The sequence below is a fragment of the Ascaphus truei genome, chromosome 21 (assembly GCF_040206685.1).
Source record: "Ascaphus truei isolate aAscTru1 chromosome 21, aAscTru1.hap1, whole genome shotgun sequence".
NCBI classification, from domain to species: domain Eukaryota; kingdom Metazoa; phylum Chordata; class Amphibia; order Anura; family Ascaphidae; genus Ascaphus; species Ascaphus truei.
Genome location: NC_134503.1, coordinates 8,362,970 through 8,645,560, shown reverse-complemented (window position 1 = coordinate 8,645,560; position 282,591 = coordinate 8,362,970). Strand labels below are relative to the sequence as shown.

The following is a 282,591-nucleotide window of genomic DNA, read 5'->3' as shown; positions in this document are numbered from 1 at the left end:
ACATAACACAAAACTTCTCTTGAGATGACTATGAACACCTGATCACACAACTCTCTGTCAGCCAAGGGTTTGAACTCTTTGGGAAAACTGCTGTGAGCCACAGAACTACTATTTCCTCCAGAAAACAGTTATCTGCAAACAAAAAGTATCCACCTCTTTTAACAGGAAGTGTACAGAGCATCATCAACTTCCAGCAACTGTTGAACTTCTTGTTCCTCTGGTCTAGCGTGTGTGTTTAAAGGTGTAGGGCCAAAAGTTTACTAGTACCAGGCGTTGAATGTTTTATTGTCTTTGGATTCTTTTACAACGATGACCTTGAATGAGGGACGGGAAGAGAGTTTTTTCTCTTGTTTGCTCCACAGCAATGAGGTTTGTCAGTATCCCCTCCCTGTTAGAAAACCAACATGGTAGTAAAACAGAATAAGGTAGAGAGGGCAGCAAAGACCCACCCTAAACTTAAGCATCCAAACATGTTGAATGGCCACGATACTAGCGCCTATATATTTTTGCACCCCCCAAAGTACCACATTTTATTTTCATACAGTTCTACCGTACTTCCTTTTAAAATAAATATAACATTATATATATATATTTTTTTTAATGAACTATTCCCCTTTCTAAGGGCACATATTGTATAACTCTTTTGTAAATGAGAGCTATGCCCCAAAATGTTGGCCAGGTTTAGGATTCCTTGACGTTAGACACAGTATTTCTTTTTAATTCACCTCGATCATTGGTTACACAGTGTGTTTACAAACCCTGGCAGGATTAACGTACAAAGATGTTTTTGAAACAATTTATTCTTGTCTGATTTTTCTTTTTGAATAGGCATTCATTTCCAACTCTTCTATCTCTCCTTACATCCCAGCTTTCAGCTCTCACAATAACCCATGTTCATCTCCTGCATTCATGACTGTGTCCTTTTCACCCCTTTCACCTCTACTGCTCTCTCGCCTAAAACAGTTGTCCCTCACTGCCCCCTACATCATGTACTTTTTTTTTTTTTATGTGATGCTCTGTTGAGGAGATATAAGCGTTTAAAATATTACGTTTCTGGAAGTGTAAAATGGAGCTCTCCTGAGAGCCCAGTTCAGTCTACAGGTTACCATACTCTTGGAGAAAGCACCCGAGCGGTGTGAAACGCGCGGGAGGATCATTTGTTTTTTTTAACCATGCGTTTGTCTAAATAAAGCCTTTATATTTTTATCATCTCGGGTTCCTGAGTTTCAGTTCAGTTGCTCCGTCCTTTTTCCTATTTTTCTCTACAGGTTACCATAGCCTCAGAAGCTACAGATGAAGAGAATCATAATATGCTCAGGGGGACAAGCTATGCAACGTTGTATAGGAGTTAAAGGTATCTAGACTTCTGGGGGGATTGCTGCATTAACCTATTAATTAATAAAAATAATTGTCTTCATTTCAGTTTGGTCTAAAGCGGGACTGCACCATTAACATTTTTTTTTAAACGCCGTATCTTACCTAAATGGCTGACATTCTGCAATTAAAGATGTGTTCACAATGTACGTGAAGGTCAGACGGTTGGTCGCTCGGTGATTATTTGAAACCTGTCACACTTGATATTTACCACAAAAAAAAAAAAATGAATCCGGTTCTTCAGAGATTTTAAATGAACTGTTAGCAGCAAAAAAAAAATGACAAAAAAAAAAGCCCCCACGTGCTACCTTTCTTAAGAAAAAGTTTATGGAAACTTTTTTTTTTTTTTCTGAAATAAGGCAGGACAAACGTGACACAACTTTAGTTTTTTTTGCAGAAGTCAAAATGACTTTTTTTGCTGGAGACTGGCGCTTTATACAGAGACCAGGAAATTCCAATCGCAGCAAAACCCCAGCTCGCTAACCCCGTCGTTAGATTTAGCACCATGAAAAAAAAACACTTATTTTTTTTTTTTAACTGGAATACCTTCAGCTAGGCAGGGCTATTTCTGTTTTATAGAAAGGGGCGGTGGGGGGTTATTTTCTTCGCTGGGGACCCTTTTTTGGCTTGTATAAAACTCGTAGGCCTAGATTCACTAAACAGTGCTAAGATTTAGCACACATAACTCCTATTTATTTGATTGGGACTTGCCACCCTTTAGTAAATATCGACTAGAGTTTTGTTTTTTTGTTTTCCTCCCCACCAGGTGGATGTGTAGAAGAATCTATAAAAATTGTTACAAGCTTCTATTTAGGCCCCTTACAAATAGTTGTTAAACCAATAATGCTCCAAAATAAAACAAAGGAAATACAGTATGATTTCACAATAAAGCTGGAAATCAGGGTGATGCGCCGAGTTCTGCGCTGCGTTCGCTAACCTGTGAATTGAGGAGAGTCAGTAGGAGGGAGTGCAATGTGTGTCGATTTTTGTGGAGCGTTAAGCTGCATCCATGCTTCCAAAGACCGCGCGGAGGCGTGCACGCGGGTGACATCATCAGGAGCCTTTTCTGGCCAGGCTGGACGCGATGGGTGTGTCTAGGGGTAGGTCTGAGGTGTGGCCGTGATGTCACGGAGCTGGTTCGTCCTCATTGGGCGAGCCACTGACATCACCTGGCCGTCGCGCCGTGGAATCAAATTTAACTGATTCCTTGCGCACTGCGCCACCTCTTGCTGTCACACGCACGGTCCATGGCTGCAATCATTGCCTTAAGGCATTGTGATTGCGCAGCGCACGCCTCCGCACAGTCTTCGGGAGCATGGACGCAGCCTTATGGACATCTGTCAAATAAAGCACCCTTTTATTGTATAGCAGTTGATGGCGCCCATCTTTTTCCTATCTGTTTATTCACACCCAGCGTGCACTTACCCACAGGAGCAGATTTCCCATTTGGCCTAGGGCTGCAAAATTTTGGGCCGGCAAAAATGTCCGCCCCCATATACTTTTGCCGCGCTCTCAGGCCTATGGGACCTAATGGGAAGTCCCTTTTATCTGTTGTGGCTGCCTCCTTACCTGCCGCTCTCCTCCTCCTCCTGAACCGCAGCATCAAATGACGCAATGATGTCACGTTACCATGGCAACGTCACACCGTGTGACGTCACATTGGTGACATAAGTGGTTTCCGAAGGAGGAGGAGGGCGGCGGCAGGTAAGGAGGGCGGCCGACACAGCTGTGCATAGGGGCGACAGCACTGCCAATGTGTATACTTAATCTGACGTGACGCCCTTTGGAGCCAGGTAAGGAGGGTTACACTTCTTAGGCTACGTCCATGCTGCCGCTGCGCGTGCTCATGCTTGGCGCGTTCACTTTAATGTAATCTAATGAGCATGCCCACGCTGACGCTTCGTGCGCGCACACTTACGCGCGGGGAGACATGGAAAATTGATTTCCAAGCGCTCAGAAGGGTCCAGCCAACTACACGCCCCCTCCCTTAAACACCTGCCCCCCACGCTCACAAATTGCAGGAGGACAGCCAAGCGCTCATGCTTGGAGAGTTGGTGACATCACCGCTCTCAAGCATGAGCGCGCTCAGCGGCAGCGTAGCCGCAGCCTTAGTAGCGTGCCCTCGCATGTCGGGACAGCACGAAGAAATCTTGGGGGCGGGCATGATGGGGGCGGCGGAAGACTTTAGCCAACACCCCTTGTAATGACATCAGCAGAGGAGAAGCAGGTTGGAGCAACCGTGACTCAACCCAGTTGCCCAAGCAATACCTAAAGCTTCATATATAATCAGCAGCACATTGCGTAGGAGTTAAGCCTGCCCTGCAGCTTTGCAGTATTGCTGCTAATATAGGAAGTGTACTTCAACCATAAGGGATGACCCTGTGTCCTTTGTACTGCCCTTGGGATGAATGCTGAAAATACTGCTGAGGAACCTTAACAGCTAGACCAATCAATACAGTGGTGCACAGAATACATAATTAAGCTATTTGATAGCCTACTAACCAACAGAGCCAAGGAATAATTGCCCAGGCAAAGAGTCGCTACTGAATATCAAGTGCCAAATATCTCAGTAGAGGTGCAGATGTAAAAGAACAGACTCAGTGACATGTAATAATATATTTAATCCCTCAATTTCGCTAACGCTGTGTGTGGGGGGCTCATCCCACGGAGTCTGTTCTATTGAACTATTATGGTGATATATACTCCATATTCAACCCCTATTTCGGAGGTTTGATTTATCTATCAGTGCTTTGTGGCTGATACCTACCTTGATGTGAGCTAGCCACATCATTGATGCCTTGAGATTACAGTGCCACTCCTTCTGCTAATCAAAAGTGGCTATTACTGGGGTACATGTTAGCACTATCTATTAGCTACATGTCCTCTATTCCATCGATTCATCATTATTAGTATATTATATATTTGTAGCCACGTCTACCCTCATTGATGGCATTAGTTTACATATATTCCTAATATTATTATTAATATCATACCATATACTTGTAGCGGTCATGTAAAATGGCTACAGTCATCTCTCCTGCTGACAGTAAGGCCTGGTAAGTTGTGGGCATGCCAGCAGTAATTATGGAGGTTTGCCCTCACACCCTGGTGGGGTGCCCTGTGTATGGATGGGAGTGGTCACATGCTCTGACTCCATGGTTAGTGATGTCAGAGGTGTGTCAGCTTCCAGAGTGTACATAAGGCACAGCACTGTGTCAAAAAGTAGTTCTAGTACAAGTTCAGCTAAGAAGAGGAGGAGTTCAAGTTCTAGTCCTAGCCTGAGTTACTGAGAGTTCTGGTTATGTTATAGTAACTGAAAAGGAGACTGTGTCCAGGGACCTGGCACAGGGCAGAGATCCCTGTGGGGATAGGGAATCCCTATCTAAGGAGAAATACACCTTTTAAAGGGAGGCACTGACTGGACATGAGTGGCTAGATATCTACTGCGAGGGGCAGCTAGCCCACTCAGGCAATAAAGATGTTCTCAATCACAAACCCTCTCGTGTACATGTGTGGAGTGAATGTACAGAGAGGAGCACCACGGAGGAGTTCCTCAACAGGACCATCCCCATGCGGACGCAGGGACCCTGATGAGGTGGAGGCGCTGCACTGGAACTAGGTGAGACTCAGCACACTACCTCAGCTGCCTGTCTGGACGGGTCCTCCCCACACACCATCATGCGGGAGACTCAGGAGTCCTGTTGTCAACAGGTGCACCACCAGACACTACCACACTGTAATGGGGACTGGTTAGACCACAGGGGCCAATGTGAGATTGGGTGGGTCAGGCCGGTTCAGAAATACCGTTACATACTTATGCCATCATATACCCCTATTCTTTGAGTTGAGTACTCCTATTGAGGTTCTATTTGTACCGGAGTCACTCCTCATTGGATTTGTTTTGGACAACACCGTCCCACCCTATACACTTTTTTTAATTGCTGTTTAGACATACATTGTAGTGGCACATGGTTTAAGAATCATAATAAAGGTTACATTTTATTTAAGTGGTGTGCAACCAAGTGAATTCTTTGAGAGCGCACATCTTGTGCCCTCTATTTTTGTTTTCAGAAATAAGTACAGCTGATTTTTTAATTTGGCACAGGACCCCCCCAAAAAAAACCCCAGATGCTGTACCTGCTAAATAGATAGGAGGGTACGGGAGATACATATTCAAAATGTGTCTCTTATGGTCAACTTAAAAGCCAATCGGGCTTGATATACACCCATCATAGCACTTTCATTTATCAAAGAAAGAAAATAAATGTATAATTGTTTACTGGAATTTTGCACCTAGTGGTGTGTTTAAAAAGAATAAAAATAATAATGTATGTATTTACTTAATTTGATGCTTTTTTATTTTACCTCACCCAACTCAAATTATCTAAGTTCGCACCTGGGTCCTCCCCATTGCGCCCCAAACAATGTGGAGGAACAGCTGACCTGTTATTTATGCTGTGGTCCTGCCCGCTGATATCCCAAATCTGGGAAAAAATCAGAAATTGGATCCAGAGGATTTTTGACCTCTCTATTCCCCCAGACCCTTGGCTGTTTCTTTTGAACAGACCTTTAAAGGGTCTATCAAAGTCACATAACAAATTAATTGCACATTTCGCAATAGCAACACGGTGTGAGATCGCAGCATTATGGAAACGCCCCGATATTCCAATTATCCCAAAGATTCGGAATCGTATTTGGTTTATTTGCCAGATGGAAAAGTTAACAAGTTTAGTTAATGACACTGGCGACATTTTCCTAAAAGTCTGGACCCCTTTGGCTGGCACAGACAGATATCCCCGGGGTAGAGCGTGACACAATTTGGCTATGATAGTAAGAGATGCGTTCTCCTCCAGAAAGATAAAGCAATTAACCCCACATATACGCTGAGATCAGCTACTTAAAGTGTAATAGAGTTTCAGAGATAGCACTACAATCCTTAGCTCTTTGCTGCAACCTCAGGAAAAGTCAGCTCCGGCATATCCCCCCCTACCTATTACCCATACCTCCTTCCCTCTTCCCTCTACCCCCCCCCCCCCCTCCCTTTTTTTTTTTCTTTTGTTTTTTGTATTATTATTATTTGCTCCCCTCCACTCACACGGGCGAGTAGGGCTCAAAAAGCCGTGCAAACCCAGTATGCGTGAATCAAGGATCACAATACATATGTTAGTTTGTATTTTGTATACATATATTGTCTACTCTGTATACTATGTATTTGTTCACCAATAAAATCGAAGTTATAAAAAAAAAAAAAAAAATTAAACCAATGGTATTTATTAATTCCATTCAGGCCAAATTGTAAAAAAAAAAAGATGCAGCACTAGGGTTCCCAGGTGTCCAGTATTGTGCCGGACTGTCCTGTATTTGGACACTGTGCAATAAAAAGTTAGAGGTAATACTGGACATGTATGTGTCCAGTATTACCTCTCTGGACATGTGTGTGACCTGACCGGCTTGGGGGGACTGCGAGATTGCCCCTGAGAAGGGAGAGAGCAGGGCTGTTGTTAGGGGGCTGGTCAGCTTCCTCCTTCCTGATTGGCTGCTGATGGGTAATGCAGCCAATCAGGAGGAGGTGTCAGGAACATGGGTGTGGGGCCAAGGAGAGGAGGAGACAGCATGGAGCCGAGAGATGTGTGGTGTGTCTCGAGTGCGTCGCACCTTTCACCATTGTGTACAGTATTTTTGGAGAAGCCACCTGGCAACCCTATGCAGCACCCTAATTAAAATAATAAAAAACAATAAGTCTTCTGCATCATGAAATAAGTGTGTGTGGCTCATATAATGCCTGGGTGTGTAACAATGATTTCATAATGTGATTGAGGTGTGTCTATTCCCTGGTTACAGCAATAGCATTCTGCTGGCGAGACGAGACGGCTTCCTTTAACCTCTTTGCAGCCGGAGAGGCAAGTAACACATTGCAGGGCAGTGTCACAATGTTATTCAGTGCTAGATTCCAAGTAGGTGGTGACCTGCATTAACCTGTAAGGCTTGTCCGTAGGGTTCCCAGTTGTGCGGTATTGGACCGGACTGGGGAGGGGGGCACAGGATTTCCCTGAGCAGGGAATTTTCTAGGGGGCTGGGCAGCTTCCTCCATCCTGATTGGCTGCATTACCCAGATGCAGCCAATCAGGAGGTGGTGTCAGGAGCATGGGTGTGGGGCCAAGGAGAGGAGGAAACAGCATGGAGCGGATAGAGGTGAGTTTGCGTATATCTTGAGCGTGTCACACCTTTCACTATGCTGAAGCTGAGACTGATTAAGCCACCTGTGCTGAAGCAGGGATATCCTGGAAACCTGACCTGGTGGTGGCCCTTGAGGACTGAAGTTGGCCACCCCCTGATCTACTCTGCGGGAAAATATAAAAGGTGGATTCAGGACTCACACAGAGGTAATACAGCAGCATGCCAAGTGTAGGACGTCCTGCACTGGTGCGGATTGCCTTAGATTGTAAGCTCTTCGGGGCAGAGACTTTTTATGCCAGGAGCGCTTATTCCCATTATGTGTCATGTTATTATGCCCCTTGTATTACTGCTGCAAAGTGCAACGCACCTGGAGGACGCTATATAAATGACGAAATATATACATGTACATGATATACGCTGGAACACACCACCTAGTCCAGAATGCTAACATCAGCAGAAGACACGTTCCAATGTTTTCTGCGTCTTCTAAAGATTGTATTTATTATGTACAGGGCGCCCCGTCACCCAAACAGATCCCGCGATTATAACCTCTCCACAATGAACCCTCTGGCTGCCGGGGCCGGGGGGGCAGGGGGGGGGGGGGCAGGTTTCTTGTCAAAGTAGCCTTTTATTTCACTTCCATGAATTGAATGTGATTGAATGTATGTACATACCCTGCTTGGCAGAAAGAGGCGTGGAGGACGGATTCTTAGAGGAGCAATCCGTGTCGTATAAAAAAAAAAATGGATTTTGTTTTTTAAATACAGGATTGACGCAGGGGGTCTCCGGACTGAACCCCGTTAATTTCAGCTCGGGGGAACCCCTGCTTCCAGAGATACCTCCAAAGAGTGGGTCAACAGCATGATGTCACGTCTTCCTATTGGCCCACAGGACCCAGGAGTTTTGGAAATCCGCCATAATGTGAACCCCGGAGCGCCTACCGGCCTCCAGGGACTCTCCGGAAATCAGTGGGTCCCTGGAGCTGAAATTAGTGGGGTTCAGCTCCAGAGACCCCCTGCAACCGAAAGGCAGGACTAAAGTTCCAGCCACCACGATTTTGACCAGTTGAACATCACTTGTATGAGTTCACTTAGGTCCTAAAATATGAATCGTTACTCTTCAATAAAAAAAAAAAGGTACCACCTAATACTAAAGTACTCAAAGAAAATAAACTACAGAAATGTGGGTTAGTACTTTCACAGTATTGCAACTCCGGACGGCACCTGTATGTACGTAAAAGTGCACCTTTAGGCTGCGCTTATAGTGCCGGCGAAATGTATTGTCATCTCAATGTGATTTTTCCAGCGACCGTAGCCTGACGCAGCATCGCCGGCACTATAAGCGCAGCCTTGTAGTCACGTGGCACTTGTCAGCAGAACGCATGAGCTGTAATGAAGAATTTGTACTATGGAATTGCTCACCGGCTCTGTTTTTGCATACAAGGAAGTGATTTACATAGGGCTGGCTCTGCCCACTCGTTCTTCAATCTGTGCCGAGCCCCGGTCTGCTGTATGCCCGCTCTATAAATCACTGGGACGGGACAGGAGGAGACGCGTTGGTGAATCCCCGAAGACAAAGCTGGTACACAACAGGTAAAAGGCTGTGTATCTGCATAGGGGGGACCCTCTACAACATGAGAGACTGGGATGGAGACCTGTTTATATCTGTTACTGACGTGTCTTCCAGAAAGAAGGGGAACAATGTTTTTAGAGAGGTAATCCAAAAAAATTAACATAGGATTAAATCAGAGGGCATCCAGTGCTGAATTGATTCATCCCTGGGTAACACCTGTTTCCGGAGATCCAGACTCCCGTAGGGGGGTGCAGGTTGGCGCTTGGCCAGCAGGGTTCACGTAAGGGCGGATTTTCAAAGCTCTCGCGTCTTGCGGGCCACTAGGAAACCGACATCATCGTGTTCATCGTCCTATTGCAGCGCGTGACGCAGGAGGTTTACATTTTGCCGAGATACCAGCACCCCCTTTGGTGGTCCGCATCTTCGAAAGCAGGGGTTCCCCGGAGCTGAACCCCATTCATTTCACCTCCGGGGACCCCCTGCTTTCCGAGGTACAGATCTCCAAAGGGGGTGCCCCCTGCTTCAAACCTATGTTAAAAAATAATAAATAAATAAAAAATAGCACGTGAATTGCTCCTTTAAGATAATTTTATTATAAATTGCATTTCAGCGCAGTGCCGTGCTCATCGCATAAGGCAGCGGTGCGCAAACTGGGGGGCGCGACCCCCAGAGGGGGCACGAGACTGCCGACGGGGGGCGTTGGGTTTACAGAGGCCCCGCGCGCTTCCTGAAGGCATTTAAATTAAGTGCCGGGGAGCTACAGGGCCTCTGTAAACCTTACTCACCTTGGCTCCGGCAGCTTCCTTCCTGCGTCGCCATGGCAACGCGGCATCAAAATGACGCCGCGAGGTCATGTGACATCACGTTGCTATGGCAACGTGACGTCCTGCCGCCGGAATGGGGGCCAGAGGGGGGCGCGGGAGTGAGGGGACCGCCGACAGGGGGGCGCAGGGAAAAAAATTGCGCCCCCCTGGCGTAAGTTACAGCCAATATGGGGTTGACCGTTATTAACCCTTTTGTTTCCAGTGTGGCTAGCAGTACATGGCAGAACTATGCATTTCTGAAGCTTACACATCAGCAACGTTGAAGCTCATTGTGTTGGTTCTGTGTGAAAAAGCTTCATAAATACTGTATGAGCTGCAGCCGGGACATGTATATGTATGTATACCTTTATTTTTATATATTGCCTCCCAATGTACTTGGCGCTTTACAAGAGAAACAGTACAGAACAGAGAACAATAATACAATAAGTGCAACAAACAAAATCAAACAGTAGGAGAGGAAATCCCTGCCCCGCAGAGCTTACAATCTAAGTGGTATGTCGGGAGACTTGCAGAGACTGCAGGTGAGGGAATAAGTGCAGTAGATGGTAGAGCTTGGCCAATGGTTTGTCGGAGTGACTGGGTGTGGGACAGTAGAATCCATAGAGAGTATGAAACTTCCACAGCTAATAACTAATATAACTCTACAGACACTTCACATGTGGCACTTAAGCTGTAGCACATACATATCTCTCCATCATTGGCCCCTCTCGAAGGAAGTTAAAAAGATGAACATGTTTATGTACTGGTGGTAAATAAAATACCCCCTGGTACCATTACATTTGCGTCCCTGTTAATTTGCTCTGTATACTGTACTCCTGCCAAGGGGCTCTCACTCTTAACATACGGCGCCTAAAAATAGGCATTTTGTTATATAACTTTTGCTTTCTATTTATTTGCATATACATTTATCTGAGGTACTTTTTGTTTTACACCTAGTAAGTATAGTAGACAGCAGGTCATCCTTTGCCAGCTGCTCTAATTAGCTGTAGGTAGCAATCGGTGCAGTAGAGAGGTAATGGAGCAGACCAGCCCATTAGGTATACAACCCAAAGTAAATGTACTGTACCTGCTTAACCAGTGCAGTACAAAGGTATGGGTCTTGTTACAACTAACTGGCCTCCCAGCAGCACCATCTGAGCAATCATATATATGTGTGTTATCCTACAGGTTGTATCTAAGCAGCTAGATACAGTTTTTTATCTTGCATCTGCTCATGTTCAGCTGTGAGCAACACCTTCATCCCATAACATTGTAACCTTTAAAGGTTAAAGTCCTCCGAATTATGAGCCATCAAAATACACATCTTACTGTTTATGGTTTGTGTTGCATCAAGAGTTCATACGTTTATTTGTCAGAGTAGAGTAGGTTATTTTTTTTAAAAGTTTTTATAAACTCTATATACATACTGTATTTACATTGTCATATTTAGTTAAATATTTATAACCGTTTGCTATTGCCATATCGTTTATCAATATCAATATCATTTATTCATACATATACAATGATCAACGTGATCCCCCAACAGGTCTTAAGGATATCCCTGCTTCAGCACGTGTGGTACAGTCTTCGACTGAGCCACTGATTGAGCCATCTATGCTGAAGCAGGGGTATCCTGAAAGCCTGACCATTATGGTGGGGGGGGGGGGGGTCTTGAGGACTGGAGTTGAGCCCCTGTGATGTGAGGCATTAACCCTTTAGTTGCCACCGCAGGTCAGCAACGCATTGCTCTGGCAACCAAGGGGTTATCTCTAAAAAGAAATGCCCCCACCTCGCCGATTCCTAAGGAGACTAGCGCAGCGGGGTCAATTCAGTGTGATAGCCACGATCAACCGTTAGCAGCCATTCACTTAACCCCTTCAATGCCCAAAGACGTAGATACTATGTCATTTTTACTAAGAGGCGATTGAAATCTTTCTAAGAAAGCGGATTATTTATTTTTTTGGTTCTACGCTAAGTGGAACTGCCCCTTTAAATAACTAGTGACAGTCAATAGTTCCTATCACACCTTAATGTATAGCGAGGCAAGTCCTTACCAGTTATAGGAATATTTTCCCTGGTATGTGAGTAACATAATAAGTACTCAGATGTTGAAGGGAGGGTCCGTGAGTGCTTAGTCTATTTATTTTAAGTGTAACGTAGTTTTGGTGCCTGAGGCACAAGGAGATAAAGTGACTTGCCCAAGGTCGCAAGGAGATAAAGTGACTTGCCCAAGGTCACAAGGAGATTAAGTGACTTGCCCAAGGTCACAAGGAGATTAAGTGACTTGCCCAAGGTCACAAGGAGATTAAGTGACTTGCCCAAGGTCACAAGGAGATAAAGTGACTTGCCCAAGGTCACAAGGAGATTAAGTGACTTGCCCAAGGTCACAAGGAGATTAAGTGACTTGCCCAAGGTCACAAGGAGATTAAGTGACTTGCCCAAGGTCACAAGGAGATAAAGTGACTTGCCCAAGGTCACAAGGAGATAAAGTGACTTGCCCAAGGTCACAAGGAGATTAAGTGACTTGCCCAAGGTCACAAGGAGATTAAGTGACTTGCCCAAGGTCACAAGGAGATTAAGTGACTTGCCCAAGGTCACAAGGAGATAAAGTGACTTGCCCAAGGTCACAAGGAGATAAAGTGACTTGCCCAAGGTCACAAGGAGATAAAGTGACTTGCCCAAGGTCACAAGGAGATTAAGTGACTTGCCCAAGGTCACAAGGAGATTAAGTGACTTGCCCAAGGTCACAAGGAGATTAAGTGACTTGCCCAAGGTCACAAGGAGATAAAGTGACTTGCCCAAGGTCACAAGGAGATAAAGTGACTTGCCCAAGGTCACAAGGAGATAAAGTGACTTGCCCAAGGTCACAAGGAGGTTAAGTGACTTGCCCAAGGTCACCAGGAGTTGACACCGAGATTTGAACCAGGTTCCCCTGCTTCAAAGTCAATGCCGTGTTCAGAGTCAGTGTCTTTACTCACTGAGCCACTATTTCAGCCCACGACGTGGCCTTGTTACCTCTGGGTTTGTAGGTACGGTTTGGGCAGCATTTCTGCAGCCTAAAAAGGCAAAGAAGGAAGAGCTGCCCATTGGGTGATTCAGCTCCCTGCACCTTGGCATCAAGACTGCCAAATTGCAGAAGTGGTAAAAAAAAAAAAAACAGTTTCACTCCGACTGTTACTTTCAATACACTTTTATGAACCACGTTACTCTGCATTGTGAAATCCCCGGGCAGCGGAAGCTGCGACGTACGGCCGCTTGTGGACATCGACCCCTTCAGTGCTGAAGGAGCCAGCAACGCACAGCCTTCTTCAGGACTGACGAGGGGCGAGGAAGCGTGCGGCTAATTGTGGCTTTAGAGTTCATTGCCTTGTGTGTGGAAAATATATCATGGGCCATCGCCTACATACACCTGCTGACAGTCAGTGTCAAGTATATACAACTGCACTAAGTAACAACATTCCCTCTGCAGTGAAACATCTCGAACAATAGCTCTGAAGTGGGGAAATGCAACTGGAGACTTTCTGTCAGCTCGGTGTGACCATCGGCAAATAATTTTGGGCACGGTGCTGTTGAGTAAGTATTGCCCCTTACAGCAGGGGTTCTCGAGCCCCCACAATAGGTCAGGTTTTAAGGATATCCCTGCTTCAGCACAGGTGGCTCAAGCAGCAGCTCAGTCGAAGGCTGAGCCACTGATTGAGCCACCTGTGCTGAAGCAGGGACTGATTAAGCCACCTGTGCTGCAGCTGGGGTATCCTTAAAACCTGACCTGTTGGGGGGGGGGGGGCCTTGAGATTTGGAGTTGAGCACCCCTGCCTTACAGACCAATATATTAGATTGTCAGCTGTTTGGGGAGTGATTAATTTTTATATACGGTCCTACAGTATATGCTCTGTCAGCGCTGAATTAAAAAAAAGACGTAATTACAATGCAATCTTTGTTTTCGGATAACAGGATTGCGCAGGGATTTTTTTTTTTTAAATCATGTCGGAGGAGAATGACGAGGAGTGCTGGAACAAACTGGAGCTTTATCGGGTCAAACTCACCTCCGTGATAGATCCGAACAGGATCACTCCGTACCTCCGGCAATGTCGGGTCTTGAACAGCGATGACGAGGAGCAAGTCTTTAACGACCCGAACCTCGTGATCCGCAAAAGGAAAGTAGGTGAGTTCTGCAGAATGATCCATTTGCCTGTGGTATTAATGTACCTTTCTTGTGTGCTGCATTCAGCATCACTAATGTTTAAATAAGGGTAAAGTATTCTTATCGATGTCCATTGCTGAGCATCAGGTAAGTTGGGTGTGACACACTGTTATTATTAATTATTAACTTCTGTGGCAGCTGAGAATCTTCTTTACCGCATAACAATGACACTGGGTTTGAAGCAGGGGGACAGGCTCTACTCCCAGTGTCAGCGCTTTGTAACTCTGGGCAAGTCTCCCTAGGGGACTTCTATTCCATCCAGTCATGGCAGACGATGGTGCATGTCTCTCTCCTTCCAGACCGACCCTTTATTCCTTCATTACAGGGGTGCTCTTAGACATTCTGCAGAGGACGGGCTGTAAAGGTTATGTTGCATTCCTTGAAAGTCTGGAGCTTTATTACCCGCATCTGTACAAGAAAATCACAGGGAAGGATCCCACAAGAGTATTTTCCATGATAATAGGTAATATATATATAATTTTATATCTCCTCCTCACTTTCTATCCATCTATCCATATATCTATCATCCATCCATCTAGCCATCCCTTTGTTGAGTAAATATGTCTAAAAAAATGTGCATTTGTGCGTGTGTGTGTGTGTGTATATATATATATATATATAGTCAGATAAGGCAGTTGGCACTCCAATAGGTGCTGGTAAGCCACAGGTGCACGTCCCATATAGAGAATGTAGTTATACGTTACCGTTCCAAGGATTGGTAAACAAGAGACAGCACTCAAAGTTGAAAATCAAAGTGTATTAGTGAAAGCAAAAATACATCCAGAAACCCAACGTTTCGGTCCTACAGAATGGGACCTTCCTCAGGGGGATACAAAGGGAGAATGACACAGTTCACCACATATTTATGTATAACTGTGTCATTCTCCCTTTGTATCCCCCTGAGGAAGGTCCCATTCTGTAGGACCGAAACGTTTATATATATATCACAAACAAAGAGTAGCGCTAAAGTGTGACATTAAACCAGGTGTTGATAGAAATATGTGCATATATAGTTAATAGATGAATATTGAATTAGTCAAGATAAATCGTGCAACACCAATATATATATATATATATATTAAAATATAATAAGTGTAATAAAAACAAACACGTAAAGTTCGTAGATGAAAAGTCCAGATCAGGAACCAGTCTGTATTGGGGGGGCAAAGCTTCTTGACATGATCTCGCCAGATCACAGATATCTACAAAACACAAAGTAAACGTCGATCCCACCCAAATAAATGTACTTTATCGCTTTTCATCAAGACGAGTATGCTGGACTTTTGTTCACACTATATCCCCTACACGTTTTGGGGCATCTCACTATGACGATGCTCTGGAGTGCTGGCACTGTTTTTTCCCCTGTATGTGTATATATATATATTTGAGATGTTGACCAAGATCACAATGAATACAAAAATAGAGGGAAGAGAGAAAACTCTGTATTTCTAACCAACACACATGGACAAAAAAGTAGTAGTAAAACAGAATTTCTCAATAGGAGATACAAAGTGGAGCTCTACTCACAAAGCTCGTAATACTCTTAATGCATTTATTGAAGGAGCAGTGGAGAGTGCACTCTGTTTTACTAATGCTTTTTGGACCAAGATCACAAGACGTTGGAATTATTCAGTGCATTTGCAGCTAGGCTACACCTCCTCCCACTAAATCAGATCTCACTGTCACTTTGCGAGTGAGTTGGGCACAGGATGGGTGTTGAGATGGATGGGTGTTGAGATGGATGGGTGTTGAGATGGATGGGTGTTGAGATGGATGGGTGTTGAGATGGATGGGTGTTGAGATGGATGGGCGTTGAGATGGATGGGCGTTGAGATGGATGGGCGTTGAGATGGATGGGCGTTGAGATGGATGGGCGTTGAGATGGATGGGCGTTGAGATGGATGGGCGTTGAGATGGATGGGTGTTGAGATGGATGGGTGTTGAGATGGATGGGCGTTGAGATGGATGGGCGTTGAGATGGATGGTTGTTGAGATGGATGGGTGTTGAGATGGATGGGCGTTGAGATGGATGGGCGTTGAGATGGATGGGTGTTGAGATGGATGGGTGTTGAGATGGATGGGTGTTGAGATGGATGGGTGTTGAGATGGATGGGTGTTGAGATGGATGGGCGTTGAGATGGATGGGCGTTGAGATGGATGGGCGTTGAGATGGATGGGCGTTGAGATGGATGGGTGTTGAGATGGATCGTTGTTGAGATGGATGGTTGTTGAGATGGATGGTTGTTGAGATGGATGGTTGTTGAGATGGATGGGTGTTGAGATGGACAGGTGTTGAGATGGACATGTTTCCTATGCAGATACCGCAGGGGAGTCCAGCCTGACGCAGCTTCTCATGAATGAGATGCTGAAGCTCCAGCAGGTCATCCAGGAAGAGAGGCGGAATTACAGGGAGCTGAACTCGGTACTCTGCGAGAAGGAGGACAGCCTCAGGCAGATGCATGTGAAGGACAGCGAGCTGAGGAAGCACCAGGAGAGGGTCCTGAAGATGAAGGAGGAGAGGGACAAGTTCAACAAAGAGCTGAAAACGTTCAAGGATGAAAACTACGATTTAGCTATGAGATACGCCAGGCAGAGCGAGGAGAAGAACTCGGCGTTAATGAAGAACAGAGACTTACAGCTAGAGGTAACTGTCTTTACAGTGAGTATCTGAAGGCTTCATCCCACATCATATAGGCCAGTGGTGGCCAACTCCAGTCTTCAAGGGCCACCAACAAATCGGGTTTTCAGGATATCCCTGCTTTGGCACAGGTGGCTCAATCAGTGGCTCAGTCATTATGACCGAGCCACTGATTGAGCCACCTGTGCTGAAGCAGGGATATCCTGAAAAGCTGACCTGTTGGTGGCCCTTGAGGACTGGAGTTGGCCACCGCTGATTTAGGCTATCACACTCCAGCCTTTTATATTTCTTTAACAGCAACGGTTCACTGAAAAATAATGTATTCTTTATGTAAAGTTTTCAGGAGATCCAGATCTGTACAGAGTAGAACTTACAGCCAAGCACGGCAAGTTTCTGTAAGGGCTATCAATTCAATATTTTTAATTGTGGTGACACAGAGATAAATGCCCACATTACTAAGCAGTGCTAAGCCATACGATACCTTACATCCCGTTTAAATGAATAAGAGGGCCTTATGGCTTATCATTGCTTAAATATGGTCCATCATGGCTTGGATATGGCAGGGGTGTGCAAACTTTTCAGTTCGCATCCCCCTTGACTGCGCTACCAATTGCCTGCGCCCCCTCCCCCCTCCTTACCTGCTCTCGGGCTCCATGCGTCATATGACGTCACAACGTCATGTGACGCATTGCCATTTGACCCACGCGGCGTCATTTGATGCTGCGCTGTCATGGCGACACATCACTGAAGAGCCGGCTGAGAGCAGGTAAAGGAAGTTGCAGAGGCCTCACGCCTCTCCCAGTATTTAATTTACATGCCTGGGGCAAGAGCGTGGGGGCTCTGCAACTATAGCGCCTGCCCCCACCCTAGAAAATCCCACGCCCCCCAGTCTGCGCACCCCGGGGATATGGCACTGGGCATCAACCTTCAGAAGTCAGTGCCTTAACCACCCTGCTACAGTGGCTCCCACTAATCCAATCTAGTTAATCTGAGTCTCTGCAAATGTGTTTTTTGTAGACGCTTTGGAATTTATTACATTGATTTGGGGATCAAACCCTGTCTCCTGTCCCCCCTCTTGTTTTGCCAGTAAGACTTGGTATCAACACTGACTCCACGAAAACTGAATAAAATCAATTACAGCTAAAGCACAGAAAAAGAGATGATATGTTGCATTTTTAGTGCAAATGAAGATAACAAACTGAAAACAAACTTTTTGCACAGATAGAGCGATTGAAACATAAGCTGATGAAAGCGGAGGATGATTGTAAAGTGGAGAGGAAGCAAACGATGAAGCTGAAGAACGCGATGGAGAAAAGGCCAAGTCAAGATGTCATCTACGAAATGCAGCGAGAGAACGAGCTTCTGAAAGCCAAGATCCTGGAGCTGGATAATCCCCTGCAGGTAAGAGATCTCCAGCTGTGACTCTGCATATAATAATAATAATAAATTTATTTATATATAGAGCTTCTCCCAATGGGACTCAAAGAGCTACCCAGATACAAAAAGGAAAAAAGAAAAAAAACATTTAAGGTTATAAAGGAGACCAAACACAAGGACAGATACAATACAGGATGGGACGGTGCTGCAGTTATTACATGCCAGACAGGTTGTGGTCCATTAATTAAATGCCAAGTAAACAGATCGGTCTTGAGCCTGCTTGTATAGATTCCCAGAGAGGGGGCCTCTCGGGCTGTACAAGACTGTTACAAAGAGTGGGAGCAGCGCGGCTAAAAGCTCGGGCACCAAAGGAAGTCAAGTAGATTCTGCGACCTGTTAGAATGTCCTTCATCTGCAGATGGAAGTGAGCGATTGGGAGTGTAGTGTACTAGAAGATCTTTCAGATATCTGAGACCCTTGTCATGTAGAGCTTTGAATGCCAGCAAGCCAAACATGAAATAAATTCTCCATTTTACAGGTGGCCATATGGAATGCATGTCCTTGAAGTAAGTACAGTAGAAAAGAACAGGCACATTTGTATATTGCTTAAACATTTCAAGTCAAGGCATGACCAACAGATGCTTTAAACAAAGTCTATAGTGCCTGTCAGCTCTTCTACTCTACATCTTTTTGGACATCAGGGGTTCGTTTTATTGTGAGCTCTGGCATTCACACATATAAGGACTCCGTACTATGGAGTTCTTTCATCCCGTCCATTCTTCCCTAAAGACATACATTACATATAAAGAGGGGTATACTGACGCATGGTGGCTCGCACCTTGTGATGTCCTCATCAAAGACAATCGTTGATATTGTGCAGTTAGCGCTATTGTGATATAAGGAATCTTTTGCCAATGATCACTGACACATTCTGCAGACATGAGCTGTTTCGTATCGCGACATGCCATGACTTCCCATATTGTGCGGGTTATTTGCCATTATTCTCTTGTTCATAGGGTTCGTGAAATATGTCATATGAAAGTGCTAAGTTGTCATGTTTTTCAAGGGTTCCTCAGAGCTTTGTTCTGTTCTCTTTGCTTATGCTTTAATAGCTGAAGGGTTAGAGTCAAGCTCCTCGTTGGTCAAAAGATAGATAAGAGTCAGAAGACCATCTGCACAGAATGAAGATATTTACATATGATATTTATGGAACTGTTGTAGTGGGTATAGTGCATGGCCTTGAGTGATATCTCATTAGGCTATATCTAATCACCCATCTCTTGCGTTGGAATATGCAATTATCTGTTATCTTAGACTCCCAGGGTTTACGTGTCTCTGATGCCCCAAGGAGACTATATTTGTGAAGGTTTGCATTTATTTATTATTTCTGTGTTAGAATGTGACCGGGGAAGGGACAACAGGGAAGAACAGGATGTATATCGAGATCCTGGAAGGTGATCGCAGACAGGCCCTGGAGCAGCACCAGGACCTGGTGAACATGGTCTACAACCAGAAGATGAGTCTCCGGCAGGCTGAAGACCTCAGAGACAGAGTAACTGGACATTTATTTCCTGCTCACCTATTTAACAAAACCTAGGATACGAAAATAATTCTCCAACTATATAACTAAGCTCTTTCTCTTCATTAAGACATTAGCATGTCCCTATTGGTGTGGGTTTATGCTATCTGTCAGTAATGCTTAAGATAGGAAACATTTTAATGTTTTAATCTGCCATTGAAAAAACCCACCCAAAAAAACACTGGCTGATGTCATTTTAAGAAAGCAACTCTAACTAATGGTGCAATCTGGTTATAAAGGGAATAAGCTCAATTGGAATTCTTACAGTCAGTAATAACTGCTGAGCAATCTAAAGTTCACACCCAATAACACCAACACAGCAGTATGGAACCCCGGAAAAGTCTCAGAACAGCTGCTTTTCTCTTGGCTGCTAGAATCCTTTGGCAGAATAATTGTTGTCAATCGTTCTATATTTTACACCATCTAAATATCAGGTCTCTGGGCTGACCTATTCCAGACCGAATTGTAGCTCAACTCGTTTTACTGCTCGCAGCTGTGCAGACATCTGTATTCTTCTGGGGATGGGACCTGTTGATGATGATGAATTACTGTTCTCCCCCTCCTAGTACATGGAGGAAAAGGAAGTTTTGGAGCTGCAGTGTACCACTCTCAAGAAAGACTCGCAGATGTATAAGGAACGCATCGCGGCTATTTTACAGCAGATGGAAGAAGTTTGTATAGAAAGAGACCAGGTGAGACTTGGCAGGGGTCTCCTAATACAGCAAACAAAAAATTATTATGGCTGACGATCTATACTTAATTTGCACTCAACCCATTGACCAGCCTTTACAGAAACCAATGTTTTCATTGTTGATTTAGCATAATGTTTTCATTTTATAATTCTCATTAATTCTCATTAAAGTTGCAGGCTAAGTCTCTCATCGTCCCTATTATTTCCGATCAGAGGAATGCCACAGAGCACGGCTCTTGTTCTGCCTCTTTAAATGTAGCACATCTCCCGTTATCACTTGTTGGAGGTTCACACTATATATACTGAATAGTGTTTGATTTAGTTTTCCGTTGAAGCTGCTCACTGCTGAACACATGAAGAAATGTAGCAATATTATTAGTCCCGTGGATTTCAGCCACGCAGAAGTAAAACCTGAGGACTGTCGTCAGGGCTTGTGTGCTCATCGTTCTGCTGTCTGTTTCACGCTTGTTTGATTACATACAACACTGAACTTTATTCTTTATTTTATCTCCTATTAAATCTGTGAGTTCTACTAGGATTTCGTTTGTTTAAACAAACACCCACATCCTGTGCAATAGGAATCTATGTAGATCATTGGTTTCCAATCTTTTTTTGGTAAAGGAACCCTATAATTATATTGTGAAATTCTGCGGAACACCCAACCCTCTCTAATAGCGCGTCTGAGATCAGATACATTGTAAGGAACCCCAACCCTCTCTAATAGCACATCTGAGATCAGATGCATTGTAAGGATCCCCAACCCTCTGTAATAGCGCATCTGAGATGAGATGCATTGTAAGGATCCCCAACCCTCTCTAATAGCGCGTCTGAGATCAGATGCATTGTAAGGAACCCCAACCCTCTCTAATAGCGGGTCTGAAATCAGATGCATTGTAAGGAACCCCAACCCTCTCTAATAGCGCGTCTGAGATCAGATGCATTGTAAGGAACCCCGACCCTCTCTAATAACGCGTCTGAGACCAGATGCATTGTAAGGAACCCCAACCCTCTCTAATAGCGTGTCGGAGATCAGATGCATTGTAAGGATCCCCAACCCTCTCTAATAGCGCGTCTGAGATCAGATGCATTGTAAGGAACCCCAACCCTCTCTAACAGCATGTCTGAGATCAGATGCATTGTAAGGAACCCCAACCCTCTCTAATAGCGCGTCTGAGATCAGATGCATTGTAAGGAACCCCAACCCTCTCTAATAGCGCATCTGAGATCAGATGCATTGTACATTCTTCTATATTTGGTACAATTTGCAAATTACCTGAAAATTGCAGGGAACCCTTTAAGGTCGCCCACAGAATCTGTTGATGTAGATAAAATCCCATATATACTAAGAAGTGGTATTCTGGAGCTAGAAGGCACCCTACCACCCATTTGCTTTAATGGACCATATGGTATCTTAGCACCATTGACTAATTATGGCCCATAGTGTGCTGTGTTGGATTACTTTGGTCTCTCTGTTTCAGGCCATGGCTACAAGGGAACAGTTTCATGCGCAGTATTCAAAGAGTCTGATGGATAAGGATTTGTACCGCAAGCAGCTGCGAGAGTTGGGGGAGAAGTGCGATGACCTGCAGATCCAGCTTTATAGGAGGGAGGGACAATTATTAGCCTTGGAGACCAAACTGAAAAGGCTGGAGGCGCCTACACTGGTAACTAGCGCATAATATGTTGGTGATAATCCGTTTGCTAATGGACCCTTCACTGTCAGAAGTCCTGCCACACAAAGGGATTCATTACAGTCTAAGGCACGGGCGGCCAACTCCAGTCCTCAAGGGCCACCAACAGGTCAGGTTTCCAGGATATCCCTGCTTCAACGACTGAGCCACTGATTGGTAGCCCTTGAGGTCTGAAGTTGGCCACCCCTGGTCTAGGGGATCTATGTGCTGAGGCAATTTTGGTGCAAAACTGGGGTATTTTGCTCCAATTTGCGACGTAGGACCTAATTTGCACCATGGGGGGGAGGGTAGGGGGGGGGAGGGGGAGAGGGTAATGTCAGTAGGAGGAGTTTGGGGGAGTTACATGGAGCACAGATTATAATGAGATGTATCACATTCTGCGTCTCTGTCCCAGCTTGCTCCTTGGGGAGAGTCAGTAGGAGGAGTTGGGGGAGTTACATGGTGCACAGATTATAATGAGATGTATCATATTCTGCGTCTCTGCGCCAGCATGCTCCTTGGGGAGAGTCAGTAGGAGGAGTTGGGGGAGTTACATGGAGCACAGATTATAATGAGATGTATCACATTCTGCGTCTCTGCCCCAGCTTGCACCTTTGGGAGAGTCAGTAGGAGGAGTTAGGGGAGGAGTTACATGGTACACAGATTATAATGAGATGTATCACATTCTGCGTCTCTGCCCCAGCTTGCACCTTGGGGAGACTCAATAGGAGGAGTTGGGGGAGTTACATGGTGCACAGATTATAATGAGATGTATCACATTCTGCGTCTCTGCCCCAGCATGCACCTTGGGGAGAGTCAGTAGGAGGAGTTGGGGGAGGAGTTACATGGTACACAGATTATAATGAGATGTATCACATTCTGCGTCTCTGCCCCAGCTTGCACCTTGGGGAGACTCAATAGGAGGAGTTGGGGGAGTTACATGGTGCACAGATTATAATGAGATGTATCACATTCTGCGTCTCTGCCCCAGCATGCACCTTGGGGAGAGTCAGTAGGAGGAGTTGGGGGAGGAGTTACATGGTACACAGATTATAATGAGATGTATCACATTCTGCGTCTCTGCCCCAGCATGCACCTTGGGGAGACTCAATAGGAGGAGTTGGGGGAGTTACATGGTGCACAGATTATAATGAGATGTATCACATTCTGCGTCTCTGCCCCAGCATGCACCTTGGGGAGAGTCAGTAGGAGGAGTTGGGGGAGGAGTTACATGGTGCACAGATTATAATTAACTATATCACATTCTGCGTCTCTGTGCTCCATTCTTTTTGCCTTTTAAGTGTAAAAAACGATCTTCCATATCTGAAGTGACGTAAGTCTAACATTCTGCATCAGATGTAAGAAACGTACATATATTCCGCAGCGCTGCACCAAAAAACAGAGCAACGCATCAAAGCAAAGCTTTCCCTCTGCTGATAAATAGACCTCTATAGATCTATCTTAAATTACGAACCAAATGTTTAAAACGGAGCAGTGCGTCTAAACACACTTTTCTCTACGTTGGTACAGAGGACCATTGGCAAAACGTCTTTGTAAAGTGCCAAGTAAAACTAGCAGCGCTATACAAGAACAAACAATTATTATTATTATTTGCTTTGATTCCAGTTTAATATCGCAGCGCACCATCTTATAATAAAGTAACTACCGTCTTTATGTCTTTCTTTAGTCCTCTGATTTGGATGACGTTTCTTCACGGAGTTCCCAAGAAGTAAGTATAATGCAGGCGCATATCCTTCACCCGTCTGATCTCCAGTGTCACACAGCTGTGACACTGCAGGAGCAGTTCAGGAGTTACCCAGAATACTAATGCAACGTGCAGTATAAAGAGAGGCTGGCAGGTCTGCGCACTATATAGAGAGAGGCTGGCAGATCTGCGCACTATATAGAGAGGCTGGCATATCTGCGCACTATATAGAGAGAGGCTGGTAGATCTGCGCACTATATAGAAAGAGGCTGGCATATCTGCGCACTATATAGAGAGAGAGGCTGGCAGATCTGCGCACCGTTCGACGCTCTCTGAGAGTATTGTGTCCTCATTGGATAATAATGATCACACAACTCCTTTAGTGCTCTACCTAAATGATGTTAAGAGGTCAAGTTATTAAATATGGCTGAACTTGCCTTTCTGTTCTTTTTCACCCAAAGATCACCGTTCATATTTGTCCAGATGAAAACCAACAGCAACAGCCCGATGTTAGTAGTAAGTGGTACTTTTAAATAAGACCCTTTGTTACCATGAATGTGACCATACAGTTATTACAACTCAGAGATGGATGTGTGTTGTGCCCATGTGAAGTGTTATCTTGCAAAGCACGGCACGGACTGTGAACATGATATTGCAGGACATTCATAATGTGAAAAAAACTAATGTGTTGCACGCTAAATAAATAAAGAGAAATAGCAGGTAATAGAAAAACAATTACAAATACGAGTGCGTAAAGCACTTTATACAGCAGCGCAGGTGCCAAATTAATACTCAAAAATTGAGCAGCAAGTGATAAAAGTGTTGAAAACGAAAAACAAAATCTTTCTTTGTGAATTAAGAGTCTGCTCCTGTTCAAAAGGATGGCCCAGCATCACAAATCTAGACTGGATGAAAAAGAAGAAACAAGCAATAAAACCTCTCATAGTGTAATATTTAAAAGACTTTTAGTGGTATAGAAAAATGGTAATACATACACGTACAAAAAATGTATTAAAATTAGAACTGGTGATATAAAAAAAAAAAACAAACAAAAAAAAATGTTAAAAAAAACTTCAGGCATAAAAGTGACACTTTGGAAAAGGAGTCCCTGCTCCGAAGAGCTTACAATCTAATTACATACAGTATAGGGGCCCTGGCAAGGTCGTAACTGTGCTGTACGAGGATCTGGGAATTCACTGATCTTCTGCAGCAGCAGGAAACGTGTTTAAAAGGGTAATCCCCCCAGGACCAAAGTAAACTAATTCCAGTGACATGTTTAAAGGGTTTTATCTGAGTAAATGATATTTTTTTTTTTAGCCCAAATCTGACACCTTCAGTAGACATAAAAGTAACATTTAGGAAAAGGAGTCCCTGCTCCAAAGAGCTTACAATCTAATTGATTGGTAGGAAGAACGTACAGAGACAGTAGGATGGCGTTCTGGTAAGTGCATCTGCAGGGGGACAAGGTTTATGTATGAGGTGTTAATTATCAGCCACGGTGCTACTCATATGCTTTGATAAGTAAGTGTGTTTTAAGGTGGGTCTTAAAGGTGGATAGAGAGGGTGCTAGTCGGGTACTGAGGGGAAGGGCATTCCAGAGGTGTGGGGCAGTCAGTGAGAAAGGGTTAAGGCGGGAGAGGGCTTTAGATACAAAGGGGGTAGAGAGAAGACATCCTTGAGCGGAACGCAAGAGTCGGGATGGTGCATAACGAGAAATGTATATATAAGTTGGGGTTCCTCAGAGCTTAACTGCATGTATTTCTGCTACCGGGGACCCCCCGGGTTCACAAGCTACTTACCAGAGAAGATGGAGGTATAAAACCTCTGCATCATGAGGGACAATAGGCAGCTGCGACACAACTGACATCACAGCTTCCTATTGGCCTGAGTGACGCGGGAAATTTAAACCTCCATTTTGTTTCGTCAAACACAAAGAAACACTGTATGGAGCAAAGACACTGTACATACAGATAAGGCCCTAAAAGATGCACTCCAAGTCTGAGGGAGAGAGAGCGCCCTACTAAATTTGCAGTACACAGGAGGGAGTCTGGACCAAGTAGTAAGGTGAATTGTGTTTATTAAAATACTTTATTAAAGAAATACTATTAAAATAAGATGGTGACAGTTAATGTAGTGAGTAAAGGAAACTGAAAGTATTATGGTGCTGATGCCCCCGTAGGGGGTCTCTGTTTGGCAGAGTGCCAAATGTAGTCCAAGTGAGACTAAAACATCAGCACAGTGAGAAACCAGAAGCACAGATTCCCAATGCCTAATATAACGTGGCTAATTGGGCTGCTTCTGGTAAATGACGTCACTGGATCGCCTACAGATCATAGCACTCACAATAAGCACTAGTGTGTCATTAATTGTGTGGCACCTAACATGTAAAGCCTCTCATCAGCGTATAGTCTACTGTAAAAGTGATAACGAATGAGGGCAACAATGTGGTGTGGTGAACAACAGTGTAAGGTGATTATAAGCCCATACACTGACGAAATAACACACAGGTGCATGCTTGCAGTGTTTGCCCCTCAGGTAAGTGGACAAACACTTCAATGTGTAGCTAAATAAGCCGAATGGGTGAACCCCGCATAAACTGACCCTGAGCGTCAGTAACTACACACAGGGACAGGAGATGAAAAAAGGGGAGATCCCTACACACCAATATATACTGACCCTGCGGGGGGATATCAGTGCCGCAGGATCGTGTACTCCCCCAATCTGGCCCTCAATAACATACCCCCACTGCAAACGGGGGGGAGAGGGGTGGGGTGGGGACAGAAAAGAGGGAGAGAAGACCCTCAAACAACGTAGTTGAGCTTGCCCTGAGGGGACACGATCCTGGTATGGCAGGCGTGGTGAGTGCGCAGCTTGAGGCGGCTCCGTCGGTGTTCCGATCAGGTCTGCTGAGAGCTGCTGGCATCCGTGGTGAAAGTCGCAGTACGTGACGTCATGACGCCCTCTGACGTACGTTTCGCGTTAGCTTCATCCAGAGAGTGTATGGGCTTATAATCACCTTACACTGTTGTTCACCACACCACATTGTTGCCCTCATTCGTTATCACTTTTACAGTAGACTATACACTGATGAGAGGCTTTACATGTTAGGTGCCACACAATCAATGACACACTAGTGCTTATTGTGAGTGCTATGATCTGTAGGCGATCCAGTGACGTCATTTACCAGAAGCAGCCCAATTAGCCACGTTATATTAGGCATTGGGAATCTGTGCTTCTGGTTTCTCACTGTGCTGATGTTTTAGTCTCACTTGGACTACATTTGGCACTCTGCCAAACAGAGACCCCCTACGGGGGCATCAGCACCATAATACTTTCTGTTTCCTTTACTCACTACATTAACTGTCACCATCTTATTTTAATAGTATTTCTTTAATAAAGTATTTTAATAAACACAATTTACCTTACTACTTGGTCCAGACTCCCTCCTGTGTACTGCAAATTTAGTAGGGCGCTCTCTCTCCCTCAGACCTTGAGTGCATCATTTAGGGCCTTATCTGTATGTACAGTGTCTTTGCTCCATACAGTGTTTCTTTGTGTTTGACAATTATCTCCTTGCCCTATTGCACCGGCCTATTTTTCTGACCGCCTTGGTCATATTAGGTTGAGCGGGTGCATTTTCTTTTGTCTCCATTTTGTTTCCCCTGGAGGAAACTGTACAGGTGGCACCTAACCAGGTAAGTATCTTAGGAAATCCTGAAATGAACATGGGGGGGCTCCTGAGACCCCCTACTTTCTATGTAAAAAAAGAAAAAACAGACTAGGCATAACAGCTCCTTTAAAGAATTAAAAATGACTATATTATAACATGTTGTAAGCATGCCCTGGCGTAAGTTGTAATCACTTTAAAAAGTAACATACTTCATTATCCCCTGGGATTCTAACTCTGTTGCTTTGTTTTCTAGCAGAGCAGGTAAAACAGGAGGAGTTTACGGAAAACCTCGAAAACGAGTCACTGCCATCGCAAGATGTAAGCCGCTATTGCTTTCTACAGAAGATGAATGTTTCAGGGCTGAAATACAAAGTGTAGTGATATCGTTTCTACGTGTGTAGCCTGAGCGAGCTGCTCATGTTGGTCGTTCTCTGTAGTGTAAAAAAAAAAAAAAAATGTTTTAAAGGCGAAACGCGTCAGCACCCGGTTCATGCTTTGACTTTATTCTGTCTATAGCAGCACAGTCCAATGAATGGAGAAGCAATAGATAAAGGAAGGAGGCGGATTAAAAAGAGTTTCGAAGACAATCGAAGGTACGGTATAAATTTGGCTAGTTGCACAACTATCTTTATAGCTTTTAATCTGGTCCCTGCCATAGAAACATTGCAGGTGTATATTTTTTTCTTTCCATTAGACCGCTCTAAGGGGGTTATTCATTAAGCTGCGATGGTGACTTACGGGAAATGGCGATCGCACATGCGTGGTTGGCGAGTGCTCTTCGCGCATGCGCAGTCGGCGCTGCCTGAGATTTGTCCCGGTTTTTGCCGGGACAATTCTGGTAAACTTAATCCAAGTGACCTTTTGGGCTGTCTACTAAAAATCCATGTAGACTTCAATTGGATTTTCGACCGAAAATGACTTGCTTGGCTGTCTTGGTGAATATAGAACATGGCCCTACGTCACTAGAACTCAATTTTTGAGACAATGTTTATTTTTTATAAGAATAAGAAAATTAAAATGATTGCTTACAGCAGGGGTGCGCAAACGGGGGTGGGGGGGCGGCGCAGCGGTTGCAGAGGCTCCCGCGCTCTTCCCCGAGGCATTTAAATTATATGCCAGGGGGGACCGCGCGAGGCCTCTGCAAACCTCAATTTACTTGGAATCACCCGGCTTCCAGTCACGTTGTCATGACAACGCGGCGTCACATGACGCCGTGTTGTCATGGTAACGTGCTTCAAATGATGCTGCGGGCTCACGTGACTCTTGGCATCATTTATCGCCGGGTCACTGGAGAGGGGGGGGGGGGGGGCGAGCGATGTGGCCGGCACTCGGGGGTGTGGGGGGCAGAAAAAAAACTTTGCACACCCCTGGCTTACAGAGTAGTTTGCGCTGAGCAAACTTAATTTACACTTAATTTATTCTTATGTCAATTTTTCTCTTGGATCTCAAAGATCAGCTCTATAACAGCTGAGATCATCTAGTATAAGGGTGGTCTCCAGTCCTCAACGGCCACCAACAGGTCAGGTTTTAAGGGTATCCCTGCTTCAGCACAGGAGGCTTAATCAGTGCCACCTGTGCTGAAGTAGGCTCTCCTGAAACCCTGACCTGCTGGGGGGGGGGGGGGGGGGGTTATCAGGACTGCAGTTGAGCACCCCTGGGTTAAGACATACTAAAAGCAGACTATTTCAAGAATAGTGTACCCCTAATATATGGGGTTTTCCCATTGTTCACTTCTACATCAACGTCCCTGAAAATGTAAGTGACCAAGGAAGATTGTAGCACACGAAAGAGAAGGTTTGGCCACCCCCCTGTGACCGTCTTATTCCACCGCGATGTCATTTAGATAATTGTGTAGGAAATGTGCACAAATAGCACTTTCTTTTCATTCCATTTTCAGGAAGAGAGCACTGAAGATTAAAAACAAGTCGCCGTCGGAAGTGCAATGGTACACAACGGGAAGTGACACCGATGGCACGTCGTAAGAGAGAGGATTGGAGGTTGCCCATCCCGGTCAAGAGCCAGGTCATGGACTTCAAAGGAAACAGGAGACCACAGGGCGATGGATATTATACAAACGTCGACCCACTCGGAATCCCAGCCAGCTACATTGTGACTGTTATCTGGTATTCGATTCCAGAGGCATCTCTGTGGTGGGAGCACATTGGCCTTGGTTGGCTGATGGATGGAAAGTAACGTTGATAAGATGCCTGCCCAGTTACTTCAGTCTGCGCCAACACTAGTAACAGTTTTTACTCGGTTGAAGACAAGTTGAACTTGGGGGGTGATTTTGACGCACTTAATTGATTTTGATGTAATTTTGGGCTGCACAGAAATACCGTATTTGCCCGATGAGAGGGCGACCCTGAACATAAAGCGACCCCCTGGATTCCAGCCTCGGCTAACTGTAACTAGGTAATGCCGGCTGCTGTGTTGTGGCCTTAGGTCCGGTGTAAGCTATTATACACAGTAGCCGTCTCCACATGCGCTCACGCTCGCTCATGCAACCCTGCTGTGTTTATCGCTTAGGCTTCTAATAAAGTATGCGCTGGTATGCGTGCGTACGCGTGCACGGCGTTGAGCGTGCACGTGGCGTAAGCGTTTAGTTTCTATAGGGCAAGCGGTGACGCGCGTGGCTATGGGGCGTGGCTCTGACATCAAAGCGCTAGGCCGCACTGTGATTGGCTCATGGCGTCACGTGGCGTGACAACAGCGCGAAAAAACTAATTTCTTGTATTTCCTCTGATCTGCTGCGCAACCGCTCACGGACGTGCGCGCGCACGTCTCAACTGTAGCAACGTCAGCCTCACACATAGGCCACAGGGAGTATTAGTGGTCAGGTTTGGAATAAACCCACAAGATTCTGTATTGTAGGTCGACACTTCAACGACTTTCCTGCTCTTAAATTATATAGTATTGATATTTGTATAACTCTTATTTTTATATTGAAAGGAAATATGTATGACGTCTATTAAATGAAATCCAGTTACTGATGTAGTAGTGTTTGTATATTGTAGGGTGCTCAAAATCACGTGAACTCTCAAAACATTGTGTAAATAAATCCTTAAGGTCCAGGTAACTGTAGTGAATGTCCACAATATTGCAGTGTATGTATAAATGTACCAGTGAGACAATAAGTTGCCTAATGGTGTTCACATAACAACCACAATACACAGCACACAGTTAGAATCTGTATCAGGTAGAATGTATACGTATAGAGCCAGGTAATATGAAGGGGCTACTTGCCTGTCAGCTCACCCAGTACAGTCCAGCATCCACCTTGATAAAGTGCGTTCTGCACGAAGCGCGTAGGTGCGTTTTTGTCTGCCTAGTTTTGTGAGCTACACAATAAATTAACTATATGTGGAGTTGCCCTGGATTTGGATCTTTATTTCTCTTTTGTTTGTCGGCTGTGCTCCGTTTCTTCTTTGCATTTCTGTAGCCGTGTTTGTGCCTCTTTATTTAAAGACAAAATAGGGAAAACGTATACACCTAGTTCTGTTTGGGCATGTTTTTTTTGTTGTTGTTGTTAACCTCAGTGGCCTAATAGACTCCAGAACACTGAAATGTCGGTGGTTTGGCTTGCTGATGGCTCTGGGCACTTGTGGTAGTTTGTTCTATAATGGTAAACTGTCCATAATCAGATATCCTTGTATCTATCTTATCCTAAAAAACAAACAAACAAAAAAAGCACTAGTGCTGACTTGTACGAGTGTGACTTCATTGAAGTCTGAGACACTTAACTAAACTTGAGCGAGACTGACGCCAAATCAGTGCGAGTCGACCTTATGGTATGGACCACTTCTGCCTATTTATTGGGGAAGAGTCCATGAGTTTTAGCAGAATATTGTATCATTTTTGTGGAGCCTGAAAATAATTCCTCACATCCAAATGCAAGTCAGTGGGTCTCGTGTCACCGCTGAGCCCATTCTGAGAGCAGATCTCCTTGGTGGAAGCTTTAAACAGTTGTCCCACATTGAGTTGACAATTGTCTTGCTTGTTGACTTTCATTCTCTGCACTTACATAGAACAAGCCACCTTCCAACATCTTGGAACATGAAAATAGTTGCACTTTATTTACTAAGTCAGCAAAGTAGAGAGGGATTCCCAAGCAAGTAAGGACGTCCTAAAGATGCACTGCAAACAATTTTCAAATAACTATATGTAAAGAACACACACCCCACTTTATCATTAGGAGATGCCATTAATCTCCCAGCTGCTTTAATTAGCTGAAGGTTACGACCTTCAACCACCTCCAGAAATAGGCACAGCTGGTATTAATAATAGGTGCAGTACAGTGGCTGCTAAATGGGTTCAGATGGTGGGTAGTACTGTATGCAGCATGTTGGTAAGGCCAGGGTTGATGTTTCACAATCGTATATGTAATGCTCTTGAGTTAATTGTAGTCTGATATAAAGAAGAGTCAATATACATGCTGAGAGGGTGGTTTTATTTTTACACATGAGAAGATACAATTGACTTCTTTCTGAGATTAAGGCTATATGGCCTACATAGGATCTTTGCCCAAATCAAACATGGCCGCCATCTGCGCCTTTAAGCTTCCATCGTCATTTGTCAGTTACTGCCGGGTGTGTACTTCCGGTCCTGCGCAGTGTTGTGGTTCAGACATGCTTGTTGCTGGCTGTTGCCAGCATTTGTTGCTGGGTACAGCCGCCGGTTTCAGGGCTCTACGTGGCCGGGTTCCCGCAGGGGTCGCGGCGGTGAGGACGGGGTGCACAGGGACCCCCCAGGACAGTGAGCCGGGGCAGCTGCCAGCAGCAGCAGATCGGAGCCACGGCCACAGGGATGTGCGGGGCAGCGGTCACTTCCTCCTGCAGGGAGCTGGGCTGGGGTACCGCCGGCCTCACCGCGCCCCCTCTGCTGCAGCAGCTCACCCTGCACTCAGTACCCACCTGCTGCAGCCCCTCTGCAGATACTGCTGCACCCCACCCAGCCCCCCGGCCGAGGCTTCGCTGGGGAAGATCCAGCCCACTCATTACCAGCTCATATATACCTGCAAGGTGGGTTTGGGTTGAAACCCTTTTGGTGCCCGACATATTGCTCTACCCCTAACTGACTGGCAAGGAAGCAAGTGTCCTATAATGTAAAAGGGGATATATATATATATATATATATATATATATATATTAAAAAAATAAAAATATAGCCAGTGGTGTACGCAGTGCTTTCCAAAGACCATACCTTACTGGGAATTATAATAATACAGTGAGTGCTGCAAAGTCAGACAAAAGGAAATATATACACATTGAGTGCTTACCCTATCCCGTTTTAAAATATTTATAATAATTTAAAAAGTTATTAACCATGCTATTATGCATTGAATGAATGGAGTAAGTTCCCATCATTTCCTTATGTGCAGGTCTGTGCGATGGTGTAATTCTGAAGGTGGGGAGGGGGCAGTCTGTTGCTGGACCGCCGACACTGAAAAGGTTAAGACGTGAGCACCAGCAGGCTGCTTGGAACCTATTAAACTGAATCGTTTGTGAGGTGTCTTCTAGATTAACGTGGCTTAGTAAATCTGTATATCTTTAAAAATAATATAACGCATAATGGGAATAAGCGCTTGACTTAAAGTTGCATTAGTAAAAGGTGTCCCTGCCCCGAAGAGCTTACAATCTAACTGGTAATTAGGGAGACCTTGGAGACAGTAGAAGGGTGTTCTGGTAAGTGTCTGCCAGGGGTGATATCTCTGGTTTGGGTTGTGATCTTTGTTTCACACGGAAACGTGACTAATCTGCACGGTCTTGGTTTCTCAGGTTTGCTCGACACGGTCCACGAAAACCATCTCCAAAGTTGCATACCACAAAGGAGTGGTCATCGTCAAATGTTCAGGCTGCCAGAATCATCACATCATTGCAGACAACCTGGGCTGGTTCTCGGATTTGGAAGGAAAAACGTAAGTTTGTAGCAGGTAATCCGTAAAAGATGCAATGTAGTCTGCTCATAAACATATAGATTATTACATGTGTTTGCGACCTCACAGCTTGTCTGCTTAGAACCTGCAAAGCTGTGTAACCACTTGGATTTTCTTAGTGGGTTTATATTTTCTGTTCCTTAGCGCGTAGCTGGAATAGTCATCTGAGTGGTGGTGTGACATATATCCTCCTGTAGTGTACTTTGCATGTTCATTCTTTGTCAGTCTGCCATTTGGGGTTAATGTATAACGCTTGATCCACATTCTCTACAATTTGAGAGCCTTTTCCAGGGGGTGGCCCTCTGCAGTCCTCAGTGGCCACCAACAGGTTAGGTTTTCAGGATATCCCTGCTTCAGCCCACTCATTGAGACATCTGTGCAGATACTGATTGAGATACCTGTGCTGAAGCAGAAATATCTGGTAAACCTGACCTGTTGGTGACCCTTGAGGACTGATCTGGACCCTCCTCTCCCCAGCCTAATACATCGCTACCTATAAAACAGCAGTGCTCATAAACGAACAAATTAAAATCCCGTAGTATAAAGGTTTTGTTCAGTGGTGTGGGGGTATATGTGGCCTGTATGTGCGCTATCCCTTTTTCAGTTATCAGTATTTATAAAGTGTATTCTGCTGAAGGAATATTGAAGAAATCTTAGCTGCCAGAGGTGAGAAGGTGAGGCGTGTCATGGGTGAGGATGCCTTGGAGCTGCTGCTCGAGAATACTGCGGGAGCAGAGCCACAAGGTCACCTTGAAGAAGATCAAATACAAACATCCCCAGACCCCAATGAGAAGTCTGTCACATGACCGAGCACAACAGCTGTAATGTTACCGCTGCATCACAATGACGGTGGAAGCAATAAATACATTGGCTTTGCATTACATCTCTCCAGCAGAGCAAATAAGTGTTGTTGGTGTATTGAGCATGATTTCCTGTTTCTGAGGTTACCATGGCAACATTCACACTGCCCTGGGCTCTGGGGAGAGCTCCTTTTTTTTAACACCTCAGACACTTCATATTTCAAATGCCGACATCTCCCTGACATGCAGCATCAGATTTATAAAAATAAAAACCGTGTTGGAAAGGGGACAGCGAGAGACTCCTTTTAAAGTGAGTGAATAAATAAAATGCAAAAAAATAAATAAAAATGGGGATCGTGATGTTGAACTCTCCCACAAATGTCATTATTCACAAGTGAGCGTGGGAAAGGTGTGTGTTAGTGGTACAGCTGTCCCCAGAGTATGGGGCTGAAATTATTTGAATCTGCAGTGTGCCGTGGCCTTTTATATCCATCCATCCTGTAGAACTCATGTGCGTTGGGAAAATTCATTCAGTGCTGGATACACTTGGATTAATTTTTAGGGGCTTATTCTAAAGTTGGCGATTGGGCTGTTTTTGCCCAATATTCCCATTGGCTTCAGTGGGGAATTTCATCCGAAAATGGCCCGTCCAGCTGCTTTGGCAGTTATAGAATAACCTCGGTGATGTATATTTCATTTGCCAATACATGTTAAAGCTGCAGTTCAAGCTGCTCTTTTTTAAAAATATATATTTATTTTTTTCCCCATTCAATATGTGCATCAATGCAATCTACACACTGACAAGTGATTAGCTAAGCTGCAGATCGACCCGTTCTCCTGTAATCGATCGCTTTGCTCAAGGTTATTTAATTCAGTTCTTGCACAGCATTGTGGGCAATGTAGTTCTGGGAATATGATACAATTGGTGCACTGCTAGAGAGAGGGCAGGCGGGCTCAAGAGCCAGAGCCTATCAGAGGGGGAAGGGGCTGTCACTTTGGAAATGCTTCCTACATTAGAAACATTAAAAATGTCTTTAAAACTTTTTTTAATTTGTTAAATGCTACAAGTATTTTCTCATAGTACAGAACTGATTTATTAAAAAAAAAAACACACATGTACGAGGATATTGCTTGAACTGCTGCTTTAAAGCGCTATGTTCCTCACATCTTGTATTACTTTATTTACTTTGAAATGAACAATATTAAAGGTTTTAGATATTACACCTTGAAGCCATCATTGACATTTTCACGCTTTCTTTAGACACATTAAATGTGCTCCTTTTCCTGTCGTTCTCCCTGAACATTCATTTGCATAAAGACCGTGTATTCTCAGAGCGGCCAATGGAAAAATGGAAGCCGCCATCTTTAGTGTGACCCAGTTTAAGTATGCCTTATTATTTTCATATCTGTTTGTACAAAACTGTTTGGTACTTGTACTTGTTGTTTAATGTTAGTGCAAATAAATATGACCGTGTAATAACACAACAGGAAAATCAAATGTCTAGTGATTTTATTAAAGAATAATTACTCAATTTTCTGGCTGCGCAATTATTTCTGTTTTACATCTTGTAAGAATGTATGTTACATTAATAGCGCTATTGTTTGCTGTGTGTCTTTAAAGCTGCACGAATAAACCGTATTAAAAAGCTTTGAAGCAAAAAAATTAATAAGGACGTTCATTGTATTGTATGTCTTTATTTATATAGCGCCAAAAGTCTACTCAGCGCTTCACAAAGTGCAGCAAAATCAGACAATAGGAAAGGAAATTCCTGCCCCAAAGAGCTTACAATCTAAGAGGCTTGATGGGGAACTTAGAGACAGCAGGTGAGGGAATAAGTGCTGTAGATGGCAGTGCTTGGCCACAATGGGTGGTAGGAGTGACTGAGTGTGGGTGAATAGCCATGAGTGCAGGCTGTTGGAATGCTCTGTGGGGTGAGTTTTAAGGCTAGTCGGTATTAAAATGAGGGTTAACACAATTTACAGGGGAAGAGATGGCAAGGCGGCATGGGTGAAATCAGGTGTGTGTCTGGGTTCAGGATTAGGGGAGATCCCCAGCAGCAGGAAGGAGTAGATAAAGGTTGTGAATAGAGGATTTGTGTGGGTGTTTTTTTATTGAGGTGTAAAGAAGTTGATGGAAGAAAGGTTTATAAGTAATGGTGCAGTAGGGAGCGGGGAAGTTGGAGAGAACAGAGACATTCACAAAGGAGTGAGGAAACAGTAAGCAGAGAGCAATAGGGAGGGTATATAGGAGAGACTTCCCAGGTACTGGTGGATAGAAAGAGTACAAAGAATCACAGCGTATCGAAAGTAAAGTTCTCACAGTTGCAAAGTTGTTGTGCAGAGTCCCGATCTTCCTCCAATCTTCACCTCCAATTTCAACTCCAAAATGAACTCTGCCACACATTTTTGATGTTACACTTATGATGGGTCACAGCCACAGTTCATGTGTCAGATATTTTTAGTGCTGCTGTGGCACTTTTTTTTGGCAAATCTGTGAAATTTAAAAAACAAATTTATTTGTCAAAGTTGCTGGATTCTTATAGAAAACTTGTCCTCCTTGGCGCTGTTCTTCACTCCGTACTCAGTGCAATATAGAATAGAGAGAGAAGAAAAAAAAAACCAGTGTATGGTATCGCACAGTGTGAATAACAATGACACCTCTGTGAACAGATGGTTGGAACCGGATGTGGATACTTAACGATGATTCACTTAGATTGTGATCTTACCAAGCGACAGACCCATTAACCATTGGTACTGATAATAGGATACACCCTTTGTGTATGGGGTTTCGGTCAAATCTTGACCCCTTTCTATTGGCACACAGTGCACGTTGACACACAAATAAAGGTGGTCATAAATTGATTTAACTCACAAAAAGGGTATTATCTTGATGTCAAATAACTTTGGAAATCAGTGGAATTTCCTCAGCAGTATATCATAGAAAAAGAAAAAAACAACATAGTGAAGATCCACGAGAAACTAAAATATAAAACATAAAAACGGACAGCTGGAGTGTCACTCACATACTACTTCATCCTTTTGCGCTTTTCAGCACATTAGCCTGGTTGGGGGCCCTTGGAATCGCTTTTTTCTCGGTCCGCTTTTGTCACCGCTGTCACCGGCGTGTGTACGAAGCTTGGGTTGATGCTTGGGTGTCCACGCTATTTATCAATACACATTTGGACTTATGAGCAAGCATCATATTACTAAGTACTGTGTAGGTATGCGGTTTTGGCATTGCAAGGGTTAATGTTCTCTGTCTGATTTTCCTAAATTGAAGAGACTATCAAGGAGGGAGCTCCCTCTTGTGTTCATTATACCCCATATGAAGTGAGACATCGCTCATGAAACGCGTAGGGTGAGGTTGGCTACAACAAACATCCTGCTCCATATACCTGGTTGATCTGCCTGAGGGAACCTTCTACGAAGTGGACCGGAGAACTGTGGGATATCACGAGAAGTGAAGTGTAATCCTGGGCAGCCAGCCAATGAGGAGTGTGCATCATCACGCAATGGAGCGCGTGACATCATTGCAGTAGACGGAAGCAGGGAGATCCAGGAGGGGATACTAGCGTGGACACCCAGGCATCGGCCCAAACTTCGTACACACGCCGGTGAGAGCGGTGACTAAAGCGGACCGAGATGAAGGCGATTCCAAGGGCCCTCAACCAGACTGTGTTGAAAAGCGCAAAAGGATGAAGTAGTATGTGAGTGACACTCCAGCTGTCTGTTTTTATATGTTTTATTACATTTTAGTTTCTCGGTGGATCTGTGCTATGTTGTTTTTTTCTTTTTCTATGATATACTGCTGAGGAAATTCCACTGATTTCCAACGTTATTTGACATCAAGATAATACCCTTTTGTGAGTTAAATCAATTTATGAACACCTTATTTGTGTGTCAACATGCACTGTGTGCCAATAGAAAGGGGTCAAGATTTGACCGAAACCCAATACACAAAAGGTGTATCCTATTATCAGTACCAATGGTTAATGGGTCTGCCGCTTGGTAAGATCACAACCTAAAGTGAATCATCGTTAAGTATCCACATCCGGTTCAAACCATCTTTTCACAGAGGTGTCATTGTTATTCACACTGTATGATACTATACACTGCTTTTTTCCCCTCTTATATACTGCACTGAGCATGGAGTGAAGAATAGCGCCAAGGAGGACAATTTTTCTATAAGGACCATCGTTATAGGATTTGGACGATCCTAGTGATCTCCTGGCTGCAGAATTAGGTGGTCACAACACTTATTGCACTTATACAATTCATTACATTGTTTAAGTGTGTATATGCTTTGTATTACATTATTTGTAACATATAATTGACACATTATATGCACTTATCACTTTTGGGTATGGTGCTGAAGTTGTGTACTTTCCCAAACTTGCTGGATTGTTGATATTTACACCAGTTGGTGTTTGGGCTCCATAATGTTTTCCAATGAAAGCATTAAAACCAGAGACATAACATAAAACACAGACAAAGCTCAGTTTTTAGCACATCTAGTGAGACTCATACACGGTACAGTGCCTAAATATATATGGATAAATATCTAATAAGTAAATGGTCTTTTAGTTTGACATTTTTGGCCAAAATTGTTGTAAGCCCCTGAGCCAACGCCAAGGCAGACCACATATCAGGGGTCCCTAACGCTAATATAAATTCTTAATAACCTGTTTAATAACAGGAAGAATGATTTATAGTAAATCTGTCAATATTAGCTGCAAAGTTCTGTCTGACTGAAGCTTTTATTAACCTGTACATTACCAGGAAAAGCACTCTGTATTAGAGATGTCACAGCCAAACTGCAAGCAGGCAAGTTCCCCTGAGTGGAAGATGCTATGGAGTGAGCCCATAACCATTACATTGTTTAAGTGTGTATATGCTTTGTATTACATTATTTGTAACATATAATTGACACATTATATGCACTTATCACTTTTGGGTATGGTGCTGAAGTTGTGTACTTTCCCAAACTTGCTGGATTGTTGATATTTACACCAGTTGGTGTTTGGGCTCCATAATGTTTTCCAATGAAAGCAACCATATTGTGTTAAAGAAAACAAAGAATGTGTCTGCAAAATGCCTTTTTTGAGCTCATCCCAAGCTCCCCCAATATTTGGGAACCCCACAGGAAAGGTGTGGCGAGCCCGGGGTGTAATGGAGGGTCCCAGAAAAGCAGTATGGCCGCCGATGCCATGGCTTGGCCCAGCAGCCAATATAAAGTGGCTTTCCATTGGTAACCCTGACAGCCATGTTTGTAGAACACAACAATATATGTAGTGTTTTTATGTCAAAACCGGCACACACACACACAAAAAACCTACAAATATGTCCTGAACTGGGGTGTTGCTAGATGTTAGGGGATCACTGAGCTTGGTGGGACTCCAAGTCAGATAAGATTTAAAAATATATCTATATATTTGAGCCGATAAGGTATTCATATTAACGCAACAATATGGCGGTAAAACACTGAAAACTGCAGCTGCAGTTACCACGTTAATCTCCCCCCCCCCCTCCTTTTTCTCTTTAACCCTATCAGTGGCAGGGTAACCAGCAATGAATTGCATGCCTGTGTGGTCCCAGAAGTCACACACGCCATTGAGTTGTGCCAGATTTATGCGAGTTGCAATTATAGAAGAGACACGATACAGTGACACAGAAACCCCACAGGGCTGTGCTCTAAGACTGAGAGATATACAGCACAAGACGATCGATCCACCACTGGGGTGGGTAACTCCATCCAGCAACAGGTCAGGTTTTCAGGATACCTCTGCTTCAGCACATGTGGCTCAATGAAGCAGGGACTAAATCAGTGGCTCAGTCTTTTGACTGAGACACCTGAACTGAAGCAGGGATACCCTTAAAACCTGACCTTTTGTTAGCCCTTGAGAACTGGAGCTGCCCACCCCTGGTCCAGCAGAATAATACAAGTTCATCTTTTTATTGCACTATTTGACGTGTGTTGCTGCCCCCTTCCGGCACTGAAGGGTTAAACCTCTTTAGTTGTTTGAGAGTTCTCCCTTTTTACACATCTGTCTCTCTCTTCCTTCCTGAGGGGGGGGGGGGGGGGAGACATTTTGGTGAAGAACTGCTGGAAACAATAAACAATAATGTCTCTAGTCTGTAATTATACATGATCTGTCCAAGTCTTTTCATGGACACTAAGTGCCCGCCCTGTTATCCTTGAGTAAGAACACATTCATCAGCACGTCACTCCCTCGGTGTGTCATCACTCCCTCGGTGAGTCATCACTCCCGGGCTTAGTGATTCATCCCTTAAAAAGATCAAACTTTCCAACTTGATTTGCTAAAATTATTTTGCAAGTGTTTAAAGCGACACGCTGCGCTACTGTTTGATATTTTGACTGGGAGCTCCTCCCGTGGTTCCCCACCCTGACATCCGAGGAGCGCTCTGGTTCTGCCACTCCAGCACTGGGCAGCTGTGTCCGCTGGACACCAAATGGCAGCCTCGTGGGTCAGTAGAGAAGCTGCTATGCCACCAGGAAGGTGATGTTGCGCCTCTCCGTTGGGTTGGGGACCCCGTGGTCACGTTTGTAGTCAGGCGGCCATCTTTTATTTTTTAACCTGGGAGTGTCGCCGGACGTCAAGCGATCATGGATAACCTCCGGGTTCAGGTAGTGCAGCTCAACCTCGATATAAAGCGATCCGTTACAACGCAAATCTGCTTATAACGCCATGCGAGCGTGGCTCCCAATATTCGTATTTATGAATACTTTACAACACGATTGTTGGTATCTTAAATACTTTGTTGTACAATGCATACAATTGTACATTATTTCTAACGCGATCCGCTTATAACGCAATGTGATTCTTTGGACCCCAAGCACAGCGTTATAAGGTGGGTTGAGCTGTATTTAAAGAATAATTATATATAATATATTCTATCCATTTGGAGGTACCTACGGCTTCAAAGTCAGGGTCCCACGGAGCAACACACAAGGGGTGTGTGTGAGTCACTGTTAGCCCACTCCAGCCAATGAGAGGTGTGCGGGGGCGGGCCAAGGGAGCCATCTCATTGGCCTGAGGCAGAGTGACGGGCGGGCCAAAGGTCCAATGCGATTGCCCCTAGACACAGGGAGACACAGGACAAACAGACACGCATACAACGGTTTGAGAAATATATAGATAGATGTGATGACGTGAATAAGCACTTGGCTGTGTAACCTCTGCTCTGACATTTTTAGTAATGGTTCCGTAAATTAATGTTTAGTATGGTAGTGTTAAAGGCACAGAAAAGGAGTTATAATGGTATAACCACACGACAAACCCTCCCCGTCTTACTCTCTGCCAGTAAAGATACATTCATGAGTATGTATATACAGGTCTCCCAAACCTACCTCGCCCATTATCGTGTCTCACTGCGGGTAGACGGCAGACCAGGATCGGCGCGCGGTGACCTCCACATAATGAGCCAGCTATAGTCGTCCCTTCCTGTCCAATTAAAATATGTCTTGTTTCCCAAGTCCTTGGCCTGCTGCGTTCCACATCTTACTGCCAAGGAAACGCCGACTCGGAAAGACAACGCCAAGGCATTGGTTGGTATCTCCTCGGTGGGAGAGCGGGTATGGATTCTGCGTTGTGACGCTGGAAATCAGATATAATACGAACCATTTATCAACCTGTAATATAATTTGACAATCGGCAGAAAAGCTATTTAAGGACACAAAGCCAAAAAATATCAGTTTGGGTTTTTTTAAACCCCAGAACAATACAGAAAGGCTGGCCCTGCTTTCTTCTAACTATCCCATTGTTGATGGCAGGTTTATGCTAATAAGAATACTACAGTATGTTTGGCATGAAATCAATTGCTAGTCCAAATAAAACAGGTACTGTATCGCCTAATATTGAAGTAATTTTGAGGTCAAATGGTTTCCGTTCTTGTTTCTTTTATACATTCCATTTGAGGATTTTGATGTTTAAATCATTTATGGAATGATCTGGCTGTGAGAAGTGATGTCCCACAGGTGAGCACAATATCTTTCTTCATGGTGTGCTATTGTGTGTTTGTGTAGGTTGATTCTGGTTTTAAGTTTTGGCTGGTTTCACCAACGTAGCATTTGCTGCATTGAATCATATATATCACATACCTGGATGTGCAGCAGAATGATCCTTTAACATTACATGTTCAATGTTTATGACTGGCTGTGGGATGTTGGCGTACAAGTTTGCAGAGTGTGTTGTGGAACGGTCTTGTGCCATTCTCAGCGTCCTTGAGTTCGTTATGAAGTTTTCTGTGGACTAACTTCTGTCTGAGGTTTGAAGGATGCCGGAATGCAAGGATGGGAAGTCTGGGGAAGATGTCTTTTAATGTGTCATCCTCTGCCAGCATGGGTATCAGAGCTTTGATTATTTTTCGCATTCCCTCTAGAGAAGGGTCCTAGAATTTATATACACCCAGCGATTACATACGTTAAGACTCTATGGAAGGTGGGTACATAGAAGATCCTTTTGTGGTTGGAATTGATTTGTTTTTAGAAATGTTTCGCTTGCTGTAGGGACCAGAAACACACAGCCGGGCAGATGGTTGTGTTCCAACACATACGTTTATGTTCTGTAAGAAATCCATTTCAGTGATATAATTATATAGTAATATATGTATGAATCCGGTATGAAGACATGTCAAAGTATACAGTATTGTCTGATTTGCAATGGTTCTTTCTTTCCATACATATATCGCATAATGTTGAAATTGATATTTTCTGATAGATTCAGTTGCATTGGGATGGTATTTAGTTACAGTGCAGCTGTGCCGAGTTCTCTGTAGAGAAGCCCTGTGTGGGTGACATTTGAGTGGCTATAGACAACTGTAGTTAGAGCTGATGTAACCGGAAGAGGCTATGGCATAAGGTTGGATCTTTCCGGAAGACATGCGATATTAGGTTATTCTCTGTATGGAGGCGTGGGCAGTTCCTTATCAGATGACATCAGTTTGAAGCTATAGGACTTTATCTGGTAATAGAATTAGTGATTGCAAGAGTTGACTAAGGGATATTATCTTAATAAATATCTAGAAGGCTAACTAATGGGAGTAGAGAGGACAGAAGGATTACACCAGGAGGAGAACAGAGGGATTACAAGAGAAGAATATGAGAGAGACTGGTTAACATCAGGTGATGGAGAGAAGTTGTATCATGATATTAAGATCAAATACAAGGATCCCACACAGAAACAGAAAACAATGCAAATATCTTTAAGAATATTATGACTTATTTGGAACGTCACCGACATTTTGTACTATTTTAGTATGTGAGTATTTATCCTCAAAATAAACGTTTATTTTTACATGATGTGGCCAGAATGCTGAGTACTGTGGGGCTGGGTTCATCGAAGAAAGAGAAATAAGGACGTTTTACATGTGCGTCTGTTCTTTTCCTTGTATTATTTCATCCATACGTTTTAATGTTCCGATGCTCTTGCTGTAAATCAGTAATTAAAAAAATGTAGCATTATTTTAATTGTCTTTCACACTCCTATTGTACTGTGAAATGTGTTGGCGGCTTATAAATTAATGCTAATGATAATATATCTTATACTATATTAGTGAAAGCACTGTATGTTTGCCTGCCTGGATGTCCGGTGTCCCTAGGGGAAATCTCATTGGTCCCTTGGGTCGCCCGCCCCCGCACACCTCTCATTGGCCTGAGGCGGAGTGACGGCCCAGACACACACACACACACACACACAACACAGCAGCTCTATACACACACACACACACACACACACACACAACACAGCAGCTCTATACACACACACACACACACACAACACAGCAGCTCTACACACACACACAACACAGCAGCTCTATACACACACACACACACAACACAGCAGCTCTATACACACACACACACACAACACAACACAGCAGCTCTATACACACACACAACACAGCAGCTCTATACACACACACACACAACACAGTAGCTCTATACACACACACACACAACACAGCAGCTCTATACACACACACACACACAACACAGCAGCTCTATACACACACACACCCTCTGTCCGCCCCCCTCCCCCCCCTCACGTGCGCCGTCCTGCACTGGCTCCGGACGGGAAGCGCGGCCCTCCTACCCCAGCCGCTCCCTTACCTCCCCGGCGCTACCACCTGCTCAGGTAAGTCACTGTGCGTCCCGCCTCAGCCTCAGGCCCACTGCGCGTCCCGCCTCAGCCTCAGGCCCACTGCGCATGCCGCCTCAGCCTCAGGCCCACTGCGCGTCCCGCCTCAGCCTCAGGCCCACACACACAGGGTGCTTCCTACCGCCGCTCAGCCAGACGCCACATCGAGCGGGCGCCGGGGGGGGGGGGGAGCGCCAGTCTTAGGCCCACACAGGGCGCTTCCTGCAGCCGCCTGCAGCCTCACTCAGCAGGACGGCACATCGGGGGACCAAGCGGGCGCCGGGGGGGGGGGGGGGGAACGCGAGTCACAGGGAACCGGGGGGGGGGGGGGGGGGGGGGAGGTCACGGGGAACGGGGGGGGGAGTCACGGGGAACGGGGGGGCCACCAGCCGAACCAGCAGGGGGACGGACGCACGGAGGAGGGGGGGGAAATGCCCATACATAAATTATGACAATACATATGCCCACTGCTCTCCACCCCCCCCACTTCCCTTTCCCCCCCCCCTCCCCTTTCCCCCCCCCTCCCCTTTCCCCCCCCCACTCCCCTTTCCCCCCCCCCACTCCCCTTTCCCCCCCCCCACTCCCCTTTTCCCCCCCCCTCCCCTTTCCCCCCCCCTCCCCTTTCCCCCCCCCCTCCCCTTTCCCCCCCCGCTCCCCTTTCCCCCCCCCGCTCCCCTTTCCCCCCCCCGCTCCCCTTTCCTCCCCCCGCTCCCCTTTCTCCCCCCCCCGCTCCCCTTTCCTCCCCCCGCTCCCCTTTCTCCCCCCCCCGCTCCCCTTTCTCCCCCCCCCCGCTCCCCTTTCTCCCCCCCCGCTCCCCTTTCTCCCCCCCGCGCCCCTTTCTCCCCCCCCGCTCCCCTTTCTCCCCCCCCCGCTCCCCTTTCTCCCCCCCCGCTCCCCTTTCTCCCCCCCCCCGGTCCCCTTTCTCCCCCCCGCTCCCCTTTCTCCCCCCCCGCTCCCTTTCTCCCCCCCCGCTCCCCTTTCTCCCCCCCCCCCGCTCCCCTTTCTCCCCCCCCCGCTCCCCTTTCTCCCCCCCGCTCCCCTTTCTCCCCCCCCGCTCCCCTTTCTCCCCCCCCCCCGCTCCCCTTTCTTTCACGTTTTTGTGGCGTTACATTGTTGACGAGTGGAGCAGAGTCCCCACATATTACCAACCTCAGCCTCCAAGATCCAGTTCCTGCTTTTTGGAACATTGCAGCTCTGTGTGAGAAACGCTTTCCCCGCTCTCTGGGGTCGGATCTGTTCTGTCTGGGGATACTTCTGTATGTAAATATCCCTGTTACGGAGACACTGCTACAATCAGGAACTATGTGGAGTTCGTAAGGAAGGATTTCTGATGGTTTCCTAACTTTGAGATGTGCAGGTTATTGATAAGATTTTTTCTACACATGCTGTTTTTTTTATCTCCCTTTGTGAGTGTGAGTCATACCCTACGAATACATGTAATACATTTTGTTATACTTTTTTTTTACACTGGAGCGTGCACTTGTGCTTTTGTTTTGAGAGATATAAATGTAGATATATATAGTTTAGGCCAGGGGTGCACAAAGTGTATCTTCATGCGCCCCACTTTCTCCTCTCCCCTGCGGCTCGCGCCCCCCCCCCTCCTCCCTGCACGACGCTGGCGTCAAATTACGTTACCGGGTCGTGTGACCGTCACGTTGCCATAGAACCTGGATACCATGGAGACACGTCATCGGAACCAAGGTAAGTAAACCAGTTACAGAGGCCTGTAATAACGCTGATTTACCCAAATTAACTCAGTACCCAGAAAATGAGCTATTCTTTTCTATAATGGTGCAGATTTCCAGAATGCTTCTCTCAGGGTTAGTTACAAATAGAAGCATGTCATCTGCAAAAAGAGCAAGTTTCATCTCTCCCCAGTTTTATTCCCTGAAATTCGATTGAATTCTTTAACTTTTATGGCCAAAGGCTCTAGTACTAGGTCTAATAACAGAGGAGACAATGGGCACCCCTGTCTAGTGCCTTTCTCAACTGTAAAAGGGTTAGAAACAAATCCATGCCGCAATATTCTGGTTTGTGCGTTAGTATGAATTGTTTTGATTGCTTCTTGAAATTTCCCTTTAATAACAAATCTACTCAGTACTTCAGATACGTGGTCTCAAGTGACAAGGTCAAAAGCCTTTTCGTCATGAAGATTAAATATTTGTTCTTCAGATATTGCAGTAGTGATAACACTTTTCTAATATTATTTACAGGATTCCTATCTATTAGGAACCCTGTCTGATATTGGGAAATTAGTTCTGGTAATATGGATTTGTATCTATCTGCCGTTGTTTTTGTCAGAATATTATATACAATGTTTAATAATGATATAGACCTATATGATGCTGGATTTAGCTTGTTCCTGTCTGTTTTGGGAGGTACTCTTATGATTGCGGAATTAATTCTACTTAATCTATTTTTTTGTTACTCAAAAGTATTAATATACACCTCTCTCAAATATGGGTCTGTCTTATGCTTTAATATCTTGACAAACTCCCGTATACAGCAGCCACCTGGACTGTTGTATGTTTTCTATTATAAGAGGTTAAAAGTATTGCTTACAAAATATCTGCCCCGTCAGACTTGCCTGGGTGCTTCTTTATTCCCTAGCTGACTGGCACAAAGGTGCATAAGCAACTGGAGGTGACTAGAGGAATATAGTGAGGCCTCCTCCCTGTTGAGACAATGTATCATGCTCATTGTAAGAAATTAACACACCTTTGCCTGTTTGGGTCACTTGTCAGATTGACACTAGAATACTTAACTACACACAAGACAACAGTCTCCAAATGCGCCGTACATTTTGTTGGCATCCGTTTTGAATTCTGTTCCAAACACTCTCGACAAAAGTGGTTCATGAAAAAGAGATGGTTGAAAATGGATGGAAGAAGCAGAGGGAGAGAGGATAAATATCCAACGGTGTTCCATTAATCACCAGCATAATGTGCTCTGTCAGCATCCCAAACCTTTCATCCCTCCTCCTGCCTTTGAGTGGGTACACTGTAAAAAGCTCCTGGAGTTCTATTTTTAATGCACAATAGCATCAGGCCAGCATATCCATTATTTAATTTGCAAATCCCGGCAGTCTCATAAGGATCAATGTGATGGCCAGAAGAACTCACGGGAGGGATGGAAAACCTCCCCGCTTAGTAATGAAATATGTCTACCGTTGGGAAGGGCGCTAGATTCTACTTTTGAAGGGAATAAATGTTTCCGGTTTGATTTCGGCTTTGAGAGGCCAATATCAACCAATGACTGTTTTCTGACTGTCCAAAGTGTCTGGTATAAATGAACCTTTGATTTGAGAAAAGCTAATGAAAGAAATCTCTTGCAACGTGTTGTGATACTTGTACGGTGGGAGGCACGTGATTTGGTTCTTTGCAGATTTGGGCATCTCGTGCTATGACTGCCGTTATATATTGCTTCTAAGAACACCGATTCCAGGCCTGGCAAGTCTCACTCACTTACCATAGAGTTACAGCATTGTTGGTGAGGTGGCCTCTGTCTGACTCATCACGGTTTGCTGTAGACAGAGTACAATCGTGTCATTGCATTGGTTCTAGGAAAGGACATTGCACATTGAACACAGCACATTGCATGAAGTACTGTAGGCATATTGCACTTGACATTTGAAAAGCCCGTCGGTCAGTTCCTGAATGTGTTTCTCAAATGACCTGTTGTGCGCTGTGTATACTTTACAATATGTTTTATTGCTGGGATTCTCCTATTAAGGAAAACCCAAGCTTTATTTACTATACATGTAATTATTCCCAAACAAGACCCTGGTCCCACGTGCAGGTACATCTGAAGTCCTGAGTATTACCATCTGTCCCAGTCCTTGGTTAGGTCTCTTGGGCCTCTTTAATATACTATTTCATAACCTCTTTAATAGGCAGTGAAGCTGTTTTTTCCTTGTCAACGAGGCTTTAAACCCCACGCATTTGAATTGAGCTTACAGCTTCCCTGACCAGGAGAAAACAACCTCGTGGCATGTTGAATCAAGGCCACAGCCTATACAAGTGTAACGGATTTTCTGGCCTTCCTGACCCACCCAATCTCACATTGGCCCCTGTGGTCTAACCAGTCCCCATTACATGGTCGTGTCTGGTGGTGCACCTGTTGGCAGCAGGACTCCTGAGTCTCCCGCATGATGTTGTGTGGGGAATGCCAACCCAGACAGGCAGCTGAGGTAGTGGGCTTGAGTCCTACCTATATCCAGTGCAGCGCCTCCACCTCATCAGGATCTCTGCGTCCGCAAAGGGATGGTTCTGATGAGGAACTCCTTCTTGGTGGTGCCTTCCGCTGGAGAGTAACTTCACACTCACACAGTGGGGTTGTCTTTGAACAGGGCATCTTTATTGCTTGTGATGGTGGTATGGGCCAGCTGCCCCTCACAGATAGCAGCTTAGCCACTCATTCCTTTGCTGCACTCCATTAGGAAGGTTCCTTCTCCTCTAATAGAGTTGCTCTCCACCTCTCCCCTTAGGGAGATTCACCAGCTTGTCTCTCTTGAGCTGCCCACTATTGCATGAGCCTCTGCAACACTGTTGCAGACCTCCACATGACTCTCCTGAACAGAGTCAAAACACCAACTCAACTGAACTGCTAACTTTAGGCAGTGCTGTGTCTTATATTACCTCTAGAAAACAGACACCCTCTGTGTCACTAAGGGTGGACACAAAGCATGTTGTCACTTCCTTTGGGACATATGACACCTCACCAGGGTTTGAGGGCAAACCTCCATGATTGTTGCTGTCAATCCTGCATACTTACCAGGTTTACTGCCAGCATGAGAAAGAGATATGTACACCAATTTTACACATGGCTACATTAATGTAAACTCTGCAAAATTGAGTCCATCTGAAAGCTGACGGGGGAAAAAAGCAAATGAAATGGTCTCTTCTCCCAAAATGTAAAAGTAAAACATTTAACATTGCAAAACATGTGACTGTGTTTGTCTGAGTGTGCTGTCTGTCTATGGCGGAGACTCTGCTTGTTTCTCGTGCCTCAGTCCTGGCTTTCTCCTTCCGATCCTTGTTTTGCTGCTGAAACACCGTTTTTCCTGCATCTCTAGTGTGCATCCAGAACGTGACCAGTTTCCAGGGGGTCTGATTTGAAATGTGAGCAGCGTGACGCTTTGCTGATCAGTCTGCGCTGATCACGGGAACAGCGGCATTGTTTTGTTTCTGCGTTCCTGGGCGCTGTTCCCTTGATTGAATGTAAAACATCATTGTGTTTAAACACCTCTTTTTATACTGTCTGCAGTGCTTCCATTTCCTTTGCTTCCTGTGCCGTATCAATAACGCGATACCTGCTTGTTTTTACATATGCAGCCGATTGCAACGTTTACAGCAGCAGTCCGAGCCGATCTATATGTTTGTTTCCCTTACTTTAAGAGATCTCTTGTTGCCCTTTTCTAAGCTGTTTTTATTTTTGAAATCCGATGCTTCGTTCAGTACATAGGTGGTTTTAAATATCAAGCGTCCGGGAGGTTAAAATGAAGCTCTACCCAGAGCCCAGTGTAGGCTAAAAGGTTTCCATGGCAACCTCAGAAGCTAGCTATCATATTTTTAACACTAGAATTTTTTTTTTTTTTTAAAGCAGGACATGCTCAGGGGCCAAGATATTAACTTTATATGAGTTAAACTGGATAAAGACTTTTGGAGGGATTGCTGCATTAATAACTTATGTGATAAAAATAAAACACCTCCTGTATGTCTGGCTTTATTTACTTTGAGTTTGGATGCTTGTAGTTGTTATAAGACATTTGTAAGCTAAATAGCGTGCACTCACCATCATGCCTTTGCAGTAAAAAACAGCCGTTTCGCACATAGGGTTGCCAGGTGTCCAGTATTGAACCGGACTGTCCTGTATTTGGACACTCTGTCCAGTAACAAAAGAGAGGTAATACTGGACATCTATGTGGCCGGTATTACCTCTCTGGACATAGTGATCTGAACGGCTTGGGGGGGCTGCAGGATTTCCCTGAGCAGGGAGAGAGCAGGGCTGTTAAGGGGCTGGGCAGCTTTCTCCAGCCTAATTGGCTGCATCAGGCTGCGCTTAGTGACAGCGACGCCGCGTCAAAACAAATGCATTGCCGCCGTTACGTGTGCTTATAGTAAGCGCAGAGTGACGGCTTGGTCGTGATCGCTGGAAGTCATCTCAATTTGATTTTTCCAGCGATCGCAGCCTGACGTCGCCGGCACTATAAGTGTAGCCTTACCCAGCAACCAATCAGGGGGAGGTGGCAGGAGCCTGGGGCCATGGAGAGGAGGAAACAGCATGGAGAGGTGTGTGTGTGTTTCTCGAACGCGTCGCACCTTTCACCATTGTGTTCAGTATTTTTGGACAAGTCACCTGCAGCCCAACATTGGGAAGCAGCGTATTTTAATGTAATTATTTGGCTTCCTGGAACCTGCCTCATTTCCCTTTGTTCTGACCCCTGTAATGACCTCACTTGGAATCATGGCGCGGGGGAAACGCTATGCCCGAGGTAGCTTGCTTTATGCATAATGGCTCTATCCATCAAACCTTGCTGATTCAGCACAAAATCGTCAGCCGTTAATGTACAATGTTGTTTCCCTTCGTCAGAGCGAAGCCGAGTGGCACGAACCGCCCCCCCCCCCTCACACACACACGGTCATATAAGAACAATACAATTATGAGTGAGACTACCATCCCCATCTCATTGTATAGAAGGAGCAGCTCAGCGAGTAAAGGCCCTGACTCTGATAGCAATGAGTGGGAAGCAGGGGAGCCTGGTTCAATTCCCGGGGTCGGCTCCTTGTGACCTTGGGCAAATCACTTTATCTCCCTGTGCCTCAGGCACCAAAACCATAGATTGTAAGCTCTAGAGGGCAGGGACCCGTACTTGCAAAAATGTATGTACAGCGCTGCATACTCTGTAAGCTACACAAGGGGGAAAAAAATCTATTATTATGAGCAGATCATGTATCCACTTCTTACTTTGTCGTCACGTTGGGTTTTTTAGTAGATACCTTCTGCTAACCCCTTCACTGTACTTGGCAATTAGTTATATTTTATATATTAAAGCCCTGCATATTAGGTTTGGAAACTCCTGCACGGATGGGTAACCTCAGAAAGCACTCTCTTTCCTGCCAGAAGGCCCCTGGAACTCATTACTTTGCTTTTGCATCCAATTTACGGGGTTGTTGTGTTCTCAACCATTTCTGGGACTAGTGTGGCTTCTAAAACTGTGCTCGGGTAATTTGTGTACCTGGCTCCGTTGGGCTGTCTCTCCACGTGGGGAGGTCGGCATTCTTCTGACCTAACTTGTGGTGGAAGGTAAACACGGATCACTGATTTCCCCTGGGAGAGAGTCTACTGTTTTGATTCTCCAAGTGAGAACCAGGCAAGTAAACCCACCGGCAGTTTTCTTCCCCCTCCACCTATGCAGTAATAACCTCCCTGCTCCTCAACTTCCCTCACAAACAGCAGATCAAGGCTTGATTGGGGTCATCATTTCCCTGTGCATTATGGGAAATATGCAAAAGAAAAAAAGAACCCATTTGGAAAACTCTGCGGTGTCTAAATGTCAGGTCCTATTAAAAAAGCAGAGCGAGCGTAAACGAGGTGGAAAATGTACTATTTGAACGCTTGTTTTTAGGTCTCTGTTGCTACTTGCGGCAGAGGGTTCAATTTTCAGCTAGAAAGAGTTTAACTACCATAAAGAAGCATTTATGGGGAAATATGATACAAGGTCTCAAAATGTACATCCAATTTTCCTTATGCTGGCCAAGTCAAATGTAATGCAACACAATTATCTAGAGCAGGAGCGGCCTACTCCAGTCCTCAAGGGCCACCAACAGGTCAGGTTTTCATGATATCCCTGCTTCATAGGTGGCTCAGTCATTGAGCCATGAATCCTCCCTTATTAATCCAGTAAGAGACAATGCAAGACTGGCACTGGTGATACCCAACTGCTACCGGTGGTCCATTGGTACGGTGCTTACTAAGGCTGATACTGAGTGATACTGTGTCTGACGTTGGCCTACTTACCCGTTAGAAGTGCACTGCAGAATTTCGTTTTCTGGACAATGTTACAGCGTGGGACTCTCTTGTTTGCAGCTGTTTAGATGTTGACCGTGGCCATTTCACTGCCCGCCATTTGGTCGCTGGGTTAGGGGTTAAATGTAGCGGTCACATGCTCCCGCAGATGGGCGGTGAAAAGGTCCCGGCGATCAAATGTCCTAGACAGCCAATTTTCCAGGTAATGAATTGGATCCTGTGACTGCAGCAGACATAGGTTATAAGACATTGTACGTCTACGGTTGCAGGAGACAGTTATATTGGATATAGTATAGTACAGTATAAGTGGCCATCAACAGTATGGCACAAGTACATTGCAGTTTACAATTTAATACCATTTACAAATAATTTACTGCACATCATTTATTTCTGACAACTTTCACGACCGTAGCTCAGCGGTAAGGTTTGCACGGGGCATCTTCCAACCTCTGTCAGTGCCACCTAGTAATAGAATTGTGTGGTGTTGCTGGCAGAATTATAAAGAAGGGGGAGGGGGGACGGATTAACTAATTCACAGCTGAAATGCATTGAAACTAGGTTTAAAAACAGAAAGACCTATTGCACCCACATTTTCCATTGAACCGTTGTTTAATATATACGATGTGTGTTTTCTTCGCCTTTCCGCAGCCTGTTTTAATATACGGACGTATTTTGTTTGGCACCTTATATAAAACAAATAAGAAGGCGCTTAAAACCTATGGATAGTGGTCTAAATGAGTGAATAATAAAATAGTGAGTCCAAATACAAGTTTAAATGGTCAGTAGACAACAATTTAAAATATATAATATGTATACAAAACTATATTTTCCCCATCTCTGCTGCCTGATGTTAGAACTCCCCGCCCCCAAAAAAGGGGAGAAAGTGGCATATAGTGTATGTTAATGCAGGGGTGGTCAACTCCAGTCCTCAAACCCCCCAACAGACCAGGTTTTCAGGTACATTGCAATTAACCGATAGTAATGATAGGATATCTGGACAGTAAATAAAAGCAAGGTATAACGTTTGGGAATCCTGCAGGTGCATACATTAATAGTACCGGAGTGTCGAATACTGTGTTCACACCAGGAAAACAGAAATACAGGGAATCGGATAGCAATGTTTTCCTATTGTAGGAAGAATTGTGATTCAATACAACTTGCAGTACGTTCTCAGGAGTGAAATCCCCCCCCCCCCCCCCTCCGAGGCGAGGGATCGTCTGCCAACATATAAAAGGTAATTGACTCTGGTTATTTAATGTAGCAGTGCAGTCTACATTTTAGTTTAATATAGTAGTGTTAAGTGGTTGTGTAGCGACAATCCTTGTGTGGGATTACTTGTCTCTGCCCATCACACCGTGGCCCACTTACTAAGTAGTCTTCAGACATCCAAGGGTGTCGCTAAGAAATATAGACCGGTATGGGGTTTTTTTTTGTTGCCATTGAAGTTATTGTACTTTGGTCTTTGAACTAAAATAGCTTCTGCTGTGTATTTCGTTACCAACGCGCTCACTCTCCGTTGCTTACGACTATATTCCGTTGCCTTAATGATGTCAGGATATTGGGTAAAAGGCATGTGAATACCATCACAAACACCATCACATGTTCTGTACACGGACAATCCCTCCTTGTTAAGAATGACGACAAAAATATAATAAAAATAAGCGCGTCAAACCTGACGCTCCGTGATGTATAAGAAAAACTGGTAATTATAAGGGAAAAACGCAATGAGATTTTAGACCACAAAATATTTTATTAAGCACAATAAAACAAAGTTTTCATATATTATATTTGGCAGATTTTGTTTTTTTTTGTTGTTTTTCGTTTCAGGAGAAAAAAAAATGTACCTTTTTGTTAGAAACTTTTCTTGTCTGACTAAGCACTTTGAAAATAAATAGTCTATAGCAGGGGAGGCCAACTCCAGTCCTCAAGGGCCACCAACAGGCCACGCATTAAGGATATCCCTGCTAAACAGGTGGCTCAGTCAAAGACTGAGCAACCTGTGCTGAAGCAGACAGATTGAGCCTCCTGTGCTGAAGCAGGGATATCCTGAAAGCCTGGCCTGTTGGTAGCCCTCGAGGACTGGAGTTGGCCACCGCTGCTCTAATACATTCAAGTACATGACATTTGCGTTGATGTTCTGAGAGCCTACCCCACTCAGGGGGTCCAGTTCTTATGCTGCTCCTACTCTGCATTCCTGCCCAATACTTTTTATTGCCGAACTCAGATCTGTCATTGGGAAACTATTAATTATAACTCCGATGTCATTACAGTTGTTCTAGACCATTTGCATTTAAGTCATTAAACTTTATATAGCTGCTTAAAATGTGTAAACACATACATATATGGATATTTATAATATACACACGCAGACTTAAGCAGCGATATAAATTCCAGTAACTTTGATGTGTTTCATTTCGATTGGAAGTCAGAAGGAAGCAATGTGTGTGTCACTATATATATATATATATATATATATATATATATATATACACACACACAGTGTTCGACAAACCTATACATTTGCACGCCCCGGGCGAGTGGATTTAACATCGTGGCGAGCTCCTATTGGCCCAAGCAGCACACGTGTGGTACTAGGTGGCGAGTAGCTTTTTTTGGTGATTTGTCGACCACTGTGTGTGTGTCCTAATCACTCCTGTGCCTCATGGAAACCATGGATTGGGAACCACTGTCTTTTGCTGTGTAGTATTGTTTCATTCACGTGTGACAAACTACAGACCATCATACCTAGAACCAGCCCCATCTAATGATATAGTTAATGGGTAAACCATGGTTTTAAACTTTTTATTTTATTTTTGGGGTTAATGAATCCTATAATTTTATTGTGACATTTTGCGCTACCCCAACCCTCTCGAATAGCGCGTCTGAGCTCAGATGCATTGCAAGGAACCCCAACCCTCTCGAATAGCGCGTCTGAGCTCAGATGCATTGTAAGGAACCCCAACCCTCTCTAATAGCGCGGCTGAGATCAGGTGCATTGTAAGGAACCCCAACCCTCTCTAATAGCGTATCTGAGATCAGATACATTGTAAATTCTTGTGTTTGGTACACTTTTCAAATGACCCGATCATTGCAGGGAGCCCTTTAGGGATGCGTGGGGCACCCAAGGGTTCCTAGGAACCCCTGTTGTAAAACACTGAGTTAACATGTAGGTGACTTACAGTAGCTTGCATTATGGATGTCATGATGTAGAGGCAGTAAAGGAAACACAACCCTGCTACAGTGACCCGGGATGCCTATATGTCTCTGGTCCCTGAGAGCCATAGACCTAGTGTGTGTGTGTGTGTGTGTGTGTGTGTGTTATATGTCTAGGAGGCAAACGCGCAAGTGTCCTTATTTGTGTTTTTTTTAAATCATGGCCTCGATGCATCAAACTTAATGAGTTGATCTGTGTGTGTTACCCCCCCCCCCCCTTTATTGCTTTACTAATGTCAAGCGTGGTGTTTGGCTGTAAATGTCAAGGTTTTCTAAAGAGAAATTAATAGGGTGCTAAAAAAACAAACTATCTCTGGTAAGGGCTGGATAATTACAGTCCTTAATGACAAAAGGCGTTTCAGCACACCAGAAATTGTTGCAAAAAAGAAAATATTTACAAAATGTTCTGCAATAGACATGCTGAAATTTCGGACCTTGCTGTAGGATTGCAATAGGAATTAGGGATCCAATCCTTTTAGACAGGTGCTGAACATTTTGTGCTTTAGTTCATTTTGATGATTTAGATATTTTCTTTGTTGCCACAAATGATGGTGTGCTGAAACTTTGCCATCAAATGGCTTTACTAATGCACATGGACCCTATACATACTGACCGGGAGAAGGGAACAAATGGTCATTTTCATGTTTGCGACCACACTTGGTCCCCGCTGAATACGCTCTGGAGGGGTCTTTCCCCTGCTGGGGAAGGTATAGTAACTATTCCATAGGGGCCTTATAGTACATGGCGGGGGAGATGTATCATCTATAATGTGGGCTAAAATGCAGATAAGCCACATTACCAAACATCTGATCATTAGTACAGGTGACATCTCTGAATAAGCTGATCTGCACTGGACTTCTGATAGTGATGGTGAGGTTGCAGCAGCTGCTGTGTGTTGAAGCCCCACTGGGAATGTATATTCTATCATACTTCAAACTCCTGTTATTGAACACTTACTAATACATGCTAAAAGTCCCTTCAATGGTTCCCACTGTTTCCCCTCCTTTTTAACAAAGTTGCATCGTTGAGGCTACCAAATGGTTTCAGATCATTGGGACATTTTGACCCAAATTATCCATAGGGTAGCCTTCTCTATTATGCATAACACTCAGCCAGGGGTGCTTGGCACCAGTCCTCAAGCCCCCCCCCCCCCCCCGAACAGGTCAGGTTTTCAGGATTACCCTGCTTCAGCACACATGGCTCAGCGTCCCAGTCAAAGACTGAGCCTCTGAGCCACCTGTGCTGAAGCTGGGATATCCTGAAAACCTGGCCTGTTTGGGGGGGGGGGAGAGGGGGTTGAGGACTGGAGTTGATCACCCCGGCTCTAAGCTGTTCACCAACCCAACCCGTGAGTTGTCAGAATGTGTATTTTTTTTTCTGTTGGAGAGAAGGAAAAAAAACAGAGGCAGCCATCTTAAATGTGACCTACTTAAAATCCACATGGATTTGTTTTTCTAAGAATCGTTAATCAACGATCATGTTTTAGAGACCGGTTATGTAGTAAGATAGTCATAGTTTTTCAATTAAGAATGCACCCGCAGCAGACGGATATCCGACCCATGAAATATTCCTGGGACAGCAGTTTTTAGGTTACAAAAGGGTTCAAAATTTTACTCCCGTGCATATGAAGGGGGTCACGGCGTGCTAAAGCTTTGCATCCTTTTGTGCATCTGGGGCTTATTGAGCACCGGCTTCATTCACCAAGCGGCAGTAACTCCAGATCAATAACCTACTGCGTGCAGCAGTAACTCCAGATCAATACCCCACTGAGTGCACCAGTTATTTCTATTATTGCAGAATTCGTGCCGTTGGGCGCGTCTCTGGCAGTTAAAGGGTTCTGAAAGTCAGTAGAATTTCTTTAGCACGGTCATTCTCAGAGTACCACATGCTCAATATATAGTTCGAGAGATACTGTATTAGTGCCTTGGTGTGGGTATCACAGAGACACTGAGTATGTGCAGTGGTTAAAGAGAATGAGGTGCCGGCGTTAGAGGTCGGCACCAATAAGTGGCAGAGGGCACCATTAACTCCTTTGCTATAAGAGAATGTCGCTCAAGATACCGGGGGGGGGGGAGGTGGGTAGTATATCAATATAAGAGGGAGAAGGATAATGTAACATGGATAATAGGACTTCATTAATATTCCCCAAATTATTCAAACATGGCATTTGAATATGTAAACAGATAGGATGTAGAGGTCAAAATAGTATGGGAATACTGGCTTTAGTGAACAGTGTGCTCTACTTCCAGAGCCGTACCGAACCATGTTAAAAAAATAAAAATACATTATTACCGTTTAGGGAAGAAGGCCATTTGTGAATTGTATTGGATAAGAGTAAAAAAAAAAAACTGCTGGCCACATATTTCTGCTCCACATACACAACTATCATCAGGTCTATTCTACGGACTTCCAGCTCTTTTATAATACACATCTTCCAGCTCCCCTTCTCTTTAGTACCGGCTGGCAGAAATATCCTGTCTCATAGCAGCGCATGCAGTTCTTATGAAGACTGTTGCTGTTTCCGCTGACATCGCGTAATTGCCTAAAAAAAGCGGTCTATAAAAATGGATGAGTTCTTCTGTTTACGGACTTTTAATTCGGCCAGACACTCGGATAGCCCACAAACATTCACCAACTTGTCTCTGCATTGTCTTTTACTCTTTGCCATCAAATATTCACAGAGTTGTTTCCTTTGTAAAAGGCAGATGTTTGTCCTGTCGGAGGCTGGGTTCTCACCCTTAACTATCGCTTGGCCTCCTTTCCTCGTCTGGTTGGTGTTGCTCTTCCTCCTCCTGGTTTGACGCGAGATCCACACGTTGCTCATCCATCCGCTTGGCCTGCACTCTCTGGATGAGACTGAAGAAGTCCTCATCTGGCATGGTGGGCCCTCGGGGGAATGTGTCGGGAGGTTCACATCTTTGGTCATCTATCCGTGAAGACTGAAATGGAAAAGGTGAGAGAGAATGGAGTGAAATACATGCTGGAAATAGAAAATTTTGCAGATTTTTTAAAAGTTCTAATGGACTATTTATTCCTTTGGTTAGCTAACGATGTCCATGGAAAGTCATAAGGGCTGGCACGTTGATGGCCTTTATGACCGTCCTTGAACGTCATTCTCATCTATAGCAGTGGCCAAGAGCCTCAGCAGCAAATGGAAGAGGAGTGCCTCTTCTGTTCCTGATGTCTGGGGCTCAACCGTAGCCATACGATTACTATATGTGACCCATGAGTTGAAATATCAATGTGGAAGATTTTCTTGAAAACAAAGAGTTAAAGCCGCAATCTGAGATTTTGTTGTTAAATTACCGAATCCGATGTCCCCGATCTTTTAGGGCCCCCTTTGTTTCCTGAGGCATTTGTAGTTTTTTGTGTGCCGATTTCGACAAACTACAAATACAGTATGGCCATCAGGTCTCCAGCAGAAAGCTGCAATGTCTTCTGGTGATGTAATGATGCTGCAACTATTGGTCACCCTGGATCGAATAAATGTTCGCCCCACTTCCCCCATCCGGCTCAGGCTTAATTCAGCCGTTTCCTCTTCCTCAATAATAAAATCCTAGATTGATGAAAAAGTTTGTGAACCCCGTCGGCATTTCACGTATTTCAAACCTAGAATGTTATTAGATCTTAATCGAAGTCCTAATAATAGATGAAGATAACCTGAACAAATGTCACAAAAACATGATCATTTTTCAACATTTATTCATGCACAAATGATCATTCAATATCCATGCGTGAAAAACTACGTGGACATTTAGATTCAGTTCCTGGTGGCGACCCCTCGAGCAGCAATGACTTCAACTAAGTGTTTCCTGTAACTGCTGGTAAGTCTAGCAGTTTTGAGGCATTTTGGCCCATTCCTCCTTACAGAACTGCTTCAACTCATGACCCACCATCAGTTCAGGTTCAGCTCACAGACGGATGGCCTAACATTCTCCTCTAGAATCTTCCAATACAATGCAGAATTCATGTTTGTGTCAATGATGGCAAGCCCAAAGCAGCCCCAAACCATCACATTCCCACCACCATGGGATGAAGTTCTTCTGTTTTAACGCAGTGTTTGGTTTCCGCCAAACAATGTTTCTTATTGAGGCCAAAAAGTTCTACCTTTGACTCGTCTGTCCAGAGAACATTGTTCCAGAAGTGTTGTGGATCATCCATGTGCTCTTTGGTGAACTTCAGATGGGCACAATGTTCTTTTTCGAGAGCAGTTGTTTCCACATTGCTATCCTTCCACGAACATCATGACTCAACTATCAGAAAAAGACTGAACAAGAATGAACACTCACATTAGCCAAGGCGAGAGTGACCTGCAGATCCTTGGATGTTACTTTTGGTTCTTGGTGACTTCCTGGATGATTTGCCGGTTTGTTCTTGGAGAGATTTTGGTAGGACGACGCTACTTGGTATAGCAACTGTGGTCTTGAACTTTCTCCATTTGTCCGACAGTGGATTGGTGGAGCCCCAAATCCTTTGAAATGGTTTTGTAACCCTTTCTAGACCGATTAGCAGCAATAACTGCTTTTCTGAGGGCCTCAGAGATTGCTTTTGATCATGGCAGGACGTGTTTGCACACACCTGTATGGTGAAGACCAAACTCAAAGTTTCTGATCTTTATATAGGGTGGGGCCTCCGAAACTCACCCCTTTAATTTAGCAGATAAAACCAGGGTTTTAAAGTGACCTTTAATTGACCTTTTAAGTGACCGTTTGTAATTAAAAGTAACCTTACCATCACATTTGAACCATTGAGTGCATCGTAGAGAGATAACTCCAGGGTGGAGAAGCCACAAATAATACCAGGTGGGAATCTACATTATTATACTTGTGTTTCGTGGTGTCCCATTGCGGAACACATTGGTCATATTGGAAAGAAGTTACCAGTGCAAAATGGGCAGAACTTTGTAAAAGATAACGTTACCTGGCACTTCATCAGCATGTTAAAGAACTCGTCTCCTGGCTCTTGCTGGTCCCCTTCCACTCGCAGGTGGCCCACGTTGTTATGCGTTAACCGTAGCCCGGGCAAATTCTCCACGCTCGCACGTTGGTCGTCCAACCGCCTGCTCTGGGAGCTGGCGATCAAATCAAAAAACTCTTCCGTCTGAGGAGAGGCCATAAGGGAAGAGGCAGCTAGAAAGAGAAGAGAACACGTTTAAATTGGCGAAGGATTGAACATGGCTCGGCTCAGGACCAAAGAAATATCGGTGTAGGGCTTGTAGCTCCAAGCTTGAGTAGTAACTTCTAGTTAACAAAGAGCCAGTGTTGTGTTATATCGGCTACAATCTGTAGGTCAGATAAGGAAATAATCGAGGGGGATAAAGTCTCCCTAAAGAGCCATTATTGACACGAACCTGCAATGAATAGACAAGTATATATTATGTTTAAAAAGGTAGTTAACGTGGGAAAGAATAAATGAACCTTTGGAATACAGATATTCTAAGTGGGTAAAGTGATTAGATTTCAGTGTCAATCTTGGACAAGTTCACTTTAACTCCTTGTGCCCCAGGGCATCATTAGATTGTAGGGACTTCCTTCTGAAAAGTTTTATATAGCTTCCACTGTATCATTATATAAATAATATATATTACCACTCTTTCTTATTGTGTGTTCACCCAAGAGACACAAAGTACAGTGAACAAAGCTCCGCTTGCCAGAAGAAACAGACATGGGTGAGCAGAATATATTTGGGTTCCTTTTGTAGGCGCTGCTGAATCGGCCTAATTTGCAGTGTATGGTTGGGGAAAGGAAGGCTGTACATCTCAAACTGCTTTTTAAAAGGATGTTCAGATTCATTCTCATGATGACTGTCTTAATTACAGGCCGCGGAACATTGAATGGGTGAAGTGGGAAGAAGGTAATTATACATTCCCCCTAGTTATTAGCCCAATTAGGAGATATAGATGCTTGCATCGTCGCAATCGAGGTAGCGCTTACAAAGGAATCAAGTGTCCTCGCTTTCAATACGAGACACATGCGTCTATGCATAGGATAGAGTAATGATTACCAGTGATTGTGCCTAATTACAGTTTCACGGAGTCATCAGAAACTCTGCAGTTCATTAGAGGTATGTGCTGCTGCGAATCAGGCAGCGGCTGTGGCAGCAGTTAAAATAAAACAAAAAAAGGTGTACAGGTAGTCCTCGCTATCCAACGTTTCACTTTACAACGCATGGCATATCCAACGCAACCCTTTTGGCCATTTTTACGCCTGAATGCGTTATCCGCCACTCACCGCCACTCACCGCCACTGATTAACATGGGACTCACTTTACAACGGTTTCACTATCCAACGTGACTTCCAGAACGGGTTCCGGTGGATAACGGAGGACTGCCTGTAAACCTGTAGGGTGCAGACTAACCTGCCTATTTCTTGGAAATAGCATCGTGTTGCAGAACTGGAAAAGGTTGGAGCCACGTATCTGGGTTTGGATATTCAGAACAACTCTTGCTCTACAATCTGTGTAAAGTTTCCCTGGAGTTCTCCTAGGACTGCTCACCTTTTCTATTTCACTTGAACCCAATCAGCACTATGTATATATTAGGCTGTGTTTATAGTGGGGAGTGGCCGCGCTCTCCCGCGCTGATGCTCACCTCTCGCTTACCAAGCAGCTGCTTTTCATGTTCTTGCCCCTCAGACAGAGCGTGCGCTCTGGTAGGCGGGGCGGAGGTGGGTCGGGAGGCGTACCTGACAGATCTATCTATGATATATATAGATATCCAATATATATATCCCATATAATATATATCCCCTTTATCCATGGATATATACATATATATATATACATATATATATACATATATATATAGATACATATACACACATATATATATATATACACACACACACACACACACACACACACACATATATATATATATATTATATATATATATATATACACACATATATATATATATATATATATATACACACATATATATATATACACACATATATATATATATATATATATATATACACACACACACACACACACACACACACACACACACACACACACACACACATATATATATACACACATATACATATACATATCCCCTATAATATCGATCCCCTATATCCATGGATATAATGGATATATCCCCTGTCTGGGCCCCAAAGGTAAGTGCCACCACTACAGCAGACCCCAGGTGTTGGACCCCTCAGCCAGATAGGGGAGCGGAGGGAACGGGGAGCGGAGCTACCTCTGAAAAATGGCCGCTCTCAGGTCTAAGCTCATTTCAGAGCTGCACTCTGATTGGACGGCAGTGCGGTCACGTGACCGCACCTCCTCTCCAGCAAGCGCTGAAACACAGATTTGGCCGTCGCGAAAAGCTGAGCGAGGTTCCGCACGCGTGCTACTAAATAATGGGTCACAGATTATATACAAAGCGCGCCTCAGCGCGGATCAGCATGCACGACACCACTATAAACACAGCCTTACAGGCATCGTGCACGGCCAGCAGAAGCAGCATTGTATACATTAGCTGCGTTCTCCTTAAAAAGCTTTAGGGGACAGGAGCACCGAGATACTTGGACAATGCTGAAGTCAACACATACACGTCAAAGGCTTGCTAAGGGAAAAGTAGCAACCTGAATATGATCAACCCCTTCTATGCAAGAGGAGGTTGTTGTGGCAGCAAACAGGTTAAAATGGCTTTCATTTCCTGGGGTTCTCTCAAAACGGGTTTTTTTTGTGTTAGAATGGATATTGCATGTTTTTTTGTTTTTTTTAAGAAGCCCTAAGAATTAGGAACTTGACATCTCAATCCTGCTAGCAAGTACAGTTGATGCCCATACACAGAAAACCCTAATGCAGGGGTAGCCAACTCCAGTCCTCAAGGGCCACCAACAGGCCAGGTTTTCAGGATATCCCTGCTTCAGCACCGGTGTCTCAATCAGCGGCTCCAGGGATACCCCTAACACCTGGCCTGTTGGTGGCCCTTGACGACTGGAGCTGGCCACCCCTGCTCAAAGACACAGTATTCTGCATTCAAAACGCGATCAAGTAATACCAGACCAACAACAGTTGTCACAAATGTGACCAGTGAGGCAGGTCCCAGCTGGCTGCGCATCTCCCTCCCCCCCCAGGACTAGCTGTTTCCTTCAAGTCTTAGTGGTGTGATGGCTTGTTCTTTAGACAGACTGTGGCAAATGACATATCGAGTTGGTAGTGTAGGATGGACATGGCCTCGGGTGGGATGGGGTTGTACTGTATCTCTGCAGTCAGCTAATGACCAGCTGGCCCACGATAAGCAGAAGTGACAATCACTGCAGGTATGAATGTATTACTGCAGCGGGGCTGTATCCACACCCTTTGGCAGCAAAAGGGTTAACACTTATTCATTCCTTACAGCTCCAAATCAAATTGTGGATCCCTACTACAACTAAATATTTAATATAACACCAGGCATAATATAACATTTCAATAACCTTCACTTTATACATTGAAACAAATAACACCGGAAAAAAAATACACATTTCAAAATATAAAATATTCTTCATTCATTTATATTTTGTGGATCTCAGGGGTACTGGTAATTTTATTGCATACCTTCAAGGTTATTACATTGAATAATTGTGTCCAATAAAATAGAAACAGCATATTGTGTTGGAGCTAAATGTAATTTATTTTTGTGGAAATCCCATAATAAAGTTTTTGTTGGATAGTGGTTGTAATGTACTGGTTGACATACTATAGGATATTAGTTGTAATGCACTAGTTGACTGGTTTACGTTCTATAGGATATTGGCTGTAGGATACTGGTTGTAATGCATGCATGCTTATATGTACAAAGACGAGACAGTAAACGGAATTATAATACAATAAGTGAAACAAACAAGATCAGACAATAGGAAAGGAAATCCCTGACCCCGAGAGCTTACAATCTAATTGATATGTTGGGAGACTTACAGAGACAGCAGGTGAGGGAATAAGTGCAGTAGATGGCAGTGCTTGGATACAATGGTTTGTAGGAGTAGGTGTGGGACAGTAACCATGAGTCCAGGCTATAAAATGCTTTAAGAGGTGAGTTTTAAAGTTGTCTTAAAGGTGGGGAGAGAAGGTACTTGGCATATATATCGAGTGTGAGGGAGTCCGACAGGTAAGGGGCAGTGAGTGAAAAGGGCATAAGGCAAGAGAGAGCAGAAGGGGTGAAAAGGAGACAGTTCTGGGTAGAACGCAGGGACATCGCAAGATATTAAAGCTAATATGAAGGGAGGAGCAGAAGAGTGGAGAGCCTTGAAGGTAGGGAGGAGAACTTAGAGGTTGAGGAGAACTTTGAGGGTGATCCAAAACCTGATGGGAAGCCAGGAGAGGCATCTAAGGAGGAGATGAGCAGAGCGCATTTAGGGGCAAAGTGAAATTATTCTAGCAGCACAATTTTGGGGGAGATTGAGAAATCAGAAAGGGAACAGTTTTTGGTGAAGACCATGTCTAAATAGTGACCATCCTTGTGGGTGTTGGAATAGGTCCATTGGTGGAGACCAACTGAGGAGGTTAGAGAAGGCGAGATGCCCAGGAGACAGAGGGATCATCAATACGACAGTTGAAGTCACCTAGCGAGAGAAGAGTCAGGGGAGAGTCAGAGAGAAAGGAGGAGGTAGGGACTGTAGAGGGCAGGAATCTGGAGACTGTCACATGCAGAGAGAGGGTAGAAAAGATGAAGAGCGTGAACCTCAAAAAGGAAAGAAAGAAATAGATGGAGACACAGGGTGGAGCTGATATTGGCAATGGGAAGAGGGGGGAGCTGATATTGGCAATGGGAAGAGGGGGGAGCTGATATTGGCAATGGGAAGAGGGGGAAGCTGATATTGGCAATGGGAAGAGGGGGGAGCTGATATTGGCAATGGGAAGAGAAGAGGAGACCTACCCAGGCCATTGGGGCGTGGAGTGCGAGAGAAAAAGAGAGAGCAGCGTCATGTTGAGAGCCAGGTTTCTGTTAGAGCAAAGAGTGGAAGAGAATGAGAGCAGAAGACGTTGTGTACAACCTGAGCCTGTACTGTGCCGAGATTACATTCTATAGGATAGTGGTTGTAATGTACGGTTTTACATTAGAAAAGGATTGCAATGCACTGGTTTAGCAGGCACCTCTGTACTTACAGATCCTTTCTTCGAACGCTGGCATGGACGCAGGAGAAGTCTCGGTGACACCGCTCTGGCTTTCCTCTAACGTGCACCTCTGATCATCCATCCGGTTGCTCTGAAATTTACTGAGGAGGTCAAAGAAGCATTCCTCGTCTGAAGGCGCCCGATTGATTTTCTGCAAAACAAACCGTGGCAGCTAATTTAATAAGGATTTCCCTGTTAGCTTCCCTTCGCCTGGGAGGACCAAAGTGAAGGCTATTTCCACTGCAATCAATACAGCCGTTAGATTCTGCCTTACAGGAAGTATTGATGGGGATCCCATAACCTGAAAGCACAGAGTGGAGACAGGAGGAGTGTGCTGCTCACCGAGCCCCTATAGGAAAAGGCACGAGAAAGACGGAGAATAAAGGGCAACGCTGCCACGTCTCTGCCCAGCTGCGGCGTGAACAATGAGATGCAGAGCAATGGGGAGCAGCAAAATGACATCACTTCATCCGTTTGCTGCCAGAGAGAGGTCTTCTACAGCATTGCACTGCAACAACACTGTATTAACCATGAACTGCTCATATATACGATCAGAAGGTGACACAGCAAGTTAAAAAAAATAAACACACCTTGGAAGTGAAGTTTTGTATTTATATCAAATGCATTTCTTTTCTATGGGCAGCGCCACTAAAATGAACCCAAGTAACAAAGTGTCAGGAAAGACCATCACCATCCATCGCTATACAAAAGTATTGAGGTCCCTGTCTTGGTCCCCTACAGAAGAAATGTACGGTGTATTTGGGAATGTTGTTATTCTTGCTGTAGTTGAGGGCCTCTGCTCATGCCAAGCACATTCCCTGCAGCATACACAGAGGCTCTCATAGAGAGGGGAGCCTTCAGCACCGTATGAGTATCTAATGTAAAGAAACGCAAGGCGCCAGCCTCTCACGGTTGTAATTCTTCGCCATGCCAGATCATTGGCTTTGTATTAAGCTAACAAACCCCTGTGCATAGTACTTTGGATATGATGGCCCATATTTAGTAAGCAGTGCTTTGCCATAACACAGTTAGTGGGCAAAGTATCTTCCAGTGCCAGGTGGGGTCAATTGGCAGAATACTGCTTAGTACGTATTGCCCGCAATGTGCAGTACATCTCTGGATTTTCCTTAGCACTGGGTCATTAACAGTGGGATTTGCAGCACGGCACTCTGCAGTCCCCAGGCAGTGAGGGTGAGGTACAGGGCTTGGGGGTGACTGCTCTTAATACACAATTTTGTGGGTTCAAATCCAGTCTCCGCAACTTACACTCACTCAGGAATATCTTGGGCACATAACAGCCCCCCTCCTTCCCCCTGTTGGAGGCTTTTGAATAAACCAGAGCACCAGAAATGTGCGACCAAGATTCCACCCTTGAGGAGGCTGCATGCACGACTCAAGTCCAGTATAAGTGCTAAGTACTTGAATTGAAAAGTGCTACACATTAAAGATACTAGTCGTATATATACTACATAGCATTGTTTTCTCATACTCTTCTTTAAATTGATCTACAATTTGTATAGTGAGACGGCTAAGGTATTTCTCAGACACACACAGTTGTGTGAAAAAGAAAGTACACCCTCTTTGAATTCCATGGTTTTACATATCAGGGCATAATAACAATCACCTGTTCCTTAGCAGGTCTAAAAATTAGGTAAATACAACCATGATTTATTTAACAACAATAAAGCCAAAATGGAGAAGCCTTGTGTGAAAAAACAAGTACACCTTATGATTCAATAGCTTGTAGAACCACCTTTAGCAGCAATAACTTGAAGTAATCGTTTTCTGTATGACTATCAGTTTCTCACATCGTTGTAGAGGAATTTTGGCCCGCTCTTCTTTACAACGTTGCTTCAGTTCATTGAGGTTTGTGGGCATTTGTTTATGCACAGCTTTCTTAAGGTCCAGCCACAGCATTTCAATCGGGTTGAGGTCTGGACTTTGACTGGGCCATTGCCAATGATTGTTATTATATCCCGATATGTAAAACCATTGAATTCAACAAGGGTGTACAGGCATACCCCGCATTAACGTACGCAATGGGACCGGAGCATGTATGTAAAGCGAAAATGTACTTAAAGTGAAGCACTACCTTTTCCCACTTATCGATGCATGTACTGTACTGCAATCGTTATATACGTGCATAACTGATGTAAATAACGCATTTGTAACAGGCTCTATAGTCTCCCCGCTTGCGCACAGCTTTGGTACAGGTAGGGAGCCGGTATTGCTGTTCAGGACGTGCTGACAGGCGCATGCGTGAGCTGCCGTTTGCCTATTGGGCGATATGTACTTACCCGCGAGTGTACTTAAAGTGAGTGTACTTAAAGCGGGGTATGCCTGTACTTTCTTTTTCACACCACTGTATATTACACCTAAGATTTTTTTTTATACCTTTCCCTCAGTCTAACACGGGTGCAGTTTTGCATAGTCTCAAACTTTTAAGCAGAGCGGATAGTGGGTCCGGCAGTATGACACTGTAAGCCACGCTGAGCAGAGCAAGAGAAAGGAGGGGTCTGGATTTCATGCCACAGTTGTAAATCGCTTTGAAATGTAACATTTATATATCACAGATTAGTATTACCGTATATATGTACTGTAAACATTATATTGTATATAGGACTTATACGGCTGTGATATATGGTATACATTACGTTTTTGTATATGGACTGATCGCTATAGCAAAGTTTTACCTGCGCACCTGCAAATACAGAGGAACTTTTAATTGGGTCTAAAGAAGTGCAGTAATTTGATTGATTTGATCACAATATCTATGTTTACTGAGCCGCAGCATCTCACATTCTCCCCGTAGAGAACACACCGCTCCTTGTACACATTAAACCTCGCGCCTGCAGTCATCAACACAATGTTCAGAATCTACCTTCCTACATTGTCAATGGGATTAATAAATACGGAGCTGTACCAGTAACAGCCCCTTCAGGTCCCTCCGCTGTACCTGTGCGGATTTCTGTGGATCACATGCAGATGGCCTCATATAAAACTCAAGGGTTCTTTAGTAAAATGCCAAGAGCATTTTAATAAAGAATACCGTCGTGGTTCAAACCGGATAGAAGATTGCTCATCAAAAAGGCGCATTGTATTTTTGGTCTGCAAAACACTCATTAATTCACTAATTTAATACAGCAACCTAGGCAGCGTATGAGCTCTTAATTAGGGGCTGGCTAAATTGGTTGTGGGGTAGAAGGAGGCTTTATTGCTTGTTTCTGTGACAGCATAAACCATTCCTTTGTGTATAGACGTTATATACAAAGCACATGATACATTGGATATATAGGAAGCGGGTGAGGGTCGTAAGCTGGAAATGACAGCGCCTTGTAACTGCGGCCCTCTGGACAGCCAAAGCTTCCAGGCAGAAACCCTTCATATAGTGGGGCAGTAATTAGCCCCCTCTGCTTGTAGCGCAAACAAAACACCTAATAGAGAATACATACATTACATACATGCATACACTTTTTAGACTTGAATATAGCCAACATTACCGGAACAGGACACACACACACACCAGAGGGTGAGGCATTTGTGCTCTAGAATGGTGGTGCATGGTCACTGTTCTATTTCACCTGCGATGTGACAACGTCAGCTACATCTTTGTAAAATACCCCAATACAGTAGATATATATATATATATATATATATATATATATATATATCATAATATAATCTCCATCTGGCACCTCTTGTAATTAAGGGGTTAACTTTCGGTGAATCGAAAAGCAGAGCAAAAAGCACGTGGATTTTCCCACCGAGTCCCTTGAATTTGATATATGCCCGAGGCCCTCCCCTACTTCAATTACTTCCGCCTGGCGCAACACCTCCCCTCCCGAATTAACAAATGTTCCAGCTTTGTGAAAATAACGCTAATAATATATGCGGCCTCGTCTTCATTCGCGATATCACATGTAAATGATGCCGCGAAAATAACGACAGAGAACTTGGCGTCACCGCGGACACCGCTAGTTTCCACACAACTAAATGCTTTTAGCAAAAGTATAAATGCCAATATAGAATAGAATAGCAAAGCCAGAGATGCTCCCCGTAGTAATAACATATGTAATCTATAACACTGACTGGGTACACAGGGCGTGAGCCAAATTTATGCACAGTGCAGGGGCGATAGAGGACATCCTGCCGACATGCAGGAGCTTGGAGGTGAATGTTACTGCATTAGAAGCAGGTGAACTGGTTTGATTTCAGGCTGCTCTCCCTGTGATCTTGGCCAAGTCTTTTATTCTCCTGCTTCGGGTACCATTACATTGTAAGCTACTAATCAGGGCAGGTAGGCATTGTGCCTGCAAAGTTCTATGTACAGCGCTGTACACATTGTCTGCACTATACAAGTACAAAAAAGGTGTTATAATTAAATGAAGAAAGAATGACGCACTAATATAGACAGAGTTATTCATTTTTCTGTATAGACCATTCAAGAATGTATAATGTCCCAAAAGTACCGTAGTACTAAAGTCCCGAAGCAACTGCAGCAGAGAAGAATATCTATAGCAACCGGCCATGAGGGCCGCTCGCTAATACTTTTGGAGAGGGCCTCCTGCTGGGAAGAGCAAGTCACATGGTCTCCGTATTGTTGTAGACACGTGTGACCATCAGCACAACCATGACAGGAAGTCTCGCAAACCAGGTGTGGCGCCTGAAGGGGGTCCCTTGACAAAGCGAAATGTACATCGGGCATCACACCTGGTGGCGAGGATTCCGGTCATGGTTGTTAGCCATTTCTCACTACTGGAACATGGGCCTAAGTGAGAGCTCCACCCCTTTCACCAGCTACAGATATATACACCTTTCACTTTATGATCTCCAATGCGAGCTGCCATTCTACAATTACATATATCGATCGGGCTGCTGGTCGCTTCCATTGCAGGTTGTAACTAGTGACCCTGAACCACAAGGATCTGTTCGTCTGCCAGCCTTTTAAGCCACTAAATGCTGTGAATGGAGCCAAACGATGGCTAATGAAAGCCAGGCCGGTGGAAGCGCTGGCTGAAAGAGGTTGTACAGGCGTTACCAGGTCACAGAACTTCATTAGAGCCAGCGGCGGGCTGATGCTTTGAGAAGGTTGCTATAAATGTTAAATGAAAGCCGAGGCAATGAAGCTTGGACATGGATGGGTTCAGATGTGTGCTGGAGACAGAGAACATGTTCTTCAATGTGAAAACATCCCAGAAGGAATTTCATTTGTTCACAGCGAGCGAGCAAGCAAGCCGGCTTGCAGGACTGAAAATCCAAGGGCAGGGTGGGCAGTGTGTGTATGGCAATAATTTTCTATTTTTATAATGCTCATTAAATATATAGAACATTATAAAAATGGGAAAAAATTGTCATGTAATATTTATGTCAACATGTGCGTGTGTATATATACACATATACACAGACACACACCTCGTAGAGTAGCATCCCCGTCATCACTCTCGATTAAAACTCCAGTTCATTCATACATAAGGGAAAATACGCGCGTGTATCATGGTGACATTTCCGGCACAATATGCTCTTTGTCCGATATGGAATGCGACACAAACATAAGCCACTTTAAAAAGGGTACAAATATACAACACACACACACACACGTGTATGCTACCACGAGATGGTAGGTGTTAATACAGTAAGGGAATGAAACCATGCTTGGGATAGACACGACGCTATACTAAATATGAAAGAAAGCCAATGATCTCATGGGGTCGGAGGTTTTACAGCAGGTAGGAAAATGGGCAGAACGGGTGGGCCACGGGGGTCTTATCTGCCATCATATTCTGTGTTTATCGGACTAGATTACATTAAAAGCTACTTGTGGCCCATATGCTAAACATTGGGGACATTTGATTTCACAGCCATCAACACATTGGTATACCTGCAAGGAAGCAATTCTTCATCAGAGAGTGGGCGCGCGAGGATAATCGGAGGGGATCACAATGTTCCATTATACCCAGCTGATAAACACCCTATTTGTGTTGTACTGTGTGTGTGTCTGCATCAGGGAGACTCCCAGGTCAGTTGTGTAAATATAAAAGATTTCTAAATGCTTAGGACACACAGTACAACTCAAACCCCAGGGAGAAAAGGGTCAATACTAGATGTGCCAAATAGTCATTATTTGATGTCAAACTACATTCCTACGCGCAGGCAACAGATCTATAATTACATTTGATGATCGGGAATATGGTTGGATAGAACATACTAGTTTTTTTTTTTTGTTCTCCCACCAAGAATGTTGTATATGAAAAAAGTTATAGTACAAGCGTTTTGATGCCAGTGGGCCCCTCCCACAGCGCAGCACAAAAAAGCATTAGATGGAAGGGATTTTTTAAAAAGACTTTAAAGCAGGCGTTTAACTCCAGTCCTCAAGACACCCCCCCCCCCCCCCCACAGGTCAGGTTTTCAGGATATCCCTGCTTCAGCACAGGTGGCTCGGTCAATGACTGAGCCGCCTGTGCTGAAGCAGGGATATCCTGAAAACCTGACCTGTTGGGGCGGGCTTGAGGACTGGAGTTGAGGACCCGCCTTACGGCGCAATACATCTAAACGTATACATGTTTTTAACGAGCCTCTCGTTCCCCTAGAAGTAAAGAGGATAGAGTTGACGCTGCGATGTAATTAGGAGAGCGCACACAGTCTGCAGGGTGACGGATTATAATTGCGGGGCTGCTAATTAACAAAGAATCCCACAAAGATGAATGTAAAGGTCAGGGAAAGACACGGATAGCAGATCAGTAATGACCTTGGTGGCATTTAGTGGGGAGGATGTAGCATTGTGTGGTTTACAAGAATCCCATATGATGCTGTGTAATATGGAGGAATACACCATTACAGATCGGTGTTAACAACGGCAGTATGTTCGTAATGCTCTCTCTCTCTAATTGGGTTTACAAATGAAAGAAGCCTCATTGTTTAACAGAATGAGGCTCTCCTGAAATCGGATTGACGTGTCAGCAGCTTAACATGTTTTAGCCCAAAAATTTAACTAAATGGCTCACACTTACGAGAAAATATTAATAATATATATTCCCCCCCCCTCTTCTCCCCCCCCCCTCTTTCCCCCTCTCTCTCTCGTATAGAGAGGCAGAACTAGAGGTGGGGGTGAGCGGCGCAGCTGCCCGGGGCGCAGAGGTAAGGGGTTCAATGAAGAGTGTGAGATGTCGGCGGCAGAGGGCGTGGGCCTGTCTCAGCGGTCTGACCTGGAAATCCGTCACAACTTCTGGTGTCTAGCGTAGCGCTAGGACGGACCCCCCCCCCCCCCCCCCACCCCACCCCTCCGGTCTGCAGGTAGCGACTTGGGGAAGGAGAGAGGGAGCGAGCGAGACTTAAGGGATGATGGGGGAGCGAGAGAGCGAGACTTGGGAATGATGGGGAGAGCGAGACTTGGGAATGATGGGGAGAGGGAGACTTGGGAGAAGGAGCGAAACTTGGGTGGGAGGGATGGAGGGATAATAATTTCATGTGGATATCAAATCAAATAACCAGCCTGCCATCAAACTCCTGTAAATAGTGGGGAACATTACAGCTCACTCTCCCATCCTAAATGGCCAAGTAAGGGGCGACAACGGTGCATCACTTTGCCATGCATTGCAGGCTCCTCCCTGGCAGAAAAGGAGTTAATATCCGTCCTTTACATACTCATCACAAACAAAGATTTCAATCCTCACCTCCCTTACACTAGTCCCTCCTTGACTCAATATCCATTATATACTCACACTATAATCAATGCACAATTCACTTTACTGTCACAGTCTTCAGCATCTCTAAACGAGGAAAGATATGCGTGGGTGTGAAATTCACACACGGGTAGGGCCGATTTCATTCAGTAAGACCCTTCCTCCCGGTCAACGAACCCTGGCCCAGGCAGTAAGGAGTGAATGGGGTCACTCTGGTTATGCTTAAATGGTTCCTACTGATTTTTTTAAAATTTAATCTTCAACTACAGCAGGGGTTCTCAACTCCAGTCCTCAAGACACCTCCCAACAGGTCAGGTTTTAAGGATATCCCAGCTTCAGCACAGGGCCACTGATGGAGCCATCTGTGCTGAAGGTGTGTGTGTGTGTATATGTGTGTGTATACACATGCACTATTTTTCCTGAAGATGGTTATTACACAACACCAAATTTTAGCAAAACGCATGAATAATCAAACATGTGCTCCAATGGAACTACAAACACAATGTTGGGTCCACGTCAAAAGCACTTCTTACCAAGATGCATGCAAACATTTTATTTTTTATCCACCACTACCACACAATCCCAATATAACATAATTTCCTATTTCTTTTCTAACTGGTTCCAAAATGCTCTGCTTTGCCCCCTCGTCTCTGCACCATAAGCCCAAAGAATAGAAACACAGAAGCTCCTTTGACAGAGATTAAGTATATCCACGGTTGATAAATTGTCCATTAGTCTTTGCAGAATATTGGAGTTTGCGAGAGACGAGCCTTCCATGTCCGGCACCATCTCGGCCAAGTCATGCAGAAACGGAGCAGGCAAGGAAATACAAGACCCTTTCTTAAAAGATTCAGTAGGTGTGTTAACCCAACACTGCCTGCCAACATCCGTCCTTCTCTTTCTTTTCGGGAGAGTACTGTAAAGCGGGCCACTCTGTTATGGAATAACTCCTGCAGTGCCATTCGATAGCGATACACAAGTCACTTGATGGAGTTAACTTCTATGGTGTTTTCAAAAGTTTTTGGGACAACAGGAGTTTTTAAACACGTCCGCTAGAAGCAAAAGGTTGAAATAGCTGCTATTCCTGCTGCATGAAACAGTTTGTAGGCGTATAAATAGGAAGCCTTGTGTATAAAACCATAAAATACCTAACAATATACCAACAACCCTATAAAATAAGATAAACCCCAGTGATAAACCCTACAAAGCTGGACATGCTGAATCAAGAAAGGGTCCATGAGCAGTCATCTACCGCCTACCCTTCCCAAAAAAAGACACAAATCTATAATACAAGCAGAATAACTGGTACTTACTACAGCTGGTTACACATCTTCCCAGAGCTTTGGCTGAAAGGTCTCTAAAAATCAGACGAGGAGAGCCTCTGACGGAGGATGTGATTGTGGGGAGACTGACACAGTCTGCTCACTGTAACACCAGGCAGCTTATCTTCTGTTCCACTGGTGCTGGAGCTAAGATTTACATGCAGTGCTCAGCCATGTGAGAGAGACAGTGGCAGTGACCTGCTATGTACCGAGATTGGGTTTAAAGTGACAGCCTCCGCTTTGTAGGCTGGGTGAGGATATAACCAGGGGGACATACGCTAGATATAGATTACCCTCACCAAATACACAATTGGGCACACACCCTCTGCAAGTACACACCATGTCCTATTTAATTGCAAGCTGTGCAAATAAAGCAATGTATGCACAATGTGTATACATGGTAATAAGCCAGGGAATGTATTTAACTCATTCAGTGCTAAATTCAGTAATGTAGCAGCAATGTAATTCCAATATATACACAGTATGAGTGTGTGTATGTGTATGTGTATTGTGTATATATATATACATATATATATATATACATATACATATACACATACATATACATCTCACAAATCAAATCCTAATTTGAATAGTATTGTTACATTTAACCCAACCCCCCCCCCCCCAAAAAAAAACCTTAAGGGGAGTTTTTGCAAGAAAAAGAAAACCCATATTAAGGGAACGATGAAATGCATCTTTGCTCCTTTAAACAAACCCATTTCTGCTACAGAGCTTCCATCGGGTCTGAAAACCAGTTCTCCCAGTTCATAAATAATAATTAGCGCTTGGCCACTCCATCATTCCGCTGGGTTCCTGCTGATCTGCCCATCATAAGGTTTGATTAGTCAAAAGTGCTCAGGATTCCGGTGTCTCCTTTGCAGGGAGAAGGGTTTAATGTACAATGGCCTGGTTCCAGGGAATTAAAAGTTAGGAAAAAATGGTGGCCCGTTAGGGAGACGTACCTACTTCTATATCGTCTCAGAAACGGAACATGTCTGCAGGATGCCACAGTGCAGTGCGACCAGGTTCAAACCGTAACATTAAAAGCAATTCTAACAAAGGGAAATTATTTTTGATCTCGTCACAGGCAATATACTTTTAAGTAACTGACCAGCATCCATACTGTACGTTCACCATCCTGGCTCGAACATTGTCAAAAATTAAATCCGTCTCATTAAATTACAAACAATTTCATTCAAACACGGAGATAGAAATGATCAGCATTCCTGCAGCATATTTCACTTGTACTCCGCCAGGAGAAATGTCCTTGGAACAGCCAGTAACTTCTTTATATGGCCAATAGCTTCATTGCCATTCATAAATCAGGTTAACCCGTTCAGTACTGTGTAAAGCAGATCCCAACCAGTTAGCATTCCAATATTAGGAAATAATGACAACCAATTATGGGAATGTCCTTCCCCCTCAATATCCGACTGGCACCCTCTCTGTCCACCTTTAAGAGCCATCTTAAAACACACGTCTTTAACGAAGCATATGGGTAGCTCCACTAGCTGACACTATACATCTCATATGCACTGACCTTGGCCCCTTGCAGAAGCACTTACCAGAACACCCTCCTACTGTCTCAAAGTTCTCCCTACTTACCACTTAGATTGTAAGCTCTTCCAGACAGGGACTCCTTTTCCTATTATTACTTATGCCTGAAGCGCGTATTCCCATTGTGTGTTGTATTATAATGTCGTGTGTATTACTGCTGTGAAGTGTTATGTACACGGATGGCGCTATATATAGATATAGATGCGTACAGTACATACTAAATGTGTTTGATACATTTTTTTTAGTCATTGAGAATGTCTTTATCGAAATGGGCTGCATGCTGATAGTGGGTCGTTGGGTCGTTGGGTCAACCCCCCCCCCCCCAACATTTTGACCTATACTATTGTGTGACCGGAAAGAACCAAGTCACCAAAATATTATCATCTTCTGGATATAATTACGTCACTTTTCCAAGTATTACTGCCAGGGTTACCACCTTCTACTAAAGGCCAACCCGGAGAAAATGAGGGTGGTTGGTGTAGATAGAGCACAGCTCCAGACGCCCTGCAATGTGAAGCAGGGAAAACAAAACCAGGCCACTCCGCAGTAGTATCAAATTTGTATTTTGCCAACTAACACATACAGGGAACAAAAATAGGACAGATAGAACGCACCTACGCGTTTCGTACAGGGGTACTTTATCAAGGCTGCACCTCCCCCTCTAACTGCAGTGAACATGGCTGCACGTTGCCACGTTCAAGGGGACACTACAATGCCGTTTGTCGAGGCCGCACAGCCATGTTCATTGCAGTTGGAGGGGGCAATTGTAGGAAAGTAACAGAATGCAGGAGACGCCGCCGCAGCACACCGCAACCCAGAGATTGGCAGGTCAAACCCGTAGCCCAGAGGCAAGTGCCAAAACCCGGAGTCTCCGGGTCAAACCTGGAGAGGTGGCAACCCCGATTACGGCTGAAGACAAGGACGTCTGAATAGTATCTCACATGATACTGTGACACTAGGAGAGTACCAAGACACGATAAGAGAGTAATAAGATACTCTAATAGACGTCTCTATTCCTGCCACAAAACTGCTCTGTAATTATGAACTTCACACAGAATTCAATGGTATAATCAGTGAAGATAAGCCAGGAATTCATTTTCCTTTGCAACCAGTAGCTTTTTACAGCACAGCATCTGCTCAGATTACAGTGTTTAATATGGCAATTGTTCTAAAGACCGAATTAGCTGTTCGAGTGAAACTTTAAGATATCACCTCATTACCTTCTGTATCCACTGTGCTGGTTTGGTATGCAACTCTGTTTATGTACTTTACATAACTCTGTGCCCCAAATTGTACCGGGCTGCGGCATACGCTGGCGCTTTACAAATAAACACTCAAATTCATCTATTACATGAGTGCTCAACCCCAGACCTCAAGATCCCCCCAACAGGTCAGATTTTCAGGATATCCCAGCTGCAGCACAGGTGGCTCAATCACTGGCTCAGTCATCAGTGCTGAAGCAGGGACTGATTGAGCCACCTGTGCTGAAGCAGGGATATCCTGAAAACCTGACCTGTTGGGCGGTCTTGAGGACTGGAGTACAATATATTGTCCTGTTTTGATAAAATCATTCAAACATGAAATAGAGAGACCACAGGTTGCATCTGTAATACCCACAATGCATGTTGCTAAGCATGAGTAGGGGTACCGCTGTTTGCTAAAGTTCCCAAACTCTGCCACGTGTGTGTAAAAAAACATGCGCCCCCCCCCCCCCCCAAAAAAAAGTTGCAGGGTCATATAACCCTGATGTGCAGGTCACATTTCTCATGTGACCTACAATACCTTTGTTATGAATAAAGTGAACAAAACATTTGCCAATGGGAAACATTTCATCCCATTTTCCATCAACAAAACACGCAGCCCCCAGCATTTTGCCAAATGAAAGTACAAATGAGCAAAATGATACCAGAGCGGCCCACAGATCTCTAGGAGGGGGCAGGCAGGGGGTGCAGTTTGTTGCAAGAAACCACGGGGTTAAGACAGCCATCTCCCGAAAGGTTAGCAGCTGCCTCTTCTAGCGATGTATTACGGCTTCCTTTTCTCATCAGGGAGACTCTGGAGACATTTTCCTGTGGCTGCAGTGTATGGCAAGACATTTCCCATGAAGCCCTAAGGTAGGAATGTGTGACAAGCTTTACATTTCCCAGGAGGCCCTGCAGTATATCACAAAGACCATATTCACCCGTCAGCCCTCACTGCAGTGACGTTTCTGTCATTGGACAAGGGCAAAGACAGGACTCGGAAATGACCACTGGATGTGCTTAAATCAGGGGTGGGCGACTGCAGAACCTCAAGGACCACCAACAGGTCAGGGTTTTCAGGATATCCCTGCTTCAGCTCAGGTGCCAATCAGTCCCAGCTTCAGCACAGATGGCTCAATCAGTGGCTCAGTCGCGGAAGCAGGGATATCCTGAAAACCTGACCTGTTGGTGGCCCTTGAGGACTGGAGTTTCCCCATCCCTGGTTTAAATCGTCTCCAAGACCAAATTGAAATGAATAGCATCTTCCTTAGCAAGAAGAAAATAGCTTCACAGCATGCAAAATAGGGGTTTAATGTTCTATTTCAATTGGGAAAACAACACATACAGGCATACCCCGCATTAACGTACGCAATGGGACCGGAGCACGTATGTAAAGCAAAAATGTACTTAAAGTGAAGCACTACCTTTTCCCAACTTATCGATGCATGTACTGTACTGCAATCATCACATACGTGCATAACTGATGTAAATAACGCATGTGTAACAGGCTCTATAGTCTCCCCGCTTGCGCACAGCTTCGGTACAGGTAGGGAGACAGTATTGATGTTCAGGACGTGCTGACAGGCGCATGCGTGAGCTGCCGTTTGCCTATTGAGCGAGATGTACTTACTCGCGAGTGTACTTAAAGTGAGTGTCCTTAAACCGGGGTATGCCTGTACTGTATATCCCTTTTCCAGGCCATTGCAGAATGTACAACTGGGATATTCTGCACTATATATTTATTTTTTGGTAGTTTTATTTTAACTTCTGGTGAAAGAAGAAATTGGATTGAAAAAAATGGTGACTTAAAAAAATCCAACAATATATTGGTATTTAAGTTGTATTGAATATATGCTTCCCACAAAGAATTTGCAAACTATACAGGACAGGATTTTGTCTCAGGTAGTAATCCAATGACACCCTTTGTGCCAGTTACATTTGGAGGACATCCTCATTTAGCAACGGTTCCCCTGAAAGCAAAGAGGTGTGAAGCATTGTGAACAAGCAAATAATAACAATAAAAAGAAGGGTTTAAGTGTTTGCACCTGCTCTCTAATGGTCTGTGTGTTCCCTCAAGCCTGTAACTTACCAGGTGCAATTACAGCATTACACGGGGCAATTATACACACCAGGCCACAAACCTCATCCTTTTACTGGATGTTTTGTCCCCATTGGACTTGCTGTGCCCGCCGCAAGTTAACTCAGCCGGACAATTCCAAATTAAGTCAATGGAAAGAAACCTGAAAACATCATTTTAAACAGGAAAAACAGGCAATAAAGCAGATGAAAACAAATGTCCTTTAATGCATAATTAGGAGACGACTTTTTCCACAAGTTGCCCATTAACCCCAACATGACAGGGCCAAAGGAGGAAAGGAAACCGAACTTGTAAGTCCCGCCGAGTTGCCAGAATGTTTCTAGTAGAGTCAGAATGGGTCAATATTTTATACGCACAAATGTAACCGTCTTTCAGTGCTAGAGACATGTGAGGGTTCATGCTGGTGCTCGTTATCACCTCCTTTGAAGGGAGATACAGCAAATGCTCTAGCACAGGAGTGGCCAATTCCAGCCCTCAAGGGCCACCAACAGGTCAGGTTTTCAGGATAGACCTGGTTCAGCGCATGTGGCTCAATCCATGGCTCCGTTGAAGAGGGCTGGAATTTCCCTCCCCTGCTCTAGCAAAACTCGAACAGCGTTACTTTACTAGGACTTAGGGCATCATGCAGAGAGCAGCGCTATTTGCAATCTCGCCATTTTCCGGAGAAAATCGCGCTAAAAACAGCTGAAAATGGCGAGTTAGAAAAAAATATGGCGCTTTTTTCCTATTTGAAAATCTCGCCGCGCGGCTGGCGAGAAACTACATCTCGCCAGTCTGAAAAATATCCGAATTCAGAAAGGCGCGCTCGCCATCTAGCGGCTGTTTTTGGCGCGATTTTCTCCAATTTTCTCCGCCAACTAAAGTTGGCAAGAAGCAGGAGCTCGCCGGCTATAGGGGAAAAAAAAATGCGCGATTTTTTTTTTCTCCCTTTCAGCTGCGCGCATCTCCTCATTTACAATTCTCCACATGCAGTAATGCTAAAAATAGCGGATTTCGCCAATTTCTGCATATCTTATACTATATAATTGAAAGCATTGTATGCCTGGATGTCCGGTGTCCCTAGGGGAAATCTCATTGGTCCCTTGGCCCGCCCCCACACACCTCTCATTGGCCTGAGGCGGAGTGACGGGCCAAAGGACACATAGGGACACACACACACACAGACACACAGACACACACACAGACACACAGACACGGACGGACACACACACACACACACACACAATCCCCTCCCGGGTGCCCCTCACTCTCCCCAGTCAGCTGGACCGCACCTCAACTTCCACACACCACCCCACCCTCCCTGTGCCCGAACTTACCCGGAGTCCCGTGTACACACACACACACACACATTCCCACCCCCCCAAAGCTCACACACACCTCACCCCCCCCCCAAGCTCATCCCCCCCCAAGCTCATCCCCCCCCAAGCTCACACCCCGGCGCCGCTACAGTCAGCGGGGGAGCGGAGCGAGCGCCCGGGACACACGCGGGGGAGCGGCCACAACACGCGGCCTCCCGCCTCACATCCACGTGGGAGCGGCCGGATGAGTGAGGCAGCGGCCGGATCAGTGAGGCAGCGGCAGGACGGGTGAGCTCCCCCCCCCTCCACATGCTACGTGCTGCTCTTGCCCCTCCGCTCCCGGCTCCCCCCTGTCACCGCGTGACAGGCCGCGGGACGTGAGATGGGAGGGGGGATGCCCCTCCGGTCCCGGCTCCCCCCTAGGCCGCGGGACGTGAGATGGGAGGGGGGATGCCCCTCCGCTCCCGGCTCCCCCCTGTCACCGCGTGACAGGCCGCGGGACGTGAGATGGGAGGGGGGATGCCGCTCCCGGCTCCCCCCTGTCACTGCGTGACAGGCCGCGGGACGTGAGATGGGAGGGGGGATGCCCCTCCGTTCCCCGCTTCACCTTCTCCCCACCGTTGTCCCCGCTGCCTGCGCAGGAGGAGGGGGGGGGAGCGGGTGTTGGTGCTGGTGTGTGTAATTGTGCGAGACTGTGTGTGAGTGTCTGTGACTGTGTGAAACTGTGTGTAAGTGTCTGTGACTGTGTGTGACTGTGTGTAACTGTGTGTGACAGTGTGTGTAAGTGTTTCACAGTGTGAGAGTGTGAGTGTGTGTAAGTCTGTGTAAGTGTCTATGACTGTGTGAAACTGTTTGAAACTGTGAAAGTTTGTGTAAGTGTGTGTGACTGTGTGTGAGTGTGTGTAACTGTCTGGGATTGTCTGTAACTGTGTGTGTGTGTGTGTGTGGTGCACTGTGCAGTGTGAGCAATAAGCAATGAGCAGTGTGTCAGTGTGTGCAGTGTGAGCAATGACCACTGTGTGTGCAGTGTGAGCAGTGTGTGTGCAGTGTGTGCAGTGTGAGCAATGAGCAGTGTGTGTGCACTGTGTGCAGTGTGAGCAATGAGCAGTGTGTCAGTGTGTGCAGTGTGACCAATGAGCAGTGTGTGTGCAGTATGCAGTGTGTGTCAGTGTGTGTGCAGTGTGCTGTATGTCAGTGTGAGCAATGAGCTGTGTATGTGTGTGTGTGTGCAGTGAGCAGTGTGTGTGCAGTGAGCAGTGTGTGTGCAGTGAGCAGTGTGTGTGCAGTGTGCAGGGTGTGTCAGTGTGACCAGTGTGTGTGCAGTGTGCAGTGTGTGTCACTGTGAGCTGTGTGTGCGCAGTGTGCGTCAGTGCGACCAATGAGCAGTGTGTGTGCAGTGTGCAGTGTGTAGTGTGAACAATGAGCAGTGTGTGTCAGTGTGAGCACGGTTCACATCCCGGGCAACGCCGGGTCTCTCAGCTAGTGGAGAATAAAACTCTCCATTAAAGCTACTTTTTCTTAAACTCTCCAATTTATTCTAGCGCTGCTCTCTGCATAGGCCCCTATATCTCATTGTGTTGTATCTGTATTGTAGGCAGATTGCAATACAGTGTATTAGAATATGGCTTTAATTAGAGCAACACAAGTCTTGTACATACATGGTATACATCTCCAGGTTCCACCACACTCACATACAGTATGGGAAAAGTGATAGGTGCAATTAATTGAACAAACCTATGTAGTTTATAGCCGGGCACTTCAAAGGGTGGCGCGCAAACGGTCTTGAAGTATCAACTTATAATTTCATTGTAGTTGGCCAGGCAGCCAAGTGCAATGTGTTTTTCATATTAAAACGCATTTGTAAGCGAATGGAGATATAGATATATAGATACACACACATACAAACTCTTCTCAGTGTTAATCAATGATCTTCCTATAGCTTGTGAGGGAGCTTCAATACACATGTATGCAGATGACACAATCTTATATGCACACAGCCATAGCCTCTCTGACCTTGGACACGTACTTCAGTCTGACTTTGAGACTTGAAAATTGGATTTCCCAAAACAAACTGGTTTTTAAAACACTGACAAGACTGTAACAACGGTATGTGGGACCAAGGCTACATTTCTAAAACGACCAATGAATGAGCTCCAGCTCAGAACCAACTCTAATACTATCCTAGCCCTTGTTACTAATTTCAAATATTTGGGTATATGGTTTGACTCCCATTTAATATTTGGGCTACACATTGATACCCTGATATCCAAAACCTATGCCAATCTAGGTGTACAATATAGGAACAACTCCTCTCTACGTTGGTCAGAAAGCGTATCTCACAGCAGATGCTGATGCCAATTATAGACTATGGGGACATAGTATATGACACAGCACCCCAAAACGCACCTTGGCAAACTTGATACCCTCTGCAATGCAACTACAACACACATCACTGCGAAATGCCCAAAGAACGAGATTGGTCCCCACTTGAGTCTAGGCGCAAAGTTCATCTTTCTTGTCTTGCCTTCAAATACTTTCTGGGCAAGCTACCCGTCTATCTGAACAAGCTCCTCACCCCTACCACACGCAGCTCTTATCACCCGAGATTTGACTCCAAAAGACTGTTCATGGTCCCAGGGCTCAGCAAAGTATCCGGACGTTCCTCCTCCTCTTACCGTGCACCCCAAAACTGGAACAGTCTACCGGAGACTCTCACAGCCACCATCAGTCTAAGTTCTTTCAAAACTAAAGCTGACTCACATTTAACCTGGTCTGTAACTGTTACATACGCCTATAATATATATTATTAACCGTCAAGCGTTAACTGAAACGCAATGATACACGGTCTAGCAGCAATGGGAGTGTCCTGCATTTAGCAAGTAAGTTATTGTTTGAATTAAATTATGTGTTGCACCTGTTTGTCATGGTTTGGTTGGGTATTTATACAGTATGTGTTCTATTGCACTCTGTATGTACATCACCTTGAGAAAGGTCCCGTGTGTAGGACCGAAACGTTGGATATGATGTCTCACTAATTCTTTTTTGACTACTTGTTGGAGTGCTGCCTCTGATATTCGCTCATACGGTATCATATTGCCTATTTTGTTCATACAGGATTTGCACCCACCTTTGTTTACCTGACGGAGTGCCTTGTTCTCATTTATTCACTATATATATATTATATATACACACATAAACCATACAATACCGTTTGAAGCACGAGATCAGGAGACAGCACTCTGTTAAGTTTGATCACAAGTTTTTGTATTGAAAAAGACACATAAACCGACGTTTCGGTCCCCAGTGGGACCTTTCTCCCCCCACTGGTGGACCAAAATGTCGGTTTGTGTGTCTTTTTCAATACAAAAACTTGTGATCAAACTTACCAGAGTGCTGTCTCCTGATCTCGTGCTTCAAACGGTATTGTATGGTTTATTATTGCTTTATGGGACAAGCACCCAATTTTTTCTACTTGCAAGTGGAGTGCCGGCTGCTTCTGTGGATTCTACATATATATACACACACACATACATATATACACAATACACACACATATACAGTTGTTGACAAATCACCAAAAAATCTACTCGCCACACAAAAAAATCTACTCGCCACCTAGTACCAAACGTGTGCTGCTTGGGCCAATATTTACTCGCCCGGGGGTTAAATCCACTCGCCCGGGGCGAGCAAATGTATAGGTTTGTCGAACACTGCACATATATATATATATACATATATACATACATATATACAGTGTTCGACAAACCTATACATTTGCCCGCCCCGGGCGAGTGGATTTAACATCGTGGCGAGCACCTATTGGCCGAAGCAGCACATGTGTGGTACTAGGTGGCGAGTAGATTTTTTTGTTCGTCGAGTAGATTTTTTGGTGATTTGTCGACCACTGCATATATATATATATACAGTGGTTGACAAATCACCAAAAAATCTACTCGCCACCTAGTACCAAACGTGTGCTGCTTGGGCCAATATTTACTCGCCCGGGGGTTAAATCCACTCGCCCGGGGCGAGCAAATGTATAGGTTTGTCGAACACTGTATATATATATATATATACATATACACACACACATACAGCCTTTGCAGGAGAGCATCGTACATGCATGTATATCTTTATTTATATATGGCGCCATCTATGTGCATAGCGCGTCACAGCTGTAATATGTGATATAAAACATGAAGACAGCTGCACCACTAACAGCGTTTGGACTATTGGCCAAGGATAATTGTGACGTTTATTTTTAACTAATATTTGGAACCATTTTTTTATTTTTAAATTAATAATCTTAATAATTACCCTCTGAGCGTTTCTGACATTTTATTGAAGTTGAAACCAATACAGACGATCCAATGATGACACGTTTAAAAAAACTGGAACCAGGGGAGTCAGGCGAGGGGAAATAGTTTGAACACCTATATCTTAACCCCTTTACTGCCAGAGCGGCCAGCAACGCATCAGTGACCAGCTTTAATAAGGTGCTGACCCCAGATGTCGGGTAGGATTCCGTTTGACCACCCTGCGTAAGTCCCGTTACATGCAGAATAACACATTGATGCACATACAGGACACAAACAGATAAATATATCTAATTATACACACACATGCGTGTACACTGACACACACAGACCCACACATGCTAATAATACAGTTATATCTTGCTGGAATTTAAGCCTGCGCTATTTTTTGCTTATATGGGTGTTGCACCCCTGCAGGGGATGACATCACTGGTTGCTAGGGAAACAAAATCCTACATTTTTCTTACATTTCATTTTTACAGCGATGAAATAGGTTTCCCCCCCCCCCCTCTCTTTCCTGAAGTGGTATTGGCCAAAGAGAACCGTTTATCTCCCAAGCTGACCGAAACAAAGGTTTGCCAAGATAGAGAGATGGGTCTCTATAAAGAATACAGAATACAGAAAGAACACAGCTCAACCCCCTTATAACTTGGGGTCCAAAGAATCCCATTGCGATATAAGCGGATCGCGTTAGAAATAACGTACAATTGTATGAATTGTACAATAAAGTATTTAAGATACCAGTAATCGTGTTGTAAAGTATTCATACATACGAAAATTGGGAGCCACGCTTGCATCGCGTTATAAGCGGCTTCGCGTTGTAACGGATCGCGTTATAGCGGGGTTGAGCTGTACTTTGTTAGGTCTACCAAGTCCTACCTGGGACTACACCTTTAAAGCGCTAGTTCGTCACCCCGAACATGGGGAAAACGCTATTTCAGCTATGGCGACCCGTTGGCTTTCCAGAGACACCAGTGAAAGTACCGCATTCCGGTCCCCTCCAGGGGAAAGAAAATGGCGGTTCGCTTGGGCCAAAAGGAAGAATCTTTATTAGCCCGCATCCTGCAGGGGGTTAAAAACCCCAGTATGTACCGGCAAGGCCTTTGGATCACGTGAACAAGGGGCTCGCTGGAGTTGCAAATAACGGGGTTCAGCTCTGGGGGACCCCTGGTTCCTATGTTTGGTAAAAACAAAAAGGGGGGAGCAGGGAGGGAGAAAAACAGCTACTTTCAGGGGTTGCATGTTGTAACGAACACCAGGCGTTTTGGTACAGCGACGGCCAGTAACTTAAAACAAAAGGGCAGGAGCCACAGGCTTATCAGGACAAAGCAGCTGTGTGTGCATTTCTGTGGGGAGATAGTGACGGACAAATTGGTTTGTTAACAATAACACTCAGAAATTGGTTCCAATTCCCAAGAAAATTAGAGCAAAAATACAGGATGGATCAGGAATAAAAGGCGATTTGTGTTCTGTGTATTTATATGTACGGGAAGAGAGGCCTGCAAAACATTGCTCTGGCAGCCAGGGGGTTAAAATCACGTGTCATGCTCAGGAGTGGCCAACTCCAGTCCTCAAGGGCCACCAACAGGTCAGGTTTTCAGGATATCCCTGCTTTCGGCACAAGTGGCTCAATCAGTGGCCCAGTCTTTGACTGAGCCACCTGTGCTGAAGCAGGGATATCCTGAAAAACCTGACCTGTTGGTGGCCCTTGAGGACTAGAGTGAAGAGGTTAAAATCGTGAAAATGCCTCGCTCTGCAGCAATTCCTCAAACGGTGCGAAAATCGCGTCCTGCACAGCAATCTGCCTTAATCTCAATACCAACCTCGGCAGAGGTGAGGCCGCAACGTTACGTCCTTGTGAAGTTGTTCTTATACAGACGCCGGGGCCGTTCCTCGCCTCATTAAATACCACTGGCCTTGCAGGAAGCTGCGCGCCACTAATACTTTTGTCCTTTAACACAGCAAAAAAAAACGAAATTCAGATGAATGGCAGCTCACTGATAACACCATCAAGATAAAGCTGTATCAATATAACCTTCAGCGCGGTTTTAACGCTGTGCCGGTTTACCTTGGCCCTGTTATCTGCAGCCTGCTGGCGCCGAAAACCACCAGTGTCTGTTTTACACCAAGGGCACAATGTCTACACACTAGGGACCTCGAACAATAGGGAAAGCATGGAGTTTACCCCTTTGCAATATATTTTAGATTGCCAGTAAAGCGCTCAGATATACCACTTTATCCCACGCTCCCATATACCAGCGTATCCCGCGCTCCGATATACCAGCTTATCCCGCGCTCCCATGTACCAGCTTATCCCACGCTCCCATATACCAGCGTATCCCGCGCTCCGATATACCAGCTTATCCCGCGCTCCCATGTACCAGCTTATCCCACGCTCCCATGTACCAGCTTATCCCACGCTCCCATGTACCAGCTTATCCCACGCTCCCATATACCAGCTTATCCCACGCTCCCATATACCTGCTTATCCCACGCTCCCATATACCAGCTTATCCCACGCTCCCATATACCTGCTTATCCCACGCTCCCATATACCAGCGTATACCGCGCTCCCATATACCATCTTATCCCGCGCTCCCATATACCTGCTTATCCCACGCTCCCATATACCAGCTTATCCCGCGCTCCCATATACCAGCTTATCCCGCGCTCCCATATACCAGCTTATCCCGCGCTCCCATATACCAGCTTATCCCGCGCTCCCATATACCAGCTTATCCCGCGCTCCCATATACCAGCTTATCCCACGCTCCCATATACCAGCTTATCCCGCGCTCCCATATACCAGCTTATCCCGCGCTCCCATATATACCAGCTTATCCCGCGCTCCCATATACCAGTTTATCCCGCGCTCCCATATACCAGCTTATCCCACGCTCCAATATACCAGCTTATCCCACACTCCCATATACCATCTTATCCCGCGCTCCCATATACCAGTTTATCCCACGCTCCCATATACCATCTTATCCCGCGCTCCCATATACCAGCTTATCCCGCGCTCCCATATACCAGCTTATCCCGCGCTCCCATATACCAGCTTATCCCACGCTCCCATATACCAGCTTATCCCGCGCTCCCATATACCAGCTTATCCCGCGCTCCCATATACCTGCTTATCCCGCGCTCCCATATACCTGTTTATCCCACGCTCCCATATTCCAGCGTATCCCGCGCTCCCATATACCATCTTATCCCGCGCTCCCATATATACCAGCTTATCCCACGCTCCCATATACCAGCTTATCCCACGCTCCCATATACCAGCTTATCCCACGCTCCCATATACCAGCTTATCCCGCGCTCCCATATACCAGCTTATCCCGCGCTCCCATATACCAGCTTATCCCACGCTCCCATATACCAGCGTATCCCACGCTCCCATATATTCCAGCGTATCCCGCGCTCCCATATACCAGCTTATCCCGCGCTCCCATATACCTGCTTATCCCGCGCTCCCATATACCAGCTTATCCCGCGCTCCGATATACCAGCTTATCCCGCGCTCCGATATACCAGCTTATCCCGCGCTCCGATATACCAGCTTATCCCGCGCTCCCATATACCTGCTTATCCCGCGCTCCCATATACCAGCTTATACCGCGCTCCCATATACCAGCGTATACCGCGCTCCCATATACCAGCTTATCCCGCGCTCCCATATACCAGCTTATCCCGCGCTCCCATATACCAGTTTATCCCGCGCTCCCATATACCAGCTTATCCCACGCTCCCATATACCAGCTTATCCCACGCTCCCATATACCAGCTTATCCCACGCTCCCATATACCAGTTTATCCCACGCTCCCATATACCAGCTTATCCCGCGCTCCCATATACCAGCTTATCCCGCGCTCCGATATACCAGCGTATCCCGCGCTCCCATATACCAGCTTATCCCGCGCTCCCATATACCAGCTTATCCCGCGCTCCCATATACCAGCTTATCCCGCGCTCCCATATACCAGCTTATCCCGCGCTCCCATATACCAGCTTATCCCGCGCTCCCATATACCAGCTTATCCCACGCTCCCATATACCAGTTTATCCCGCGCTCCCATATACCAGCTTATCCCGCGCTCCCATATATACCAGCTTATCCCGCGCTCCCATATACCAGTTTATCCCGCGCTCCCATATACCAGCTTATCCCACGCTCCAATATACCAGCTTATCCCACACTCCCATATACCATCTTATCCCGCGCTCCCATATACCAGTTTATCCCACGCTCCCATATACCATCTTATCCCGCGCTCCCATATACCAGCTTATCCCGCGCTCCCATATACCAGCTTATCCCGCGCTCCCATATACCAGCTTATCCCACGCTCCCATATACCAGCTTATCCCGCGCTCCCATATACCAGCTTATCCCGCGCTCCCATATACCAGCTTATCCCGCGCTCCCATATACCTGTTTATCCCACGCTCCCATATTCCAGCGTATCCCGCGCTCCCATATACCATCTTATCCCACGCTCCCATATATACCAGCTTATCCCACGCTCCCATATACCAGCTTATCCCACGCTCCCATATACCAGCTTATCCCACGCTCCCATATACCAGCTTATCCCGCGCTCCCATATACCAGCTTATCCCGCGCTCCCATATACCAGCTTATCCCACGCTCCCATATACCAGCGTATCCCACGCTCCCATATATTCCAGCGTATCCCGCGCTCCCATATACCAGCTTATCCCGCGCTCCCATATACCTGCTTATCCCGCGCTCCCATATACCAGCTTATCCCGCGCTCCGATATACCAGCTTATCCCGCGCTCCCATATACCAGTTTATCCCGCGCTCCGATATACCAGCTTATCCCGCGCTCCCATATACCTGCTTATCCCGCGCTCCCATATACCAGCTTATACCGCGCTCCCATATACCAGCGTATACCGCGCTCCCATATACCAGCTTATCCCGCGCTCCCATATACCAGCTTATCCCGCGCTCCCATATACAAGTTTATCCCGCGCTCCCATATACCAGCTTATCCCACGCTCCCATATACCAGCTTATCCCACGCTCCCATATACCAGCTTATCCCACGCTCCCATATACCAGCTTATCCCACGCTCCCATATACCAGTTTATCCCACGCTCCCATATACCAGCTTATCCCGCGCTCCCATATACCAGCTTATCCCGCGCTCCGATATACCAGCGTATCCCGCGCTCCCATATACCAGCTTATCCCGCGCTCCCATATACCAGCTTATCCCGCGCTCCCATATACCAGCTTATCCCGCGCTCCCATATACCAGCTTATCCCGCGCTCCCATATACCAGCTTATCCCGCGCTCCCATATACCAGCTTATCCCGCGCTCCCATATACCAGCTTATCCCGCGCTCCCATATACCAGCTTATCCCGCGCTCCCATATACCAGCTTATCCCGCGCTCCCATATACCAGCTTATCCCGCGCTCCCATATATCAGCTTATCCCGCGCTCCCATATACCAGCTTATCCCGCGCTCCCATATACCTGCTTATCCCGCGCTCCCATATTCCAGCGTATCCCGCGCTCCCATATACCTGCTTATCCCGCGCTCCCATATACCAGCGTATCCCACGCTCCCATATACCTGCTTATCCCACGCTCCCATATACCTGCTTATCCCGCGCTCCCATATACCAGCTTATCCCGCGCTCCCATATACCTGCTTATCCCGCGCTCCCATATTCCAGCGTATCCCGCGCTCCCATATACCTGCTTATCCCGCGCTCCCATATACCAGCGTATCCCACGCTCCCATATACCTGCTTATCCCACGCTCCCATATACCTGCTTATCCCGCGCTCCCATATACCTGCTTATCCCGCGCTCCCATATACCTGCTTATCCCGCGCTCCCATATACCTGTTTATCCCGCGCTCCCATATACCTGCTTATCTCACGCTCCCATATACCAGCGTATCCCACGCTCCCATATACCAGCGTATCCCGCGCTCCCATATACCAGCTTATCCCGCGCTCCCATATACCAGCTTATCCCGCGCTCCCATATACCAGCTTATCCCGCGCTCCCATATACCAGCTTATCCCGCGCTCCCATATACCAGCTTATCCCGCGCTCCCATATACCAGCTTATCCCGCGCTCCCATATACCTGCTTATCCCACGCTCCCATATACCAGCTTATCCCACGCTCCCATATACCAGTTTATCCCGCGCTCCCATATACCTGCTTATCCCACGCTCCCATATACCAGTTTATCCCGCGCTCCCATATACCTGCTTATCCCGCGCTCCCATATACCAGCGTATCCCGCGCTCCCATATACCAGCTTATCCCACGCTCCCATATACCAGCTTATCCCGCGCTCCCATATACCTGCTTATCCCACGCTCCCATATACCAGCTTATCCCGCGCTCCCATATACCAGCTTATCCCGCGCTCCCATATACCTGCTTATCCCACGCTCCCATATACCAGCTTATCCCACGCTCCCATATACCAGCTTATCCCGCGCTCCCATATACCTGCTTATCCCGCGCTCCCATATACCAGCGTATCCCACGCTCCCATATACCAGCGTATACCGCGCTCCCATATACCAGCTTATCCCACGCTCCCATATACCAGCTTATCCCGCGCTCCCATATACCTGCTTATCCCGCGCTCCCATATACCAGCGTATCCCACGCTCCCATATACCAGCGTATACCGCGCTCCCATATACCAGTTTATCCCGCGCTCCCATATACCAGCATATCCCACGCTCCCATATACCAGCTTATCCCACACTCCCATATACCAGCTTATCCCACGCTCCCATATACCTGCTTATCCCACGCTCCCATATACAGTACCAGCTTATCCCGCGCTCCCATATACCAGTTTATCCCGCGCTCCCATATACCAGCTTATCCCACGCTCCCATATACCAGCTTATCCCACGCTCCCATATACCAGCTTATCCCGCGCTCCCATATATACCAGTTTATCCCACGCTTCCATATACCAGCGTATCCCACGCTCCCATATATACCAGCGTATCCCACGCTCCCATATACCAGTTTATCCCGCGCTCCCATATACCAGTTTATCCCGCGCTCCCATATACCAGCTTATCCCGCGCTCCCATATACCAGCGTATCCCGCGCTCCCATATACCAGCTTATCCCACGCTCCCATATACCCGCTTATCCCACGCTCCCATATACCATCTTATCCCGCGCTCCCATATACCCGCTTATCCCGCGCTCCCATATACCCACGCAGCAAAGCAGCAGTCAGGAATTCTTAAAATTGAGATGCAATGTCACCTCTAGAACCGATGGTAATTTCCATAGACTTGAATGGCCATTACCGCCAGAGCTGGAGTGTGATGGTTGGCATCGGCTTAAAATGTGCCTTTTGTAATTTAACCTCACTGCTGCCAGAGGAACGGGCAACGCCATAGCAAAGGGCTTCATAGTGGCAGCCAGATTTTTGAGGCACTGCAAAAAAAAAAAAATACATTTTCCGTCGATATTTTTAGGAACTGTTAAACTGATGGAGTATGTGATGGTGGCGAGACATTAAGGCTGTGTCATGGCACACGATGTAGTTGGTTCGATGTGCTTATCACTGCCGGCGGGGACCTGGAACGTGTTACTGCGTAGAACAGCAATGTAGGGTGCCAATCCAGAAGGCGGCCATCGGGGGACTTGGAATTCAGTGGGCACTATATCAAACACAGCCAAGATCAGTTCTCCGGGATAGGAAGAAAGGCCAGAACAGAGAGAGGTCATGTAGGGGCGATCATTTATTTTGAAGTAAAGCATGAGGAAGTGATGTTCTGAGCTATCAATAAAATATACAGTATGTAACAGGTTTTCCCCCACCCTCTGGGAGATCTCACTATTACACAGTGTTTTGTACGGCTCACAGAATGCTGAGCATCCGTCGATGGTAGTGGGGACGAACAGGACAGGCTTTAGGGTTCTCTCTCACTTCACACAGTGCAGCACTCCCATTCCCTGCAGACCCCATCAGAACTGGGTGCAGTCCCTGCTGGAAAGTTCTCTGGTACTCCCCCAGATTAATTGCACGCTCAGGCAGGAGTATATAAAACAGGAACCGTCTTTATTGTCCAAAAGCACACAGCATACAACCGGTACACTTCTTAGTATCCCTGGACTCAACCCAGGGAGCTGGAGGCCCCAAGCGTCTAGCCTCAGCTCTTCCCCTAATCCCTAGTGGAAAAAGGGGTAGTTGTCCCACTCCGGGAAGGAAGGTGGCCAGAGCCCTAGCTCCACCCTTCCAACTCTCAGCATAGAACTCTGAACTCAACAGAACCAACTAGAATTTGGATATGCAGCTCCTTTTGTACCCCTGAACAAGGGCCTAGTCCCACCCCCCTGTCACTCAAAGGAGCTGCTTTCTGCAGGGGAAAAGCCGGATTAACCCCATCACTGCCTGCACTGGTTCCAGGATGTGTTAGGCAGGGCAGATTAGAATAGTAGTCAGGAGGATACATGGCTACATATAGGACTCCTCAGACTGTGCATATCGGGACCCCGCACGCTCAGGCTGTTGCCCTACTAAACTGTTCTTATAAATGTTTCGCTCCCCGACATTTATGGGGAAGGGGAGCTTCGCCCCAGGTAAAATTATCTTTTAAAAGCATGCATTTGGGAATGAAAAGAAGGTTTTTTTTCCCCCGGATTTGATTTATGGCTTTGTAATGGGAAGATTGAAAGGATGTACGTTTTCCGCTTGCTCTGTGTAAAGCAGAATAATTGAAGCCATGTATCCTGGATTTCCGGGTTTATTCTGTAATAAATCCCTGCCAGTTGGAAGGTAAGAAGTATATGTGGGTATTTAAGGTTGCGCTGTGACTATCCCTGGCATTTAAAAAAAAATAGTTTTACTATATTTTCTTCAGCCCATCTCTGCTGGGTGGCTGTTCCATGTATCAACTTGCATTTCTCTGATCGGTCCCCCTGAGATTATAAAGCCGGTTCTACCATTTTATCGTATAGAACAATATCTCACTCAGCATTTATGTGGCACCTCCCCCTCTGCCAGCCCCTTGTGCTGCGGAACAGGCGCTGAGAATAATTACTTTCATTAACAGTTGTGCTCCAACGGTGTTCATTGTGCGAATAATTAGTATGTAAATCAAATGCACGTCTCCGTCCCGATTCACCTCCTGCGTAACCCATTTCATGCAACGATAATTAAAAGGCACATTTGAATTTAAGGACTTGGCCACGTGCAGTATGAAGAGTACGATGGGGCTCACGGAGCAGAATGGCTCTGCCGAAAATGCAAGCGTGCATTTTAATATCGAGGAAGGGGAACCCACGTAGCCACCCCTTCAATGCAAGCCCTTCTGGCGGGGAATGGGTTAAAAAAAAAAAATGATCAGGCAAACTAAATACTTATTAAAAAGTTGCCCTCACTTTCCCTTCTGAGTTTCAAAGTAACTGCCTTTGAAGTGGGTGAAATCAGTGGCGGAAGTCCGACGGCACCCGAGTGCCGGTTATCGCTTCAAGTCGTGATTGCATGACCCCTCCCCCCCAGAGCCGATGAGAAATGGAAGTGTAGGCGGCTTCAATGACGTTTTGATTGTGCCGGCGGCTCAGTCGCGGTTAGCTAGATCCGTCCATAGAAAACAAGCTTTTTTTTTTTTTTGCCAAGACGGCAAATGGCTCGTCAATAGGGCACGGCGGAGGTCGCGCTGGGATGCTGCTCGTTGCCAGAAATCTATGGCCGCTGCGTTAAAATCACGCTGCTATCTGCACTATCGCAGCTTAACAAATAATGGCCAGTCGGTTCCTTGTAACCCAGGAAAAGTCACTATGGATTGTAAGCTCTTCGGGGCAGAGACACGGGTGGGGGAAAAAAAAAGTCTGTGCGCAACATTGGACAACCCCTACGCAAGAAAGAAATAGTCATATTTCAGCAATGTTACCCGCCCGGCTTTATAAATCTAACATACGTCTGGTATTATCCATGTGGACATTTAGGCCTGGAAGTATAACTGCAAAAAGCACAACAACAGACAGGCATACCCCGCTTTAAGGACACTCACTTTAAGTACACTCGCGAGTAAGTACATATCACCCAATAGGCAAACGGCAGCTCGCGCATGCGCCTGTCAGCACGTCCTGAACAGCAATACCGGCTCCCTACCTGTACCGAAGCTGTGCGCAAGCGGGGAGACTATAGAGCCTGTTACAAATGTGTTATTTACATCAGTTATGCACGTATAGGACGATTGCAGTACAGTACTGCTGCGGCCGAGTTTATTCGAGCATTTGCCCGTTCTCGGCCGCAGCAGTAACCTGGCGCGCGCCGGAGGGTGCCGGGCGCGCGCCGAAGCAGCGGAAGAGCGCCCTCCGATCGGTGCGCTCTCCCTTCCGCTGCCGGGTCCGCCGGGTCCCCCGGAACCCCCTGCCGCCGTCCCCCACATCGCGGGACACCAGGGCTCCCTTGGGGAGCCCTGGACGCGCGTACAGGGGGCACAGGCACCCGATGATGCGTGACCGCGCATCGGTGATGCGCGGCACGCTGAGGGAGTGCGGCTAGCACACCGGGGCATCCCCCGGCTTGCGGTGCTAGCCGTGCTCGGATTAAACGTGTCGGTAGTGTACATGCATCGATAAAGTGAAGCACTACATTTTTTCCACTTAAGTACATTTTCACTTTAACGTACGCAATGGGCCCAGAGCATGTATGTAATGTGGGGTATGCCTGTACGAGATGCTACATGTAATTCTGTTCCACATGAAGACAGAATCCTGCAGGAATTCCAAAGTGGAGTTATTATTCAGTAAAAGGTCTTTAAAAATGTTTTTACAGCTACGATATATTTTATTCCGGAAGAGAAAAGCGACAGGCGATTTCACAGTAAAGGTGTCCGAGGATACGTATCTGTATGGGGGGGAAAAATGGAGTCTGTTTAAATTGGGTTGAGGAGCAGAATACAAACAGCAGACAGGATGGAATTACACCCCCCGCTTTCTTCCAATTGGTGAATTGTTTCAAGTGGCTTGGTCATACGAGCAGTTCTGAGAAAATGACCCATGGCTGCCATCTTTAATGAGCCCTGAAAACACTACGCAACAGAAATGCTTCTCCAAAACCGATAACCAGCAGAAAAATAATTAAAAAAAAAAAAATGATAGATGGAATCAGGAAGAAGGAAATATCAGTGTATTATCCAAGAAAATATTTATGTTTTGTACTAAGCACGATGTACTGGTGCTGTATAAACACAACTGAATCATTAAAACACAAACCATAAAAATGTCAGCCAGGGGGAATGTTTCACATGCTCCAGTCAAAACACAGTCCCTCCTGATTAATGAGGAGTTTATGCAGGCAGACTTAGACACCTGGTTACTAGAAATCCGTTCCATAAAAACAGCACATCGCTTCCAAACACCATATGGTCATATATACGAGTGCCAACAACCAGTAGCCAATGGCCCAATGAGGTTTCCATAGGGGTCAACCTGTGGTCTGCATTTAATGTTGCATTAGATCAGCAATCCACACGGCTTGATTTATTTCCATATCTTTGAGGTTCTCCTGCGGGAAGGATGCCACTGGAGGGATACCCGAGTTTGGGAGGTAGAGATCCTAAATAACTTCCAATCTCTCTGGGCTCCCGGGAGTTAGAAGAAGAAAAAAAAATAATGGCTCCTAGCTTCCCCCCAGAAAGTGGTCTGGAGACCACGTTTGTCAAGAGAAAAGTTACTATTTACAAAATATAAATTTTCTACAGAACAGGGTCTTATATTCCAATACAGGGAACAATAACGGTATGGTAAATGATCGTGATTAAAAACATCAAAGCTTTATTGAAGATAAACTCCCAAAAATAAAAAAATAGGGTATATACACAAGGCGACGAGATAAGTAGCAACTAGGTGTAAAAGGTTTAATACCCAAATAGTATTAAAACGAAATATTCAAGCGAAATAGTAAAACATATGTTGCTTTCCAGATCATCCATATAGGTCCTCATCTGCCAGCAGTGTGCAGAGAGGTATATATTGTGGTTAAAGAGGTTACTCAAGTATCAGGATCATATAGCAACCAGCAAGTGGTGCATTAAACGCAAAGTCTAGTGTGCACCAATAATTGCTCCTGTACCTTTCAGGGTCTGTGAGGAGGGCCATCTAGGAAGTCCCTATTGCATAGACGAACAGGAAAGATCCTCCTAGAATGCACTCAGAAAGGTAAGTCAACGTGATATGGTTGATAATATTAAAAAAAACCTTTTAATCACACATATAGTAAAACATCTTGTATAGAGGGAAATGGCAGAAAGTAATCCACGACCAGTCCCTATTGACAAACCAAGAAACAATCTTCCCAAATAAATACACGGGAGATAATGAGGTATGACACTACACCGCCAATATGTGGGCTAGAGAGCTGCCAGTAGTAATCACAGTGTAACTTCAGACTAGAAAATCTGTTCTATAAATCAGATAATCTATTGTCAAAAAATCAGCACACCTAAATAAATGGTATGCTGATGCTGGATCTGAAGAAGTGTGTTAATAGGCAGTTAGTAGGTCAGAAATAAGTACCTACATGGATACATATAGACCACAAAGTATATATATGTATGTATATATATATCCTCTATTGCACCAGTCTGTGAGTTACCTCATTCACATTACCATTTTTACTAGCTGATGCGGGAGCCTCCATTCCCCTTTCCCTTTCCCCTTTCCCTACCCTTAAAACTAAGTCCCTATTGCAGTTAGTAAGTATAAGATAATTAACCCCTTTGGGTCCGGTTGGATTATTGGAGCTCAGGACACCTAGCTATCGTTACTTATGTTGATATGTGCCTTTGTAAATTCAGAGGGTGCCTCTGCACAGGAATATCTTGTGCAGTGAGAAAGTACTTATCTACAACCAAGGTAAAAAGTATTCTCCCTGGCAAAAGGCTATGCGCCCGTAGCTGGCAATAGGAGCGTAGTGCCCCGAATAACACGGTCACTCTGACCCCGGTCGAGCGAGTGCGTGCCGAAGGTAGAGCAGCAGCTATCAAACGTAGCTACAGTACCATATTATACATACATACTTAAACTAGCTATGTGCCAACTGCCTCACAGATAAGAAAAAAGGATTTTACAATCGAAGGCTTTTCAAAGAGCTGCGTTTATAAGCGCATGTTCGTGGAACGGGAGGATTATGGCAACAGCTGCCATGTTAGCGTTCACTCTCCCCAATGACGTCATAAAACCGTAGACCGCAACTTGCCGACGTACGTTTCGCTAACCACTTTATCAAGGCAATATACAGCCCCCCCCTTTGGGGATCTGGTATTTATAACCGAGTTTATAATAAGTTAATCATAATCGGTTAATAGCATCTTGCTAACCCTTTGGATACTTCACTCCTCAGGGACATCATTTTCATCAATGGTGAGTAAATAAAGCTACGGATAAGGACACCTACACATAAGCAAATGTAGTGGTGAAAATATATGTAAGCCTGTTAAACTTATGCCTGATGTATGAGTCTGGTGTGCAGTGTGCATACAAAAGGACAGACCGCTATTCAGCAGCCGCTTACTGCTACAGGTGGAAAACAGGTTTTAAGGCCTGGGACATAGTAAACACTTTTGTGCTGCTGCTCGCTGTTGCTTGCTGCCGCTCGCTCTACCAGGAGCTTTTTGCTGTCCTGGCAGAGGAGACAGCAAGCGCGCTTGGGAGGCGGGTATCACTGTGTGTGTGTGTCACTTGGTAGGTGTCAGTGTGTGTGTGTGTCACTTTGAAGTGGTCTGTGTGTCACTGGGGAACCTGTGTGTGTATATATTATATAATATTTTAAAAATTAAAAAAAAAAGACATGTTGTGAGAATAAATTATTTATTAACATTGTGCAACTTTGATAAATATATTCACACACAGACACACACACAGACACACACACAGACCTCTGTGCTGGCTCTGTGCTGTGCTGGTCTGGTGGCTCTGCTATCCACCGACACAGTAGGAAAAAAAAAGGCTGCAGCCCCATTGGATGGGAGTGGTCACGTGACTGCTCCTCCGCTCCCCCAAGCGGCAAAATTTCAAACTCTCCTTTCTCTTCTGATTTTCTCAGCCTCCGCACCCATCAGCACGCATGCGGAGGGAGAAACTATAGCCGCGATGATTGCAGATGCAGGGGCTTTGTGCATCTGTTCAGCGCGGCTCAGCCCGCCTCAGCGACGCCGATTTTACTATGTCCTAGGCAGAGAGGTTCCTTGCTGCATTTGCCAGAATGTCTCAGATTACCGTTGTCATATAAAGGGGAAATGATGCCAGAGTATATACCCACAATTACACGTGCTAGTGCATTGACAGAGAGCATGATTCCACACTTGTGTATATACTGTTGCTATCTTTAGAGCGGGCATCATAAAAAGCCAGCCCCTTGATGTGACTGCACATTATATACATGTAAAGCATGCCTATTACCAGGGCGGCTGGTGGGGTCTTTGTATTTTGCAGTAGGGGTGTCTGGGCCACTTAACAGGTAAGAGAACGTAACCAAGAACAGACTATGCTCATAGACAGATCCTTGAAGGTGTAATATGCATCGTCCTATTTGATAAAGGCTTATAAAGGACACGGTTTGCATTGTATGACGTGAAGAAACCATTCCCAATTAGAAAACCATGGGAGGTGGTTTATCAAAAGCTGCAAAATGGGCAAATACCAGCACAGGATTTATTCATCTTTAGAAAGAGATGCAATTCTTTTCTTTGCCAAATCAGGGTTTTGTTTGTTTTTGCACCATTATTGAATCAGATTTGAAAGTTGGGAGATAAAAATAGTTCCCTCAGAGTTTACCGAGAATGAATATTAATGTGCGATCTCTTGGTGCGAGAATATGCTTCAGGCCCACCCAGCAGCGGAATGGTTAATGGGACTTCCAACCCGCAGGAGTCCCCTTTAATCCCCTGTAACATGGCGAGTTGCACATCGGTTTCTCATTTGACAAACTTGCAGCTGGGTTCTGGTCGGCCTATCGAAAGCGCGTAGCAAAAACCATGCAATCCAGGTTTTAAATATCTATTAAAAGTAATAAACTGGTACAGTGAAGCATACAAAAATACACACACACACACACACACACACACTTCTCTCTCTCTCTCTCTCTCTCTCTCTCTCTCCCCCCCCCCCCCCATCTGAATCCAGCAATTTAGGATGCCCCAGTATAGGGTTTAAAGCAGGGGTTCTCAACTGCAGTCCTCAATACCCTCCCAACAGGTCAAGTTTTCAAGATATCCCTGCATCAGCACAGGTGGCTCAGTCATCAGCTGAGCCTCTGATTGAGCCACCTAGGCTGAAGCTGGGATATCCCGAAAACCTGACCTGTTGGAGGGAGCTTGAGGACTGAAGTTAAGCACCCCCGAGTTATAGCAATGGTGGGCAACATTATATACTTCAAGCCTTCTAAAGGGCCACATATTAGGCTAAGGCCCCGCTCCCTCAGTCAGCACGCCCGCACTGCAGACAGGCAGGGCGCTGACAGACACAGACCGCGATATGCGCTCTGTAGGGAGCCGGGAGCCGGAGAGGGAGGGGGGCGGGGTCTGATCGTGGTGACACACACACACACACATACATACACACACACATATACACACACACACACACACACATACACTCACACACTTTAATAACATGCAGCTCCTTCCCTGCTCCCCGCCCAAGGCGCCTCCCACCTAGCTCCTTCCCTCCCCATTGGCTGACTCGCGTACCACGTGACGCGTCAACGACGAAATTCACAAGATTCTTGCAGCATCGGCTGGCTGACGCGTCACAGTACGTAGTCAGCCCTGTCGGAAGGAGGCAGCGGGGGCAGGGACCACTCGGGCAAGGGTCTGGTGGTTCGCGGCCCCGCGCCCCGCCGGCTGCAGCGGGTTCGCAGCCTTACCCCCATTCCCCTGCAGCAGAGACATTGCAGCCGTGGGCGATTGCTTCTCCCTACCCCCCCTCCGGGCAGCTTCTTATAATGCGGCCCCCTGCTGAACACTGTCCCCAGTGTAAGGAGGAGGAGCGAATCTAGTGATTAGGAGAGGTGCAGGTCATTCGTTACTAGCACACAGTCAGTAAGTAGCCGAGACAGCGGGGAGATACGTGGCAGCTATAAACCTGATCCCCTCTCTGGGGAGAGAGCAGCGGTTGGGAGGTGCAGGTGAAGCCCCCATGAGCCCCCTCTTGTCCACTTAGGCATGCATTTTTTCTAGATCTCATAACACGGTGTTGACCATTTCCTCCTCTGACTGTCACAAAGGACCTTGATACATTGACTCAGCGTCAGTAGGATACCATTTGCATGTACTTCAGAGCAGTGCTCCAGCTCATGATTGACACACACAGTATGTCCCACTGCATTAAGTAACCCAATTTCTTGCTTGCTTCAATCAGATGCGCCGTCATTATTTCAGCATGTGCGCGTTTCTGCCATTAGTTACCAACTATGGAATTTTATACTATTCCGGCTATTAAAAACAGGTTGTTTTTGTTCCTTACCAGGTGGGGCATTTGAACTCTGACATCAATAGCACCCAAAGGGGTAATGTCCTGTGTTCTGGTCTCCGTGGGAAATTGATTGTCTCTGTATTTTTTACTCCTTGCTGGTTTCGTTGTAAAGTCCTTTTTAACGCCCGGTGTGTGATGGCTGTCTCCATTTTGATCCTTTGAAAGGGTAAAACAAAAACCAAAAAAAACCACTGAAATCTCAGTCTAACTCAGTGGTTTCCAACTTTTTTTTGGTTAAGGAACCCTATGTGACCCCCCACATGGAACCCCCAACCCTCTCTAATAGCGCGTCTGAGATCAGATGCATTGTAAGGAACCCCAACCCTCTCTAATAGCGCGTCTGAGATCAGATGCATTGTAAGGAACCCCGACCCTCTCTAATAGCGCGTCTGAGATCAGATGCATTGTAAGGAACCCCAACCCTCTCTAATAGCGCGTCTGAGATCAGATGCATTGTACGGAACCCCAACCCTCTCTAATAGCGAGTTTGAGATCAGATGCATTGTAAGGATCCCCAACCCTCTCTAATAGCGCGTCTGAGATCAGATGCATTGTACGGAACCCCAACCCTCTCTAATAGCGAGTTTGAGATCAGATGCATTGTAAGGAACCCCGACCCTCTCTAATAGCGAGTCTGAGATCAGATGCATTGTAAATTCTTCTGTATTTGGTACAATTTAAAAAATGACCTGATAAATACAGGGAACCCTTTAGGGATGACCGGGGAACTGCTTAAAGAAGGCTTTTTACTAGCATTTCACATACTGCTCCCGAAAGTGGGAATCTTACCTTCTCTGAGGGAAATTTAATTAAATCCAAGTTGTCCATACTGGTCATTTGTAACCTCTTCGGTCTGGCACCTACGGTAGGAAAGAACAATACATGAGCATTATTACTTCCTCATGTCTTGGAAGGTAAGGAAGCAAACTTTACATGGCCATTCATTTCTTGGTAACACATCCCCAACTTATTCGCCAGTAGTTTCCTTGGGAAGCGTGCAACATTGCCATCATATGGGAATTAGATAGCGCTCAACAAAATCAGTATTATGCAACGTGCTAATTATTATTATAAAACTGGCACAACTTGTTGGCATTATATGATATAGTGGGGGGACACAGGAATGGTGAGATATTGCACCTCTGATAGAGCCTGACCGCTTGGTTCTCGGTTGGGCTAGCGGTGTCATGTTTGTATGTGAACAGCTCCATAAAAGTGGCAAAATCTCATATTCCCGGTGAGTGGGTAGTTTTAGTATCTTCATTTGTTTGGTACCATCCAAGAACCAAAAGCAATGATATTTTGGGCTCCAGCACCAAAAATAACTACAAATACTAATCACTGAAAGGATACTTTTCATCTGCAGGTACTCCCAACCCAATACATCTCCTTTAGCCAGGAGCTTATCAAGTTTGCAAAGTGGATTTTGGGAGATATCAACTGGTCCTTACCAGGTGTTAATGCTAAGGTTGGGGGAGCGGGTAAGCAGCTATAATTACTGTCCAACCAACAATGTTTTTTTTTAGGTCTTTGTTAATTAGTTGAAGCTTTACGCACCATATGCATCATGGGAAATCTGGCACAACACATCAGCACCATGCATCAATGAAAAATACCCCATTGTAAACAATAGGATGTTCATCATTGATAGGACGTTATTGGTGCAGAATTGCACTACTTTTGCCTTCATACATACCCCTCTTATAAATGTATCGTTATCACACTATATCATACTACAGCGCTTTGGATTTTAGAGAGGTCTGGGTGCTTATGCATGTCGGGTGCAATTCAAGTAAAACATCAACAAGTCTAACCAATGCTCGTGATTCTCGCCAGTTAAAAAGCGCTGATGATGGTACTGACATAAGAGAAGAAATAAAGGAACATTAACAAGCAGAAGAGAATAATATAGAACCAGCAATAATTGTGCCTAATTCCTGCCAGAGAGGCCGGTCGTTAATCACTTCTAGCCGAGGAGATAACCTACCAACTGCAGTGTCAGAGGCCTGTGAAGCATTGCAGAATCAGTCATAGTGTTCAGCTGTACGCGCTGCACCACAGGGCAGGTAACTAATGATTATGCTTTGTGCGCTTATCCCCTTAATCCATTAAAATTGTCTTTTTTTTTTTATAATCTATATGCTTATTTTATAAAGATTTCTGTACATGTTGTGCTCTATATACATAGGAATATACGCGCGCACGCAGCCAGGAGGGATTCTTCCAAGGACCTCTTGCATTTTCACATACACAATTATTCTACCGCGAATGGTACAGAAAAGTTCGCTCCACAAAGCGGTCAAATCCCTGGAGTGTCACAGCTTAAAAATGATTGCGCTATGAATGAGATGATGGTCGAGACTCCAACATTTGGCACGTAAAAATAGGTACACTTTATCCGTTAGGTCAACGTAGGAAGAGGGGCTTCTAGAGCCTTCAAAAGGGAGGCACAATCACACGTACAAAGTTACTATATGAAAAGATCATACTACCAATAATACTCGTGTAACACACACACACACACACACACACACACACACACACACACACACACACACACACACACACACACACACATTTTAAATCCCCACTAACCAGCTCACCACTGGCAAATAAAGGCATGATAGGTACAACTGAATTTAAATCAGTACAGGACATACAAATGATGCTATTTCTTATTCCTTTCCTTAATACTCACCAGTTCAACGATGGTCCTAATCCATGCAGACCTGTTCTTAGCAGTGTCCTGCCACATACAGAGAGAAAACGTCCCCTAATTGAGACCACATAAGGTTTTGGTAGGTTACAGGCGCTTGTCTCATCAGTGTATTGCAACCCCGTCTGACGGTACAAGAAAAAATGCCCCTTTTCATTTGCAGATCTCAGCAGCTCCTTAAGCTAAATTCTGACTCTGATACTCTGTAGATCATCCCCCCCCCCCTCCCCTCATTTATTGCCGTGTTTGCCAAGCTCAGTGCAGACTAACGGAAAACCTCAGGGGCATTTGTAAATGCTCTCTCTGTCTTTTAGGTTTGCTGTGATCTCTGAAAACTTTCTTGCAGAAATTGGCTGGGAACCTAGGAGACTGTCTGCTTTCTGGGCATGTTTATGAAGGACGTCCTGAACCAGTATGTTGCACTGTAAGCTTTGTCCATCATTTTCAGCTATTAGATTGTGAAAATAAGCTATAGGTTTGTGCAAATGGTACGTTAACCAGCTGCTGGAAGTCGGGGCTCTGTGGTTTCCATAAAATACATGTCGGAAAAGGATAGCCTTCAGTTCCCACATTTGAATTCACAAGCTAATTAGGGTGCTCGGTGCAGTCTATAAGTTAGAGGGTCTGCGCGCTTTACACCTTGCCATGTCTAACTTTTATTACTATAATGCAGGGGTTCTCAACTCGTCCTTAAGACCCCACCCCAACAGGTCAGGTTTTCAGGATATCCGGCTTCAGTACAGGTGGTGCAGTCGGAGACAGCCACCTGTGCTGAAGCAGAGATATCCTGAAAACCTGAGCTGGTGGGGAGTCTTGAGGACTGCAGTTGAGAGCCCCTGCTAATGTACACCCATTATCACAGCTTTGTGAATCCACCCCATAAATCTATGTAATGGAATTGGTCAAAGAGCACAGAATAAAGTCGGAGGCGGATATGTATTAAGTGCAAATTGGGTCATCGTGTGTCAATACATCAAAGTGCTTTGCTTCAATCTTCTTCCATTTGCACCAGTGAGCGTTTTGAGGATTGGATACAGGAGGAGCTGGGGGAGGACAATATTATCGGTGCAGTATTGTTTGACACGAGTCATGTCGAGTCAACCTGGGCCTACATCCTTTACAGCTTCGGGGACAACCTTCTCACAGTATCGACGTCTAGATGAGGTATACAAAAGAAAAAAAAGAAACCCTCCCAGAGGCAGAGGAAACTGGGTGTTATTGTGCGGCTTCGACTTGCCAGCTACTGGGGCTTTATTTACAATGCATTCTCATTAAAAAGAGGAAAGTGTTTATGGGACACTCCAACCCCGCCTGGCAGGGCGCCAGAAGAGGTCTTTTAAACAGCCTTTGTCTGGTTGAAGGGAAGTCTCCAGGAAACATTTAATTAACCTTAACAGCACCAAGGTAATGATGTAATAGTAGGAGCAGATTGTAAATATAAAACTTAAACCTATATGGTTTTTATGTAATAATAAACTCTACACTGACCACCTTCCTCTGCATGGTCAGAAGGACTTGCTCACTATATAAATAACAAATCTCAATTTGGCGAACTTGGAGAAAGGCGCGTTGTCGAATGAGTATTTGTTCCCGGAATTACTAAGAATTCTTTCCCATTTGAGCCTTCCGCTAATAGAAAATACTACAGGTTCAACATACAGTACTTCGATATTTCAAGCACTACAACTCCTAGGTATCTCAGAAACTCTTTACGCAGTCCCATCTTAAGCTAGAAAATTAATTGATTTGTATTAGTTAAAAAGATTTTGTGTTGGCTTTAAGTCAACCCTTTTCTTTGACTTTGGCTAGCAGGCTTGGCCGCCTACCCTAAAAATGCTATTTAATGCAATATGTAAACAGCAAGAGCTGGACACAAATCCTTGCAATAAGCTCTGCAAATCCACACAGGATGAGCAGCGATGTTCCTAAAGCCATTAGCAGAGAGTTTCCTGCAAGCACCAATTACAAATCAGGTCTCCCGTGGTCATCGATTGCTATATCCGGAGATAGAACCAAAAGATCAAAGCGTATGCTACAGCAATGCATTTGTTTGGGATCTAGAGACCTTCCTTATGCCTGGGCTCCTGTTAGTACAGGAGTGGCCAACTCCAGTCTTCATGGGCTACCAACAGGCCAGGTTTTAAAGGTTATCCCTGCTTCAGCACAGGTGGCTCCATTCTGTGTGGGTTTATTAACTTTTTTCCAGCTGTTCTCAGCTGTTTGGAGGTTAGTGGCCCCTCCCCCCAGGGTTTAAGCACGCCCCTCCCCACTTTCCAAGTTATCAGGTCTTTTTCATGTTGCTGGGTTTGGACAGATCCAATGTGATCATTCTCCCCCGAAATATAGAGGTAAATGAGAATTTAAATTAGGTAGTGTTAGGACCTGCTAATGGTCATGCCTTGATGTAGCTTGCAGGCTTATAATGCTTTGGCCAAAGGATTTAACTAAATGACCCTTTTTCAAGAGAATATATAGGTATTTCACTGTGTATTTTTGTCATATTGGATGTAGCATTGGACATTTGTCTTTTGTTGTGTACAAAGCATCAAGCGATCAATGCAGTGTGGAATAAAAGCACATTGAGGCAGGGGATCAGGATTAGGGGCGCACTCGCATCCAGGAATATAGAAAGACGAGACATACACATATAGTGCAAACTGAGTTTTGATAAACGTATTGTAAATGAGCAAATAGCGATCTCCCTCACATTTCCTGTGAGTAATCTAAGCTTTCGGGTTATCAGGAGGGAGCACCTCAGACACGGGTTTCAGTGATGCTGTCCGTCAGCATACACTCATGCAGGGGGATGAGGGAAAGAGGATCCCATATGTGGAAAATGGGGGACACAGAGAGAATGCAATATAGCTTGAAAACATATAATGATTTATATAAAAAGTAACGCTCACAAACATAGAAAGGATTCAGGCATTGGGACCTCCCAGGGTCAGACAGTGGCGGCCGGCAGCACATCCTCCCTCTCTGGTATTATCACCGCCGCGGCCGTCCACAGTGAAGTTTTACAGGAAGATGGAGTTCTTCTTTTGCAGGACGTCACCAGAGTTCACCAAGAGCCAGATAGTCCTGTTACAGTGTGTGCTGTCCACCCTACACGGTGCTGGTGCGCGGAGCTTCCTCTGAAGCCGCGGCGGTGATAATACCAGAGAGGGAGGATGTGCTGCCGGCCGCCACTGTCTGACCCTGGGAGGTCCCAATGCCTGAATCCTTTCTGAAAGCTGAGATTACTCACAGGAAATGTGAGGGAGATCGCTATTTGCTCATTTACAATACGTTTATCAAAACTCAGTTTGCACTATATGTGTATGTCTCTTCTTTCTATATTCCTGGATGTGAGTGCGCTCCTAATCCTCTGCCTCCATATCTCTCTCTGGGATGGATCGAGCCTTTTTAAGGAGCAGCACCCTTTTAAAGGATTGTATAATATATATTATTTGTCTCTCTGTTCATTCTTATTAGTGTGATCACCTTATATTTTATTATAATACGGTATTTGCGCTGGTTCTTCTGTCCTCATGGAATAAAAGCAACAGCATTTGTTAAAGGGCAGATGCGGACTCAATGATACAGCACATACTGTACTGTACATTATTTGCAAGTCATACTAAGCCACTGGTAACCTAATCCCTCGAGTTCCAGAATGGTCAACACCACATTACTTGGCAATGCTTTGCTGGCCTCTCCTGCACTTAAAAAGTAGCAGTTTCCCCTCTGGCCGCCAACACCAGGGGCTCCCCCGTAGCGAAACCGCATTGATTTCAGTCCCGGCGACCCCCTGGTTCCGGAGATGCTTACCGGGAAAGGAACCGCCAGTACTTCCTTGTAACGTATTTATTATCCCAAGGCTCATGCGGGCCAATAGGAAGCTGCAACGGGTGATGTTGCGGCTTCCTGCTGCCCCACATGACGCGGCATATTTACGCCACTCTTCCGCTTCCCCCGATGGGGACGGTACGGGCGACCAACTTCAGCGGTATCTCCGGAACCAAGACCCCCTTTCATGGAAAAAAAAAAAAAAAAAAGGGGGGGGGGGGGGGGGAGGGTGTGGGGGATTGTAAAAAATAAAATTTAAATGGGGGGGGGGGGGGGGGGGGAAGAAAGGAAAATGCACCATTCAAAGTTTAAATATTTAGCATTTTAACAGCTGTCGGGAAGATATCCTTTTTTTGGTGAACCAATATGAACGTTACTAGACCACCGTAGAGCATTCAAACTCCTGAAGGGAATGATCTTTGTGGTCTTGACATTTTTAACTATAGATTAGAGGTTACACACCGGACTCAATAATATTCCATGCAAAAAAAATAAAATATATATACACACCTTCTCCGCGGTCTGTGCTAAAAAGTAAACGAGTTTAAAACATGCAATTAGTTCACTGCAGCTGTGGTTGGTAAATGAGACCAAGCGTTAACAATGCAGTGAGAATTTCCTGCAACAAGCTGGGGGTGGGGGGAGGTCTGTGAGCAGCATAACTAAAATCGCTCAATTATATCCGAGAGCAATCAGCAAGACAAATAACCTTCTCTGGTGGTTAATGCCACAGTTAAATATCGCTGATCGCATTATAACTCATTATATCCTGACTGTGGGAGCAACACTTACAAATGAATATCTGATACAATGACATGAGAGAGAGTTAGTGAAGGGCTTTTTAGTAGCCGGGAACACACTTAGGAACTCCAGTGAATACATCAATGTGCACATATCATCAATGGACAGATTACAGCAGCGGTGCCCCCTATTTGGATTTGCTGCTTTCAGCACTTTGTATATGTAAGAAAAACCCCGAGCACGCAGGGAATCGAAGTTAAAAAAATTACATTAAGGCATTAAAAAAAAATTCCAACGTTTCGGTCCCATTCAACCTTCATCGGGGAGCTTCTGATCCAATAGGACCGAAACGTTGGAATTTTTTTTGGATGCCTTAATATAGATTTCTTACTTTAAATTACCCATGTGCTCTGGATTCTGCTTTCACAATGAGTAATGGGTATTGACCGTCCACATTCCAAGAGGCACTGGCTGGTAATACCTCTTATAATTATATACCTATTATTATTGAATTGTTTTAGTGTGCATGGTTGTTTTCCTTTATTTTTACCACTTTGTAGATGTACATGTTGCTTGAAAGCAATAAATAAAATTATTGAACAGGAGGGGGGCGAGGGGGGGGGGGGGAGAAGAGGTGACCAGAAAGGGGAGGCAGGACGGGAGGGTTGGGTGGGGGAGGAAAGGAGACTTCAAACATCTTGGGTCTTTCCCACAAATTGGAACCAGTCTCTTAATGACTAAGTAAGTTTAGTTTGACTTGCCCCCTTTTCCTCTGACCTTCGCTTAGATTTGACCAACTCCTGTCCCCACAACAGGTCAGGGTTTTTCAGGATATCCCTGCTTCAGCACAGGTGAGCCACTGATTGTCAGTCTTTGACTGAGCCACGTGTGTCTTGAAGCTGGGATATCCTGAAAACCTGATCTGTTGTGGGGACTTGAGGACTGGAGTCTAGAACCCCTGTTCTAAATCAATTGACTCGCATAACTCCTGTTGCAATAGACAGATAACTGTTTCTTATCTAAGTAGTCTGATTTACCGGACCGGAGGAAATTCTTGCTGTACTGTGATTGCTTGGTCTTATTTAATTCAATGCAATTACAGCTGCAGTGAACTCATTTTAAACTAATTTACCTTCGAGCTTAGACCACTAAGAAGCCGTTGTTTTGATGTTGTATGGAATACTTCTTAGCACCTTGGGTAACCCCTAATTGGATCGCTATGAAATGATTTATGGATAGATGGTTAGAAATGTCAAAACCACAAAGATCATTCCTTCAGGTGTTTGAAAGCTCTACTGTGGTCTGGTAATTTTCCTAGTAGCTCACCAAAAAAAAAAAAAAAAAGGGATATTTTCACAAGCGTGGCAGTTAAACGGCTAAATATTTAAACCATGAAAGGAGCAGTTCCCCCGGTTTGATTTTATTGGTATGTTGACAGTTGGTGTATTTCAACGTGTTGAAGTACAGGCAGGGCCGGATTGGAGACATGTCAGCCCGGGCGAGATCTGTCTTACCGGTCCCTCCTCCCACAACGCGGCGTCATGTGGCGTCACATCATCATGGCAACGCGTCACCATAACGTCCGCGACGCTGCAGGAGGAGATGCCGCTCTGGTAAGAGACACAGAGGCCACGCCCTCTCCCCTGGCCATCAGTTTAATTGTTGTGGGGAAGAGCGCGTGGCCTCTAACCACGCCCCCCAGGCGACACCGGCCCATGGACCCATCAGGCATTTGCCCCGTTTCCCAGCGACCAAATCCACCCCGGGATTATATTTATTTATTAAATATTTTGCTAGGAAGTAATACATTGAGAGTTACCTCTCGTTTTCAAGCAAGTCCTGGGCCCAGAGTTATGATGACAAATACATGGTTACAAATAGTTACTTTAGATGAACAGGGTTATGCATTATATATAAAGACATTTGCATGCACAGTTGAAGATAAAATATGTTCTAGGAGTATAGGTAACATCAGTAGTGAAAACCCTGAAGGGAGATCCAGTGCCCTCTTTTGGGACAAACGTCCCATGTACAGAAGGTCTGTTTATATCCCGAGTTTACCTCTGTATTCTTTCCTTGCATTGCAGATTGCTGAAGGATCAGACTTGGCACGCGTTCATTTCTTAGTCATTCTAAACTAATTTTGTACAATCTTCACACCTAAAAGACACGTTGGGGATCCAATTTTCGCCAACACCAAATGTTTTCCACATATCTGAAGATGCTACACATGACTTTGAGAACATATTCTCTCTCTCCTGTAAAGCCTTTTATTTCCAAACCTTTTTCCAATAATATATACGGGTGTAGGCGTCGCATGCCCTGTTATCACACGAGGCAAGTATCTGGGAAGCAGGGGGTCCCCAGAGCTGAAATTAATGGTGTTCAGCTCCGGAGACCCCCTGCTTCAAAAATAATAATTATTATTTAATTTTTTAATGAAACCTATATTGTTGAAGGAGCAATCCAAGCAATATCCTACATGTGTTTTTTTTGTTCGTTTGTTTGTTTTTTAGATAAATCAGTTCTGCAGCATTAGATAATACTACCTTATTTTAAAATTCAACTCCATGCTATTTTTAATGAGTTTGAATATACTGAGCATCTTCACAGGTTTTATCCCACCTCCCTAGCAGTGCAAGATCTTTGTAACACTTTCCTGTTTGTGATAATTTATTGCCAAGATTCCCAGCAGTTTTAGCGGCAAACCATCTATTGTTAGAATGTTACCTTAGTAATATAAGAATACATTGTAGCTGCTGCGTTACACTGACTAAAGGAATCATTTGACACTGAAAGGCAGCCATTTAGTGAACCCTGGGAAGCAGGATTTTGCTGATCGGTCACGGGAGAACAAATCGAATCGGCAGCTTAGGTAATTCATGCTCAATAAAAAGTAATCAAAGGCTGCATACGGTAAAAAAGAAAAATATATATACATACAAACATATATGTTTAAAGACATATGTTTGTATGTTAATTCTTGATTAATGGGATCAGCTCCGGCTGTTTTCTATCTACACACTGACTTGTACCCGGACTAGAGACTATTTAACTGGCTGTCTGTATCAGCCTATCATCCCCTGAAATCCTATTATAGGTGGGTCATAGAAATCCTATTATGGGTACATTATAGAAATCCTATTATAGGTGGGTCATAAAAATCCTATTATGGGTACATTATAGAAATCCTATTATAGGTGGGTCATAGAAATCCTATTATAGGTACGTTATAGAAATCCTATTATAGGTGGGTCATAGAAATACACCTCTTGATACTTCCCAAACGGCAAACCGACACATGGGGCAAAACTGCAGCAAAGTACGTGAATATATTGGTACCTCATTGCTGTGAAGTCGCTTCCCCAGAGTTGGAGGAAGAGATCAGCTCCACTCAAAGAACATTACTAAAATGGTCTTTAATACTGGGTCCCGGCTTCACACTTTTTTTAATAAGTGCTTCCCTTACACATTGGGCGAGCCAAGTGGATACATGCCGCTGCTCTTACTAAATTTGCGGTAGAAGAGTTTGGTCCCATTCATTTCAGTGGAGTTCGTCTCTTCCGTCACAATACAGGCATACCCCGGTTTAAGGACACTCACTTTAAGTACACTCGCGAGTAAGGACATATCGCCCAATAGGCAAATGGCAGCTCGCGCATGCGTCTATCAGCACATCCTGAACAGCAATACCGGCTCCCTACTTGTACCGAAGCTGTGCGCAAGCGGGGAGACTATAGACCCTGTTACAAATGCGTTATTTACATCAGTAATGCACGTATATGACAATTGCAGTACAGTACATGCATCGATAAGTGGGGGAAAGGGAGTGCTTCACTTTTAGTACATTTTCACTTTACATACATGCTCTGGTCCCATTGTGTACGTTAATGCGGGGTATGCCTGTACATTAAATAGGGGCCGGTGTACCAATTTGGCACTAAAATTGCCTCGACTCCTCTCCTACATTGGCCAACAGGAGCGCCAGATCCCGTCGGAGGTTCATATCCACCATAAGGTGCCTCGGAGAATATAAAGTTACGACCCCATCCGGCGGCAGCCCGCTTACATCAGGAAACACCATCGAGAATACAATCGTCTTCATTTTAATCCCCCAAATTGAAGAAATAAAAGTCGAGAAACCTGACGTAAAATCTTCCTTTCTCGTAACCGTGTATAATTAGTTTGAGGCTGTGTAATTGGCTGTTCTAACCATGTATCTATTTGACCTCTGGCACTGCAATTACAAGCTATTGTTAGCAAATTCTGGCATGTTTTTCAATTACACTTAATATCCTATTCAGCCTCTCCTTTACTTGAAAGAAACTGTAGGTCATTTTTTTGGTTTTTTTTCCACTTTGTTCTTTAAAAAAAAACAAAAAAACAGAAACCTTGGGTGTCAAACATGATTTCAAAGATTTACGATTTGGAGAGAGAAAACAAACATGTCCTTTGACAAAGCGGAGACCCGATGGCTGAACATAGGAACGCATAGCCCTGCTAATGATGTGTTTTGACAAAGTATCACAAGTACACAGCCGTGCTCTGCACAGCTTTAGATGCATGCAATGGCAAGAACAGCATCTTATGTTATGACAGCCTGGCCACTCCATTAACCCCTTACATGCGCTTCCAGCACTTACGGTGTTAATGTTCTGTAACCCCCCCCCCCCCCCACCCCACACACACACACACACGCTTTGCTTTATATTACAAAATATTCATATTTTTCTTGGCACCGACTATACCATGTTGCACACTGCAGTTCTCGTCCGATCAGCAAAGTCCAGCCACATCGGGCCCGGTCAGTACTTGGATGGGTGACCGCTTGGGAACAGTATTTTTTATTTCCCGACATGGATTGGTGCAGATGTATGTTTGAGTGTAGGACTATACAAAAATCAAAAATACTGCAGCACTCTCTGTAGGATATAAATAAGGTTTTTATGCATCAAGCAAGCATACAGGGTAAAGTACAAGAAAAAAGGAAGAGACGTTTCAAGCTTGATAAAGGACTGGGAGGTCCGAAACGTCGCTTCCTTTTGCTTATGCATCAAAACCTTATTAATATCCTACAGAGTGCTGCAGTATTGTTTTTATTTTTGTTTTATCTATTTCCACGGCTGGACGGTGATCCCAGCTGCTCTGCATGTATGTATGTACATTAGCCAAAATATCGCAGGATACACGTATAGACAATTAAGAGTCGTGAGATTTATAGGAACAATGTTTGTTTTTCTTTCATTGGGATAGTGTACGTAGAATTTCAGACACTATTAGTCTATGCCCAAGCAATTCTCAATGTCACGGTTGATGCCTGGAGTACAAAGATACAGTAGCACGGAGAGTCAAACCAGGTTCATAAAAAAACCCACTACAATCATTATCTTTACCACTGAGCCCTTCTCACCCTACACAACATGTGTAAACGAACATGTCAGGACAGACTTACACATCACTGGTAAAGTTGATCTGTTCAGTGGCCAATTGATGAGTTTTAAACACAAACTTTGCAGTCATTGAGGTCTCCATTTCATACAAGGTTGGGACTAGTAGCCGTGAAAACCTTACACCCCGCATTCTCAATGGAGAAGTAAATGCCTCGTGGAAAGCTCAGCACTTTTTGGATTAACAAAACCAACATAGCAATTAAGAAGATTGGAGGGGCCTGGCAGTAACGTCGTTGTCTTACAAGGGGTTGAAGTCCTGCTCTCAGAAAAAAAAATGAGACGGTATACTATGGTACAAGTACTCATGTCTGAAAGGTCTATGCATAGTGCTGAATACACGGTCAGCATTATGCAACATAATACTATTTATGGAAGAGTTGCTAGAAAGGAAGGGAAAGCGTTGAGGATTTGCAATGCCCAATCAAAGCTTTTACTGGAGTTGAGCTTGTTCAGTTATGTTCTGGTACAAACTGAGCTATTGGGAACCAATACTTCAAAAAAAGGAGCAACACCCAACACAGCTGACACTTTATAAACGTATAGGCTGATTCTGAGCTGTTCATGTAGGGCGTCTTTAAAGCTCGGTATTCATTGGCTCGGACGATCGTCTCAGCTGAGTAAATACATTTCAGCTTCCAGAAGTTAAGAGAAAATAAAAAAAAAACTGAACAAAATCTCCCCCCCCCCCCCCCCCCAAAAAAACAGCACATTTGAACATTTTTTTGTTTGTTTTTCCTGGCAGATTGGACTGAACTGCCACTGTAAATGCAAAAGTCCTGGAAGCACAGCCGGCTGGAGGCAATGTACAACACCGTGCGCAGGAAAATAACCACCACTGGTCAGAGCCACCACTGGGGACAGCGCTCCTGCAACCGGCAAACCCAGCTCATCGGGGAGATGTCCCTCCCACGCACCCTTCTTATCAGGAGCCTGCTGCGCGGTGACACAGGATGAGGGGCAGAGGCATTCGCGATAAAAACTCATTACAGATTGTATTAAGGTGACGTGTCTAATGTCCTTTATCTTATCCAATTGGGTTAATTGGACATACACCACATACAGTATATATGTGTGTAAGATAATGTGTGTAAGATAATGTGTGTGTGTGTGTGTGTGTGTGTCTGTATACACACACACACACACACACACACACACACACACACACACACACACACACTGTATGTGGTGTATGTCCAATTAACCCAATTGGATAATTGTGTATACACACAGACACACACAGACACACACACAACTGTAGCAGAATTTGTTGTCATTTTAACAGTCACTTGCTACGTGAAACAATATTATTATTGCAAGTGATTGCAGCACTGTAGACTGTAAAACATTCCAGTCAATATGAACATATGCCCTAAAACCGCTTACAAGCTAATATAAGTAAAGGAGGTGGTTAGGACAGGGGCTCAACTCCAGTCCTCAAGAGCCCCCAACAGGTCAGGGTTTCAGGATATCCCTGCTTCAGCACAGGTGGCTCAATCAGTCCACGTTTCAGCAGGAGGTGGCTCCTGGAGCCACCGGTGCTGAAGCTGGGATACCCTGAAAACCTGACTTGTTGAGGGGGGGGGGGGGGGCGGGGGGGAGGGAGCTTGCCGCCTGGAGTTAGCACCCCTGGGATAGGGTGCCTTCTTGTCACAATAATTAGGACAGTACTTGACTAGATGGCATAACTGCAGTAATTGCTACTGATCTGAGCTTGAGGGAAGAAGGGACTTCAGGTCTTTGGGGCTAATTCTGTATACTCCGAAGTGGCTAGAAATAAAAAAAACGGGCTGTTTTTAGCCAAAATTCCCCATTGAAGCCAAACAGGGACCCCCACTGTGACTCGCTAAAAATTCTGTTTTGACATTTAGCACGAATTGCAGATTTCAGATCACAGAACAAATTAATGTATATTCCCTGATAATTGCTTTTCTCACGTAGGCTGTCAGGTATACATTTATTGGGGTGGATGGAGGAGTTATAAAAGGCAAATAAAACTAACATTTTAAATGCAAATATAAAGAAAATCATACATTTTGAAACCAACACTAAAATAACATAATATGACCGTTTTTTTTGCATCTCCATTATGTATTGCCAACTGGGACTGCAGCTTTAATATTAGGTCAATAATATCAAGGTCATGCAAGGGTGGCAGAGGGGTCACATTTAGGAGAATGTAACATCGGTGGCTGAGCTTTCAACAATTCAAGCATCTTCAAATGTCAATGTTTCTTTTGTTTTAATATATATAATTTGATTACCTTTATTGAAAACGAATTACCTAAGTTGCCAAATTGATTACTTCTCCCGTAATCGATAAGCAAAGGTCCTGTATCCCAGGGTTCACTAAATGGCTGCCTTTCGGTGTAATTCAGCAGCTACAATGTATTCTTATATTACGAAGGTAACATTATCTATTCTTACAGTTTGCAGCTCAAACAGCTGGGAACATTGGCAGCAAATGATCACAAACAGGGAAATGTTACAAAGATCTTGCACTGCTGGGGAGGCGGGCCTGCTATGGAAATTAAAAGATGCTCAGTATGTTACAACTCATCAAGAGTTGAATTTTAAAATAAAATGACATTATCTAATGCTACAGAAAGGATTAAAAATAACAAAAAAAAAACAAAACACAACACACAGGTATTGCACGAATTGCTCCTTTAATTCCTCACCAGTCTTGTCCCATTTGGTTGGTGTGTGTTACAGAAGTTACCAAAGTCATGTGCCCTTGAAATATAATGAAGAAAAACAGAGCCTCTTAATAAAATGTAACAGAGTATGGAACAGCAGCATCTTAAAGCCAGGCTGGTTCTAATTAATGGCTCGTGTATTCCATGCTTTCCCAAGAGTGTCTAAGTCTCTGTAAACACAATATGCAGTTTTGGACTTGAAGAAGAAAAGGAAGACATCTGGTATTTGCAAGGTAGCTCGTTTAATGTCAACATAACGGCGGTATGTACTGGGGCAGAACCTCGCTCTATAAAATCATGAGACCCCCTCCCCCCCCCGGACTCGCTTTACGCCCGTTTTACCTAAAAGGTACCTCCAGACCCTGAAATATGGGATTTGCTAGAAAGGAGAGCGTGTCCTATTTTACTGGAGGAGAGATAGAGAGGTATATAGAGAGAGATCTTCGGTTGCCACACTGTTCAAATAAAGTCTTACAGAAGACATTTTAGCATAATAAACTATTTTTTTTGTGTTTGCAACATGCAAATAAACAGTTTATTATGCTAAAATGTCTTGGGTAAGACTTTATTAGAATAGTGCAGCAACTGAAGATAGCCAGCTCCCAGTATAAGTAGGTGGCAGAAGTGGGATCCCGGGCACTCTCCAAATGCCTGCACCTTATGAGGAAAAACTACACCCACTGTAACTATCTAAACGGAGTGTGGTAAGATCTAAAACCTTTATCATGACTATATGTACAGTATATATCCCCTGAAACCCACTTTCAAACAACCCGTGGAGACACCTGTGCACACCTGGGATATATGTTAATAAGAGTCATTTAAATATACTTTGCATATCCTATTAGCATATATCCCAGGTCTCTCTCTCCCCCTCTCCTGCAAAACCCAGATTTCAGGATTTGGACGGAGACAAAGCCATCTTTAAATAGGACGTTAGTGACACATCGTTAAATCCCGGCTTTAACTAGAACAGAGCTCTGTGGATAGGCTTCTTTACAGGGAACAACTCTATTGCATATCATTAGCATTAATGCGCTTTGAAGATACCAGTTTAAATTAAGTGCCTCGTTAAGTCAATAACGGAGCCTTGTCAATCCGGGCCTAGGTGCGCGGTCCTCACACAGGCTCAGGAACCCACTGTACTGCCTGGGATACCTCATTACATATTTTTGGGGTGATCCCTTTGGGAACACAGCATGAACCCCCAATCCCCTGTTGGTTATCACTGCTCTACAGCTTCTTAACCTTAATCCAGTCCTCCCAACAGGTCAGGTTTTCAGGCTCTCTGCTTCAGCACAGGTGGCTCAATAAAAATATTATATTGGTATTTGTCTAATCGCGGCCCCACGTATGCTGTATTATTGCTTTATTTCAGCTTCCTAACCATAACAGCAGGGGGAGCCAAATCCAGTCCTCAAAAGCCACCAACAGGTCAGGTTTTCAGGATATTCCCGCTTCAGCACAGGTGGCTCAATCAGTGGCTCAATGATTAATGAGATGGATCACATTCTGCATCTCACTGCGTTGTTAGTTTATTTGCCACAAAGCCCCTCCATATCGGAAGGAACATTCCGCATCAGAGGTAAGAACCGGCTCATACAGACAGTATGTCACAGCTCTGCTCCAAAAAACAGCAGTGCATCAAACACACTATTCTCTGCACTGATATATATAGTCCCCCAAGATTTAAACTAGGTCCACCCACGCTGCAAGCAGTGGCACTAGACTAGTAATTCTCTCCACATCACCAAGTGTGCCTGTGATATCAGGCGTTTTGTGTTGCAAGCCCCGGTAGCATTCATAGCGTTAACTGTAAAAATGTTCCATACTCTTCTGGATCGCTGCGCAAAATCGCTGATCTGAGCTTGAATTCTTAGCACTGCCCTTCCTACCAGCAAACAGGGTAATTAATTAAAAAAAAACAAAAAAACAGCCTTGTAATCCATCTCTAATGTCGAAATCAATACGCTTTCATATACACATTTAATGGTGTGTTTTATTGAAGTATTGATCCATAGAACGGGGCCGAGTGATTTAAAGGGAAGCTCTAATGTCACCAACAGTGTAACACATGCAATTACATGGGGGTTACCCACTAACGCAGGGGCGGCCAACTCCAGGCCTCACGGGCCACCACCAGGTCAAGTCATTAACTGAGCCACCTGTGCTGATGCAGAGGCAACCTGAAAACCTGACCTGTTTGTGGCCCTTGAGGACTGCAGTTGGCCGCCCCTGCATTAAAGTCTCTCTGCTACAAAAACCGGTGTAGAGACCAAAACAAGACTCGCGCCAAATCTCGCCGGACACAATGTCGGTGCGGTTTTGTAGCGAGGAGGAGTTGGTGGTAAATAAGAGCTTCGGTGTTATAAAGATCCGGCACATCCGGTCTACACGAAAGTCTCTACACGCCCGCAGCATGGTCACCCAGAATCAGGGCTGCAGGACTTCAATTTGTGGGAACAGAAATGTGGCGCCTCGCAAACAGATTACACCCCCCCTCGCCATTCGGAACATCGTCACCCACCATTGTGAAATAGGTTGAACTTCTTTTTTCAACCTCATCTACTATGCAACTATGAAAGGGTTAAAAAAAAAAAAAAAAAACACAAAAAAACCCCCTTTCCAGCTTTGAGAAATCTCGGCAGTTTTGGACCGATGGCCGCACTCTTGCTGTATCGGATCACTCTGTAACTTAAAGTGTCTGAGGTGTGATGGTACTTGGGGGTCACAGAGTACCACTACTTTATTTACAAACCGGAAACGCCACTACTTTTTTGGTTTCACAAATCTACAATTTTTTTTTTTAATCAATTGAATCAAACTCTGTCCCTTCCTATTTATAGGGTATAAATATTGGGTGCTCGTTTTTAAATGATGCCCAGAATGTTTGATCCCGGCACTTAAACCGGTTTAGAATGTCTTGAAGCCGGACACCGTACCACTGATGTTAGGCACTTTGACCACTGAACTAGCCTTTACCTGGTGGGCACACAAGGTCTTCCAGTGGCCGTTCCCAGCCCAATATCCCTTTTCTTGGCCACAGTGGACTATATATAATTAGCCCTCAAGTGTTTTCACTTTACTGCCGATAGGCGAGGCTAGGGATTCCCATTATTAAGGTTGGTGGAACACAGGATGAGCGCGGACTACCCAGAACAAGGGTGGCGAACTCCAGTCCTTAAAGGCCACCAACAGGTCAGGTTTTAAGGATATCCCTGCTTCAGCTCAGGTAGCTCAATCAGTGGTTAAGTCAGAATTTAAAATGTAAAAAAATAAATAAAAAAAACACATTAAAATGAATAAAGAGCAAGCTAAAAAATAATAATAAAAAACAAAAAAAAGTAGGACCTTTTACTTTAAATTGTAAAAAAGAATGATGGCCACCTGTGCTGAAGCAGGGATATTACCAATACCTGGCCAGTTGGTGGCTCTTGAGGGCTGGAGTTTGCCACGCCTGACCTAGAATTACCCCCACTTCTGCTGTCAGAGTGCGGGTCTCTGCAGTAACAGAAGGGGTTAAGCTTATTCCTTCCCTTGTTTATGTCTTTGGGGAGCTGGACTAGATCGCTATGAACCACAGTCATTTTCCATTGTTACCGGTTGACTTTGTTTCTGTGATTACAGAGCGCGCAGGCAGCGCGGAGCTGCGCAGATTAGGCATTCTTCGCGCCTTCCACCTCCATTCTTCGCCTCCTCATTTGGCCTATTCTTTCAGTGTAATTTTATCCTCCTCCGGTTGATGCTTTGCTTTCATTTCTCATTCTATTTCTCCACGTGTTTATTTTCTGCCATATTCTGCTTTTTCCATCAATCTGACATTTACGGCCCCGTTCTGCTTCTCTCGCAGTTCCTTTCTATTCATTAACCCCGTGGTGGCCACAGAGGGTGATCGTGCATTGCACCCATTTGGAGTTTGTGGAGGTTATTGAATAGACTGATACTGACGATCATTGGGAGTTTGAAGCGACAGTGCCCTAAATCATGAGTACTCAACGCCAATCCTCAAGAGCCTCCAACAGGTCAGGTGTTAAGGATATCCCAGCTTCAGCACAGGTGGCTCAGTCAAAGACGGAGCCACTGATTGACCCACCTGTGCTGAAGCAGGGATATCCTTAACACCTGACCTGTTGGGGGGAGGGGGTGTCTCGAGGACTGGAGTTGAGAACCAGTGCCCTAAATGACACTATTACAGTTTAATGAATAGTCCCCGCCCCCGGTCTCCCTCATTATTGGGAAATTAGCCCAATCAGAGTTTTTTGACCCAGGGCCTAAAAATGTTTGCAAGTGTACAACAATGAGCCACTGGCTTGTTTCCTTAATTATGGCGTTTGTAATTAAAATGTAGCAGTATTACCAACATGGCTCTGTCATCATGAGACCTTAGTCTTGTCCATCTACTATATATTTGTGAAATCACTGTATGTCTGCGTCCCAAGGGTCAATCGCATTGGACCTTGGGCCTGTCACTCCTGCTCAGGCCATGCCCGCCCCCGCACACCTCTCATTGGCCTACGTCCAACACCAATGCCACACTGTCCCACCCCTCACTGACTCTCATTGGCCTGCGTCCAATGCCCGCCCCCGCACACCTCTCATTGGCCTGCGTCCCACCCCTCACTGACTCTCATTGGCCTGCGTCCAATGCCCGCCCCCGCACACCTCTCATTGGCCTGCGTCCCACCCCTCACTGACTCTCATTGGCCTGCGTCCAATGCCCGCCCCCGCACACCTCTCATTGGCTTGCGTCCCACCCCTCACTGACTCTCATTGGCCTGCGTCCAATGCCCGCCCCCGCACACCTCTCATTGGCCTGCGTCCAACACCAATGCCCTAATACTTCCACACTGTCCCACCCCTCACGCTTTGCTTTTGCAACACCTAATCCTCTAATCCTCAACCTGCTCTGGGGCCACGCTTCACAGCTATCAAAACCTTCACGTCTGCTACCACAGACTGCCGAATCAGGTACAGCAGTGTTTCCCAAACTGTGCGCCGCGGCGCCCTGGTGTGCCGCGGCTTGGCTAGAGGGGCGCCGCGATCAGGGCCGCCAGCAGCGGGAAACAAGGGCTGCTAGCTCATTTAAAAAAAAAAACAACCTCTGAGGGGAAGTGCGTGTGTGTGTGTGAAAAACGGGCTGCAGGGTGTGTGTGTGTGTGTGTGTGTGTGTGTGAAAAACGGGCTGCAGGGTGTGTGTGTGTGTGTATATATGTGTGGTGTGTGTGTATATATGTGTGGTGTGTGTGTGTGTGTATGTATATATGTATATATGTGTGTGTATGTGTGTTGTGTATATATCTTATACTATATTAGTGAAAGCACTGTATGCCTGCATGCATGCCTGCCTGCCTGGATGTCCGGTGTCCCTAGGGGCAATCTCATTGGTCCCTTGGCCCGCCCGCCCCCGCACACCTCTCATTGGCCTCACACACACACACACACACACCACCCCCTTGGCCCGCCCCCCACACCTCTCATTGGCCTGAGGCGGAGTGACGGGCCAAAGGTGTGTATACACACACACACACACACACACACACACACACACCGCTCCCCCCTCCAAATCACCTCCCCCGCTCCAAATCACCTCTCCCCCCTCCAAATCACCTCCCCCGCTCCAAATCACCTCTCCCCCCTCCCCGCTCCAAATCACCTCTCCCCCTCCCCGGCGGCATCACCTCTCCCCCTCCCCAGCGGCATCACCTCTCCCCCTCCCCAGCGGCGCTCAAACTGAACTCTCCCCCTCCCCAGCGGCATCACCTCTCCCCCTCCCCAGCGGCGCTCAAACTGAACTCTCCCCCTCCCCAGCGGCATCACCTCTCCCCCCTCCAAATCACCTCTCCCCGCTCCAAATCACCTCTCCCGTACCCCCGGCGGGGGAACAGGCAGCTGCCACGCGGCGCGTAAGATGGCGGACCCCCTTCCTCCCTCGCGGCGCCGAGTCAGACGGTGGCGGCGCCCGGAAGTACAGGTAGGTGTCGCTCCCTCACCTCCGGCGCCAAACGGAACTGAGAAAGGGCGCATCAACAGAGACGTGTGTGTGTGTGTGTGTGTGTGTGTCACTGTCCACTGCCCCCCCTCCTGTCCACTGCCCCCCCCTCCTGTCCACTGCCCCCCCCCTCCTGTCCACTGCCCCCCCCCTCCTGTCCACCTCCCCCCCCTCTCCTGTCCACTGCCCCCCATCCTGTCCACTGCCCCCCTTCCTGTCCACTGCCCCCTCCTGTCCACCCCCCCCTCCCCCTCTCCTGTCTACTGCCCCCCTCCTGTCCACTGTCCGTCCCTCCTGTCCACTGTCCCCCCCTCCTGTCTACTGTCCGTCCCCCCCCTCCTGTCCCCCCCTCCTGTCCCCCCCCTCCTGTCCACTGTCCGTCCCTCCTGTCCACTGTCCCCCCATCCTGTCCACTGTCCGTCCCCCACCTCCTGTCCACTGTCCGTCCCCACACCCTCCTGTCCACTGTCCGTCCCCACACCCTCCTGTCCACTGTTCGTCCCTCCCCTCTGGGGAACACGGAGAAAGAGGGAGAGAGAAGGGAGCGGGAAATTTTACTCACGGGCAACGCCAGGTCTCTCTCCCCCTCGCCGCTACAACTCGCCTCTCTCCCTCTCCGCCGCCGCTCCAACTGGAACAGATGGCGGCGCCCGGAAGGACCCCCTTCCTCCCTCGCGGCGCCCAGTGAGAAGATGGCGGCGCCCGGAACTACAGGTAGGTGTCGCGTGTGTCGCCCCCCCTACTTCTCCCCCCCCCCACTTCTCCCCCCCCCCCCCACTTCTCCCCCCCCCCACTTCTCCCCCCCCCCCCACTTCTCCCCCCCCCCTACTTCTCCCCCCCCCCCCCACTTCTCCCCCCCCCCTACCTCTCCCCCCCCTCACCCCCCCTCCTCCCCACCACCCCCCCTCCCCACCCCCCCCCCTCCCCACCACCCCCCCTCCTCCCCACCACCCCCCCTCCTCCCCACCTACCTCCCAGAGCACGCTCTCTACGGCTCAACATCCCCGAGGAGCAGGAGGAGGGCGGCAGGGACTTAATGCTGCTAGGTGAGGAAATGCAAGGGGAGGAATCCATGCCTTTGACGCCCCCCCCCCCTGCCTTTGACGCCCCCCCCCCTGCCTTTGACGCCCCCCCCCCTGCCTTTGACGCCCCCCCCCCCCTGCCTTTGACGCCCCCCCCCCTGCCTTTGACGCCCCCCCCCCTGCCTTTGACGCCCCCCCCCTGCCTTTGACGCCCCCCCCCGCCTTTGACGCCCCCCCCCCTGCCTTTGACGCCCCCCCTGCCTTTGACGCCCCCCCCCTGCCTTTGACGCCCCCCCCCCTGCCTTTGACGCCCCCCCCTGCCTTTGACGCCCCCCCCCCCCTGCCTTTGACGCCCCCCCCCCCTGCCTTTGACGCCCCCCCCCCCCCTGCCTTTGACGCCCCCCCCCCCCCTTGCCTTTGACGCCCCTGCCTTTGACGCCCCCCCCCCCTGCCTTTGACGCCCCCCCCCCTGACTCCCCTCCCCGGCGCTCCCCTCCCCGGCGCTCCACTCACATCACCTCCCACACACTGACTGACACACACAACTTACTGACACACTGACGCGCGCACACACACTGATGACACACACACACTGACTGACACACACACACTGACTGACTGCCGCACGCACACACTGACTGACGCGCACACAAACCCTGACTGACGCACGCACGCACACACTGACTGAGGCACACACTGACTGTGTGTGCGTCAGTCAGTCTGTGTGTGTTTGTGTTTCTGCCTCAGACTCACTGACGCGCGCGCAAACACACAGTGACTGACGCACACACGCTACATGAAGCTGTAAAGGAGGGAGGGAGGGGGGGGGACTGGATTGATGTGAATGGGGGACAAACAGAGAGAGGGGGGAGGAGAGAGAGAGGAACGGGAACATTACATCCCGGGCAACGCCGGGTCTCTCAGCTAGTATATATATATAGTAGATATATATATATATATATGTGTGGTGTGTGGTGTATATATATATATATATATATAGATAATGTGTATGTGTGGTGTATATATATGTGTGGTGTGTGTGTGTGTGTGTGTGATGTGTGATGTGTGATGTGTGTGTGGTGTGTGTGTGTGAATATATTTATCAAAGTTGCACAATGTTAATAAATAATTTATTCTCACGTCTCTTTTTTTTTTTCATTTTTAAATATTATATAACACACACACACACACACACACACACACACACACACACACACACACACACACACACACACACACACACACACACACACACACACACACACAGCTACCAAGTGACAAACACACACAGTGATACCCGCCTCCCAAGCGCGCTTGCTGTCTCCTCTGCCAGGACAGCGAAAAGCTCCTGGTAGAGCGAGCGGCAGCAAGCAAGAGCGAGCAGCAGCACCTAAGCGCTTACTATGTCCCAGGCCAGAGGAACTATAGCAGCGCTGATTACAGATGCAGGGGCTTTGTGCATCTGTTCAGCCCGGCTCAGCGACGCTGAGAGAGGGAGGCCCGGCGCGCACGCTGGAGGAGCAGCACCGGGAGACTGAGAGAGAGAGTGAGGTCAGAGAGAGAGAGAGGTCAGAGAGAGAGAGAGTGAGGTCAGAGAGAGAGAGAGTGAGGTCAGAGAGAGAGAGAGAGGTCAGAGAGAGAGAGTGAGGTCAGAGAGAGAGAGTGAGGTCAGAGAGAGAGAGAGAGTGAGGTCAGAGAGAGAGTGAGGTCAGAGAGAGAGAGTGAGGTCAGAGAGAGAGAGTGAGGTCAGAGAGAGAGGTCAGAGAGAGAGAGAGTGAGGTCAGAGAGAGAGAGAGAGGTCTGAGAGAGAGAGAGTGAGAGAGAGAGTGAGGTCAGAGAGAGAGAGAGTGAGGTCAGAGAGAGTGAGGTCAGAGAGAGAGAGAGTGAGGTCAGAGAGAGTGAGAGTGTGTGAGAGAGACACCAACTGCGCACTGCAACTGTTAGGTATGTATATACACCTTTGTTTTTACTTTGGGCGCCGCGTAAAAATCCTGATCGCCTTGGGGAGCCTTGAACCGAAAAAGTTTGGGAACCACTGAGGTACAGAATCTACACACAACGCACAAACACAGCACACACACACATTCACACAACACCAAACACTGCAGACTGCCTCTTCAAACCCCCCCTCCCCTCCACGCCACACATCTCCCTCCCGCAACCGGACCGCGAGGCCGCGGCCTACACTCACACACCATGGCAACGATGTCCCTCCCCCTATCCCGCTACCTCACACAGTGTAGCTTCCGCGAACCGCACAGCACGCCACATCTCCTGCACCTCACACAGCTCCCTACCGCAACCGGACCGCGAGGCCCCCTACCCCGCTACACCATGCCACCAATGTCCCTCCCCCTATCCCGCTAGCTCACACAGTGTAGCTCCCGCGAACCGCACAGCACGCCTCACATCTCCTGCACCTCACACATCTCCCTACCGCAACCGGACCGCGAGGCCGCGGCCTACACTCACACACCATGGCAACGCTGTCCCTCCCCCTATCCCGCTACCTCACACAGTGTAGCTTCCGCGAACCGCACAGCACGCCACATCTCCTGCACCTCACACAGCTCCCTACCGCAACCGGACCGCGAGGCCCCCTACCCCGCTACACCATGCCACCAATGTCCCTCCCCCTATCCCGCTAGCTCACACAGTGTAGCTCCCGCGAACCGCACAGCACGCCTCACATCTCCTGCACCTCACACATCTCCCTACCGCAACCGGACCGCGAGGCCCCTACCCCGCTACACCATGCCACCAATGTCCCTCCCCCTATCCCGCTACCTCACACAGTGTAGCTCCCGCGGACCGCACAGCACGCCTCACATCTCCTGCACCTCACACATCTCCCTACCGCAACCGGACCGCGAGGCCGCGGCCTACACTCACACACCATGGCAACGCTGTCCCTCCCCCTATCCCGCTACCTCACACAGTGTAGCTCCCGCGGACCGCACAGCACGCCACATCTCCTGCACCTCACACAGCTCCCTACCGCAACCGGACCGCGAGGCCGCGGCCTACACTCACACACCATGGCAACGATGTCCCTCCCCCTATCCCGCTACCTCACACAGTGTAGCTCCCGCGGACCGCACAGCACGCCTCATCTCCTGCACCTCACACAGCTCCCTACCGCAACCGGACCGCGAGGCCGCGGCCTACACTCACACACCATGGCAACGATGTCCCTCCCCCTATCCCGCTACCTCACACAGTGTAGCTCCCGCGGACCGCACAGCACGCCTCATCTCCTGCACCTCACACAGCTCCCTACCGCAACCAGACCGCGAGGCCCCCTACCCCGCTACACCATGCCACCAATGTCCCTCCCCCTATCCCGCTACCTCACACAGTGTATGACAACACCTACCACTGGAAATCAGATGTTCGTTGAAATAAAATATGTTTTCCTAACTATTTTACTGTCTGTATAATGTACACAACACTCACCCACACAAAACCCCCTCATACACACACACACACACACACACGCAAACATCCTGTCATTCTATGCCACACACTACACTCAAAAACATGCCATTTTTAACATGTGTATGACCAACAACACGCACTCACACACGTCACACACACAACATGCCTCATACACACACACACACGCCATCACACACCAGCAACACACACACATGCTCTCACACACACCACACCACCGATGTCACTCCCGCTATCCCGCTACCTCACACACTCTACCTCCCGCGGAACAACCAGCACGCCTGACATCTCCTGCACCTCACACATCTCCCTCCGCAACCGGACCGCAACGCCGCGGACTACAGTCAAACAGCATGCCACCAATGTCACTCCCGCTACCTCACACACTGTATGACAACACCTACCACTGAAACTCAGCTGTTCCTTACAATAAAATATGTTTTCCTAACAATTTCACTGTCTGTATAATTTATTCTAAAACACTTCTCACACCACCACTCACACACAACACTCACCCACACAAAACCGCCTCATACACACACACACACACACGCAAACATCCTGTCATTCTATGCCACACATAACAACAAATCACACCTCACCTTCACCCTCATAATACACACACTACACTCAAAAACATGCAATTTACAACATGTCTATGACCAACAACACGCACTCACACACACAACATGCGTCATACACACACACATGCCATCACACACGCCACATACACACATGCTCTCACACACACCACACACCATCACACACAACACACACACAAATACACAAACACATGCACACACACACACGCACTCAGCAACGCCACACGCCCTCAACCACGCAACACACGTACTCACACACACACACCAACCTCCTCTGCTGATACAACACACAAAACAACACTTCAACATAACCTTAACTACCACACACAACACAACCACCACTAAACAAACACACACACCCAACTCACTGTTCCAATTACCTACCCTTCACCATACACACTACACTGAATACAATGCACATTTACACGTCTCACCACCCACTCCCATTGCACATCAACATCCCACCACACACAAACATATACAACAACACAACACCTCCGCTACTAACACACCTAGCACAATAAATCACCTCTTCCTTTCAATAAGATATTTTACACAAAACATTACTATTTACACATCTGTCTAATTTATTGCACACAAACACTCAACTAACCAACACTGACACACACACTCACACACCACACACTCACTATCACATCACACACTCACTCATCCACACACACACCCCACACAATCAACAATCACACACAATAATTACATACACAGTCACCCACCCACCCACTCAGTCACCCACCCACTCAGTAACCCACCCACCCACTCACTTAGTCACTCAAAAACTCACTTAGTCACCCACCCACCCACTCAGTCACCCACCCAGTCACTCAGTCACCCACCCATTCAGTCACCTATTCAGTCAGTCACCCAGTCACCCACCCATTCAGTCAGTCACCCACTCACCCACCCACTCACTCACCCAGTCAGTCACCCACTCACCCACCCAGTCAGTCACCCACTCACCCACCCAGTCACCCACTCACCCACCCAGTCAGTCACCCACTCACCCACCCAGTCAGTCTCCCACTCACCCACCCAGTCAGTCTCCCACTCACCCACCCAGTCAGTCTCCCACTCACCCACCCAGTCAGTCTCCCACTCACCCACCCAGTCAGTCTCCCACTCACCCACCCAGTCAGTCTCCCACTCACCCACCCAGTCAGTCTCCCACTCACCCACCCATTCAGTTTCCCACTCACCCACCCATTCAGTTTCCCACTCACCCACCCATTCAGTTTCCCACTCACCCACCCATTCAGTTTCCCACTCACCCACCCATTCAGTTTCCCACTCACCCACCCATTCAGTTTCCCACTCACCCACCCATTCAGTTTCCCACTCACCCACCCATTCAGTTTCCCACTCACCCACCCATTCAGTTTCCCACTCACCCACCCATTCAGTTTCCCACTCACCCACCCATTCAGTTTCCCACTCACCCACCCATTCAGTTTCCCACTCACCCACCCATTCAGTTTCCCACTCACCCACCCATTCAGTCTCACACTCACCCACCCATTCAGTCTCACACTCACCCACCCATTCAGTCTCACACTCACCCACCCATTCAGTCTCACACTCACCCACCCATTCAGTCTCACACTCACCCACCCATTCAGTCTCACACTCACCCACCCATTCAGTCTCACACTCACCCACCCATTCAGTCTCACACTCACCTACCCAGTCTCACCCAAAACCACCCACCCAGTCACTGACCCCACCCACCCACCCACTGACCCCACCTACCCACTCACTGACCCACCCAGTCACCGACCCCAGTCACTGACCCACCCAGTCACCGACCCTGAAAAAGTCACCCAGTCACCGACCCACCCACCGACCCAAACTCACCCATCCACCCACCAACCCAGAGTCACCCACCCACCTACCCAAAGTCACCCACCCACCGACCCAAAGTCACCCACCGACCCAAAGTCACCCACCGACCCAAAGTCACCCACCCACCGACCCAAAGTCACCCACCCACCGACCCAAAGTCACACACCCACCGACCCAAAGTCACACACCCACCGACCCAAAGTCACACACCCACCGACCCAAAGTCACACACCCACCGACCCAAAGTCACACACCCACCGACCCAAAGTCACCCACCCACCGACCCAAAGTCACCCACCTACCGACCCAAAGTCAAACCGACCCAAAGTCACCCACCCAGTCACCGACCCAAAGTCACCCACTCAGTCACCAACCCACCCACCCACTCAGTCAAGTGTCACCCACCCACCCACACAGTCACCCACACACTCAGTCAACTCAGTCACCCACCTAGCTGTCAAGGGGGGGGGGGGAAGCCTAACCCTGTCGTACGCCCCCCCCAAAATTACATCCCGGGCAACGCTGGGTCTCTCAGCTAGTTGATTCTAAATCTAATCCCACTGCATGCGGGTAAGTAACAGTCCTCTCTATCTATAATGCAGACTTGGGAAAAAAACGTTCTAGACTCCAATTTGATACCAATGATGGATGGAACGAGGTTAGCAATACCACTATTGCCACTAACACCCATAATTTGAGGCCACTATTTTCATATATTCTGGTAAATTGTACATAGGTACACCAAGTTAAAAATACAACATTTCAGTTTATGGAAAGCGCCAGTAAACCAACATTTCAGTACTCAAAAAAAGTTGGATGTATGAGGTACCTATATATGGGGACGGCATTGGAAATGTGCCTTGAAATATCCATTAATAATAAACAAACTTTTAACCCATCATGATCTCAAAATTAATTTGTGCAAACATTTCAAACCCTTTGCGGATCTTGCTTAGGTCTTGAAAGAGGTTCTCTGTGAGTGCAACAACAAAACAGGGTGTTTTCTTTCTTCTTGAATTCATGTCCTGAAGCAAATCCATAAGGGATAGAATTGGCAAACACATTTTGAGATCATGACACATTAAAAGCCTGAAGCATTGGATCCATGCCACCTTCAAGGCTTCAGGAGACGTACCTGGTGAAGGTACCATGGATCCAATGGTTCAGGAGACGTACCTGGTGAAGGTACCATGGATCCAATGGTTCAGGAGATGTGCATGGTAAAGGTACCATGGATCCAATGGTTCAGGAGACGTACCTGGTGAAGGTACCATGCATCCAATGGTTCAGGAGACATACCTGGTGAAAGTACCATGGATCCAATGGTTCAGGAGACGTACCTGTTGAAGGTACCATCCATCCAATGGTTCAGGAGACGTACCTGGAGGATTCCTTAGGTACTTTCTATTCCACCACTGCCACTACCACAATTTCCTTTTTGCACGGCAGCCCATGTGAATTGAGAGCAGTTGCAGAGTAGAAGAGTGGTCTTGAAAACCTGCAGAATCTCAGCACAAACTGCAATCGCACTGTGGCACTACAAAACTAGCAACATCGGATTTTACTCATCATTATGTGTTGGCCTGTAAGAAACGGATGTTGTCTAATTGTGGAGTGCCTGTGCATTTAGCAGTTTTGGGTCCGTACCACTTGCCATGTTTGCTAAACGACTTTCCTTGGAGTGGCTTCACTCTCACGGTTCTGCGGTTGTATGAAGTGTTTATGTGGGGTGGAAATTTTGTTTGGTAAAACATTTTCCAGCCCCGTTTTCCCCCCGTATCTGCAGAGCTTGTCTGCATCATTGTTTCATTCTAGCCAAAACAATTCCTCAAGTTGCGATACAGTAACTGATCAAGGTACGCAGCTCTTCCCAAAGGAAAAGCAGAGGCAACACTTTGTATAAAAATCATGTATGGGAAAAGAGTTTCAAAGGGGACTGTGATTCTGTCTCCACTCGGGTGGTAAGCAAGGCCCCTATTGGCATAACCCCTTCACTGCCAGGGGGACCTGCAAAAACATTGCTTTGCATTGTGACCCTTGCATCAACAAAAAGCAGGGTAAATCACTGGACGAAGTGCCAGTTAAAAAAAGAATGTTGCTCTTCTGCAGTGATGCAGAGAACCAATCTATTAAATAAATGGGCAAAGCTTTCTGAAGTTCATTTTCAACAATGCTACAAGGGTAGAAAGAAAATATCCGCATAAAATAGATCACTTTGCAGGTAGCATTTAATGAGTTCAAGCTGCGTGATTGGTGCCTTCAGAATAGAAATAGATCACAGTTAAAGAGATTTAGAGCAGTTCACCTCTACTCTGCTCAACTCTGTTTCAATAGCTTCTGTTGCTCTCAGCAACATTCTGGGCACAGCCGAGAGTCGGTGTAATTTGTTCTAGCAGTGGCGCCCTTCCAGTTCCCGGAGGAGTTCCAAGAACCCTCCAAGCCAGTAAGTGCCAGAGGTGCCTCCAAGTCCTGGATGTCACTGGGTTGGTATGATGACAGTTACCATGCTACGTCCAAGCGGAGTTTGCCTTTGATATGTGTTCAGAGTTTGACGCTTTGTTGCTGGGGTAAAATGTTCTGTGCAAGTGAAGTGGTAAACACGTTCTGTAAACCTTAGCAGGTCTTAAGCAAATATCCTTGTATTATATGTATATATGTATTACTGCTGTGAAGCGCTATGTACATTAATGGCGCTATATAAATAAAGACATACAATACAATACAATCCTGCATCCGTTCTGCAATGGGGAATGGGTGAACACGTGACTAAGTAAGGCCTTGAAGACTAGCAGAAGAAACTGGAAGTTTGAGGGGTTCTGGTTTTGAGAATAAACAGACCAAAGAACTAAAGCTTAGGGAGATGTCAGCTCCATTCGTTCATTAAGGCTGAAGTCTTCCGGAGCAAGGGAAGGGCGGCTTCAAAATCATATTGAACAGTGGGCTACAAGGATGGGCAATGCCAAGGATGGAAGGAGGCACTGGACACTGCGTGCATGTAACCTAATCTTTACTACAATAAAAGGATACACTGTAGCAAGGTCAGAATCACAGCATTATTAACCAATCATATTGCATCGGAGTTACCATGTGGGTAAAACACAAGGCGTTGCATGGTAAATCCTGAAATGCCCACTCCACAATTATTTCAACCCACTATACCACCCTATACAGTACCTCCGTCCAAAAGACCCGTTGAGCATGAATGCAGTAGTTAATTGCCCTATTAATGGAGCTCACACTCTGCTACATACACTGTGTCCCAGAATACATTAATCCAGGGTGTAGGAATTAATTCAGTATGATCTACTTCATTATATCCAGACAAGGAGTAGCTTGGTGGCAAGAACACCGCCTGGTGACCTTGGGCAGGTCATTATCTCCTTGAACCTCAAGCACCAGAATTGGATTGTAAGCTCTTCGAGGCAGGGGTTCATTGTGCTCATACCGCAGTGTCCGTGTCACAGGCACAGCGCCCCCCAGTGACATAAAAGGACCAACAGAAACTCACAAAAATCTGGGCCCTGGATGTCACTACCGCTAGGACACTCTTCCTGGAGCCTTAAACAAGCCAACAAGAGACATTTGTTTTTTTGATGTTCCAACCAATGCCAAGCAAGTGCCTCCAGCCATAACGAGTTGCTAAAAAATGCACTCTACCATAGTATTAAATAGAATACTGTAACAGCAGGGAAAATACACATATAAAAAAAAAATACAGTACTTAGTTAAGTTATGCAAATGAGGATACGGTAATATTTCCATTTGCTATATTATATATATATATATATATATATATATAATCAGTCTTCACTTGTCCTGAAGCAGAGACTGATTGAGCCACCTGTGCTGAAGCAGGGATATCCTGAAAACCTGACCTGTTGGTGGCCCTTGCGGACTGGAGTTGCCCACCCCTGATTTAAAATAGAAAACAAAAAACAATTACCTGCACTTCCAGCCATGGATAAGCAGTACAATTGTCACTAATGTCCAGCTACATTTCAAATGTTTAGCTCGCCGCAGGTACTTAAAAATCAACTTGACCCTCCTCGTACTAACCGTATCTCACCCGCCTCTTCACTCTTTGTACAGTATAGATATAGGCACCTTTTCAGAACACACTGTACTTCTGTTTGGAGCAACACAGACCTTGGAAACCGGATTAATGCCACAGCTGATGAATGAGGTCATTATAAAGGTATAAAAGACTCAAACAAACAAGCCAGCCTGATGAACACATTGCAATCCCAGTCTGTAAATAGTCTCTCTCTCTCTCTCTCCTCCACCCCCACTACCCCCCAAACCTGCCGCAACCAACTCCCCGCCAAAGTTAAGCCGCGGCTGGACACTCCGATGCGGCCGCTCCACCACTGGCCACCTCTATGAGAAGGTAGGTTTTAGGGTAGAAGGTTAACTTTAGGGCTTTTAGCAGTTAGGGTTTAAGGTTTTTAGGGTAGGGGGTAATGTGAGTATTAGGGGTTAAGATTAGGGGGTTTTAGGGTAAGGGGTAAGGTTAGGGGCTTACATTGGCCGAGTGTCCCAGTGGCGAGTTGAGCAGCGGCACAGGGGTTAAACACCGGCGGTCACGGGCAAATGTCCTTGAGAGCCCCCCACCCTCCCCAACTGTTTATTTAATAAGGTTAGTTTTTTGGGATACAGAAATACGGTGATTAAGGATGGCACAGGAAAAATGAAAGCCTAGCAGCGTGGCATCCCCGGATTTGGCACAGCTCACCTATCGGCAATAACTCATGACAAACAAGCAGTCACACATCAGTCAGGGGACTGGGCATTTTGGCTTCCATGGACAATCTACCCACCTATCTGAACAAGCTCCTCACCCCTACCACAAGAAATGGAGATCTGACTCCAAAAGACTGTTCACAGTCCCGCGGGTCAACAATGCATCTGTCCGCTCCTCCTGTTACCGTGCACCTCACAACTGGAACACATTACCAGAGACTCTCAAACCCACCACCGGTCCAAGTTCTTTCAAGACTTCAGCTGTCCCACATTTTAATCTGGTCTGTAACTGTTACATATGCCTAGAAGATATATATGGTCTCGAACTATTCATGAAAGGTTTTTAAATATAATGTATAATCCTGGTCATTTAATGTAACCACGTATTGTTATAACTGTGCCCAGGACATATCTGAAAACGAGAAGTAACTCAATGTATTACTACATAAATAGTAATATATTCCATTTTTAATGGCATGGCTGGTGATGACCACTCGGGTAGTCATCTGTCTCAAGATTACCTAAAATAGGCAGGTCTCACTTGGTTTTATAGTCCCCATTCCCGATAGATGGGCCTGAAGATTCATCAGACGAAGAACATCTTGGAGCATCTAAAACCCGGACTATCTGAACTTGTACCCTGGTTGCACATGTGATACACGATTTAATTAGTTGTTCCACACTGATCCTCTCTGCTTGAATTAGATTAGTGTGCATGTGATCTATATATAACTGCATATACGCATGGCATTGTAATCTAACTCTTGCCATGGACCAACTGCCTTAGCGACAGCAAAGAATTACAGCCAACCAAACCAACTGACCGTCAGTTGGAAACACATTGGCCCATACTTATTAAGTGGTGCAATGCCAGAAGACACCTGCGAACAAAGATACGTTATGGCCCATTTAAGTAAATGGGCTGCAAGGCGCCATCCAGTACTACAAGGTGTCTTAGGCAGTAGCACTGCTTAATAATATGCCCTTTACCTGGAACTTGGAAGAGGCAATCTGTTTTTTGTTGTTATCAAGTCCTGTGATTTGTTTTCACATACAACAGAGTACAGGCATTTAGATGCTGTTGCACAATGTTTTTACAGCTCTGGATTTGGAAAGAGACATGTGAAATTGCTCAGCTCAAAAGGCTGCAGACAGACAGACTGCTTTGCAAGAGGTCTGCCCGTTTAACTGGTTACACCTGAAAAATCAACACGGTAAGTAAATATGCAGAGCCGGATTTTATTCCCAAGAAGTGTACAGAGACCCTAGGAAGGCCAGCTAGCTATTAAACGACAGCCTTGCTGAATTAAAACAGAAGGAAGCAAAACGTCGCCGCTACTAGTGTCCAAATTTTTATAGAATATCAAATCAACAACTTCTGCAAGACTCGTGAGGGACACCCAGATGGGAATAGAATTGGGTTTAGATACACAATGTGTGAGGCCATCACTTGTACACTGGAGCAGTCCTGTGTGACACTTCAATCCCGCCACATGGGTTTCCCATCCTGAGCAGCTTGCTGTCGGCATGGAGGTTATGTATTTTTGGAGCTGGAATGGCTCCATCAACTGACTCAGAAACACAACTTAGAGAACAATGGTGCACTGCAGTGCATCTCAGGTAGTCATATGGCCTGTAACAGGGACTTATCCCAGTTTGGATAAAGCTGCCTCTCAGCTCTGAATCCAGCATGGAGATGGTTAATTGCAGCCACTCAATTAGCCAGTCTCCACCTGGACTAATGAGGACTGTAAAAAAAAAGCCTCATGTGAGACACAGGAAAGAGATGTTCCTCAGCCCACAACAGTGCCGACATGAGGAGAGGGTCTTGAATATACAGGAGGACTGTGTATTGACAGCAAGACCTCCTTTCTTGGACGCAGAGGACCCAGGAACCTGCCAGAGGCTGGACCATCAAGCACACCAAGACACCACTGACCTGAAGGGCCATCTGCTTTAAGGTACCGGTGAGACTTTGGGGTGGTAGGCTGGAAAGGGGCTTATCCTCCCAGTCTTGTAAGAGGGGGACGGGGGGAAGTAAGTTAGCCCTTACACAGGGATAGGTGTTTGTTGTTTTTGTATAGTTTTGTTTGCTGTGCTGTTTAAAGGGACAAGCTCAACAAAGCCATATGTTAATTTCACCCTAAAAGGTCTCCATTTGCGTACCTCTGCACACATCTCTTCCATGGCCGTAATGACAATTGGGCCCCACAACACCACAGAAACGCCAAGTCTCCATACTACCTTCCCAGCATTTAATAAGACACAGGGACAAGCCAAATTAAAGGGAACCACCAATTACAAGACAAAATAATGCAGCTTTCTGAACGTACCTTGTGCTTCGTACCCATCATACTGAGGAGACGTATCCCGGTCGTCTTCACTGGAGCCCATACCAAGCGCAGACTTCAGCTGCATGACGTTCATACGAGCGGTTAACTCGCCATTCCGGTCGCCGATCTGCAGTCAGGATGGAGTTTGTGAGAAAATTACCAAAGGAACATTCCTCTTTAAATATCCAACTTGATGCAGGGCCCCGTGTCCTAATTATTGTGTTCTAATAGAGATTAGTCCCTGTGGTCCTGTCCCAGTAAAGAAAGAGGCCACAAAGTTTCATCTTCTCCCTAAACCTGGCTTCAACGGGGACTCTGTGGTTACAGAACAAGCACTTGGAAACGTTACTTTAGAAGGGTTATCTTGCATACAGCCAGTGTCCAGAGTATGTAAACTGACAAAGTGACAACAGATTGCAAAAAAATAGTCCCTATTAAATATATCTGGTTAAAAACTGTAATGCCTACTGTTTTATTATACAAAAATAGGACACGTTTGTTAATTCTCTGTCTGGAGTCTTCTCTTCCCCCCTACCCCCCCAGCAGGTATACGTTAGTAACATTACACTTTTGGGATGGTTACAATGCGAGATGAGTTGTACGAGTTGTTCAGGGAATTCGCACATTCAGACTGCTAAATATATTAGAAGTACTTCGCTTTCCTGCATCTTTCTTAAAAACAAAAAATAAATAAAGACAAGCGAGAACGCATTGCCCCCATAAAGTTAATATAATTACACAAGCTTATGACACAAAAAGGTGAACAATCTATAAAAATATATATTTGCGCCCGGCGTGCACTATTACCAGACACCTGTAGAAGGATGACATCTGTAGTTTAATTTGGGGAAATAAACTATGAAATAATCCAACATCTGTAATATTTATGATAATTTGTCCTGGTACTAAAAAAAAAAAAAAAAAAACCCATATTGATGCAAACCTCGAGTGTGACAATTACACATTGAACTGGTGGAAAGAGTCTTGTGATGATTCACGGGTCATTCCAACAAAAAAGGGGTTTTATACATCCTATAATAAGGGGGTGCTTCACGATATTTCATTGGCATAGCTGACCTATATAATTAGGTGTATAATTAGATTGCAGTTTGAAGTGCCCCGTGGCTCGTAGAAGCTAATAGATGAAGGCACAAAGCAGTTAAAACCCATGCTTTCAATTAATGCTTAAAGTAAGACTTTGGGATCGTGTGCAAGTGTGAACTCCCAGGGAACAATATGAAAATCCCAGGCACAGTTGGGTTACCTGCAATGAGACCATGCTACCCTCTGATGCCTTTTCAATGACCTGCCTAAAGAATGCCTAAAAACCAGCAGCTTCCGGGCATGGAGGAATGAAATGATTCTGTGCTGGCAGATAATTGTGTGGATGACATTATCTTCTTGCATATGGATTTGAGGTGCCACCTGTGTGCCAGTTACCCAAGTACGTGATCCCCAAGACAATCTCATTCGGTCACATCGTTTTCTCATCTTAAACCTTTTACTGCCAGAGGTAGAGGAGACCTTCCCAGCAACAGGACCACAGAATATTAGGATGGGGAAGTGAGAGATGTGAGAATTTGCAACGGACATGCTCTGGGATGACAAAACAGGAACTCCTTTAATCAATAGACCACATCTACAAAACATAGGGAAGACTCGAGAAGTGTCGGTTGAAGGGACTTAAAAGTAGCACTGTCCAATATAGGACCACGAGTGGTAGCGCAGGCCAAGCTTGTCCGGTCCAGGCACTCATCATCAGTAATTACTAGGGCATGCAGATACAGTAAACCCACGGCTAATTCTGGTCCTTGGACAGCAAGATATAGTCGCCCCCCTTACTCTCCTTATGCACAGTTCAACAGCTGGCAGGATACCTCCTGGAGAGCATTTTTTAATGGGTAGATCTTTCTAGGCTAAAGTATCTGTCGTCTAAATTTAGCATAGGTCGAACTTGATGGACGTACTTCTTTTTTCAACCTCATCCACTATGTAACTATGATGTAACAACAGTTTTGCTGCAGAATATTACAACGTATCCCAATAGAATGCACCAGAGGGTCAATGAAGCTACATCAGTGCTAGGATCATTATCTTTATAAATAAAAGAGTATGCTGCACACCACAATGAAAAATTATAAATACATGCAGTTTACCAGTGCTGCTGGTTCAAGGAGTACCTGTCAAAGTGATTCCAGGGCAATACTCGGGAAAAGAAGGATCCAACGCTCTACGTGGTTTGATTGTAATGCTAATTTATTTGTGCCACACAACGTTTCGACCAATAGGTCTTTCTCAAGTGACTAGGCCTAGTCACTTGAGAAAGACCTATAGGTCGAAACGGTGTGTGGCACAAATAAATTAGCATTAGAATCAAAACCGTAGAGCGTTGGATCCTTCTTTTCCTGAGGATCATTATCTTAACATGACAGAGCAAGTGGCAATACTGGCCATGGTGTTAAAGCTCAAAGCAGAGAGAGTTGGAGAGTAGGAGACTTCTTCATGAGTCACTGACTTGCATTGGGTTGGTGAAGACAGCAAAAATGGTCAGATGCTTCTACAAACAATCTGTGAGTCTGACATTTAAATGTGGACAGTTGGCCAGAATGGGGGACACTGGGGGAGGGGGGGGGGTATTGTTGCACAAACTGTCTCTAGTCTCAGTGCACCATGAAGCTGAAAAATAGTGCAAAGTGCTGTGAACCACGGATCATTTAAAAGCTCAATTGTGCAACCATAAACAACCCCTTTGGCATCCAAATAATGCAGGAGTGGCCAACTCCAGTCCTTAAGGGCCACCAACAGGTCAGGCCACCCCTGATCTAATGGTCTGCCGAAAGATTGATCGAAACCTACCTATTAAATGGATAAATTAGCCAAGGGTTAATTAATGAGCTTATTACTGATCTCAAGCAAATAAAACTCTTTACCCAACATCTTCCTCAATGAAAGAGCCCGCAGAACTTAATGCAAACAGAAAGAAAACATCTAAGCCTGCCAAACGTCTCCATTACACAGTGCCAAAGTACGTTACATAACCTGGTTCCTGACACTGGTAAAGCTGGCACAGAAGGGATATTTTCCTATTTGTCACATGGAGAGGGAGAGAGAGAGGGAGGGAGAGAGGGAGGGAGAGAGGGAGGGAGAGAGGGAGGGAGAGAAAAAAAAAACTCAACATGCACTCATCATTGTATAGTAATGCATACTGTAAAATATAGACACACATACACACACCCGTATGCACACACACACACACACACACACACACACACACACACGTAGAGAATACCTTTGAAGTTTGTGTTACATCACTTACTTCAGTGACATTTTATATAGTGGATAACACTGCATTATAACAGCTATACCTTTGTAGTCATAATTGCTACAACAATGGCATTTTGTCCTCATTACGAGTCTCTCCCCACCCAATTCTGCACACACCAGTAGGAGTTCCCTGCAATGTGTTCAATATATTGCCGACGATCGCAATTTAGAAAGACGATTTGTTAAGGTAATTTGCATTTTCCTTTCAATCTACAACTGTACATGGAAAATAATGGGATTATTCACTGGTTGTGACCTTGCTCTTCCACTTGAGCCAAAAAGTGCCTTTTCAGCAGGAAGGCACAGAGGTGACCGCTTCTAAGAAGCCCAGATAAGCAGAACTGCTCCCTCTGCACCAAATACAGACACAGCCTTCCCGAAACCAGAGGTGCAGAGTTATAATCATATACACTTACCATGAATACCCATGCACTTTATATGAGACAGACACAAGATATACCATATGAAAGCTTCGACAAACCAGCAAGACATGTCAGGATACAGCAAATAACAGCGTATCATTAGGTTTGCAGAAACACAGGTATGTGAAATGACAAACCCATCGTCTTAAAAAGAGCCGTTCTTCCTACTCTCTCAGGCCCACACAATTATAGTATTTATTTTAACACAGGATAGGCCCAACTTCTGCGGCCAGCTGCTGGGCCTCTGGTTGCTGCCGCAGGACTTCGGCTCCCCCCAACTGCTCTGCCTGCCTCTTCTCACGCCGGGACTCTCTCTCGTCGGTGCGCACCGGAAGCTGGGCCTGACTACCGGGTGCACCCAGCTTCCGACGGGAGAAAGAGAGAGAAGCCCGGCGTGGGTAGAGGCCGGCAACAGCTGGGGAGGGACGGGCCTGACAGCGGCAACAGCCTGGGAGGGACGGGCCTGACAGCGGCAACAGCTGGGGAGGGACGGGCCTGACAGCGGCAACAGCTGGGGAGGGACGGGCCTGACAGCGGCAATCAGAGGTAAGTGCGAATTGTATTTGGGTGTTGTGGTAATTGAATTGGGGGGCTGTAGTAGTGTGGTGTCTATTTGGGGGGATAGTGTTTTTTTTATTGGGGGGGGGGGGGGTAATTATTGCATGGGGGGTTGTGTGTGTGGCCAGGGGAGAAAGGAGACATGAGTGTGAGGAGGGGGGGATTGAGGGAATGGGATTGAGAGAGAGGGGGTAATGGAGTGATCGCAGGAGGGGGTGGGGGTTGTAAGAGAGGGAGGGGGGAGAGTGCTAGAGGGAGGGGAAAGGGAGAAGAGAAATACAGGTGTAAAAGGGGAGGGCTCGTAAGGAAGACAATGCAGGGACGGAAACAACGTGCAGATGGGGCACGGAGGAGGGGGTGGGAGGGGACGGGGCACGGAGGAGGGGGTGGGAGGGGACGGGACCCGGGGGAAACTCTAGTCCTGGGCCCCGGGAAATCTGCCAGCGGCCCTGGACCCCGCGATTCCAAAATGGATGTTCGTTAGGATGGATTGCTCCTTTAAAATGGAGGAAATCTTCGCGACGGAAGGTTTTGCGTCTTACCTCACATGAGATCTCCATGTGCTTCCTGGCATAATGCAGGGCTTCTTCATGGTTCTCTAATGATACATAAGCATTCCCGAGGCTCCAGCACGCCCGTCCCTCACCCACTCTGGAAACAAGAGAAGAACACGTCTGATGGGTCATCCATGCATTTCTTATGTGTTTCACATGACCTTTGGGTTTCACTTTTACTCAAATCAGGACTGCTTCGGTTTTAAGTATTAGAAGTATGCAAGTTGTGGTAATGTAATGCAGGGGGGCTCAACCCCAGTCCTCCAGCTACCCCCCCCCCCCCCGGGTCAGGTTTTCAGGATACCCCTGCTACAGCAGAGGTGGCTCAGTCTTTGAGTCTCTGATTGAGCCACCTGTGCTGAAGCAGGGATATCCTGAAGACCTGAACTTTTGGGGGGGGGGGGGGAGGATGCTTGAGGGTAGGAGTTGAGCCCCCCTGGGATAGAGTATCCAGGCAAAGAATAAAAAATGTGCCTTCATGCACTTTTGCTCTCCGTTTCATCAAATGTGGGGAAACAAATTTTGCAGAAATATTTTTCACCAATTCCTCCTATTGACAGCTCCCAAAACACCAGCGGTGGTACAGAAGGGAAAATTTGAGCCAACCTTGGTATGTTGCCGCAGAGAGACACGAGATGGAGATGCCTCTTGCATCATCAGTATTACTCCCAAATTACGTGCACACACAGACCCCCAGACAGTAACTTTATATAACCCCTCACCATGTCACAATGTCCCTGTACGCAGGTTTCAGGTCACTTTTGCATTTGTTTTTACATACAGTTGTGTGTGACCTTACGCTCTACTTTCCATGCAACCACACGTGGGTTTCTTGGAAAGGCTTATTTATTGAGCCACAAAAATAAAACAGCTTCTTTTCAGCATATAGAACAAACAGAAAATAAGTCCTGAGTGGGGCTCTGCCCTTTCCCAACAGGGGCTTTTCAAAGTCCAGGGTAACAGTACATCAAAATAGCATAGTGAAGACAGACCTTAGCAGTAGTTCTCCCTCAGCATGTCAGTATCTCACTGGTTCAGACAGGCTGCATGTGTGTGCAGCCTGGGGGTTTTAAAGCTCCTTGATGAGGCAGCTGGGACCAGACTAATTGACAAGACCTACCCAGCTGAATGTTAACCCGGTCACTGCTGCACTGCAGACCTAAACATAGGTCTGCCAGGCATAGGGCTTGTGACGTTTATTCACCCTGTCACAGGCACCAACAAGAAACTCCATATGTAATTATGAAATTATTTAGGATTCTGGCACCTTTCTCCCCCCCGCAACAAAAACAATGAACATGCTTATATCTACACACCACATGAAGGACAGAAATGTATGTGTTCACATAGGTGCACGTAGCACCTATAGCTGGTGCTACACAAAACACATCTTTGTAATTCCTCGGACATCCTTGACAGCTGCTTAAACTGCAGTACCTAGCGCTGTATGTTACATCACAGAGGCTTACAGTGACTGTAAGACCTGTCCACTCTCACTCGCTTGTGTTCTCATTCCTTGTAAGACAGGATGTCACTTGTACATTTGCCAGTCCCATTATTTCCAAACGGGGTCTACGTCATGTACGTCAGATGCATACAACTAAACCTATTTTTGGGTGCAAACTTCCACATATCAGTCATTTGTGTCCTTGGGAACCTCGTCTTTTGAACGTGTGAGCTCATGTCTATGGATGAAAAACCAGGTCTGAATCCCCATGAGCAGCCACATGCAATGAAAGCAAAAACACAAGGTTTACTAGGAAATGATGAGACATCAAGTTCTGTGCAAGGGAAAAGTTCTCATTCTTTTTTCTTACCCACCATAACGTATTTAATGTGTGATTGAAACCGCTCAGAGAAAAACCAGCGCTCAACTGCTGGTCTCCGTGCTCCCCCCAGTGGCTCATTTGAGCGGATTCCTGATTTTTAGCACTCATTAAATAAGTTATGGTGGATAAAAAGTGACAGAAAAACTCCACCGTGCAGTGTTCAGCAAATAAAAATGCCAATTGTGAGCACATTCACCTCTCAGACAGGTCTGCTAACCTGCCTTTCCCCATTATCTCTTAGCATACAGTGCTTCCTCTGCAGCCAGGGATTCTGGGTAATGACATGCAAATGAGCACAGTCTGACCTTTTCCTTCTTGTCCATTTATGCCTGCCGTATTACACAGCTTTTCAGCACAACCTGGGTTAAAGAAGTGCAGAGCCAGTAACCCTACTCACAGGCAGGTGTTTTGACCTGTGTGAAGGCTGGGTATACTGGCTTTACAATATAATGAGAAGGAGCGGCTCAGTGAGTAAAGACACCGACTGGCACCGAGTGTGAAGCAGGGGAACCTGGTTCGATTCCCGGTGTCAGCTCCTTGTGACCTTGGGCAAGTCACTTTATCTCCCTGTGATAAAAAAAATAATAGATTGTAAGCTCCACGGGGCAGGGACCTGTGCCTGTAAAATGTCTCTGTAAAGCGCTACTATATATAGCATACATTACCATGAAGCGGCAAAGAGGCGACAGCACTCAGACAGTTTGAAGCAGTATTATGTATTAAACATATAGCGCATATCTCCAACGTTTCGATCCCACAGGGGGGTGCAGAGAACAAGTGACAGCTAGTGACTTAAATACCCATACCACATGTGACATAATAAACACACCCACTAATTAGATGACATCATAATTGCGTGCTGTAGCAGGAGACAATACCAAGATCAGAGAAAGTCAATGAGAATCAGCTGCATCTCTGCTGGAGTCCTCCAATTGGCCGGTCTCATTCACATGATCAGGCATAAGGCATCTGCATTACTGAGATTCTTCTATGTACACGCAGCATTGCATCCCCATTTGGCAAGGCAACCGCGCATGCGTGATGGCCAAATGTTCACCGCTGTCAGCCTTATCATAGCGTCTGGGGTTGTCATGGATACGGCGCATGCGCCGTGTATAATCCTCCGATCTACATTGCACAGTCACTGCCTCAAACATACTGACAAATCTCCTAGAGTGCCTCTCCACATTTTCAAAGCCCATTGTCTGGACACAAGCAATGTCCCTATTTGGAGTAAACGCTGAGCCCAGGGGAATGCATAAGTAGTGACAAGACTCGCCATATACAACTGAGCCCCCCACACAACTTAAGGAAGAGGGTTTTGGAGTAAAAAAGTCAGAGAGAGAACCTGCTAAGAGCGCATGGGAACACCCAAATATAACACAGTGAGGATAAGTGAGGTGGAGAGGGAAGGGAAATAAAAATCTATGGAACAAAATGTGCAGAATGAGCAAAAGTAACTGTAAAATAATATATATACCCCATTATGCATAATAAACATTATAAGCATTACCTAGATATCTGACTACACTGGTGCACATGTAAGCCAATGGAAATACATTATAAGAAACCTCCCAGGTTCATGTCCTCATTTAAACCTTTTGGGGCCATAGTGTCTAATTTATAAATCATTCTCGCCTCGAGTTGCAGCAACAGCCGATGTCTATTGCCTCCCCTCGGTGGAACATTGGCGTGCACGATGGGCACACCGCGAAACGTGGCCACGCTGAGCGGTTTATGTTTAACGTGTCCTGCCATTGGTAGATCCTCCTGGTTAGTGGATTCTGCGAGGGCTTTCCGTATCGTTGAACGGTGCATTGCTATTCGCTCCTTGAGCGTCCGGGATGTCTTGCCCACGTAGACGAGCCCCCTAGGGGCATTTGATGAATCGCAATTGAGAAAGCCCACTATTTTGCTTGGATAACCCTTGTGCGGGTGCATGAACGTATTGCCCGACATCAGATATTGGCAATTAACGCACCCTCTGCACTTATGTACCCCAGGGAATTTAGTGAGCCAGGTGGGGGGCACAGCGTATTTATCCACAGGGTCTGCTGTCGTGAGATGGTCCCCTATATTGCGGCCCCGCCGGTAGCAGAGAAGGGGTGGTGACTTAAAGTATTTCCCAATGCGTTCATCATTGGCCAGAATGTGCCAGTTTTACATATAATCCCAGGGCTCCCAAACCGCGATCCCCGAAAATGTTATACATTTATTTCACCAGCACCCTGCCAACTTTTCCATCACAGTCATAGAACCTGGCAGTTTGTGACCGGCTGCTTTGTATGCCCGAAGCGATACGAGCGGCGGCAACTCTTTCGCTGCCAGGGGAGCCTGCCAAGCATTGCTCTGCCAACGTAAGCAACCGGTTTTAGACCGGCAGACACTACGAATCTTTCATTTTATTCAGTCTGTGGAGTTAACCCCCTTATCTGAGCGACACACCTGCAACTGGCAGGTAAAGGGTTAACCCATGGAGTTCTCAACTCCAGTCCTCCAGAACACCCCCATCCCCCCAATAGATCCGGTTGAGGATATACAAGCTTCAGCACAGGTGGCTCAGTCTTCAAGTGAGCCACCTGCGCTGAAGCTGGGATATCATCAAAACCTGAACTGTTGGGGGTCTTGAGGGCTAGAGTTGAGAACCCCCATGGGTTAAGCATCTCTAGACTAAGCTCTCACATGCAGGGCCCGCATTGCCTTTTCAATCGGATGGTCCTTACTTGTATGCAACTATTTCTGTAATTATCAAATCCCTGCACCCCCCATTGTACCGCGCTGCGGAATATGTTGGCACTTTACATGATATTATTAAGCATCACACGTGGCCAATGCACACACCGACCCACCGATGTTTGTGACTCACCTGTCTCCTAGTTCTTGTGCTATGGAAAGATGCTTCAGATGGTAATCTATGGCCCTCTCGTAGTCCTGGAGAAGAGTAAATGTATTTCCAAGGCTGTAGCAGGCCTGGGCTTCAACAGCCTGATCCTTCAGCTGCCTAGAGAGCTGCAGCGTCTTCCTATGGAAATAAGAGGGACAATACAAATAAAAAAAAAAACACCTGGATTGTATGGGAATAGTCATGTTATTATATGGTGCTGCATTGTACGCAGTGCTGCACATAGAATATTTCAGGCATAGGTACCTGGCCAGTGGAGCTTACCATCAAGTTGTTGGTGCAGGGATAATATTAACATACCTAAGCCATGGAGCAGCAAAGTTTCCATCGGATTACTCCAGGGGTTCTCAACTCCAGTCCTCAAGACCAACCAACAGGTCAGGTTTTCAGGATATCCCTGCTTCAGCACAGGTGGCTCAATCAGAGGCTCAGTCGAAGACTGAGCCTCTGATTGAGCCACCTGTGCTGAAGCAGGGATATCCTGAAACCCTGACCTGTTGGGAGGTCTTGAGGATTGGAGGCGAGAATTTGTGCTGAAGCTGGGATATCCTGAAACCCTGACCTGTTGGGAGGTCTTGAGGATTGGAGGCGAGAAGCTCTGTAACAACTGTAATCGTTCTAGGAGAATCATGCTCAGACAGAACAAGACCGATATGCATGGGTACTGTACACTGCGTCTGTCTGCACCGCTACAAAAACTTCACCAGAAACATTTCAACTATTTCACAGAAGCATAAGTGGTTGCTCAGAAAATCTTGCTTTCACGGCGGATTTCCACACCCTAGGCCTTTCTGCGTATCTGTCCCCGCTGACTGTATTAATCATCACAGAAATCTTTAAAGTCCACGCCAAAAAACAAAAAACCTCACACGAAATAACCTTCATCAGAAAAGTGCAAAATAAAGAAACCAATAAATTATCCATGGTAACTTTCAAAGTGAAACACAGTACTCTCGTCTGACAGTGAAGGGGTTAATATTCAGTACTGTTAAAGATGAATATTACAGCTGAAGCTGGGATATCCTGAAAACCTGATATATTGGGGGGGGGGGAGGGTGAGGGGGGGCTTGAGGACTGGAGTTGAGCACCCCTGCTTTAAGCCTAGACCTTCCCTGTGAAAACCTTGTAGGGGTGAGAGCTGCAGGGAACGGCAATGCGTTTCTGTGCAAATGCGCCGCACATCATGCCGGCACTGAAGAGGTTAAAAAGCTTGCCAAGACAAAGTAACCAATCAATGAAACACCCAACAGTAACAAAGTGTGTGTGTGGGGGGGGGGGGGGGAGGGTGTGTGTGTGTGTGGGGGGGGGGGGGGGGGGGAGGGTGTGTGTGTGTGTGTGGGGTGTGTGTGTGTGTCTGTGTGGTGTGTGTGTGTGTGTGTGTGTGTGTGTGTGTGTGTGTGTGTGGTGTGTGTGGTGTGTGTGGTGGGTGTGGTGGGTGTGGTGGGTGTGTGTGTGGTGTATGTCTGTGTGGTTGGTGTATGTCTGTGTGGTTGGTGTGTGTCTGTGTGGTTGGTGTGTGTCTGTGTGGTTGGTGTGTGTCTGTGTCTCTGTGTGGTTGGTGTGTGTGTCTGTGTGGTTGGTGTGTGTCTGTGTCTCTGTGTGGGTGGTGTGTGTGGTGTGGTGTGTGTGTGTGTGGTGTGTGTGTCTGTGTGGTTGGTGTGTGTCTGTGTGGTTGGTGTGTGTCTGTGTGGTTGGTGTGTGTGTCTGTGTGGTTGGTGTGTGTGTCTGTGTGGTTGGTGTGTGTGTCTGTGTGGTTGGTGTGTGTGTCTGTGGTGGGGGGGGGGGGGTCGTTCAACTTCGCAGGAAACGTACAGCAAAACTACAAACTTGCCTGAGAATGACGGCCTTTTGACGCACTAAGGATCCCTTTCAGATGCCCGCAGGAGAAGGAGAGGATGAGACTGAACCGCCGTGCTGCAGGTGAGCTGCTTTAAACACGGCCCGAGTGACTAATCTGTCTGACACTTGAGTGCCCGCTGTGACTCCGCTGTGAGGTTCACAGGACTGTAATCGCGCAGCGATCCAAACACTCTGCACTGGAAGGCACATGCAGTGCAGCTTAACTGCGATGTTCTCCCATGGAGTCTTTGAAGTTCCATTCTGAGAGTATTAACCCTTACCTGCTGTACGATGCTGGCATCGTAGTGGCCCTTGTAATACTAGCCTCTGAAGTGGAATACCTTGCTTTAAGAACAAGCACCAGATTTGTATGAACCTGGACAACTCCTTTCCCTAAACCTCAGATAGTACAAGAAATAACACGAAAAAAGCAGAACTAAGGTATTCTTAATCATTCTCATTACATGTGGTCAGCTAGGGTCACGGTTAACCCCTTTGCTGGAAAACGGGGCAGCAGTAAATGACTGTGCAATGAATTGCTGGCCCATTTGTCAGCAAAGGGGTTAAGAGCGGCTGTGTAACCCGCATTCACCCTCACCAGAAGGTCACATCGGTCTCCATCATGATTGGCCTGGCTGTGACGTTAATCAGACGGCTGGAACATTACTTTCCCAGCTACACATCACGTCAGCCCCGAGTTTTTTTTCTAATGTGGCTTCAGATCAACCGCCCGCTCAGCCAAGGACAAAATATTATCTGCCCTTCGAAGTGGCACCTCTCTCCGATAAAGAACAAAACTGTACTCTTTCCTATCACAGAGCCAAACCGGAGCGGGAGAACAGCACTTTCCCAAACACCATCTTTGAACATGAATGAAAAAGCTGAAGACAATTTTTGTCTTTCTGCTATGAATTGTCTTCACTAAGATGTGTCATATACCAAAGCCCCATACCCAGCTCAGGGAATATATAATGGATTGTGTTTCCTAGTGCAAAACCAGGGCAACAGGGGCACCTGCTGTATCAAAGAAAATCCAGTTTAGCTAAAGCGGTTGAGTAACGGAGGGTGGACTATTCAGCCAAGGCAGAAAGATGTATCACAAGTTTACCTGTACCCTCAGTTTACCTGTACCCTCAGTTTACCTGTACCCTCAGATACAAGGTATCATCTGCAAAAAAAAAAATCTGGCGTTTTTGCATTAAAAAGATTTCATAAACTGATCAAAGTACAGCTTCGCTTCACCAATTAATACAATGAGGGCATTACGGACTGAATGGATTGGCTCATCAAATCTGGTATCCCAAAATTGTATCAGGAGAGCGATATAAACTATATACATAAAACATGGCACTCAAACAAGATGATGGATGAACAATAAAAAGGCCGTGCACCTATCAAAGAGAGTTGAGGACTTGTACAGGAACACATAACACGTGGCTTAGTCAAGCAGACGAAGAGAGAGAGAAGACACCACCAATGATGGTCCTTCCAGATGAAACGTCAAAGGCAAGAAAAATCGATGAAGAATGGGAAGGCTCCTGGGGAAGATGGAGTTAGAACTGAAATTTTGAAGGAAACTGGGGAACATGTAGAGAAAATCATTACAAAGCTCTTTACATTCGGCTTGAAGAACAGGAAAATGCCAAAACAAAAATTTAGCAAATGCTAGTTATCCTCATCCACAAGAAAGAAGGAAATGAAGACCTCAAGAAATAAAAACCAAAATCGATTAGTCTACGTCCAATCAATCACTTCCAAGATTTTTTACGAAGATATTCACTAATTGGCTGCAACAGATACTGGCCTTTGCCCACCCAAGTTGTACAAGAAGTGATTTACCAAAGTAATGAATATGATTTATTACTCTGTTTAGGATTAATAGATTATGAAGAAGTATTTGATTTTGTCCCCACTGCAACCATTTTGAAATGCATAAAGATGACAACGTTTTCAAGAAGTGCACCTTGATATTATAAGAAACATTCACGACAACACCACATCAACCATCATATTACATGAAGACACAAGCAAGGTAAGGATCGGCACGTGTGTGCAAAAGGAAGGCACCAAAGCTTTTCACAGCAACACTTGAAGAATTGTTCATGACATGGAATTGGGAAGAAAAAGGAATCCAAATTAATGGTGAATACTTGAGTCCCCTACGATTTAGCCGTTCTTATTTTTGCCACAAGGTCAGAAGACCTCCTGCAACCAATTCAAAGAACTAGCTGAAGCAAGTAAAAAGGCGAGCTTTCATATGAATCTCAGCCAGGCCAAAGTGGTGCTCGACAAATATGGCAACTCCACAAAGATCAAAATAAATCGAAAAATTGTGTGTACCTTGGCCAGCAAGTATGAATAGATGGGAACCCTTCGAATGAAATCAATAGGAGAATGAAGATGGGATGGAATTTGGAAGAAAGAAGACAATCTTGCAAGGGAACCTCCCACTGTGCCTCAAGAGTGTTGGACCAATGTCTTCGTTCTGTGAAACTTGCACCCAAAAATGCAAAGTTAATTCAGAAGCTTCAGTCAACTCAAAGAAGTCTGTTTGCTGAATATTACCAGAAAAGACAGGACAAAGTAGGAATGGATTTGGAAGCAAATTAAAAAAAGTCTAACATCAATACAATAGTGAAGAAATTAAGATGTCAAGTAGCTGGTCTGATCACAAAAAGAAATTACCATCATTGGACAAAGATGATCAAAAGAAAGATGGAGGATGAAACTTTGTTGGCACCAAATGGAGAGCTTGCAACAGTTGTACCTGGAAGATCATTGAGGAGGAATGATGATATATTATATTTAATACATTGTTAATGCAATGGTACTGACTTTACATCCCATTGAACAGGTTCTACAGAACGAGAGCAGCACTTGAGAACTAATAAGAACGTCTTCCTCCATGTAGGTTCCTACAGTATATATCCCATATGACGCCCTATTCATACTATAAAAGAGAATTCACAATCAAAGTCACGGATTGTTTCCAAAGCCTGCTCTGGTTTCCAGAAAAAGAGAGCGTTGGCCTGTTGTGTAAATCACATAACGTACTTGTAATATTCAGCCGAAGCATCAAACTTCCCAAGAAATATGTGTGCGTTTCCCAAGTTGCTGTAGGCTCGTCTTTCGGCCGCCTTGTCTCCGAATTCTTTTGCGATGGCAAGTCTCTGGTAGCAAAAGAAAGAAGAAATATTAAACATGCAGTTTAAGAATATTCTGTCATTAAAATTACAACTTAGGTTATAAATTGTGTTTTTTAGCACATGTGAGTAGCAGCGTCACATGATTTAGAAGAAACCAAGAATGCTCAATGGAGGCAATTAAGACAATGGCCACACACAGGGTGGGTCACCAGCAGGTGAGATCAGCCAAATCATAACACATCTACGGGGTGCCTCAATGCATCAAAGCAATGCTAGGTATGAAAGCGTGGTTCTTGTACAACCTTGTAGTCTTTGATTTATTTGTTTAAAAACAGTGTTTTGCGTCTATTTCTGGCAAACTAACATCAGGAGTGGCCAACTCCAATCCTCCAGAGCCACCAAGAGGTCAGGTGTTCAGGATATCCCAGCTTCAGCACAGGTGGCTCAATCAGTGGCTGAGCCACCTAAGCAGGGGTATCCTTAAACCCTGTCCGGTGAGTGGCTCGAGGACTGGACTCGAAAATCGTTCATTTTACCTCTTTGTGAAAAGTAATGGCCTCGTTGAAGTTGCCAACGAGGTAGTGGGTGTTACCGAGGTTTCCGTAAGCTCGCCCCTGGGCTGCCCTATCGCCCAGTTCCTTAACAAGAGCCAGGTTCCTCCTGCAACACAGAGCAATCAGTTGTGGTAATAGTCACCGTTCTGCACCAAGTCATTCTAATGATTAGGATATTTATTACCAAGAAAGTAAAGCATATTGAGCATTAAGTACTGGAATATTCAAAGGTTACTATTCCAAAGATTGAGACACATGGTGGCATGATGAGAGCCATGTACCAACTTGCATTCAAGTGAATAGAAGTTGATGCGCTTTTTATCGGGCGTAACCTTACTTCTCACTGTATTGAATAGGTGGGTAAGAGAGGTTGATCATGTAAACCCGGGGTCTCAAACTCAGTCCTCAGGGGCCATCAAACAGGCCAGCTTTGATGGATATCCCTGCTTCAGCACAAGTGGCTAAATCAGTGGCTCCATCGAAGAGCCACCTGTGCTGAAGCAGGGATGTCCATAAAACCTGGCCTGTTTGGTAGCCGTTGAGGACAGCGTTTGAGACCCCGGATTTAAGGATATGGTCAAGTTTCAGTAAGTTGGATACCATTCTTCTGGCTCCAGTTGGCCTGAAACTTTGGCCCCTGTCCACTACGTGAAGCCGCCGTCCTCGTGCTGGAGAAGAGTTAAACTCCATTCATTTTTATGGCGCCCAAGTACAGGAAACATATCTTCGTGACATATTAATACGGACCCTTGTATTTAAAAAATCAGACAGCCAATAAATGTTAGCATGAAATCTGCCAATGCATTGCTGGCCTCCTGCCAGGGAATCAAGTCTTGGCCAACCCAACCTGGTAAACATGCTTTCAACTTGCCGAAATAAGGCAAGTCATTTTTCCTTCAAACAGAAAATCTGACAAATAAGTGAAATTAACCTTTTTGGCAGCAAAGGGGCACAGCCTAGCTCTGGCAGTGAAGAAGTGGAAGGGGCAGGGGTACTTACTCGTAGAACTCTGTAGCTTTCTCTAGGGTCTCTTTGACTTCCTCCGAGAGATCCCCAGGAATCTGGGGCATGTTCCAAGATAACTGCTTCCCTTTGGCATGGAAGACATTGCCTGCGTTGTACAGGGCTCGAGCTTCGCCCACCTGCATGGAGTCAAGACAGAGACGGCATTTATCAATCAATTGCAACATGGTCAGGAAGATGGTGATGATACAATGAATGGCTAAAGCAAGTGGCCAGCCCCCACAACAAATCCATAGAGCTACTACATTAGGTGTAGACCACAAGAGAGATGTATGCATAAACCCCGTTTAGTAAGTATTAGGTGCTGCTAAAACACAATTTGTGGATATTCAACCCTTTATATATTCGGTGTCAAGGCTGCAGTGGAATAAAATGGGTCAGATCTAGGTTAAGATGGGCATGTCTCGTCATTAATCGGGTTACACAAAAACCTTCCCTGCAATGTTCTTCTCAAGCACATAAAAAAAAAAAAAAAAAAAGAAGAAGAAGAACATGGAAATACATTATGGTGCATTAGAGCATGGGTGCTCAACAGCTCCGGTTATCAGGACATCCCTGCTTCAGCACAGGTGGCTCGGAGGCTCAAAGACTGAGCTTCTGATTGAGCCACTTGTGCTGAAGCAGGGACCAATTGAGCCACCTGTGCTGAAGCAGGGACCAATTGAGCCACCTGTGCTGAAACAGGGATATCCTGAAAACCTGAAGACTAGAGTTGAGAACCACTGCCTCAGAACATATATGAGGATGAGTAAATACTGAGCCTCTGAGCCACCTGTGCTGAATCAGGGACCGATTGAGCTACCTGTGCTGAAACAGGGATATCCTGAAAACCTGACCTGTTGGGAGCGGGGGGGGGGGGTGGAGTTGAGGGGGGACTTGAGCACTTGAGTAGAGCCCCCATGCGCTAGATATATGCGTTATGTTAATAATAATAAACGAGTCTACGCTACGCAGGATTTCAAATAAAACGGTAAAAAACGGGTCTACATTTGGTAAAATAGTTTATCAAAAAGATGCAATGTAAATATTCATCGGCTAATGGTTCTGAAGTTTGACAAAGCATTCGGTCAACCAAAATAAAGCTGGCCGGTTTACCTGGACAAACAAGGAGTCACAGTTTTTGCACAGGTTTACATTCATTTATGTGGCTGTAATTAACACGGATATATTCTGGGGGGGAAAACTAAAAAGTCAAGGGCCCCGAAGATGGCTCCTACTCTTCAGGAGTATTTTGTAAGATGTTACAGAAGCTGTACAAAGTATGTATTAAAAATGAGATGCCCCAAAAACAGCAGTGACCCCCTCCAGTCCTCAAGGGCCCCCATCAAGTCTTCAGGATATCCCTGCTTCAGCACAGGTGGGTCAGTTGTTGACTTGCCAACTCCAGTCCTCAAGGGCCACCAACAGGACAGGTTTGGTCTTCGACTGAGTCACCTGTGCTGAAGCAGGGATATCCTGCAAATCTGACCTGTTGGTAGCCCTTGAGGATCCAGTCCTCAATGGCCACCCCTACTCCAAGTAAAGTAATAAGACACTATTGCCATCCTCAGCATCTATTTACCTACAGATCTAATACTAACTCAACGTGTGCCAAGTCCATTCAGTTTGTACCTTGTCTCCCTGTTCCTGAGAAATGTCCAAGTGTCGCTGGCAGCAAGCGGTGGCTTCGTCAAACTGTCCCAGGATCTTCAAAGTATTCCCCAGATTTCCACTCGCTTTGGCTTCTCCAATGCGGTCTGCAATGGACCTACAATAAGAGAAGAGAAGCTATAAACACATTCAGGGACTCACACACTCTCACACACACACACACACACACTCACACTCACACACACTCACACACTCACACACACACACACACTCACACTCACACACACTCACACACACACTCACACTCACACACACTCACACACACTCACACACACTCACACACTCACACACTCACACACTCACACACTCACACACTCACACACTCACACACTCACACACTCACACACTCACACACTCACACACACACTCACACACTCACACACTCACACACTCACACTCACACACTCACACACTCACACACTCACACACTCACACTCACACTCACACACACTCTACCTGGCCAGTGTAAGGTCATGCTTGTGATATTCAAGTGCCTTGGAGTACTCTTTCAGGTAGAAGTAAGCATTGCCAAGTTGGCTGTAGATGGCGCTAAGAGTCTTTAGATCTTCAGTCCCAACCTGGACCGCGGCTTCGAAGAAAGTGGCTCCCGTCCTGAAATCTCCGGCTTTGCACAGACGCTCCCCTTCTAGTGCTAGCTCCAAGCAGGAGGCCTCCATCCTGTAACAAGCAGACACCGACTAATAAGCAAGGTGGGGGAAAGTCACAACTGTCACGGTGTGTATGAAGCTGCTAAAGTAGGAGACGTATCTTCTCTCCCACTGCAGGCACGGGCGCCAGCAACATATTGCAGCACAGTAGGGCACAGTTCTTATTCGGGGCACATGCCTGAATATTAGCACTTCATCAGATCGGTACATCTAATAAAATGATCTACAACCCAAAACCTCTTGTATAGCGCTCCTCTGAATAAAAGATCTATTTACTTGCGTTTCAGTATGTCTTTTTTTATAATTTCTCCCTTTGTGCACCATGAAAGCTGCAAACCAAGCAATACCCTACATGTGTTTTTAATAAATCAGTTCTGTACTAGGAGAAAATACTTGTAGCATTTTTTTCCCCCAACAACTCTGAATGACATTTTTAACGTATAATGTAACAAGTCTTTTTTGTTTCTATAGCAACCATTTACAAAGTCACACTGACTGCAGAATACTCCCTCCCCTGCAGCCATTTAGTGAACCCCAGAACTGAATCTTCACTGATCCATCACAAGAGAACGGATCGATTGGCAACGTGGCTAATTATCATTGTGTGGATTGTATTGATGCCCATATTAAAGGTGGTGGGGGGGGGGGGGGGGGAACAAACAAACAAAAAATACACGCAGCTTGGACTGATGCATTAAGAAGCACTACATATTGTTTAAACAGTACCCATTTCTTAGCACCGTTTGTACAGGCGGTCCTCAGTTATCCGACAGAATGTGTTCCGGAAACTAGTGTCAGAAACTAAAAGCGCTGTGAAGCGACACACCATTTGATGAGCGGCGCATAAGGCATTTTCGGCATTTCGGGAAAACGGCCCGTTGGAGTGCACTGTAACGCCTCGGATATGCCGTTTGCGTAAAGTGAAACGTCGGATAGCGAGGACCGCCGCCAGATCTCAGTAAGCGATATTTGATCTCTGTTGCACTGCACATATTAAGGCCCTTTATTAACCAAGTAGTTATTTACCATAAGAAAGTCGGGCGCTGGTAGAAACTTCACAGCCCAATTCAGTGAATGGGCCAAATGGAAAAGATTGTACACTTCTTAGTAGATATGGGTCTAAACGCCAGAACGGTTATTTCAAAACATTTTGCCATGGGGACTTCTAAATATTCTGTTAAAAAAAACAACCCCCATACTGTAGTTCCTTGATCTTTTCTGCCCGACTTATATGATTTAATTGCTGAACCACCCAACAAGGTTTATCCATCACAGTAGTTACAATAATTACAAGTTCCCAGAAAACCAACTGGAAGGTGAATTCAAAGACCTAAGAAATGCCAAATGCTTCTTTTGATCTTAAATACACATGTTGGCAAAATAAAAGGGTTTGTATGTATTGTAAATGCCTTTTCCTGCGGTGCAAAATATCTTAAACAACTCACTAAAATTACATCAAATTGTATTGTATGTCTTTATTTATATAGCGCCAAAAATGTACTCAGCGCTTCACAAAGAATACAGTACAGGGAATTTTAAAAATACAATAAGTGCAGCAAAAATCAGACAATGGGAAAGGAAATCCCTGCCACGAAGAGCTTACAATCTAAGAGGTTTGAGGGGAAATTTACAGAGACAGCAGGTGAGGGAATAAGTGCTGTAGATGGGTGTGCTTTGCCACAATGGGTGGTATAAGTGACTGTGGGACAATAGCCATAAGTGCAGGCTATTGGGATGCTTGATTTGTGGGGCAAGTTTTAAGGTTAGTCAGTGTTAAATGAAAAGGTTAACACCATTTACAGGGGAAGAGATGGCAGGGAGGCGTGGGTGAGAGCAGGTGTGTATGTCTAGCTTCACAGGCTTAGGGGAGATCCCCAGCAGCAGGAAGGAGTAGATATAGGGTGTGAATAGAGGATTTGTGTGGGTGTTTTTTATTGAGGGGTATAGAAGATGTTGGGAGAGAGGTGTATAAATAATGGTGCAGTGGGGAGTGGGGTAGTTGGAGAGAACAGAGACATTCACCAAGGTGTGAGGAAACAGTAAACAGAAAAAGAAATAGGGAGGGCATAGTGAGACACAGGAGGAGAGACTGGCCAGTTATTGGAGGATAGGTAGAGTACAAAGAATCACAGCTTTCAGAAAGTAAAGTTCTCACAGTTGTAAAGTTTTGTTCAGAGTTCAGATCCTCCTCAATCCTCAACTCCAAGATTAACTTTGCCACACACTTAAATGTTACACTTTGATGTTACACAGCCATGTGGCTCACAGCCAAGGTATCCTGCCTTAAGTATTCTAAAACACAGCCACATTGACTAATAATTAAGGGAGGGGTCTGCCTAATCAACTCACACACCAAATTGTTAATTACATTTTAGGATCTTGCAAATTGATAGTAGAATCCTGCTCACACATACCAATATTAATACATTTTAAAATCTGTTTTCCCAATGGGATCGCTTGCGATTAATCTGAAATACACTTTGATGAGAAAGAAAACGGGTTTGGGAACATGCCTCTGTTTACATGCATTGAATAAACCGCACCAAATTTAGCAATGAAAAGAATTCCTTTTCAAAATCAATGGGACTTTCTTCCCGCAAAAATCTGGTACTTTCTTCCCCCCCCTCCCACCCTATCCCCTCCCGGCCCCCATCACCATTTGGAACATCAGGAAGGCTTGGGCACGGTCATACCCCACTCCTGTTGAGAGAATCCAGTAGTTGCTGTTATAGTCATTCTTGTGCGTAAACACAAACAAACAGCACGCAGCCAATATAACAAAAATAAACATTTCTTGTGCAGGATTCCAGATTTTGCTCTGTTAAAGCTCAAAGCATTAACAGGTTTCAAAGAGGGGGCGGAGGGAGAGAAAGTATGACAAAGCACCAATATAATGTAACAGCCAGGGTTTATTGTTACATTTTTTTTAAACATTTCTATGCGTGGGAACGGCAACAATAAACGGTCCATTAACTACCCTGTGGAATTACTGGTATTGAAAGGCACTTGAGAAATAGGGTCTGCGCCAGCAAAGAGCGACTCTGCTGACACAACCACCTAATTAACACACTGGAGTTACTGCGAATTGTGAGGAAATGTTATTAAAACGTTTCTTTCCCCAATTTGCAGCGAAGATATAATAATATTTTCTGCCAACGCGCTAGTCACAAAAGCATGTGTTAATCTGGATCCAGACGTATTTTGTATTCCCAATACATGGCACAGCTCACTCGTGGCTCATTACTCTGATGTGTTGTAACAGAAGGCGGACAGACCAAGACTAGAACCAACAACAACAAGGGTATTATCAACACGAAGAATGTGAAACCCTGTATTTTCAACATGTAAGGTACATGCAATGTAAGGTACATGCAATGTAAGGTACACGGCCGTGTCATTGTACTTACCTTCCTGATCATTAACCTGCTACTGTACTTACCAATTCTTCAATGTGAAGGTTACGCTCTCTATCCACTGCAAACTTCTCCCTCCTGGCCCACACCCAATGTAACCACACACGCTGGGCTACTCAAAAGCCTTCCGTTATCTACTGAATGTTGGTGGAGAGCTCTGAAAACCAGCACCCATACTGTAGCACCGCTCATTGTAATGACAAACATCACAACGTTACAGCCTGCAAACAACTCCTCGCATTTCTATTTATGCTGTTACACTTTAGCAGGAGATATTGAACATACCCCGGGCCCTCCCTCTTCAACTTTGTCAAATACCCCAGAGAATACCCCTTTCAAATTAAAAAAAATAAGGCTCTCTGTTGCCCAAATAAATGGTAAAATCCTGCAGACCAAACTGGATGAACTAAAGCCATAATTCTCACCGAAACAAACTCCTAAAACCCTTGATGCATCCATCTCCATTCAGGGATACTCAACTTTTAGGAAAGAGATAGGTCAAAGAGAGGAGGTGGGGTGTTATTTTACATTGAAGAATCTTTACAATTTACGCTGCTAAATTGCCCCCCAAGCCCATCCTCTTTAAATCCTAATTGGTACAATGTGCCTCCCCTTTTCTAAGCCCATCCTTATGGCTGGCATCTACCGTCATCCTAAAGCCCCACTGCAATCCCTGACTGATATCACACAATTTCTTGGCACAGTTTCCTCTCTGAATGAGAAGAGTGAGCTGTTCGTTCCAGTGGACTTCAACCTCAATTGGCTTGACCCCAAAAACAATAAAATCTGGACACAATTCAATCCAACTAAATTTCCCAACCCACATGGACAAATCTAAAATCTGGCAACCATTCCTGGCTAGATTGGATCTTATCCCAACAGAATCCAATCCTTTCTGACTTTTTCCGTGACCATGTAATAGTGTACGGTGAAAGGCAATGTCAAACCACCCAAATCAAGCCCTAAAGTTCTCCTCACTAGAACATTTAGAAACTTTAACCCACAACAATTTCTGCCTGATCTTAACCACACGTTCTATAAAAATGATGGTGGGTAAAAGTGTGACAAAAACCCTTCATTTTATCAACTGCCCTTGATACAGAATTAACTTTATACCGGACCCAGAGTATGCGCTTGACCATTTCCAAACAGAGTTCTTAAAACTGTGATACCCATGCTCCATTACGAGGAATAGGAGTAGAGGGGGCCCACCTTCCGTGGGTTACAACCGACCTTATTGCGCTTTACCTTTTTAGGGATGGCTTATGGAAAAGAGACAAAGTAACTGGCATTACCAAGGATCTTAAGAACAGATGCCTGCGGAACATGTGCACAAGGCAAACAAAAACATGCAGAAGCCCAATATTACTCAATCATTACCATAATACATCAAATCCAGCAAACTTCTGGAAGATGAGCAACAATATATTCCAGCCTTCTAGCCATCAGCAACCATCTCATTGGGGAAAAAAATTGAATGACTACACTGCCAAAATCCCACTGACATTCAAACACAGTCACTGAAAACTTTGTGGGGTGTGCTACTTCCCTACTATTTGTCCCAGTATCTGAAGAGGAGATTACACAGGCGCTCCCAACATTTAAAACAAACAGCCAATGTGGACCTGACCAACTGCAATCAAAGTTCCTGCGACTCAGTGCCCCAGCCATTGCCATGCAGCTTGCCTCCCTAATCAACTCTATCTTGTCGCCAACTACAGACCAATCTCTCTTCTCCCAATACTATCCAAAATCATGGAAAAATGGGTCTACTCCCAATTAAGCGCTTACTATACCAAGACAATTTCTTCTGCCAACTCCAATCTGGCTTTCGCACAAACCACTACACGGTAACTAACCTCTAAAAGTTTGCAACGAGATCCAGTGTGGAATGGAACGAGGACAACTTACTGGTCAATATTCATAGACTTTGCAAAGGCTTTTTATACTGTTGACCAAACTCCAAGGTTGCACTTATTGTCCTGGCTACGGCGATCATCAGTCGCTGCAGCGTTTTTTGCCTGTAGTGTAGGAGGCAAGAGACGGCGACCGGGGGGCGTGGCCGTGAGCGGTTCACCCTCATTGGCTGAACCGCTCACATACCTGCAAACGTCATGCGGCAGTCGCCGAAAAATCAATTTTCATTGACTTCAAGCGATCAAGCCGTCGCGGTCACGCCTACTATAGGAGCACACGACGGCTTAAGTAAACTTGTTTTGACATGATGTCACGTCGCCAGGACTATAAGCTCGGCTTAAGACTGCGGACAGGGTGAAGCGCTCGGGCTTAGCGCTATCAGAATGATTAATGTGAATGCGCTTGACCAGGGTGCGCGCACACGTGCCCGTGAGCTTGCTGCTTGCCGAGAGAGTCAAATTTGATTTTGCTGCTCGCTGATGCGTCACGTGAGCGGTTCACCCAATGAGGGCGACCCAGCTCTGTGACATCACGGCCACGCCCCCGCGCAACTAACAGGACAGAAATCGCCGGAGCAAAATACGTGACGAGCGCCAGCTCGCTCCCATTCACCCTTGCCGCAGCTTTAGGCCGCATCCATCCTACGCGCCTGAACAAAAAGGCTGTACCTCTATAGGGCAAGCCATAGAGAGCGATTTTCGAGCAGACAAAACATTGTGTTCGTCACGCGACAGCCGGGTCACGTCAGCGGTTCAGCCAATGAGGGCGAACCACTCACGTGAGGTCATAGCCACGCCTCCCTGTCACTGTGGATCACAGGCAACAGATCGCTTGGCCGACAGGCACGCGCGATGCCATGTGCTCGGTCGCGCGTGCCTACTATATCCACGGCCTAACCCCTTGGAGGCCACCTGTGGGGTCCTGCAAGGTTCTGGGGCCCCTGTTCTTTTCAGCCTCCATTAATGATCTATCTACAGCTTGTAAGGCTGCTTCAACGCACATGTATTATTGAATTATACAATCTTATATGCACAGCCCCAGCCTCTCTAACCTTGGACACGTACTTCAATCAGATTTTTCAAGACTTGAATACTGGATTTCCCAGAACAAACTGTTTTTAAACACTGACAAAACGAACTATGGAATTTCGGACCAAGGTCAAATTTCTAAAGTTACCAATGACAGAGCTTCAAATCAGAACCAACTAACACTATTCTATCCCCTGTCACTAGTTTTAAATATCTGGGCATATAGCTTGACACCCATTTAACATTTGAGTTGTATATTGATACTTTGGCACCCAAAACCTATGCCAAACTAGGTGTACTTTATAGGAACAAATCTTCCCGAAGCCCACTAGTCAGAAAGTGCATTGCACAGCAGATGCCAATGCCAATTATAGACTATGGGGACATAGTATATGATACAGACCCCCAAACTCACCTTAGAAACCTAGACACTCTCTACAATTCAATATGCTGCGTTGTCCTACAATGTAACTACACACCACTGTGAAATGCTCCAAGAACGAGGATTGGTCATCACTTGAGTAAAGGCGCATAGTAAATTTTTCCTCTCTTGCCTTCAAACAGTGGCAGATTTCCCGAGCCTAGGGCGGGAAAAATTTGGGGGTGACAAAAATTTCCTAATGGGAAGGCACTTGGCTGTGTCGCCGCCTCTTTGCTGCTGCCCCCTCCATCTCCTTTGGAATCCCAGCATCAAATGACGCCGCGGATGTCATCAACGTGATGTCACATAGTGTCTCGTTGCCATGGCAACGAGGCGTCACGATTATGTTCGAGGCATCCTTGATGCTGGGATTCCAAAGGAGTCGGAGGGGGAAGCAGCAAGGAGGCGTCTCACACATGAAAGTGCCACGGGGCAGCAAATTTTCAAATACTTTTTGGACGAGCTATCCGGCTCTTGAATAAGTGCCGCTCCCTTCGTGCTCTGGACCATTGATGGTTTCGTGTGTTAGCGGGACGACTTTTGCAGAGCACCCGTGGCGCCTTCATCTGGTACTGTGAGTGCACCGGTACTTGGACTATTATTTCCAGGTCATACATTTTATAAATACAATACATGTACAAGATCAGTTCTCTGCACTGCCAAGATAAAACTATTGAATAAGGAACATTGCCACTCATGGTCCCGTTTCATAGTTTAGAGCCGCACTGTATTGTAACTGGTCTGTCCAGTCACACGGCATGAATTAGTCAAACAACCACATTTACCACATTTATCAATGAATTTATTCGAGAGGGGCTTGGGAGGCCGAAGCAAATCCAAACACTACAAGGAGATAGGTAATCCCCAGGAACAATGGGATTCAAAGCAGGTTCTTCTACTTTGAAGCCCATGACATTAGAAGTTGACCACTGCTCCTACCTTCTAGTCTTCTTGCGTTATCCACCCAAGCACCGGCAGCTCTGCAATGTTCCACCCAGACACCGGCAGCTCTGCAATGTTCCACCCAGACACACCGGCAGCTCTGCAATGTTCCACCCAGACACCGGCAGCTCTGCAATGTTCCACCCAGACACTGGCAGCTCTGCAATGTCCCACCCAGACACCGGCAGCTCTGCAATGTCCCACCCAGACACCGGCAGCTCTGCAATGTTCCACCCAGACACACCGGCAGCTCTGCAATGTTCTACCCAGACACACCGGCAGCTCTGCAATGTTCTACCCAGACACACCGGCAGCTCTGCAATGTTCTACCCAGACACACCGGCAGCTCTGCAATGTTCTACCCAGACACACCGGCAGCTCTGCAATGTTCTACCCAGACACACCGGCAGCTCTGCAATGTTCTACCCAGACACACCGGCAGCTCTGCAATGTTCTACCCAGACACACCGGCAGCTCTGCAATGTTCTACCCAGACACACCGGCAGCTCTGCAATGTTCTACCCAGACACACCGGCAGCTCTGCAATGTTCTACCCAGACACACCGGCAGCTCTGCAATGTTCTACCCAGTCACACCGGCAGCTCTGCAATGTTCTACCCAGACACACCGGCAGCTCTGCAATGTTCCACCCAGACACACCGTCAGCTCTGCAATGTTCTACCCAGACACACCGTCAGCTCTGCAATGTTCCACCCAGACACACCGGCAGCTCTGCAATGTTCCACCCAGACACACCGGCAGCTCTGCAATGTTCCACCCAGACACACCGGCAGCTCTGCAATGTTCCACCCAGACACACCGGCAGCTCTGCAATGTTCTACCCAGACACACCGGCAGCTCTGCAATGTTCCAGACACCGGCAGCTCTGCAATGTTCCACCCAGACACACCGGCAGCTCTGCAATGTTCTACCCAGACACACCAGCAGCTCTGCAATGTTCCAGACACCGGCAGCTCTGCAATGTTCCAGACACCGACAGCTCTGCAATGTTCCACCCAGACACACCGGCAGCTCTGCAATGTTCTACCCAGACACACCGGCAGCTCTGCAATGTTCTACCCAGACACACCGTCAGCTCTGCAATGTTCTACCCAGACACACCGTCAGCTCTGCAATGTTCTACCCAGACACACCGTCAGCTCTGCAATGTTCCACCCAGACACCGACAGCTCTGCAATGTTCCACCCAGACACCGGCAGCTCTGCAATGTTCCACCCAGACACTGGCAGCTCTGCAATGTCCCACCCAGACACCGGCAGCTCTGCAATGTCCCACCCAGACACCGGCAGCTCTGCAATGTTCCACCCAGACACACCGGCAGCTCTGCAATGTTCTACCCAGACACACCGGCAGCTCTGCAATGTTCTACCCAGACACACCGGCAGCTCTGCAATGTTCTACCCAGACACACCGGCAGCTCTGCAATGTTCTACCCAGACACACCGGCAGCTCTGCAATGTTCTACCCAGACACACCGGCAGCTCTGCAATGTTCTACCCAGACACACCGGCAGCTCTGCAATGTTCTACCCAGACACACCGGCAGCTCTGCAATGTTCTACCCAGACACACCGGCAGCTCTGCAATGTTCTATCCAGACACACCGGCAGCTCTGCAATGTTCTACCCAGACACACCGGCAGCTCTGCAATGTTCTACCCAGTCACACCGGCAGCTCTGCAATGTTCTACCCAGACACACCGGCAGCTCTGCAATGTTCCACCCAGACACACCGTCAGCTCTGCAATGTTCTACCCAGACACACCGTCAGCTCTGCAATGTTCCACCCAGACACACCGGCAGCTCTGCAATGTTCCACCCAGACACACCGGCAGCTCTGCAATGTTCCACCCAGACACACCGGCAGCTCTGCAATGTTCTACCCAGACACACCGGCAGCTCTGCAATGTTCCAGACACCGGCAGCTCTGCAATGTTCCACCCAGACACACCGGCAGCTCTGCAATGTTCTACCCAGACACACCAGCAGCTCTGCAATGTTCCAGACACCGGCAGCTCTGCAATGTTCCAGACACCGACAGCTCTGCAATGTTCCAGACACCGACAGCTCTGCAATGTTCTACCCAGACACACCGGCAGCTCTGCAATGTTCTACCCAGACACACCGGCAGCTCTGCAATGTTCTACCCAGACACACCGGCAGCTCTGCAATGTTCTACCCAGACACACCGGCAGCTCTGCAATGTTCTACCCAGACACACCGGCAGCTCTGCAATGTTCTACCCAGACACACCGGCAGCTCTGCAATGTTCCAGACACCGGCAGCTCTGCAATGTTCCAGACACCGGCAGCTCGGCAATGTTCCAGACACCGGCAGCTCGGCAATGTTCCAGACACCGGCAGCTCAGCAATGTTCCAGACACCGGCAGCTGTGTTGCTATCCCCTGAGGGGGGAGGTGGGGGGTGGGGACACAGCGATTACATTGAGCTACAGAGCGGAGGCTGGAGGACTTGATCCCAGTCCCTTACACCCCAAAACAAACTCAACAAAATAAACGACCTGGGTAACAAGTACCATGCAAAAGGCCACATGGAGAACCCCATCCTTGTTCAAACAACGTAAGCCGTGTCCCTGGTGTAGCACGAGCTTCCAACGGAGAAGCCCGCACTGCAACACTATCAGAGCAGCCAACATAGCACCTGTGTGCATCTCGCAGCAACGAAAGAACTTTACACATCTCCATTCCAGGGGCTCTTTCCTGGAGTTGCCATGGTTACTTTTCAGGCAGTAAGTAGAATAATAACACGGCCGTTTACAGCGCTTGTTTGTCCTTGAACAGGCTGTTTAGTGCGGCATGTCTGGGTTTAGGGTATTTCACGGGGGGTGTTCGCTTTCATCTGCTGCATGGCCTTGAACACACACACGCGCACACACACACACACACACAGTCACACACAGTCACACACAGTCACACACAGTCACACACACAGTCACACACACAGTCACACACACAGTCACACACACGTTACTAAAAGGGGGTCTCGCATACCTGTAGCAGCCAAAATAGATTTAAATAAATATAGTATAAAAAATACCAAAAAAATTAAAAAAAATAAAAAAATATTAAAGAAAAACCTTGCATATGTTAAAAAAATAAAACCTTTTAAAAAAAGGGCAGTTTCCCCTACTTTTTATATATTTTTTCCATTTTAATGAAATGGATTGGAGGGGTCTCCAATTCTGGAATGGGCCCGTAAAGATGGCGGCGGCGGCGGCGGCACCATCACCTTCAGCAGACCCTCTGCTTTCAGCCCAAACAAAAACAAAAAAAAAAAAAAAGGAAGGGGAAGGGAGGTAGGGGAGGGGTGGGGAGGGTGATGGGGGAGGGTGATGGGGGACTGCGCATTTTTTCAGGGATAAATAGTGTTTTTATCTTCTTCGGGTCCTATGCAATTCATTCTTACGAGATACTTAGACAGTTTGCCTTTTTAGGAACCCATATATAGGGTGAAGAGATTTCCCCAAAGCAGCCTACCAGGCACCTCCCAATGGAATTGCAGCCGCGATTAGACCAAAGCTCTATTGGAACTGTCCTGCTCCGGCAAACTGCACCCCCACCCTGGGTTCTAATTGTTTCAAGCATGTCCAGGCTGCCGAAACGGCCTACTGCGGGATTCTATATTGCTTTAGCAAATCCAGTAAATGTCATCAGGAGGGGCGGGAATCACGTTACAGCAACCAGCCTGATTGTCTCATGTAACATGTGACCATTTCACACGTTTTCGTCGATGGCCCTAACCACTATAAAAAGGCCAGGGCCCTCGCAGAACACCGAAAGTCGAAGACCAGCCACCAAATGTGGCTTAAGACAGAAGATGTCAAGAGGAAACCTTGGCCCTTTGCAGACGCACTTACCAGAACGCCCTCCTACTGTCTCTGTATGTTCCTCCTACCAATTAGATTGTAAGCTCTTCGGAGCAGGGACTCCTCTTCCTAAATGTTACTTTTATGTCTGAAGCGCTTATTCCCATTATGTGTTATTTATATAATTGTCACGTGTATTACTGCTGTGAAGCGCTATGTACATTAATGATGCTATATAAATTAAAGACATACATACATACGTACGTACAGTTCCAGGGAGCTCCAATCCTAAAGAGGATGGTGGCCTTCAACATGGGAGGGGGATAAAGTGATCATCACTTAATGCATCACTTGAGTGCCAACAATGAATATACAGGCAGAGCACCAAAGGGTTACTACTAGTCCAACTCTCAGCAATGACATTGGGTCACATTATAAAGGCAGTTTCATTTTACACAAAAGAGCCGGACGCGTTTCTTTTTTCCTCCTGAAACAGTATCGCACACAGACATTCTGCTTATTCAGCATCCGGAGACAAATATGCTGACACCGATGTGTCTTCTAATATAAAAGATTTCATATCCAGGCATTGCTCATCTCCAATAGCTACACTTTGCCTAACCCTCACCCCCCTCTCCCCCCAGCTGTTATGGTTCCGAGTACCAATTATCTCATCTTCACCGCCCGCCATCCTTAAGTCACTTCACTATGAAATCCTCCTGTAGTTTTACCATTATATGTAGGATATTTGAGGCCATTGAAAATTAATTATTCTCTTTGCGCTCTTAATGAAACCAATATAATGTGCCAATAAAAAAAATCAGTCAGCGTTATGTATTTTAAAAATTTTTTTTTATCAATTTCAAAAGCTATTAAAAGAAAGCAAATTGCAGATGTGAATCAGTTTTTTTGGAGCGCCAGCATGCCTCTATGTAAGGTATAAAATTCACCTTCATCTCTGTCCTGATTGGTCCATTGCCCAAATGGGAAGGTACCTGTAAATTTGTAGGCGTGTGTCCCATTAATATTTAGCCTTAGACAAGAAGTTACACTAAATTGTTCACCTTCTCTCTATGGGGTCAATTCTATGTAGACCAATGGAATGTTTTTGGAAGAACATCCCCATAGACTTCAATAGGGATTGTCGGCCGAAGATGGCATGAATGGCTGCTACACCTTTTAGCTCTCCCTCCCGCTCATGTCTCGCTCTCTTACAGGAACCCTTGCATGAGACATGCGAGAGATGGGTTCAATAAACCCATTAACATAACCTACCACCTCATGACTATTCAACCCTATCCTGGTGTCTGTAGAGTTGACAGCTACGTAGGATGGACCACAGTGTACTGTACACCTTCAACAGGGGAGAAGCAGCAAGTATTTCAACAACATTGAGAGGGCTGGGAATAAAAACAAAGTGTATTGGAAAGTCCATCTAGACACCCAAGTCCAAAGACAGTGATTTTTCCTGCATCTGCAACAAATCTAAGAAACCTGTTCAACTAGTGTTACATTGGACATGCATTGATATAGAAGTTTACGGCAAGTCAGAAATGAGGAATTATTTAATGCATATAGAAAAAGATACCTGATGCACCAGACATAAACTGATACTAGATCTCATTATAAAAAGGGTGTCTGCACTCCCCCAAATCTCAAGATTATGAGCATGGGATTGCGAAAATAGTCACCTGTTGATGCTTTTATCCAACATGCCTCCCCCTAAGCATACATTTTACCATAACACTTTTTGCATAGCACCACGACAGGTCTAGGATGTTTGACCCAAGTAGGTGGCACCCATATTTAAATAACGCCTGCAACTGGTGGAAATTGAAAGGGATTGTGGATGGAATTTCTGTATTAGCAAGAAGAATGTTCTACAAAATATATCAGCAGGATCCCCGAGAATCAATGATGGCAGACTAAGCAAAGGGATTTCTAATTTCAAAAAGATACGTTCAATAAAACATTGTGTGTTAGGAATATCAGACCCTCACTGAGACCAATTAAGAGAGAATAGGAACCACCAGTCGTCAAAAAAGAAAAATATATGCAACCTTTTAACTGCCAAAGGGACAGTGGTTGATAAATACTTTCTACTAAAAACTAAACATTTATTATACCTATGTATGAGTCACATAGTTACATAGTATGAAAAAAAACATACGTCCATCAAGTTCAACCTATGCTAAATTTAGACAACACATACTTTATCCTATATCTATACTTACTTATTGATCCAGAGGAAGGCAAACAAAAAACCCGTCAGATCATCCAATGATATCTCATAAAAATAAATTCCTTCCCGACTCCAAGAATTGGCAAACGGATTACTCCCTGGATCAACATCCTTCCCATGTATACATCTCATTTATACTTTGACATACAAGTCCTATTTCAAGGTTAACCTCGCCAGTGCACCGGGAATCTACCATGCATTGCAGAGCCCTGCAAATGTATATTCACTGGTCACTTTTTAACCACCAACATCCAGTCTTGGTGTCCGCTACACCGGTCCCAAGGTTAAACCTCTGAGTATCTTGTGTTTACAGATCTTTAAGTTGACAATTGCTAAAGTAGATCTGCCACCTCATTCAAAGTCACGGTGCTGGCTGGAATCCTCCACGTTATCACAAATATACACCATGGTATGTGCAGAATATAAGCAATTCAATGGTGACGCATCAATCACAAAGTATTAATACTCAGCAGTAAAAGGGGTAGAAAAGTAAAGCATCCGTCAAAACATTTTTAAAGGTCGATATATTCCATCAATTTTCTCCTGTGACCTTGTGCAAGTGACTCTTAACTAAACGTCACTCCACCCTGTGTGAGGGTACCACCCATCCCTTACAAAGAAATGGCAAAACTAGATCTGTACCTAAAATGTTTCAAATAAAATATACAGAAAAACGGGCAGACATCCCACCTCACCTTCTCTTCTGCATGTTTCGGGTTTTCTGGACATAAAGCCATAATTCCAAAGCCAGGGGCAGCAGGAGAACCTTTGGGCGAGGGCCACAATACACGATCCTGCACACAGCCTTCTCCCCCAGGCTCAGGCTGGAAGTGTCGCTTTCCATTCGGGCTTCTGGCATTTTGATGGCACTATGCGTGTGTTAATATCCTGCCAATGGATTCAAACTTCCATGGGGGGAGGGGAGAGGGGGAGGAAATCTAGTGTTTAAAATGCCAGAACAATTCCATCTTCTGAGAGGATGTTGTTTCAAATTCAGCAGTACTGACCAAGCAAAACTTATGGTTTTAGGCAAATCATTTGCACATTTTCTGCTAAAAAATACAAGATCAAAAAAAAAGACGATATACCAGATAAGTGGAATAGTGATTGGAGATTCTTAACAGGTGGTAGGAAATGGTTTCCCCAACTTCAGTGCCAACATGCCTATACACTATTGCCTCGTTAACTGGTGGGAATGCCCAGCAATACACACCGTGTCTCTAAGAAGTTACTGCGCAGTGATTCCCCCGCCAGAGTATGGTGAGCAGAGAAGCTATTTCCTGCTTTGTAGGTTTTCCTTCAGCAACCAGCTGGGCCCCACATCAAAGAATTCCAACCCCCTCACAAAACGCTGGCGATCGTCAGTGGCACCCTCCACTTGAGCTGTCAGAAGAAATACACTGCAGAGGCTTTCTTGTAGCCGTTTGTGCCAGTTTCCTACTGAGAGCTGATGGAGCTCAACGCTCTCCAAAGGCAAGGTTATTCTGGACAGCTCCACTTTAAGGTGAACTTCAAGGTCTCCTTCAGACTTCCTGCACTGCCATGGATTCCCCTAGAAACTTTAAACAAGCAGAGTAGGCTGGCAAACCTCAAGCCCTCGAGTTCTCTCCCCTGTTCATTCTTACAAGTTGGTAGTGGAGAACTGCTGAGGAGCCATCGTCTTCTTAGATCCGTTTGCTGTGCTGCCCTCAAGACCCATCTGTGCCCAGCAGAGTAGTGGTCAGACATAGGCAGTCACCCCTAACATACTGGTCCTACCCAGCTGAAAAGGACTAAATCCTTGTTGATCCTGCAAATCTGATATCAGTACAATGACAAAGCGGATCTATCTAAGGCTCACCATATGCTGGTTATTTAAAAGCCCCAAGTAAGCAAATCAAACTGAACGCAGCAGATATTTTATTACCATTATTGAAAAATAAGTTCCCTACCATCTTTAAAAATTACTAGTATAAAACAAAACGCTCATGGCTGCCCACATTATATTCTCCCTGGGGCTCGTCCCAGATTTTCTATCCTCAGAAACCACATTACAATAAAATCCCTTTAATACTTGAAGCTACCAAGTTTCAGGGAGGTTCAACCAGGACAAAGTAACCCGGGCCTGTCCAACGCTCAAGGAAAAGGCGTAACACAATAGTGAAATATGTTGTAATGTAGCTTGTACATGGGATAAATAGATTAAAAAAATAGCATATTGGGGCCACATACAATCAACTCATCTACCCAGGTGCTGTGAGGAAGATGGCTTACTTGCCTCTGGAAGGAACCCAGGGCTGTAAGTGGTTATAAGGATTGCCCCGCTCGTTGTGTGGAATGCAGTGACAGAATTCCCATTAGGCCGGGCAGAGGAAATGTCCCTCCATATACTTTTGCCACGCTCTGGCTTATCGGGCCAGATGGGAAGTCACTTACTTATGCTGGTCGCCTCGAGGCTGCTGCCCTCCTCCTCAAGTGACGCCATGGACATCCCCAATGTGGCATCACACGGCGTCTCGTTGCCATGGCAATGTGAGGTCAGTGTCAAATGACTTCACGTTACCATGGCAACGAGACACCGCGTGATGTCACGTCGGCCGGCATATGCAAGTGCTTAGGGGCAGGTGAATTTGAAATCCAACGCTGCGGAGAAGCCATCACGATTGTACCATGATCTCACGGTGTTGCAGTCCTAGTGTAGAATTGCGATTGCTGCTCGATCCCAGCAGCGTGTCTCCAAACAAAATGATTAAAGCAAAAAAAATCCTCCCACGCGTTTCACACCAAGCAGCACAAGTTTATATTACCCAGCAATATACTGGAGATAGAGTAGGGTCTGCTCTAAATGGTTATCCATGATACCCATATCTGTGCTCGTCTACAGAGGACTATATTCGAGAGAGAGAGAAAAACCCCACAGATTGTAAGCTCTACAGGGCAGGGACTGTGTCTGCAAAATGTCTCTGTAAAGCGCTATGTAAAACTAGCAGCGCTATACAAGAACAATATTATTATTATTATAGCTTCAGGTACCAGTCCCAGTTTCCTTAAGAAATTGCCTTTGCTTTTCCATCCCGATTACATACTGAACAGTCAAATCCTCCAGATGTTATCAATTCCAGGGCAATATTGATGTCAATATGCAAAGAAGGAGAAAGCAAACGAAGCACTGGTTCCACTGTTAGCTTGAAAAAGCACAGAGGTGCGTTCCCATAATAAACAAGTTTAATGGATCTTTCCTCCCCCACATGTGAAGCACATTTGTCTCTTTATATATTTCTCTTTAGCTTGGAACATTTTGTATGAAATAAATATAAGGATATGAACATATACACACATATATATATATATATATTTATTTCATTTAGTATTAATTTTTAATAAAAAAGATCTTATTATATATATTCATATTCTTAACCCATTATCAATGGCTTTTTGTCAAATGTGTTGTTGGGATTGTCTCTCATTTTGTTAAAGACCATTATATAATTTTTTTGATGAGGAATATCTTTTTCATTTTATTATGAACATTCTAAATGGTTGTGGACAGTATTTGTTTAAACTTGGATACCATCGATTCTATTGTGAGTGGCAATTTTTCATTATTTATATTGAGTGATTTATATATATTTTATACTTACTTATTACTAAAGATTATTGCTCTTATATTGCCATTTATATATGTATATGTATGTTCTTTCCAAATTTACAAATACAATTTCCATTGAACTCTAACTGCGGTTGTCCAACAGGTATAGAACATGCTTAACTCATGAATGAGGCATTTATTTGCTCTTACTCACTGAATTAACTATTCCATTGTTTCTTTATTTGTTTTTTAAACTTTGTTTTAATGTTTATACACGTTTTTTCATTCATTTGCGGAGTGTCACTTTTTTTATGTTATAATAAAGTTTGTTGTATTGCACCGGCTCCAACGCGCTGACCTCACACGTCCCACGTCGCTTTTTTCAAACCAGGAAGTGACGAGGGATTGGTTACAGCAGCGCGAGGATCAGGTATTTAAACACACTCCGGTAAGCTGTTTTTATTCACCTTGATAAAGGGCCACAAGCCCGAAACGCGTAGGTGTTCTGTTTGTTTCGTTTTTCTAAGCAACCTTGTCTGTTTGTTCAATATTGATGTCAGATAGTTTTTATTTGCAGGACATTTTAAAGGAGCAATTGAAGCGGAGGATTGAAGCGGAGGATTGAAGCGGAGGATTGAAGCAGGGGGCCTCCTGAGCTGAACCCCATTCATTTCAGCTCTGGGGACGCCCTGCTTCCGGAGATACTTGGCTCAGCAGTAGTTGCCAGTAGCCGCTCCAGCTGAGCTAGCTGGGTTTTAACGTTTAAAGCTCCGCGTCACGTGGGCCAATAGGAAACCGAACCTGATGACATCAAGGCTTCCTATTGGCCCGCAGGACGCGGGAGCTTTGACACCCCGCCAGTATGTGATCCCTGGTAACAGAGCGACTACCGGCACCTACTACAGGAGGCAAGCATCTCATTTTAGGTAGGATTAGGCATTAGGACGCATCAACAGGTTTCACCATCGAATGTATTGGGGTATAACAAGCAGGAGAGTACAATAAGAAAGAACTCTTAGCTAGAAACTTATGTATTTTATATTTGTTACAAAATAAAAACCCAACTTTTTTTGTAAACATTAAATACTTTTACATTTAAAAAAATATATATGTATACTTGCCAGATTTGATCAAAATCAGCCTCATTTAAGCCTGCCACTGTCCTGAATTCCAGGCAGGTGTTCCGCTTGAAATATAAATTAAGCTATATAGAGCAAACATTAATTAGGTGTTACATGTTAAGAGTGCTTTCAAATGCAAAGTATGCTGTTGAGCAGGTCAAGGGCTTTAACTGAAACCATGTGACTGGCACTAATGGGAATATCAAACTGATGTAGAGCAGTAGCCTTTGATTCACGGTTTCTACGGTCTGTGTTGAATATGCAGCAGAATGGAGGCAGGATTCAAACTTCAGAATGTCAAGACAAAGGGACATTTCCTGCACACACACACGCCGATAACCAAACACACATGGGACGGCACGAAAATCCAATGTTTGGAATGATGTGATCATCGAGAGCCAAGTCGCTCCCCACCCCGAGCCCGAGAGGGGCCATGTAATCCCAATGCAGTCCCAGACGGGCTCCACAAGTGTAAATCTCTCCCTGTTAACCAGTTTGCTCTTCTAGGCACCCTAAGCATGTAAATAAGCATTGGTTAAACCCCTTCACTGCCAATATTGAAGTGCCCGCCCCTTGGGCAGTGCAGAAAAGGTTAACTCTGTCTCCACTGAGATAATCTGTGGTTCGGAAACAATGCACAAGACAAAAAAGGTTGGTTTGATCAGTTATGGAGGACCACGGAGATCCGAGCATCATATTAATATAGGTGAAAGCAACACGCTGTAAATAGCAAGAATGAACCTCCAGTAAGGTGTTATACTAAATGGAAAGAGAAGCCGTACATCCTATTGCAGGAGTGGTAAACTCCAGAGCCACCAACAGGTCAGGTCTTAAGGAGAGCCCTGCTTCAGCACAGGTGGCTCAGTCCTTGACTGAGCCACCTGTGCTCTCCTTAAAACCAGACCTGTTGGTGGTTCTGGAGGACTGGAGTTGGCCACTCCTGTCCTATTGATTCAATGGTGGCACGACCTTGGAGATCTGCAGTATAATTACCCTGCGTTTCAGCGCTAGCCAACAGTAAAGAGGTTTAATGTCATTTTCTCATCTAAGCTACAGGGGCTTTACACTTTTTCCATTTCCACAGGATACTGCTCAGGTTTATGAAAGCCATTGGATTCAATTAAATATAATTAAAGCCGGAGAGCAGAATAGCTCTTTAGGCATCGGAAGGGGAATGGCAGGTCACAAAAAAAGGCAACACCAGAAACGGCGCGGAAGGTGAGAACATATCATACAACGCGCATGTTAAAGAGCCCAATGTGAGCGCACATTTTAATGTTTTTATTGGTATAAAATTGTATTTTACAGATATAACAGGGTATGTCCCATTATACCTTTCTTTCCTCACATAGTATACCTGCTATGCAAGTCCTGTTGAGTTCCAGGCAGTAGCGGGTTAATCTATGGGCCAGTGACCCCCCTTCTGCTTCCCTTGAAAGCCAAGGAAGAGATGTGGTGACTCATGGCCTGTGTACAGCTCTTGGAGGTAGGGACAGTCCATGAGCCCGCCCCTTCCAGAGCTTTCCTAGGAGGAGCACTAAAGTTAGATCAGTCTGATTCTGGTCCCCAAGGAGAAAGGGAGGCTGTCAGTCTTCCCCCATCGGGGGAAAGCAGGCCCACTCTAGGCCGGACGGCCTAGAGACCACCAAAACCAGAGCCCCACACTATCGGTGCAGCAACATCTAGAGGTCCTGGGATCTCAGAGATACTATGCTGCCATGAAGAGCTGCTGCAGCAAGCACCCCAATAAATCCGGTACAAATATACCTCTGTCTGGTGTCAGTTCCTGGGCAGGAGAGGTAAGGAGTGCAGTGATGGGGGCTGACACCCACACACCCTAGGTTCCATCACAGCTGGAGGCACTGAAACACCAAGGAAGAATGACAACGAGATTCACCCAAGCCTGTCCTGTTCCTGTCTCATTACCAACTAGCAGACCACTCAGTACTCCTGCAGCCTACAGGTATAGCACCACACACCTGGTAACGCCTATCTCCTTAGCACTGGTCCCTATGTGAGATTGGGGGGTGAGGGGGGGTAACCGTGTTACACATACTACACCATAGTTTGCTCCTATTCCTTTCCCTGAGGACCATCATCATATCCACCTACTGACTATTCAAGCCCCACAGAAGTTATTCCCAGCTCCAATCAGAGAGAGAAAGTGTCTCCGATATGTGTTATTGAGTTGGGGGAATGTGAGCATCTGTTTCCCTCTACATCAGCCTACATATCACCAGTTCAGTCTTTACATATTGCACTATACAGTGTGTGTATCTTCTCTCTTTCTAATGTGGACCCGCTCTCCCCTTCACACCAGGGACAACACAAGGAGCGCCGGCTCACCAGCTAGCGCTGCAGAAAAAACACAATGGATCCGGATATAAGCCAAAATATTTTTAAAGTTCAGGCAACAACCCCCCTGAAGTAGGTGCATCTACTTCAAGCCCCTCTTATTCCTACCGTGTGCGACTGAGCCAGTCCCAGAAGTGAGACGGACTATCTCACAGGGGACGGAGTTAACCTTTTCTACGCTGCCCAACACAGAGCATCTACCAATGTTCCTTTGACAAGGCGCCTCTATTCAATATGCTGGGAAGCCCCTTGCCCAATGCTGGGGGAGATAACAGCTCCTATCAGATGAATAGGACCGCAGTGTTTTCTCCTGCACAGGAAAGCAGCATCACAGCATATTGAATACGAGCCTAAGAAAACATATCCATCCTGTGACTCGTGTGTCATTCGTATCAACAAAGCCAGGTCGCGCGCACCTATCCGGCCTCCGAGCACCAGCTTACAGTAAGAGGATTGTCAATAGGGACAGATGTGTTATTACAAGGTTGCAAACTCTGTCTCCGTCATACATATGTGTAACCGTAATCCTCCACACTGAAATGGTATAAGGCAGGGGTTCTCAACTCCACTCCTGAAGACTCGCCAACAGGTCAGGTTTAAGGATACCCCAGCTTCAGCACAGGTGGCTCAATCATTCCCAGCTTCAGCACAGATGGCTCAAACAGTGGCTCAGTCGATTGAGCCACCTGTGCTGAAACTGGGATACCCTGAAAACCTGACCTATGGGGGGGGGGGGGATATCTTGAGGACTGGAGAACCCCTGATATAAGGAACTCCGATAAACGTTTCTTACGTTTGACTTGGCCACAAGCAGGTGGTTAAAGTGTACCCAACGCCACACAAAGCCTGGGGACGTCAGGCTGGGGATCTAGCTCGCAGGCAGCGCAGGTCACTTTATTCTAACATCTATAGCTTTTAATATGCAGTAGATCTCTTGAAAAGATTTAGCGCATTGAAATAGCCCTCGGTGAATGAATTGTTGTTCCGTCAGCCAGTGAAAGGGTAAACGAAAGCGCGACGAACCCTAAAAACAGCATCACCCCAGCTTATAAATAAGGAGAAATCGGGACGGCCCTGGGAATGGATGAGCAGAGGGTCAATATAAACACAATGCATAAAGAGATGTAATGCTGCACACCATATAAAGAGACAATGATATACTTGCAGTTACCGGTGCTCCTGGATCAGGGGATACCTGTCTAAGAAAGATCCAAAAACTATATGGAAAAAATAATCATTTGTGATCCCGGTCACTACGGAATTTTCAAAAAGAATTTGTTCGATCAGCAAACACTTTTTTTTTGTTTGCCGATTGAATAAATTCTTTTTGGAAATTTCGTAGTGTCCGGGATCATCTATTTGTTCAATATAAACACAGACATGTTTTCCTAGGCTCATTAAATAGCATTAAACCAAGATTCATTTGTCAGAACTAAGCACCAGCTAATACCATTTCATGGCAACAACTTCCTTCCTTCCTTCCCCAGAACATGTGAAGTCGGAGATCGCAAGCCGAGTCAGGATAGAGTTTCACAGACCGGTGAATAAACAGCAGCCCACACAAAATTCATTTATAAAGCAAGGTAAAGTATTACCTGCTGCAGCGTCCAGCCACAAACGTACGTCCACAGGTTTTATCCAGAGACATTTCCTGCGGTGAACATGGACAAGTGCTTTGTGCTCATTAGTTACCTTTAATACCCTAAAAAAAAATGCATTTATTGAACACATCGTGAGATACAAACAAACAATCACATCTGAACGACATCTCAAGCAAAAAAACAACCCTTTCTCAAGCTTGAAACGCCGCTCAGATTTTATTATTTGGATCTCATGGAGGTGTTAAATAAATGTATCTTTATATTTTACCAACTCTGGAGTGTCGTGGACATTTTCTATTTTTTATATTGTTTTGATCTGGAGAGGTGAACACGGATCGTCCAGCGAGCGCCCAATGCTACAGATGTCTCTATTCATCTTCAGGAGTGATACATACATCTTTCTAAACACTGGCTTAGCCACAATCTTGTAAAGGTTATGGCTCAAATTTGCCAAGAGGCGCCAAGTCATAAGACACCTTCCTGCCCCAGAAGACAATTTATGGCCTATGCCAGTGGCACCAGGAGAGGTGTCTTGGCTGAGCACCGCTTCCTAAAGATGCCCCTATATGCTGTAAGAACAGGAAAGTCCCTAACCACTCTTTGAAAAAGTCCATAGCCTGGACGAAACATGTTAGAGTGGTTGCCTGATGTTTGCTGCTAGCGATCAATAAAGTTTTTTTAGACATCCATGCGTTGGCTGCTGAAGTTGCTGTGAACCACGGACCATCCTACCCCCTTCTTACATGGGTAAAAGCTTTCACTTTATTGCACACACACAGCACATGCACAACAACCCCTATATAATATACAGTGAAGCCGCCTTCTCCGTTAAAATGGGGTGTACAATCTTCTCCGGTGCGGGGAAGACTGCTTCACTGCATATTGAAAAGGGACCAACACGTTTATATCAACAAAAGGTGGATGAAATCAGTAGGAAGTGGATCCAGTGTCTGGACAGCAAGTGACTTGCCCAAGGTCACAAGGACCGGATACCTGGAATTGAATCACCCTTAAAACTCAGTGTCAATCAGTGTCTTTACTCATTCATCTGCTCCTTCAGCCCTAATAGGCTAATAAGACTGGAGGTTCCTTATACAAGGACTGTAATGTCTGAAAGTGTAAAGTACTTTGCAATACTTGGGAACAGTCAGTTCTAGGATGAATCATACAAACCAGGGTTTAAATATGTATAGCCTGGGCCCCCCCTCGGGTCTCCCCCGTTGGTCCCGCTTACCTCCGCTGAGGCACGGGGAAGCGTTGCGGCAGTCAGAGAGGCAACCGATTCACTGGAGGCTCCTGGTGGCTCCCGTTGCAGGGCACCGCCATGTTGCTCATGCGAGTTTGCGCATACGCAGGACCGGCAGGATCAAGGCGGCCATTACAAAGAGGCGCGCGTGCGAATTGGAGAAGACTAGTGGCAGCCACTAGGGAAAAGTGCTCCGCGGAGACAACAGCCCCCAGAAGGTACTGGGGCTGCAGGTCAGGTGCCGCAGAACAGCCAATAGAGCTGCAGGATTCCCGAGGTTGGTGGAGAGATACATTTGGCACGCTTGAGGGACCATGCCAGTCGGAGCTTGGACACGGTAGGGTGAGGGTGTATGTGCATGATGTCTGTGGCCCCTGCACTAGGCCAGAGACCCCAAAAGGCCCTGACTCCCCTGTAAGCTTGTGGCTGCTACAGGGACAGGCCCTTAGACAGGGACACTGCCCTATTAGCCGATTAGTGTCCGAGACACAGAAGAGGATGCCACGCAGCAGTTGTGGCCTGTGGTCTGGGCCAGACCACCACCGCAAGACCTAGAGACTATCTTCACGGTGGGACCCTCCAGCTGGATACCACCCCACGTGGAGGCGGACTCATCGCTGACGGCGTGGAACCAGGCGGACCCCTGTCTTCTGTTGGCACTACCAGGTATTGGAGCACCCGGCAGGTATTCCACCATCTACAAAGTGCACCAACTACAACACTGTGGGCAGCGCTGTCACACACTTCAGGGTGGGTTGGCTACTGTGGACACCAGGTTGGGTAGGTGCCCAGGGCACCTCGGGCATTGGGGGACACCCTAACCGGGGTGTGGACTAAATGGATGGACAGTGGTATATAGGTGTGTGGGTAAGGCCGTGAGAGTCCTAGGCATGCGCATTGTGGTATCATTTGCATGCCAGTAAACCTGTTATTACACACTCTGTGTGTATTTATTACATTGGGTCCTGTGAAGGGGTTATCCGGCGCTGCCAGGGTCCCTCACAGGTGGAGGCGCCGTCACCAGACGATCCAGGTACACCCCAGGCTCCCAGCAGCGGAGGTTCAGGCCTCCTGTGAGCCACGGGTAAAGCACCACATACTTAGTAGCTGCCATATCTCCCAGGGGCTGGGGGAAAACAGCGCTACATATGTATCTGGGAAAAACCTATTAAATACGTTACCGCCATTCATTCCGTAGCACCGTGCTGTGCAGCTGCATCCAGGATGTAACGCAGTGTTCCAGCAACATACATTTGTGTCTGGCAATGCACTGGAAGTGCTGGGCATGTGGGTGGTAGTTACACTGTGTCATGTTGAAAGAAAAGCTCATTTCACTCACACCATATGGTTTCCTGGCTCGGATTCACACTGTAGTATGTGTGGACCGAATATGATGACAATGTTTATTTGTAATGTAGCAACACCAGCTTTTCACATAGTTAACCTAGTGTTAAGGACGTATTATGACTGTCAAAGGTGACATCTGGTTAATCCCAGGTTGGGGTGACAAATGCTGCCGGCATTAAAGCAGTAAATCAACATTATTTGTTCCAGACGCACCGCACCCTTAATGTTGTTGATCCCATGTCATTACCCAGAATCCCTGGCTGCTGCAGAAGCACTTTATGCGGTGTTGTTATGGGGTACAGAGCTGCCTACAGGGAGGAGAGCCAGAACTGTTCTGGGCCTGGCTGTTCCAGGGGGGGGGCAGACCATTGGTACCAAGGACCCCAGTAGCCTCCCCGCCTGTTCAACAACCTGGTGCCCAGTTCAGCATTAATACTTGGGCACCGTACAAGCTTTTAGCGACCCCGATAGGTTCAGTGTGCTCATAAGGGTTCATCATTGTTGTACTCTGTGTGGTGTCAGGTACCTGACTAGCTTGACATTGTAAGGCCAGTGACCCACCTCACACTGATGAGACCCAAAAAGGTCAAAACAGCTGTCTGAATAGGTTCGCTGGCTATGTACTTCTTCGGGCTTTGATGTACAGTAAAAGCTGCGAGTAACAGCAGGCGTACATTTAAGAGGGATCCACGTTACAGAGTATCATTTACATATCATTACCCAGAATCCCTGGCTGCAGAGGAACCACTATATGCAACGTTGTTATGGGGGACCTGCCCGAGACCTGTGAATGTGCTAATAAGTGTTCCGTCCATCATCCGAGAACGAAAGATTATCTACGAGTAGAGAATTGCAATATTATTTTAAATATGTAAAAAAGTAGGATACATAGTTTTTATTAACTATGCTTAAAAGTGAACTGTCAGTGTGGACACATTAAGCGGTTTGAAAAATTGTAATAAAAATGAATCGGCGCAGATAGTCAGCAGGCCATCCAGGGGCCCTACGCAGGCTTGACTTGGCCTACAACTTGGAGAACCATGGTCTGAAGACAAGTTCCAGAAATCCAGTTAGTAATGCCAACAGACAGAGCGGCCACTGAAAGTAAGCGGTTCCTTAAACCAAAATCGATACTTCGTCTGGACCTGGGATCTCTGGGTTTAAGACCGGGGTCAGTCACACTCCGAGGACTAGAACATTACTAGGAGAGGTCACCAGGACTTTTGGTTGGGCAACTCCAACCAGCGACCATCTTGTTTTTTTATCTTTATGAACAGGCAGACAAATTATGATTGGAACCTAACCTAGAGGCTCTCAGCGCTGCAGGAACCACAGCTCCGCTCCAGAGACCCCACGGTTTCCATACTGCACTATAGGTTTCCAGTACTATCCTCTCGCGTCTGTGAGAAACAAGCTTGTTTAAAAAGTCAACAAGAAAATCCTAGACAGCAAAAATGTTTCTTCGTTAGACCAGGTTTGCAGTAGCTCTGATCTAAATCGGAATACCCCCTCACTGTCACAGGACACAGCTACACATTGTAATCACAGTAAAAGAAAAACAATTCTTTTATTAATTACCCTTTGCATGAGGGGGGCAGATTCTATCTCCCCTCCCCCTCCTGTAAATCATATTCCCTCAGGCTACAGCAAGTGATCCTTTTACATGCAAACACGAAAAAGTTTTATTTATCACTAGCTGAGAGACCCGGCGTTGCCCGGGATGTAAATGCGTAATAGGTAGTATTATTTATAAATCGTGGAACAATAGGTGACTGTTTGTTGTAAAGGTTGGATAATAATATTGAAAAGAAAGATGGAAGAAAATGTAATACGATGTTGTATAAAAATGGTTTATTGTAACCACACCACAGTACACTGTATATTTTGGTGCCATAAGTGATGTAAAAATCTGAGTCGTGTGTCCTGCTAGGGTGTGAGGCGGCGGGTGGCGCGTGGGTTGTGAGTGCTGTGTGCGAGTGGGGGTCCTGCTAGGGTGTGAGGCGGCGGGTGGTGCGTGGGTTGTGAGTGCTGTCTGTGAGTGGGGGTCCAGATAGGGTGTGAGGCGGCGGGTGGCGCGTGGGTTGTGAGTGCTGTCTGTGAGTGGGGGTCCTGCAAGGGTGTGAGGCGGCGGCTGGCGCGTGGGTTGTGAGTGCTGTCTGTGAGTGGGGGGTCCTGCTAGGGTGTGAGGCGGTGGGTCAGTGATGTCGGTGCGTAGGGGCGGGAGGCAGCAGGTGTGTGTGGCGGCAGGTATGTGTCGAGTGTGGCGGGTGTCTGTTGAGTGCGTGCAGCGGCTGTGAGGCGGTGGGTGAAAGGCAGAGGCGGCCGGAGTAAGGGCGGGTGAAAGGCAGAGGCGGGGTGGGGAGGCGGTAAGGCGGGCATGAAGGCGAAGGGCGGCGGGAAGGGGAGGAGGGGGCAAGGGGTGGAGGAGGGGGGCAAGGGGTGGAGGAGGGGGGCAAGGGGTGTAGGAGGGGGGAAGGGTTAGAGGAGGGGGGGAAGGGTTAGAGGAGGGGGGGGAAGGGTTAGAGGAGGGGGTGGAAGTGTGGGAGGGGGTGGGAGGGGAAAGGGGAAAAAGAGGTGGAGGGGGGGGGAAGAGGAGCGGGGGGGGGTGGAAAGGGGAGCGGAGGGGGGGGTGGAAAGGGGAGCGGAGGGGGGGTGAAGGGGAGCGGAGGAGGGGTGAAGGGGAGCGGGGGGGGGAAGGGGAGCGGAGGGGGGGAAGGGGAGCGGGGGGGGAAGGGGAGCGGGGGGGGGGGAAGGGGAGCGGGGGGGGGGGAAGGGGAGCGGGGGGGAGGGGAGAAGTGGTGGGAAGGGGGAGAAGGGGGGAGGTGGTGGGAAGGGGGGAGGTGGTGGGAAGGAGGAGGAGGGGGAAGGTGGTGGAAAGGGAGAGAAGGGGGGAGGTGGTGGGAAGGGGAAGGTGGTGGGAAGGGGGAGGAGGGGGGAGGTGGTGGGAAGGGGGGGAGGTGGTGGGAAGGGGGGGAGGGTGGAGGTGGTGGGAAGGGGGGGAGGTGGTGGGAAGGGGGGGAGGTGGTGGGAAGGGGGGGAGGTGGTGGAAAGGGGGGGGAGGTGGTGGGAAGGGGGGGAGGTGGTGGGAAGGGGGGGGAGGTGGGAAGGGGGAGGCGGAGGGAAGGCGGGGGGTGGGAGGCGGTGGGAAGGCGGGGGGTGGGAGGAGGTGGGAAGGCGGGGGGTGGGAGGCGGTGGGATGGCGGGGGGTGGGAGGCGGTGGGAAGGGGGGTGGGAGGCGGTGGGAAGGGGGGTGGGAGGCGGTGGGAAGGGGGGGGAGGTGGTGGGAAGGGGGGGGGAGACGGTGGGAAGGGGGGGGAGGCGGTGGGAAGGGGGGGTGGGAGGCGGTGGGAAGGGGGGGGAGGCGGTGTGAAGGGGGGGAGGCGGTGGGAAGGGGGGGGGAGGTGGTGGGAAGGGGGGGGGAGACGGTGGGAAGGGGGGGGGAGGCGGTGGGAAGGGGGGGTGGGAAGGGGGGGTGGGAGGCGGTGGGAAGGGGGGGGAGGCGGTGTGAAGGGGGGGAGGCGGTGGGAAGGGGGGGGAGGCGGTGGGAAGGGGTGGGGGGAGGCGGTAGGAAGGGGTGGGGGGAGGCGGTGGGAAGGGGTGGGGGGAGGCGGTGGGAAGGGGGGGAAGGGGGGAGGCGGTGGGAAGGGGGGGGAGGCGGTGGGAAGGTGGAGGGGAGGCGGTGGGAAGGGGGGGAGGCGGTGTGAAGGGGGGGGGGAGGCGGTGGGAAGGGGGGGTGGAGGGGAGGTGAAGGTGGGGGGGTGGAGGGGGGGGTGGAGGGGAGGTGAAGGGGGGTGGAGGGGAGGTGAAGGGGGGGTGGAGGGGAGGTGAAGGGGGGGTGGAGGGGCGGTGAAGGGGCGGTGAAGGGGGGGGGAGTGGAAGGGAGGTGAAGGGGGGGTGGAGGGGAGGTGAAGGGGGGGGGGTGGAGGGGAGGTGGTGAAGGGGGGGTGGAGGGGGGGAGGTGAAGGGGGTGGAAGGGAGAAGTGGAGTGAGGGGAGGTGAAAGGGGGTGAGGGGAGGTGATGGGACGGGAGGTGATGGGGGGGTGAGGTGTGGGTGAGGGGAGGTGAAGGCCGCTCACTCACCCGTCCGGCAGGTCCCACGTGGATCTGAGGCGGGAGGCAGCGTGTTGTGGCCGCTCTCCCGCTGTGTCCCGGGCGCTCGCTCGCTCCCCCGCTGACTGTAGCGGCGCCGGGGGGGGGGGGGGGGGTATCGGGGAGACACTGACACTGGAGGGGAGGGGGGGTGGAGGGGAGGTGAAGGGGGGGTGGAGGGGAGGTGAAGGCCGCTCACTCACCCATCCGGCAGGTCCCACGTGGATCTGAGGCGGGAGGCAGCGTGTTGTGGCCGCTCCCCCGCTGTGTCCCGGGCGCCACCATCTTGGGCACTCAGCGCCGCGAGGCAGCCTGCCTGGCCACTGGCTGTTCCCCCGCCGGGGAGGGGGGGGCATGTATATGTGTGGGGGGGGGGGGGAGAGGGGGGGTCTCGCACGGCCGCTGACACTGGGTGGGGGGGGGGGGCGCTGAAGGACTAATAATAGTGTGTGTGTGTGTGTCCCGCTGACTGTAGCGGCGCCGGGGGAGGGGGGGGGGGTCGGTGTGAAAGCGCGGGAGACACGGGGAGAGGAGGAGGTGCGCGCGGGTGCTGCTAACACTGTGAGCCCCGTGTGTGTGTGTGTGTGTGTGTGTGTCCCTGTGTGTGTGTGTCCCTGTGTGTGTGTGTGTCCCTGTGTGTCCTTTGGCCCGTCACTCCGCCTCAGGCCAATGAGAGGTGTGCGGGGGCGGGCCAAGGGACCAATGAGATTTCCCCTAGGGACACCGGACATCCAGCCAGGCAGCAGGCATGCATGCATGCAGGCAAACATACAGTGCTTTCACTAATATAGTATAAGATCAAGCGCCAACACCTTTTTGGGGCCGAATTAGCATTTTCTCAGGCTCCACAGGCAGCAAAAAGGAGCCAATTTGACGTATTCCAATACCCTGTGGTCTCGAATATGTAAACAGCCTACTTTCAAACGTTATGGCATTTTGAGAAAACCACTGTGGCCGTGCTCCATGTCTCAGCCCGGAAGCTGATGCAGGGCAGTGCTAACGAGAGCAGACTGCGTTCTGTGCCTGTAATGTAATCCAACATTAAAAATCACACAGCCGGCACTTTTCTTTTGCAGACTGGCTGAAAGAGGAGTGTATGCGTGGGCAATTCAGCTGGGGGGGCGGGTTTGCTTGCCTTCCTCTGGATCTAGATACTGGAAATACAAATATAGGAGAAGTATCCTTCGTCTAAATGTTACATAGGTTGAATCGATGGACATCTGTCTTTTTTTTTTTTCCAACCTCATCTACCATGTTACTATTAAGAGTAGTTTAGCAGTGTTTTGTTGGCGTGTAAAGCAGTTGAGAAAAAAAGTGAAGACTGTGAAAACATTCATTCTAAGGCTGAGGCCCCAATACCTCCGCTGCACGCGCGCCCGCGAGACTGGCGGCGCGTGCAGCTGATTCCCCGGTCTGCAGGGAGCTGCAGACCAAAAGACCGGGGGGGGGGGGGGTGGCGAGGGAGTGACGGGGGCGCGGCCATAACGTCACCCAGCAGGTTCGCCCTCATTGGCTGAACCGCCAGGGGGCGTGGCTTAGCGCTCCGTAGCGAGTCCTGCTCTCAAGTCTATTGAGAGCAGGAGAAACTCGCGCCATAGCGCTGCTGCCCCCCCCTCGCAGCGGGCCCGGCGCCATTGAGCGGAGGGCTCTCGTCCATGCAGCGGGCGCTGCAGTAGCCAGCGGGGACCAGCCCTAAGGCCCTTACTTGAAGGTGCAGTACATTCCACGTTGAATGCACACTTGTTTCCTCATGGATGGAGCTTAACTGCGTTAATTGGAGCTCCCGGGACACCCTGTCTCTCGAAATACATACAGTACCAGGGAAGGTGGCACGGGTAATGTCTGTAATTTGAATGTATAACCTCTGTTCATTTAATGTAGGGGTGGCCAGCTCCAGTCCTCACGGGCCACCAACAGGTCAGGATTTAAGGATTATCCCTGCTTCAGCACTCTTTGACTGGGCCACCTGGACTGAAGCAGGGATATCCTTAACACCGGACTTGTTGGTGGCCCTTGAGGACTAGAGTTGGCCACCCCTGAGTTAATGCAACAATGTATTGTCACCATAACCCTATGCCCAGGACATACATGAAAACGACAAGTAACTCTCAATGTATTACTTCCTGGTTAAACATTTTCTAAATAAATAAATTGCTGGTTGCCAATATCCCCAGTGCCACACAGGTCAATAGGAAGCAGCGACTGATAACGTATCAGCGACGGGATTTAAAAACCTCCATTTTGTTTCCCCTGGAGGAGAGGAACCGGCAGCACCTTAACCAGGAAGTATCTTGGAAACCAGATGGTTTCCCCAGAGTTGGCTTACAAAGGGGGATTTAAATGCTCGTCCAATAGGAAACAGGAGCCGATGATGTGGCTTCCTACTGGGCCGAGATTTAGCAGCCATGCAGGTCTCCACTGCAGGGAAATTTTAATCAGGTAACCCCAGAAATGTCACACTTCTTCCCCATGAGACCAAAAAAAAATAAATACAAATGTATTTGGGAGATGGCTGCTTTAAAAGTTTAACTTTTCCTTTAATGGCTTCCAGCTACAATTAACAGTTTCTTGTGGCTCCCTGAAATTAATTTGCATCAGTTACTTATTGTAACAACCACCAGGTCAGGTTTTGGGCAACCAACAGGTCAGGTTTTCAGGATATCATTGCTTCAGCACAGGTGGCTCACTCAACGTCCAGAAAACCGGACCCGTTGGCCACTCCTGGTGGAACCTTTTCATTGCCCGGCTGGAATCTCTGACAGCGAGGGGTGCCGTGTTTTAAATACCATGCAGCAGACAGAGGCAGCCTTGGGCTCACAATGCAATCAGGTTAATTGGATTAGTACGAGAACACTGCACTTTCATAAAGCTTACTGCGGGCGCTAGGACTCTTACCTTCGTGTACGGTTTGAGGCATCTGCTGGCCCACAACACATGAAAAACTTCCAATGTGGTTTCAACACCTTGACGCCCCTGCGAGCTCTAAAGGTGGGCATTGCACAGAACTACCTTTCACCTGAAGCATCGGCATTTACTGCCTGCTGAACAGATTTGAATTAAAGACCCACCCCTTCGACAAAACGTTCGCTCATTTCATTGGCAAAGAAATAACTTCATATGAGATCACATATGCAAGTTGGAGCATTTTCATCCGTCTGCATCTACCTGAGCTGGAGGGCAACTGGCAGGTAATCTTGTTTAACCCCTATGCTGCCGGTTATGGTGCAACTCCCTGCAGAGAGCTGTAGTTACGACTTCATTCAGCACCAAAAAGAGATATTTACTATTGGACATTTGCCTTCTACACTCACGGCAACTGTTTATTTACAATCATATAGGCGATGGAGGATATCCAAGGATGCAAACGCCAGAGATAGTATAGTGAGAGTAATGAAGTGTGGTGTGGTATAGATTGTGTAGCAGGTTATTGGAGAAGTGTACACTTGTTGTAGATTGCGATACACTTTAAAAATAGCCTCTTTTGCCCAAAGCGAATTTATGGTAGTGATATGGTTAAGGGCACAAAACAAAATTGGAAAATTGAGAGTATTTTGAAACATTTCATATTTCTTAAGTGACAAAATGCTGCAGATGTTTTTATAATCTCTTGTTTCTACGGGCAGATTGTTAAACCACCCTTACGGTCTGTGTTAATTATAACATGTACAGACAGTCCTCGTTTTACAACGCTTCGCTTTACAACGAATGGCTTATCCAACGCTGTGCAATGCATACCTATGTTCATTTTTACAACGCCAAAACGGCTTATCCAACGCTCTTACGACGCTTTGCAACGTTGTGTATATGTATAGATATACACACATTTCACATAAACAACGTTGCAAAGCGCCGTAAGAGCGTATATATATATATAATATTATACTATATAATATTATTTTAAACATATATATATATATATATATATATAAATACAGTATATACACTATATAATTTATGCGTGTGCTGCATATCTTATAGCCTGCATAAAATATTTGGTGTATTTTAGTGTTAAAAATGCCTTCAGGAACGGAACCTTTCATTTAAACAGTGTTCCTATGGGAATGTGTTTCGCTTTACAACGCCATTTTGAGTAACACATTGGGGGTCATGCACTAAGCAGTGATAAGTGGGTTTTCTGGGTGCTATGCACAAAGCAGTGATAAGTGCTTTTAAGTGAGATAAATGCCTTTATAGCGTGATACTGCCTGCTGTGAGATTCACAAAGCCGTGATAACACTGCAGTATCGTGCTATAATGGCATTTTTTCCAACTTAAAAGCACTTATCACTGCTTTGTGAATCTCATAGCAGACAGTATCACGCTATAAAGGCATTTATCTCACTTAAAAGCACTTATCACTGCTTAGTGCATAACCCCCATTGTGTCGGATAACCGAGGACTGCCTGTACAAGTAAAACGAAAAAAAGGTTACAGAGGACATGATGACTAAACACTATTTTACAAATATGAAGGACCCTGAGAGGTTGAAAGCTTGTAACATCTCAACTACTTGTTGTTCCAATAAAAGGTATCGTACCCGCTACTCCCTCTCCTGCTACTACATGGAATCAAATAAGTAAAAGTTTACACTTTAAGGGTAACTGAGAAGATATCGATATATTACACAATGAGATGACCAGCACTCATAGGACATGCAGAATAATTATATTGTTTTAATGAAGGATAATAATTTCAGCCCCTCTCCGTGCAGGACCGAAATGCTGATCCTTCATTAAAAACGACATGACTCTTCTGCATGTCCTGCGTGTGCTGGACATCTGGCTCCCCTTGCACCCAGGCGTTTATCTGTATATATCCAGCACTGCTCACCCCCTACCTTATATGTATAGATCTCCAGCCTTCAAAACGAAATGCAGCTAAAACTCTCGAGAAACTCTGCCCAGGAAATGGTCCTTACGATACAGGAGGTTACCTGAGGGTTTGCGTGTCCAATTACTCCGTGGCAAAACTACAAGCAAGCTTATTCCCACCCATCCTCATTCAGGATCTCGGCTGTGAGCTGCTCTTTAGCATGCTGTGTAGCAAACTACTGAGGCGTGTAAGATTTCAATTACACCGCTGTGTCATGCCAATGAAACAGATGTCAGTCTCCGTCAGGCTCCGCAAGAGCAGTAACAGAGCATTTCGAAGCATTAGTAGAAAGTGACAGACCGTGGCAAATACAAACCTAAATATCTGGCCTGTTCTGCTTTATTAGGCTGAGGCCCCGGGGTCGGCGCTGCACGCGCGCCTGCCAGGCTGACGGCGCGCGCAGCTGTGATCCCCGCTCTGCGGCGAGCTGCAGGGGGAAAGACAGGGGGCGAGGGGGGCGCGACCTTATCACCCGGCAGGTTTGCCCTCATTGGCTGAACCGCCACAGCGCACGTCGCCAGTACTGAAGACAATTTGACGGTCTTCAGGAAAAACGGGTCGTGCAACGCGGCGGCCAAGGGAGCTAGTGGGCCCGTCCCCATTGAGGGGCGTTTCTTGTCCCTGTTACGCTCCCGCCAAAACGCGCGCTGCAGCAGCCGCCGGGGACAAAGCCTTAGGGGTGAGATCTCAACTCGCTCAGCTCTGGATCATGTTCAGTTTGTGCTTTTCCGGGAATGGTTATACCACTACTGGGGAATGTAGTGTTTGTGTAGTGTAATACTTTGGGTACAATAAAGATTAAGATCCTAAAATGTCTTTCACAATAAGATTCTTGTGATAGATTGGAGTTGCTTCAAGTACTCACACCCATGTAATTCTTCTATTGCCATTCTGTAAAGCAGCAAAACACGGGAAACCTTATGGGGTTTAAAAAGTAGTATTTGATAGTGACTTAATAATATTATTTCTATAGAAAGTTTTAGCCTCCCAAGCAGGGCAAGATCTTTGTAACACTTTCCTGTTTGTGATCATGTGTCGCCAATATTGCCAGCAGTTTGAACTGCAAGATTGCAACAATAATGTTAGTTTAGTATAACTCAGCAGCTACAATGTAGCCCAACTGAAAGATTGATTGAAACTGAAAGGCGGCCATTATGTTAGGCACACATTTAGGATTTAACAGATTTATAACAGGGGCACCAAACGATTGCCATCTTAGGTAAGAATGTAGAATTATACATTGCCACATGCTTTACATATACAAAGAAATAATAATAATAATTTCAGATAGATGCAAACATTTTTTCTGGGCCCCCTAAATAATGGGGGAAATAATTTTGCAGCAATCCGAATGTCAGGGGGGGGGAGGGGGGGGGGAAATCAGGGCAGAGTTAGAAAACCATACTGGGATCAATTAGACTCACACCCATTTTTAATAAAGCTTAAATCAGTATTTCTGAGATGAAGATTTTAGAACTTTATATCAACTAGTGAAAATGGATAGTTTTTATATGGATTTAAAGTAAACAGCCCATTCAATGGAGTCTCTGGGATTTAACAGTAATAAATCAATTTAAAAAGTGACCCTGAATGACTTAAAAAAAAGCGAACATCTGCCAGAGATAGATAGCTACATCACCATGAAAAAGCAATTTAATTTTAATCCTTTTCTGCTTTTAGTGCAGATTAAGCAGTAATTATGCCATGAATAATCAATCAGGCCACATCAATCTGACCAGAACACTCACAGAACAAAACCAATGTATATTCAGCTATCCCAGGGGGTGGCCAACTCCAGTTCTCAAGGCCAGGGCCACCAACAGGTCAGGTTTTCAGGATATCCCAGCTTCAGCACAGGTGGCTCAGTTAGTGGGGTTTCAATATGAGCTTGTAGGTGTTCTGTATGGCTCAATTAGTGCCTCAGTCTGACTGAGCCATCTGTGCTGAAGCAGGGATATCCTGAAAACCTGACTTGTTGGTGGCCCTTGATGACTGGAGTTGGCCACCCCTGAGCTAACTACTTGCACAGAGCGATGGCTGGTGCTGCCTGGCGATCATACCGTCAAGTCACATGTCTGCCATCTGATGTTCATTTGTATTTCTTACCAGGGATGACTACTTTAAGAAAACAATTACTGGTTTGGCGTCTGGCACAACTCTCCACGTCTTTGTAATACCTTCATCTTAATCCACTGCCACAGTGTCTGCAACTTTCTGGACACGCGGTTAGTTAGACTTGCCCAACGACAGTGGCATATGTCAAACTCATTGCATGGGCGCAAATTACCAGTTTGTGACTCGTAAACATACGCGCAGAAAACAGGTGACAGGGAGCTCTTTAACACAACGTAACAGGCGGAGCAGAGCCGTGCCTGTTCATAACTTTTCCCCCCGATATTTTCCCGATTCCCAACTTGTTTCAAATCAGCTAAACACTGTGGTACACACCTTAAATGGCACCTCTTGTATTAGCATTCAATTCAGCGATGGATTAACGGCTGGTCTTCATTTAAGACCCCTTGTCACACCTGTGAGCACGTGACCTGCATACGGGACATGAGTTAATATAGACCTACCTGGCCCACTTTTTCCCTTCTGCAAAAGGTCCCTAAAATGAGTAATATCGCTCCTCACTATCTCAATATATCATCTGTCACGGACAGCACACTTGTGAGCACATGACATATATGCAACCATCTCTCTGGGATGTACAAGTGATCATTTAAGACAGTTACAGTTTTGTTTGAGGCTGACAGCCCTAGATCTGGCTATCGTTTATAGCCTTCTAAACGGCACACTTTTCACTTTCAGTGGGCCATCAGGGATATCCCCCCAATCAAGCCCTTTTTGTTGATCAGCACAGAGACAGGAAGGGTCTTGACTTGTCATAAACACAATCTATCTTGTATGTTTAAGACAAACGGTAACCACATTAACCCCTGAACACTAGATTGATTAAAATACTTAATATTCACCATCATCTTTATTACACCCCTTTTTAATTACACACCTATAGGGACCAGGCACTAACCAGACTACACTATAAGAACTCACCGCTTCACACATACATGTTCTGGAGCCATGGCTGCAACTGCTGCTCTACTGATACACAGACACTCCCAGGCAATGCTTAAGCCTTTTGAGAATAGACCATTGTTGCTTTCTCTCTGCCTCCTGGCCGCTTGTTTCCTCTGTCACTGTGCTGCAGGGCTTCCTTCTGCCAGACTCACTTGTTGCAGACAGAGGTCAAGCCCTCAAAACAAGTTGATAGGCGTGTGCTGTTCCAATTAAGAGCAAACGTATTCATTTACGCAGAAACGTACGATTGCAAAAACTTAAAAATTACGCATAACCAATGGTGCCAATCTTAAAGCCACCTGGTAACCTCTCCTAACTTTAAAACCGGGACGGAATTTCAGGAACGACGATGGTGCAGCACCAAGTTAAAGCCACCGTTATTTCTGCGATGAAGTTCAAATCGGTCGTGGATTCCTGGTCCAATTACAGGTGTCGGCTCCTTGCCACCTCGGGCAAGTCACTTTATCTCCCTGTGCCTGAGGCACCAAAAACATAGATTGTAAGCTCCACGGGGCAGGGACTGTGCCTGCAAAATGTCTCTGTAAAGCGCTACGTAAAACTAGCAGCGCTATACAAGAAAATGCTATTATTATTATTATTATAAACAGGTAAAAATAAAACAGTACAAACCTTACATGTTATCCTTTTTTAACCACAATTAGTTGTTCAAACTACCAGTCTCACTTGACCCCTCAAATGCCACAAAAAATCCCGCAATGTATTGGGACTTAAATAGAACAGTTCTTAGTACTGTACATCAAAAGAAGATCAAAAAATTACATTCTAAATAAAACATTTTATAAATATTATCTAAACCAAACCCATGGGGCCAGGAAATACACGCAGACGTTTGGTTTAGTGCTCCGGTTAAATAATTCCTGTTGCTGCAACCCTATAATTTATTCTAGTTTAACTAAATGACATGCTTGGGTTTCAAAGGATACATATATAGTTTACTGTGCTGTAAACTGGGAACGGATCGAAGGGGTGTGGTGATGGTAGGAAATGGAAAGAGAAAGGCAATGTATTTTCCCTTCCATATCGGGGATACAGGTACGTAGCTCCATCTACAAGTCATTAAGAGAGAGATACATCTAATATATTATCTTAATGACTTGTAGATGGAGCTACAGACCGGTACAATACATATATACTAGCTGAGAGACCCGGCGTTGCCCGGGATGTAAATGCGTAATAGGTAGTATTATTTATAAATCGTGGAACAATAGGTGAGTATTTGTTGTAAAGGTTGGATAATAATGTTGAAAAGAAAGATGTAATAAAATGTAATACGATGTTGTTTAAAAATGGTTTATTGTAAACACACCACAGTACAATGTATATTTTGGTGACATAACAGATGTAAAAATGTGAGGCGTGTGTCCTGCTAGGGTGTGAGGCGGCAGGTGGCGCGTGGGTTGTGAGTGCTGTCTGTGAGTGGGGGTCCTGCTAGGGTGTGAGGCGGCAGGTGGCGCGTGGGTTGTGAGTGCTGTCTGTGAGTGGGGGTCATGCTAGGGTGTGAGGCGGCAGGTGGCACGTGGGTTGTGAGTGCTGTCTGTGAGTGGGGGTCCTGCTAGGGTGTGAGGCGGCGGGTGGCACATGGGTTGTGAGTGCTGTCTGTGAGTGGGGTCCTGCTAGGGTGTGAGGTGGCAGGTGTCGCGTGGGTTGTGAGTGCTGTCTGTGAGTGGGGGTCCTGCTAGGGTGTGAGGCGGTGGGTCAGTGATGTCGGTGCGTAGGGGCGGGAGGCAGCAGGTGTGTGTGTGGCGGCAGGTATGTGTCGAGTGTGGCGGGAGTCTGTTAAGTGCATGCAGCGGCTGTGAGGAGGGGGGAGGGGAGGAGGGGGGAGGGAAAGGGGAGGAGGTGGGAGGGAAAGGGGAGGGGGGGAGAAAGGGGAGCGGGGGGGGGGAGAAAGGGGAGCGGGGGGGGGAGAAAGGGGAGCGGGGGGGGAGAAAGGGGGGGAGAAAGGGGGGGAGAAAGGGGGGGAGAAAGGGGAGGGAGAAAGGGGAGGGAGAAAGGGGAGGGAGAAAGGGGAGAAAGGGGAGGGAGAAAGGGGGGGGAGAAAGGGGAGGGAGAAAGGGGGGGGAGAAAGGGGAGGGAGAAAGGGGGGGGAGAAAGGGGAGGGAGAAAGGGGAGAAAGGGGAGGGAGAAAGGGGAGAAAGGGGGGGGAGAAAGGGGAGAAAGGGGGGGGAGAAAGGGGGGGGAGAAAGGGGGGGGAGAAAGGGGGGGGAGAAAGGGGGGGGAGAAAGGGGAGAAAGGGGGGGGAGAAAGGGGAGAAAGGGGGGGGAGAAAGGGGAGAAAGGGGAGAAAGGGGGGAGAGAGGGGAGAAAGGGGGGGGAGAAAGGGGGGGGAGAAAGGGGAGAAAGGGGGGGGAGAAAGGGGAGAAAGGGGGGGGAGAAAGGGGAGAAAGGGGGGGGAGAAAGGGGAGAAAGGGGGGGGAGAAAGGGGAGAAAGGGGGGGGAGAAAGGGGGGGGAGAAAGGGGGGGGAGAAAGGGGAGAAAGGGGGGGGAGAAAGGGGGGGGAGAAAGGGGGGGGAGAAAGGGGAGCGGGGGGGAGAAAGGGGAGCGGGGGGGAGAAAGGGGAGCGGGGGGGAGAAAGGGGAGCGGGGGGGGAGAAAGGGGAGCGGGGGGGGAGAAAGGGGAGCGGGGGGGGAGAAAGGGGAGCGGGGGGGGAGAAAGGGGAGCGGGGGGGGAGAAAGGGGAGCGGTGGGGGAGAAAGGGGAGCGGTGGGGGTAGAAAGAGGAGCGGGGGGTAGAAAGGGGAGCGGGGGGAGAAAGGGGAGCGGGGGGGAGAAGGGGGAGCGGTGGGGGTAGAAAGGGGAGCGGGGGGAGAAAGGGGAGCGGGGGGGGGAGAAAGGGGAGCGGGGGGAGAAAGGGGAGCGGGGGGGGAGAAAGGGGAGCGGGGGGGGAGAAAGGGGAGCGGGGGGGAGAGAAAGAGGAGCGGGGGGGAGAGAAAGGGGAGCGGGGGGGAGAGAAAGGGGAGCGGGGGGGGGAAAGGGGAGCGGGGGGGGGAAAAGGGGAGCGGGGGGGAGAAAGGGGAGCGGGGGGGAGAAAGGGGAGCAGGGGGGGAGAAAGGGGAGCAGGGGGGGAGAAAGGGGAGCGGGGGGGGGGGGAGAGCCGGCGTTGGCCGTGAGTTACATTTAGCGCTAGGAAAAGGGGGGGGGAGAGGGGGGAAAAAGGGGGGGGGAGAGGGGGGAAAAAGGGGGGGGAGAGGGGGGGAAAAAGGGGGGGGGGAGAGGGGGGAAAAGGGGGGGGGAGAGGGGGGAAAAGGGGGGGGGGAGAGGGGGGAAAAGGAGGGGAGGGGGACGGGGAAAAAGGAGGGGGGGGACAGTGGACAGGAGGGGGGAGTGGACAGGGGGGGGGGACAGGTGAAAGGACAGTGGACAGGAGGGGATGGGAGGGGGGGAGAGTACACAGGAGGGGGGGGAGAGTGGACAGGAGGGGGGGGAGAGTGGACGGGGGGGTGACAGTGGACAGGAGGGGGGGTGACAGTGGACAGGAGGGGGGGTGACAGTGGACAGGAGGGGGGGTGACAGTGGACAGGAGGGGGGGTGACAGTGGACAGGAGGGGGGGGTGACAGTGGACAGGAGGGGGGGTGACAGTGGACAGGAGGGGGGGGGCAGTGGACAGGAGGGGGGTTGGTTTGCTTTAAATTGACGGGTCCCTCCTCTCCACTCCCCCTGTATCTTTCTCCGCTCCTGACCCCCCCACCCCCCCCATGTGTAGCTCCGGTCCCCACTCTACAGTGTCTGAGACACAGTGTAACACACACACACACACACAGTGTCACGCTGTGACACACACACACACACTCACTCACCTCTCCTTCTGGCCGCCGCCATGTTAGTTAGTCCGCGAGGGAGGAAGGGGTCCTTCTTAGGTGCCGCGTGGCAGCGGTAGGCTGCCCTGGCCAATGCCTGTCCCCGCGCCAGGGAGGTGAGCGGGAGGTGAGTGGAGGCAGCGGCAGGCTGCCCTGCCCACTGCCTGTCCCCGCGCCGGGGAGGTGAGCGGGAGGTGAGCAGGAGGTGAGCGGGAGGTGAGCGGAGGCAGCGGCAGGCTGCCCTGCCCACTGCCTGTCCCCGCGCCGGGGAGAGAGTTGAGCGGGAGGGAGGTGAGTGGAGAGGGAGGTGAGTGGAGAGGGAGGTGAGTGGAGCGGGAGGTGGAGGGGGGTATGTGGAGCGGGAGGTGGAGGGAGTTGAGCGGGAGGGAGGTGAGTGGAGAGGGAGGTGAGTGTGATGGGGGGGGAGAGGACAGAGAGGTGTGTGTGTGTGTGTGTGTGTGTCCCTGCCTTTGGCCCGTCACTCCGCCTCAGGCCAATGAGAGGTGTGCGGGGGCGGGCCAAGGGACCAATGAGATTGCCGCTAGGGACGCAGACATACAGTGCTTTCAGAAATATATAGTAGATATTAATCAAAAAATAAATAGATGATACCGTTCTGTGGCTAACTAAATGCTTTTATTTGTGCGAGCTTTCGAGATACACTGATCTCTTCTTCCGGCGATGTTACAATGAATGAAGCAAGCAAAAGGTATACTTAAAAACAGTGTCTCTTGGAATGTTATCTGTGCTAGTCCTTAGGAATAGGAATAACATTCCAAGAGACACTGTTTTAAGTATACCTTTTGCTTGCTTCATTCATTGTAACATCGCCGGAAGAAGAGATCAGTGTATCTCGAAAGCTCGCACAAATAAAAGCATTTCGTTAGCCACAGAACGGTATCATCTATTTATTTTTTGATTATTGAAGCTCGGCTAACACGGTACTGATACCTCTATAATCTATCTATCTATATCTATATATATACACACACACACACACACACACACACACACACACACACACACACACACTTTCAGTGCCACAGAGGCTGGGACAGCATTGGAAAGCAAAAAGCAATGAAGTCTGGTTACAAAGTTTTATCTGCACAATCCTTTTAGTTATTTGAGCAGCACTTCATGTGAGATGCTTTTTTAGTGTATCTACTGAAACCTGGGAAACGGGAAGATATTGTACTGTATACATGTAAACACACACAAAATCAGATTTCCAGAGATAGAGGCTTCTGGCAAACAGCGGGCCACCTCCTCTCTGAGCCCCGAGCACTGCTGCAATGTGAAAATGCAGAGGGTTTTAGCATTCAACTTGTTCAATTCACATTTTAGCACAAAGTGGTAGATACCGTCTGGGTTATTAGAGAAAGAACAACAGAGTTCAGGGAAAGGGGGCTGATCTGGATGCTTGTGTATTAATGCAGCATTGGGATTACAAACAGCCTGCTTGAAGTAGACCTTTCCTGTTGTTTTTTCTTTACAGTGAGTTACAAACAGGACTAATCTTTGCCCTTCACAGTCAGAGGCTACCAGCCCTACACGGAGACTGCAGCACGTTCTCACTCGGCTGGGTCCTCTGAACAGATGCTTAGGATTCTGGGGGTAATTAATAGTCATTTCTATGGGTACAAGTCACAGCACAGCCAGGGCTCTAACAATACATTTTTAGGTTGTAAAATTGGGACCTCCAGACACCCAACTTAGATTTTATTTCTTACCAAGCTTCAGTATTCTATGATTTGTATGTATATCTATCTTTATTTATATTGCACCATCCAGGTACGTAGCGCTTTACAATACACGAGATATAAAATAGAACGCAATGGGAATAAGCGCTTAAAAACAAAAATCAATAGGATCCCTGCCCCAAAGAGCTTACAATCTAAGTGGTAAGTAGGGAGAACTTACAGAGACAGTAGGGGGGTGTTCTGGTAAGTGCGTCTGCAGGGGGCCACGGTCAGTGCATATGAGATGTATAGTATCAGCCAGCGGAGCTACCCATATACTTCATTAAAGACGTGTGTTTTAAGTCCTAGGAGGTGGAAAGAGAGGGTGCCAGTCAGTTATAGAGGGTAAGGGCATTCCTGAAGTGTGTGGCAGCGAGTGAGAAAGGTTTCAGGTTGGAGTGGGTTTTACATGCAAAATGGGTAGAGAGAAGAGTGAATGTGAGAAGAGAATGTGGGGGTTCATTTCAATGTCCCTTGTTCCCCTGTAGATTGCTTCATTTTGGAAACATCAGAACCCACTGAAATTATTGCAGCTGTGTCATGTACATAGCTTCTCTTGCAGAACCAAAAATATACACGAGAACCATTTAATTACCAAAGAGCAATGGGGCTGGGCATGTGGCCAATTGGACATGCCAAAAAGGCCAAAATTTAAGGACATTTTTTTTAATCTAAAACGCTCTACTATTGGCACCAGTGGGCCACCTCAATCTTAATAGCCTCTTGCAGCATGTTTGGAGACGTTGGCATGGCTCTTTAAACACTTGTAGTGTTATACATTGGAGGGCCACCTTAAGGCCATTAGTTACTTTATAAGCTCCTGTTCATACAGGCACAGAGCACCTTGATGAGCCATACATTTGTAAATGATTCATGTCACAGCTAGACAAATGTATGCACTCACAGAAAGGCAGCATGCATCTAATAAGCCCTTACTAGCCTACTATCTGCAATGTTATCAGTGCCTGGCTCATCCCCAGACAATCTGTAGAGTTTAATGCCTGGCGATGTGTTTAGTTAGGATACAAAAGCTAATGGTATAAGACGCCATCACTTCATATCGGATTTCCCCCCTACTGGAAACATTGTGCCATTTGTTACTCAAATGTATCGGTATTAGAACATGGTGTTATGTGTATATTAGTTGGTATAAAAGCAAGCTTGACATTATCCACTTCAGTACCAAAAGAGCCACTAGCAAACGGACAGCAAACGGCTTAGCCTTAGGCGTGTAATATAGTCCTGGATGGTGTGCGTGCAGGCGACCAGCGGTGCACATGGCGTGCGCGTTTAGTTGCTAGGGTGCACGTGGGGACGCGTGCGGTTAGGGGGCGTGACTGATGTCACAGGGTTACGCCACAGTCATTGGTTCGCGGCGTGGCAGCAGCGCGAAAATACAATTTTATTGTATTTTCCCTGGTCAGCCGCACCACCGCTCACGCGCGCGTCTGAAGTATAGCAACTGCAGGCTCATACCCGGCATTTATAATTGATGCGCGCGTGCGCACGAGGACTACATTACACCCCTTAGAGCAGAGGTGCTCAACTCCGCTCCTAAAGCCCCCCAACAGCTAACATTTTCAAGATATCCCAGCTTTAGCACAGGTAGCTCAATTAGAGGCAGGGGAACCCGGATTTGTGCTATATTTATTGACGCCGTGTTGCCATGGGGATGTGACGTCAACTGACGCCGCGAGTCACGTGATGTGATGTCTCATGACCCAGTGACGTCATTAACGCTAAACTGAGGTAAGAGAGGGGGGCGTGAGAACGGAGGAGAGCAGGCAGGGGGGGGGCAGCAAGAAAAGTTTGCGCACCCCTGCCTTAGACAGTGCTGCTCTGTCAAATAATACTGCCAGTAAGTCTCATATAGAAGATATGAGAACAGCCGCCGTGGAAGGGAGGACCCCCACCCTACGAATGAACACTGCACTAATTCCCGTGCACTAATTAGGTTGCAACACCTAAACACCACTTCTATGCGAACAGTCACTGATTTTAAATTGTATGGGTGCATTTTTTAACCAATACTTATTTTACTTAATAAATGACCTTATTACGCCATCGAAGCGTTTCGTGCAATAGAGAGAGATGATTGATGGAGATGGCTCTGCATGTACAGTATACACAGGGCCTCACAGCAGGAATACATTATTGACAAAACAATAGTCTAGAAATAATGGGAATAAGCGCTACAGACATAAAAGTAACATTAGGAGGAGTTCCTGCACCCAAGAGCTTACAATCTAAGTGTTAAGGGAGAATTTACAGACAGTGGGAGGGTGTTACAGTGCACACGTTTTGCACGTAACAGGCAGTAATTATTATTACTCAGGACTGACTGTTGAATACCTTAGAGCAGGGGTGCGCAATGTTTTGCTCCTGCGCACCCTGCCTTGTGCCCCCCCGGTGCTCGCGCCCCCCCCTCCTCCCATCACTATGTGCAGCATCAAATGATGCGTGGGGGGGTCACGTGACCCGCGGCATCATTTGATGCCATGTTGCTATGGCAACGCGTGTGTGACGTCACGCCGCATGACCCCATGGCGTCAAATTGCCATGGAGACGCTTCCAGACACCGGCTGAATCACGGTATGTTGAGGTTGCAGAAGCCTCACGCTGGCATTTCATTTTAATGCCTTGGGGAAGAGCGCGGGGCCTCTGCAACCACCAGCGCCGCCCCCCCCCCCCCCCCCCACAGAAATCTCACGCCCCCAGTTTGCGCACCTTAGAGCAGGGGTGCGCAAACTTTTCAGTCTGCGCACCCCTGCCTTCTCTCCCCCCCCTTCTTACCTTGTGTCCAGCATCCTGACATCACGTTGCCACGTCATGTGACCCCGTGTTACCATGGTGACGCATCGCTTGAAGCCACCGGAGACCAGGTACGGGAAGTTACAGAAGCCCTGCGCTCGCTCCCCGGCGCTCAGGCGCCTACTGGCATCCTCTACGGAGGTAACTATCTCTGGAAACAGCGGGTCCCTGGAGCTGAAATTGAATGGGTTCAGCCTCGGGGACCCCCCGCTCCCATCCTATGTTTTAAAAAAAATATGGATTGCCGCTTTAAGGCAGAGAGAGATCTGCGATATTCCACTCACACTAATCCACTAAAAATGTACAACAACCCAATCCAAATCTTAAAGCAGTAGTGCCACCTTGCACCCTGATTTTCCCCATTAGGTGGGAAGCAGGGGGTCCCAGGATTTGTGCTACATTTATTTCAGCTCTGGTGACCCCCCCAGGGTCACGAGTTACTTACCCGAGAGAAGGGGACGCCTGGTTACTCCCCAACTGTTTAAAGCTCCGCATCATGCCGGCCAATGGAAAGGCGCGACGGATGACACTGCGGACTCCTATTGGCCAGCGTAATGTGGGAGATTTTAATGCCATTTTGTTTCCACCAGGGGCTCCCCGGAGCTGAAATTAACCCCTGGCTTCCCATCTGTGTGAAAAACAAAAATGGCGGCACTGCCCAAAGACCACGCCAGCTAGTAGGCACAAATGGTCACACAACTTCAGCAGCAATCTCTACACAAATGTCTCAAACCAGCTCACATCACTTCTCCCTTATGACATGTAACATTGACCCGGCACTCCACTAACTATTCAACCAGTGCATATAAACATGGATAAAACAACAATGTAAAATATGAAAATATTTTAAAATCAGTAACACTAATTTAGAGAACATACACATAATGGGTAATATAATTAATAATATTTACATTTTGGTTAATAGTAATTGTCGGCAGGTAGCTATTTTGATGTGAAACATGTAACGTGACTTGCCCAAGGTCACGACTCTGGGAACAAGAACACAAAAGGCTGGAATCGGTAAAATGTATGGCATTCAGCAGCATGTCATGTATAATAACCTAATGTGTTGTATACCGTGTATAGAACACAGCTGGGAGACAGCCAATTATGTCCATAAGATTCCAAGCAGAGTATGTGTCAAGCAGATCGCTTCCAAATTCTTGAAACACAATATAACCCAACAATTATTCAACATAAACTCACTTAAGGTGATGTCAATGGGATAAAAAAACACCAGCACATTTATCAAATACGGGGCCTCTACGTGAAACCAAGGGCCTTATGCAGAGAGCATAGAATTTTAAAATTGGCGAATTTCATAAAAAGTAGCTTTTTTGGAGAGTTTTATTCTCCATATGCAGAAAAGTGCGAATTCTGCTATGTTTAACATGGATGCGTGTGGCGAGTTTAAATTGGCGAGATGCGCGCTTCAGAAACGTGTAAAAACAAATTCGCGCCTTTTTTCCCCTTTACTGTAGGCGGCGAGCGCCATCTTGCCATCTTTTCCTGGCGCGGCAAAAATGCGCGAATCGCGGCATTTTTTGGCGCGAACAGCCGCTTTATGCCGTTCGCACCTCTCTGCATTCGGAGAGTTTTAAAAATGGCGAGATGGAGGTTCTCGCCAGCCGCGAGGCGAGTTTTAGCAATTGAAAAAACAAAATGGCGCGATTTTCGGAACTCGCCATTTTCTGCCGGTTTCTGCGCGAAATTGTACAAAAAATGGCGAATTTCGAAATAACGATGCTCTCTGCATAAGGCCCCAAGTCTTAGTTTGATCAATCCAGTGCTTCTACTTTTTTGCAACCTATGCACTTTTGTAGTTGTGGGGTTTTGATACTTTGCGAGGCTTCTCTTCAAAAGTCTCTCCTGCCTGCAAACACAGGGTTAAAGAAACACAGCACAAGTCATTACATAACAGAGCCCGATTGTTTTCAAGAAATGGCATTCTGGCTGCCAAGTCGGTGTATGTCCCTCTCTCTTAAGATTTCCTGCTGCAAGGCCAGTAGAACTAAACTAAATATGGGTTTAACCGTCCTAAACCAGGCAATGGGGTTGTCAAAAGTAGGTACTGATGCAAATCAGAATCACATAGGAATCAAGTCATTCTGCTCTTAATTGCTTTGATATCTATATCAGCTCTTGACACTCAGGTTACAGAGATAGGTGGAAAGAGAGGCCACATGTGGAAAGAGAGGCCACATGGTTTTACCCTAGCATCAGGGTTTGGTACTCAGGCACAAGGCTTGGTGCATGCCCTTCAACTGCACACCCACCCATCTTTGCCAGTGGCCCCAGCAATGCATTGGCTCTGGCAGAAAGGGGATTCAATATATCAGGCTTGTGATTGTACAGGTGCTGGGAAATAGCAGAGTCAGATGTTTCCTGAATAATAAAGGCGGGCCAGGAGAAAAGTTAAGCAGCAAACTCTTTCAATGTCAAACAGCTGTGCCCTTTTAATTGACATAGTGATGTGCTGCAGTCCTCTGCAGCACTGGTTGTACTTATGGTCATATTCATACTCTGGTCTTTCCGCCCCACATTGTACTGCGCTGCGGAATGTTGGCGCCATACGAATAAAAAAAAGAACATAAACACATATGCAGACACTACAGATTAACACCTTTACAAGAGCCTGCCACACACCTTCGGACCTAAAAAGGGTAACAAATTTATTTTACACAATTACTCTTCCCGTAAAAATGTATTTTGCAGGGACGGCAGAAATTACAAAAAACTGGGGATCTCTCCTGATTCTGGAGCCAGGCATCTACACACCTGCTCCCAGCGACGCCTCCTGGCCACCTCTCCCCTGCTAATGGTGTTAACCTATCTAAATGTATTACAGACCAGCATTAAAACTCACCTCTAAAAAGGAAGCATCCCAATAGCCTGCCCTCATGGCTATTATCCCACATGCAGTCTCTCCTAACAACCGCTGTTGCCAAGCACTGCCACCTACTGCACTTATTCCCTCACCTGCTGTCTCCGAGTCTCAGAACATATCACTTAGATTGTAAGCTCTCCGGGGCAGGGATTACCCTTCCTATTGTCTGCCTTTGCTACGCTTATTGTATTATAATTCACAGTACTGTATTGTCTTGGTAAAGCGCTGAACACACCGTCTGCGTTATATAAAGATATACATACATCACTAAAGATGTGATGTTTTTACAGCCAATTTACTTAAAATGTAAGGGGGGGGGGGGGGTTGGATATATAACACCGGCAACTCAGAATAAACCGTGGCGGAGTAATATTATCTGCATATAATTAAGTCACACCAAAAATGAAAGAAAAAAAAAAATATTCCTTTGGTTTTTTTTTTGCAGTCGACTTTGATAAATAGCCCAGTAACGCACACACGTGTGAGTAAAACAGGGTGGCTGCTTACCATAAGAAACTGGCATTCCACATGCAACATTTCAACCAATGTTGGGACATGTATGTGCATTTGCAAATGCCTCCCTACAACACAGCAATCTGCCTGCAGCATATGCTCAACATACCTGGAATAAAGTCTTCTGGCTGCAGAATGCTGCTGCTCATTGTTAGCCAGTGAATCCATGAATTGGTGCAGCTCCTGCAATCACAGTTTGGGGAGGAGGGAGGGGAAGGGAGCAATTCTGGAAAGCGTCCAGGATACCAGCCCCAATCCAGTGGTCACGGGGGCTGGGCAGCTCCCTTGAATAATGTCACAGTTATAGTATGGCTGCTAGGAAGTGATGTATGTTACAAATAAAGTCTCTAGCAGAGCACTCCCCCTGTCTGTGATGTCACCCAATGGTTGTATTGCAAGGGGAGTGTCACTGGGGCTTTCCCTCCCTCCTGCTGCTGGCCCTGGCCGTGTGTCTGTGTGTGTGTGTGTCTCGCTGTCTGGCTGCTTTCGGTGAATGGGTCCAGGGTGCAGCAACAGCTGCCCAGCCATTAACCCCGTCCCTGCCAGCCGGCGTTAACAGAGGCGAGCCTCGTTGTTCCTGCGCTCGTTCTCTGTCTGGTGCAACTTGCTGCACGTTTCTCCGCCACGGGGAACCCGGAGACGGGGGGAGGGTGAAGGGGGAGGGTGAAGGGGGAGGGCAGGAGACAGAGGGGTGAGAGGGAGGGCAGAGGGAGGGCAGAGGGGGTGAAGGGGGGGAGAGAGTAGGGGGGGTGAGAGGGAGGGCAGATGGATGGGAGAGAGAGGGGGCAGGGGGGGAAAGGGGACAGGGGGGAGAGAGGAGAGGGGGTGAAGGGGGGGGGAGAGAGTAGGGGGGGGGTGAGAGAGTAGGGGGGGAAGAGAGTAGGGGGGGGGGGAAGAGAGTAGGGGGGGGGGGGAGAGAGTAGGGGGGGGGTGATAGGAAACCGTGACGGTATGAGGATTATGACCAGATAGCCGCTGCAGGGGGGGGGAGGGGTTATGACCCCTAAAACCCTATGGTCTGCCGGCGCTAACCCACCCAGCTCCCTGCTTTTTAACCCCTTCCGTGGCGGAAGAACCTTGGGGAAAGAACCGGTGTCATTGTAGGGAGAATGAAAAAAACCGGTTCAGCAGTCAACGGGTTAAATCAGGAGTTGGGCTTTTAACCAATGCACTGCCGGCCCCCCACCGGCAACACAAGGGGTTAACAGACTTGGTCTTTTCTGGCCTGCCATTCATCTCACGGAAAGGGTTAACTTGTCCTGCACGTTTAACCGTGACTATGTGTGGTTATACCGCGGATTCCTGCTTACAGAGGTCAGGGCTGGAAGAGAGAGGCATGTGTGCTTCATGCTGCAATATTTCCATTAGAAAAGGAGTTGTATGTACAGTGCGCAGCCGCACGGCAGCAGGCTGACAGCATGAAGTCTTCCACCAAACTACTGGAAGGTGACCTTGCCCTTCGACCTTGACCTTGCCTTGCTGAAGTGGTCACACACTCATGGAAGCGCCGCTCAGATGACGTGGTAGAAGCTAATAACGTGAAGGAATTAAAAGTCTGCTCGAGACAGACACAATGGGATCCTAAAAATGGAACAAAGCCTTGAATCCAATGAAGTATAGGGCTTTACAGCAGCTTAGGCATGTTCCTGCATCCCCATTCTGCATGTTCCTGCATCCCCAGCCTGCGTGTTCCTGCATCCCCAGCCTGCGTGTTCCTGCATCCCCAGCCTGCGTGTTCCTGCATCCCCAGCCTGCATGTTCCTGCATCCCCAGCCTGCATGTTCCTGCATCCTCAGCCTGCGTGTTCCTGCATCCTCAGCCTGCATGTTCCTGCATCCCCAGCCTGCGTGTTCCTACATCCTCAGCCTGCGTGTTCCTCCATCCCCATTCTGCATGTTCCTCCATCCCCATTCTGCATGTTCCTGCATCCCCATTCTGCATGTTCCTGCATCCCCATTCTGCATGTTCCTGCATCCCCAGCCTGCATGTTCCTGCATCCCCAGCCTGCATGTTCCTGCATCCTCAGCCTGCATGTTCCTGCATCCCCAGCCTGCGTGTTCCTGCATCCCCAGCCTGCGTGTTCCTGCATCCTCAGCCTGCATGTTCCTGCATCCCCAGCCTGCATGTTCCTGCATCCCCAGCCTGCATGTTCCTGCATCCCCAGCCTGCATGTTCCTGCATCCCCAGCCTGCGTGTTCCTGCATCCTCAGCTTGCGTGTTCCTGCATCCCCAGCCTGCGTGTTCCTGCATCCCCAGCCTGCGTGTTCCTGCATCCTCAGCCTGCGTGTTCCTGCATCCCCAGCCTGCATGTTCCTGCATCCTCAGCCTGCGTGTTCCTGCATCCCCAGCCTGCGTGTTCCTGCATCCCCAGCCTGCGTGTTCCTGCATCCCCAGCCTGCGTGTTCCTGCATCCCCAGCCTGCGTGTCCCTGCATCCTCAGCCTGCGTGTCCCTGCATCCTCAGCCTGCATGTCCCTGCATCCTCAGTCTGCGTGTTCCTGCATCCCCAGCCTGCATGTCCCTGCATCCTCAGTCTGCGTGTTCCTGCATCCCCAGCCTGCGTGTTCCTGCATCCCCAGCCTGCGTGTTCCTGCATCCCCAGCCTGCGTGTCCCTGCATCCTCAGCCTGCATGTCCCTGCATCCTCAGTCTGCGTGTTCCTGCATCCTCAGCCTGCATGTTCCTGTATGTTCCTGCATCCTGAGTCTGCATGTTCCTGCATCCCCATTCTGCATGTTCCTGCATCCCCAGCCTGCGTGTTCCTGCATCCTCAGCCTGCGTGTTCCTGCATCCCCATTCTGCATGTTCCTGCATCCTCAGCCTGCGTGTTCCTGCATCCCCATTCTGCATGTTCCTGCATCCTCAGCCTGCATGTTCCTGCATCCCCATTCTGCATGTTCCTGCATCCCCAGCCTGCATGTTCCTGCATCCCCAGCCTGCATGTTCCTGCATCCTCAGCCTGCATGTTCCTGCATCCCCAGCCTGCGTGTTCCTGCATCCCCAGCCTGCGTGTTCCTGCATCCTCAGCCTGCATGTTCCTGCATCCCCAGCCTGCATGTTCCTGCATCCCCAGCCTGCATGTTCCTGCATCCCCAGCCTGCATGTTCCTGCATCCCCAGCCTGCATGTTCCTGCATCCTCAGCCTGCGTTTTCCTGCATCCCCAGCCTGCGTGTTCCTGCATCCCCAGCCTGCGTGTTCCTGCATCCTCAGCCTGCGTGTTCCTGCATCCCCAGCCTGCATGTTCCTGCATCCTCAGCCTGCGTGTTCCTGCATCCCCAGCCTGCGTGTTCCTGCATCCCCAGCCTGCGTGTTCCTGCATCCCCAGCCTGCGTGTTCCTGCATCCCCAGCCTGCGTGTCCCTGCATCCTCAGCCTGCGTGTCCCTGCATCCTCAGCCTGCATGTCCCTGCATCCTCAGTCTGCGTGTTCCTGCATCCCCAGCCTGCGTGTTCCTGCATCCCCAGCCTGCGTGTTCCTGCATCCCCAGCCTGCGTGTCCCTGCATCCTCAGCCTGCATGTCCCTGCATCCTCAGTCTGCGTGTTCCTGCATCCTCAGCCTGCATGTTCCTGTATGTTCCTGCATCCTGAGTCTGCATGTTCCTGCATCCCCATTCTGCATGTTCCTGCATCCCCAGCCTGCGTGTTCCTGCATCCCCATTCTGCATGTTCCTGCATCCTCAGCCTGCGTGTTCCTGCATCCCCAGCCTGCATGTTCCTGCATCCTCAGCCTGCATGTTCCTGCATCCTCAGCCTGCATGTTCCTGCATCCCCAGCCTGCATGTTCCTGCATCCTCAGCCTGCATGTTCCTGCATCCCCATTCTGCATGTTCCTGCATCCTCAGCCTGCATGTTCCTGCATCCCCAGCCTGCATGTTCCTGCATCCTCAGCCTGCATGTTCCTGCATCCCCAGCCTGCGTGTTCCTGCATCCCCATTCTGCATGTTCCTGCATCCGCAGCCTGCATGTTCCTGCATCCTGAGTCTGCGTGTTCCTGCATCCCCAGCCTGCATGTTCCTGCATCCTCAGCCTGCATGTTCCTGCATCCTCAGCCTGCGTGTTCCTGCATGTTCCTGCATCCCCAGCCTGCATGTTCCTGCATCCTCAGCCTGCATGTTCCTGCATCCTCAGCCTGCGTGTTCCTGCATGTTCTTGCATCCTCAGCCTGCGTGTTCCTGCATCCTCAGCCTGCGTGTTCCTGCATCCTCAGTCTGCGTGTTCCTGCATCCCCAGCCTGCATGTTCCTGCATCCTCAGCCTGCATGTTCCTGCATCCTCAGCCTGCGTGTTCCTGCATCCCCAGCCTGCATATTCCTGCATCCTGTCTGCATGTTCTTGCATCCCCAGCCTGCATGTTCCTGCATCCCCAGCCTGCGTGTTCCTGCATCCTCAGCCTGCATGTTCCTGCATCCTGAGTCTGCATGTTCCTGTATGTTCCTGCATCCTCAGCCTATATGTTCCTGCATCCTCAGCCTGCATGTTCCTGCATCCCCAGCCTGCATGTTCCTGCATCCCCAGCCTGCGTGTTCCTGCATCCTCAGCCTGCATGTTCCTGCATCCTGAGTCTGCATGTTCCTGTATGTTCCTGCATCCTCAGCCTGCATGTTCCTGCATCCTCGCTGTTCCAGAATATTTCTGTTTTCCTTTATATAGCTGAGTTTGGTTATCCTGGTCACATACTCAACCGTAAAAATGTCCAGTCGGTTTCTATTTTGAGGAAAAATGCAGATTTTATGATAGAGCTATAGGAAAAAATATATATATACTTTTTATTTTATTTCCAGTGCCAACTTGTCATTTTTATTTTGCAGAAATCTTGCGGTCAAACCCCCCCCCCCCCCCCCCCCCCCAAAAAAATGCATCGAACTGTGTAGACGTATCTAATTGTGACACTGTTAACATAACTGCATCCGGCTGCCATGAATCACAGTACCACTACTTTTGAAATGGCCCTCAGTGGAGACACTTAGCGCAGGCATGCTAAACTCCAGCCCCTCCCCAACAGGACAGGTTTTCAGGATATCCAAGCTTTAGCGCAGGTGGCTCAATCAGTCCCTGCGTCAGCACCGATGGCTCAATCAACGATTGAGGCACCTGTGCTGAAGCAGGGATATCCTGAAAACCTGACCTGTTGGGAGGGGGAGGACCTTGAGCACTGGAGTTGAGCCCCACTGATTTAGCATTATAATCCCAGAAACTTGACTTGCACAGACAAAAGCAACAGAATGAGTATTTCCCAGCTCAGGCTTGCACATTGATTCCTGCGAATGCATCTGAGACTGACAATGCTTTGGAAAGACGTTGCCATGGAAACACAAAACTGCTGGGATGCCTTCCAGAATTCTTTGCAGAGATATAAAAGGTTACCGTTACCTTTTTGTGTGTAGAAGTGGCCTTTTTGAAGGATAATTGTTCCTGGTCTTATACTTGATAATAAAAGCCTAAAGTTTTTTTTTTTGTGTGTGTGTGTTTGTTTCTTTTACATAAAGACTAGTTGCACATAAATGTCAAGGTTCAGTAACTCAAAAAGTGATATATGTGCCACAATTTTTTTTTTTAAAAACGCAGAAATATGATATTAACAAAAATATATGCCCTTTATAAGCTCATCTCCATGGTGACTATTTATTAGAGTACAATGGCAGTTAATGATCAATAATGGCCAAATGGTCACCCGGGCTCAAAAAAAGGGGATACGGGGTGCTGTAACCCTCACTTTAATTCGGTGTGGGGACGCCGAGACCTTGCTCATGCTCTTAAGGCTGGGGCCATGGTGCCTTCGCCCCTGCTGAGGCGTGCACGGCCGTGACGTCACCCGCTTGAAGCTGGTGCGTTTTTTGGCCATAGTACGCGCGCCGTCCGTGGGAGTGTCTAGGGTGCCAGTGACGTCACGGAGCTGGTTCGTCCTCATTAGGCGAACCGCTCACGTGACTTGTCTGTCGCGCTGAGAAATCAGTTTAACTGATTTCTCACGCACAGCGCGCCCCCTCCTGCTTCCACACGGACGCCTCCGCACGGTCTGCAGTACCATGACACCAGCCCAAGTTTTCCAACTGGCCAATTGACCTGCAGTGGCTTTTCATGACATCTGCTTGCCACCGGAAAGGATATTCTAGTACAGGGTCGGTTCCCACAGTACTTGTGTTATTCTAAACATTGTTCTTCACCTCTTCATCCACTGAGGTGGTTTATAACAGGGGTTCTGAACCAAATGGTCCACTAGTGGTAAAGCAGGTTCCACAAAGTGATCACACTCATGTTTCTTTGTTGCTGTGTGATAGAAGTGGAGAGAAGCATGTTCCCCCCTACTCAATAAACTGTGAAGCCATCTCCCTTGTCAACTTCCATTTGAGTGAATGGCGTTTACATTGACATAAGCAAGGCCTTGGTAGACTGAGTAGGGGCCACAGAGGGAATAAAACAAGCAGTAGATCCACACTAAATGTATATATTTCAGTGTTACAATAAATGAAGTAAAACAAAAGGGTTACATGCAGGTTTTTTTTTGTTGATAAACACAGGCAATACTAAACTTTACTCGTATAAACAAAAACAACATAATAATGAAATAAGCACTTTCCTGTTCAGGGTTGTATAGTAATTCATTGTAGAAAGTTGGAGGCAGGAGACGCTCTGGGCTAGGGACAGGCCGTACAGAAACACACTGACCTCTAAAATCTGGTGATCACCTTCACCAGGGTTACACCCAGTCCCTATTTCATCCCTTAACTTTGTTTGGTATTCCAGATAAACTTGTGCCCAAGCAGAGTATTGTGAATAGCGTTACTTTGTTGGCAAACATACTGGACACTATAATGTTGATAGTTCCTATATGTGGAGACACTCACAGCCACCTCCAGTCTAAGTTCTTTCAAAACTAAAGCGGTCTCACAGTTTAATCTGGTCTGTAACTGTTATATACGCCTATAATATATATTATCTTTAACTGTGCATGCAATGTCTTGTATATAATGTATACCCTGTTCACTTATGTAACTATATTTGTAACCATGTATTATTTGTCATCATAACTCTTTGCCCAGGACATCCTGGAAAACGAGAGGTAACTCAATGTATTACTTCCTGGTAAAACATTTTATAAATAAACAATGGGAATTTAGCAAGACGCATACCCATTGGATGCTTTGAGAATACTTCTCAGAGATGTCAAAATACTCCCCCAAAAATAAGTAAATCGTGGCCTACAACAAAATATCTGACTGCAGTTCCTGTGTGTACTATCTTTGAATCATCCAAGAATATGAGTCACAGAGTTCTTGGAAATGTTGGCAGCTGTACAATGCTGCATAATATTTTCTGCTGTTTTAATATGCACTGTTGTCCCCAGACCACAACACACACGCATGGCATTTTCAGCATCTTGCAGATTAATGAGTTGATTATTTCCCTGGAGTGGAGATATATATATTTTTAACATTGAGTGCAATATTGATAACATGCAAGGCACGAAGCTTATACTCCTGTCTGTGTTCTATTAGGCTGCGTCCATGGATAATGCTTGCCATCCGGGGGCGTGTCGGGGGCGTGTCGGCGGGCAGGCCAGTGATGTCACGGAGCTGGTTCGCCCTCATTGGGCGAACCACTCACGTGACCGGCCCTGCGCTCCGGCAAGCGCGAAAATGTAAAATTTTCCTAAGACCTACGCTTCCGCGCGCTTGCGGAAGCGTAGGCGAGCCCCTACTAAAGCCGCTCTCATTGCGGCTGTAGGGGCTCAGTGCCGAGCGTAAGCGCGCCTCCGCCCGCAAGCACTATCCATGGATGCGGCCTTAGAAGTGAAATGTGCTATATGAAATAAAGTTATTATTATTATAATTATTAAAAGTGCTATTATATCTAGCAAGAAATAATGTTTAAAGGAAAGCTTTACCCCTTTCTAAAATGTATCCTTACCATGAATATAAATAATACAGATGCTAACATTTCAACAATCAAATTATTTAACATTTTGTATTATCTTATCAAGTGCCTGGTGAGATATATGTGATGTGTGATATCAAAATAAAACAAATTGCAGTGGTATGTTTAATGGGTTTAATGGGTTTAATGAGGGTCTTCTGAGGACTCCCCAACCAGACCAGACATGAGAACTAATACATGAATGTAGTTTGTTATTTAATGTAATAATAACACCAAGGCTTCCATCTGCAGAACTGGAGCAACACTGGTGGGAAAGGAAAGATCACCGCTTAACGTGAAATAGAACGTGGAATTGTTTTGCTAATCCGGCGTAGAGCTGTCGAAAGGTGATTTGTAGCAGGGAGATTTTGACCGTTTTCCTTAATGTTTTTATTCCCTCCATACATTCAGTATGAATGAAGTGTAAACGCTGGGTTCATAGCAACGTTTTCTCCCTGACATAATGACATTACCTGAGAACTGGGAAACGTTGAGATGTTTTGGGGAGCCTGCACCATCACACTGCGATAAGTGGAAATGGTATTATCTCCTACACACAGACCATTCTCAATGCAGATGCACCCATCCGAGGCAGAGTTAATGAGCGTATCACAACCATTTGGACGCTGATTACGCCACAGAATCAAGAGAGAGCGGATTTGCTGAGACCAATACACGCTCCTATTAAACCTGCTTCAACGGGCTGGAAACCCAGAGTTCTTCATCATACCTAAACCAGAGTCAATATCATACATGGACCATTATAGGACATTATAGGACCATTATAGGACACACTGTGTTCCATTATTTTTGTGACAACTATATACATCAATGATATGAATGGTACTAATCACCTATCCTGGGTTTCAAACTGAACGTATGTGCCGAGAGTGAGAATGGCATTAAAGCAGCAGTCCAAGCAATATCCTACATCCTAAATCAGTTATGTACTATGAGAAAATACTTGTAGCATTTAATAATAATTTTAAAAAAAAATGTTTTAAGGACATTTTTAATGTTTTTAATGTAGGAAGCATTTCTAAAGTGACAACTCCCGTCCCCTTCTGATAGGCTCCGGCTCTTGCGACCCACCCTCTCTCTAGCAGTGCACCAATTTAACCTTGTAACTGCCCAGTCAATCATATTCCAAGACTACATTGCCCCTATTTGATTTTCCAGCAACCGTCGCGTCGCCGGCACTATAAGCGTAGCCTTAGGGTAGTGGGATGACAGGACAATGTTGCCAGATGTGGCAGATGGGAGATAGCATGCAGCTACACAGATACATGTGATACATGTACATTCCATTTAAATCAGTACGCCTCTTAACCCCTTACTCTTCCTACTGACACTCACTGAGTCACAAACTGATTCACAGAGCCAAGTACTTTGATAGATTGATATTTAGGCTAAGTCTCTGGTGCGCCCATAGACCGCGCGGGCAGAGACAGGAAGGGGCGCGGGTTGCGCAAGAAATCAGTTGAAATGGATTACTTGGCGCGACACGTGGGTAACGGGAACGGTTCGCCCAATGAGGGCGAACCAGCTCCGTGACGCCCCTAAGAACACCCCTAGGTACGCCCCCCACGGCCCATCCACCATGGACAGGGAAAGCACCTGCTTGTGATTTTAAACGTCCCCTATTTGTTACAAAAAAAACCCGAACGCATCTCAATGATTGTGGTCAGTGAGCTGTGCACTGTGCACACACATGTACCAGCAGGGAGAGAGATGTTTGCTGCCTTAACAGATAGTGGTGAATGACACAGCTCAGGGAGCAATCTGATTGTGTCTGCTCTGCTGTCACTGATATATAGACTGATTTTCTTAACCGATATCTTCTGTGCGGTGACGTCTCTGTGTGACACTGGCAGGCACTTTTTCACCTTGCCTTCCCATCCATTGCCTCCCACTTGTTAACTTGCTAATGGTGTGGTTGCGCCACCTGCTGTTTTTATCAGGTATTTGCATAACTTTCTACCTTGTGTTCCATACTCTGAGGAATAATTGTATTGTATTGTATGTCTTTATTTATATAGCGCCATAAATATACATAGCGCTTCACAGTAGTAATACATGTTGTCATCATATAAATAACAAATAATATAAATAACAGGTCATGGGAATAAGTGCTTCAGACATAAGAGTAACATTAAGGAAGAGGAGTCCCTGCTGCGAGGAGCTTACAATCTAATTGGTAGGTAGGAGAACGTATAGAGACAGTAGGAGGGAATTCTAGTAAGTGCGTCTGCAGGGGGCCAAGCTTTATGTATCATGTGTCCAGGATTATCCACAGTGCTATTCATATGCTTCTTTAAGCAAATGTGTCTTAAGGTGGGTCTTAAAGGTGGATAGAGAGGGTGCTAGTCGGGTATTGAGGGGAAGGGCATTCCAGAGGTGTGGGGTAGTCAGTGAGAAAGGTTTAAGGCGGGAGAGTGCTTTAGATACAAAGGGGGTAGAAAGAAGACATCTCCTGAGAAGAACGCAAGAGTCTGGATGGTGCATAGCGAGAAATTAGGGCTGAGATGTAAGGAGGGGCAGAAGTGTGTAAAGCTTTAAAAGTGAGCAGTAGAATTGAGTGTGAGATGCGGGATTTGATCGGAAGCCAGGAGAGGGATTTCAGGAGGGGAGAAGCGGAGACAGATTTAGGAAAGAGTAGAGTGATTCTGGCAGCAGCGTTAAGGATAGATTGTAGGGGAGACAGGTGAGAGGCAGGGAGGCCGGACAGCAATTCCATATCAATTCTTGAGTTTCCCACACTCATAAATCATGGCCAGTTTGAAATGCCCTTTTTTATTTCAAACTACGGGCAAATTCAAAAATATTGTTTGTTTTTTTTCAAAGTGCATGTTTAAATAAAAGTGACGAAATAAGGAATTTTTTAGTATTATTCTGCATGGTGTTTGTTCCGGCCCAGGCTCACTGTGGATAATGAGTACGATCAGGCAGTTTAAACTCGCCCCCTTTAAATGCACACAGAGCCGACCACAGCAGGGGCCTCAGCCTAAATAAGCCGTAAGGTGTCACTGGCGATTGATGAGGGGAGAAGAGAGGGGTTAAGGACATGCTCAGAAAGTGGGATTATGCTGTGATCAATGCAGGAAGTTTGCAGTGAGGGGGTTAAACGGTCAATGTCAGAACACACCGGTTAAAGCTTCTTCTGTATGCACTGAAATGGGTAAGTGCCAAGCTTACACCTTGGGCATGTCACTATATCAATCAGATGGCTTGTGGCCGGAGGACTCTGTCTGTAACTGTGGTGACAACGAGCACAATCTCTGCACAAAATACACACCCTGAAACGGAACGGGATCAGCCTTTACCCAGCCACAGGGATCTCGCTTTATTTCAGGGTCATGTTTGCGGGGGACGATTGGGGCACATGTTCCAGAGAGGAATTAAGTCATCTAGACGGTAAGGTAACTGTTGTAATTAGACAGTGTAATTAGACACTAGTGTTGAGCACTGTGTGTGTGTATTAGTGTGGAGTACTGTGTGTGTGTGTGTGTGTGTGTGTGCGTGTGTGTATTAGTGTGGAGCACTGTGTGTGTATTAGTGCGGGGCACTGTGGGTGTGTGTGTCCTAGTGTGGAGCACTGTGTGTGTGTGTGTGTGTGTGTATTAGTGTGGAGCACGGTGTGTGTGTGTATTAGTGTGGACCACTGTGTGTGTTTGTATTAGTGTGGAGCACTGTGTGTGTTTGTATTAGTGTGGAGCACTGTGTGTGTTTGTATTAGTGTGGAGCACTGTGTGTGTGTTTGTATTAGTGTGGAGCACTGTGTGTGTTTGTATTAGTGTGGAGCACTGTGTGTGTTTGTATTAGTGTGGAGCACTGTGTGTGTTTGTATTAGTGTGGAGCATTGTGTGTGTGTTTGTATTAGTGTGGAGCATTGTGTGTGTGTTTGTATTAGTGTGGAGCATTGTGTGTGTGTGTTTGTATTAGTGTGGAGCACTGTGTGTGTTTGTATTAGTGTGGAGCACTGTGTGTGTTTGTGTATTAGTGTGGAGCACGGTGTGTGTGTGTGTGTATTAGTGTGGAGCACTGTGTGTATTTGTGTGTGTGTATTAGTGTGGAGCACTGTGTGTATTTGTGTATTAGTGTGGAGCACGGTGTGTGTGTGTGTATTAGTGTGGAGCACTGTGTGTGTTTGTATTAGTGTGGAGCACTGTGTGTGTTTGTGTATTAGTGTGGAGTACTGTGTGTGTGTGTATTAGTGTGGAGCACTGTGTGTGTTTGTGTATTAGTGTGGAGCACTGTGTGTGTGTGTATTAGTGTGGAGCACTGTGTGTGTTTGTGTATTAGTGTGGAGCACTGTGTGTTTTTGTGTATTAGTGTGTGCTCCATTTCCCGCCTCTCCTCCCGCCGACTCTAACTGCCAGATTCTCTCGCACCCACCCCGGGGCACCTCCTCTCTGTGTGTGACCCACCCCGGGGCACCTCCTCTCTTTGTGACCCCCCGGGGCACCTCCTCTCTGTGTGTGACCCCCCCCCCCCCCGGGGCACCTCCTCTCTGTGTGTGACCCCCCCCCCCGGGGCACCTCCTCTCTGTGTGACCCCCCGGGGCACCTCCTCTCTGTGTGACCCATGCCAGGGCACCTCCTCTCTGTGTGACCCACCCCGGGGCACCTCCTCTCTGTGTGTGACCCCCCCCATGGCACCTCCTCTCTGTGTGACCACCCCCCCCCCGGGGCACCTCCTCTCTGTGCGTGACCCCCCCCGGGGCACCTCGTCCGTGTGTGACCCACCCCGTGGCACCTCCTCTCTGTGTGACCCCCCCCCCCCCCTGGGGCACCTCCTCTCTGTGTGTGACCCCCCCGTGGCACCTCCTCTCTGCGTGTGACCCCCCCCGTGGCACCTCCTCTCTGCGTGTGACCACCCCGTGGCACCTCCTCTCTGCGTGTGACCCCCCGTGGCACCTCCTCTCTGCGTGTGACCCCCCCCCCGTGGCACCTCCTCTCTGTGTGACCCCCCCCGGAGCACCTCCTCTCTGTGTGTGACCCCCCCGTGGCACCTCCTCTCTGTGTGACCCCCCCCCCCCCCGGGCACCTCCTCTCTGTGTGTGACCCCCCCCCCCCCGTGGCACCTCCTCTCTGTGTGACCCCCCCCCCCCCGGGGCACCTCGTCCGTGTGTGACCCATCCCGGGGCACCTCCTCTCTGTGTGACCCACCCCGGGGCACCTCCTCTCTGTGTGACCCCCCCCGGGGCACCTCCTCTCTGTGTGTGACCCCCCCCCCCCGTGGCACCTCCTCTCTGTGTGACCCCCCCCCCCCAGGGCAACTCCTCTCTGTGTGACCACCACCCCCCCCGGGGCACCTCCTCTCTGTGTGACCCCCCCCCCCACCGGGGCACCTCGTCCGTGTGTGACCCACCCCGGGGCACCTCCTCTCTGTGTGACCCCCCCCCCCGGGGCACCTCCTCTCTGTGTGACCCCCCGGGGCACCTCCTCTCTGTGTGACCCATGCCAGGGCACCTCCTCTCTGTGTGACCCACCCCGGGGCACCTCCTCTCTGTGTGACCCCCCCCTGTGGCACCTCCTCTCTGTGTGCCCCCCCCCCCCCCCCCGGGGCACCTCCTCTCTGTGTGTGACCCCCCCGTGGCACCTCCTCTCTGTGTGTGACCCCCCCCCGTGGCACCTCCTCTCTGTGTGACCCCCCCGGGGCACCTCTCTGTGTGACCCACCCCGGGGCACCTCTTCTCTGTGTGTGACCCCCCCCCCCCGGGGCACCTCCTCTCTGTGTGTGACCCCCCATGGCACCTCCTCTCTGTGTGACCCCCCCCCCCCAGGGCACCTCCTCTCTGTGTGACCACCCCCCCCCCCAGGGCACCTCCTCTCTGTGTGACCCCCCCCCCCGCCGGGGCACCTCGTCCGTGTGTGACCCACCCCGTGGCACCTCCTCTCTGTGTGACCCACCCCGGGGCACCTCCTCTCTGTGTGTGACCCCCCCCCCCCTGTGGCACCTCCTCTCTGTGTGACCCCCGCCCCCCGGGGCACCTCCTCTCTGTGTGACCCCACCCCCGGGGCACCTCCTCTCTGTGTGACCCCCCCCCGGGGCACCTCCTCTCTGTGTGACCCCCCCGGGGCACCTCCTCTCTGTGTGACCCCCCCGGGGCACCTCCTCTCTGTGTGACCCCCCCCCCCCTCCGGGGCACCTCCTCTCTGTGTGACACCCCCTGTGTGTGCCAGCTCTGCAGAACCCGGAATCTGACACCTGAGTCCTGCAGCCTCTTCTCTCCCTGGTCCTGACCATGAGCTTCTCTGACTGCACAGGAGCCAGGTAATGCATCATCCTGAATATTATCAGTGCATTGTAATCATTAATATGAATAGAAGTACTACACATTGCTGATAGTAAGCACGGCACTGTACAGGGTAATGCAAATCATCACAGACACATAGGCAATCCTGTCCAACAGAGTGTACAATCTGAGTTTACACAACGCTATATGTACCTGGATGCAGAATGCCAGTAGACATGTTTTGTGTCTGTTGCAAAGGTACCTTTTAACATGTGATAGGTTTGTCACGAGTTTGCTTGGTAAATGACACTGACAGTAGTTCAGTTTTGCACATAAAGTTGATATGGGGTATGGGTTGCAAAGGGACACTATAATGTTAAGAGGATGCTAAGGGCGGCAGTTTTAACCTGTGATCCTTTTTCGGATGCTCTGCGTCAGCTTTACTCCACTTGCGTCAATGAGCGATTTCTGGAGCGGTTAGAGGAGCAATTATGGAGTTAATCAATGCAACATTTTTATAGGCTATGTCAATGTCGACTTTATAACTTCGGCTAACTTTCAGTGCCGGAGGGCACTTCAATGCTGAAGGGGTTAACCGTCGCAGTTCAACCATTGGTTAAATGCAAAAAGTTAGTGTTCGTAGCTGTGCTTAACCCTTGTGCTGCCTAAGGGGTCAGCAACATCTTGCACTAGCAGTGAGGGGGTTAAACGGTCAACAAACCGGTTAAAGCTTCTTCTGTATGCACTGAAATGGGTAAATACCGAGCTTACACCTTGGGCATGTCACTATATCAATCAGATGGCTTGTGGCCGGAGGACTCTGTCTGTAACTGTGGTGACAACGAACACAATCTCTGCACAAAATACACACCCTGAAACGGAACGGGATCAGCCTTTACCCAGCCACAGGGATCTCGCTTTATTTCAGGATCATGTTTGCGGGGGACGATTGGGACACTTGTTCCAGAGAAGAATTAAGCCATCTTCATGGTAAGGTAACTGTTGTAATTAGACATTGTAATTAGGCACTGCTCTAGATGAATGTATAACCTCTATTCATGTAATGTAACCATGTAGTGTCATCAGAACTCTGTGCCCAGGACATACAACGAGAGGTAACTCCCAATGTATTACTTCCTGGTAACACATTTGATAAATAGTGCAATGATATGGTCCCATGATTCTGAATGCGGGCCGTGTGGTCCTAGCTGAGAGCAGCTCCGGGCTGCATAACTGGGCTCGTGTAACATTGGACCCATTATCTTTTGGACCATCATGAGAATGTTCCATACTTGGCGTTCAAGACCTTGTATGTCTCTCCTTCATATTAGCTTTGTGGGGGGATTGAAAGCTCATGTTCAACAGCGACAGAGCTCTCATGCTGGTCAAATGAAAGGCAACGCCAGTTCTCAAGGGCCACCAACAGGTCAGGTTTTAAGGATATCGCAGCTTCAGCACAGGTGACTCAGTCATTGACTGAGTTACTGATTGAACCACCTGTGCTGAAGCAGGGATACCTGTTGGTGGCCCTTGAGGACTGGGGTCCGCCACTTCTGCTTTAGACAGTAACATTCCTTATATTCTCCTCTGTGCTTATGTGCCATGATCTATGGGGTATAGAGCTTAGGTTACAGATTATAATGTACAAACATCCTGGTATTGGGAGGCACCATCTATATGCAGTGTTCTGTGCACTGTACATAATGATTTCGTTGCTTTGCAATACATATTCCCAAGAATGATTTTCTGTTTCAGATGTTTCTCTGGCGTGGGACAGTCTTTTCAAAGCCAAACAGGTGGTGAGTAGTTCCTAAACTCAAATTGCCAATATATATATAGAATATTATGATAGATATATAATCAGATGGAATTGTATTAAGAGCACATACAGTACAGCTCACTCTGATAATACACAGACAAGTCCGGTATCTATGGATTCTATTTTATTTCCAGTCTGACCTGTAACAACATAAGTTTCCTCTTAAATCCCAAATCTACTGATTCTTTAAACCAACTTGACCCTTTCAGTGCCAAGGGATGTTCCAATGTGTTCAGGTCCCCTAGGCGCTGAGTTATTAAATCAGCAATTTCACCTTTGCACTGAAAAATGACAACATGCTAAAGTATGAACATGCGTGGTAAAACTTAGAACAGACTCGGAGTCCTTCTGCCCCATTGTGTTACTATATTGTTGCTAGGATCAACTTTAATATAGGATTTAGACCAAGGGTAGCCAACTCCAGTCCTCAAGAGGTACCAACAGGTCAGGTTTTCAGGATAGCCCTGCTTCAGCACAGGGGTCTCTATCAGAGGCCCAGTCAAAGACTGAGCCTCTGATTGAAGCAGGAACTAATTGAGCCACCTGTGCTGAAGCAGGGACTGATTGAGCCACCTGTGCTGAAGCTGGGGATATTCTGAAAACCTGACCTGTTGTTAGCTCTTGAGGACTGAAGTTAGTGACCCCTTATTTAGACAGTTTGAAGTGTGCAGTCACCATTATTATACAGTAGCACGGAGAGGTAAGGATTCCTAGCATTAACTGCTGATTAAAAAATGAACTTAATAAGCAGTTCACTGCTGCAGCACAGCAGTCATGTTCCAGAAATGCCGGGGCCAGGAACGCAGAGTAAACATTCCATGTACACATCTCTTATCTCTATAATCACTTGGGCAGCATGCATTCCAACAGCGGCAGAATCGCACCAAGGCAAGTCCGGGCGTGCTGTGATTTACGCGGTTAAACAGCGCACAGTATTTCTTATACAGATATGGGTTAGGTCAGTGATTCTCAAACCTTTCTTCAGGGACCGCCGACCGCACCGGGGTTTTAGGAACAACCAGTGCACGTGCACCCAGGTGAACACACATCCTGTGTATATTGAGACAATGTTGGGTGGTTGGCTCGGCACAATGGAGAGAAAAATGTTGGCGCCCCATAACCCATCAATCAGGGGTCTCAAACTCAGTCTTCTTCGACCGAGCCGCTGATTGAGCCACCTGTGCTGTAGCAGAGATATCCATAAAATCTGGCCTGTTGGTGGTCCTTGAGGACTGAGTTTGAGACCCCTGCCATAAATCATACTTTTTAAACGGAGGTTCTCCCTTTAGTACACATTCCGTTACTTTTGCAATTTCCACCGCATGGTTCATGGTGTTCTTGCTTGTACTGGTGCTGGTACTGATGCTGGTACTGGTGCTGGTACTGGTGCTGGTACTGATGCTGGTACTGGTGCTGGTACTGATGCTGGTACTGGTTTCTGAGCTTCCCATAGCATATTCAAATTCTATTCACAATCCTCTCTATTTCCTGGTTCTCATTCAAGTATCTGGCCCTTTATCTCTTTGATGTAGATTTGTGCTAGTGCTTTATGCAGTGCTTCAGCCTTTTCCCATGAATGAGATACATCTTGCTGGTTAAGTTACATTGTATATGTATCCTTGGCTTATATATCTCTCATGTCTGAGACATTGGGTATTATTGTGGGATATGCTTTGCTTTTTCATAGAACATTCAATTAATGACATTAACAATTCTCTTCAATAGAGAATTTCACAATGCATTTACTATGTTAGACCTGTTCTGATCATCAGTCCTGGTTTTATCCAGAACTCCCCTACTCCCTATCCTATATTCACTCCATCCCACTTACTCTGCCAATCCATGTTGGGCTTTCTGTGGATATTGTCTATTTAGGGACACTGTCACTTTAAACTGGAGGGTATTTAAACGTCCTGTTTGTCCCTCCATCTTTGTAGACCCTCTGATGAAGCGCTGTGGGCAGCGTGAAACGCGTTAGGCAAACTTTCGTGCGTTGGATTCATGCACACTTTTTATGGGTGTTTGTCAAATAAAGCTTGCAGAGTTTTGATATCCACTCAGCCTGAGACCACATCGGTGACAAGTTGAATTTGCCTCTTTGCACGGAGTGCTACGTCCTCACGTTTTCTTCTGGTTGCGTCGGTAACCTGCTCGGGGTCCTCAGGAGAGGTTTGGGAAGTTAAAACATGTGACTTTCACTTCTGTCTTCCAATGCACTGTGCTTTCAAAGCTCTGGTCCTTATTCAATATGGGGAGAACTGGGTTAATACGCAGTAACTGCAGAGTGAATGGAAGTTAGTTCATTGTAAACTACGTGTTAACCTGCCTCATCATATTAAATACGGGGTATGACGTCTATATATCAACGTATACAAAAGCATTCTCTGTTGCATTGAATTTTATTTTCATTTGTTTGCAGCTGAATGAAATGTAAGCAGCTTGTTAATCCACTTCCTTACATTTGGCACACAAACAGAATACCCTATTTCTTACAGTTATTTTAATTGTGACAATCATTCTGTTTTTCCCGAGATTTATTATGAAATTGCAACAATTGCTTGCAAAACATTTACCTGCGTGCACCTAAAAAGTATCTCGAATCGGCGGGAACCTTTAAGCCGCAGAATTGAGGACGTTCTGCTTGGAGAGAAACTCACAGGCTTCGTGAGATACAATTCCCATAGTTTACATATGATTTGAGATCCCTGGCTAAATCACACCCCCTAGGATATTATATATGATGTGGTGGGTTCTGGGGTTAAAGATTGTTGGGATTGTGTGTTTATTAATTAAAATTTTAACTGGTATCAGTTGTTTGGAGGTTGGTGGCGCCTCCTCCCAGGGTTTAAGCTCGCCCCTCCCCACTTTTTAAGTAGCAGAGAGCACCTCTCCCCACTTTTTAAGTAGCAGGTTTCTCCATGTGCCTATGCAGGGCAGGTCTATTGTGGCCATTCTCCCTCCACTGCAGAGGTAAATGAGAATGTCCACAGGTAGTGTTAGGACCTGCATACTGGTCATGCCGTGACGTGGCTGCATACTGGTCATGCCGTGACGTGGCTGCATACTGGTCATGCCGTGACGTGGCTGCAGGCTTATAACGCTTTGGCCAAAGGGTTTAACTAAATGACCCTTATTCATGAGAATACTAACATGGAAGTATTTAACTATGTATTTTGTCACATTGGATGTAGCATTGAGTATTTTTGTCTTTTGTTGTATATATTTGGCCACGCTCAGTAGCACTCCTTTTGACACACACACACACACACACACACACACACACACACACACACACACACAATGTGGTGGGTTCGGGGCCTAGAGATTGCTGGGATTGTGTGTTTATTAAACAATAAAAATTATAAGTTTAAAAAAAAAATATATATATATTTCCGAGATTGCATCAAGAAAATATACTAAGCACAAAATGACCCCTTACAGTTACAGATGATAGAGAATAAAATTGAAGTCCAGGATCAACATCATGCACAAGCGCAGAAGATCCGGAGAAGGTTGCAGCTAGAAAGAAATTCATTTTCCGGTGAGTTGATGCCAATGTTATTGGAATGGTCATTGGTCAATATACCCAGAATCCTCTTGGCAAGACAAATGTTACACATCTCTCAATATCCACATTCCTCTGTGTTCTCCTTATTGATCCTATTGCAATGTGTTTCTATGCATAAATGCCTCTCTAGCAGAACATGTTATAGGCCATATTTGATCGACACTGGGAGCAGAGGGCCAGTTTTTTTATTTTAGATTGTGTGCAGATGCCATAAAACATTTCCAGATATACTGCGTAATGGGACAAGTTGAAACCTGCCCCTCAGCACAGGCTTTGGGGGAAACACAATTGACGTGGGTAGATGCCGAGTAAATAAAACATGTCAGTGTAAACATCTAAATACATGATCTTAAGGAAAGAGAAAACGTTAATTCTTTGTAGATGCTGTTTCTTGTAAATCAGCAGTCATGGACTGCACAAACTTTGGGAAAGAAGAGAAAAATGACCCGAAGGCAGATGATGGATTCTGTTTGGGCAGCAGGTAAGTAACAATAACATAGTAACAAAGTGACTCAAACAGAAATGAATCCGTTGGCCCCTTCTTAGTTATTGGTTTTATTGAAATCCCTTTAGGACTGACATTAGAAGTAGGATTAACCCACTTATCATAGATTTGAAGGATCGGCTCAGTGAGTAATGGCACTAACTTGAAAAGCAATGACACGGACTCTGAAGCAGTGGAGACTGGATCAGGTCCCGGTGTCGGCTCCTTGTGACCTTGGGCAAGTCACTTTATCTCCCTGTGCCTCAGATACCAAAAGTAGATTGTAAGCTCCACAGGGCAGAAACCCAGTGTTCCTGCAAAGTTCTATGTACAGTGCTGTGTAGTCTGTCAGTGCTACATAAGAATATATATATATTATATATATATATATATATATATATATATATATATTCTTATGTATTGACTAATCACTATATATATATATATATTATATCTTATACTATATTAGTGAAAGCACTGTATGTTTGCCTGCCTGCCTGCATGCATGCATGCCTGCTGCCTGCCTGGATGTCCGGTGTCCCTAGGGGAAATCTCATTGGTCCCTTGGCCCGCCCCCGCACACCTCTCATTGGCCTGAGGCGGAGTGACGGGCCAAAGGACACACAGGGACACACACACACACACACAGGGACACACACACACAGGGACACACACACACACACACACAGGGACACACACACACACAGGGACACACACACACGGACACACACACACAGGGACACACACACACAGGGACACACACACACAGGGACACACACACGGACACACACACACACACACACACACACACACACACACGGGGCTCACAGTGTTAGCAGCACCCGCGCGCACCTCCTCCTCTCCCCGTGTCTCCCGCGCTTTCACACCGACCCCCCCCCCCTCCCCCGGCGCCGCTACAGTCAGCGGGACACACACACACACTATTATTAGTCCTTCAGCGCCCCCCCCCCCCACCCAGTGTCAGCGGCCGTGCGAGACCCCCCCTCTCCCCCCCCCCACACATATACATGCCCCCCCCTCCCCGGCGGGGGAACAGCCAGTGGCCAGGCAGGCTGCCTCGCGGCGCCGAGTGCCCAAGATGGTGGCGCCCGGGACACAGCGGGGGAGCGGCCACAACACGCTGCCTCCCGCCTCAGATCCACGTGGGACCTGCCGGATGGGTGAGTGAGCGGCCTTCACCTCCCCTCCACCCCCCCTTCACCTCCCCTCCACCCCCCCTCCCCTCCAGTGTCAGTGTCTCCCCGATACCCCCCCCCCCCCCGGCGCCGCTACAGTCAGCGGGGGAGCGAGCGAGCGCCCGGGACACAGCGGGAGAGCGGCCACAACACGCTGCCTCCCGCCTCAGATCCACGTGGGACCTGCCGGACGGGTGAGTGAGCGGCCTTCACCTCCCCTCACCCACACCTCACCCCCCCTCCCATCACCTCCCCTCACCCCCTTTCACCTCCCCTCACTCCACTTCTCCCTTCCACCCCCCTTCACCTCCCCCCCTCCACCCCCCCTTCACCTCCCCTCCACCCCCCCCTTCACCACCTCCCCTCCACCCCCCCCTTCACCTCCCTTCCACCCCCCCCCTTCACCTCCCTTCTACCCCCCCCCCTTCACCTCCCTTCCACTCCCCCCCCTTCACCGCCCCTCCACCCCCCCTTCACTGTCCCTCCACCCCCCCTTCACCTCCCCTCCACCCCCCCTTCACCTCCCCTCCACCCCCCCCCCTCCACCCCCCCACCTTCACCTCCCCTACCTTCACCTCCCCTCCACCCCCCCTTCCCACCGCCTCCCCCCCCCCTTCACACCGCCTCCCCCCCTTCCCACCGCCTCCCCCCCCTTCCCACCGCCTCCCCTCCACCTTCCCACCGCCTCCCCCCCCTTCCCACCGCCTCCCCCCTTCCCCCCCTTCCCACCGCCTCCCCCCCCCTTCCCACCGCCTCCCCCCACCCCTTCCCACCGCCTCCCCCCACCCCTTCCCACCGCCTCCCCCCACCCCTTCCCACCGCCTCCCCCCCCTTCCCACCGCCTCCCCCCCTTCACACCGCCTCCCCCCCCTTCCCACCGCCTCCCACCCCCCCTTCCCACCCCCCCTTCCCACCGCCTCCCCCCCCCTTCCCACCGTCTCCCCCCCCCTTCCCACCACCTCCCCCCCCTTCCCACCGCCTCCCACCCCCCTTCCCACCGCCTCCCACCCCCCTTCCCACCGCCTCCCACCCCCCGCCATCCCACCGCCTCCCACCCCCCGCCTTCCCACCTCCTCCCACCCCCCGCCTTCCCACCTCCTCCCACCCCCCGCCTTCCCACCGCCTCCCACCCCCCGCCTTCCCTCCGCCTCCCCCTTCCCACCTCCCCCCCTTCCCACCACCTCCCCCCCCTTCCCACCACCTCCCCCCCTTTCCACCACCTCCCCCCCCTTCCCACCACCTCCCCCCCTTCCCACCACCTCCACCCTCCCCCCCTTCCCACCACCTCCCCCCTCCTCCCCCTTCCCACCACCTTCCCCTTCCCACCACCTCCCCCCCTTTCACCTCCCCTCACTCCACTTCTCCCTTCCACCCCCCTTCACCTCCCCCCCTTCCACCACCTCCCCCCTCCTCCCCCTTCCCACCACTTCCCCCTCCCCCCCGCTCCCCTTCCCCCCCCCCGCTCCCCTTCCCCCCCCCGCTCCCCTTCCCCCCCTCCGCTCCCCTTCCTCCCCCCGCTCCCCTTCACCCCCCCTCCGCTCCCCTTTCCACCCCCCCTCCGCTCCCCTTTCCACCCCCCCCTTCGCTCCCCTTTCCACCCCCCCCTCCGCTCCTCTTCCCCCCCCCTCCACCTCTTTTTCCCCTTTCCCCTCCCACCCCCTCCCACACTTCCACCCCCTCCTCTAACCCTTCCCCCCCTCCTCTAACCCTTCCCCCCTCCTCCACCCCTTGCCCCCCTCCTCCACCCCTTGCCCCCCTCCTCCACCCCTTGCCCCCCTCCTCCACCCCTTGCCCCCCTCCTCCACCCCTTGCCCCCCTCCTCCCCTTCCCGCCGCCCTTCGCCTTCATGCCCGCCTTACCGCCTCCCCACCCCGCCTCTGCCTTTCACCCGCCCTTACTCCGGCCGCCTCTGCCTTTCACCCACCGCCTCACAGCCGCTGCACGCACTCAACAGACACCCGCCACACTCGACACATACCTGCCGCCACACACACCTGCTGCCTCCCGCCCCTACGCACCGACATCACTGACCCACCGCCTCACACCCTAGCAGGACCCCCCACTCACAGACAGCACTCACAACCCACGCGCCAGCCGCCGCCGCCTCACACCCTTGCAGGACCCCCACTCACAGACAGCACTCACAACCCACGCGCCACCCGCCGCCTCACACCCTAGCAGGACCCCCACTCACAGACAGCACTCACAACCCACGCACCACCCGCCGCCTCACACCCTAGCAGGACCCCCACTCGCACACAGCACTCACAACCCACGCGCCACCCGCCGCCTCACACCCTAGCAGGACCCCCACTCACAGACAGCACTCACAACCCACGCGCCACCCGCCGCCTCACACCCTAGCAGGACACACGACTCAGATTTTTACATCACTTATGGCACCAAAATATACATTGTACTGTGGTGTGGTTACAATAAACCATTTTTATACAACATCGTATTACATTTTCTTCCATCTTTCTTTTCAATATTATTATCCAACCTTTACAACAAACAGTCACCTATTGTTCCACGATTTATAAATAATACTACCTATTACGCATTTACATCCCGGGCAACGCCGGGTCTCTCAGCTAGTATATATATATATATAGTGATTAGTCAAATTTGTTAGAGGTACTATTATTTGTATTATCTGAGCAAAGTGGCAATCCAAGGGGTTGTCTCAGAGCAATTTGGGAATGTGATGAGGCCAAACTTTAATGAGACGAACATGCAGGTACTTAGTGCCAATAAGCCAATGGACAGACCGCTTTCTAATTATTATATAGTTCCAGAACTAACAGACAAGTTGAGTCCTTGTGGCAGCTGTTGTTATCTCATGTTGGTAAAAAGGTTTGATACGCCTGTGTGTGTCATATTTGGCTTTATGCTCACCTTACAGTCCAAATAGAATTCAAACTCATCCAGTAGAACACGGTAACAAAAGAATACAGACACATACAGAAAAAATGTACTGTTTGTGGGTAAACAGTTATAAAAGTTAGACAATGTATCTAGGTGTTGTCTCAAAGCAGCCTGGTCAAAAAGACTGCATAAAAGCCACACATTGAAAGAGCAAGATGAGACGGCACTCAAAAGTCACTCAGTGTCTACTCCTTACAAGGACTGAACAAGCTTTAATCCAATTGCAAAATCGTAATTTAACTTGATAGAGCAACAACAAGGTTTCAGGCAACACAGCCTTTCCTCAGATAGGCGTGGCAAACACATAACAGGCATACCCCGCATTAACGTACGCAATGGGACCGGAGCATGTATGTAAAGCGAAAATGTACTTAAAGTGAAGCACTCCCTTTTTCCCACTTATCGATGCATGCACTGTACTGCAATCGTCATATATGTGCATAACTGATGTAAATAACACATGTGTAATAGGCTCTATAGTCTCCCCGCTTGCGCACAGCTTGGGTACAGGTAGGGAGCCGGTATTGCTGTTCAGGAAGTGCTAACAGGCGCATGCGTGAACTGCCGTTTGCCTATTGAGCGAGATGTACTTAAAGTGAGTGTCCTTAAACCGGGGTATGCCTGTATAGGCTGGAAGTATAAATGATGGAACTCCATAGACAAACATATAAATGCCAAGCTTTGTGTTGATGGTCAATTATTCTATTTTTTTTCTCCACATTAGAGAAGAGGATGGACATACATTTGTTTCAAGCACCATGGACCATCCACTTGGCCACTACGTTGATAACAGCTTGTCTTCGAAGGCTCCATTCAATGATCCAAACGAGAGTAGAAAGGATATTATGCAATACTCTACAAATTCAGGTCATCAAAATCCAGTGTCGATAAAAGGTGTCGTCAGTTTAAATTCTGTTAGCGTGGCTGACAATAGTTCTTCTGAAGAGCAGACTGAAGGTATTTCAAACCCATTGAGGAATAGATCTTCTCCAGCAAATGCTAATTCTGAAGAGGAGACAGAAGAGGTTTCTAACCCATACCTAGATAGGTCTTCTCCCAATGTGGAGGCACCGCGTGAAAGTGGACACTGCCTTTCTTCAGTGACGCTTGCTCCTCTCCTCTCCCCAAAAGCTGACCTCTACGTTCAGAAGCTGGAATTCTTGAAGAGCAAATCCCCCAACGACAAGCTGGAGAGACTGAAAATAAAGATCAGAGAACAAAGACAAGGTCGCTGTGCTTCCAAGGAAACAGAACCAAGCTCCTGGCGGGTCACAAAACCTTTTAGCAAACGTATCCTAAAGCGCAAGGTTAGAAAGGTGACATTTGCTCCTCCACCACCAGTTTATAAAGGTAGGAACCATACTCTCTTCAGCATTCCATCTGTGATTCATTTGAGGGTTGTCACACTGTTTTGATTACAGCTGAAGAACCTTGAACCTTCTAATTGTCAGACGCACTGTTTGAAAGCAGAATTTAAAGTGAGGACTGCTTAAACCACATGTATTTCATATTTCTTTTGACTTGGAAGCAGTATCAACCCAAGCCCAGCCCATAGCACAATGATCTACTTCAATGCCATTTTACAGAAGCTAGCAGAGTGATATGGTGTAACTCATAAAACTGCATGTCAACAGGACCTGTACTCACTTAATAACTTAGGAAAAACAGCCAGGGCTTCAGCGAGCAGTTACACATTCACTGCCAGGTAGCTGCAGTAGGAGGGCTCCAGTTGTGCCCTTACAGCACGTCCCTATGAGCATTAATCACCAAATCTCTTGATCCCTTGTCCTATAAGTTTATTACCAGATCTTTGGTCCTGATTTTACTGTGACCTCACATTTCAATACAGCAGCTGACGTTTGAGCAGGGCCATTAGAATCACATACAGGCATACCCCGCATTAACGTACGCAATGGGTCAAGAGCATGTATGTAAAGCGAAAATGTACTTAAAGTGAAGCACTCCCATTCCCCCACTTATCGATGCTTCGGTACAGGTAGGGAGCCGGTATTGCTGTTCAGGACGTGCTGACAGGCGCAAGCGCAAGCTGCCGTTTGCCTATTGGGCGAGGGGAATCAGCGTGTCACTACTACGGCGGTCTGTAGAGCAGAATAAGTGTCCGTACTCGCGAATCGTGCGTACGGACACAAGGGTATGGGGCTATTGAAAATATGTCCTTACTCGCGAGTGTACTTAAAGTGAGTGTCCTTAGACCGGGGTATGCCTGTACTGTGTCCGTTTTCCTTACTTGCATAAAACGTTATACTTTACTCACACTTGGGCTTTTGCCGCTGAAATGTGGAAAGAACTTTCCTTTCAGATACTTTCGGGTTTATGTATTAAAGCAGGGATGGGCAACTTCAGTCCTCAAGGGCCACCAACAGGACAGGTTTTCATGATATCCCTGCTTCAGCAAAAGTGGCTCAGTCGAAGATGCAGGGACTGATTGAGCCATCTGTACTGAAGCAGGGATATCATGAAAACCTGACCTGTTGGTGGCCCTTGAGAACTGGAGTTGCCTATCCCCGTATTAAAACATTCCTGCATATTTCATCCAAAATATGGTGCAAAAAAAGGCACCTGATCTATGAAAGAGAAAAATTTAATTGAAAATAGCCGAGTTTTTTTTCGGGCTATGCTATTTTCTGCTCCGGTTTTGCAGCTGGGAGACTGACACACAGTATAAACAGTACACACCTCCTTTAATCTTGTTTGTAACAGGGATCCTTGTTTCCCAGGATTTAGTGCTGTACATGAGGAGCCTGGCACATTGTTTTGTGAGGAAGTTACAGAAGAAGCAGAGGGCCCGAAGCATGTGAACCACGCGGATGTGCAAAGAACGTGTCCAAAGACCCACATCGAAGGTCAGTCACGTGGAACTCTAGAAGCCACACGAGTTCTGCAGAAAGCTGCGCTCTCAACAAGTTGTGTTACGTTTGGTGGGTGACTTGGATCAGCAGGAAAATGAAACGTATATATTGTTGCACATGAGTTTTTTATTTTAGAGCACAGATCTCAGCCCGTTTAGCACTGAAATTGCAACTAACCTGCCTTTAGTTATTAATATCTCCAGCCCCCTTAATGTGATTCTCAATCGTTTTTATGAGATGCCAATGTTCGAAGTGCAATATGTGAGACAAAAGACGAACATATAGAAAGTATTTGGAGGCTAGAAAAGAGACTAGTCCCAAATTGGAGAAGTCCACTTAAGAGCACATCTGAAAACTCACCTTTTCAAGGAAAACTACTCGCCAAACCATGTAACAGGGGTGCGCAAACTAAGGGGGTGGGAGTGCGTGATTTTCTGGGGGAAGAGGGGGTGCAATGGTTACAGAGGCCCCACTCTCCCCCGAAGGCATTTAAATTAAATACCGGGGAACCGTGCGGGGCCTCTGTAAATTCCCTAAACCTTGGCTTCGGGTGACGTGTCGCCATGGTAACCCAGCGTCACATGACCCCGTGGTGTCATTTGACACTGGATCCAAGTGTGTGTGTGGGGGGGAGGGGGGGCGCGCAAGCAGGAGGGGGGAGAACAAGCGGGGGAGGCCCGAGCAGGGGGAAAGGTTTGCACACCCCTGCCATATAACATTCAACTTCCCTCCCCCTTCAACCCCATCGGGCCCAGAGCAATCTCCGCCCTATGTACTGTAACATCCTCCCCCACAAACGTTAAGGGTTTTAGCTGTCAGGCTGGCCATATTTTACCTGAGCCGCACCTTATCCGTCAACGAGCACCCACCTCACCTTCCTGTTTCATCATTGTCCCTCGTTCCCTCTAGAGTGTAATCTCTCACGAGCAGGACCCCTCTTTGTGCCTGTTTGTCTTCGCTTGTACGTAACAGTTTATGTAATATACAGAACTCTGTAGCCCATGGTACCGTGTGGCGGGATATGTTGGCGCTTCCCAAATAAATGATCCTAGTAATAACGCAGTGTCTTGCACAGAACTTACAGATAGAGGTGTTCCTGCTCTGGAAGAAAAAAAATCCAGTGTAATTGCAGCAAATTAATTCTAGCACTTCAGCCCCTAATCAACAGGCTGTGTAGCTACTTTCCCGTGCAAAAGAAGATTTTTGGCCCATTCATGTAAAAGGAGCTGAACTGTCACCCAGCACAGGGAAGAGTAACTGCAGATGTCTGTTTTCACTAATATTCCCGTACAAGGCTGATCCCCCTACTAATTTAGGGGGATGTACGAGATAGGGAATCCATGAATCCATTGAGCGTCTGTTGTTTATAACATAGACTATCTTTTTGCTCTGTCAGCTAAACTTACCAAGGAACATCTCAAAAGGGTCAAACACAAGGGCCCCATCTCCAGGAAATTGTCATTTCCTTCACCGTCCGCAGAAAAAAAAGCAAGACGCGCAGGTGAGTCTATTATTTCTTTTATTAATAAGAATGAATCCCTTTGGCTGTTCCAATTATCACGTGATGTCCGGTGTTGGTATTTTTATATGCAAACTAATAGAATAGTCCATGTTAAAAATGGTCATGAAGCAAAAGGTGATAGTGTGTGGTTATTTGCACGTCATTACCCAGAAGCCCTGGCTGTAGTTTGCATGTCAATACCCAGAATCCCTTGCTACAGTGGAAGGATTGAATGTGGTAAGGCAGGGTTGCAGACCAGGCTGAGAGCTGTGAATGTGCTCACTAGTGATCTTTTTATTTGCTGGAAGTAGAATAACAATGAGTAAAATACATGCTGTATTTGTAACTACTCTTGGGATTATTATGAACAGACTATTACTAGCACACTTATTCTGGATAACATGTATTCTTTCACTGCTCGACAAACACCTATCTCAGGGGGGAGCAAACTTTTTCCCTGCGCCCCCCTGCCGGCGGTCCCCTCACTCCTGCGCCACCCCAACCCCCCACTTACCTGCGCTCCGGCGTCATGATGTCACGTTGCCACAGCAACGTGACGTCACATGACCCTGCTGCGTCATTTTGATGCCGCGTTGCCATGGCGACGCAGGAAGGAAGCCGGGTAAGTTAGGTTTACAGAGGCCCTGCAGCTCCCCCGGCACTTAATTTAAGTGCCTTCGGAAAGCGTGCGGGGCCTTTGTAAACCCCGCGCCCCCGCAGGCAGCCTCGCGCCCCCCAGTTTGCGCACCGCTGACCTATCTCATTCATCCAAAACAGTAAAAACCAATTGCCAAAATGGCTTAAAATGTGGCTGATAATTTCCTGACCTGATTTACTATCATTTATATATATATATATATTTCCCATCATTTTTATGACTAAGGCAAGGGGTGGCCAACTCCAGTTCTCAAGGGCCACCAACAGGTCAGGTTTTAAGGATATCTCTGCTTCAGCACAGGTGGCTCAATCAGTGGCTCAGTCTTTGAGGACTGGAGTTGGCCACCCAGGGACTAAGGGGATAATTCAATAAAATCAAAACCGGCTATTTGGGCCATTTGTGGCTGAAAAGGACCATTGACCTCAATAGAGGGTTTCCGACTATAACAGCCCGTGTTGGACTTTATTGAATTCCCCCCATAACTTTTAGTTTTACATCAGTACATTCTTAATTGCATACACATGAGTATTTATGTAGATTTGGAGATGATACAATAATTGAGAACAGATTACAGTATTGTAAATATGAGGCACGTCGTTTTTTGCTTGTGCAGGTAGCATATTGGACTGATTTTCACTGCCAACTCTTTTCCAAAACGATCCAGTTTACAGTTAGGATGATAAACAAAAATCCGGACTAACTTGATAAACAAAAAGAATGGACAGACTTCATTAATCATAGGTTTAAGAAATGCTCCCTTACCTTCCAAAACCTATTTGCAATAAAAATTATATATATATATATATACGCCCCACTTGTCGGCGCCCCGCCGATACGGCATGCGCAGAACGGGCCGGTCCGGAGTCGTGCATGCACAGAACGGGCCGGTCCAGGGTTGCGCAAGCGCATAATGTTTTTTTTTTGCCGATGTTGCGCATGCGTAGAATGGCGCAGTGCCGGTCTGCGCATGCGCACATAACGAAAATCGCCGGTTTCGCTTTCCGGCGGGTCCTTAGAACGAAACCCGCCGCATGACTGGGGCCCTGCTGTATATATATATATATATTATATATATATATATATATATATATATATATATATATATATATATATAGGGAACCATGTTAAAAATGGTTTTTGAAGCAAAAAGTGGCACTGTGTGCTCATTTGCATGTCATTTCCCAGAATCCCTTGCTGCAGTGGAAGTGCTGTGTGCTGGGTGATAATGGGGAAAGGCGGGGTTGCAGACCTGCCTAAGACATGCAGATGAGCATACAATGTATTTACATATATATATATATATATATATATATATATATATATATATATATATATATATATATATATATATACATACACACAAACACACACACACTATATAAATATATATATATATATATATATATGTATATATATATATATATATATATAAAAAATACACACACACACACACGAATATATAGATGTGGATTTTGGGTGCATTGATTAAAGCTTGGTGCTTTCTTTTAATCCTGATAGAGAGCATGTCTGACCCTGTACATGCTCCAGGGAGAGCTAGCGGGTCAAGTGTCCACGTTGCATTGACATTAACACATCTGCTTTCCTTAGAGGTGCTAGTGCAGATGGCGTTTTTATTCTAACATTAAAATGTCATCATACAATAGAGAAGTTATTGAAGTTGGATGTATATCATACAACAGGAAGCATGAGAATCCTGCCTAGCAGTGATTTTAATATTGTGCGTTGCAATGTGCAAATGGCGTAAGCATCATGTGACTTGGCTCGCCGTGGCGCTGTTTAAAATGCATGAAATATCAAATTTGGGGTTTTAATGGATTATTTGAAAAATGGCTTTCTTCCCCGCAGAGACTGGGCCTTAAGACCGTGGTCAGGTGAAGCATTTATCATTGTAACTGCCAGTGTCCAGCAGCCTTTATTGGCCATTAGTTCCTGTCAGTGGCGATGTCAGGGCACATCTACAAAGAAGATAAATTAGGGTTCAAGGGTCGGAGTCGCCGTCCCAGACAACTTGATGAATCGAAGCTGAATTGAAAATTTGCTGAAGTTAACGAAAAATTAATTTGCGCGGCCCGGAAAAGAAAACCCCACTTTAAAAAGGGGGAAGGGACCTGAACCAAGTCCAGCATTTATGACTGGAGAAAGATGATTGAATTAGGCATGCATTGTGCATTGATTAAATGCAACAGATCCATGTGTTGGTATATTTACACTCGTTATAATAACGTGTAGGAGAGTCTCTCTTATAAGTGAGAAAGTGGATTTAAAAATCCCATCCTTCCCATCTTCAGTCTTCTCTCCTACTGCTTACTGATACTGTGTGCTCATTTGCATGTAATTTCCCAGAATCCCTATCTGCAGTGGAAGTACAGTGTGCTAAGAGATAATGGGGAAAGGCAGGGTTGCAGACCTGTCTGAGACATGTGACTGTGCTCACAGGTGGTATTTTAATTTGCTGCCCAGAACAACACAAATACAGTCTTAGCTCATACTGTCAGCTCACATCCCCTTTGTGTTTCCAGCCTCTGATTTGTATGGAGCGTCTGCGTGGAGAGAAGGACAGAAGCTCGTTCGGAAGCTACTCGGTCCCTCGCCTGTTCTAGCAAAGCAGCAGCGTGTGTCTTGTGGAGATGACAGAATAACCCACCAGCCAGGTACCTTATAAACATGTGCTACCTGATCAGATACTGCATGGCATCTGCTTTGGTATGTGCATCTTACAACAACTGTGTTGCTCAGCAACACGGGATATCTTCTCCACTGTAACGACTTATACTAGAGAAAATGTTCAGTGCAGAATGAGATTTGCTAGAATGTGAGTGCGGTGTAATTGGCATCGTATTGGCAACATCGCTTTAATTGATCAAACTTAGCTACGTTTCTACTGTTGGTTACATTTGCATATATAGAGCATAACTCAACATTTATCAAAATGGAAGACATAAGTAATATAGGTTGATTACTTGAGAAGCTTGAGTACTGTATGTAGCTGGTGGTTTCGGAAACAAATAAGAGCGGAATGGTGTCTGCCTCCCCAGGCAAGGTTGCCACCACTCTGGGTTTGACCCGGAGACTTTGGGTTTGGGATACCTATTTCCGGGCTATGGATTTTCATGTAAAATCTCTGGTCGAAGAGTGGCAGGCGAGTTGGGCTGTTGGTGGCAGCAGCGAACTTGAAGCAGGGCGGCAGAGGAGGACGGGCGGGGAGGAGCGCGCCCCAGCGATCCAACCAGGAATTCTTTACTGACTTCTCTGGCGGCATCTCCCCCCTGCATGCTCCCGTGAAAATGGCTCCACGACATCAAATGGTGTAGCGTTGCCATGACAATGGGACGCCACATGGCGCTGTGAAGTCCCGTTGCCATGGCACCGCGACGCTGCTTGGCATCGTTGAGCCATTTTGACGGGAGCATGCAGGGGGAGTTGCCGCCACCGGAGAAGGTCAGAAAACTAAATATATAAATAAAAAACTTATTATTAAAAAAAACCAAAAAAAAAACCGAAGTCTCTGGGTTATCGTTCCCCAGGGGAAAGTGACTATTTCTGCTGGTGAACAAGTATGTATTAAAATTGGTTGGATTTCAACGGTTGACTGAATTATTTTGCAGGGAAATGGAAAAGTGCCTGTCAAAAAACAGGATCAGAACCAGGCCCAGGAACAAACGTCATAAATCCAAAAATAATCCATCATGCAAAAAGCTCTCAAGGTACGTCAACTGAAAGTGTGGATAGGAGGCTGTCCAGAGATGTAACTCAGGTCCTACAAGATCTGAAACGTCAACAATACGTTGGAAAATCAAGCTCAGGATCCAACACGCCAGATGTCTCTGTTGGGAGAGGGGAGACACCAAACCTGAATATAAGGTTGCAAACGGAACGGCGACAGATCAGAGAAAATGTAGCAGGAAGAGCAAAAAGTGCTTCCCCAAAAGGAATCCACACGACATTGGACAGCTGGGTGCAGAAACGCCTCGATAAGGAGAACCTTAAAGAAGGGGAAGAACGACGAGCAAAAAGTAGCAAGATCTGCAGCTACAGCGTAGAGGAGGTACGGGGCTTTATGAACAAGAAGATTGCTGAAAGACACAAAAAAGAGCGCGAAGAGAGGAAGTCTGCGCAAACAGCGGAACAGCTGCAACAGAGACGCTTGCAAGACGTGTACAAGAAGCAAAAGGATGCTTTCCCTCAACGGAAGAGAGACACTGAAACTACTACTGCTGCTAAGGAGAGCTCTGATTTCACCCAAGGACAGCCTTGTGTAAGTGAATCCCTCTCATATTTAAACATATAATGGCCCCGATTTATGAAACGGCTTTAAGCCTTAGTAGTGCACCTTTAAGGACGATTCACTTGGCTAATGCTTAAGATGCACCCAGGCTTAAAAATGCTTCCTAAATCCTTCCCTATAGGTTTCAAAAACCTGGCTACCTATGTGGATTTTCAAAGTTAGCGAGCTGAATATTTTTTAGAAATGGTTTTATAACACCCAACCATTTATGCAGAGCTTAAATGCCATGCAATACAGACAATATAGGCTATATAGCATGTAAGCGCTGAAGCAGGAATTCCTCTATCTTGGGCTTTTATGTTTAACTCTAATCCTCAAGAGACACCAACAGGGCTCCAGGCATGTATTAGGGATATCCCTGCTTCGGCACAGGTGGCTCAGTCAACGAATGAGCCATTTGTGCTGAAGCAGGGCTATCCCTAAAACCTGACCTGTTGGTGGCCCTTGAGGACTGGAGTTGGCCGCCCCTGAATAAGAGCCGTAGACATAGTAGCGCAGGGGTGCCCAATTCCAGTCTTCAAAAGGTCATCAACAGGTCAGGTTTTAAAGATATACCTGCTTCAATAAAGGTGGGTCAATCAAAATGACTGAGACACTATTTGAGCCACCTGTGCATAAGCAGGGATATCCCGAATACCTGGCCTGTTGGTGGTTCCTGAGGACTGGAGTTGAGCACAAGTAGAAGGTAGGAAATAACAATATAGGTGATGTATTGCAGACTTATATCAGTGCATGATCTCAGGGAGTTCCTGAGCTTACACCAAAGGGACAAGAGACCTGCAGAGAAGCAGAATGTTACTCCCACTAGGCACTCCATCAAAGCTGGGAATAAAAGATCGCACTTCCCCTCAACTTCAAATGAACTCTGGGAATCGGACTCTGAGACTACTATTAAATTATTGCAGGAGTTTGCCCAGTATCACATTTGAAGACTCTCAGTGGCCTATAAAAATCCTTCCTGTTTAGGAGCGTTATTTTACGTGTGGAAACCTAAAGCAGTGTCAGTTTCAGAACTACTAATGGTTCAGCATGGAGGCAGCCAGAACTATTATTCCCAAGGTAGATGGAGATCCATTTGTCCCAATCTCAATGTAATCCACCTAGAAGTGTATTAATGTTTCCTTGCTATGTGACGATGAGGAAGCAAAGGCCATTCTACACATACAGTATTTGCAGGTGCTATTGGAATGGAAATCAGATAACAATGTTCAACCCTTTGCTAGTAACGGGCAGTACAATAGAGGGCAGCAAAGAGGTTATCTGCATTTCCTATCTGTTCATATAATCTGCGCACATTTGTTACAATGGGGTTTGAATGTGTTCTGTCTAGGTAACTGAAGGTCTTGGAAGGGGCAGAAGAAACATTGATGAATGGGTGGAGCTAACATCGACTGATCTTCTCAGAGAAGACCACAGAAGCAGGTATTCATCATTCACAACATCCCTCTTGCTAAGGCCAAATGTGCTTGTGAAACTACAGTATGTGTCTAAACACTGGAAGCATCACTAACCTCTGTGTCCTAAAGGCCAGCATTGGGGGTTAGAAGTTCAAATAATACGTTTCATCCATTTCAAGCCAAAGTTAACACAAGAGAAAGTTCTTGTAACCACTTCAAGGAGCAAATGCTCATCTCCCCTATTGATCATTAGAGTAAACACATGACAAATAAAATGGCACGGTGTTCCTTTACCGAACAGTGGGGTGCTCCATCACCCAATGTTGGCTTAAGGAATGTCTTGCTCGTTTTTGGGGGGATAAAATAACTGCATTTGACACATTGGATAGGTAGCACCTGCTATAAACATATTGCAGTAATACCAAATAACACAAGTATGATGTTGGGAGTGCAGCATGTTAATAACATGTCATTTCACTTGTTTGTATTATACTTTCTGTCTCTTTATAGGACGTGTATTAAAAGAAGAACTAAAGCTGAGCCAACAGAGAAAGCAATCCATGTTGATTACTCGGGTCCACTCATACTTCAAGACTTGGAGGCCTCCTACTTCCCATCACATAAACACATCGTGTCTTTCACTGAAAGGAAGAATACAAATTCGGATTCTAAGCCTACATCTCCAAACAGAGCTTCAAAGCTTTCTCAATATATAAACAACCAGGAACGGGTGCAGGCCATTTGTGCTAAAGCTAAGGAGCTGGGGGAAAGGGTTGAGTTGGAAGCAAGCAGACTGAGAGCAACAAGTATTCACCAGTACTCAGGTAGTAAAGAAGCAACAAGCTCCCACAATTCGCCCTCAAGGGTGAATCCACTGGGCATTCCTAGGACCGAGAAGTCACCTCGGCCTGCAGCACTCGCACATGAGAACACGGACAAATTATTGTGCATTGGAGGAGCAGAAGGAGGCAATGCAAATAAACAGATGGGGGCTGATAGCACCTCATTTGTCTCTTTGTGCAGCCATAGCACTGTGAGTGAGGACTTACCGTGGATTTCTGACAGTGAGGCAAAGGATGCTGTGGTTGAGCGGCTGGAGAGGAAACCCCACAAAGGTTGTAATAAAGGTTGGTGTGTTTTTGTTCAGTAGGAAAAACATGTCCATTTGTACATGATACGTTTGACATTTCAGTTGAGTTGCAGTCTCCTCTGGGAATGAATGGGTTTGATATGCAGGGGTTCTTATTCTTTTATTCATTACTCGATTAAGTATACTTGCCTTGAAGTATCCCCCACCCAATACAGATCAGGACATCTGATATATAACCCACACAAACATATATATGCTCAGGTAGCCTTCTACTGGCTGTTGGGCCGGGTGCAGATATGTCTTGGTAGTTTGCCATTAGAGGGCATTTCAAGGTTATGTCAGGACGTTAGGAATTCACAGAGCCGGCAGTGCAGCATTTCTAATCCATTGTGAATTAGCGGAAAGTTGCCAAGTGAGTAAGGGATTTAGCTCCTTGGCTACAAAATGACCCAGCATTGTATTGCAAAGGAATTAATCAACGCCACTTCCACTGGTAGCAAAATAATTAATAATAATAATAATAATAATGTGCTGATCAGAACAATGCCATGTATGTATTCCTAAATAAAATAAATTATGGATATACCAAATCCTCACCAAATTAAATCATGTTATATTTGTGTACCATGAAAAATATGCTGAGAAAAGCGATATTGCATTCGGACAGAAAACATCATTTTGTTCACCTGTTCTATTAGAAAGTATAATAGCAGTTTGTGTTATTTTTAAGGGTACAACGAGGCAAAGATTTTTCAGATTGGGATATCTCCACACAAACATCACGTTAAAAGGACTCACAAAGATTCTTCAGTACATGGGTCCACCAGCAGAAGGTAAGGGGGATTTACAGTATGGTTCCTTTGACAGGAAGGGGTTAACCTACAACAATACAATTGCAGTGGAATTCTTGTGCTTTACACACATGTCTTTGGTCCTTGTATTAAAACACTGCAACATACATCCTTCCGCATTTGTCCACTTGGGAGCACTGTTACCCAACAGATCCGCCAGCATAAGTAACCGTTCTATAAAAGTCCCCAGCAGAGCACATATTTATATATCTCACATATCTATGGAAAAGTCTCTATATTTAACTGTGTAAAAGATTTTAACTTGTGATGTTCCTGTGAAACGTACTGCTGAATAGTACAACAAGTAGTACAGAAAGATGGCGTTCAGACCTTTCTATCCATGTCCCAAATCACACGTAAGCTAAGAAGGACGGGGAGCCGTGCTGGTCCTTTCTTCCATGCAGCAACAAAGGAGCGAGAGGGAGGAGCGGGTGTGATACCTTTTATTGGTCCTTCAAGTAGTTGAGATGTTACAAGCTTTTGCGTCTCTCAGGGTTACCAGATGAAGGATCCCGAGTAGTACGAAAGCTTGTAACATCTCAACTACTTGTTGGTTCAATAGAAGGTATCACTCCCTTCTCCCTCTCCCTCCTTCGTTACTTCCATTCACAAGGTGGCTCCACCCAAAAAACTTTGGCAGCACGTCTGTTTCTTTTGAATAAAATAATTTTGTTCTTGCGAATACTTTTGTGATGCAGAATTATTTTAAATGTAGAGATCCCAAAGTCAACAGCCGTTACTCTTCAAAGTTTAACAATGCGCAGTAGCTTATGCGTATTGTAACGGTGCGCATAAGAATATTGTAATAAACCGCGAGGGGCTACTTGGAGGCAGTTTTAGCGTTCACACGACACGCTGAGGCATGATTCTTTGTTACATAATATAAGCACTGGGCTTAAATGAATAAATGCAACCATTACATTTCATCGTTGGCATGAGTGCATGAGGCTAAACAGATGCATTGTTGAATATTGTACCTCTGAGGTGCCGGGCAGAAATAAACGGGCTAATAAGTGTGAATTTGAATTATGTAACAATCTACTATGTCTTTTTTTTAATTGCCGTGCCAGGACAATACTGTGGGCACGCCCTTAAAAACGTCCCTTTTTCACGATGTTAACACCTTGATGTTGCTAGGCGCTCTACCTGGCGCACGCAGACGCAGAAGTCCGTGCGTTAAAGGCAGCTTCACAAACGCCGGTCAGCGGCTGCACATGGGACTCTGAAACCGTTTTGTAGGGTTTTGGCTTTTCCCCCTCTCGTACATAGCCCCAGGCCTGGATTACACATTGGCACAATGGGTACAGTGCCCAGGGCCGCCGAAAACAAATTTGGGCCCCCCCCAAAAAAAAATCGATCATTAGAGGCGCCCATAAGGCAATATCGCGAACAGCATTATAGACAAAATATCATAATCATATATTATATAGATCTATGATTATATTATGGACCTATACATTGTATACAATGCAAATATGTATTTATATATCTATCTTTTGGGCCCACGATTATGAGAGTGCCCAGGCCCTACAAAGACTTTTTAACTTCTTCAGTACCAGAACGGCCTGCAGCGAGCGCATTGCGTTGTGCCTTGCAACGAACGGGTTGTACATATTGGCTTATCCAGTTGGTGATTGCTTCTGATTTTTCACAGTGTTAGTTAATATAAAACTCCATTTTATAGAACGGTTCCATACTAAACAACCGCGACCAAATCAGCAACTTAACCTGTATCCTAATATACTGCATGGCTGCAATCTGTATTGATTACTTATTTTGATTATGAGGGGGGGGGGATGGTATTTGGTATGGGCGCGTGACACACTATCTCAGCATATGGTTCTGGCCAAAGCAGAATGAATTGATTATGTGAATAATATAAGCACATAGTGAAATCTCCTCTGATCTCCTTTTCTCATGAGGATTAGAGTGATTTAACCTGTGGCATGGCATAGATTAATTTAAAGTAATTGTTTTGCTTCTATCTTATATAAATATGATTGAGCAGAATCTGTCAGTAAGATTTGTTGTTAAATAAATGCACACATCCAGACATTTTAGAAGTACCGTCCCACTCACTGTAATAAATGATATATACATACATACATACACATTGTACATACATACATACATACAAACATACATATACATATCATAGCAGCACCAGAAAAGATTGATATTTGAATAAAGGTATTATTGTATTGGAACATGCTCCACACACAGACCCAATGTTAGTATATATTTTTAAAATTGCACAATGTTCTGCAGTAAAATACGTGCTGGGAAGAAGAATGGGAAAATGGAAATGAATGAAGGTTTCAGAGGGATTATTGTGGGTTTCCATGAGTAGTTTGTCAGTACTATATTATGTATATAAGCTACGGTACTACTGTAACCTACTATGCCCAGGCCTTGCTTTCCAATGTATATACAAAATGGCCTTATAAATGACAATATTTCAGACTGTCAGGTTCCTACTGGAACACACACACACACACACACACACACACACACACAGACACACACACACAGACACACACACACACACACACACACACACACACCTCGCTTGGTGGGAGATGTATATTTTTGATGATGACTTTATGATACGTGCACACGCCATGTTTAAACTTTTGGCATTTATAGGAGTCTCTCTCTCTCCCCGGGTCGAATCCCGGTGTCGGCTCCTTGTAACCGTGGGCAAGCCACTTTATCTCACTGTGCCTCGGCCTCCAACATAAGATTGTAAACTCTACAGGGCAGGGACTCGTGTCTGCAATATTCTATGCACAGTGCCGCATACACTGTCAGTGCTCTACAAGAAGAAAAAATAAGAATATTATTATATACACAATATGGTGGTAACCATGCGTAGCACACTGTACAGCAACAGCAGACACCGTTTTTAATACACAGGACCTACATATTATAATGCAAGAGTGAAAGCAACAGACAGAAAAAATATGTGTGCAGGGATCCCTAGAGACTTTGCTATACATACGTGACGAGAATAAAGGGGTGTATCAAAATAATAGTAGTTACACAAATATTACCACATCTATCAATATCAGTCTCTTGTTACTCTGACCCCTGTCTGCCAGAGGGTCCTGAAAATGCATTGGAAGGCAATATGTCGCTGGTCCTTATCGTAGCAAAGAGATTCAAATCGGAGTAAGCCAGTGTAAAACGAGGAGAAAGGAGCTATTTTTCGCACCTGTTCAAAAACGAGTTGGTAAGCTCATATTTCGTTCATTTGTTTTAAACAGTTCGCAAAAAGGAACAAGACAACATAACGACTGCCGGAGATTCGAGACGTTCGAGGGGGCTTTGTGTACCAGCCCTAAAGTCCTCAGGAAGGCGAACACGAGCTCTTCTCCCAGACGGAAAAACGGAATCGCAAAGGATTCTGGTAGGAATTTCACTGTCAAACTCTACATTAGCAGTGACCAACTCCAGTCCTCAAGGGCCACCAACAGGTCAGGACTGAGCCACCTGTGCTGAAGCCGGGATATCCTTAAATCCTGACCTGTTGGTAGCTCTTGAGGACTGGGGATGGCCATTCCTACTCTACAGTGTTGTACATTAATAAGCAAGGGGGTCATGGAACAACCATGAAAATTCCAAAACACATTGTTAAGGGAGAAATACATTATTCCCTTTGGGTTGAAAAAAACATTGCTTTGCGTCCTTATGTTTTGGGTGGTTTGAGTGTAATGAAGGCTGGCATTGATTTATAGGCTAACATTATGTCACCGTTTTCAGGCTTTGCATATGATTTATTGTTCAAATGTAGAGAAAAAGGGTATGGAAGTATTTTCCAGGGAAAGAGGAGTATTAGAGTAAGAGGTCACGCACTGAAGCTGGAGGATGGGAAGCCCTTCATTAAAGGCTGGTAGATTCATTGAGTAGTCTAAAACCGGGGGTTTTTTTTAAACTTTTTTTTTTTTTGGTTAAGGAACCCTATAATTATATAGTGAAATTCGGAGGAACCCCAATCCTCTCTAATAGTGCACCTGAGATTAGATGCATTGTAAGGAACCCCAACCCTCTGTATTAGCGCGTCTGAGATCAGATGCATTGTAAGGAACCCCAACGCTCTCTAATAGCGCGTCTGAGATCAGATGCATTGTAAGGAACCCCAACGCTCCCTAATTGCGCGTCCGAGATCAGATGCATTGTAAGGAACCCCAACCCTACCTAATAGCGTGTCTGAGATCAGATGCATTGTAAGGAACCCCAACCATCTCTAATAGCGCATCTGAGATCAGATGCATTGTAAGGAACCCCAACCCTCTCTAATAGCGTGTCTGAGATCAGATGCATTGTAAGGAACCCCAACCATCTCTAATAGCGCATCTGAGATCAGATGCATTGTAAGGCACCCCAACCCTCTCTAATAGCGTGTCTGAGGTCAGATGCATTGTAAGGAACCCCAACCCTCTCTAATAGCGCGTCTGAGATCAGATGCATTGTAAATTCTTCAAATGACCTGAAAACTGCAGGGAACCCTTTAGGAATGCCCGGGGGAACCCAAAGGCTCCAAAAGAACCCTGGTTGAAAAACACTGGTCTACAACGGCGGTGGCAGCAAATGCAACAGTCATTGAATTCAAAACAGAAAGAAACAACGGTATCCAAAATAAGGGCATAAGGCTTTCTAGGAGCTTACGAAGAAAGGCCATGCCCCTTATTCTATACACTGCGATAGTGCCAGTTGTGCCCATGTGGTCCTTATCTGCAGTGGTCTGCCTCCATGTATTGCAATGTACAAAGTGTAAACCTACCACTTGCACTTGGTGTTGCCCGCAGCCTGGGCAGCATGCCTATTAACAGATGAGCTTTCTGAGTTGCGGCTGTTTCTGGCTAATATATTATCGCAGCTTTTGTGGAATGCTAATTGCACGTGCCAGTTATCCCCTTCTATTAACTATGGCACAATGCTCAAATCACAAGCTCTTTTTAAACAGTATGTTTGCATTAGTCTGATAGTGGCAGGTTTGCCTCGTTGCTCCCAAGTTTGGGTAATCCCCTGCTTATAACGAACATGATTACAATATGATTTATGCTGATTCAGTAAGTAGGAGATGCTGTTTGGATGTAAGCTGATTATTGACTCCTGGCCTTATTCTGGGCTAAAAAAATTAAGCTCTAATCCGCTCTATTTACTCAACTATAATAATAATGATAATAATAATAAATAACATTGCACATTGAAATAAATAAATATATTATCTGCCCTATGTGACCTAGTAACTATTCACATAGCAACATCAAAAGGCAAGAATAGGTTAACCCCCCCCCCCCCCCCCAACAAGTCAGGTCTTAAGGATATGCCAGCTTCAGCACAGGTGGCTCAATCAGTGCCTTAGTCGAAGACTGGGCCACTGATTGAGCCACCTGTGCTGAAGCAGGGACTGATTGAGCAACCTGAGGACTGGAGTTAAGAACCCCAGGGTTAAGTAATTATCCAAGACAATATTTTATAGTCCGCTGCTTAGAGCAAAAGAGTCATACACACTTAGCTAGCCGTATTCTCGAGTCTGTGTGCATGCGAGTGTCAGCTGAACGCCTGAACAGATTGTGTGTGTGGAACATTCATAAGAGCTATTTTACCAGGTGACTGGTTGCAATTTTAACATATCCATGAGAATTATCTGAGCCAACCAAATGGTTGTTTAAAATGGGACAGGAGGCAGCATATTTTGGTGCTACCGGTGGTGAGAAACCAATTGGTGAAGGTTAATGAATTTTGCTTATGATGTTGGAGGCTGTTTTATTTACTACGTACAGTGGGTATAACAACATAAGCTGCTGTAGGGTGTTGCTTCGACCTTAATTTGTGGAGGCGCTGGCTAGCCTAAAAATTTTATGTTTGGCCTAATGGTAACTAGAGATGTGTAGTGACTCGTGCTTGCAAAATCTCATATATAATTCAATATCGTGCTATAAAAGAAATAGGAAAACAAATATATATATATATATCTAATTTTCTATCATTTAAAAAAATCCCTAAATTAAAGTGCAACATTATATACCTGTATATTATGCATGATTATGCTGGTGCTATTTGACTTTTAGCAATGTCGCATTGTATTTGCAGACAAGAAAAAGAAGTATAGTTTACATCCACAGGAAGAACGACTGGGACGCGCAAGTGATGTGTATCAAACACGCAAGGATATAATAAACAAATTAAAGGTATATATTTAGTCTGAGACACACACACTTTCTGCAGCCTGTGCATTTGTAATGTGCATGCTGTTGCTTCCGAGAATAGTATTATACACAAGGAAGTTGTAGCTAAGTGACGTGTTCTCTCTGACCCCGAGACACAGAATGTGCAGCAAGAACAGCAGCTGGCCATCCTGCGGCGGAGAGCTGAGCTGGAAGCCAGGGAGGCAGAGACGTGTATGGAGGAATTGCTGAAAAGGAACACACACATGGTAAATAGTTAGGCCAGGTCCACAGTGGCCGCTACCGCGTGCGCACCACACACCACAGCCCTCTATGGGGCAGGCCCCACTGGCCGTGCGTGTGCGCAAAGCGCTGTGACACGTACGCTGGCAGGGAAGACAAGCATTTTGTCTTCCTGTGCCGGGACACGATCACGTGGTCGGTGCACACCAATGGAAGGGCAGATATGCCCCATCCTGGCCACGCCCCCCCCACAGACCGCCGATCGGGGCTTTAAGCTGTGCACACACCGCCAAGACGCTGGGCGCATGTGCAGCAATGAGGCCTGGGGCCGTAGCCGTATACTACTGTGTATGTCTGTGTGTACCAGGGTCATTTTGCATCGGAAACTGGTGCAGAGAGCTGGGCCATAGTACTGAGCGGTACATGCGGCCTCTTAAACTACATTTCTGTTTGCGCTTGGGGGTGCATATGTACTAACCTCCAATTTCCCCAGTTGTGTCAAATCACTTTTCTTTTTTTTGTGGGGCGCACAGAAATGGATTGCGCTGTGGGTGCAGATGTTAATGATACGTATTTTTTTTTAAATGTCCTGTGCTAAAAAAAAGGGGGAGAACGCGCGTCAAAATCACCCCTCAAATTCAACTCTGCGTAAACCCTAACTGGACTGTTAATTGTGTTAGCGCAGAATTAAGTTGCTGCGTATCAAAAACCAAACATTGATTTGACGGATGTTTCATTAAATAGGCTAACAACATGTATTATTTACACAGTATGGATACTACAAGTAATATTACACTAATAATTGCTAGTTACTATTGATATTTACATAATAAAAGAATACACATAATTCTACGTTAACATAAATGACAGAAATCGGGTATTCAACATGAATTTTTTTTAAAGTATTTTTTTATTAGGGTGTTTACAGATACATTTCAACATGAATTTAAAACAACAAATGATGCGTCGGGTATGAAATCTTCACACATATGGTGCACACTTTTTGATGGTTTTGTATTACTTTTTAGCATCAACATTTTTTACATACATTTTTTTTGCTGAAAAAAAAAGATGTTAGTAGAGAGGCCCCCGAGGGTCATTCTCATCTTGTATTTCGATGCAGGTGTTAAGGTATTTTACCACCATTTAGCCCATTGTGTGTCATGATTTGGGGGGTGATAGTAGGAGTTAGGGAGGGGGCTGTCCATCATAGTCTGTGTTGCCCACCCACCTACTTCATGAGATTGTAGCCCAATTCTATGCTTGGCTGAAAACTTTCAATGGTGTATCATTTGTATGAATAGCACCATTTGGCCCAAACACTTAGGGGCTATTTATCAAAGGCTCCCAGCTGCAAAAATGTGGCAACAATTGAGGGAAAAAAACAAAAACACCAAACTGCAGCCAATTTATCCAAATAAAAATGACTATCACTCTCCATGGAAGTTCTTTTTAAAAAAAAATCTAGCGCCGTTCTTTGCTCCAGTGTTGCACTGCAGCCGGGGGTCCTTGATAAATAACTTCCCCTCCCCCTTTTATCTCATGCATGATTTTATTTTTCCATAGTGGGTGAAATCTGACGTGAAGTCTGTAGGGTCCGAGCACAAAGGCGAGGCTGATGCGCAGCGCAGCCCTTGTGGCAGAAGCCAAATGACAGAATGCAGACACACTGACGATCGGTAAGTCGAGTGTTATATGGAAGCTGGTATTATATATGGAGGTGCAGAAGCAGGTGTTATGGGATGTAAGGATAACTTATGTCACCAGCCTATACCCTGTGATTATTACAGGGGTGAAAGGACATTTCAAAAGAGTACTGCCATGTCTACAGTACACAAGAGTACCATACATTTAGATAATATAGCAAAGCCCATCCCCTTTTGGGCGTAAATATCTCAGGAAGCAGGGGGTTCCCGGAAAAAACGAAATTAATGCGGGTGAGCGCCGGAGACCCCCTGCTTCAATGTATTGAAAAAATACATTGTAAAAAAAAAAAAAGGAAGGCAGCCGTGCTGTTACTTTCTCCCTCTTGCCGCCCCAAGGGCGGCGCCATACCTGAGGTATGCCTAGGGACGGGCCTGTCTGAGCCGTGAATGTGCTCACAAGTGGTGTTTTTATTTACTATCATACACAATGAAGCTTTAACTGATTTTGTGTTCTGTGTAAAAAAAAAAATCAGTCTTATTAGATAATTATTGGGCTGCAGTTCACGTTGTGTATGATGGCCTCATAATTACTCTACAAACAAAGAACAAAAACAGTGGGCATTAAACATTTACCTGTGGACACAAAAGTAATTCAAAGGGCTTAACCTCTTTAGTGCCCTATGGGCCTATAGTGTATGTCACGGGGACTGCCATGCTAGCGGCACTTATGATGTAGTTTGTACATCATGGCACTAAGCTCGTTTTCTAGGGATAAATCCCAAGCAGAGCTCCGACGCGTTCCGCTCCGGAATGGCGAGATCATGTGATCGCTCCGGGCTTAACTATTTTTTGAAACGTCAATTACTTGCAATTATCCCTGTGACCGCGATATTGTTATTAATTTGATCCTGGGGGATAAAGCACAAGGTTTAGAAATGCAAAATTAATAATAACAGCACAGTGAAGATTTAGACAACCCCCGATTGTCATAAATAATAACCCTTGTCACTGCTAGAGCGCCTTACAACACACTGCAGGCCCCTCTGGTAGCAAAAGGGTTAATGATGAAACAGCAGACTGGGAGACCGAGAGAAACAAGCGTCTGTAATGAAAAGCAGCACTGAGCACATCTGCTGCTGAGCAAGCACTTTTAGCACATGCAGCCGTCCTGCCACCTGGCAGTTTGTACAGCCGTTACGTGAATACCTGTCTCCATTAGAGGGAGACAAATAATGTCATTACTCAGCTCATAATTGTTCTAGCCCCTGACCTATACAGAAGTACTGAAATCGTTAACAAATTATGCACATTTTGCATTATGTGTTATATTAGTGGTCTAATACTGGGGGGGCCAGCTCCAGTCCTCAAGGGCCACCAACAGGTCAGGTTTTAAGGATATCCCTGCTTCAGCACAGGTAGCTCAATCAGTGGCTCAGTCAAAGATACATTGTTCAATCTTGTGCTTTTTATATTGGGTGTTTTTTTTACTGGTCTGTCATCGGTAAATTGTTTGCAATCTAAATATTTGGATTCTGGGCGCACTTTTTCCCCCTTCTATCAACCTACAGACTGGTCTGTCTGTAATGAAAAGCAGCATATGAATCAAGGGGTTAATACATATGTTATGTATAATTATTTTCTCTACTCTTTATATAGTTAATTCACATTAATAACTAATTAACAAATAATACGTAATTATTTATATAATCTTTGTTTTTTCACTTGCGTGATTGCACTTTATTCACTTGAGATATATATTCTCTTGTTTGTATTTAATTAAGACTTAAAATAGTAGTAACAATTTATTTACACACTTATTATTTACGGTATACATCCCTTTGTATTCACATTTTATTAATATTACTAACACAACTTTTTTTCCCCCCACATTATTGCAGACCCATACTTAATACAGTCAAGATTAGGGCAGGCAAACCTATCCTACATTCACTTTAATCACTAAAAACCATTGTATAATTTATTACATGAACGTCGTGACATAATATCAGATGCGTCTCTTGATGTGTTCCAGACATGTATATGATCCATAATATATATCTTTGTATGACATGTGTAAGTTTATTACCACGCGCTAACATTCACTGAGGTTTGTGGATCTGGGGGTGGGGGGGGGGGGGGTGGGGGGGTGGTCAGGTTGACAGCTTATTAGCATAAGATTTGCATATGAGTAAGCCATACGTTCGTTAAAATGTAGCGATCCGATATTTCTCTGGTTAACGCGAGGGCATCGTAATGCTAATCACTGTGGATATGCTTTACGACTATCGATAAGTTAAATGGGAGTAACACATCATGATAAAACGTTTAACGGGCCTATGCGGATCTTCCCCTTGGTATAAGTAGTATTATCGATATTTCCCATAGTGCTATTAATAATTGACGCTATGAACTTTAAAGAATCAACCCAAGCCGTTTTTTATCTTCTTCATTTTTTACACGGGATTGAAGCAGGGGTTCTTCGGAGCTAACCCCCCATTAATTTCAGCTTCGGGGACCCCCTGCTTCCTGAGATACAGACCACCAAAGGGAGTGCTGGTATCTAAGCAAAGTTTAAAGCTCCTGCGTCACGCGGGCCAATAGGAAGACGAACATGATGATGTCACGGCTTCCTATTGGCCGGCACGGAGCTGGAGCTATGAAACTCCGCTGTTACACGATCCCGGACAGCTGAGCGCAGCAGCTGCTGGCAGCCCCTGTATCTCCGGAAGCAGGGGGTCCCTGGAGCTGAAATTAATGGGGTTCAGCTTCAATCCTATGTTAAAAATAAAAACAATTCGCCCCCCCCCAAAAAAAATCGCTGGTTTGCATTGACGCTTTAATGAGTGCAGCTTCTGGTACTGAGCTTTGGCAAATATCGCTGGTGAATGCTGCATCTTTATGCACAATTCATAACAAAACATTTTCCTGTAGGACTGAAATATTTATAAAAGTCCTAAATAGGGACACAAACAAAGACCATTACGGTGTGAGCTAGTGGCGGTAACAGTCAGATTAAGCCAAATAAAACCCAACCACATAATTAAGCGATTTTTACCGATTTACTGGGCTGTCAGTTGGATAACACCAGAGAGAGCAGTGAACCTTTTACCAGTGATTACCTGACACGGGTTCAGCTTCTAGCGCCCCTGCCTCCAAATTCACTTTAGGAAAAGAGCTCAACAGCAGCACCGACGTAAAAACATGGCTTAATCCTGTTTCAAAACCAGAGACATAACATAAAACACAGACAAAGCTCAGTTTTTAGCACATCTAGTGAGACTCATACACGGTACAGTGCCTAAATATATATGGATAAATATCTAATAAGTAAATGGTCTTTTAGTTTGACATTTTTGGCCAAAATTGTTGTAAGCCCCTGAGCCAACGCCAAGGCAGACCACATATCAGGGGTCCCTAACGCTAATATAAATTCTTAATAACCTGTTTAATAACAGGAAGAATGATTTATAGTAAATCTGTCAATATTAGCTGCAAAGTTCTGTCTGACTGAAGCTTTTATTAACCTGTACATTACCAGGAAAAGCACTCTGTATTAGAGATGTCACAGCCAAACTGCAAGCAGGCAAGTTCCCCTGAGTGGAAGATGCTATGGAGTGAGCCCATAAGCATTTAAATGTGGGAGGGGGTGAGCTTAAATTAAGTAGGAGGTTGCCAACCTCCAATCAGCCATGACTAGCTGGACAAGAATTGTAAAACATACTGGACACCTAATAAGCTCCTATTAAACCCCCAAAATACCCACAACATATATATAAGCATATGAGTATCAGAGGAGTGCTACTGAGCATGGCAATATGCATTAAAACCAGAGACATAACATAAAACACAGACAAAGCTCAGTTTTTAGCACATCTAGTGAGACTCATACACGGTACAGTGCCTAAATATATATGGATAAATATCTAATAAGTAAATGGTCTTTTAGTTTGACATTTTTGGCCAAAATTGTTGTAAGCCCCTGAGCCAACGCCAAGGCAGACCACATATCAGGGGTCCCTAACGCTAATATAAATTCTTAATAACCTGTTTAATAACAGGAAGAATGATTAAAAGACCATTTACTTATTAGATATTTATCCATATATATTTAGGCACTGTACCGTGTATGAGTCTCACTAGATGTGCTAAAAACTGAGCTTTGTCTGTGTTTTATGTTATGTCTCTGGTTTTAATGCATATTGCCATGCTCAGTAGCACTCCTCTGATACTCATATGCTTATATATATGTTGTGGGTATTTTGGGGGTTTAATAGGAGCTTATTAGGTGTCCAGTATGTTTTAATCCTGTTTCACCAGCAATGCATTATTTGTTTTATTCTTATTAGAAGGAGCCAGGCTGGGGCTCTCCGAGGGAAGAATTTATCAATACCTTGGCTTTGCTGTCACAGGCTGCCAGAGTTACTGTATCAGTTGATTATAAATCAAGCGTGTGACAGAAACAAAGGTGATTGTTCTACTGTACAAAGATCAGACTTTTTTTTAATATATATTATTACCCCAAGCACATAACTTTTGCATAAGGAGCATTTTTTTGTGGCTCACATTTAACATGGCTGCCCCCCTTTATATATTCATTCTCATGATGGACATAACTATTTGAGCATCACAAGTCTGCTTACTGCATATTTGTGTGTATGAATGGTGAGGAAGCATGACAGCAGGAGAGAGAAGATGTGGATTATCCATAACACATGATGATGATGATAAACAAAAAGGAATTTGACATATGTTACATTATGTTTTATTGCAGAGTTAATGATAATTTACCAGGTTGTACAGAATCCCCCACTACGTGCACAGCCAGTGGAGAATGTCTGCAAGGTGTTTCTTTCCTGGGACAAGGTAATGCTTCGCTTATGCTGCACTTTTCCTGTTTGATGTTTTTTATAATCCTACATGGATACGTAAGTCCAAAAAAGTACTTATAGACTTGTGGCACAGAATTGCTTAGGCGAGGGTACATATACAGTACATTTCATTTTAAACCGTGTTCACACAATATGTATTTCATACAAAAATGCACACAATTGACCATGTAGGTATGTCATTTTTATAGATCGATTAGGGAGAGCTAAATGTTGTGGAAGACGCCAGCCCAACACGATTAGATATTTCTTTATAATTGGGGGAAGTGTTCATTGTAACAGAATGGTATTATTTTGCTGCGAATGATTAAACCGGTGTCGTGTTTTACTGGCCAGTAGCAGATTCCACGGATAATGAAAGAGAGGTCACGGAAGACTCAGGAGACCAGAGCGAACCCATCACAGATTCTACTAGCAAGGTGATGTAACATATTGGGCATTGGGCACGAAGAGGCCTGCTCATGAACCCTTTGCTCTGTACTTTGTACGTGTAGACTTACAAACACATTTTCACATCACTTTTTTAAGCCCTTTCCAGCTCGGGCTTTATTGACAATTGTAATTTGTCATATTGCCAACTTGATTGAGGCATCAGATGCTGTGTAACATCCCCATCTTCTCTATCCTGCTGCCATGCTTCATCGTCAATCATGCACATGAATGCGCAGTAAGTAGGCTTGGGATGCTAAAATACTAGTGTTCATCATGAAAATGAAGATCTTAAGGAGGCAGCCATTTTAAATGTGACCCACAAAAAGTACATGTGACATTAGATGCTACATTATTTTAAGATAGAGAACTCTGGTTCTTCATGTAAAGTTGTCTATCTTCCCATTGTCCATGATATACTCAATCCCTTCATAGACATGGTTCTGTGTTTCCTATACAGTGGAGTGAAATAAGTCAGTTCTACGGATCCCCGACCATGTTCAGCCGCTTTACACTGGAAATGACCCAGCAGTATCTCAGGGAAGAGGAATTGCGGGCAAGACACCAGGCAGCCCTGCTGAGGCTCAGGGAGGAGGCGCTCAAGGAGAAGACCAAGGCAGAGCTGGCACTGCTTGAGAACCAAAGAATGTGAGAGAGCTTTGTATCTACAGCCTGACATCCATGGTTTAAAGAACAGAGAGAAGACATCATATCTAATTATCACATGGTTCATATTCATAGCAACGAAGATGTTTGCCCATTTCCCCAGGCAGTGAAGCCGTCAACTATACAATTTAGCAAAAATACGCCCCAGTCCTATTACTAGATACAAGGTGTGTGTGGATAGATAGATAGATACACACACAGGGCTTGACAAATGCACTTGTCCCCTCGCCTGGGGCGAGTGCATTTTGCCCGCTGTCGAGTGTTACCAGCGGCCGCGTGGCCATTTTCACGGGACATGCAGGGGGAGACACAAGTTAGGACAGAGAGATGCCAGGAGACGCCCCGCCGCCGCACCCCCCCGCCACTGACACTCAACAGCAGATCAAGTGAGGGGGGTGAGAGAGTGAGGGGGGTTACAATTAGACAATTTATTTGTACACATATACTTTCAAACATAAACATACACGCATATAAACTGCACCAGATGAATCAAAGGAAAAAATCTCATTGCTTTCTATGGAATTGGTTTTCTTTGACAAACCTGGTGCAGATTATGGAAGAGATTTGCTAAGCAGCGGTCCAGGCCGCACAGCATGTTTCGGGGGGCGCCACAAGACACCATTCTATTTATAGAGTATCTGGCGGCTGGGGGTTGAAACCGGCCAGCTCCGATGGATGGGGAAGGAGAAGACCCTGTCCTGCGTCTTACATTAAAATGTGCGAATTTTAAAGTAAGACCATACTCATTATGTACCGGTAGCCGCAACACCATCCCAGCCACACCCTCTTCCAGACCGCCTGCCTTCAGGAGATGCTCTGGAAGAACGACATTGCTATAAAGATGCCTGACACCATGGGATTCATGTAAACCAATGGAAATGTGGGCCTGATAATGTATATATGATTCTGTGATGATTAATAGGATATTTTAATAGGTGGTTATGGTAATAAAATAAATATAATTTTACAATTATTGTAATTTTATTATATATTGTATTTACAATACAAGTATAATACTATACAATATACAGAAAACTAGCAAGTGCCCATGAGGTGCCTGGTACACCACTAGGGCACTGCAAGGGTTAAACCAGTGTCAACAATAGTGTGTGTCATTAAGCGAACCTTGATCTTAAAAAAAACATCTAGGACTGGAAGAGACAGAAGTATCTGATTCTTTCCTAGCTTACATTGGGTGATAATGGGGAATATGATGACAAATGGCACACTTTGAAACAATGTATTCGCTTTTAACTACAGCTGAGCGAGTGAGGATTGGTGGAATCTGACGACCCCAAACCCCCATCCTAAATTTATCCCGGATTGCCCAGGCTCGGGATATCCGATTGCAAAAAATCCAAACTCGCTCATCTCTTTAAAAACAAAAAAACAAGGTGATCTGTACAAACGAACACACTTTGGGGGTTGAATTTGCCTTTTCTAATAGGTGCTTAGAGATGAAGGCGGATTACAGCAAGGTGCAAGACAATATAAAGAAGCAACGGGAAATCCTAACCAACCTCAAGCAAGAGCAGGTAAACTGGAGGAATAATTCTATATCCGGGCAGAGTCCTAGAGGTTTCTTAAGATAATTTTTTAACATTTTCTTTGTCGTCATTTTGCAGGCACAATGAGAAGATCTTACAATCTAATTTTAGTGCCTGAGGCACACAGAGATAAAAGTTACTAGCAAGTGACACACTGGTATGCAAACCGGGTGCATTGTAGGAGGATGAGATTATAACCATCTGCTATAACTGCTGTACCGCGTCTATGGGTGGAGAGCTACAGTACAGCGCAGACTGCACTGACAGCGACAATGCACGTTAATCCTACATTCTGTAAGGCATTGCAGGCCCCAATGTTAGCCGTATGCCTTATTTCTTTAGCAATGAAGCTGAGCTCCATCTGTAATATGGCAAAATAGGAGTCTTCAAAATAAACGCACTTGTACGGTCTTGACAATTCTGTGTACTTTGGTGGCGCTTTATAAATAAACATATACGTAAATACATAAACATGGCTGTTTGTGAAATGTTTGGGGGTTTTCCATGTCTTCTGACATGAAGCAAATTCTTTATGTTCTGCGGTTTGCCCTTTCTATTTGTCTCCAGGCAGAAATAAGACACATGCACAATATCTACAGAGCAGCTCACCAGGAGAGGAAGTTGTTGCTGAAGCAGCAGAAGGAAGTCTTTCGGATGCACCAATCAGCAGCCCACATGCAACAGAAGCTGCAGAGCTCAGAAGTGACAGACCAGGTACATACAGGAATAGGCACCGCTGTTCATAGAGACGCCTGCCGTGTATAGGGAGTTTTAACAGGCCGCTGGAGCATCGAACAACTCCCTAACGAGAGCCTAAATGCACAGCACATTAGTAAAAGATTTTCATTGACACGTCATAAAGTGATTTGACCAATATCACACCGAATGTTGGCATGAATTGATCCCACAACCTTGTGCATCGTAGATCAAGTCAAACACTGGCTCTGTTAGAGGCAGCAAACAGTCGTTAAGATCCAGTTCATTCTCTTAGTTTTCAGGTGAGATCCCCGACTGGACACAGGATAGCACATTGTTCCATCCCACAGTGTCCCGTGAGCAGACCATGCAGAACACCTCCTCTGCAGTTTCTGATCTCTTGGTGGACGATAGTGACCCAATGGAGAATCAACAAGCAGCAGGCAATGACAGGTACTTATTCCACATGCCCTTGTACGTGCAGCATAAGTAGGAATAAGTCATGGCATCCTGTTTCTACATACTCATTCTAGATCATTGGTGGGCTAGAGGCTTCTCCCCGCTCAATAATCTACTTAATGATGCACTAATAAATACAGTACTGCCCTGCTCTTCTCCTCTCCTATGCTGGTTGTAAGTTTCCTGCATTAAGCAGCTGAGCAGTGGAGAAAAACTCTTGCCCACAGCTGCAAAGTCACTTCTGCATGTGCAATATATATATATAATTTATTTTGTAAAGCGCCAAACATATTCTGCAGCACGGTAAATTGGGGGTACAGAGTGACATCAATTACATAAACAGGATACAAAGAGGTAATGAGGGTTCTGATTCTGGGAGCTTGCACTCTAGAGGGTATGAGGGGCATTGTTGAAACAAAAGGTAAAGTGCCTGCTCGTTGTGGGATGGAGTGTGCCTCAGGGTGAAGTATGGTCCAGCCAAACAGCTGGATCTATTAAGATTTTGGGGGTGTGGATGTTAGGGGGTGTTGGATTGCATGGGGTTTGGTCCAGCCACACAGCTGGTCCCAATGGAGTTGGAGGAGAAGGGGGATGTTAGGAGTTGGCAGACAGGCTTCCTTAAAAAGGATGAGTTTTTGAATGTCTGAAAGCTGGGGGAGAGTCTGATGGGGCGTGGCAGGGAATTCCAGATATATTTATATGGTTAATGTGCGGCCATTTTTAGGGGTCAAGAGCCCTTACATTATATCGTTAGCACTGTTCTAGATAGTTGACAATAAATACCCAATAAAAAAACCACTCGAGAACTAAAAAAAGAACACTTCAACAATGGCACATGATGCTTTGTAGGCATCCGAGATGAGGAACCTAGAAAATGTCATGCAGCGGGGCACACTGTGTAGTCATGCAGTGCTGTGTTAGACAAAGCAAATGCTATTCCCGAGCCCAAATGTGAATGAGATGAGCTGGAAAGGATAAGTCAAGTGCAGCAGACTCATGAGTCGGGAAGGGGCATTTCCTTGGCAGTTCTGTGGGGACAGCTGTTAAATAAATCCCAGCATGAGCGCGATCTATAATTCACGTTACTATAAATTACGAGTCACAGGAATCATTGACAGGGAGGTCTTGGCTGCACTTCCTCTTCATTTAGTGAGGAGAGTCGGCCCAGGGAAGAGACTTCAACGGGAGCAAAATTCAGCTTTGAAACACTGAATGCGTCGTTACGACCGGTGACCACTTTGGAGCAACTTCACCTGAGAACGAATACGCTGCGAGCAATATGAAGTGTAACAGTAACTAAGTAAAGATGTCTATGGTCTGGATCCACAAAAAGGACGCTAAGCTTGACATAAGCCGTGGAGTAGCGGCGAGCTGAAGCGTAGCACCCTTTTGTTGATGTGGGCCGACGTCTGCAGAGAAGAGGCACAAACACACAGCATTGGTGTCCTTTGCTGGCCCAGTCTTCCCACTTCCAACAACCTCTCTGTCACTCCAAAGACTAATCTAGAACCCCCTACTTTGGGGAAGGATTATCATTTTGGTTAGGAATATCATAGAATTAACATTTCCGGCATAGTAACTTTCTGCGTGCTTGTTCCGCTGCTCACTGTGTGGGGATATTTTGCTTAAAGCTTGCAAATCCAATTTCACGACATCATAAGCCTTTTCACTGGGGCTAAAATCCTAACTGATGAGGCGTGGCTGCACTGATTCTAATGGCACAGTGATCATAGTTTTTAAGATATGTTTGTAAATCACTTTTTCTACACAATAGAAAAATATGATGGTCTTTACGGCTAAGTATGCAAATGTAAAGTCAGTTTGTAAAGAAGATTATTCTTTGATTGCACTTTTAATATTGCTTTTTTCCATAGCATACTTATCCCACGAGGTGGCTCATCCAATAATGACACAGAATTCCCAGAGGAAACTCCAGTAGGAAGCGCGGAAATGCAGGATGAAGTTCTTGCAGGAGATGACAAGAGGTCAGATCGTAATCTAGAAAGCCAAGGTAATTTGCTATTGATTGGTATTAACTTACTGTACCTTAACCCAGGGGTGCGCAAACATTCCCCCCAGTGGCAACGCGCCGTCACGTGACCCCGCGGCATCATTTGATGCTGCGTTGACATGGCGATGCGCCGTCGGAGACAAGGTAAGAGAATTTACAGTGGCCTCGCGCGGTCCCCCGGGGCCAGAAGACCTTTTATGGAGTGTCACGAACGGCATATCTGTGAGCACATGACTTGTATATGTGACAAGGGTTAATATAGGCAGCTATCCCAGCTGACTCACTTATATCCCCGCAAGACTCCTCAAAGGCGTAATATCTCCCCTTAATACGTCACAAGATATATATATCTTCAACTGCTGCCACCACCACCACCGATTTGTATCATCGCACCCGTTACAAGTATCTGTCTGTTATTCTTGCTAATCGCTGTCAGACGCATGATATTTCACATTTAGTAAACTTACACACTTTGAGACTGTCGTCCTGGCCCCGGCCCCCTGATATTCTGCAGAACACCCAAAGGCGCATCCCTTTCAAGTTATACTAAAAGGGTCATTGCTTATTTCTACTGTCAGAGAAGAATTGTGACACCATAGGTCATTCCCTGCCTGTCCTTCCAGAAAGGGTCGTTCTCAGATAACCTCCCCTTCTGGACAAATGTGACAACCAGGCAAGATCTTGACCCGCCATAAAAACAATTCATGTATTTTTAAGACAATTTGCATCTAACATTAACCCCTGTGCCAGGTTTATTAAAATGCTTAATACTTTGTCATTTTCATTACATGGAGAAGCACTGCTTAGCAAATATGGACCACATTCCACAGCTGCTCAGTGAGAAGCAATCTCCATGTAGTCCAGTGTTTCCAAACTCCAGTCCTCAGGGAACCCCAACAGGTCAGGTCTTAAGGATATCCCTGCTCCAGCACAGGTGGCTGATTGACCCACCTGTTCTGGAACAGGGATATCCTTAAGACCTGACCTGTTGGGGTTCCATGAGGACTGGAGTTGGGAAACATTGCTGTAGACCTATGTAATAGCAAAGGGAGTTAAGCCTTCTCAGGTGTATTTCAAATGTAAGTGAAGACACTGACCTAGGAAACTAACAAACTTTTACAACAAGAAACAGGGAAACACCACTCACAAAAAGACTCACGGGTGACAGGTTCATCGGAGCAAGGATCACATCAACACTTCAAATGAGGTGTAAAAAAAATCTCCATTTATTGTCAATCAGCAGCACAAATACCCTGTTCCAGTCCAGTGTGGCCAATAAATGGAGATTTTTTTTTACACTTGATTTGATGTGTTGGCGTGATCCTTGCATGGATGAACCTGTAACCCACGAGTCCTTTCTGAGTGCTGACTCCCTCTGCTTTTCTTGTTGCCACTATTATACAGTTGGATCTAATGTTTGGAGACAAGCACCAAATTATTTTGCAGTACAGGTAGTCCTCGTTATCCAACGTTTCACTTTACAACGAATGGCATATCCAACGCTTTGCAACGCAACCCTATGGGCTGTTTTTAGACGTCAGAATGCGTTATCCGACGCTCACCGCCACTGATTAACATGGGACTCACTTTACAACGCTTTCACTATCCAACGCTACTTCCAGAACGGATTCCGTTGGATAACCGATGACTGCCTGTATACCTTTTTGTTTAAACACCTTCAGTATCCTACTTTTATCTCTGTATAACTTTCACAACAAGTGATGTCCCAGCACTGCTTAATCCAGGGGAGCTCAGCTCCTGTCACTGCGGGGGTCCATGCTTCCAGATCGGACACCCCCTGCAGCGGTGATCCATTGGCACCAGGGAAGTTGCTGAAAATAGTGTCTTGCTACATGTGCATATCATCTAAAAAGGTCGAAAAAGAAATGATATATAATAATCCTATACCATATTCTATCATACAATATAACATACCCTTGCTTTAATTCACAGTTTTTAGTAACTGGTTAGTAGAGGGGGATATTACGAGCCAATTCTTTTTTTCCATTGGTGGGAGCATGAAAGCTTCAGCCAATCGGAAGGAGGATAGGTAACACACTTACTATGTGTATAAATGTTCACGACATTCTTCATCTCCATATAAATCAGATTTCTGCATACATTTATAATGATAAATGTTTGAATCAGAAGGAATGTATCACCACCCCTAATGCATAAATAAAAATATTAACCTACACTTCTCCACGGAGACGGGAAAAGCACCAATAATCTACATTATGCATTACAGATGGAACTTTGCAGGGAAATCCGTCACCGCCAGTGGAAGAGCCAACGGTGGAAGCTGTTCAAAATAATCTATCTAATCTTAATCAGAAGTTTCCAGCGGTGCAGGAAAATGTGTGCAATCACTCACAGGCAAGGCAGCCTCCATATATCCCAATTCTACATGTTTCATATATGCGCATTATTCATTCGTATACAGAAGAAGGAACAGGTTGTGACTGTAAAGATGCAGCACTAAAACCTGCTGCTTTGCATGGCAAATTGTCCAGCAGCAGTCGTCCGTGTGATGGTCTGTGACAGCTAATGCTAATGGTAGAGATGCCCCAAATTGTTATACACTAATAACTTGTGCATTGATCTTTGATTGATTAGGAGAAGCAGGGTTCTGATCATGAAGAGGGTTACGAATTGTTCTCAGTCACTGCTGAAAGTACAATGGGTTCCCCGTTAGAACAAAGGTAAATATGGAAGGAGACGTCGCCTAACAAAAAAACGTTGCAGCAGTTAAAATGTAAAGTCGTCATTCCTTATTTATCTGAATGCACTAAATAAGTGCAAAGGTTTTATTTTGCATGTGATATTTGATAATGTGGCCCTTTCTGGTATATAGGATACAATGTTAAATATAAGATGAAATACTGTAATGTATGTACTCTATACATACACTGCAAAGATCTATTTTGCTGACCGCTGCATTGTTTTGTATAAAAGATGCATTAACCCATTAAAATGTAAAAAGGCTTGCCATGCATTATTCGGCAATATGTTACTGCTCCCTTTATAATCTACAGGGGTATATATTATATAATTGTTCACCTGAGATCCAATTCTTCGTTTACACCAGGAGGATCAAAGTCTCCTGTATTTTCTGCGTGGATTCTAAACATTCTCACAAATCTTTCTATTGTACTATTTCAGGGGTGACCAACTCCAGTCCTCAGGGGCCACCAATAGGCCAGGTATTAGGGATTTTCCCTGCTTCAGCACAGGTGGCACAGTCATTCTGACTTGAGTCACCTGTGTTGAAGCAGGGATATCCTTAAAACCTGACCTCTTGGTGACCCTTGACGACTGGAGTTGGCCACCCCGGAAACAATTGTATCATTGTAAATATTTCAAACCTTTTGTTAACAATATGTTTACAGGCCAAATCTGAATTTCAGCAGAGAAGCGCAAGAGGCAGACACAGAGAAACCAATGCAAGAAATCCCTCAGCAGCACAGTAAGAATAGACTGAATGATTTAAATCTACGGTAGCTTTTATAACTATAATATGATAAACCATGATCTGCCTTTGTAATACAATTGGTACTACTATTAAAGTCACATAAAACAGAGTTGTTTTTATTAAATCTTAACCATATTCAGTATAGTTAAAACCAAGTGTATTTGAAGATCGCTGTGCAGTCACAGGACTGAAATACTTTGAACTGCAAAACGAGGCAGCTTTGTGCTGTGACTGCATGTCAATAAGGCTTTGCTTTTTGTTGGCTATTTATTCCAATCAAAATATATCATGCCTTCTTGTTTCTGTGTGCGGTGTTACTCATTATTGTATACACTGTTGACAGCAGACACGGATCTTGAAAAAGAAAAATCATCCTTTATCTTAACCTCACACCTATCCTTTAGTGTCATGCCTGACATTTAAATATCATTCTACGCCATGCACTGGGTTACAATGAAGAGTTTTAGCACTATGATGTTTGCTGTGTTTTGTATTTTGATTGCACACTCTTTACAGTATAAGAACCATATTGAATAAACACAGTGTATTGGCAGTTCTGATTATAGCAGTTTGTGTTACAGTTTTATAACTACCAATTCGATTGCAAGCTCTTCAGAGCAAGGACTCCTTTTCCTAAATGTTACTTTTATGTCTGAAGCGCTTCTCCCCTTTGTGTTATTTGTATTATTTGTTATTTATATGATTGTCACGTGAATTACTGCTGTGAAGCGCTATGTACATTAATGGCGCTATATAAATAAAGACATGCATAAAATGTTTCCCATTATCGACCCATTAGCTTGAAAAGCAAAAAATGCAGCTGGGTGAAATAAGTCTCATCTGCTTTCGTGACATTGATTTTTGTTATTTATTTTGTAGGTTTTGCCATAGTAAACAAAGACGAAGAGGTTGCAGCTGATAGGATGTTAACTTCAGAACCAAATAGTCACCAGTGCAGTCCCATTGAAAAAGACTGTTCTTTAAGGCCATGTGAACATGTGTCTGAGACAGTATCCACCCAATCACAAGATTTGTCTCAGCCGCTTCTGAGTGCCGAATCCTGTCCATCGCTTGCAGAATTTCAGAAGGTTTCTGCTTTTCTAATCAACATCTCAGAAAGCTCAGTTTCTGTGTCGGATAAGGGAGAAGATGCCCAGGACACTGAGAGTGGTGACTCAGAGGTGTTTGACATGGAATCAACTGAAGTCTCCAAAGAGACACAAACATCAGGTGTTGAGGAGTCATACAGAAAATCACCCAAACAACTTTTGTCTAACAAATATATGGGCAAATCCACAGTGACGTTGCCAGACAAACATTTCCTGGACAATTCAGCTGCTTTGCATCATGATAATCTAAGGGAGGCACTGGGAGAAGAGACAATGTTATCACATCTTGAACACACCAATGAAGACCTCAAAGGACAGTTCCTACATACCATAAATGAATCCACTGATGATTACAAAGAAGACATGTTCTTAGTGAAGAGAAAGCTAGAGCATGATGAAGACCAAGAAATCTTGTTGGAGTTACCAAAAAGTCCATTGTGTTATAGGGATGACTTCTACCATGGTGATGGAAGTTTGGCACGCCTCATTTCTCCACGTGTAGCAGCCCATGTAGAGCACAGTGATCAAGCACAACAGGGAGAGGAGGAGGATACATTAATTTCAGCCAACGATACCAAGGAGCCAATAGCTATAGCAATGGAAGAGTCAGAAAATAAAGTGGCTCCGTTGGCATCTGAATCCTTTCCAACATCTGAGGACTTGTCCGAATCAGACACAAAAACGTATGGTAAAGTATATTTAACTGAAGAGCAGACTACTACTGTGGTCAAACGTACAAATACACAGAAATCGAAGACAATGATTTCAAAAGACGCTAGTATTGTAGCAGGAATTAGTTCATCTGACATTAAAGACCTGCAAACAGTGACGAAAACGAATGAAAAACAATCTGTTACAGAAAAGCTAATCTCCAAGAAAACAGAGATGGTGCCACTCCAAGCAACATCTTCAAAAGATGTATTTCAGTTTAAAAGCTTCCCACTTCAGAGTGAGGGAGATATCATATTTATCGCTGATGAAGTTCTACAACCTATTGAAGATACCTTGTCAGAAATCTTGTCTCCAGTTGATGAAGTGCTTTCATATCAAAGCGCAGACTTATACTCCAGTAAAAATGAGTTCTCTTATCACAGTGACGACCTTCCTTCTCTCCCTGAAGATGTGGAGTCAATGAAAAGTGATGATATCAACATTGAAGACTTTCCTACCCCGCCCGACCAAATCATTTTATCTTCAAATGAAAGTATGCTAAATAGTTTGGAAGGAAGTTTATCTGATGGGATCTCTCTATTATATGATGATGTATTAACTGAGGATGTGCTCCTTCCTCCTGCAGAACTAACTCATGAAGCAATGGCTAATGATGGAAAATCCTTGGCTTGTCCCTTGGAAGCTGTGACCATGGAAAATTCATCTGGACCAGTAAAAACACACAAACCATTCCTAACATTGTCTAAGGCTGAAGAAGATAGCAATGACCCATTATTTACTTTTGAAATCGGAGACAGAATCCTGGTGACACATTCAAAGCCAGGTACCTTAAAGTTTAAAGGGTTGACGTCATTTGAAGAAGGTTTTTGGGCTGGAGTGGCCCTAGACAAATCCGAAGGAGACCATAATGGCACCTATGAGGGAGTAAAGTATTTTGAGTGCCCTAGAAAGTGTGGTGTATTTGCCAGACCCGGACAAATATCACATCTACTGGAGGATGACAGGTCAGTTTCTGACTACATCGGCAATGATGATAACTCATTTGATGAAGGGCCATCTCCAGGAAATGTCAGATCTCGTGAGCAAAAGGGGGACAAAAATGAGGTGAAAGTACCATCAGAAGCAAGAGAAAACAAGTCTAGGTCATGTGGTTTGGAGTCCTCGAAAAGCAGTAACAAGAAAAGAATTACAGATCCTGATCAACATGTGGGTAGCAACAATGACTATGATATTTGTCCAGGATGTTTACAGACACAAAGTAACGAGACAGAGTTAAATAGTAAGGAAACAGAATCAATGCATGAAATACAAACAAAGCAGGGCTGTGTAAATAACACAAACGCATATGTAATGTCATAACTTTGCCCAACAAAAATACAAGGGCCCTTCTAAAAATGAATATTTAATCACAATCAGTAATGTTCCTCAGGAACCGGGTGCAAAGTGTACTGTTTACCAAGAGAGTACACGTAACCGTGGCCCACCATGGGAGAAGTCTGTTTGCTTCCTGCATGGCATAAGAACAATAAAAGGATATGCAGATAATGTGGCTGATAATCTAATAACTAAATTAATAAGCGATTTGATAAAGAAGTGCAAGAACATAAAAAAGGAACAAAGGAGGAAACGAATGTAAACATCAGTCTTCTGATACCTTCTCTCACCCTTTACCAGTAGGCATTTCAAATCATTGCTGGGCCTACAGGTACTGTATAAACCAGGGGTCTCAAACTCGGTCCTCAAGGGGCAATAACAGGCCAGCTTTTATGGATATCTCTGCTTCAGCACAGGTGGCTCAGTCGAAGACCGCAAAGTGCAGGTCTCCTCTAGGACAGAGATACAAAGTAGCACTCTACTCACACATTCATAATGCAATTCTCCCTTTAATGTGACAGCCAAGAACAGGGGACAGACAACGTTTCAGGTCCCGTATGGACCTTTCGTCACTTGATCACCTGATGAAAGGTCCATGTGGGAGCTGAAACGTTCTTGGATGTCACATTAAAGGGAGAATTGCATTATGAACGTGTCAGAAGAGCTCTACTTTGTATCTCTGTCCTAGAGGAGACCGGCACTTTGAAGAAGTTGTTTGTTTATGTTGTGTTGGCTGCACAAGCCGGATTCGCTTCGCCTGACACTGTTTCCCCGCACTATGGAACTGTCAGTCGAAGACTGCACAACCTGTGCTGAAGCTGGGATATCCTGAAAACCTGACCTGTTGGTAGCCTTTGAGGACTGGTGTTGACTACCCCTGATATACAACATTGACAGCATCAGGTCATATCGCAAACCCACCTGAAAATGATCATGCAGCAGGGCTTTATTAATATAGCACTGACTACAAAGTATTGTATGTAAAGGTTTAACAAGCACATTAAGGGCCTTATTCTATATTATCTGAAGCCCCCATTTTGCCTGTTTTTTAAATCCCATATGAGATCAATAGAAATAGCACCCAAGTCTTTGCCCCGGAAAGCTTACAGTCTAGGATTGTGTACAGGTCACAGGGAGCTGGCAATAGGACTCAGACCAGGGTAACCCAGTTCCCGGGCAGTGACACAGACACACACTGGGGACTTACAAAAACACCACCAGATCCACTCATAAAATCCATGGATGGGTTTGTCTCTCCTGTAGGAAGGTATGCCAGCTATAGTGTTTACATTGGCTTTAAATACAGGAAATGTCCTAAATATGTCGTTAAGGATTGCAGCATAATCATATCATCAAAAGGTTATGCATAACCATAACTAAAAGTCTACCATCTGATGGCACCCGTTGGGACGTTATTACCCACATGACTTTGTTTTCTTAGCAAGGTGAAATCCGTGAGGATCTTTGTAGAAGAAAAACATTTATTTACAGCCAAAAAGAAAACCCCCCAAAAATGTCCACATATGTCACCTATAAAAATGACAGAGTGGGTCTTGTGGTACGGGGGGGATATTTGGTGATTTTTTTTTTATAATTAGCATTGCATAGTAATATTACCATGTACAGTATGTACTATGACGTAATGCTTTAAACTATTGCAGGCTCCTATAGCTGAGAAAGGGTTTCATTGCCAATCCCATGTTATAAAGTGAATTCCATTTAGCCGAAGTAGTGAAATCGCATTCCCTTTGTCGCCATCGCTACCATATTTAATATTGCCTTGGTAATTCAAAATAATCTGAACAGATTTTCAGGTTTAGGCAACGAATCCTCACTACAAAGTCAACATTGTATGTTCCTACTGAACTAGGAGTGGGGATTGTGTATGCGTGACTGCTTATAGCCCTCAGTAATGTGTGTTTTCTTCCCTAGTACTGTATGTGGTCAAAATACCATACATATCCTTTTTTCTGATCTTGATTGTGTTGACTTCTCTTGCTCCTTTGAAAGTACAGGAAGCCATCGCAGCGGTGATGTAACCGTACCATCACTTTGTGCCTTTATAACTATATATTGCCAGCAGCATGATTTACTGCCTGCTCACAATACACACATTGTATACATATTTGGGGGTTTATGTTGCCCATTTCCAGTGGGTAGAAAGAAAAAATGTCAACATGTCACAAACGTCTTTGCCCTAGATTGAGGAGCTTCTGTATGAAGACGGGCAGAAAGCTAAATTCAGCGGTAATGACCGGGCGGTGAAATTGAGGGTTACAGAAGAGATCATTGAAATGCTAATAACAGATACAATTCGAGTGGCTGGAAGTATTTACTGGAAGAAAGCTCAACCTGCAGGATTTTGCAAGTGAGAAGCACCGTCTCCCAGGTACAATAAACCAAGATCGTAACAGTGCTGCCTTGATGTAGTTCAGGAGTGGCCAACTCCAGTCCTTAAGGGCCACCAACAGGTTAGGTTTTCAGGATATCCCTGTTTCAGCACAGGTGGCTCAGTCAATGACTGAGCCACCTGTGCTGAAGCAGGGATATCTTGAAAACCTAACCTGTTGGTGACTCAATCAATCCCTGCTTCAGCACAGGTGGCTCACAGGCACAGTCTTTGCCTGAGCCACCTGTGCTGAAGCTGGGATATCCTGAAAACCTGACCTGTTGGGGGGAGGGGTTGAGGATCCCTGCTATAGACTACAACAGTATAGAAAAAATAATAATGTCAGTCATAATGAGCAACCTGTGTTGAAGCAGGGATATCCTGAAAAACCTGCCCTGTTGGTGGCCATTGAGGACTGGAGTTGGCCACTCCTGGTGTGGTTGATGGTTGTTTCTGAAGTGTATTAAGCTAGACACTGAGCTACTGTATAAGGAAATGACTAGATGAGAGCCCATTTTTGAGAGTTCAGTGAGATTATCAAATTAATAAGGACTCAGGTTATTTGTAACCATTAGAAGGGGTTCAGAGTATATCATAAAAAGGACTACATTGCCCTCTCTCCATTGTACTGGTTACATTTCGTGCCTATTGTCTTGAAGGGCAAAAGGACAGAGGTGGGATGCAGAAGCAGGGTAGGGGGGTGGGCTGGGGGGATAATGCCTGTTGATCACATGCCTGATTTATTGGACTGTATAGTGTGTATAACACAACGGTGGGCACAGTCCTTCCTCATTCCCCTTTCAGTCCTTGCTGTCAATGGGATTCAGAGGGAAGGATAACAGATGAACCCCGCCTGTTTACATCACATATAAACCGTTACATGAAGACAGTATCAAACGATGTTGCATTTGTTTATCAGTTTAATTTCTTTCTAATGTGGAATATTGCTTTTTTTTTGTGTTTATTTTCACAGAACTCTATCTTTTCATCCAACATCACAGGAGATTTCAAGATCAGCTGAATGAAAGTAACAAATGGTTGATTTACCATTGCACATTAAAACAATAGATCTCACATTGTTTATATCTTTGGGTACTTGGCAATGAGGCACAGATTTATTCAACGGATTTAGGGGGTAAATGCAATATGGTCTGTTTTTAGCCAAAAATACCTATTGCCGTCTATGGGGATTTTCATCTGCTTCGGACTATATCAATTTTACCCCTAAATTGTAACACAGTGGTGCTCAACTCAAGTCCTCAAGCGTCCCCAACAGGTTTTCAGGATATCTCTGCTTCAGCACAGATGGCTCAAACTGTCCCTGCTTCAGTACAGGTGGCTCAGTCTTTGACTGAACCTTTGATTGAGGCACCTGTGCTGAAGCTGGGATATCCTGAAAACCTGACCTGTTGGTGGGGCTTGAGGACTGGAGTTGAGCACCCTCGTCTTAACACGCCATAAGGTACATTCAAGCAAATGAATTTATCCACGGCAGAACATGTGTATCTTCTCCAAATGTCTTAATTCTTCCTAGACTCCCAAACGGGAGAAATAATAATGAGCACTTTGAAAGATTTGCACTCTTCCTGCGTTAATTTATTATAGACTAATAACTCTTGTCACTATGGGGTTTGGTAAGGAAAACTGCGCTTCCCCTGTAAACATCGTGGCTATTCACCAAAGAGAAATGTACTTTTAGAAGTTTTTAATTTACTTTAAGAGATTATTTTTTGCCCTTTCCAACACGGTTTAAAAAAAAAAAAAAAAAAAAAATCAGATTCTCCGTTTGGGAGATATAAGCGTTTGGAATATTAAGTGCCTGGGAGGTTAAAATGGAGCTCTCCCCAAAGCCCAGTGCCATCTAAGGGGCTGATTCTATAGGTGCCAAAAAATTGCTAATTTGGCTGCTTCAGCACATATAGACTCAGCCCCTAAATAGTACCACGGTAACCCCAAAAACTAGAGATTAAGAAAATCATGATTTTTAACATTAAAAACAAAAAACAACTTAAAAAAAAAGTAGGACCATGCTTATGGGGCAAGATGCTAACATTATATGAATGGAAATCCTAGGCTTCTCGGAGGGTAAGGCCGCGTCCATGCTGGGCGCGACCGCGTGGGCGATCAAACACATTAAGGTCTATGCTCACGTCCACGGTGTGCACGTGAGCGTTGGCGCGCGGCTGTTTTTTGGCAAGACAAAGGGTTTTTTTTGTCTTTGTCTCGCGACGGCCGGGTCACGGGAGTAGTTCGCCCAATGAGGGCGAACCAGCTCCGTGACATCATCGGGCACGCCCCCTTCCCCCAGTTGCAAAGATCTGTAGTCCACAGATCGCTCGGCTGACAGGAGCACGCGGGGCCATGCGCTCTGGCGCGCCTGCACTATGGACTCGGTCTAAGAATTGCTCCTTTAACACCATTGGTTATAACCATCTTTTCTGTTTTCCACTAACCTGCCGATCTGACGCTACAGTTCAGGAGGGGCCAACTCCAGTCCTCAATGGCCAGGTCAGGTTTTAAGGATATCCCTGCTTCAGCACAGGTGGCTCAATCAGTGGCTCAGTCTTTGACTGAGCCACTGATTGAGCCACCAGTGCTGAAGCTGGGACTGAGTTAGCCACATGTGCTAAAGCAGGGATATCATGAAAACCAGACCTGTTGGTGGCCCTTGAGGTCTGGAGTCTCTCTGGCAGCAATGGATTTACAGGAAAGCAAAAACAAACCCCACAAGTGTCCAACACCCGAACCTTCCATAATAATTCTAACCTTAGAGTAAAAAATCACGCGTGTCTTCCTATTTCATGAATTACTTGGCACTGAGTTTGTTGTCCTATCGCCTATCTGTTGGGTTATATCTAATTACATGGGACGGTCTGGTGTCATGAACCAAATACTTTGCTTTACTGTAAGCTCTTCATAACCACAGATACTGCAACACCAGACACTGAAGAGGTTATATAAGCAATAACTGAAACACTTAATTGGATTTGTGCGTTTGTGAAGCCTTGATTTGTTGTAAAAAACAAAAAAACAAAAAAATCCTGGTGTGTCATTGTCACATTGTCAATTGTTGTTCATTTTTCAGAATGTGTAATTTTTCAATAAAAATTGTTTTTTTGTTTTGTTTCCTGGAGTCAATTATCAATGAAATGCTACTAACCTGTTCTCGTGTAATCAGCACATATATATATATATATATATATATATATATATATATATATATATATATATATATATATATATATATATATATATATATATATATATATATATATATATATATATATATATATATATATATATATATATATATATATATATATATATACACACACACACAGTGGTTGACAAATCACCAAAAAATCTACTCGCCACACAAAAAAATCTACTCGCCACCTAGTACCAAACGTGTGCTGCTTGGGCCAATATTTACTCGTCCGGGGGTTAAATCCACTCGCCCGGGGCGAGCAAATGTATAGGTTTGTCGAACACTGTATATATATATATATATATATATATATATATATATATATATATATATATATATATATATATATATATATATATATATATATATATATATATATATATATATATATATATATATATATAAATAAATAGATGATACCATTCTCTGTGGCTAACGAAATGCTTTTATTTGTGCGAGCTTTCGAGATACACTGATCTCTTCTTCCGGCGATGTTACAATGAATGAAGCAAGCAAAAGGTATACTTAACAACAGTGTCTCTTGGAATGTTATCTGTGCTAGTTCTTTCCCCGGTGTGGATGTGTTTTATGGCTGGAGGTGTCAAAAGGTTCCATATATATATATGTGTTAATAGATCAAAAAGGTTGTCTTTAAAGTTTGCGTATAACTACATCTGGGGCCAAAATCCACAGTACGGTGCTGAGCTTTAACGTGGCTTTACTCCTATTCATTTGAATGAGAGTAAAGGCATGCTACTGTAACTGTAGCACCCTTTTCCGTGGATTTTCGGGTATGTCTGCGACGAGGAGAAGAATTTATGGAGCGCGTAGGAGGTGTTAAGGGGAGTTATATTTGCACGTTAGCGCAGGTCTATTTATTAAGAATTGTGCGGCGTGCGTTACTTTTCTTGACGTTTTTCTGCGTCCATTATTTTCCGTCACCAGGTGGCGTAAGTCTTTTTTTTTTTTTTTTTTGCGACAAATGCTACGACAGAAGAAATACAAACACCCACACAACCCCCTGCAAGCTCAGAACGCAAACCCACCACTATATATATATATATATATATATATATACAGTGGTTGACAAATCACCAAAAAATCTACTCGCCACACAAAAAAATCTACTCGCCACCTAGCACCAAACGTGTGCTGCTTGGGCCAATATTTACTCGCCCGGGGGTTAAATCCACTCGCCGGGGCGAGCAAATGTATAGGTTTGTCGAACACTGTATATATATATATATTTGTGTCAATACGCGTGCTACTGGGTGTGTGACCTCATGTATACAACAAACGACAACACCCAACGTTACATCCAACATGACAAATGATATACAGCAGGGCCCCGGGCATACGGCGGGTTCCATTCTAAGGCTAAGGCCCCGGTCACGCCGCTGTAACGCGCGCCCGCGATATTGGCGGCGCGTTCAGCCGATTCCCCGGTCTGCAGCTCACTGAGACCGGGGGGGGGGGCGTGACGGGGGCGCGACCATGACGTCACCCGGCAGGTTCGCCCTCATTGACTGAACCGCCGGGGGGCGTGTCTAATCGCTCTACGCGAATCCTGCTCTCAATTCTATTGAGAGCAGGAGCACCTCTCGCCCGAGCGCTGCGGCCCCCCCTCGCAGCGGGCCCGGCGCCATTGAGGGGAGGGCTCTCGTCCGTGGCGGACGCTGTAGTAGGCAGCGGGGGCAAAGCCTAAGGGCTCGCCGTATAGTGAAAATCGCCGGAAAGCGGAACCTGCGATTTCAGCTGTGCGCATGCGCAACCCAGCAATTTCCCCCTTGTGCGCATGAGCAACCCGGCAATTTCCCCGTTCTGCGCGCGCAAGCTACGTTCTGCGCATGCGCGCCGGCGGCAACAGCCTCTGAGGAGACATGGCGGCACCCTTCTCGGTGCCGCCGTATCAGCGGATTGCCGAGAAGCTGGGCCTTGCTGTAGTTAAATACTTATCTCTTTCCTTATAACTGAGGTTTATTTAGTCAAATTTAACGCAGAATACTAGCGCAGCATGCGGCAAATTCTACAACAGTAGAAATACCCCTAATAAATACGTTGCGTTTCGGACATGGAGAAAAATGGACACACGCGTCATGGCATACCACTTTGTTGATACATAGACCCCAGAGAAACAATGATTAGTGCAGCTGCAGCAAAAAGTATCCACTAGCTATATTTAATCCCATCAAAGAGTAGATACAAAGGGCTTTGGCATTCAGATGTATTGACCTCACTGCATGACTTCAATATCAAGATTACTATACTTCAAGGTCTAATCTTTTACTTGGCTTTGCTATGGTCAAGATGAGCCTCTGATCAATAAATCTGAGTACCATCCCCAAGAGAAGCGATTATCTTGCATGAAAAATGATTACTATTTCTCAGCTAAACATTGCATTTAATTTGGCAGTAATCTGTCACGTTTCGTGTTTAGCCAATCTTGTTCTTGCATAGAGATCTGTCTGAGTGTATAATCTATGGAAGCAACGGACAGCTTTCACTGTTGAACTTGGGCTGATTTCATGTGAAGTCTTTGTATAATAATGCAGGCTGGTGTTGTGTATTTAGAACAGGGGGTAGGGCAACTCCAGTCCTCGACTCACCAACCAGGTCAGGTTTTCAGGATATGAAAGACTGAGCCACCTGTGCTGAAGCAGGGATATCCTGAAAACCTGACCTGTTGGTGGCCCTTGAGGACTGGCGTTGCCCACCCCTGATTTAGAACTATTTTCCCAACTGCTCTCCAGAAGTGGACTAAGTTTGTCGAATACAGACCCTCCAACATTTTGTTCAACCTATGTTAAATGTAGTCGACAAATATTTATCCTATTTGTATTTACATAATAGACAGACTATTGATCCTGAGGGAGGCAAACAAAAAACCCCAGTGACACATTATCCAATGATGTCACATAAGGGGAAAAAATAAATTCCTTCCTGACTAACAGCAATCAGATTACTCCCTGGATCAATATCCTTCCCATGTTCACTTATTTGGTATATCCCTGTATACCTTTCATTTCTAAAAAGATGTCCAACCGTTTTTTGAAGATATCTTTTGTATCTGCCATCACAGTTTCCATGGGTAAGGAATGCCACATCGTAACTGCACATACTGTAAAACAGGGGTGCGCAAACAAGGGGGGGTGGGAGATTTGTCTGGGGGGGCATGGGCGGTTGCAGAGGTCCCGCGCTCTTCTCCCAGGCATTTAAATTAAATGCCGGGGGGGGGGGGGGTCGTGTGAGGCCTCTACAACACTAAAACTTACCGGGATTCAGGCGCTGTGTCGCGTCTCCATGGCAACACCACGTCTAATGATGCAGCGGAGTCATGTGACGTGATGCCACAGGCGCCAAATTATGCCGCGGGTCATGTGAACTGACATCACGTGACCCCCGGAGCGTCATTTGACGCAGCTGCGAGGTAGGAGGGGGGGGGGGGGCGTGAGCTCCAGAGCAGGCAGACGGGGGCGCAGCAGGAAAAGTTTGCGCTCCCCTGATGTAAAGAACTCTTTCCTTTGTTGCTGGTGAAATCTCCTTTCCTCCAACCTCAAGGGATGACCCGTTTCCTTTGTACTGCCCTTGGGATGAATAGTTCTTTTGAAAACTGCATGCATTGACCCTGAATATATTTTGTCTATAGTTATCATATCCCCTCTTACATGCCTCCTAGGTCGTCCCACTATAGTTCCTTGTGCTACATGGAAGTACTTCCAAGCCATTCCTATGGCAGTTCCCTAACCCAGGGGTTCTCAACTCCAGTCTAAAAGGCCCCCAACAATAGAGTGACCAGATTTTGAAAATGAAAAACCGGGACACAATTTTTTTTTTTTACATTAACAGTTTATATATTGTATTACACTTATACTTTACTACCATTAGTCCTAGTTACGTGTGTGTGGTGTGGGTGTGTGGTGTGTGTGTGTCTCGGATGGCCTCACTAATCGAACAAAAAAAAAGCCAGATGTGAATGACTTCTGTACCCCTAAACCATTGCCAGGACGCCCCCTCTTCACAATTTCTAAAGCAGCAATCCCGGATGGGATCTTACCTGATCCGCAGTCCCTCAAGGTACTATACTGGAGGGGAGGTGTTCCCTACCTGTCTTCCGATGTCTCCCGTGTGAAACTTGAGTCAGATCTGGAAGAAAGCAGGGCGGGTTACTTCAGTGTAGGTATACGGCAGTTAAGATGAGACAGGGGGAGCGGGAGAGAGAGGGGGAGAGAGAGGGGGAGAGAGAGGGGGAGAGAGAGGGGGAGGAAGAGGGGGAGAGAGAGGGGGAGGAAGAGGGGGAGGAAGAGGGGGAGAGAGAGGGGGAGAGAGAGGGGGAGAGAGAGGGGGAGACAGGGGGAGAGAGAGGGGGAGATAGAGAGAGAGGGGGGGAGAGACAGGGGGAGGGAGAGACAGAGGAGGGAGAGACTGGGGGAGAGAGAGGGAGAGACTGGGGGAGAGAGAGAGGGAGAGAGAGAGGGGGAGAGAGAGGGAGAGACTGGGGGAGAGAGAGAGGGAGAGAGAGAGGGAGAGAGAGAGGGAGAGAGAGGGGGAGAGAGAGAGGGAGGGAGAGACAGGGGGAGAGAGGGAGAGACAGGGGGAGAGAGGGAGACAGGGGGAGAGACAGGGAGGGAGGGAGAGACAGGGAGGGAGGGAGAGACAGGGAGGGAGGGAGAGACAGGGAGGGAGGGAGAGACAGGGAGGGAGGGAGAGACAGGGAGGGAGGGAGAGACAGGGAGGGGGAGAGACAGGGAGGGAGGGGGAGAGACAGGGAGGGAGGGGGAGAGACAGGGAGGGAGGGGGAGAGACAGGGAGGGAGGGGGAGAGACAGGGAGGGAGGGGGAGAGACAGGGAGGGAGGGGGAGAGACAGGGAGGGAGGGGGAGAGACAGGGAGGGAGGGGGAGAGACAGGGAGGGAGGGGGAGAGACAGGGAGGGAGGGAGAGGGAGAGTCAGGGAGGGAGGGAGAGACAGGGAGGGAGGGAGAGGGAGGGAGAGACAGGGAGGGAGGGAGAGGGAGGGAGAGACAGGGAGGGAGGGAGAGGGAGGGAGAGGGAGGGAGAGACAGGGAGGGTGAGGGAGACACCCACCCACTGATACACACATACATACATACACACACACACACACACACACACACACACACACACACACTGACACACCCACCCAGCCCACTGATACACACACACCCCCACCCACTGATACCTACAACCACTGATACCCACACCCACCCACTCATACTCACACCCACCCACTGACACCCACTGATACACACCCACCCAACCCACTGATACACACATACCCTCACCCACTGATACCCACACCCACCGATACACACCCACACACGCACTGATACCCACTGATACACACACCCACCCACTGACACACACACACACCCACTGATACACACCCACACCGATACACACACACACCCACTGATACACACACACACACCTACTGATATATATACACACACACACACCCTGATACACACACACCCCCTGATACACACACACCCACTGATACACACACACACACACACACACACACCCTGATACACACACACACCCACTGATACACACACACCCACCCACTGATACACACACACCCACCCACCGATACACACACACACACCCACCCACCCACTGATACACACATACACACACTGATACACCCACTGATACACACACACATCCACTGATACACACACACCCACTGATACACACACACTGATACACCCACCCACCCACTGATACACGCACACACACCACTGATACACACACACACACCCACTGATACACACACCCACTGATACACCCACACCCACACCCACTGATACACCCACTGATACACACATACACCCACTGATACACACACACACATACACCCCGCCAGCCCCTGCACCGCCCGCACAACGCGCAGCCACCACTGCCCGCCCCCGAGCCTATCTCCCACACCAAGTGGACGGGGGGAAGTGAGCGCAAAGGCACCACACCAAGTGGACGGGGGGAAGTGAGCGCAAAGGCAGGCGCGCGCGCTGGGGGGCAAAGGCAGGCGCGCGCGCCGGGGGGCAAAGGCAGGCGCACGCGGGGGCAAGGGCAGGCACGCGCGCCGGGGGGCAAGAGCAGGCGCGGGCAAGGGCAGGCGCACGCGGGGGCAAGGGCGGGGGCAAGGGTGGGGGCAAGGGCAGGCACCCCCCCCCGGCTGGGACCCGGGACAGAAGGGGGACACTCACCGCGCACAGAGCAGAGGAGCCGGGAGCGGGAAGGCAGTCAGTCACGTGTGCGCTGCACAAAGCGGAAGCCCCGCCCCCGGCTTCCTCTGACATGCTGCGACCAATCCCCTGCGGGCCGGCCGGCATTCTAAGTCCCGCCCCCGGCAGCATCATTCATCCAATCCCCTACGGGCCGGCCGGCATTCTAAGTCCCGCCCCCGGCATTCTCCTGCATTCAGTCCCCCCGGCAGCATTCACACGCAAACATACAAAATACTTACCGGCCGCCGCATTCTCCTCACCGCCGCTGCACCGCAATACCGGGACCAGGGACAGAAACCGGGACAAAAACCGGGACAGACTTAAACCGGGACAGGCCTCAAAAAACCAGGACTGTACTGGTAAAACCGATACGAATGGTCACCCTACCCAACAAGTCAGATTTTAAGCACACTGATTGAGCCACCTGTGCTGAAGCAGGGACTGATTGAGCCACCTGTGGCAAATCAGGGATATCCTGAAAGCTTGACTTGTGTGTGTTGTGGGGTTATTGAGGACTGTAGTTGAGAACACCTGACATAAGCTGTTGCACACACAATGTAGGCTCAGTGCACAGTGGGATATAATTTTTTTTACTTGTTATTTTATTTATGTAATACTGTAATACTGCTTTATTTATTTATTATTTATTTATTTATAAAATATTTTACCAGGCAGTAATACATTGAGAGTTACCTCTCGTTTTCAAGTATGTCCTGGCTTTGCTGTAAGGATCAACATTATCCCCACTATATGGCAGTTTAATGAATAGAGAACAAAAGATGGAATAGGCCTTTAAGCTTCCCTGACAATATCATATTGAATAATGGAAGCAGAGACCTAACAATCAGCAATATACAGGTATATAGTAGCACTCCAATTGCCTAAGGCCTCGTCCATGGTTGCTGCTTGCTGGCGGAGGTGCGCTCCCGCTCAGCACTGAGCCCCTACAGCCGCAATTAGAGCGGCTTCAGTAGGGGTTCGCCTACGCTTCCGGAAGCGTAGGTCTTACCAGAATTTTACATTTCCCCGCTTGCCGGCACGCAGGGCCAGTCACGTGAGCGGTTCGCCCAATGAGGGCGAACCAGCTCCGTGACGTCACTGGCCCGCCCCCAACACGCCCCCTGACGGCGCGCTAACTAAGGCCAGGGAAAGCACCCGCTTTCCCTGAGCCTCAGTACGCCAGCAGGTAACATGGCCGAGGCCTAATCTTGATCAGCCAATTCTGGTGCAAACTATACCCATCAATGTCCCTATATTCCAAGTAGAGGCATATATACAGTACAGCAACAAAAAAGATGGAGGCACACAGGTGTATTTGCAGAAATTTGCTGAAGTTTACTTTATGCTTGAGCACATCAAATATGTTTCGGGGACACGGTCCGTTCCTCAGACAGTGCCACTCACATCTGTGTGCCTACAGGGGTGCTTAACTGCAGTCCTCAAGCTCCCCTAACAGGTCAGGTTTTCAGGATATCCCAGCTTCAGCACAGGTGGCTCAATCACAGGCTCAGTCGAAGAACTGGAACTGATTGAGCCCCCTGTGCTGAAGCAGGGATAGCCTGAAAACCTGACCTGTTTCGGGGGGCTTGAGGACTGAAGTTGAGCGCCCCTTCTATACAATACACAAAGTTGCAGCACAGCAGAGCAGCGTGCACAGTTTTATTGCACACGCAGCGGAAGATTCTAGTAGCTGCAGAGTTTGTCTTTGTCGAACTGCGCAGTTTGACAAGGTAATAATTAGCGGGATGGAAATGCTCCCTTATTCTGTAACGCAAATCGCATCTATTGAAATGTGACATTTCCCCACGGTCATATTTCCGTCCTAAAATGTGCCCAAAAAAATCAACATGACAAACAAAATGTAATGGGTCATTTAAGTAATTAGTTATTTGTACCGCAATAGTCCCAAAATATATGTATGTATGTATGTCTATCTTTATTTATATAGCACCATTAAGGCACACCGCTTCACAGCAGTAATACACACAACATAATAATATAAATAACAAATAATACAAATAACACATAATGGGAAGAAGCGCTTCAGACATAAAAGTAACATTTAGGAAAAGGAGTCCCTGCCCCAAAGAGCTTACAATCTTTACATTTAAAGAAAGCGCTTCCTTCACTAACAACATTAAACAATAACTTGTCAACAATGGGAAGTGAAATAGCAATACTTTTTAAACTTGCGTTGAAATGGAGCATGCAAATTGTTCATGATGTCCAAAGATGTGGTTTCTAGTTTCTTCATAGCTATTATGTCACCTGCAATATTTAATATATATAACTATATATACATGCATGCTCCAGATTATGACAAATAATATAGCTCAATATATGTTTTGATAACATTCAAAGACTCCTAAAAATTGTGTTATTATCCACAGACCGTTCCCAACCATGTGCATTACTGCTCCATGATATCTCATGTATTCATATTTTTAAATAAAAAGGAGCAATCCAATCAATATCCTAAATGTGTTTTTTTTTTTCCAATAAACCAGTTTTTCAATAAATCAGTGCTGCAAATATCTTGCACTGCTGGGGAGGTGGGTTAACGCCTGCTATAGAAATCAAAGGATGCTTAAAAACTCATTAAAAATTGCAGTAAGACATGAATGGAAAAAAAAATTGTAAGTTGTTATTACACACACAGTGCAGTGTTATTATTACACACACAGTGCAGTGTTATTATTACACACACACAGTGCAGTGTTATTATTACACACACAGCACAGTGCAGTGTCATTATTACACACACAGTGCAGTGTTATTATTACACAGACAGTGCAGTGTTATTATTACACAGACAGTGCAGTGTTATTATTACACAGACAGTGCATTATTATTATTACACAGACAGTTCAGTGTTATTATTACACAGACAGTTCAGTGTTATTATTACACACACAGCGCAGTGTTATTATTACACACACAGCGCAGTGTTATTATTACACAGTGCAGTGTTATTATTACACAGACAGTGCAGTGTTATTATTACACACACACAACGCAGTGTTATTATTACACACAGCAGTTATTACACAGCACAGCGCAGTGTTATTATTACACACACAGTGTTGTGTTATTATTACACACACAGACACAGTGCAGTGTTATTACACACACACACACACACACACACACACACACACACACACACACACACACACACACACACACACACACACACACACACACACACACACACACACACACACACACACACACACACACACACGCAGTGTCATTATTACACACACAGTGCAGTGTTATTATTACACAGACAGTGCAGTGTTATTATTACACACACAGTGCAGTGTTATTATTACACACACACACAGTGCAGTGTTATTATTACACACACAGCACAGTGCAGTGTCATTATTACACACACAGTGCAGTGTTATTATTACACAGACAGTGCAGTGTTATTATTACACAGACAGTGCAGTGTTATTATTACACAGACAGTGCATTATTATTATTACACAGACAGTTCAGTGTTATTATTACACAGACAGTTCAGTGTTATTATTACACACACAGCGCAGTGTTATTATTACACACACAGCGCAGTGTTATTATTACACAGTGCAGTGTTATTATTACACAGACAGTGCAGTGTTATTATTACACACACACAACGCAGTGTTATTATTACACACAGCAGTTATTACACAGCACAGCGCAGTGTTATTATTACACACACAGTGTTGTGTTATTATTACACACACAGACACAGTGCAGTGTTATTACACACACACACACACACACACACACACACACACACACACACACACACACACACACACACACACACACACACACACACACACACACACACACAGTGCAGTGTCATTATTACACACACAGTGCAGTGTTATTATTACACACAGTGTTGTGTTATTAACACACACACACATACACACAGTGTTATTATTACACACACACACACACACAGTGCAGTGTTTTTATTACACACACACAGCAGTGTTATTATTGAAGCTCCCCCTCTCAAGCTCCTCCCGCCATAGCAACAGTTGCCC

The 282,591-nt window shown here is 46.2% G+C and overlaps 4 protein-coding genes across 25 annotated transcripts; 3 read left to right on the top strand and 1 right to left on the bottom strand.

Annotated features, from left to right (window-relative positions):
* The first annotated feature begins 8,995 nt into the window (after positions 1-8,995).
* CARD9 (caspase recruitment domain family member 9) lies at positions 8,996-30,901 on the top strand. 9 transcript variants are annotated; one of them, XM_075578880.1, is made up of 13 exons: positions 8,997-9,143; positions 13,878-14,088; positions 14,453-14,590; positions 16,446-16,786; positions 17,987-18,166; positions 19,539-19,694; positions 20,288-20,413; positions 21,891-22,076; positions 23,770-23,811; positions 24,249-24,303; positions 27,714-27,775; positions 27,977-28,050; positions 29,355-30,901. In XM_075578880.1, exons 2-13 carry the CDS (start codon positions 13,908-13,910, stop codon positions 29,437-29,439), a joined length of 1,626 nt encoding a protein of 541 aa, XP_075434995.1. In that variant the 5' UTR covers positions 8,997-9,143; positions 13,878-13,907; the 3' UTR covers positions 29,440-30,901. The 9 variants fall into 9 exon arrangements, 6 of the variants coding, with proteins under 6 accessions (XP_075434995.1, XP_075434994.1, XP_075434993.1 ...); XM_075578879.1 differs by having other exon boundaries at positions 8,999-9,143; positions 27,711-27,775; XM_075578878.1 differs by having other exon boundaries at positions 9,002-9,143; positions 27,974-28,050; positions 29,355-30,900.
* A 1,053-nt stretch (positions 30,902-31,954) lies between these two features.
* Positions 31,955-35,863, top strand: DNLZ (DNL-type zinc finger). The gene is made up of 3 exons (XM_075578870.1): positions 31,955-32,475; positions 33,232-33,371; positions 34,027-35,863. The coding sequence occupies exons 1-3, from the start codon at positions 31,957-31,959 to the stop codon at positions 34,193-34,195; spliced, it is 828 nt and encodes a 275-aa protein (XP_075434985.1). The 5' UTR covers positions 31,955-31,956; the 3' UTR covers positions 34,196-35,863.
* An 18,236-nt stretch (positions 35,864-54,099) lies between these two features.
* On the bottom strand, positions 54,100-204,921 carry GPSM1 (G protein signaling modulator 1). 8 transcript variants are annotated; one of them, XM_075578864.1, is made up of 14 exons: positions 204,603-204,921; positions 155,431-155,652; positions 154,936-155,071; positions 153,301-153,443; positions 152,284-152,407; positions 151,656-151,771; positions 146,727-146,882; positions 142,020-142,128; positions 137,174-137,300; positions 102,533-102,603; positions 101,735-101,899; positions 65,692-65,851; positions 60,508-60,716; positions 54,100-58,526 (listed from the first exon to the last, which is right to left on the bottom strand). In XM_075578864.1, the coding sequence occupies exons 1-14, from the start codon at positions 204,659-204,661 to the stop codon at positions 58,326-58,328; spliced, it is 1,998 nt and encodes a 665-aa protein (XP_075434979.1). In that variant the 5' UTR covers positions 204,662-204,921; the 3' UTR covers positions 54,100-58,325. The 8 variants fall into 8 exon arrangements, with proteins under 8 accessions (XP_075434979.1, XP_075434978.1, XP_075434977.1 ...); XM_075578863.1 differs by lacking the exon at positions 204,603-204,921 and adding an exon at positions 187,673-187,815; XM_075578862.1 differs by lacking the exon at positions 204,603-204,921 and adding an exon at positions 170,145-171,191.
* A 10,673-nt stretch (positions 204,922-215,594) lies between these two features.
* CCDC187 (coiled-coil domain containing 187) lies at positions 215,595-272,208 on the top strand. Of its 7 annotated transcripts, none has more exons than XM_075578857.1 (31): positions 215,598-215,818; positions 218,590-218,680; positions 219,571-219,632; positions 220,398-220,441; positions 223,903-224,002; positions 224,411-224,510; positions 229,362-229,987; positions 231,376-231,501; positions 232,904-233,008; positions 236,207-236,338; positions 237,293-237,942; positions 239,303-239,394; positions 239,880-240,496; positions 241,190-241,292; positions 244,577-244,719; positions 247,410-247,507; positions 247,645-247,752; positions 249,293-249,405; positions 254,144-254,235; positions 254,595-254,677; positions 255,148-255,335; positions 256,801-256,888; positions 257,468-257,614; positions 257,892-258,049; positions 259,930-260,066; positions 262,315-262,442; positions 262,683-262,768; positions 263,456-263,532; positions 264,418-266,525; positions 268,895-269,082; positions 270,056-272,208. In XM_075578857.1, the coding sequence occupies exons 2-30, from the start codon at positions 218,652-218,654 to the stop codon at positions 269,063-269,065; spliced, it is 6,711 nt and encodes a 2,236-aa protein (XP_075434972.1). In that variant the 5' UTR covers positions 215,598-215,818; positions 218,590-218,651; the 3' UTR covers positions 269,066-269,082; positions 270,056-272,208. The 7 variants fall into 7 exon arrangements, with proteins under 7 accessions (XP_075434975.1, XP_075434972.1, XP_075434973.1 ...); XM_075578858.1 differs by having other exon boundaries at positions 247,639-247,752; positions 263,474-263,532; XM_075578855.1 differs by having other exon boundaries at positions 247,639-247,752.
* Positions 272,209-282,591: the final 10,383 nt, after the last annotated feature.

Excerpts from the sequence above, each read along its gene's own strand:
- GPSM1 (XM_075578862.1), bottom strand. The coding sequence starts at position 170,308 with ATGCCAGAAGCCCGAATGGAAAGCGACACTTCCAGCCTGAGCCTGGGG. Across the intron at positions 152,408-153,300 it reads AAAGCTACAGAGTTCTACGA|GAGGAACCTGGCTCTTGTTA; the intron begins GTAAGTACCCCT and ends TCTGTGTTGCAG. Across the intron at positions 137,301-142,019 it reads ACATGGAGATCTCATGTGAG|ATCGGCGACCGGAATGGCGA; the intron begins GTAAGACGCAAA and ends TCCTGACTGCAG.
- CCDC187 (XM_075578855.1), top strand. The coding sequence starts at position 218,652 with ATGAGCTTCTCTGACTGCACAGGAGCCAG. Across the intron at positions 219,633-220,397 it reads AGAATTAAGCCATCTTCATG|ATGTTTCTCTGGCGTGGGAC; the intron begins GTAAGGTAACTG and ends TTTCTGTTTCAG. Across the intron at positions 224,003-224,410 it reads AGAAAGAAATTCATTTTCCG|ATGCTGTTTCTTGTAAATCA; the intron begins GTGAGTTGATGC and ends AATTCTTTGTAG.
- DNLZ (XM_075578870.1), top strand. The coding sequence starts at position 31,957 with ATGGCCTACATAGGATCTTTGCCCAAATCAAACATGGCCGCCATCTGC. Across the intron at positions 32,476-33,231 it reads AGCTCATATATACCTGCAAG|GTTTGCTCGACACGGTCCAC; the intron begins GTGGGTTTGGGT and ends TTGGTTTCTCAG. Across the intron at positions 33,372-34,026 it reads TCGGATTTGGAAGGAAAAAC|GAATATTGAAGAAATCTTAG; the intron begins GTAAGTTTGTAG and ends ATTCTGCTGAAG.
- CARD9 (XM_075578874.1), top strand. The coding sequence starts at position 13,908 with ATGTCGGAGGAGAATGACGAGGAGTGCTGGAACAAACTGGAGCTTTAT. Across the intron at positions 18,167-19,538 it reads AGCTGGATAATCCCCTGCAG|AATGTGACCGGGGAAGGGAC; the intron begins GTAAGAGATCTC and ends TTTCTGTGTTAG. Across the intron at positions 22,077-23,769 it reads GGCTGGAGGCGCCTACACTG|TCCTCTGATTTGGATGACGT; the intron begins GTAACTAGCGCA and ends GTCTTTCTTTAG.